The sequence below is a fragment of the Myotis yumanensis genome, unplaced genomic scaffold (assembly GCF_028538775.1).
Source record: "Myotis yumanensis isolate MYYU_CA2020_CCGP unplaced genomic scaffold, mMyoYum1.0.hap1 SCAF_8, whole genome shotgun sequence".
Classification (NCBI taxonomy): domain Eukaryota; kingdom Metazoa; phylum Chordata; class Mammalia; order Chiroptera; family Vespertilionidae; genus Myotis; species Myotis yumanensis.
The window spans coordinates 63,204,454-63,492,811 of record NW_027223759.1 but is presented as its reverse complement, the minus strand read 5'-3'; the positions used below and the strand labels follow the sequence as shown (position 1 = coordinate 63,492,811).

Sequence of the window (288,358 nt, the reverse complement as noted above, 5' to 3'; positions counted from 1 at the left end):
TTAGCCCCTGTGGGAAAGGGCCGTGTCCACTGCCACCCACCCCCGGTTCCCTGTCCCAGTCTAGGCCTGAAGGCCCCAGTGGGGTCGGGAGAGGAGGCGAGGTCGCCAAGCCGAGTGCAGAAGGAACGGATGCTGGACACTGCTGTCAGAACCCTGCCACCACGTGGTTCCCCTCCTCACCCCCTCCTCCTTCCCTCCCCACTGCACCGCCACTGGTGGGCGGGCGGCCCCCAGGGAAGGGAGAGGAGGATTAGGTTTTCCTCCTCACCCCCCTCCTCCTTCACCACCACAACCACGGCAGGCGGGCAGGCAGCCCCCAGGGAAGAAAGAGAAGGAGGCAGTTCCCCGCCTCCTCCCCTCCCTTCCCTTGTCGCCACCACCACTTTGGCAGGTGGGCAGCCCTTGGGGAAGGGAAAGGATGGGAGTTAGACAAACCCTTGTGTCGAGGGCTGACTTTCAATAGTTTTCAGCAAGGGAGCTGCCCTGCTACATATGAAACCCCAACCCAGAGCAGGTCTCTAAGAATGGTTTAGCAGCAGGGGCCAATGGGGGCCGGCCAGCCGGGGGGCGGGGCCAAGGGAGGTTGGCTGTGGCAGTGCACTGACCACCAGGGGACTGCTCCTGCATTGACCGTCTGCCCCCTGGTGGTCAGTGCATGTCATAATGACTGGTTGACCGGTCGTTTGGTTGTAATGGTCACTTAGGCTTTTATATACATAGAGGCCCGGTGTATGGATTTGTGCACCGGTGGGGTCCTTTGCCCTGGCCTCTAGTTTTAACATAATAACTCCTGCTGCTTTGTATAAAAACAGCAGGAATTATTTGATGGCACCTTGAAATTCTTCATTTTTTAAAAAATATATCTTTATTGATTCAGAGAGGAAAGTAGAAGGAAAGAGAGATAGAAGCATCAATGATGAGAGAAAAATCATTGATTGGCTGCCTCCTGCACATCCCCTCTTGGGGATCAAGCCCACAACCCAGGCATGTGCCGTTGACTGGAATTGAACCTGGGACCCTTCAGTCAGCAGGCTGATGCTCTATCCACTAAGCCACACCAGCTAGGGCGAAATTCTTCATTTTTTTTCTCCAGTTTGAAATAAGATACTTCAAACTGGAAGTAGCTTATTTACCTGGTTGGCTCAATCCTATTTTCTAAGACTATAGCTGAAGCATAATGCCTAAAGCCTAGGCCCTTACCTGCCCTTGTCATAAATAAGTAAAATGCTAAGCCAGTCTGACAGCTGTGTGCTTAGTTTTGCGTGAAGGTTATAGGATGTAACAAGCCTTGTCCCTGGTCCCTCAGGAGCAGTTATCTTTTCTAGGTGTCAGACTTGTCCTTGGGTGTTCCTAGCTTCCAGAGCCATGTGTAGGAGGCACAGGGTGTGAGTGTGGAGGGGGGGAGGATGGCTCTGGGTGCTCGTCTTACCTTCTTTTCTGCCCTTCCCTCTGCCACCTGGGGAAAGTAAAGTTGAAGGGGCTGCCTGGTGGATCAGGCTGTGGGCAGCATTGGTGCAGAAAAGAAAGAGGCTGTGTCTGTCTTACCCACCTCCTGCCCTAGTGCCCAGCACAATGCCTGGCATGTAAATGACAAGAACTCCTGCTGAACGTTGAGTGATGGGCGGCAGGGCTCATATAGTGCCACGCAGTGCTTCTCCCCTTCCCCTCACAGTTACCTCCTTGAATCGCACACAGTCCAGAGTCAAACCAAATCCCAAGACCCCACACCTGGGAAATCACTTGGTCAACTGTAAGGATGGCTTCCTTTGTCTCCGGAGCCTCTACCCAGTTAAGGCACGACTTAGGCGTGTGACGAAAACATTAGAGTTCTTTGGGACACAAAGCAGTGATGTCTTGCTAAGAAGAGCAGCTTCTTCGATCTGGTCATGTCCTCTTCCCATTGGGTGAAATCCAAGCCCATCATCTTGGCTGGCAGTGCCCTGTAGGCACTGGCTCCAGCTTTCCTGTACCTGCCACCCTCCCGCTCCTCCAGCACACCAGGCCCTCCTGCTTGCTCCACCCTCTGTCTGGAATGTTCTTCCATAGCTCTTCACTTGCCGCAGTCTTTCTGATCCATTAACGGTCCGCTTAACAGGCACTTCTCAGTGAGGCCTTCTGTGCCCTCTCTGTCATCCCTTTTGTCCCACACTTAGGCATTTTGCATTTTCCCGTGTGCTTGCTTGCTTGCGTATTAATGTCTGCCACACCTGATAGAGTGCTTTACACGGGCAGGACTGTTTTCTGGGCAGCATCTAGTCTAGTGCCTGGTTCAGCGTAAGGTCTCAATAAACCAGTATTAGTTCAAACGAGTGAATGACGCGTCAACATCCTTTTTGTCAGAAAAAGTATTTCAAGTAAAAAACAAAACACCTTTACTTCTCTCAGATTCATAACATTGAACATATATTCCCTCGTCTTGGGAAAGAACTGCCTTAAAGATTAGGGTCAGTGACTTAGTGTCTGTTGTCTATACTAATATTAGTGCTTTTATTCCTAAACTTTTAATGTATTTTCTCCCCTCCTTTTTTTTTCTTTTGTCTTTCCTTTTTAGCAAGGGAAGCCATATGTCTTCGACAGAGTGCTGCCTCCCAGCACGACCCAAGAGCAGGTTTACAGTGCGTGTGCAAAGCAAATTGTCAAAGGTAAGCACTATTCCTTTATTTCCTCCTGGGCCTTTCAAAGTAATTGAAAACATTAAGTGATATTTGCAGCTTAAGAATCAATGTGCTTTGACTGTAAGCAGAGGCCTACTAATTGGGCACACCGAATTACAGCCCGCAGTCTAGTCCTGATTTGCTGGGGATGTCATGCAAGTTATTTAACCTCCCGACACCCCCTTTCCGAGGAGATTTCTTTATTTCTTCTGCCACCTTTCTGGCGGAGCTATTTTATCACTTAGAAGCTTCCAAGCTAGGTGAACTAGGACCACACTTTTTCTCTAATGGTTTTAAAATACTGCTGCAGGTAAGGGAGTTCTGTTTTCCTTCCAAGGAGAAATATATATATATATATATATATATTCCTGATGCTCCAATTGTACATTTTCGGTTGATTTATTTTGTGCATTGGTCTCTTCAGAAAGAAGTCTTAAATGTGGAAAATTCTTGAGCATCAAAGAATTTTTTCCAGCATTGTAAAATCACATTACCTTGCTGGTTATTGAGCTGTTTTTGCTATTCAGCATTCCTTAATTATACTTTCCTCTAACCCACTTTCAGTCATTTCACTCCGATCCCGGCATTGGTTCATCCAGATAGGCAGCCTGAAGCCTACATTTGTGTCCTGGAGATCTGTCCTTTTCTCTGGGACTGGCCTTGGCCCTGAGTGATTTGTGTCACAATAACAGCAGGGAGATGAAGCATTTACAAGCCGCCCTCCCTCACCCTTTCCAATCGAGGGCAGGTTGGAGCTTGCCTTGCAGAGCTACCATCTGCACTGAGCTGAGGGGCATCTCCTGCTACTTGCTTTTCATCATTAAATCCTTGCTTTCAAATTTGAATGCTTTGGCATTTGTGCTGTCAAATGTCTTGATGCTGCCACCTTTATAGGTAGCTCTGGATTTAAAGAGCAAAAAATAAAAACAAAGTAAGAAAAAAACACCTTGTCATGTTAGATCTTATTTTTAGCAGCAGAGATGACTAACTTAATACTTTGAACTCATGAAAATCAGCCCTGGGTACATCTGTTAGATTAATTCTGACCCTGGAAACCTGCGTGGGAGCCTGTCGGTATGTAATGTTCCTTGCTGAGGTGTATGGTTATTCACGTTCCTTTTGCAAACATCAATTAATTTTAAAGGTCTTCACAGTAACATTTTTAGAGAAAACTAAAAGGAAAAAACATGTCTGAATTTGAGCTCTTTTTGAATTAATAGTATGGGCCTATACTGGTGCTAATTTTCGTCTCCTCTTTACTTCTATTCTACTCTTTTGTTTCTCTTTCTATCTAAACATGTTTTTTGGAGCATATAGTTCTAGTTTGTCCCTAGTCAGCCTTCCTTTCCCTCTATTATTGCACTTGTTCATGTCTTTCTTAAAGTATATTTAATCACATATGAGCCAGATTCTTCTTCTTTTTCTCTCCCCTTCATTATCAGAACCAAATAGTATTTACCACATGTTGTGTTAAGCATGAAGGCCATCTAAATACATCCCCACCCTTTCTAAGATGACATCATATTAGAGATAAACTCCATTTAAAAGAAATCCTGTGATTAACAAACAGCAATAATAATCTTTAAGTCTTTATTTACTCGAGAAGCTTGTGTCCCTTTCGGTGTTTGGATTTTTCTACAGTATGAAATGTTAGAAATAGCCTGGGGAGCTCTCATGAAGATGTGACCTAACTGTGGATAACTTGAAACCCAATATATGGTGAGCCACAAAGAAAACCATTTAGAATAAAATTAGGCCCTGATATGATATAATAAACACATTTTTCAGGCACCATAAATATTACACAATCATAGTCGTTTTGTAACAAGAAAGAGTACGTTAGTCTCCCTTGAAAGGAAATGAAGAGGGGAGTGATGAAGACCTGATTTAACTTTTTTAACCCCCACTGAGGCTAGCATGAGGGGAAGGACCATGTATTTCCACATCAGCAAGCTCAAACATAGATATGTAGGAAAGAATTCCTTGGCTTAGATTGCAGTCACAGCTGAGGTATCTCTTGCCATGACAAGCCTATTTAAATCAGGAAAGGGAGGTGGTGTGTGGGTGCCTTTTTCTAAGAATTAAATCAGATGACTGTGAAGGTCACCATAGCCTCTGATTCATGATAAGGCCGTGGACTGTGAGCTTTCCTTTCAAGTCTGTCTAAACCCTTACTATTTTGAGATCAAGAAGACTCCTTTTAACTGGCAACTTTATGCTCTCTTAGTTTTTCTCATTCCCTTCAACTTCACTGGGTTTTTAAGTGTTTCAAACATTTGATTCTAGAGTCCTGGCATCTCCCACACTCTCATCTTTGTCTGGAGTGTGCTTTTCAAAACGTTGTCTGAGAGAATATGTGGAATTTGCTTCTAGAAGAGGGTATAGGGCTTGTGACTACCAGCCTGGTATAATGGAAGATTCCCATAAGTAGTGAGGAATTAAAAACCATGGTTAGTGGGTACTATTGTTGAAGTAGAGTAACTATGTCCCAGACTCCAGAAGTCACTCAGGGCATTTGCCTTTCAAATTAACTAGATGTAGCCTCTCCAGTGCTGGAGAAGGTGGTTTTCTAGATCTAGTTTCTTTAAACTTCATTCATTTGGTTGTCTCTTTCACCCATTCCTTATGCAAGTACTGCATATTAAATATCCACCATGTGGTAGATACTGCTAGGGACTGGAGTAACAAAGATATGTAAGACTCTGCAAGAAGTTTTGAGTAAAAGGAAACAGACAGATGCAGCCATAATCATCATTCACATGGGTATTATGAGCTTTAAGGTGGGTGTGTGCAAATGCTATGGGAGCACAGAAGAAAGTCACCGGATACCGATTTTGATGGGCATGGAAGGGAATTGGAGAATTAAGGAAGGCTTCTTGGAAAGGTTGGGTCTCCAGGACAGGAGAAAGGCTATATAAGCAGGGGGAATAGCAAAAGCATAAAGACACAAATTATATGGCATGTTTGGGCAACTTAGAGTGGAACAGGGTGCAGGGGGATGAGACTTAAAAAAAAAAAAAGTTTGGCAGGATCAGAGTTTGGTTGAAATTGGTGGGCTTTATCCTGTAGGCAATATAGACCCATAAAGAATTTCAAGCTTAGAATATTTTCAGGTCTAGTTTACTATTATGTTATATATGACTCTTAAGGAGATATATTTACTTCTTTACTGTTGTCTATCAGGCACCCTCTATGCACTTTACATATGTTACTGTATTTTAAATCGTAACAGGTCTATGGTGTGTAAGCATTATTTTCCCCATTGTACCAAAGAGGAATTTGAGGTGAAGCAATTGGGCCAAGTCAATTAAGGGGTAGTGAGGCTGGGACTTGAGCCTGAGTTTGTCTACTTATTTGGATTTTTCTGCACTGTCCTCCTCACACTTTTCTGGCAGGCCCATAAGGAGCATTTAAATTTTTTTATTTGATTGATTTTTAGAGAGGAAAGGGAAGAGAAGAGAGAGAGAGAGAGAGAGAGAGAGAGAGAGAGAGAGAGAGAGTTGCTCCACCTATTTATGCATTCATTGGTTGATTATTGTATGTGCTCTGTCCGGGGATCAAACCACAAACTTGGGGTATCCAGACAATGCTCTAATCAACTGAGCTAAGCTATCAGGCCAGGGCAAATGAGCATTGAATAATAATAATTTTATGAGTTGTTCCTTTCTATCAGCCAGATGGACAGTTAACCCAGGCATTGAAATAATGCAGTTCTAGAACCTCCAGATGGCCCTGCCTGTCTGCCAATAATGCATTTCAGTTCTGAAGGTGCCGCAGGCCCTCACCTGGGTACAGTGTCGGCCCCGCAGGCTGGCTGTTAGCCCAGCATTCTGGTTGGCCCTGGCATTCAGCACGATTGCCTCTACGTTCTCCGCACATGGGCTACTTGTGTTCTTTGGTTGACTGGAGAGAGCCTTAGGGTTCCAAGCTGGGATGACTTGTGTGTCAGCCACTATTGCCAGAGACCCTGGTGCCCCTGACAGGCCATTTCACCTGGAAAGCTGGGGGGAGGCCACGGCAGCCTCCTCAGGAACATTGATGAGTATGTGTAGGTATAGGGATGCCCTCCCCAAATTCTTACCTGACAATCGAACTAGCTCTTCTGCTCCAGCAAGGCCTGGGCTCAGAATTAGCAAAACTAGGACAGAAAACTTGGCTTTTGAGGCTGCAGGAAGACGCAACAAGATTTTTCCAAGTGTCCCACTCCCATCCTCCCTTCTCCTGGGAGGGGAGAAGTCCCTTCCCGCCTGCAGTGGACTCTCTCTGGGGTTTGCTCAGCCCCCAGATGGACTGTATTTGTGGGGTGCCGCCGACTGGGTGGTGTGAGCTGAGATCACATCACGCCAGACCCGGTCACAAAGAAAGGTTCTGTCTGGCTGAGCTGGTTCCCCGTGCTGTGGCTTTTGTCACGGTAGAGACTCTGAAACAAATGCTTTCCTCTGGCCCAGGAACTGTCACTCAACATGATGAAAGTGCCTTTTGTGGACTGTTTCTGCTAGAGGCGGTGGGGTGGCTGTGTGTCTCCGTGTGGCGCTAGCACAGGCCTGCTAGCTCTTTCTTTGGTGGTTCTCCGGCTCCCTCCATCTCCTGTCATCTCAGCGGTCCATCCACAAATGCATTATTTGTGCTGCACCCCCCACCCCCACCCCTCCACCACCTCTCCTTTCCACATAGAGGAAATAAACCACTCATAGAGTAAGCAAATAAACAAACAACGCTCCCTCCCCAACGCAGAGTTTGGGAGAAAATAGAGAACACTGGGTTCAGAGAGTCTTTTCTTTTTAGATTACCTTCTAATTCAGAATTGAATTGATAGAGGGCAGCCATCACTCCGTTCAACCTTGAGCACTAGACGTAGTTTCTTCAACAATGAATTTATTGTAACATGATTGTAAAGACGTTAAAGACCAAGTGGAGTTTGTTTTAATGGGGTTTTATTTGTTCTCTTTTTCCTAAAAAAAAAAGTAATTGCGCTCAGTGTTGAAACAGCAGCAGCAAGCAATCAGGGTTCTCTAAGTATATAGCTCCATGTGCTCCTCAGCTCCTCACTCCACAAGTTCACATGCATGTCCCAGTTCTTACCCTGCAGGCGTTCGGTGAGCCACAACTGCCTAGGGTCAGTGGGACTGCATTCTGCTGAGCGTGAGGGGGATTCAGAGAGGCGGACTGGGCTGGGCCCTGGGAGGCCTGTTCAGATGTCCCGGCCCCATTGCTTTTCTGCAGAGGACAAAGCCCGCACAGGTTTCCTCCTGTCAGGGCTCGGGCTCTGAGGTGAGTTTTCTTTAGGGGGTGGCAGGTTGCTCAGAGCCACCTCCTGGGAACATGGGCACTTGTAGGGTGGCCAGTGGCCCGATCCCGGGAGCAGAGGCAGCTGGACCCTTGGCCTGGCTCCCTTAGCCCTGATCTAACGCCAGGGCTAATGGGTCCCAGAGTGCTTCCTACACGGGGCCTTAAGCTAAGGCAGCCCTTTCAGTCTGGGGGGAGATGTTTAATTTCTACGAAATAGAAGCTGTAGTGCGGTGATGGGGGCTAGAATTCTGGTTGCCTGGAGGTGTTTGTGCCATGAATATAGAATTTAAAAGTACAACCGAAGGAGCACGCTCTCCCTCCCCGGAGCACACCCACGCCTTTCCCTGTCTCCCATTCTTCCCCCAGAGGCACACCTCTCCTAAGTTCCGGGACCCCACGAGACGTGCAGCCAGGGGAGCAGTGGGCAGCGTCAGTTAGTCCTGGGCTTATCCCTGAAGCTGCTTTTCTCTGACTCCCCAGGGAGATGAGAGCAGCCCGGGCCTTGACTCATTTCTTTCCCAGGTTTCCAGAGACAAAGCAGCCCCACCTCGGCTCTCCTGTCACTTCTTCTATCCGAGGCCTTCCTGGTTTCACTGTCCCGAGCTTTAATAAATGCAATCTCAAAAAAAAAAAAAAAAAAAAGTAAATGAAAGTACAGCCGAAACTCGGAACCTTTTTCCTGGGTCTTTCAAAGCATATCACATCCATGTACGTGTAGAGGCTCTCTGCTCTGTTTTCAGCCCTGAGGAATCTTTTCTCTGAGAAAGTTGGCATTTTCGTGAAAACTGAAGCATGAACCTCCAACCCTTCCATCTTTTTCAAGTTTTTGCTTTCCCTGTTACCAGGGAAACCATTACCAGAAGTCTGATACGTGTGAACATTCTCTCAATATAGCTTGACTCAAACTCTTGAGGCTGCTGCTAGGATTTAAAAAATCCTGCCACTTAATTTTCCTTTCTTGAGTTTCCTAAAGGACATCCCACTTTCTTTTCTGGCCTCAGTTCAGACTTTAGTAACCTCAGATCAGTAAAATGTATATTAAATATTTTTTAGGAAATCCAACAAAACAACAAAAACCAACTGGCATCACACAATTCAGAGAGACCCACCCACCAACCAAACACACCTGATCAGGACCTGAACTAGGTGGAGCTGATTGCCTGGCTCCTGGCCCTGAAAGAAGACAGCTGGGTGTGGGGTCCTCTCCCTGCACCATCCTTTGGGGAATGAAGACTCCTCCCCGTATGTAGAGAGGGTGGTCAGGATATTAATTATGCACCATTCCCTTCCCATGAGGTTCATGTGGATGACGGAGGGTCGAGGGAAACAAGCACACAATGTATTTTGATTACCTCTGCTGCTTTGAAAGAATTCCCACAGATAGTCTTCAGTGCATCACACCCTCCCCATCCCCATGGGAGCCGGCCGCCCTGTGCGGGTGCCCAGTGTGCTCACAGTGCGTTAAGGAAACCCCGGTGCTGATGGGTTCAGTCGCTAAAAACAGAGGCATTAACTTTGAGTCAGGGCCTTGGTGGCATCTGGGCTGATTGGATTGTTGCTGTGTGGCTCAGTTTACAGAGCGGGGCCCTGCCCCCACAGCTCTGGACCAGCTCCCTCTGAAAGGGCTCTGGTATATCTCCACAAGAAACCTCCCCAAGGAGCTCTCCTGGGCCAGGGTTCAAACCAACCCAAATCAGACCTTCAGGAAAGAAATTCTATTCTGCACCTCACTCCAGAGACGCAGGGCACGGATAATGGTTCTTCCCCTGGCTGATCTCAAGAGACCAACTTAGAGAAGAAAACTATCTTTCTACTAAAAGTAAAGTATAAGCTCCACATCTGTTATAATTTTGATGTTACTGGGAGAAGTGTGTCTGCCTCCCTCTACACTAACAAGTTCTGTAGGAATGTGAGTCCATTTCTTTTTTGTGGAGCAGGAGAGGCTCTCATTTCTGCCTTTTTCCTCACAATTCTACTTAAAATTTTAGCAAATGGAGTTGAAATATCAATTGTGTGAAAAATGAGATGGGCCATTTGGAAAATGTAATTTAAAAATATGCATATGATCAAAGTAATGGGTTAATTTCATTTGTTTTTTTCTTGCTTGCAGATGTCCTGGAAGGTTACAATGGGACAATCTTTGCTTATGGACAGACTTCATCAGGAAAAACGCATACCATGGAGGTAAGATTGCAGCGAGCTGTGATGTCAGGCTCTGAGGCTGAACAGGACTTGAGGTGCATGTGGCTTTTTACTGGGCAATAGAGTTGGTTGTGTTTAGCCAGTTTATGGTATCTTTAAGAGTTTAAAAATAATGGTGAGTAATAAAATCTCAGGAGTTGAGTATTTAAAAAAATTCTTTGTTAATAGCTCTGTCAAAATAATAATAATAAATTTTATTAAAAATAATCATCAACAGGCTAAACAGTGGTGTGAGTATCTGTATGGGCTGGAGCTCAGTCTAACAGAAAATCTCTTGTGAAAATCATTTACCCGAAGGAGGACCCCTGGGGAGGCGTCTCCTCAGAAATATAAAAAACTGTAGGTCAGAGATGAAAGAAGTTAGCTTGTGAACCAGCTTCAGCCCACAGACATATTTTTGTTTGGCCTGCCCATTGGTTTTTGTTGTTGTTGTTGTTGTTTTTAATTTTAGGCAGTGTTTAAAATGAAATGATTTCACACAATTTTAAGTGTCCAAATTTGGTTTGAAATTCTGAAGATCTAGCAACACTAGGTTAAATTTCACCATAATATTAAGGGTGAACTTCAAAGCAGGGATCTTCATTGTCTTGGTCACCTTTCTATTCACATGTCTAGTGTGTGGAACTAGGAAGGTTTGATACAGTATCTGTTAAAATGATACACTTGTGGGGGCCCTGGCCAACCCATGTGAATGGGGCTGGGCTCTCTGGTCTACCCTAGCCCACTCCACGCACACCAGGAGTATGAACTCATCGTCAGCATCCTTCCTCATTCACTTACACACCTGGCCCCTGTGGGCCCTTGAGGGTGTGACCCCAGCTTGATTGTGAGCCATGGAGCTCTGTGGCTCAGGCTGTCCTCCAGACAAAGCACATCTGTAGACAGACTGGCCCCGGAACCTCTTCTTTCCCTGCTTTCCCCCATGGACTCCTGCAAGGCCTTCAGGGCCAGATCTTTCTTCTGAAGGCCGGGCCCACCTGACCTAGGAGGAGAGATGGAAGAGTGGTTATTATAAGAAACTGCGCTGAGAAACTTGGGGGAATTCAGTTTCTAAGAGGGGTAAGATGAAGCCTTAATCCTTCAAGCTTAGGTTTTTCCATTTACGGTGCCCTCCTGGGAATATCACGGAGACGGCTGCTGCAGAATCAGTTTAGCTTATGAATCATTCCTATTGAAGAGGAGATTTCAAAGGCACGAGGCTAAAATCCTCGGGGCTCTGATGTTCTGCTCACACTGATTTCAAGTGTGGGGTATGACTCTGGGGATCTCATTTCTGTGGTGTTGACTCACTTTCACCATTTTGCTGGAGACAAAGTGGTTCAGAGGCTGCACAGATGAAAGGAAGCACGAGGCTTGTTTGCCACCTCCTCTAGGCAGGGCAGGACTGCCTCCTGACACCGGCCTCCTCCAGCAGCACAACTTGGCACGCAGGCCCGGGGTCCTGTGCTGCTGCCCCAGCCCCTCATCTGCCCCTCGTACTGGGTCCCAGACCCTTACCCTTCTAGATTCGAGAAGAGTTGTGGTTATGCATTTTCCAAGTCCCACCCACTCCAGTAGCCCTGGACTGAAGCTCCTTCATAGGTCAGAAGGCATAGGAAAAAGAGAGGGCATCTCCTGAGGATATCAATCAGTCTTAGGTCTTTGGAAAATTGCCAAATAATTTACAAAACAGCAACAACCTCCCCCAAATGCATTATTTAAAATTCTACAAAATCTTAGAGAATGGTTACAAAAGCGACCTTTTTAGCTTAGGGATTAAGTCATTTTTGGAAAATGCAAGGTGTTTGCTAAATATCAGATATTTAAATTGTAAACCATTGAAGGAAAGACCTGACTCCAGAATAAAATCTGGGTTGTGTTTATGTGTGGGGAGAATAAGTGGGTGCACAATGCTAGCAAAGAGGTGTGTCAGCAATTTAAAACGAAAATTGGAGGCATTTCATTAATGAGAGCACCTTCTGCCTTCTGTGTTTCATGGCGTGAACCCCACAATGGCTGCAGCAGTGCTGGGGCCCCAGAGGGACTCGGGACCAAAAGGGAACTGGGTTCTGTGTAGATCATGCTCACAGCTGCCTAAATTCTGTGGCCCTTCTCCCCTTGTGGGTTTTAAAAGGCTGATTGCATTTGAGTGTGACTTTTGTAAATCACATCCTCATGCCTACCGGAGGAAGGAGTTGGGGGACGTGAGGCCTTTCCTAGTGCCCCCGCCCCCATTTAACCTGGTTCTTTCTGGGGGGTGATTATAATTGGAGAAAAGGTAGGGGATATTTTAGAGGAAAAGGAGGAGTCCCAAGCTAAAGTCGTAGAGACTGCAGGAGACCAAGAAATCTAGGACTCTGGGATGCAATTAAATGTAAAGAAACCCTGTGGGGTTTGCACCACCTGAAAGGAGCCATGTTACCCATTCGGAGTTACACATTGTGATTCTTCAGAGGCTGTGAGAGGGGAAGTTAACTCCCTGAATGGACGGAGCTGTCACATTTTAAAGCTGTTTTCATTTTAATCCCCCCATTTTTGTTCTGACATCCAGTGGTGATTCCATTACCTTCTATTGAGGGGAACAAACAGATAAGCCTACATAAAATTGGAAAGATTAGCTTTTGAAGATGGAGCCATTTAAGGTGGATTTTCAGTAAAAATATGAAACCCTTGACAGTGCTGGTGCTGAGCTGTAGGCCCAGCTGCACGGCCTGGGCTGGGGGGCCTGCGCTGGAGGTGGTGCTGCGGGTGCTGGCTGAGTGGGAGGAGAGGGCTGCCTGTTGTTCAGCCTGTTGTTCAGCCCTACCTCGTGGCCTTCAGCACGCTGACATGGATGGATGGATGGAGACACTGGTGTTTTTCCATCTGCCCAAAGGGACACCTGGAGGCCATCGAATGGGTACAGGCTGCCCTGCTGCTGAGAGAGCCTGCCAAGTGGTTTTAATGAGCCTGTCTGAGTGCATTGCGCTGATGGTTGCCTGCTTTCCCATCTTAAGTGTTTCAGGAAACAGTCCTCCTTGGGAGGCTGAGGAGGCCACCGGGGCTGGAACAAAGGGAGTGTTGTTTTGTGGCCCGAGGCCTGGGTCTGGTTTCTTTTTTCATACTTGCTCCTAGAAGGCCATACTTAGAAGTGGGGAACGCTTTTGAAGAAGATTATACAGGATCAAATATTTAAAAAAATGTTTTTTGCTCTCTCGGAGAGGCATGATGATGAAGTGGTACATTTCTTTGCTATTAAAGTCCATCCCTGATCCTCCAGCCAACGAAACTTGTTCTCTAAATGGGCATCATATTTTCTCGGTTCCTGTACCTTGCTATGTTATTCCCATCTCATCTTCTCTGTCTGCATCCTCTCTGCCCGCCCCTAATCTTACTCGTCCCTCAGGAGTCGGTTTCTCAAGGAAGCCATCCCACACCTCCCCACCTGAAGGAACTTTCTCTTCTCTGGTAGCTGTCTGCTTCTTTACCACCTTTGATTGCCCAAGGTTAATATTTGTGGTATGTGTGTACATGTGTATTTCATTTGCAAGGTAATTAGCCTAGAAGCAGTGAAGGTCTTCTTAATGGAACACCTCTGTCTCATACCCCCTGCCCCCCGCCCCCAACACACACATACACCATCACCCCACAGCACACATATCAACCAACACATGTACACACCACTCACACCCAGACTCTGCATACACACACAGTCCATACCACACATACATACCACACACTCAACACTTCACAAATCAATACCACCCCCCACCACCACCCCCACCACCACCCCCACCACCACACACACACACGGATTGTTTGAGCAGACTCAGTCCACTGAGCATAAAGGCCCCCACCACTCTTGGGCTTATGAGCTAGACCAGGCATCCCAGTCCTTAAGCTTGTAGTACATTGGGGATCATTCTGTCTCCAAATGAACATGTGCTTCCCTCTCATGTGATGTTGGGGTGGAGGCTTCAGGGAAATAAAACGGGGAACATCCCAGACATACCGCTGGTTCTGCCTTGGTTCTTTCCCTGACAAAGGCAAGCAAAGGATGTCAGTACTGTATTAACGAAGAATCAATTGGAAGATGAATCTGTTGCAAGGGAAAGTGTCTAGGGAAACAGATTCGAATCCATTATAGATGATATTTGGATTATCAATCATTCTTCTTTGGTTGTGGATACTGAGGAGAAGCTAAAGGATTGTGATGAATTATTAAAGAGCTCTGGAGAGAGTGGGGGTTGGGGAACTTTTAGACTCAGAGTCAAGATTGGCCCCATGGTGTGACAGCATTTGACTGGAGAGATCTGTGTTTTTACCGCAGGTGTCATTTCTGCCACCGCTTCCACGGTCCCGGCCAAATGAGGTCCGGTATTGATTTGTTACATGTTTATGCAAATTAAAGTGACCAACATTTGAGCCCCTCAGTCTCTGTCATTTGATGTTGTTTCATAAGATACATATTAATGGTGTGGGGTAGAATTATGTTTCAGACCTCAGGTCAGATAAACTCCAACAACTGCTTAATGAGGGCCTGTTATGAACTGGATAATAGAATGCTAACATTTATTGTCACTGAGCACATTATATATAACTGTTGCATTTCAATTTCACAATAATTCTTTGCAGCAGATACTGTACCAAGTATCATAAGCAGTGGGGGTAAGCCTGTATGCATGGGTCACCTCTGCCTTTAGGGAGTGTACAAACTAAAAAGCAATCTAAACACATCAAATGATTTAAAATCTTAGCAGATGAGGACATTCCAAGGAGTGCCCAATTTCCCAGGTAGGAGAGCTTTGCCGGAGACCAGAACCAGTGCCGGGCCACATGACTTCTTGCTTTTGGTAACTCAGCTGTTGGCTTGGAAGTCAACCTGTCAGCGAGGCACTATAGGGCGAACCCCTGAAGGAAACAGAGGATTTGATTGAGAAAAACAAAGCAGATTTTCCAGGTATTGGGCAGATTTGGAACAAGGATGTGAGTCAAGATTGTAAAGGTTGTGGGGCTTCCCTGCAGCACTAAAGAGCACACTTGGTTTTGTGCTTGTCTTCCAGGTCCATTTGTTCCTAGAGTTTTAAAACTTTCAAAGGGTCTGAAAAAATTCTCTGGGAATATAGTTGCCAGTGACCACTTAGATTGCAGGCTATTTGTGCACTGAAGGCTTGTTTAACATGTAAGGGAACATAAGTTCATTTGAGTGTGGGCATAAATCAAATTCTCTGGGCTCTGGCCGGTGGCTCATCAAAAGGTTGTGGGTTTGATTCCCTGTCAGGGCACAGACCTGGTTTGCAGATTCAGTCCCCACTGGGGCATATACAGGTTCGATATTTCTCACTTCAATGTTTCTCTCTCTCTCAAATCAATGAACTTATCCTTGAGTGAGGATAAAGATCAATCAATCAATCTCTCTGGGAGTTGTCCACCCAGGTCCATGCTAAGGCTGTTGCTTTAAATACTTGAGAACTCTTCTTTAGGAATTGCTTTCATATCCTACTAGTATCTTTTTGAAAGTCTGGATCTTAAAAATGAATTTAGTGATAGTTCACATAGCAGAAGAATCCATCTATTCCTCTACCCCTTAGATAAAATGAATAGAATTAGAAAAAAGAGGTAAAGAATAAGAGAATAGCTTACATATGGATTTATGGATTAGAAACAGTCAAACATTATTTGGAACAATTCAGGCTGGGAATTACAGATTTTAAAAAAGAAATTAATAAAATGGATTTTCTTGATTGGTTTGTAAAGTGATGAAGGTATTTTCTAACAAGGTTCTTAGGGATTTTTTAATAATGATGATATTGATGAATCTGTCAGCTCTCAAGGTGACTGCATTAAAGCAGGTTAACTTGGGATTGTAGGTTCTGGTCAGGTTGTAAAAATTCAAAAACAAAACCCACATTTCAGTATGTTACAGTCACCCATATATTCTCAGCCATCCTCCTTCCTTCTCTTCCTCGTTCCTACCCACCGACTCACATGCACACTGATTTGAGTGGCAGCAGGAAGGAACACTGTGGGGCTTCACAACCTCACAACCTCACAGAACAAGCTGTCCTCTGCTGGGAAAGAAAACCAACACGTGGAGTTATTGGGCTAACTTTTGGTGAGCTGGTATGTCAGGTGGCTCCAAGAGAGTAGTCAGTCCGTGCGTGGGTGCTCCTGTTCCACAGAGTTCTGTTTAAGAAACCCAGGTGTGGTCTTTTCTCATCTCACGTGTTTTCTGGCGCTCTGACACCTGTGTTTGTGTTTTTCTCCCACTAGGGGAAGCTGCATGACCCTCAGCTCATGGGGATCATCCCAAGGATTGCACATGACATCTTTGACCATATATATTCTATGGATGAAAACCTGGAGTTTCACATCAAGGTAAGTGTCATTGATTGAGACCCAAGCAAAGAAACAGGGCCCAAAATTATGTTTCTTAGCTTTCTTCCTATCGTGTACACATGAAAAAGATGGTCTTCTCATTTAAATGACATTCCTGTGGTAAGCAGAGCCATATTTTTTATTTAATAATTAAGGTAATGCTTAGCTGTCTGGATGGCTTACTGAGGTAATGAGATAAGTTAAAAGCCCTCTTTTGGATGGAATCACCTTCATAGCTGCCCGACTCCTGCCCTTTGCCCTGTGGGTTTCTACGATGTGATTGGAATGGGTCCACAAAGCGTGTTCCGTGGAACACAGCCCTCTTATTAATCATAGAAATATGAATACTTACGTTTACCAGGGAAAATACTTATATGGCCATATAGGCTGCGAACATGCTTCATTGCACAGTGTTACATTTATCACATGCTTAGATATTCTATTGTGTAATGCGGTTCTGCAAAGGGGACATGGAGACCGTTACATTTCCCAGCTTGGCTGGACATGTTTTTCCTCTCTTGCACTAGTGTATTGAGGAGCACACACTGAGAAATGTTGGGGAAGGGAATTCTCTTTCTCTCCCTTGTTTTTTGTTTGTGTGTTTAAACCAGAACTTATGTTTTTGCTTAAATTCATGTTGGTATTTGGGGTATATTCATTGGCACTTCTTTGTTTGCAAATGACTGAAAGCCACTTGTTTAATCAAACAGGGGAAGTGGTTCTAAGATAGATAATCTGATAGCAGGCCTGGAGGAGATGGGTTGTGGAAAAGCAAGAAATCCAGGTCCTACCTTTTCTTTTTAACTTAAAAAATTGAGTTATAATTCACATACCATAAAATTCATTCTTTTAAAGTATACAATTTGATAGTTTTTAGTCTCTTTCCAAAATTGTATAACCATGATCACTACCTAATTCTGGAGCATTTTATAACCCCCCCCAAAGAAACGCCATACTCATTACAGTCTCTGCATTTCTGCCTTCTTGCTTTCTTTGGTGTGTGTGTGTGTGTGTGGTGGGAGGTGGGAGGTAGGTGCACCATGGCAGCCCCTGCTCCACATTCCCTTATTGCTAATTCCCAATTCCCCAGGAAGCTGGCTCACTGGCCCAGCCTGCAGTAGGTGATCCCCCAGCTCCAATTAGCTGTGTCCAGGATACACATGGCTGACTGGCCCCCACCATGGTGACTGGGGCAGAGTAGACAGGGGTGGGCAGTTCTAAGAAGATGTGGAGCTGAGCAGATCAGTCAAGAGGCTCATCATCCTTGAAAGCTGAGACCTTATTCCACTAGTCCCATCATTTTAGAGTCAAGGAAATGGAAGTTCAGAGCAGTAGATCCAGATGTCCAAAGTTACATATCAAGTCATTGGCAGAGTTGAGATTAAGCTCTTGATCTGACCAGCACATGCAGTAACTTTTCCATCATATTAAAATTCTACCCTTTTTATTTCTGCCAAGTACCTTTCATAAATTATGTAAAAACAAGGCAATGACTGCCCAATTATAAATTGCATCTGGCAAATCTTTTTCCTTATAGTTCCCTTTGTTGGCTAAAGCAGCTTCTTGCCAGGGTTCTTTATATCTAAGGACACAGAAGCTTGTTGCTTTGATGGGATCAAGATTTAGGAGCTTAGTGCATCTTTAAGGCTGTTTGCATTTAAATACCTCCAACTGCTGAGGGGTTCTTAAGGGATAATCCTGGAATAAGATGTTAAACCAATTACTGCCCTCAAAATAGGGTCTCCCATTAGAATTTTATTAAGATAAAAACAGCCCCAGCATGAAGTGGGGGAGGAGAGGAGGAACAACACCCAAGTCTCTAGGGCTGAATTTTACTGCCCAGGTTCCTGTTCTCTGTTTTAGTTATGCTTACTTATTTCATAAATAAAAGTTAGCTATGGAATACGCCATATTTTGGACTGAGTAGTGACAGGCCTAATCAAGAAAAAGGGGCTTGATTAAGGCAACATTGAAAATCTGTTCCTTAAAGTAGGTCCCATAGTGGTTTCAAACATTTCTGATTATGCGTTTTCTTATTGCCAAACAATGCCTATTTATTTTTCTTTTACCTGGCCTCACAAAGTATTTGAAGTGACAAAATTGGCAAAGTTAAAAGCGGTCATTACCTGTTGTGGTAAAAAGAAATGAATAACTCAGATTCTCTTTCTACTTATATTAAATGTAGACAAAGTTCTAATGGCCAGATTTGCTAATATCTAGTTCAAACTGCATTTTAGAGGTACTTAATTTTATCTATACTAGTAATCTATGGAAATAAGGGCACATGTTTAAGATTTCAAAGATACCAAAAATGTCTTATTGAAAATCAGAGAATCCTGGAATACATAGAATGGGTTGGAGTTAGTTGCATTAAGGGCTGGGTTAAGGAGAGATATTTAAGATTAGAAGCCACAGGCCTATAGATTCCAGGAATGGGAGCAGTGGGTCTTTCAAAGGTCAGGTAGGTGTATTCATAGCAGAACACAGCTCAGTAACAGGAGTTTGACAGACATTTGAGCAGGCAGAGATTGTTAGGGAGATAGACAACCTGGAGAGGATGCTCAGATATAGGTTCCAGGGTTTGAAGTCGGGACCCCAGATTTCAGAGATACTAGGAAGTCATGAGATGCAGACAAAAGATAATGAACCATTGCCAGGTAACAAAGTCTTTGCTTGTTGCCTGACTAGAGGCAAGATTGGTCCAGAGCTGGGATGTGGAGGTGAGATTTCATCTGTAGAGTCACATCCCAACTTCACAACTATTTTTTTCAACTTTATTTTTTAAAATAATTAAAACATTCTTTATTGTTGAAAGTTTGACATATATCTCCTTTTTCCCCCATTGACCTCTCCCCGCCCACTCCCGCCACCCAACACATGCCCCCACTCTCCTATTGTCTGTGTCCATCGGTCATGCTCATATGCCTGGTTTAAAATAATTTTTGTCCATTCCTTTGTTTAGATTTCCAAAAATACCCATGAACATAAAAGAGAACATTTGGCCTGGGAGGCAGAAGGCACGTGTAGGCAGAATGGAAAATCCTAGAGCAGTGGTTCTCAACCTTGGCTGCACATTAGAATCCCCTGGGAATCTTTTCAAAATCCTGATTTCTGGGCCTCATCCTCTGGAAATTCTGTTTCTTTGTTACTAATGTTGTGGCCCCACCCCATAACAAAAACAGAATTTCCGGAGGATGAGGCCCAGAAATCAGGATTTTAAAAAGATTCCCAGGTGATTCTAATGTGCAGCCAAGGTTGAGAACCACTGTCCTAGAGGGACTTTTTGACATCATCAAGTCTAATGGCTTCATTTAATAGATGGGAAAATTGAGGCCTAAGATCTTGGTTACATGTGAATTAAATTTTCAAGATCACATTTGGTTAAAGTTGTTCTCAGACGTTAGCCATCGTATGAACAACCTGGGGAGTTGAGGAGCTGATTCCTGGGTCCTATTCTTTGAAATTCGGCTCCAGGAGGACTGCAGTCGGGTTCAGGCCTTTGCAATTTAAACAAATGCTATGGGAGATGCTGATGTAGGTGGTGCTGGAGCTGTAATTAATTTGAGAGTAATTAATTGGAAGGCTTTCTTTCCCTCTTACAGGCTAGTTGTCTTTCATTAAATCAGCTTTTGTTCAAATCCTTCCTGGACTCCCTAAACCTGCCACGATCATGATTTCTCTCCCAGTTACTTTTCTGAACTCTTATAGTTCTAAGTAAACTGCCTTTACCACCCTCCCCACCTCCTTGAATGTTTCGGTCATGCTCCCACCCTAGTCAGATGAGGCTGTCAATATCAGGCATAAGCTAAGGCCTACTGATTTCTGGCAATTACTTGCAAAGAACGTTTTCTATTCCAGCTGTTGTCATCTCCAGAAGTTTGTTTGGTGCTCATCTAAAGTAAAGGCTAGAGTCCTGTAAGTGGCTGTCTAGTACATGATGTAAATAACACCTGGCTCGAACCATAGGGAGCTGTGATGAGCGGGGATGGCGAGTGGCCACACTGAGCTGGGACTCCTAGAGCAAGCTGGCAAAGCGGGAAGCAGGGGATACAGGAGAGAGGGCTGGGGCTCCACATGCTGTGGCTCTGAATCTTCACTCTGGACCCCTTCCTACTCTTCTTAACTGATGCATGAAAAAAGCTTTTGTAAGTTCTAATAATGATATTTTTGTAATATAGTGTGGCATTTCTATTTCAAACTTAATTTGCTTTTAACAGGTTTCCTATTTTGAGATCTACTTGGACAAAATCAGGGACTTACTCGACGGTAAGCAACCCAAATGCTTGTCCTTTATTTGTTCTGTAACTATACTGTAGGGAGGTTGAACTGATGCATAGCATTTCTGCTTAAGGAATTAATGAAAGTGTATTAGAGGTGTTCTCTGGCCTTCAGACTGTCTGCTTGTTCTCGTCCAAGCCTTAAACTTTTTCATTTATATTGCAAAGAGATAGGTTTGCCTATCTTTTGTAATAATTTCTGTTTTTCCACCAATACAGGGTCTTTAACTTTTCTTTTCTTCTTTGCATGTCATCATTATTATCTCTATAGTATCCAAGACAAACTTGGCTGTTCATGAAGATAAAAACAGAGTCCCATATGTAAAGGTATGAGGAAAACTTGATTGATGTGCAATTCATTTATCTCCAGTCACTGTCATTATAATCAGTACATGAGATGCCCAGAATATTACATATATAAAGCACATACAGCTATTTAATCATGTTTCTTACATTTAAAATTCACCTGGTTAAAAAATAGACATTTAATGTCTTTAATCATATCTCTCTATGTGAATGTATCACAGATGTCTAATCCCATGCTGAGAACTGCAGAGTGAACAAACATTTATTATTTACATTTAAAAGGGCTTTGGTATTGAGTATAGTTGTTTATACTTTGCTGTTAAGGGAAGCCTATTATAGCATTATGTAGCACTTTAAAGTGTTTAATTAAAGTTGGTGGCTAGATGGTAATAAATAAAGATGGAAGACAAAGCAAAAGTTCATCTATTTCTTTTTCTGTCATTGATTTTCTTCTTTATTTCTGTCTTCGCTGCTGTTGAGTTTGAATATGTACTCAGAAATCTAGGGAAATTTGGCTTCTTTTCTGGTTTATTTCTGAGTTTCCTAGGGATTGCTCAGCCTTCTTTTTAAATGTAGAATTCAAGCCTTAGGCAAGGGGAGGAAAGTTGTTGGATCAGCCTTGCAGCCCTTCTCTTTCTCTGCACATCTCGAGGAGAAATGGGAATATATTTAGCTGTCTCAAGTATTGTTACTTTTCAGTATTTTAACAGTGAACCTGAACTGATTGTCTTGCAGGGATGCACTGAGCGGTTTGTATCCAGCCCTGAGGAAGTCATGGATGTGATAGATGAAGGCAAAGCAAACCGACACGTGGCTGTAACAAGTAAGCATGGTGTGGTGTTTCCTCCCCTCCAACTTTGGATACAAATGTTTGCCTACCCACCAGGAGGTCCATATGAAATAAAGGCAGTTGAAAGCAGTGACTGAGATGAAAACATGAGGGAAGTGCAGTGTATCTAGGCAGGCTGTGGGAAACAGCGCCTCCTGCTGTCCAGTGTACTCTTGGCACTATTGGGTGGGACTCATTGGAACCTGGCAACAGCCTAAGCCTGAACCCTGGGGCAACCAACCAACCAACCAACCAACCAACTTACCAACCAAAGTGGGGGAAAAGTAAACTTCTTTTTTTAAAAAAATATATTTTATTGATTTTTCACAGAGAGGAAGGGAGAGGGATAGAGAGTTAGAAACATTGATCAGCTGCCTCCTGCACACCTCCTACTGGGGATGTGCCCGCAACCAAGGTACATGCCCTTGGCCGGAATCGAACCTGGGACCCTTCAGTCCGCAGGCTGACGCTCTATCCACTGAGCCAAACCGGTTAGGGCGAAAAGTAAACTTCTAAGTTTACTTATTTTAGCTATGTTATTGTTCAGGTATTTTTTAAAAATCCAAACTGACAAATTCTACAGGCATACACATGGGAAGAAACCATATTAGAGTCCTGCCCTCTGTATAAAAGGACAAGGAAGGAGGATCTCAGAAAGTGGAGAGCATTACTGAAACCTTTTTGATGCCGTGTTAATAACACATTCAGGCCAGCTTGGTTACTTTTCCTTTCCTTCCTTGCATGTGCACACACGTCAGGGAAGCAGAGCTACAGTGTTTGATGGCAGAGGTTCCATGAAAAATGGGGGCTGTCCGTCTTACTCAGAGGGATATGGATGAATGAGAGTGACTTCCTATGAAGACGAGCTGAAAGAGCTAAGGCTTTCTAGCTTAGAAGAGAGAAATAAATCTGGGGAGGACTATGGGCAATGCACTATTTTTAACATATGTAAAGGACTGATATTAGGAGACAGTCAACTTGCTTTGTTTGATCTGAATGGCAGGACTGTTGAAGCTACAGGGCGGCAGGTTTTGGCCTAGCTACCACAGGAACTCTAATCCTGCCCCAGATAAAGCCTGCCATCTGGAGAAGGTGTGAGTTCCTGTATAGGTAGAAGAGAGACAGATTGACTGATCTAGCCTCTGTAAGTCTCTCCCACCCAAGGTTCTATTATTCTGTGATCCAGCACTGTAATTCTTTACTTATTCTCTACCCCAACAAACATATCAGGTGTTATTCATATATGTGGCAAATTTCACAGGGGAGCCTATAATTGTGTACTTCTTTCTCTTCTGCTTACACACACACACACACACACACACACACACACACCAACACTGATACACATACTAGTACATGAAAGAATGTAAGACTCATATTCTTATGGTAATAGCATCACTCATTTTTAAAGAAATTACTCACTTGGTTTCTTAAGCTGTTGTTAGTCATGAATTATTCATGACAAGCCATGTTGGCCCCTTGGTTCAGAACTTTTGGTCCAGAACATTACTATTTTTCTTATCATTCTGGTAAAGTGGTTTTTAAAATTATTGTGATAAAATAAACATAACATAAAATTTACCATTTTAACCATTTTAAATGTACAGTGGCAGTAAGTACATTCACAATGTTGTGCAGCCATCACCACTATTTACAGAATTTTGGAACTCCATATGCCCATTGAATAATAACTCCCTACACTTTCTCCTCCCAACCCCTGGTAACTACCATTCTATTTTCTGTCTCAATGAATTTGATGAGGAACCTCATATAAGTGAATGATACAAGTTCTTTTATGACTTGCTTATTTCACTTAGTATAATGTCTTCAAGATTCATTCATGTTGTATCATGTTGGAATTTGTTCTTTTTAAGGCTGAATGACAATGCACTGCATGTATATACCACACTTTGTTTATCCGTTCATCCATAGATGGATACTTGTGTTGCTTCCATCTTTTGGCTACTGTGAATAGTGCTGCCTTGAACATGGATGTATAAATACCTGTCCAAGTTTCTGCTTTCCGTTCTTTTGGGTATAAACCCACAAGTGGAATTGCTGAATCATATGGTAATTCTATTTTTAAGGTTTTAAGAAACTGCCATATTGTTTCCTATAGCAGCTGCATCATTTGCATTCATATCAACAGTACACAAGAGTTTCAGTTTCTCCACATCCTTGGTAACACTTATTCTTTTCTGTTTTTTTGTTTGTTTTTTGTTTGGTTGGTTGGTTTGCTTTAGTACCCATCCTAATGGATGTGAAATGGTATCTCACTGTGGTTTTGATTAGTGATGTTGAGCATTTTTTCATTTGGTTATTGGCCATTTGTACATGTTTGGAGAAATGTCTATTCAAGTCCTTTGCCCATTTTAAGTTGGGTTATTTTGTTGTTGATTTGTAGGAGTTTTTTATACATTGTGAATATCAATCCCTTATCAGATATATGATTTGCAAGTATTTTTTCTCATTTTGTGAGTTGCCTTTTTACTCTGTTGATAATGTCCTTTGATGCATAAAAGTTTTGTTTTTTTAAAATATATTTTTATTGATTTCAGAGAGGAAGGGAGAGGGGGAGAGAGAGATGGAAACATCAATCACTGATCGACTGCCTCCTGCACGCCCCCTATGGGGTATTGAGCCCGCAACCCAGGCACGTGCCCTTCACCAGAATCAAACCCAGGACCCTTCAGTCCACAGGCCCATGCTCCATCCACTGAGCCAAACTATCTAGCGATGCATAAAAGTTTTTAATTTTGATGAAGTCCAATTTATTTTTTTCTCTAGTTGCTTGCGTTTTTGTTGTCAGACCCAAGAAATTATTGCCTATCCAGTGTCATGAAGCGTTGCCCCTGTGTTTTCTTCTAAGGGTTTATAGTTTTAGCTTTTACATTTGGGTCCTTGATCCTTTTTGACTTAATTTTTTGTGTGACCTAAGGTAAGAGTCCAACTTCATTTTTTAATATATTTTTTTGCATATGGATATCCAGTTTTCCGAGCACCATTTGGTAAAGAGATTGTACTTTCCCCATTGAGTGATCTTGACACTCTTGTTGAAAATTATTTGACCGTATTATGTGAGGGTTTATTTCTGGGCTCTCTGTTGCATTGGTTCATATGCCTGTCTTTATGCCAGCACCATACTGTTTTGATTATTGTAGTTTTGTAGTAAATTTTGAAATCAGTAAGTGAGAGACCTCCAACTTTGTTCCTTTTCAAGATTGTTTTGGCTCTTTGGGATATCTTGAGATTCCATATGAATTAGGATGGACCTTTCTATTTCTATAAAAAGCATCATTGATCCCAACTGGTGTGGCTCAGTGGTTGAGCGTTGTCCTAGAAACCAAGAGGTCATGGTTTGATTTCTGGGGGTGTGCAGGAGGCAGCTGATCAATGATTCTCTTTCATCCCTGATGTTTCTATCTCTCTCTTCCTCTCCTTTCCTCTCTGAAATCAACAAAAATATATTTATATAAAAAAGAAAAGCATCATTGAGATTTGATAGAGATTACATTGAATCTGAAGATCACTTTTGATAGTATCGACAGCTTAATATTAAATCTTCTAATCCAAGAACACAAATGTCTTGATTTTTTGTCTTCTTTAATTTCTTTTAGCAACATTTTGTAGTTTTCAGTGTACAGGTCTTTTGCTTCCTTGGTTGTTTATTCCTAAGTATCTTTTTTATTGCTATTTTAAATAGAATTGTTTTCTTAATGTCGTTTTTGGAATGTTCATTGTTAGTATGTAGAAATGCAACTTACTTTTATGTGTTGCTTTGGTATCCTGCTAGTTTGTTGAGTTTATTCTAACATTTCTTTGTGTGTGGAATCTTCAGGGTTTTTTCCCATATAATGTGGTGAGGTGGTTTTAAGAAATGATTGTGAGTAGGGGTTGAATAAAACAGTCACTGGGGTCTCTGCCTGCCTGGTGAACGAAGACCAGGGAACAAAAAGATATTTATTTCCAGTACTCAGTCCTAATGCAGCATATTTAATCTTTGCGCATAGCATGGGTTATAGAAGAGGTGTATGTTTTAATCCATAATACTTCCTAAAGAAAGTTGATGATACTACTGATAAGGCCACACTACGCACATGAAGAAGATAGAGTACGTCAGGGACTGATCATGATGATGAAGGCTGAGCGGGTTAGAGTGAGGCAGGGAAGGAGGCTGTGAGCTCCCCCGGCAGCGGGTCAGCTAGTGTGGGTGCTGGAGGTGGGTCTCTCCGCTGGAGCAGAGAATCTGTTATCTTAAACCAGCGGTTCTCAACCTGTGGGTCGCGGCCCCTGAAAATACATCCTGCATATCAGGTATTTACATTACGATTCATAACAGTAGCAGCATTACAGTTATGAAGTAGCAACGAAAATAACTTTATGGTTGGGGGTCACCACAACATGAGGAACTGTATTAAAGGGTCGCGGCATTAGGAAGGTTGAGAACCACTGTCCCATCAGCTAAGATTTTAGATTAATTTCTTTGCCACTTAAAGGTATTTAACATCTTTCCTTTCTGGAATGAGCATTGCTTTTAAGGAGAAATGGTGGTCTCAGATCATTTTTAAAATTGGCTTGACTTTAAGAAATGGAGCTATTAAATGACTTGTGCTTTTCAGATGAGTGGCTGGCTACCTAAATGTATGTGTTCTTTGTAGAACAGTAACTGTTTTCCTTTTTAGACATGAACGAACACAGCTCTAGAAGTCACAGTATCTTCCTGATTAATATTAAACAAGAGAATGTAGAGACTGAGAAAAAACTCAGTGGGAAGCTTTATCTGGTTGATTTGGCCGGGAGCGAAAAGGTAATTGGTTCTTTATTTGTATTAGCTATAATTTCCCCCTGTTATTTGCTTCACTGTGCAATGGTATAATTTTTATGCCTTTCTATTTCCTGGTTTTAAAGAGCTTTTAAAGTTTCTGATGTTGTGCCAAGATGTTATTAAATTTAACCTTTGCTTCCCTGCTCCTCATTCCCGGTCCTGAAGTCCCTGTTCACGTCGTGGGGTGCTTTGAATGCCAGCTCTGATTTATGCCTAATGGGCTCTGAAGATGACATTAGGCAAGTGTTGGGGTAAACTTAGCTTGGCAGTGAGCATTTGCAAATCTGCCTTTGCCAAGCCCTTCTGAGAAAAGGGAAGAGCTCCACGTTGTTCCAGACGCAAATAGGCCAGGGAAGGGCATTGCGCTGGAATGTGGCGGCCCTGCCTCGGCAGGTGTGTTGCTGATGGAAGATCAGGAACCTGGGCTCTCCCCCTTCCCGGCTTCTCTCTGCAGTGGTGTGGAACGGTGCCTCACGTGGCAGCCTCACTTCTTCCTTCAGGCTACGGGGCTACGAGCCCCAGCCTTTCTCTGGTTTTGTCAGGGCTCTTTTTGGCATCTGTATCCTGTCCCATCCTCTCCCAGGCCCTGGCTGAGGCCATACTTCAGACCGAATAAGCTTCCAGAACCTTCTACCTGCCCCGACCAGCCTCACTTCCATGGCAGCTCCAGACGCTCCTGCTGCCACACCCTGGCTTGGGGACTCTGCCCCCTTGCGGGGGGAGTGGCCTGTCCATCATCACTGCCATTGTGCTGACTGTCCCCAATCAGGGCTCACCCTGGAGCTGTCAGTCTCCTGGACTGTGTCATTGATCCCCACTTAACTGCACCCCGCTGCTGAGGGGCCGGACGCCACCTTATGGCCACTAATATCCCCGTAAGTGATGGCTACTTGTGTTGTTCTCATGTATGCCTTTGTAAAGCCGTGAGCAGAAAATGACCTGGATATTCCTGGTTGGAAATCTAAAATTTTACTGGCATGGGTCTGTACCTTTAAACAGGCGCACCAGACGGGGATGCAGAGCAGCATTGCTTAGTTCCCAACTAACCATTGGCAGCCAGGCTCCACTTTATTGCCACACCAACTGTTTGGGTCCCCACAAGGAGTCCAGTCACCCTTCGCTCTTCCCGAGCTTGTCCTCTTTCCCTTTGGAGCATAGGGATGAGCACTTAGGGCCCAAGTACTGTCCTCTGCACAGGGCTGGTGGTTCTCGCTCATTATGATACTTACGAGACATTTTTTTTTTTAAAAATATATTTTATTGATTTTTTACAGAGAGAAAGGGAGAGGGATAGAGAGTTAGAAACATCGATGAGAGAGAAACATCGATCAGCTGCCTCCTGCACACCCCTACTGAGGATGTGCCTGCAACCAAGGTACATGCCCTTGACTGGAATCGAACCTGGGACCTTTCAGTCCGCAGGCTGATGCTCTATCCACTGAGCCAAACCAGTTAGGGCAATTACGAGACATTTGAGAGTTGTGGTCCCACGCCCTTTCTCCTGCTCACACATGTTTTCCTTTGCTCTATCAAGGGTGGGCAAACTTTTTGACTCGAGGGCCACAATGGGTTCTTAAACTGGACTGGAGGGCCGGAACAAAAGCATGGATGGAGTGTTTGTGTGAACTAATATAAATTCAAAGTAAACATCATTACATAAAAGGGTACGGTCTTTTTTTTTTTAGTTTTATTCATTTCAAACGGCCGGATCCGGCCCGCGGGCCGTAGTTTGCCCACGGCTGCCCTAGATGCATCTACACGGATGTGTCAGTGTGATCTAGGAGAACAGAATTCTGAGCTTTAGTCCCCGATTCCTCTAAGTGGTGTTCTTCCCTTAGGCTGGCGATTGGACATCCCTGGAACTTAAATTTTTCTTTTCTGGAAGAGGAAGGAGTTGTACCTGTCTTGCATATTTCATGGAGTTAAGACGCTCCGATATGAAAGAGTGTTAAACAACCAAAGTGAATAGACTGTATTGTTTGTGGCCCATCAGCTGTATTAGTTCTCTATCTGTAAGCAGGGGTACCCCCACACACAATTCCCACGGAGATGAGAATCTATCCTATTTGAAAAAATCTACCCCTGGACATGCATTCATTCATCTCTGTTGTTAGGAGTTTCTCCTTTATACATAATTGAAACCCGTCTTTGTGCAGTTAAAAATTACTTCCCCACTTTTCTTTCTGTAGACAGCAGCTGCTGACCTGGCATCGTCCGTCCAGTCAGCAGAGCTATGAATCATGTTGAGTTCCCCTTTTTTCTAGCATCTGTGAACTGCTCTCTCCCGACAGCAAATACTATAAATACTAAATTACCAGCAATAACACAGCAGAGGAGGAACTGTGTGTGCTCCCTCTGGCTGCAGAGGAAAAAAGACAACTTCTCGATGTAATATACATTTTCTTGACTTTTCATACCTAAACTAAAAATGTTGATGACACAGTAGCCATTTTTGTAAAGGGCTCTAGTTGAGTGTTTCGAAGATGCTGACTATTTTCAAGGCCACCGGAGGGTTTGGAAGGCGGGATACCTACTGCCTGGGGGTTTGTCCTCTGTGCTTGTCCCTCTTCCTGGTCTCGCATGGCCCAGGTATCACACTGCCCTGGCCAGTGTATTCCATCCAAGTGCAATAATACAAGCTGCACCTTTTTTTGGACTTCTGCTGGCCTGTTTTAATTCCTGTATGCAAATGTGATTTTTCAGAAGTTGATTTTAAACTCTTCTAATGCTCTTTATCTAAACTATTAATTCTAATTAAAGTTGCGTTAATGACTAAAAAGATAGTGTTTTTCCTTATTTTAAAATTTTATTGATTTTTTTTTTTTTAGAGCGAGGAAGGGGGAGAGAGAGAGTGAAAGGGAGAGAGAGAAACATCAATGTGAGAGAGACACATCAGTCGGTTGCCTCTTGCACACATCCTGACCAGGTACGGAACCCACAACCTGGGTATGTGTCCTGACCGGGAATCGAACCTGCCACCTTTTGGTGTATGGGAGGACTCTCTAACCAACTGAGCCACACTGGCCAGGGCAGTTTTTTTTTCTTCTTTTGGATAATTGTACCTTTTTTCCTTGCCATGGTTCAGTGAGGAAGGAACAGAGAGAGTGTGGACAGCCATCCACACCACCCCTTGTCCTTTGCCTGAAGTTGGAGCTCATGGTTTACACGTTCCCAACATGTCCATTCACTGTGGCCCAGACAGCGTTTGCTCCTCCAGCTCCCCCAGCTCCCCCCAGAGTGGAGGCTGTGGCTCAGTGTCGCAGGGCCAGGCCTTTTCCCAGTGACAGCACTTTCGGGCCTGCTTTTCCTGGATGATGTCCCCGGGGAAGCATCCGCAGCTCTACCACTGGAGGCTTTCCAGCCGTTCCCCTAAAGCTAATCGAGAGGAAAATGACAAGCGAGAGAGCAAATCCCCTGCCTCTGGCACAAGGGAAGGTTTTACCAGTGTGATCCTTACTTACTTTTCCTTCTCCTTGTATTTCAGGAGCCAGGAGGATTCACCGCCCCCACCTGCCCCATTTGCCCTCCTGTCAATTGGAATTTTCGACTGTGCTTTGCTGTCCTGTGCAGCTCACTGCTCTCTCTTTCATAGGTCAGCAAAACTGGTGCCGAGGGAGCCGTTCTCGACGAAGCTAAAAATATCAATAAGTCTTTGTCTGCTCTTGGAAACGTGATCTCTGCCTTGGCAGAAGGGACAGTAAGTAATCCTGACCCCATCTATTAAATGATATTATGAGAAGTTGCCTTTTTGGGTCCGTGTGCTCTTTGCCACACACTCCAGAGATTTGCTTGTTTTGGTTTGGAAGGGCCGGAGGGAATCTTGAATCTTGGTGATGGGCACCTTGCTTGCTGGGGGATCTGGTCCATTAAAACGTGTGAATGGAAATGCTAATTTCCCCGAATGGGCACGCTAAACTTTGGCAAGATCCAAAGACCCGGCAACAAATTCTTATTTCACACGTGTTTCTAAGCCCAGTGTCCTCAAAACTAACTTGCTTACCTCTGTGTTTTTTCTTTGAATGGACTGTCACAACCAATGATTTTTCTTTTCCTAAATAGAAAACACACGTGCCGTATCGGGACAGCAAGATGACTCGGATTCTTCAGGACTCTCTGGGTGGGAACTGTAGAACTACTATTGTTATTTGCTGTTCTCCTTCTGTCTTCAATGAAGCTGAGACCAAATCTACATTGATGTTTGGACAAAGGTGGGTGTGGTCTTGCTACTCATGCTGGGAGCTGGGTCATAAGAGTGGCAAGGGCTAGTGTCGGACAGGAAATAGAGTGAAGGGGCAAGTAGCTTGTTACTAAATTGCATCTAACAGGTGATCTGTAAACTTGAGGCATCACTTATTGAAGCCAAAGGCATAATCATGCTTTAAAATAATGGGCAGGAATATGCCAATCAAAGGTATGATGTTAAAAAACAACACTCAAACTTACGATAGATGAGATTGTTGGTGATTCAGTGGAGTGTTGCTTTTGTTCTTCTTGGAATTAAGTCTGAATCCCAGGCTCTGGCCGGGTAGTTCAGTTTGTTAGAGCATCATCCTGATATGCCAAGGTTGTTGTGGTTTGATCTTCAGTAAGGGCACGTATAAGAAGCAATCAATGAATGCATAAATAAGTGGAACAACAAAAATCCTCCCCCCCTCTCTCTCTTTATCCTCCTGCCCCTTCCCCTCTCTCTCTAAAATCAATAGTAAAAAGAAAAAAAATCTGCCTCTCGGTATTACAGGTTTTCAAAGGTATACAACTCAAGACTGGTAACTAACTACCTTTAACTCCAATATTTGAAATTCATTGCAGAGGTGCTGATAGCATACCAGAAACTTAGATGAATGTAGAGTAGTTGCATAAGTATTAAAATGGGGGAAAGGAAGCCTCATACTAACCCTGGGGTAGGAGGCACAGAATATATGTCGAGGAAAGGGCAAAACAGCAGCCATCTTTTCACCTTCAAAATGTCCATGTGAAATTTCTTAGATGTCTGGGCAATGGTAATAGGCAGGCTGCAGAGACACCTCAGTAGCCCTGAAACAACAGTCACGTGTGTGGATTAGTTCAAACCATCCTTTCCTTTCTTGCCCCCCCACCCCACCCCCCCACCCCCGTTACCCAAGGCCTGACCTGCAGTCATGGTCCCTCCGTTCTAGGTGTCACCCCCATCCTCTCAGCCTAGTGACCTCAGGTGCTAGTTCCCAGAATGTTTGGATGCTATGGATTTGGGTCATCTGAGCATCCTTAGTGCTCAGTGGGCTGAGCCCGGACCTCCGGTTGGGAGATGTGAATTCCACTGCAGGCATTCCCTTTAATTCAGAACACTTGTGTGATCTTTAGACTAGTGACCAGCTCCCTGTGGGCTTTAGCAGCTTCATTTTCAGATGGATGTACAGAGCACTCCCTCTACCTTCCTCCTGGGAGTACATTGTTTAGTTACACTCAAGAAATAGTTTAAGATCCCTAGAGACAGCACACATGGGGGTGGGCGTTCTGTATGGGAAATTGTGGCTTGTTTAAACTGCATTAAACCCCAGTCATTTCCTGAGCCCTCAACAGAACATAGAATTACACAGTCATGGCACCTGTGGGCTGTCTAAATAAATAATAATTACACTGAAATTTTGTAGAACTAATATATCTTTTAAACTGGATTTGGGTCCTTTACTTCCTCTCAGATCACTTCCTTGATTAGCCAAATGCTTAGCTCACTGGATTGCAGAAGGAGAGCACTTTCTTTTATAAATGAGTATTTGCTATGGGCAACGTAGAATGCTATGCTGATCATCCTGCCTGCCCTGCTCCCCCAGCTTCTTAAACTTAAGCTTTAACAGTTTCCTCTGAAGACATGTGTGAGCAAACCAGCACCAACTGCATTTAGAAAGGAAACATCTCTTTAAAAGAAATTTTTACCTGCAAGGCAAAAATCACCTGAGCCTTTGCAAGCCAGAGTCATGCTGGAGCATTGGGCTGTCTCTCTCAAGGTTGCTGCTGTCAGTGGGCACTTGCAGCTGTCGATAGGAAGAGTTTAAGGAGCAAGTCCAAATGGTTAGTTTCTTTCTTCTGATCTTAGTGAGACAGTCATTATCATAGTCCTCATCGCCGGCACTTTTTATTAGGGCCTGGTATTGCCAGGCATGTCAGAATCCTCTTAGAAATTTTACTAGGTACGAGGAAATTGAGGCTGAGGTTCAGAGCCATTAGGTGCGGTACCTGAGGCCACACAGCTGGTAAATGACTAACATGTCGGATATCATAGAGTGGAGACTGTATTATTTGACTCGCAGCCTCTTACATCCTGGGTGCTGATCAGGAACCTTGATGAGCGTGGGCCCCCAGGATCAGTGACTCCAGGTTTGAAACTAAGTTCTGTTGACCCATTCTCTCTCTCTCTCTCTCTCTCTCTCTCTCTCTCTCTCTCTCTCCCCACTCCCTCTCTTTCTCTCTCTCTTCTGTGTCAGCCTCGCCTGTAGGAAGAACTGTAGTAACACCCACTTCTGAGAATTGTTGGGAGGATTAAATGAGTTGCTTCAGGTTTTACTTAGCACAGGGCTGGCATGTAATTGGCATTCAGTGATGGCAAGTTCCCCTTCCCCTCCGTCTTCAATGGTCTGCGACAACCGGATGCGCTGAGGCTTGGGAAAGGCACGGTAATGGACGGGTAGGACTGTAATGTGACGGACAGGACTGAATGATGTGGAATTAGAATTAAGTTTCCAGAATGAAAGATGAAGTAAATACTGCTGATAATTTGGGATTCCAGGCATGCCAATTATATTTTCAAATGAAATAGGTTGGCCTCTAGTCTTTTGTCAGGGTCATCTGGATATTGAGCTCCATGAGGGCAGGAACTAGGTTTATCATTGACCTCAGTTGTCTCAACAAGAGCCCAGCACCAGCAGCACACACTACATCAGTGGTTCTCAACCTTCTGGCCCTTTAAATACAGTTCCTCATGTTGTGACCCAACCATAAAATTATTTTCGTTGCTACTTCATAACTGTAATGCTGCTACTGTTATGAATCGTCATGTAAATATCTGATATGCAGGATGGTCTTAGGCGACCCCTGTGAAAGGGTTGTTCGACTGCCAAAGGGGTCGCGACCCACAGGTTGAGAACCGCTGCACTAGATGGTCAATGAATAGGTGCTTATCAAATGAATGAACAGATGAATCTAATGCGGACTGTGTAGGATTCATAGAACACGAGGGCACTTGCTGAACTGTGACACCATTGTGTCCAGAGGTTTGGCTGTGTTTAGATCTGGTTTGTTTTCCAGCCTATAATTAGAAATGTATGAGGTTTTGTTCCATGCCCTCTATCTCCGAGTTGCTTAATGGATTCTTCAAGGACATCTAACTTCTCTGTGGGGCCACTACCTGCTTTATTGTTAAATATATGCATTGAACCCAATTACACAGCAGACACGAGTCTGAACATCGGATTAGACATGGCATCTGATAGCTAATGAGATTAAACACTTTGAACTCAGGAAAGACTGCCGAGCACATCTCAAATTCAGTGTAACGAGTGTTCATTATATTCTTGTTGCAGGGATGGCCAAACCTTAGGGCAGCATGAGATGCCACAGTTATTCCTCCGCAGTCTTTCAAGGACAGGAAGAAAGTCCATGTTTGTTGCTAGGCTATACTGTATTGATGCTCTGAATAAAACAATAGTATAGCCTTTGAAGCGGTAGGAACATGGTAGAGTCCACAGGGGCCCGAGGGCAGCCTACCAAGTCAGCACTCTCCAAGATCCTAGATTAGGTCCTGGAATTTAAAGGGAAAAATTCCCTGTGTCTGTTTCCTGCTTTCAGTGAGGAAGTCTGGCTCTCCTGTATGGTCAGGCCTGTCCCCTTCAGTCCCAGAACGCCCAGCATTGTGTTAGTTAAGCTGTAGAAGCCCTTCTCTGTGTCCTCAAAGAGCTTTGAATTTAGTGGAGGAGGCAACACGTGAATTTCCAGACAGCAGAGCGTCAAAAAGCTGGGCTCTGCGGGAAAGCTGAGCGTTCCTGCTCGAGGGATAGGGCACTCAAATTAGAGCACTCCCATTGATCTTTTATTCTTCTGGCTCCCAGCCTTTTATTTTTCAGTCTTTAATTACTCTTCCCAAGTACTTTTATAGCACTATTCGAAAAGGATATTTATAAGTTTTAGAAGTATGAGCTGAGGGGGGAAAAGGAGACATATGTAGTACTTTAAACAATAAAGAATAATGAAAAAAGAGAAGTGTGCGCTGAAATTACCCAATTATCTGGGAAGCCTATTTAATGTACCTTGATTGGGGGTGGTAATGAGGGAAAAGGGAGCCCTGAGGGGACAGGCCAATCAGTTTGGAGAATTAGCACATCTTTGGCACCAAGAGTTTTGATTGATCCAGTATGAATAATTTAAAGGTTTATTTGTATGTGCAATGTGGAAGAATTGATAATTTAGGGGAAGTAATATTCTTTCTTCTTTTCCTGATGTGCTCTATGTTTTTAATTGCATGCTCAGTTTAATGGCAGCTGGATCAGGCAGAGCCAAAGCCTGAGTGGGGTGCATGCAAAATTCATGTCACCAGAGTTCAATAGCAGGTTCTCTGCAGGGCTGGAGCGAGCACTTTGTCCAATGTAGACACTTGAATACACTTTTGACATAAAATGAAAAAAGACCCAAATCACGCCCTGTTGGGGCCCTGTTGCTGAAGCACCAATAGGGTTAATTACAGCTCTTGAAGCGACAGACACTGTGGATGACAAGTTTAAGCAGAGACCAGATTCTCATCCAGGTTGGTCATTTCTTGATGTTTCTTGGAGACTAGAGCTTTTCAACAGATAAAAGTTAAAGCTTTTAATTTCCCCTTCCCTACGTCCCCCCTACTTACAAGCAGGGAAATGGCCTTACCAGGAAATGGGAAGGCAACATGTAGCAGTCACATTTCCAGAAGAAGGTAGGAGTTTGATCTGGGAACTAGGACTCAGAGCAAACTGAAAGGTGTGACAGTTTTATGTGTCAACTCGGCCAGGCTGTAGTAGCCGATTATTCAATCAAACACTAACGTAGGTGCTGCTATGAAGCTATTTTGTAGATGTGGTTAACATCTACCACCATCAGTTGACAAAGTAGAAGCACATTAGAAACCCTGCCGTTTGCGACTACGTGGATGGACCTTGATGGTATTACGTCAGACAAAAATTAACAAAAATCATATGATTTCACTTATATGTGGAATATAAAACAAAAACAAAACGAATAAATAACAAAAAATAATAAAAAACAAACAGGCAGATAAAAGATTGGTGGTTATCGGTAAGGGGGCTGGAGGGAGGGTGAAATGGTAAAGGGAGTCAGCTGTGGTAACGGATGGAGCCATTCGGTGTGGTGAGCACAGTACAGATGTCAAATTATGTTGCATGCCTGAAACTTAAATAATGCTATAAAACGATCTTACCTCAATTTTTAAAAAAACTTAAAAAGTAAAGCACATTACCCTCCATGTTTTACCCAATCAGTCAAAGGCCTTAAGGACAAAAATGGGAGTTTCTTAGAGAAGAAATTTTGCCCTGAGACTGCAGCGTCAATTTCTGCCTGCGTGTCCAGTCTGCTGGCCTGCCCTATGGCTTTCAGACTTGCCAGTTCCCACAATCATGTGAGCCCAGTTCTTTAGATAAGTAAATAAATGTAAGAAATGTAAGGTATAGCTTTTTATCATAGAGTATATGATATGTATATGATATCTATCTATCTATCTATCTATCCATCCACCCACCCATCATCTCTCTCTATATCTGTCCTGTTGGTTCTGTTTCTCTTGAGAACCCTGACTGATAGAGAAGGCTGCTTCACCACCCTCTCCCACCCCACAGTGGGAGGCTCTCAGTCTCTCTCATACATACACCATTCACAGTGCAGAATCACACATTACGGATTTATCCTGTGCATTGCAGGTGAGGGCTTGTCTAGAGCTCCTTGTTGAAATGCCAGCACTGTCCTGAACATCTGGAGAGGGAAGGAGAAGGCTGAGAACAAGAGGACAGGAAAGTACCAAGAACAAATGTCTTCCTGGCTCTTCCAGGACAAGATAATTAGAAGAAGCTCCAATGATACATAGTCAGTATATTGTTTAGGACTGACTATGGCCAGAAAGTACGAGTATAGGCAATTTTTGAGGAATTAGGTGGAGATGGGATTAATCAGGACGCAGAGGGATGCGAATCAAGTGGTTCTAGGACTTCCCTTCCTCTACAGGGTTGATTCAAGTGCCCAGCTATGAGGATGCCTGTAGAGGGCCATCATGTAGGGGTCTTAACCTCGCTGGTGGAAGTGGACACGATCAGCAGTCTTAGAAGCCTGGCCATATGCTTCTGAACATGTAAACCACAAATTCAGTGAGAGAGGGACCCACAGATGCTGGGGAGGAAATAACAATGCTGCTCACGGGCAGGGCGGCAAGGCCCCCCTCCTCCTGTTCCTCCGTGATCACGTCCGCAGAGTCCTTTGCTGGCTTCACTGTCGCCGTATGGGGGTCTGGGTGGAAGATGTTCTGTGACTTCTGCCCTGTCTGCTGTGGTTGGCCTTCCTTCTCCAAAGGTTAGCATTCATTAGCTCTGAGGTCTTTTAAAAACAGGGTCCTAGTTCCCTCCCTACTGGGAGAAGATATTTGGGGCAAACCTAGATGATCTATTATCTAAATTCTAAGTGGTGTTTCTGAAGCATGTTGAAACAAAGAAAATGACAAAACAGATCTCTGATAATTACACCTTTAAGAATTGGCTCATTTGTGCTAAGTCTTGCTGTTAGGTTAAAAACCTAAGATTAATTAAGGTTCTTTTCCTGCGTGGCCTTTGGTTAGGAGTTTACTCAGTGTCTGCTGTGGTTGTAACTGTGGAGCAGGCATTTATTTGTGCATCTTGGAGCCTCTGGTTGAAAACCTGAGGGTCTTTGGAACTGAATACCTCAGAAACCTTTGTGCTCCTTTGTGAGCGATCAGGTCACGTTGGATTAATCAAACGTCACAGTGAGACTGACCCATCGACGCATAAAGGGTATTAAATTTCCTCCCTCTTTCCATGCAGGGTCTCTTTGGGTGGCTGTGTCCCGAGACTAAAGACTGTCACTGCTCCCATTGGCAGCCTGCTTCTCTTAGCTCCCTCCCGCCGGGCCCCCTCAGCCTACGGGTGGTAATGGCTCCCCATAACTAATGTGGGGTATGCATCATCTCATTATTTCCCAACACTCTCCCATACCTTTGTTAAATCTTCCCAAATCATGCAATATTAGTGGGCCATTAGATTCTTACCAGGACCTTGACTACTGCAGGAGTGGGAGGAAAAGAACTTAAAGGAACTTTGAAAACGAAGACCAGTGACACCAGGGATAGCCCTGCTGGGTCTGCTCACAGACATGCCCTTCGGCTGGACCTGCCTGAGTGTAGCTGCGAGGCTCTCCTCCTCTCGTTCTAGTGTCATTAGAAAACCTCAAGAGACTCTTTGCGATTTAAAATGTGAGATTAGTAGCCTCACAGCGCACCCTTCAATGTCCACAAGCATTTTCAGCCACAGGTTACTTTTCACCTTCTGACTCACTAAGTGGATAATGGCTAATGGATGCTGCGGTGTGTGTGCTGTGTCTGAGGAACATCCAGGGCACCGCCTGGGGGTGTTAGAAGGCGGGTGAGAGTGTGGCCGGGCACAGAATTAATAGTAATACAACTGCTGCCGTTTGAAAAATCAGTTGAATCATGAATGGGGACCACAGCCTCAAGCTACAGTGAATGCGAGAGAGAATTACACTAATTCTTAAGTGGAGTCTTTCATTGAAATTGCTTAACTCCTCTTTTGACAGTTGGGTTATTTAGTTGTCGCTTTAGGAATTAATCTTTGGGATGACATCGGTAGCGCTGGTGAGCACTGCTAAATTTCCTTCATGGAAATAGAAATCCTGTCCAAAATGTCATTTGATGACAACAGTAATTAACCTGAATCACATCAGCTCGTGCTAGCAAGTATGACAGTACAAGAACTAGTGGGAGATTAAAATGAAAAAGGCAATAGCAAATAAAACAGGATATCACATACTTTGAAATGAAGTTTTTACCTCCTTAAAAAGTGAGTAATTGTCTGCATGGACAATTTACCTTTTGATTAGACATGTCTGTTTATGTGTTCATTTATTTTTTATTTATTTTTTTACTAGAGGCCCGATGCATGAAATTTGTGCAAGGGTAGGCCTTCCTTCCCCTGGCTGCCAGCACCGGCTTCCCTCTGGCACCCAGGACCCACGCTTCCCTTGCAGAGGGAGACTCCGCCCACCCACTGCAGCCTGCTGGTTGGTGGCCTGGGCCTCCATCTGCGGGCGATCATGGGGCAACGGCCGGCCCCTGCCCAATTGCATCGCACCCGCCTTGGCTGGCCTGGTGCCAGTGGGTGTCATGTTGGTCCCAGATGGTTGTCCAGATGGTCGTTCCACTGTTCGGCCATTCAGTCGATTTGCATATTATGCTTTTATTATATAGGATTGATTTCAAGAGGAAGAGAGAGAGGGAGAGAAATATCAATGTTGAGAGAGAATCACTGGTCAGCTGCCTCCTGCATACCCCTTACTGGGGATCGAGCCAGCAACCTGGGCATGTGCCCTGACTGGGATGCCAACCACGATCTTCTGGTTTATGGGTCAACACTCAACCACTGAGCCACATCGGCCAGCCTTATGTGTTCATTCTACTTGTAGCTTGCTGTCGTGTTTGTTTGTTTGTTTGTGTATTTTTTAGTATAGGCTAGTGCTGCCATTGCCTTTGCTCTCCCCAGTTGCTCCCTTGAGTTATTGCCCAAACATCCACTGTGGCTTCCCTCCACCCCGACCCCAGCCATATGTCCTAGCAGGTCTCTATAGTAGAAATGGCAAATTGGTGGCTTTTAGATATGTTTGTTAGTCTCGCACATTATTTTGAAAAATAGTTACGAACTGAGAGACACAAATAAAAATCTCAATTTCTGACTTTTGAAAAATGGGATGACCTGGGAATAGTGGCCCTCCATTCCTCTGTGGCAAAAATTGGCTGTGATGGGGGCATGTGCCCTGCAGGGAGCCGTGGTTTCACCTGACCAGCCATGCTTGGTTAGTGACCCGCCTGGCCAGGGAGGTGTGTGTGACATGTGTTCAGCACATCAGGGGTGACTCCAGGTAGTGCGAGGAAGAGAAACAGTTAGTGTTATTTCGGTCTGTATATTATTGGTAAGAGAAAGTGCAAGCTCTAAGAAGCGAGAGGCCTGGTCTCATTTGTCTTGGTATGTGCCATGTTTCATACATGTTAATTGAATTGGAAGGAAGCTCTACTTAGGAAGAGGAATCTGGCAGTGGTATGAAGGTGTTTAAAGGAGAATAGTGACTATTTGAAAAAGGCTTTAACCATAAGTCAGGACTGAGAACACAGATCAAGATGGAGACAGGGACTAGAGAAAGGACCCTGAGAGACAATTCCATAAAAATCCATTGGGTTTAGAGACTGACAGGAGGTAATGAGGAAAAGGAAAAGGTGCATTTGGAGCCTGAGCAGTAAGCGGCGCCATTAATACAGCCAGGCAAGAGGGTGGTAGGTGAAAGCCGCCAGTCCCTCCTGCTCCCCAGTCCCAGTCTTTTGCCGTGAAAGGGATACATGACTTAGCTAATGCTGATGGCTCTGCTTAGCCTTTCCCTTATGTCTCTAACCCAGGGCCAAGACCATCAAGAACACGGTCTCTGTGAACCTGGAGCTGACCGCTGAGGAATGGAAGAAGAAATATGAGAAAGAGAAAGAGAAAAACAAGACTTTGAAGAATGTTATCCAGCATCTGGAGGTGGAGCTAAACAGGTGGAGAAACGGTGAGGCATGGAGCGGAGGAGCGAGGCACAGTGTGTGCTGCTTTTACCACGGCCTTTGGCATCCGGGGCACTTGGGAGAGAGCGATGATGGGGGGTGGCGGGGGGTGGGGGGTGGGGGTGGGGGGGCGTGGCTTGTCCTGTCTTACAGCAACCTGCGTGACCGGCAGATGTTTTCTCATTCCCAGCCCACCCTGTCACTTGGCTGATGTGCGTTCTTAGGGTGGGCAAGTGACTGTTTGCAAGGTTGCCTTAATCTGTTTCCAATGAGATGCCCCTCTGTCTGTTACTGTAGTTCACCCTCTGGAAGCCGGGTCTGAGGGTCAGAGGGCAGCGCCTGAGACTTTGTGGCTCAGATCGCTTTCATTAATGACAACTGTCGTTCTCGCCCATGCCAGTTCTATAATTGATTTGAGGTTAAAGTTGCCTCTGGTAAATATTTGCTTTTTTTCTTTGTCCTTTTCCCCCATTTCATTTTCATGCTCTGCCTCTTCAGAGCCACAAATAGAAGGCTCCTGAAAGCTTGGCGCTAAAATGGAGTCTTAAAGGCTTGTTTCGTGACTCGTTTTTCTTTTTCCTCAAAACATTCTCTTTGGTTCGTTCTGCTGGAATAAAATATCTCAGGCAGCTGACGTGCAGTGGGCGGGTGGGTTGTGGGTGAGGCGTTGAAGAGGGGTTTTCAGATCTAACTGCAGACAGATTACTTCCACTGAAATTTCAGCATCGTGATGGAAGTTCAAAGGTAGAAGTTCATTATTTTTTTAACTGTAGTAAGGCAGGTTGGTGTGTGTGGGGATAGTGGCTAGTTGGATTTTTGCTGCTGTGTTCCATGTGTGTTCGGTGCTGCGGCAGACCTCAGTGTGGGTGACTCAGAGCAGGGGCTGCCATGCAGGTTCTCGAGGTGACCTGTCTGTTTGTCACTGCAAAGTCAGCAGCAGATCGTCTTGCGATTATATGCCACTGCTTTTTGCTAGGGAGGGTGGGGTGTCATTGAGCTTCTGTTCAATTGAAAAGCAAAGCAGGATTCAAGAGCGGTTCAAGAAATGACCCAGTAGCCTAAATAACATGATTCTTTTCTTTTTGGGAGATTTCCTAGCTGCACACGTGTTTTGAAAGCTGCTAGAATAATTGAATAATTCAGCACCTGGGCTGGTGGGTGCTTCCTTGTGATTTGGCAGTAGCAGGAGAGTGGGAGGGATGCTTGGCAGAGCAGGGAGCGGCCACATTAAATTTGGTTCTATTTCTGGGATGCTCTTGGGTCAGTTCTCTGCTGGGCGACTGGGACTTCATCAAGCCTTTGGTACAGGGAGGGGGACTGGCCTCGGAAATACTGTGGAGTAGGCAACTAACCTTTTTCTGTTCTTTCCTGTCCCTTGCCAAGCTCTCACCTTTCAGTTTCCCACCCCTCAGTCAGCCTGTCCTCTGGGCCTGCCCGCTGCCCTGCTTACCTGACCCGCCTCATGCCTTGCCCGCTCTCCCCCTGCTCTTGGACTTTGCATGTGGCATCAGCTTAACTGTTTGTTCCACTACCTTGCGGGTCCACTCAGAAATTTACTGTTGCCCATGCTCTGTAGGGTGAGATCCTAGGTATGCCCTTAAGTTCCATAATTTGGGGAAATGAATGTATGACTGATTTCTGGCACATGGTAGGCTTTCATAAATGTATGTCAAGTAAACATAATGCAGTGCTGGAGATTAAAGTTGAGTAGTCAGACTCGGTCTCTGCCTTCACCTGCTTACAGTCTAAAGTGGGAGGTAGATTCCAGCCAGAATCAGTAAACCTGTGGTGGTTGGTAGTCCATGCCAAAAGGGAAAGTCTAAGGTGCTAAAAGTTATCACAACAAGAGGCCCTAACCTTGACCAAGAAGTCAGTGAAGGTGTCCCCCAATAAGCGACATAGGGAATCAGATCCAAGAGAGACAGAGCAGTAAGCCAGGTGCAAGGAGGTGCAAGGTGGAAGTTGGGGTGAAAGTGGAGGCAGCCACGGTTACAGTGTCCCTGAGGGGTGGGGCAGGAAGGCCAGTGTGGAGAGCTAAGGTGGGAGCACTGGCTTGAGCTGGGCAGGAGGGGTAGGCAGGCCTGTCCTGTGTAGGGCGGGGCAGCTCTTGTTCAGGATGTTGGTCATTATCTTGGAAGCAGCGAGAAGCCATTCAAGGATATTAAGAAATTAGCCTTTTGAAGATCCATTGATTGTGTTGGAGAATGGACTGGAGAGGGTGGGAGGAGGGTCTGGAACCAGGATGGTCATCCAGGGGGGAGATTTCAATAGCTGAGTGGAGAGACAGGGCATTGGAAAGAGAGAGGTATTTGGGAGGTGAAATCACACAGCTTGGCCAAGAGTGGGCTGTGTAAAGAGCATGCCAAGTCTCTGGCTTGCTGAGTTTGGTGGAGGGCGGAACCGTGTACTGAGACAGGAAGCACCAGAGAACCAGGCTGTAGACCAGGGAGAGGAGTAGGGGACTGCGGGTGCCTGTGGAACATGCCAGGTTAAAATATCAGGTGAGAAGTCAGGTCTGAGAGGAGCTGCCTGAACTAGAGGGAGAAATTGGAGTGTCATCCATCTCTAGGAAGTAACTGAAGGTCCCCTGTGGACTAGGGAGAGGGGAGCGGGAAGAAGAGCAGCGGGAGGTGGTCTTGTGAGACTCCCGCCTCCTGTTACCATGGAATCCCTGAGTGGCTGTGCTGGGGGGAGGGAGCTCTGCAGAGCTCTCTTGTCCGTCAGAGCTCACACAGCATTTTAACGGCGATTTTTCTGAAAGCAAAAGTTCTTGAATGTAGACAACCAGCTCTAATAATATAACTTTCAGGCTGGTGGAGTAGTCCCTTGTCCAGCTGTGAGGGAAGGGCTAGCTCAAGGATTAACTACATCACACATGCAGCAAACCCCCAGGCTTGTTGTTACAGTCCTAGGCTGGGGTGTAACCCTCAGGTGGCCCTTGTGGTTTCGACAGGTTGAAAGACTCGCCCGAGGTGACTCTGTCCCTGGGAGAGCTGGGATCTGAGCAGAGGAGCTTGACTCCTAAGTTCATCCTCTTCCCACTGTGGTGCAGCCTGCACTCTCCTCGAGGTTCGTGTTTGAGCAGCTGGATGGACCACGCCAGAAAGGAAGGGACTCCACAGTGTCCCGGGCACCGGCTCTAACGCCTCGTCATCATGAGGGCATGGCTGGCTTGTGTCAACTAGGGAACTGGGGTTTTGAAAGTGGAGTGCCTTCCACTAAAACCGAAGTGATACGATAGTTCCAACATTCTTTTGAAGTTTAACACACACGTTGGTTCTAAACTTGTGGGAGCGGCCACCAAGCTCACCTCATTGATTCCCGATACTGACATTACGCATTATGGTTTGAACAAGTTATGAGAGCATTGTCAGTAGCACTCGCCCTTCCCCGGAGAGGAGATTTCTTTCCTTGCGTGGTGTGTTTATAATTTAAAAGTGTGGCTGCCCTGCTGTCCTCCAGCTGTGGGAAGCGAGAGAGATGGAGTGTAGCAGAAAAGAGTGTGCATGTGTGTGCATGTGTGTGCTTTTTCTGTAGAGTGAGGTAGGAACACAAAGGAGCAGGAAAGGTAAAATACTCTGATGCCCCAACAGCAAACCAGGTCCAGGCAGATAATGGAAATAAGTGAAGGGAGGAAATAAGTTAGCAGTAATGGCACTGTGCTGTGCAAAGTCACTCAGGTTGAGAAATACTATCCTGTTGCTGCCTATAGGCTGTCCCTCCGCCCCCAGCCTTTACCCCCTTCAACCTCTCATAGCTGAATGGGCCACTTCAGAATGCAAGCCTGGCAGTCAGTTGCTCCTCTGGGCAGAGGAGAACATGGATTCTCCGAATATGGCCTGTAATTGCAAATGTATATATGACACCAAGCCTAAGTCATTTCTGCCATTGCCATCAAGGCAGATGGTTCAGGGCATGTGCATAGTGGCTTAAGGAGAGGCCACACCTTGTTTTTATAAAGAAGGAAGGGGCAAAGCCACCCACTCTCCTGGTGTCATTCCCCACTGTGCCAGTGAGGGTCCTGGGGTTGCAAGCCACAGGAATTGACCCTGGTGGTTTACACAGAAAGACAATGCATTAGAAGGCTCTGGATGACCCCAGAACCAAACAACAGCCGAGGAACCAGCCTCACACAGTGAAGCTGGGGCTGCTGCTGAGACACAGGCAACAGGGGAAAATCGACAGGTTCATAAAGGGGTGCATGCGGGTGAATCCCTGGGAATGTCATCTCCTCTTTGCATTCTGTGATTCAGACCCAGGGGCCCAAGAGAGAAGGAGATAGAGCGCGTGGTGCTGTGCTTGCCTGGGGAAGGCAGGACGCATTCTGATGTGCTGTCTGACCCAGGCCACCCGCCTTGGATAGGCTCATTCCTCATGAGGAACTTGAGGCCCTGTTATGAGAACGGGTGTTGAGGGGCTGAAAAACAACGCACGTCCACCACTGTCTGCTAGTGACATCTTGTGGGCTGAAACCTAGTGACAGCCTTCCTTCGCATCTGGAGGCTCTGGTGGCAGCTTCAGCCGCATGGAAATTTGTTCAGCTACTTGCTTAAGGACAGATAGATAATGTGGGCAGCTATCAGAAATAAGATTTTGTTGTATATTGATCATATGTATGGGAAGGACTCAAACAATCCTAGAAATGGGGATAGATTTAGGTAGTTGGGTTCAGAGTGAATTTCGGCTTCCACTTCCCCAACCCATCAAGAAGACCACATAGGATGGGGAGGCGGGTGTTGAAGGACTGGGCATGTGATGTTCAGAAGGGTTGGGTGGGTCTATAGCTCTCCCATTGAGAGAACTGCCAGGTTAGTTTTCACACAGGCCCTCTCCTCAGGTATGACTTGGAATCTTGCCGTTTGAAAAATGATACCTTAGGGGCTTACGTCAGAAAAGGAGGCCCTGAAATCCAGGTGTCACAGGGCCGGGAAATGACCTGACAAGGTGGCATAACTGCAGCATCTCTTGAATAAAATATAATATTAAACAACAGAGCAGATGTAGACTTCCCCATCTGCTGACGTCATGCAAAAATCACGTCATCACAGGCTGAGAAGGCATGGAAAAATTGGCAGTCTCCTGAGCAGATTTCTCCAGGTTTAAAACCGGCCAGGCCAGCCGGCTTGGTTCCCTAACGAGCTAAGTCTGTAACCTTGGGTCTGACTGGGGCTTGGGGAAACTGTGTGGCCCCCATGGTTGGCACACATTTAGCATTAATTACGATGAAGGTGCGGGTCCCCTGCCTGGGTTCCTGATTACCAGAGTGGATGCTCAGAAGTTAGCATTTCACTGAGAGGTCTGCTTTGCTAGGCATAAGAGCTTGTAGGCACACTGTTAGGCACAGTGTTTGCTTGTGCCTCTTGCTTCTTTTGGGCACAAGCAAACTCTGACAGAAACCCTGACCACCAGAAGAATGGTGCGGCCAATCAGGAGTCAGGACTGTAAAGAAGGTGCAGAGTCCTGGGTGACCAGCTTATTAGAAAATTTCTCTAGAAGGGATTAGAGAATGTCTTAAGCTGCTTACAATATTTTTAGGAACTAGGGTAAAAGATGGATGCTATTTTCGTGAAAAATAATCCCATAAAGGAATGATTTTTTTAAAACCTCACATTTATATAATGATATCTTGTGGCTAGCTGCTCTTACCTGTCTGGCAACTTAAAGATTTCCTTTCCTTTCTATATCAAAGTTTCTTTGATATAGAAATGTCCTACCACTAGGTCTGCCACTGGCCCTGTTGGTCTACACCCCCCCCCCCCCCCCCCCCCCCCCCAGCAGGTCTCTGTGGTTTCCGGGAGAAGCTGGGAGGGACCAGCACAACCTGTCCTGGAGTTTAGCGAGAGTGCAGTTACCTTCCTGTGTCCTTACAGGCTTCAGGGACTCGACCTATGAAAAGGACAACTAGCTCCTTGCCATTTCACGTGTGAAATTTTAATGAATTACTGACAGTCTAATGGTTCTCTCTCTCTCTCTCTCTCTCTCTCTCTCTCTCTCTTTCTCTTTCTCTCTCTCATAAACACAAAATCAAAAAGCCTGTTTTGGAGTTTTTAACTAATAACCATAACAGGAATTTTTGATTAGTCTGTTATTCTTATTTATTGCAATTGATGGATTTCTACTTTTTGTAGAAATATTACCTGTACCCTCTGGGGGTTTTCATTTTATAATTAAAATGCTCTGCAAACCTCATAGGTGTGCTCCAAGTCAGTGCTCTGTGTACAGACACATCTTTTTAGTCCTTATAGGTAATTACAGCTGACAATAGGAAATGCCAGAGTGCTTCTTTAAAGAGGGAAGGGCTAGGGGGAGGGGGAGGGGGAGGGGAGCTTTCATTCAAAAAAATCAGGTGCTTTACAATATTACAAGCTCTTTCCCTGTGGACAGGCATGAAGCCTCAGGGGATAAACTGAGAGAAATTTGCTTTTAATGCAAAGAAGGAGAATAAAAATAAAATAGGTGCTAATCTTCATTTGGTAGTCCTTTTCTGTTCTCCCGCCACCAGATTTTAGGGCCTTATTTCTCGGGGTTTGTGCGCAGCTGTCTTCCTGTTACAATCAGTTACTCCTTAATCACCTCTCGGGGGTTCTGGGGAGAGCCGGTCTGCAGTGCAGGGGATCTTCTCGATGACGGTGGTGAGATTGCCATGGAGACAGACTGCCTAGTGTCAGGCCGTGCACAGAGTTGGGAATTTATAATCCCCAGACGTGTTTGTGAGCCGGACAGTGTAGTTACCAGGGACGCTTCTGGAAGTCATTTTCTCGGCCCTTTGAAGGGCAGTGGTGCTGGGAACATCAGCTCCGGGTCCTCTCCGGGCAGGAGCTGTGCTCTCCACCGATGCCTGCTGCTTTTGTTCCTGCGTGTTGCTTTGTTCTCTTTGGCCCGAACGGCTGCTGCAAAAAATAATTCCGACTGCCTGACCTTTAGAAGGACTTGTTGTGTCGATGGAGCTTTCTGGGGGATGTGTTGATGCTTCGATTCAGAGAATTCGTCAAGAGAAACCAGAAAGTCTGCTGTAGGTTTCAAATGTGTTTTAATAATAACAATGAAAGTAAACCTGAAAGAGGCTTGCATAGATATATTGCATTTTAATTTTGGAAATGAGCTCTAACCACAAAGGTATTGTGATGAGCCCAGAAACAACTAATCTCAGAATAACTAAAAATAGTAATTTATCTGCAAAGCCTAAAAGAATTGACAATTTGTCAGGGAGAGGAGGGGTAAGAGATGGACTTTAAACAATAACACCTTTTGTGTTGTACAGATACTATTTTAATTAATCTTTAGAGCAATGCTGTATTAGAGGCATTATCATTTCCTCTCCTTTGTAAAAAGCAAGCCAGGAGGTTAAGCAGGCGGTGGGCCTGTGATTAATTAGTCTGTGAAAGGAGCAATGTGGCTCAGTGTCCCGACAAGCGCTGGAAACATTTATGCAGTCGGCTGATCCCTTTCAGGGACCTGGTGTCAGCGTGGGTGAGCTTGAACCTCTCCCGCCTGGGACCACCTGGCACTTGGTGTTGTTCTGATTCCTCCGTGGGAGATGGGAGCAGCTCCGGGAGGAGGCGGGGTGAAACCTGTGGCTTTAGTTGGAGCAGGTGACTTGGTGCTAGGTTGTGGGGTTTCATTCCTGGCTCCTGCCTGCCCCAAGGAATTGAAACACACGCAGGGCAGCTCCTTAGCTCACACCAGCCTTATAAGAAGAGCACTGCCTCTATGGCTTTTTGGAACCAAATAACACAGCGACACGTGTCTCTTCCAGATATTTTTGTATCTCACTTCTGGACTTGGGGCGAGTTGGCCTATGGGTAATATGACCAACATCCGACTGGCTTGAGGTCTAGCACAGTTAAGAATTCACCATCATTTTAAGCTGAAAGATCAAATTCCTACTGTACTAGGTTGCCATGTTCACAAATTTCATAAGCTGGAACTGAAGAATTAGAGATACAGTCATGAGCCAAGCAGAGAAAGGACATTTACCAAAGTGTTAGTGGTGACTTCATCTGGAGAGGGAGAAATTGGGAGGTAGGGATGTCAAGTTTTACTGTATACACTGTGGTTAGAAATGATGTGTGTGTGTGTGTGTGTGTGCGTGCACGTGTGTGTGTACAATTTTTTTAAAGCAAAAAAAATGCTTAAGAACTAAAACATGGTACTGCTTTTATGGCCCGGGGTTTAGCAGACTGTAGCGAATATAAGTCCTTTAATTGGGTGAAATTCAGTCAGCACACTAAGGTTGTTGGGGGATGTTTTAAACCAGGGTTGAAACTGAATGAAATATTGATCTGGTTCAGGTTCAGTTCAAAGGCTACTCTGATATTCTGGTTTTGCTTTTAGGTCAATAATTTTAGGAAAAGGTTTGGGTCTAGCTGAGCTTTAGGAGGAAAAAGGGTTGGCTCAGTTTTATATTCAACAAAGTAATAGTTGATTCTACATTTTGCTTCAAGTTTCTGCTTAAAACAGAACTGTGATACAAGTGAAGTCGTTTGGTGTTAATTTTATTGGGTATGAAGGCCATTTGTGATTATCAGTTTGATAATGGAATCTTCAGCAGCAAAACTTACACATCACAAAGTGCTTTGTTTATATTGAGATACATGTATACAGTGTTCAGGTGGGTTCCTGGAGACATGATTTATATTGTTTATGAATCTACGGATTAGGATCTCAGTTCTGTAGTGTGTGTTTTTTTAAGGACTTTCCTCTGGCGCAGAACAGTTTTCCTGGGGAATTTCCACAAAATGCATTTTATGGGCTAAGTGGAGTGAGGCTTGGAACGTTGCAGACACTCACTGATGGTAGCAAACTGAGTGTGAAGTTGATGGTAAACATTGTGATGGGGAAAGTATGTTTGGTTTTGGTTTGCTTTCCAAGAAGATATTTGAGAGACTCCGTTGGGCCACATGGTTTTCATAGCATCCTTTTTATGCAGCGCATCTCTGCAAGGTGATTTTCTTGGTGGGGATAGCCATTGGCCAGCTTGAGAACTTCACCTTTTTCCTCAATTTGCATGGTCAGACTTGGTAATGCTTCTTTCGAAAGCCCAACAACACCATCTGCAGACTGAGAAGTAGTATGTAAGGTCTCTGCATGATACTCTAGATTGGCTGCTTTTTCTTTCTTGGGAAAACCTGGCATTGCAGGATATTATTCTGTTTGAACTTTCCAGTAGAGCCAGTTAATTCCGACTTCCTGCAGGAGAGAGTGGCTGATGGTGGAATATGTGACTGTGCGGTGCCAGTCTGGGTCCCTGGGTCCATGGTTACCTGGCTACCTGCTTTGGATTCAGAGAGCTGAAAGTTAGGGAATTTGGGCCCTGCAATGTTCTTTTAAACAATGGCAAATTTGTTCCTTGATGTGGCTGTTTCCATTAATGAAACAGTAACCTAATTAATTGGTAATTAGGATGCCTCAGAGGTCCGTTTCCCTTTGAGTCAGTCACTAGAGAACGCATGATTCTAGTAAAGCCCCAGCATGTTCCTCAGAAGTAAAGTGTAGCTGACAGTTCTGAGCATTGCTGCACATTGGGTTAGTTAAGAGCTTCTGTGGTGGAACCAGTTTTGGTCATTTAATTATAATCTTTCTTGTCAAATGGAAAGAATGTGAACGATCGCTCTATATAAGAGCTCTTCATTGTGTCCTTTAGTCTTGTTCATGGGAGTGACTGGTTTGGGAACTCCCCCTGGAGGGCTGCGTGCGAATTTCTTCAATCCCCACCCCTTTGGGCTGTGTTTTGCAGGAGAAGCGGTGCCTGAGGATGAGCAGATCAGTGCTAAGGACCAGAAGACCCTGGAGCCCTGTGATAACACCCCCATCATCGACAACATTGTTCCCGGGGTCGATGCTGTGGTCGCCAGCATCTCTGCTGAGGAGAAGGAGAAGTATGACGAGGAGCTCTCCAGTCTCTACAGGCAACTGGATGATAAGGTCTGTAGCCAGAGACTCTAGTCTTCGCTCTGGGGCAAAGGCTAACGGTGGCAGGTCCCCGCACTGCTGACCAGAAGCCGCTTCCAGCCCTGTGTTCTGAGGTAGGGCTGCAGACTGACGTTTATGTCTAGCTTCCCAGTGTTTGCCCAGCTCTTGATTGGGCAGAGTTAGGGAACTTTGGAACTTCCATGGAAATTTGATGGGAAGAGGGGAGTGTTGGCCTCTATACACAGACAGTCTTCACTTCTAGAAACTGGACTGGGGCTGGTCATGCATGAGAGAAGGATTAGCGGTGAAAGTGTGCATGATCTTTGTTTAATTCTCTCTCCTTTTCTTCTCTGGGCATACTCCTCACCTCTGTGGAACTCCCACAGTGGTTCCAGCCATGGGGACAAGGGTGGGGGCTCCCAAACCACAAGTGTGTGCTTTAATCGTGTAGCTCATGGGGATGGAGCCCACAGTGTGGTGTGTGGTCTGATTGCTTCTATGTTATTGGCAGAGCTGTTTTCAGGGCATCGTCTTGAATGAAGTCGTTTGAACATGCTGATTAGGGATGTCCTTTTTTATGGCAAACTTTTTGGGACACAGTCAGGTCAGTGCACAAGTTGGAACAGAGGAAAAGAGATGTCACAGTACATTGTGTATCATTCATCCCAGTGGAGGTCAGGTTAGGAATCCCAGAGGCACAGGAAATTAAATTGATGTTTCACATGATCTTGGCATGCTGCCCTTGGAATATTCGAAATCCTTTCAGTTCATTTCATCAGGGTTGCTGATATTTTTAGTCTGATTTAATCTTTTCTGCTGTAGTTCAGCTCAGAGTGCTCAGGGACACCTCTGGCTTGAATGAAACAGCTTTGTTATGCTAACTTTGCCATTAATCTCACAGGCCTCTCTTTTGAGTAAAACTCAGAGTCTGGTGTCACCTTTACAAGGGAAATGTGACTGGTTGCCTTAAGGAAGCTTGTTCTGCTTTGAGTTTGTGACTCTGGGAGTTGGCATTATAATGGCAGTGTTAAACTGGGGTCACCCTACCCTTCTGGTGACATGTTTAATAAGTGCTTCACACAGGTGAGAGCTGGGTTAATTGCCCTTTAGGCCCTTGACTTACTGCTACCCTTCCATTTCTACCCAGGGATTTTGCACAAAACTTCAAAGTAAAAAGGAGAAAAATGAGAACAATAAGTTACCAGTATAGGCAATTTCTTGATTTCTCCAAAGAAATGCTATTGTTTAAACATACGGTAGTGTTTTTTTTTCTCATTTTAGAATTTTTGGTTTCATTTTAATAATTCCCAAATAATCTTAGATGAGGGATGATATCCTGGTTCTACCCTCTTTTCTCTATGAATAGACACCTGCCATGGTTGGAATTGGGATCATTTACCTTTGCTGCTCGAGGTGCCTTCATTGATCTGAAAAAGAGTTTAGAGTTTTGAATTCAGCTTTCGAAAGGGGATAATGAGAACCCAGCTCAGAGTGATGCAAATGCCACGCCTTGGGGCATTCAGCAGGCAGCTGGCAGAGCTAGCCCTGGAGTCTGTCTCCTGATGACCGGCCTGGCACATTTTCTGTCACATTATTTCCTTTTAGCTTGTGCCTTGAAAACCCTGTAGAGTACACATTTCAAGGTTAGCATTTGCAGTCCATCACAGGGTGATGCTGAGAGATCTTGGAGAAGACAGAGCCCCAAAGCCCCAGCCTTAGATGGCACCACAGCTGGTGGTTTGATCTGCATGGACTGCCTTCAAGGTTTTAGAAAGTACTTCCTGCTTCTGATGGTGAAGGTGGCTTGGTACTTTTGAGAATTCATGAGTTGGATTTACCAACATAGACTATTGAGTGGTGGAACTGAAAGTATCTGGGTCCAGATGAGAAACTAGCCCAGCTTGTTTCCATGATTTACCCAAGTTGGCATCACCTATAGGTGGCAGAGCTGCAATGAGATTATACAACTTCTGACTCACCCCATGTTGACCTTACTCTTTAAGTGAGGAACATGCCGGCTCTAATGAACCCAGGTAGACTGTGGTGGGAGAAAGGCTACACAGTCTCCTCCCAGCTGCCCACCCTGTCCCTCGGTGCTGTCCCTTCAGGGATCTGAGGACAGGTGCTCTCCCAAGGCAGTGCTGTGCGACGGCAATCTTGCTCTTTAGAGTTGGTCTGTGACTTAAAATCCTGAGACCTGCATTGGTGACCAGGCCCACTGAAGATGTTTTTCTCGTCGGCAGCATGGGGCTCACATCTGTTACTTCAAAAGTTAGCGATGGGGAATAAAAGTTCCTAGTGCAGAGCAGATGCTTTTCTGTCTTCTCCCTTTCTGTTTGCTTAAGGGAGAAGCCACAGCATATGTGGTATCAGAGGGGTGATGGTTCACAGGTGGGCTGACCTTGGAGTTATGAGATGAGCAGACTGGGGTTGGCACTGTCTCTCATCCCCCCTCACCTCTCCAGTGCTACTGTACTATTGGAGATACGTGAGAAGGAACAAAGTGTAAGTAGAAATACAAGTTGAACTTCTATTTCACTGTTTACCATTGCAACAAAGGCATCTTCATAAATGACCTGTTGACAACTCACCTATTTCATGGATAAGAAAACTCAAGTACAAGATTATTTTCTAAAAAGTGCTTTAAAATCTCCTGAACGAGATCTTAATAGCATCAGAGAGAGCATGCATAAACATGGTGTGCGAGATGTACGTATGATAGATATAGATGACACAGCACATCTTATTCTGAAAGTTTTAAGACTTTTTTTAAAGATCACAATAGACTGTGTTCCTTCCTTAGAGCAGTTGCCTTAATAAAGGGTAACTGTAGTTTTGGAAAAGTCTCTGGTACAGTGATGTATGTCCTCATAATGTGATCCCTGTTCTTCATCCTTCCCAGATGGGGAGAAGGGCCCTTGGCTTCTCACTGCACCCCAAGAATCACTTCATCGTCCCACTTGTCACCTGTCAGGGAGGAATTCCGAGTCTCCAGGCTCTGAAATGAACACAGGATAAGAACAAAGCGCTTGTTGCACTATTTGTCTTCTCTTGTGATTTATATCACGTGTAGCTGGTGTTTATATGTCCCAGGGGAAGATGCAACTCCTGATGTTAAACATCCTGAGTCTTTTATGTTGTTTAATATTTAGGTGCTGAGGAACATAACTCAAAATTGTTCCTGGTACCCAACATTCTAAGTTTATAAAGTAGAAGAGAAAAAAGGTCCTACAAAATAGTCTCCCAGTTGTGGACGTACCATTTTTAGCAGTTTCACTTTGGTGGAATTTGCCTAATTCTCCTGCCAGAAATCTGGTTTGGGAGGAAAGTCATGAGTATTTTGTAGAAGCATTAAAGAAACACCAATGTAAAAAGTTCAATAGAAAAGGGTCTCCTTGAGGAGAGAATTAAGGCCAAAAGATGTGCTGCATGAAGGAAAAGGAGATGCAGATCCTGTAACATCGATTTCAGAGTTGTCTCGCTCCACAGAAAGCATTAGCTGTGACAAACAATGAGTTAATCCGGTTTAAATGCATGCACAGGCACGACCAAGAAGGCTGGAAATATCCCGTGGAAAACTGAGCTTTTGCTAATAAGGTTTGCCAAGGAGGCCCTTGAATTTATCTCCCCTCCCCTCTAGAAAAGGTAGAGAGCACAGTGCCGTTTTCTCCCCTCCCCTCCCCTCCCCTCCCCTCCCCTCCCCTCCCCTCCCTTCTGGCTGTTGATGAAAACTCCTGGGCAGCACCTGCAAGAAGAGGGACCCCAATACTGAACTAAATCTGTCTCTGCTTGGGGCCTCTACTTGGGGTTTAGACCCCAGAAGTGTCATCAGAGGATTTCCTGCTGTTTCTGAGGGAGAGAGGCACAGGTGAAGCCACGGTGGCGTTCTCACAGGCTGTGCTTCAGATGTGCACTTGAACTCATGGACGCATTCACAGTGAACACCGAGCCTCCTGTAGACGGTGTCGTTGGTGTCGTTGGCCAGCTGCGTTGCCCACACTGGGTAGATGTGCCTAGGGAGAGGCAGAGACGACTGCATGGGCAGTGAGGCTGGCAGCCCTGGCTTTGTGCAGCAACACCTAGTGGCAGAACATGAGAGCGAGAACGAATTTGCCTGTGGGAAGACCCTTTCCCATGTCAGTGACAGGCTGGAAAGTAAGAATTACTGTTGCTGCACTTTTGTGTTGTTGTTTTTTTCAAACCGGTAAGAAAATTAACTTCCAATCAAGAGGGAAATCTGCTCATGCTAAAGATCAATTCTCCAGTAAATATTTTTCCAATCTCTCTAAGTAAGAGGCTTGAAGTAGAAATACTGGTCTCTCCCACATATCACGTGTCTGCATTCTTGGTCACTGATGTGTTTGACGAGATGTGGGACATGAATATATTACAGTGCAGATGGTCAGACATTCACTGCCTTGCTTTTTGAGCTAGGGATTCACTGTTAACATCTTTGCATTGTGGGAGAGAGCTCCCGGTCCCTTTCAGTTCCCACGCCCTGGAGCTCTGATTTCTGGAAGAGCAAGGGTTGAGTTTAATATGTAGGATATTATATTTTCCATAATATCCAGATGTTTCATCTGCTGACAAAAGAGGGTGAGATATATTTTAACCAAATCAAGATCCCAGAGCCAGTCTCTCTTCCGTGGGGAAGCACCACACCACACCATTCCCTTCATTTTATTAGGAAGCTCACAGCTGGCATCCTGGTATCGGACTATCTCGAATATCAAAAATGACATAACTAACCGAAAAGAATTAAACATGATGTTTCATTTCAGGATGATGAAATTAACCAGCAGAGCCAGCTGGCTGAAAAGCTAAAGCAACAGATGTTGGATCAGGATGAGGTAAAGTTCATAATAATAAATTTTTTCTTACAAAGTTCTTTTATTACTCTTTGTTGTTGATGTTTGTTCCAGAATTTTAATTTGCAAAGAATTTGTTCAAGATCACTGAATCATGTGGAAATTTATCGGTAGATTTCTTTTAAAAGCTGGTTTTGCCTGAATTTAGAAGATAAATGTCTGACTTGGTGGAGCCCGGGGATTTGAGAGGGAGTAGCTGGTTGCTACACTTGTGTTTAAAGAGCAGAGACAGGGGAGCTTGATAAGTGGACAAGGGTGGTTTTAATTCCTCAGACCCAGTGCTCAGCACTCTTGTTTTTTGCCATTTTAGCTTTTTTCAGCTTTGCAAATCAGCTGGCTCAGGTATGTGACACACACCATGTTCTCATGCTATCTTGTAGGAGAAGCAAACAAATGAAAATTTAGAAAGTAGAGGAGGGAACCCAGAGTGGAAAGGGGTCCAAATGCTGTATTCGTATACTAGTACATGTGATACAATAAAAAAGAGGCAAATTGTTTTCAGTCTCCCTGATGGCATTCAATTCTCCAGTAAGTGTCTTTATTGCATTGCGTTTTGCCAAGTATTTTACAAAACAGAGACCTAAGCAAAGAAGAGACAATCTATCAAGTATAGATGGTTCGTAATTCTCTTTTTGAGGACCATCTAAGTACTTTTTTTCTCTTTTGTGCTTTAGGGTGCTTTCCGCTTTGTTGCTAAAATGCTATGGATTGAATCAGGCGATGCAATTATAGCAGGTGCCATGGGTTCATGTCCCCAGTCCCAACTTCCCATAGATATGCTCTCCATAGCCATTTCCCTCCTTTCTTCTTTGTTCCCCTTTATCTCTCCGGGACAAGGATTATACCCCTGCCCAAATGCTTCCCTTGGCAGGGAGATCATGCATGCCTTTGTCGTGAGATGGACCATATTTAATTGATTTTCCTCTGAACTCCAGCTGAGCCTTCCATTTGCTTAGTGTTTCCTGCCTTCTTTCTCCCATTCTAGTCCTTTGCATTTCCAAGTTGGTACAACTGCCTGTGGTAAATGTTCTTTTTTGGTTACAGTTAAAACTCCTTTTTGTTGTTGTTGTTAATCCTCACTTGAGGATTTTTTTCCCCATTGATTTTTAGAGAGAGTGGAAGGGAGGGGGAGAGACAGAGAGAGAAACATTGATGTGAGAGAGACACATCCATTGGTTGCCTTCTGTATGAGCCCCGACTGGGGCCAGGGATCAAGCCTGCAACTGAGGTATGTGCCCTTGACTGGAATTGAACCTGCGACCCTTCACTGGGCCAAACTGGCTAGGGCAGTTAAAGCTCTTAATATTTTACTTTTTCTGTAGCCGGGGTAGGGAAGGTCCTGCCGGTGAGCCATATAAGGCCTGTAGAATCATTTGGTCTGGCCCTGCCCAGGCATTAATGCTGAGTTAATTAGATGTTTGATCACATACAGCAGGCTAATTTTTAAGTTGATAATTGTGTGTGGCCCACGAGTGATGTTATAAATATCCACGTGGCCCTTGGCAGAAGGAAGGTTCCCCACCTCTCTCCTATAGTGTTAAGGCAATATTTGTTTACTTCAGGAAAAAAAAACCACAAGAGGCACAAAGATAATGAAAGCATCTACATGCCCAGCCATTCACTTGTAAATCATTTAATGTTTGGGGTATATGCTTCTCTATGTCCATGATGACTATTAAAAAATTAATGGTTGTCCTTTTATTCTGTCTTGGTTGACTCTGCAATTTACCAGTTTACAATGTGAAATAATGATAATATTAAAAAGCCATGTAAGTATTCATGTACTCAGAAATGATTCCCCCCAAACTTTGTTAGACATGTGAGATAGCCAGGCAGCTACGAAGTGTGGTAATTTTTTATGTGTAATAAATTCTTTGAGGTAAGCCTATGCAGTTTTAAACAAAAATGAATAAAGAAAAAAAAGTGAGAAAGTAAAGAAAGAGGAAGAAACAGATTTTTGAAATAACATGCTATTTTTAAATTTAGCATCTGGATATACAGTAGGGGTTCTCGTCATCCCGTACTTTTCCAACTCGTTTTTTGTGTGTCTGTTTTTTAAAATTACTTTACTTTGGATAGAGAACAGAGCACAAACATTTAAACATTAGGTTCACCAGTCCTGTGCCAACTCATTTCCCAGCTTCTAGCTTCCACAAGAAGAGACTATGAGAAGATCCAAGAGGAGCTGACACGGCTCCAGATTGAAAACGAGGCGGCCAAAGACGAGGTGAAAGAAGTCCTGCAGGCCCTGGAGGAGCTGGCCGTCAATTATGACCAGAAGTCCCAGGAGGTGGAGGACAAGATGAGGGCCAATGAACAGCTGACTGATGAGCTGGCCCAGAAAACGGTGGGGGCGTTTGTCCAGGGGGGACTTCCTCGGTGGTCCCTCTTGTATATATCCATGGTTGTTGATGGACTGTATAAAGGAAGGCAGTTGCCTGAATGGATTTTCAGTGTTAGACTTAGATGCATTCTCTGAAATCCTCCAATAATTGAAATATTTTGTGTGACTCTTGTCCAGTCATCCTAGAACTGCGTAGCACAACTGTTTTCTATTCAGGAGATTTATAACGTTAGCAGGGGTGCCTTGTGGAACAGTTAAGAGAGTGCAGACTTCGGAGCCAGAAAAATCCTGGTTAAAAAGTTCTTTAAAAACTTAAAAAAATGTTTTTATTGATATTTATTTATTTATTTATTTTACAGAGAGGAAAAGGGGAGGGGAGAGGAAGAGAGAGAGAGAGAGAGAGATGTGAGAAGCATCGATCGATTGCCTCCCACATGAACCCAACTGGGGATTGAACCCGCAACCTGGTTATGTGCCCTCACCGGGAATTGAACCCACCACCTTTTGGTGTACGGGATGCCGCACCAGCCAGGACCCTGGTTAAACTTTTGACTTTAGAACTGTTAGGCCTTAGTCAAAACATTTAAATGTCTTGAGTATTCGTTCCCTTATTTGTAAAAATGGCAATAATAACATGCTTCTTTCAGGGTGTGAGAATGTGGCAGTTCACATAAAGCACTTAGCATGGACTGTGCATTTGCTATAGTTTCAATAAGCAAATCTCAAGCTGTTAAATCAGTAGGTGAGAGTGGGTGACCCTGGCAGGCAATGGACTTCACTCTTCTTGTTATGTCCTCCTAAATGAAGTCCCTTCCCTCCCACAGCGCCCGTGCTAGCCCGGGCCTGCGCTGTTGGTTTGCTTGTTGTCCTGCTTTCATCCAGTGCTTTAGTCTGCACATGTTCTCATTCTCAGATGCTCCCAGTGAAGGATGCTGCCGGCCCTGCACAGTGAGCTCATGGCATCAGGGCCAGTGAGCATTTGGCGAGGTGGCTGGTGGTGGGATGTGTCCATTTTGTCCTTTTCTATTTGGAAAATGGGTGGTAGGAAGCTGAATCGCTGCCCTTGGCACCTCAGCCCAATGGTCTGGTATTGTGAGATTGTGCCCAGACTGCTCTGTGGAAAGCATCCTGTCCTCCCGGGCAAGGGGGAGCAGCAGATGGCACAGGGAAGCTCTAGGCTGCTGACCGTAAAGCTGATGGAAAAGGCTCCTCGCTCCATGCATTCAGCTGCATGAGGCGGACTTTTTAAATGGCCTCCCAAGATGGGATCTACTGCTCCTGTGGATTTTAAAACACAATGATACCAGTGGTGGTAATACCAAAACAAAGACAGGAACAGAAGGAAAGACAGACTGCAGTCACTTAGGGAAGGAGGAGACTTCGATTTCCTCTGCTTGTTTTCTTCTACAGGGTCCTTAACTAGTCCTTGGTATTTGCTTCTCAAAACAATGGAACATTTTTCACAATACAGTTCTTATTTTCTGTCAAACTGAAGGATTACTGGACTCATTTAGAGTACTATTTTTAGTAAGATCATTAAAAAGTGCTCTAATAAAATAGCTGCGTGTGGAAGAATTGAATAAATGTCTTTGTATTAGCCTCCAGAGCTCCATAATTTAGGGAAATTATTTTTTGTTGTTGGCTGAGTTAATACCAAGACACCAAAAGATGACTATTCTTTTGATGTTGAGAGTTTTAGTTAGTTAGTTAGTTGGTTAGTTAGTTAAAAATACATACCTCTTGGTAGCACACATGAAGGATGGAAAGGTATGGGTTTGTTAATGTTTGGCAATAAAATGGAGCTTCTGTTATATATTAAGAAGGCCGATCTTGTTGAACTTGATTACTTTTGAAAAGAGGCGAAGAGTGTTCAGTTCAGCTTCACAGTGAAGATTAGAATTTCTCTAAGTTGTTTTCTAAACGCATTAATGCCCCTCTGGGCCTTCCAGACTGGAGTCAGATGGGACTTTGGAAGTGGTCCAGGGAGCAGGTTTGTTTGGAGGTTGAGGTGGGGGTGCCTGCAGGTATGTTTAGACCCTTGAGGACGTGAACTGACACAGAACATCTGGTAGGTAGGAAGATGTGAGTACACGTTCTGAACCTCAGGGTTCCTTTGGACTTTATTTATTTTTAATAACTTATTTCACTAACCTGGAGATTGTCATCTGATATGTAGCCATAACATATCAGGCTAAGCCGACTTTCTCTTCTTGTCAAAGAATTCAGCGCTATGCTATTGTTTGACTTAAAGGAACCCTTATATGGAAATCACATGAAATGGTAACAGAACTCCACCGTACGTCATATTGTTATTCATTGCGGTGCTGAGTGCATAAAATCGATGGGCGAGCCTTTTAATCTGTTGTGGAAATGTGTTTTCAGACCACACTGACAACCACACAGCGCGAGCTGAGCCAGCTGCAAGAGCTCAGCAACCACCAGAAGAAGCGAGCCACCGAGATCCTGAATTTGCTGCTGAAGGACCTGGGGGAGATAGGCGGCATCATCGGCACCAACGACGTGAAGACTGTAAGTCAGCCCCGCATTCCCTCCTGCTCTTCTAACAGCGCGATCCGAGAGGGGGTCTGTGCTTGATTCTCCCGAGAATCCAATGCCTAGTGCAGTGCCTTGCCACTGCCACCTGCTTTGTAATATTCGAATAAGGATGATCAAAGGGCTGATGAATGACTAAGTGAACGGTTGTTTGAGTAAGGAGGAGGAAAATAATTACCTTCAGATGTAGGAAATGTCTTCAAATCTTGGTTGACCTGATGGAAATTGGTTTATTCCTCACACTTATATGCCATTGTCACAGAAATTTGGAATCAGATAGGTTAACCAACAGTTCTGGTCTCAGAATTGTGTTTCTCCTTTTCTAGGAGAACCCAGCAGAGTGAAAATTCCCCCACCAATCAGCATGAATTAGGAGAGCTTTTAGCTGAAAGTAATAGGATTCTAACAGTGGCTTGAAAAACAAAGCCACATTTAATTATTCTCCGTATGAGACGTCTAGAATTTTGCTATTCAGGTTATGATTTGCGTCACCTTGGAGCTTGTTGGGAATATAGATCTCAGGCCTACCTCACACCCACTGAGTCAGACTCTGCATTTTAACAAGATTCCTCAGGCCATTCTTTAGCTTTTTAAAGTTTTAGAAGCAAGTTTTGGTTTGGTGCAGTGCTTCAACAATGTCAAGTATCCAGGACTTTTCTCTATTTCCTTTATGTTTTCCTTAGCCTGTTACTTTTTCATGTCTGTAGGTTTTTGTCTCATGGGAGCAAGATAGATGCTATAGCACCAGTCCGCACATCCTCACACAACTACATCCAAGGCAGGCTGTGCTGAAACGCAGCCAGCTTTCATCCAGGAGGGAACTGTATCCCCAAAGTCCCCTTGACATCCCCCTGTACCTTATTGGCCAGAAGTGTGGTACATGATCACCCCACACTGCAAGGGAAGCTAGGAAAGTAGAGAATTAGGATTACTATCATGGGCTTAAACCAACCATCAATAATCCCCTGGGGCTGTGCACATTGGTGCCATTGATGGCAAGGAGTAAGGGAGGGGGGAAGAATGGGTGTGGTATACAGTTGTCCATGAGCTAGGAATGGGGGGTGGGGCGAGAATAAACAAAGTTATCAGACAAGAAAAATTAACAGCTTGCCACAATGTAGAGATGCCATTGAAAAATAAGATAGACATATTTTAAAAAATAGCTTTATTGAGGTATAATTGATATAAAGTTAGTCGTACTTAAAGTGCACAATTTGAGAAGTTTTGACATATGTATACACTTATGAAGCCACAGTAAGAGAATGAACATATCCACCACACACAAAGTGTGTACACTGTTTCTGGTCTCTATTTGGTTCATTGATTTGACTTTTATGCCAATAACACACTGTTTTGATTGTAGTAGCTTTATCATAATACAGTACATTGTACAGAGTAGCCACTGATAAATGTGTGGGTTAGTCAAGCCAGGGAATGGTGCTGTATTGCTCAGCTTCTACCTCACAAGTCTCTGAAACAAAATCTTTGAATTTAGCCATTTGACTTTTAAAAGGCTCAATTCTACATTAGCCTGCTAGTGTGAATTCTCAGCTTTTTAGTTGGGATTGTACTAGAAAAGGGTTCCCAAATAACATTGTTTATAGACATTTCTGAAAACGTAGAAAGCCCTTTTTGGATGATATAACAGCTCCGGATTTAGCGTATATGAGCTCTTGTAAACCTATCATTCTTTCATTGAACCTCTATTGTAATTGAATATTGCGTGAACTTTATGAATGAATCTAATTTTAGCTAGAATTCTCAGATACTATAGGATGAACGCTATTAAGTTCCAGTTTGGTGATTTTATATTTGAGGATTGAGAAGAATTTTTAGAAGCATACACTGGTGTTGAGCTATAAACTTTTGACGTTTGGGTGATTGAATGGCCCTGGAAATATGAAGATGGAGTTGATTTATGGCAAGTTCGCGCCTGCTGCTGATAACGATAAAGGAAGATATTTTTATGCTAAGTTCTAAAATAGAGCTGATGAAAAATGCTAATGAAATCAAGGAATGTCTGGGTGCTTCAGCATTTAAAAAAAGAGTCCTTACCTCTGGGAATCTGAAGTCTGAGATTATTTTAAAATAACTCTACTGGATGTTTTAAAGATATTTTTGCCCTGGTTAATTTCATTGATAACTCTCATTTGTAGAGCATCATACTCTTAATCATTTCGTTCTTTTTCTTGTAATTCTGATTTAATTATTAGGACAGTGAGAGCTAAACGGAGGAGTGATGTGACTTTGGACAAGTCACTTTGCTTCTCTGTAAGATGACAAGGTGAGCCAGGTTATCTCAAAGGTTGTCAGCTCAGAAATTACATGACGTATACAGATATTTATTAGATGTATCATTATGAAAGCAGATACTTTTGCCCCCTAGCTTTTTTGAGATACAATGGACTCATAACATTGTATAATTTAAGGTATGCAGTATCTTGATTTGATGCATTTATATGTTGCAAAATAATTACCATGATAGTATTAGCTGCCACCTTCATTTTATCACAGTTAGCATTTATTTTTCCTGGTGAGAACATTTAAGATCTACCTCTTAGCAGCACTCAAATATATGATACAGTATTACTAGCTATAATATTAGTCCCGGCTATGCATTAGCTTTCCAAAATTGTTCATGTTATAACTGGAAATTTGTACCCTTTGTCCAATAACTTCCCCATGTACCCACCCCCAATCCCTGGTAACCACTGTTCTCTGAGTTTGACGTTCTTAGCTTTTCTAGCTACCACATATATGTGATATCATATAGTATTTGTCTTTCTCTGTATGACTTATTTCACTTGAGGGGTGAACCCTGAAGGTCCATCCATTTTATTGCAAATGGCAGGATTTCTTTTTTTCTCATGTCTGAATAACATTCCGTTGTGAATATCCCCCCCCCCCCCCCCCCATCTGTGTCCATTTATCTGTTGACAGACACTTAGGTTGTTTCCATATTTTGGCTATTGTATGTAATGCAGCAATGAATGTGGGAATGCAGATATCCCTATGAGATTCTGATTTCACTTCCTTTGGTTGTAGACCCAGAAGTAGGGTGGCTGGGCTATATGGTAGTTCTACTTTTAAGAAATTTCATTTCTGAGGAACCTCCTTACTGTTTTCCGTAGTGGCTATGCCAATTTATATTCCAACTAACATGAGGGGTCCCTTTTCTCCACAGCCTTGCCAACATGTGTTAGCTCTCATCTTTTTGATGACAGCCATTCTAACAGGTGTGAGGTGATTTTGATTTGCATTTCCCTGATGATTAGTGATGCTGAGCATCTTTTCATGTACCAGTTGGCCATCTGTATGTCTTTGGGAAAATGTTTGTTTAGATCCTCTGCCCATTTTTTAATTAGATTCTTCGGGTTTGCTATTGAGTTATATGAGTTCTTTATATATTTTGGATATTAACCCTTATCAGATATGTGACTTGCACATATTTTCTCCCATTCCATAGGTTGCATTTTGATGTTGTTGTGCAGAAGCTTTTTAGTTTGATTAGGTCCCACTTATTACAGACACTTTCCTTATTGTTAGGACTACTCAGTTGACATAGTTATTTTGCTCTAAAAAAATGAGCAAATCTAGGAAATTTCCAGTGACCTTGTATTTTTGTTCCTAAAGTTCCCACGAGGGAACTTTTGTTCTTTTAGTTCCCATGAGGTCCCTGTTGTAGTACTGGTGTGAGGGAAAGGATGGCTGTGGGAGTCCCCTCTGCATCACTTCCAGAATGCAGCAGGCCGGCACCATGTGGAAACGGAAGAACCCCTATTTCTCCAGCTCTGTCTTGTCTTGAAACAGAGTCCAGGCAATATTTTGTTTAGTCAACAAAACAAGATGAGACCAGCTCCTGACAAGATGAGCCTGGTGTTGACTTTGTCAGGTTTATTCATGAACTGCCTCTTTTTCTCATGTACCACGTCACTGGGTTTTCCCTACAAAGATTTCCAGGAATCCAACCACAAACGAATAAGATAGAGGTTAGAGTACATGAAATGGATGGATTAGCTGCCTGACTTTAGTTGGACCCACACTGACTACTTCTTTTAGTCTCCTCTGACTTTATGTCTTAGCAGTGCTTCTCAACCTTCTGGCCCTTTACATACAGTTCCTCATGTTGTGACCCAACCATAAAATTATTTTCGTTGCTACTTCATAACTGTAATGTTGCTACTGTTATGAATCGTAATGTAAATATCTGATATGCAGGATGGTCTTAGGCGACCCCTGTGAAAGGGTCATTTGACTGCCAAAGGGGTCGAGACCCACAGGTTGAGAACCGCTGTCTTAGAGGGTGAGCAGTCACCTTACTTACCTTTACTTGGCCTAGAAATGGCACCTTGCACAGCAGCCCATGCTCCTGGGGCAGGTGGTGGGTGTGTGGGTGACTCGTCCTCTGTGGGCAGAGCAGAGGGGCAGGCAGCATCTGTCTTCCAAGTGAAGGCAGCCCTTTTTCCCTGGATTAGTCATTTGTACTAGATCACACAGTCTAGTGTCTACGGTTGGAGTCACTGTCAGACTTGGGAGAGTTATAAATAACATCTCAGCAGCAAACTCGGATTTTTTTTTTTTTCGAAATAACAGTGTTCTAAAATTAGTTAAAACTTAGAATTTACACGACTAAATATATGAATTCTTAAGGGGTAAGAAACCTTTCAGTTAAAGTCATTTGTTTGAAATCGTGTTTTCTTCTACCAGACATGGACTCAAATCTCTTTTTAGATCTCCTAGGACAAGGGTAGGCTTCAGTGCTTCTGGGTCCGGTTTTGGGAGAAGAAATATCCAACTATCGTTTTGGAGGAAGCCCCTTATTATATATACATTTCTTATTCTCCCAGTACCCATGGGATCTGGGCACAGAGTAGAAAGCGTCCTTGTCTAAGGACAGACCTGGGGCGGAGGAGGGGTTTGTCTCCTCCCAGGATGCCCTGCCTGTTGGCTCAGCGATGTTTATCCACCAGGCACTGGTGCAGATTGTGAATTCCACATAGAAGATACGGATGTTCCCGTCCCTTTCTACTGAAACTGACAGTATGCAGGACACACCTGGTCAGGCTAAACAATGAGTTTCTTATCTCTGTTCCACATTTGACCAGTCTTCAAAGGTAGAAGAACAAAACGATGTAAAGATTGCAGGCTTCTCTTACTCATTTTCTCCATGCTAGAGGATGACAAAGGGAATACACAAGGAAGAGGGGTGTTGGTAGATCTATTGTTGGCAGTCAGAAATATAACAGGCTTAAGCAAGAACCTCCATTAATTTAAAACGGAGTCAAAAGTTGATACTTGTAGATTTTCCTGCTGTTAATATAGATCCTAAGTTGTGTTGATTGACACTGATGTAACTAATACTGTTGGAGAATTCTTAGGGGAAGGTTGACACCAAGTTAAGTTACAGGTGCTCAGCCTGCTGTCTAGTTTGTGTCCTATCTGCTACCAATTTTCAGGGCTGATACATAATTCCTTTCCTAACTCTTCAATGTTTACTGAAACAAGAGTCATATGTTGAATTAATGAAAACATCAGTGACAAAAGTGGGCTGTTAGAGTATACTGTGGAACATCAAAAAAAAACATAGTTAGAATCATTGTTTTAAAACGAGCTGAAGCCTCTATTCATGGGCTGGTTCTGGACTGAGGTGCTAGAATGCCCTCTGGTGGTTAAACAAAATATGCACACAGTCACTTTGCTCATTTGGTCAACTTCCCTACAAGAGCATGTTTGCATCTCAGCAAATGGGTTTCTATCCCAAGTACCTTGTGTCAATTTCTATTTGCAGTAGAGCCCTGAAACCTAGAAACCAAACATGAGCTCATGCAGGAATGCTGGCTGTCAGACTCTTCTCTCCTAAAGGGGCACTTAGACTGCTGTTCTCAGTGATCTTAAATAATAAGGTCGATGCGGGTCTGTCTGGAAGGGGCAGGCAGGTAGAGGCAAGAAGACGTGGATTTGGTAATGGCACCTTCTTGTTCAATAGATTTTGTTGTTGTTTAATTGAGGACTATATAGAAAATCCTTTTTATTTTTCAATCCTTAGTTGTAGAAACATATTCAAGCCTTTAGACTACTCCTCTCTCTGAATAGCAGAGTCTAGAGAACATAATTGAAATTCTGGCCGGAGTTCTTATAGGGGCTCAGAGTCACCCTTTGAAGCACTGGGCCTCTGTTGGTCTAGGAATATAAGATATAAGACATTGAATGGAACACGTCTTAAAAGTTATCTCTTGTTTTAATTTTTAGTGTATTTTTCTTTTGATATTATCTCTTTCACCCTAATAATGAATTAGAAAGAAAAGCCTGGTTAATTGAGGATTACATTTAGTAGAGGTTTTCGTTGAAAGTTTCACCTGAGGTTCTGAGATCTTGAGGTTGAACGTATAGTACTTTTTAAGACCATTTTCAGCTTGGGGTCCTATAATTAGGGATTCTTAACCAGGAACCCCCAGACCTCTTGAGGACCCGTGGGCGGGTTTCAGGGGCCCCAAGGACCTCTGGGAATTACAGGCAGTAGCTGTGTCCCCTCCTGTGCCCAGCTGGCAGACGTGAATGGCGTCATTGAGGAGGAGTTCACCATGGCCCGTCTGTACATCAGCAAGATGAAGTCAGAGGTCAAGTCCCTGGTGAACCGCAGCAAGCAGCTCGAGAGCGCCCAGATGGACTCCAACAGGAAGATGAACGCCAGCGAGCGGGAGCTGGCCGCCTGCCAGCTGCTCATCTCCCAGGTAGGCCATACCTTTCCTCTTCCCTTCACACCCGCGTTCTCGAAAACTGCTTCCTCCGTGCTCTAATCAGGGCTGATGGTGCCTAAGGGGGTATTGATGAGCTTTGCGTTGTGTAGTAGTTGTCCGGTGGCCTCCCCAGGCAGTGGTGGTCCAGGCTTATTCTTAACCCAGGCAAGATTTTGTTGTGAGTTACGCGAATTACCTTCAGTCCCTTTTTAAAGGATGTGCCTATATATCTCTATCTTGCTATCTGTGGATAAGTAAATAGGCAGGTAGGTTGGTAGGTAGATACATATATAATAAATGGATAAGATTGGAATCTAAATCTCCTATCAGTTAAGGCAGTGGTTCTCAACCTTCTGGCCCTTTAAATACAGTTCCTCATGTTGTGACCCAACCATAAAATTATTTTCGTTGCTACTTCATAACTGTAATGTTGCTACTGTTATGAATCGTAATGTAAATATCTGATATGCAGGATGGTCTTAGGCGACCCCTGTGAAAGGGTCGTTCGACCGCCAAAGGGGTTGCGACCCACAGTTGAGAACTGCTGAGTTAAGGCAATATTTCTTCATTGTTTAATTTCTATCATAGAAGCAATTTAATGGTTGAAAACAGAAATGACAGCTACCACTACTGTTGTTAGTGACATTTTATTGAGTGTTGACAGTGTGCCATATGCTGTGCTAAGCAATTTATATGCCTAACCCACTTGATCTTTAAAAAAATCCTGGTGGGTAGGTTTTATTTTTGTTTCTGTTTTTCCGGTGAGGAAACTGAGACTTAAGAATGATTAAACATAGTGTCCAAAGTCATGGCGTCCGTGAAAGGCAGAGCTGGGACTCCCCACGATGCGTACCTGAACCCGAAGCCGGGAAGGGGTTTCCAAGCCCCGGGCACATTCCATTCCTCAGGGAGAGGGGCTGCTCTGTTCCCACTGGAGTGGCGTTTTCATTTTAGCAAGGCGGTCTCAGAAAATGGCCTGGTTTCTGGCCTACCACTGTTAACCTGAGCTTGGTGTGAGGGTTTTGTGGCTGCTGGTGTGCGCCGCTGCCCCTGCCTCGTGCCAGGCAATAAATCAGCTGGAGTCATTTGGGGGAAACAGATGCATGTCAGCATGAGTGATGCCGCAGATAACACTGAGAGACAGACAAACGCGTACCTCGTTCTGGTGTGCTTTTCAATGTGATGATAATACTTGATCATAGAACCACCTCCAGCCTCCTTCTCTGCCACCACAATCATCTAACAGACGCAGTTAAAACATCAAGGTTCCATTTTATAACCAACATAATGATCAACAAGGTATTGGAAAGATTATTCCAGGCTAGTGTGTGATGGTGACATTTATACACATTGTTGAAAAAAGTATGATTTGGTCGGTCTTTTTGGAAAGCACTTTGGGAATCAAAAGCCATGAAAAATATAAGTGTACTTTGGTCCAGTAATTTCACGTATGGTATTTTTCATTGGTAACAAAAATGAAAAATTTTCATTTCATATAGCATTATCATTTCCTGATTAAAAATATTAAGGCGTTATATGGAAGTGGTTGAGTGCAATATTTCTTACATTAAGGTGAAATACCCAAATATTTATTGATAGACTAATAACATGAAGTTATATGGAAGAATGTTATGTAGCTCTTACCCAAAAAATTATTAAATATGGCCATTTGAAAAGTATAATTACATGAAGATAGTGAAAATGAAAATGCTGATTAGTATTTGTGTTGTGCTTTGCAACTTTGTAAAATATGTGTTCATATAGATAAAACCAGGTATATAAGGGGGAAACAGTTGATAAGTTAGAGTGGTTTATGGGTAGAATTTATACCACTTCTTTCTGAGCTTGCTTTACAGTTTACCTTTTATAATTCTTAAAAATTGAGATAAGAAATGGTAAACATTAGGGCTCAGTGTCCCCCCGGTATGATTCCCAGATCCCCTATGATACTGATGGCATGTGCTTTGGGGAGCCCTGAGCCTATTATTAGAGGTCAAAGCCAGAGTCCAAATAGAGGCCCCGCAGCCCACTGTCTTCTCTTTCCATCTGGAGGTACCAGCCTCCACGCCTGAGTCCCTCCTGCACTCCCTGTGCACTGAGGGAGCTGTGTAACTGCATCTGTAATCTATTTAAATAGATGCTGGGAGTAGCAGCACTGGCCCTGGGAGTGGCCGTGGGGCTGTTGGAGTAGAGAGGAACTGCTTCCCAGATAGAAGGGGACGTGGTCCAGGTGGGCACGCTCCCTTAGCCTGTGACTTCTGCTCACTGGAATGGGGCGCAGCCAGATCATTGGCTAAGTGGGGTGCTGTAAAGTTTGGAGCCCACGACCGGGGTCCAGATACCCAGGTCTTAGAGAACACTGACTTTGGGAATATGAGATGGTAGTCAAGTATATTAGGGCCAGGCTGGTGTGCCTCAGTGGTTGAACATCGACCCATGAGCCAGGAGGTCATGGTTTGATTCCCAGTCAGGGCACATGCCTTGATTGTGGGCTCCATCCCCAGTAGGGGATGTGCAGGAGGCAGCCAATCACTGAGTCTCTCTTATCATTGATGTTTTTATCTCTCTCTCTCTCTCCCTCTCTCTGAAATTAATAAAAACATATTAAAAAAAGAATATTAGGATGTTTGGGGTTAAAGAATCCCTGTGTCAGGCAGGGTTTTCTACATTAGCAATAGTTTTCCATTAGGTGCTGTTTTGTACTCTGCTACAATTTACACAGAGCTAAAGATTCAATCATTATTTCCTTGGTTTCAAACATAAGAGAAACCTTGGTTGTCTGGTTTTCAACATGATCCAAGGAATCTGACAAAATATTGCCAGCTAAAATGCTATCTTCCTTGTTTACAATCATCCTCTTCACCACACGCTATGCTTATGAATTCACTGCTCCAGCTGAGTCCTTCCCCCAGAGGTCACTTCATTAGAACCGAGCTCAGTCTCCTGGGTCTTCCCACCTAAATGGGATCCCTGTTGACATGGAGGGGGAAGAGCCTGCTTATTTCCATCTGCTAGAAGTGACCGCTGGCCCTGTTCATCAGTGAACTCTCATTCATTCATTCATTCATTCATCCCACTAATACAGTGGTTCTCAACCTTCCTAATGCCGTGACCCTTTAATACAGTTCTTCATGTTGTGGTGACCCCCAACCATAAAATTATTTTCGTTGCTACTTCATAACTGTAATGTTGCTACTGTTATGAATCGTAATGTAAATATCTGATATGCAGGATGTATTTAGGCGACCCCTGTGAAAGGGTCGTTCGACCCCCAAGGGGTCGTGACCCACAGGTTGAGAACCGCAGCACTAATAGTTACTAAGCATGTACTCTGCCCTCATGAGCTAACAAGTAAGAAAGTGGCTGAGATAAGCCATGTAGAAGTTCAGTGCCATAAGAAGATGATGGTCTGCGTGAAGGTCCATGTCTGGGAGGGATGGGGGAGTGCTTACCAGGGAGAGGAACATGTAAAATGTAAAGTCCGTGAGACCGGAATTGGTGAGCCTGAGAGACAGAAAAAGAAAAGCCATAATATTTGATTTGTAAAGATGCAGTCCACAGGTGCGGGTTCAAAGAATGAAGCCCTCAGCCCAGACACCCCCCCACCCCTTTCTCTCCAGCATTCTGTTCTCTGTGAGGAGAAAACCAGACTGGGCCCTGGTGTCTCAGCACTGTGGATGGCGAGGAGGGGCGTGGCCCTGAGGGGTGTCTGTGAGAGGCAGAGAAGCACATGGAAAAACAGAGGACCCTGCTAGTTAGTCCATGCATTTTCCCATTGGACAGTCCCGGGCAAGTGAGGTGACCACTTCTAGTCATTCATTCTTTTTATCTATTTGCTGCTTCAAGCACGAGGCCAAGATCAAATCCCTGACGGACTACATGCAGAACATGGAGCAGAAGAGGAGGCAGCTGGAAGAGTCCCAAGACTCGCTCAATGAGGAGCTGGCCAAGCTCCGAGCCCAAGGTAAATGAGTGACTACTTTGCAGGTGTCACACTCTCGGCCTAAACAGGCACTGTCTGCATTGCTGAACTCAAGATGTCCACTTGCTCAATTAAAGCATTTCTCGGTCTGTTGATGACAATGGCATCATTGGCGGGCGGGGGGGCTGGAGAATAATCCAGAAGACTGCCTTCACTCTCTATCTGCTCCACTGCCCACTTTCCCAGAGCCCACCCTGCCGGCCACCTCAGAATCCCCTCTTCCCTACTCCTGCTTCCCATCTATCAAAGGCCTGTCTATTCCACCTGCTCATCTCCATCTTCCATTGTCACTGCCTTAATCTAAGAGTTGTGATGACATTTGTTTAGCGAGGGTCCCGCCCCAGTCTGCTCCAGGCTGGCCACCGGGCTGCAACCCAAGGGACTGTTCTAAAGTCAAATCTGCCTCGTGCCCAACCCCATGCCTCTGACCTTGTGGCTCTTAAGGTCAAGTCTGAACTTCCACCAGGGGCTCACTGTGCCCTCCGTCCTCGAACAGGCCCCTCCCTTTGCCAGGCAGCCTCCCGCTGCCTTTGCTGAGGGAAGTACTGAGCCATAGGAAGCATTCAGTAATCTGAGTAAACAGGAGGAGGCTGACTAGACATGCAGAGACCAGACAGGCTTAAAATATATGCACGGAGATGAAACGGAGCACACATATTATGGGTCGCAATGAAAATTGTTAGAGGCCTTTTGGAAAGCATTTTGAGAAACATATTAATAATCATAGCATTTTTCATACTTTTGATCCTTAAATCACAAATATTCGTTACAGAATTACTTATATTAGTGAAAAAAAGGGAAGTAACCTAAATGCCCAACATTAACTATGGTATCTTGTTCAACAGAACATTATTTTCATATTGGAGATGAAGTAGACCAAGGCTGCTCAATGCTTACAATGTAACCTTAGATTAAAAATCATAAAGTGTATCTTATTTTTACTGTGGTTATAACATTTAGAAATCAATGGATGTTTGTGTTCCAAGGCCTACACACTAATATTTGAAATGAAAATGGTTTTGCTTGCATAATAGGACTGGTGGCAATATTATCCTTTTTTTATTTCCTTTATTATCATGTAGCTGTTTGTTCAGTAAGTACATTTTGTTTCAAAAGCCAAGGCAAATTTTAAAAAGAAAGAGAATATACCCACCCCCGCAGTGACCTTGTCATATTTTCTTTATGTGATAACGGATGAACGTTAGGAATAGAATGCTCCACCCAAAACCTGAGACTGCAAAGAACGTTTCCCTCCTATAAAGGGCTTCTGTGTTGTTGCCTGAGTGGAAATAAAATAGAAGCCAGAGAACCTGAAGTAAGGGAAACAGACCAGAGAGGAAGCTTGATGGCTGAGTGTTGCTGTCTTAAATCACTTGCTCCCCTAACCCAACTCCTGCTGCCCCTTGCACCATGTGTTCAGGGGCCACGGACCCAGGGGAGGCTGGGACCGCCCCTCCCCCCATACACACACAGCAGCCCTTCCCAAATAGGGGGCCTTCCTATTTAATCCGGAGAGTATTTTATATTTCTAATGTCTTTGTTCTTGTCTTTAGATTGTTTTTCTACCCCAGAATCTTAGAGAATAGACAGCGTGCCCTTGGGAGGTAAAGTGGATCTTCTGGACAGTGGCATCGGTTCAGATGCCACTCAGATTCTCAGAGTGCGGTGTAATCTACAGGGCGTGTTTATAACCCACAAAGCACGTTTTTGCCCCGGGGGGTCACTCACGAGGCCAAGTGGGGGCCAGTACTCGGAGGCGTGAGGTGTGAGTCAGTGGTAGAGTGGCCTGCTCCAAATGAGCACCTTGCCCTGTACAACGTCCCCCTCCCCCCAGGTAATGTCCCAAGAGCGGCCAGCCTTGCTTCAGCCGGTCCTCCCCTGACAGACGTTCCTCTGTGCCGTGCTTATAATTGGTGATTTAGCTGATGTTCCTGCCATTGCCATTCTTCTGGTTTGGTTTTGTAATTTTTACTATTGGGTGCGAGACCTTCCAGTTAAATCTGAAACTATCATTTAAAATTCAAAACAGAAAAAATGCATGAAGTCAGCTTCCAGGATAAGGAGAAGGAACACCTGACGCGGCTGCAGGATGCCGAGGAGATGAAGGTGAGCGCGCACTTGGGCTGGGCCGTCTTGTCCTGGGAAAACCTGTCTCCCTCAGAGATGCGGTGGCAGAGTAGGGTGAGGGGTGGGGCACCCATGCCGGGCAGTCGGAGCCCATCGCAGAGTGTGGCCTGGTTAGAGATGAGCGGGAGGTGGAGGGGTCCAGCAGCCCTGAGCTGTCTGTAGATAGTTCTGTTGTATTCCTGCATTATTTTCCCCCGTTTCCGATGAAGAGGGAGAGCGCAGCCCTCCCAGCCACTGCCTGGGCCACGCGGTCAGTTAACCCCTGAAGAAATGCTTGTCCTTCCTCTGAACGGAAGAAAACATCTCCCCCCTCTACCTTTTTAAAGAAACACCCCGAGTTTGAATTTCCACCTTAAACATAGAGATCTTTATTTTTGGTCACGTTTTAAACAGTAAAGAAAAATGCAGCAAATATGATTGGCAAATAAGATTTTTAGGTGAATAAGATGAGATATGAGAAAATACATCATTTTGATTAGTTTTAGGCAACCCCTGAGCCCCGCTGGGGATGAGCCCATAGTGAAAGCCATGTCCAAGGCAGGACCCTGCTCCAGCCAACAGCACACCCTGCCTCACCAATGGCCCCTCTCCTGATTCTACATCGCTTTGCGGAAAAGGTCTCCTTTGAACATCACCATTAACTCGTGCAGGGGGCAGGGTGGGGGCAAGTATCTAAGCTGAACAGGTGAGGAAGTGTCGCTCACACAGGACACGGCTTGTCTGAGGTCACCCGGGTAGTAGGTCTGTGCCCTCCGACTGACCTGGCTAGAGACGCCATGTGGCTTGGGTGATCTGGACTAAGACCCACTCAGTTTTGTAACAGATCCTTGGGTTTTGTTGTCTCAGTAAAGCAGGGCGGGTTCTGGGGCCCCAGCTTTGGGATCTGACAGCGAGGGGTGGGGGGAGGGGTAGAAGGATCCAGGACCTGTCACGGTGCGGGCTGAGAGCCAGCGCAGATGACACACTCTCTCGGCCTGGCTTGCAGAAGGCGCTGGAGCAGCAGATGGAGAGCCACCGGGAGGCTCACCAGAAGCAGCTGTCCAGACTTCGCGATGAAATTGAGGAGAAGCAGAAAATCATTGATGAGATTCGGGAGTGAGTTGGCACAGGGCTCGGGGGCGTGGGGTGGGCCTGGTGCATGGGCCAGCCCGGAAGGACGCGGCTGTCAGCCAGGGCCTCTGCTCTCTCGGCCTGTGGCTCTGTGCCTCTCTGGGCCACAGTGGCTAGACATGCTGCTCCCCAGGTCTGTTCCCCCATCTGGAGCTGAGCCTCAGGGGGTGCTGGTGGGGCAGGTGGCAGGCGAGTCCCCCCGGAACAGGGTCATATTGGTCACTCAGGCAGGCAGACACATGTCCCAGTAGGTGGGGATACTATGAAAGTAAAAAACAACAACAAAAAACACACACCCAAAACCCTAAATTGGTCTCAGGAGTTAACATAAGTTAAAAAATACTCCAGGCCCTGGCCAGTGTGGTTCATGTGGTTGGAGCATCGTCCTGTGTACTGAAAGGTTGCCGGTTCTATTCTTGATCAGGGCACATACCTGGGTTTCAGGTTTGATCCCCAGTCGGGGCCCATATGGAAGGCAACCAATCGATGTTCTCTCTCACATCGATGTTTCTCTCTTTCTCTCTCCCGACCCCTCTCTCTTGAATCAATAACCATATCCTTGGGTGAGGATTAAAAAACACCCCAGAGAAGGCAGCTCAGCTGCCTCCTCACCCCAGCACCCGCGTGCCCACAGCACAACTCCAAGGCCCCCAGTTGCACATGCACGCCTCTCAGGGGCCCCTGGTGCCAGCGTCTGAGCTGTGGTTCCTTGGCGCTCGCCAGGATGGCATCATTGCAGCTCATCTTGGTAACGCCTCTCAAGGCCATTCTCCTGTCACGGCCCAGCCATTGACAAGCCCTGCTCCCTCTTTGCCTCTCCCTCCTCCTCGCTCACCGTCCACCTCATCACACAGGTCACCACATTGGCGGGGCCTTCAGGATCCTCTCCTGGGAGTTCTTAACGTTTTTTGCACCGTGAGCTTCTTGCTAATTTTTGAACTCTATAGAGTCATGTTTTTAAATGCCCCCCCCCCCCCAAAAAAAAGGAAAACAAAGAAAACCAACTTTGTTGAAATACAGTCCTCTCCACTGCCACCTCCCCTGCCCCCAGGTGTGGACCAGCGGTTCCGTCCCCTCCCATTTCTGTAAATGAAGAACCATCTCTATGTGGGAAGCTCAGGGAAATGATGGACTCGGGGTCACGCAGCCAAGTAGGAATCAAACTGGAGTTAGAGTTTAATTCTCCAGACCACTGATCCCCATCTCTTCTCAATGCGTGCGAGCTGCTCACACACACATTTGCATTTTAAGAGGAGAGAGAGGTAACCCGAGCAAGTGTCAGTGGCGTGATGGCTGCACACCTCCCCCTAAGGAGCGCAGGTAGAGGGACTGCCGCTCCTCTGGGCCAATGCCAGGCCAGCATTCATGCTGTGCTTCTCCCCCGGCGTGTCTCATGTTCATTATCCTGATTAGTCACCCTCACAATGCTCAGTGAGAGGGGAAAAGAGGGCGGGAAGGAAGGCGAGAAAGAGGGAGGGTTGGAGATTGAGTTAGCAGGTGGGAGCGTTTCCTGGGCCTGCTCCTTCCAGGGGGCCTCTGTGCCTTCCTCAGGGGGCGTACGATCTGCCTGTACAGTCCTGCGGGCCACATGAGAGGGTTTGCAAGTGCTGGGCTGCTGTCAGTGTCGACCAGATGCCCCAACCAGATGGCCAGTTTCTTTTTTGCAGAGACCCAAGACTTGATTTGTTTCCTCCCTCTGTCCCCCTCCGAGAGGACCTCACTGAGTGGAACTGCCACAGTGTGAGCCAGGAATTTGGATTTAGAAGATGTTTTCAGAACATGGGACCAGAGAGGAAGGGAAGGTCGAGATGGCCAAATAAAGTTCCCTGAGTGCTGCATGCTGTCTGTAGAATTCTGACGGGCGCTCTGTCTCTGTTTCAAAGTATCAGCCCTTTCCCCGTCTCATTATTTTCCCCTTGAAGCTCTCACCCAAGCCAACTATAAATATATCCTCAAAGCTGAATGTTTCCTGCCTCAGGCGCTCCCCAGAAACTCTTCACTTGGGCAGGGAGGGAGCTGTGAAATTGCTCTCCGGTCCCTCAAAGTCCTCCAGAATTGCCGCCTTGATTGCACAGAACTAATGGGGTTGGAACAGAACCATGTCTTTAGCTGGAGGACTCGGGGTTTCAGATTGATGGAGAACATATTGCTTTTTCCTGCCCATTTCAGTTTGAATCAGAAACTGCAACTGGAACAAGAGAAGCTCAGCTCTGATTATAACAAGCTGAAGATCGAGGACCGGGAGAGGGAGATGAAGCTGGAAAAGCTCCTGTGAGTGTGCTGTACACGTTTCCTCTGTTTCCTCTCTCCCCAGCACAGCCCTGCGAAGTCTGCTTTTGTGATTCCGATACTCAAATATCCGGGCAAGGTCCGGCCAGTTTAAAGCAGACAATGGCTGTGTGTGAGTTGGTTCGTTTTGTTGATTTGTCTGCAGGTGCCGGTGGTGTCTACGCAGATCTTTGATGCCCCTTGGTGGTTCATGCTTCCTTTTTGTTTTTGTTTTTTAGATTGCTCAATGACAAAAGGGAACAAGCCAGGGAGGACCTCAAAGGGCTGGAGGAGACAGTGGTATGTCAACAAGTTTGCCAACTCATTTTCGTCTTAAAGACCAGATTAGTTTATGATTTGTTGAATTATTTTATCCTACAGTTTTATCTGGGCATGCCTTAGTGTATCATTTTAGACATAAAATACACTGTGGAAAAGTGAGAGTTGTAGAATTTGTTCTCTGGCTCTTGACAGAATGATTAAACATCCATCTATCCATCCATCCATCTATCCGTCCATCTGTCTGTCCTCAGTACTGTAACCCTGGGACCCCTGTGTAAGAATTGAACAAAGTTGCAAATGACTGCCTGCAACTTTATAGCTTCTGCGCCCTGTGGCTACATCCACTCAACCTCCAACAGATGCTTGTGGAGCACCTGCGAGGGCTGGCATTCTGGGGGCTTGGGCTGCATGATAAACAACAGATACGATCCTGGCTCTCGTGAAGCGGACTTTAATCTGGAGGAGACAGACAGCAAACAATAGGAAGTAAATGACGAACTCCACTGGACGGTTATAGAAAGCGCGGGGCATGGTTGGGGGTTGAGGGTGGGGGCTCCAGGAGGAGGCCACGTTTGAGCAGGGACTGGAGGCAGTGGGCTTGGGGTGTCTGGACAGACAGCCTTCCAGGCAGAGGCAGCAGGGAGAGGAGTGGCTGTGGTCCAGTGGAAAAGGGGCAGGAGGTGGCACCCAGAGGTCAAGGTCCAGTTGCTCAAGGCCTGTCAGTCTCCCCGAGTGTTTGGGCCGGGCCGGGGATGGGACCTGTGTCCAGGGTGGGACTCTGAAGCCCACTGCAGGGGACGACGCTGGACAGGCCGTCCCTGGCTCCCAGGCAGCCCTCTGGCTTTCATAGGACACTTTGTCTGGGCTTTGGGGCTGGACCTCCTCCTGCCCCATTGATGGGCCTCCTGTTTCCACCTCACAGTCCCACTCTCACTGTCCACGGTGACAGGAAGCTGAGCTCTGAGCTTTCACACAAGGGCAGTGGCCTGTGGGTGGGGAGTGGTCCTGAGGGGAGCAGGTCGGGGCAGGTGGGGAATGATGATGGAGGAAAAGCTGTTGCCAAGGGGCTGAATGACAGTTGCCTAAGCATGCATGTGTGTAAGCATAACTTCTAACTACTTTGAAGGTCTTTAGCTGCTCCCCACAAACTGCTGCATTCGCTGAAAGACAAGCAGAGGGAACGTCACCACACTCTGGTTCTGTGACACTTGCACTTATGCCCATGGAAATGCTCACCGGGCTCCAGGCCGTCCCTTCTCATTTCCCTTTGATGTGGTAGCGATTCTAATGGAAAATTTTTCTGTGATTACGGTTCAGTCAATAATAAAATCCCTGTCGTGGGAGGGAGAATGTGCCTGGCGGGGCTGTGGGCTCGCTCCTTGGGCAGGAGTGGGGAGTTGTCTGCGCCCTGCACCTGCCGGGAGGTGGCTAAGCCTGGGACAGGTCTGATGTGCACAGTAGTCACCATGACAGACCCGTTAGCTTCCTGGGGAAAGCAATTTACTTCATCGGAGGAAGCAATTGACTTCAGTGCTTCTTATTTCAACACAGAATGGCAGAGTTGGACCCAATAATAAGACCTAAATTAACGTAGAACCTTTATTCCAAGAAACTTAGTGTTTCCATAGCTTTTTAGCTTGTCTCCTTTTTTTCTGTGATCGTGAATGAGCTTCATCCCTTGACATTTTTGTCAAAGTAGGTCAACTTAGACAAACAGAAAAACATAAATGCGAGTTTATCTTTCTTCTCCCTATGGGAAAATATTTTGCAAGGAACTAATCACAATACCTGGAGACTTGAATGGAAGGATTTTCTGATCTTAGCAAAGATCCCCAGGTTCGACTCAGGCTCTTGTCTCAGCAATCAAATTCCTAAGGGTTCATTTGTAGAAAATAATCCAAAATGAAGAAAAAATGCCCCTACGAAGTTAGTTACCCTGAAAATTATAAGAAGAACCAGCACAATGAAAGGAAACAATGAGAGCCTAACGAGGAAATGGCTGTCAAGTACGATGCATCAATAAATTAATACTAACTACTGTTTACTGAGCACCTACTGTGTGCCAGAAGCTGTCCTAAGTTTTATAAAGATCATCTCATTTCATCTTGATCACAACAACTCTGAAGCAGCTACTGTTTTGTCCTCACATTACAAATAAGAAAACTGAGAAACTAAGGCACAGAGAGGTTAGATAGGTTGCCTGGGATCACCTGAGCAGAAAGTCTGCCTCATCCATACGCTCAGGGATGCAAAGCAAACGGACCAGGGTCACGGTGGGAGGTGGGGGTGCGCGCAGAAACATGACCACTGTCGGTAAGGGTCGGAGGATGTGTGGCTAACTTTTCATTTGACCTTGTTGACATTATATATAATGTGCATGTGAGGACAAAACAGTGAGAAATTAGAGGGAAAAAGGAATCCATTCTGGTCACATAGCCCCCAGGAATTTTGGTGAGAAAACTTTTGAATTTTTGTGGTTGAGGGGAAAAAATGTCCCACTTAGAACACAGCAAGTGAGCTGGCATTGCTCTAGTTTGTAGTTCGCTGTGCGAGTTCCCAGTCTCTGCACCGTGGGGTGCTGCGGAGATGACGCCAGGTCAGTGGGGTGGGCGTGCGTGGTGGGCCAGCCAGGGGAGGTGCAGGGACACCATGGCTGCTGACCGTGGGCTTGAGAGCGGGTGGCCGAGAGCCAGTGTGCTATACCTCAGTGCGTCCCCGCTCATGCGTCTTATTCACAACTTCCCTTCTAGTCTCGGGAGCTACAGACTCTGCATAACCTCCGCAAGCTCTTCGTCCAGGACCTGACTGCCCGGGTGAAAAAGGTGAGCCTGTTTTGTGGGAATGGGACCGAGAAGAAAAGGTGCCGGAGAGGATCCTTTTCAGATGAAGTATCATTGCTTAAATCGAGCTGGCTATGCTTAAACATTAATTACGTCATGGCAGTGAATGTTATTAAAAGAATGTGCTAGAGGCAGAAATCACTCGGGAACGCTTTGCCATCTGACTTTTCCTCCTTAGTGACAGGCGGTTGTAATCCTTTCTCTGGCCTTCATTTCAAGTGAGTGCGTGTGTGTATCTGGCTGCGGTGGGAAAGCCAGAGTGCAGACTGCAGGGACAGCACAGAGAAGGCAGAGGCCCCTGGGGGCGGGGTCACAGTGTCTAAAACACGGTAACACCCGATGTCTTATGTGCTCTTCCCAGTAGCCAGATGTGTGGTGCTTAGTGTTCTGAGTTGCAGATGTGGAGATAGGCTCAGAGGTTAAATGCCTCACCCAAGATCACACAGCTGGGGAGAGCCAGAGGCAGGACTGGAATGCACATCTGTGCGCCTTCTACACACTGATCTCGGGAAGTTGCCACATGGAGAACCCCAAGAGCAACTGGAAGAGATTCAAGCAGGGAGGAGAGTGGAAGCAGCAATGGGGCTATTCTTTAAGATGTTTAAAAGCGATGGACAAGGGGCCATGGGTAGTATCCAGAGGCCTCATAGGATGGGAGGAAGCTATACTTAAGAAAGTGTGTGCATTATGTGCCTGTGTAGGCACATGTGTGCGTGTATGTGTGCATGCATGTCTATGTGAAGGAACCAAGGGAAAGAAGTGAAATACATAAATAAGGAGGTCATTGGTAGGGTCAGAATCTTAGCATAATGGATGTGTTAAGGGGAAGGGGCACATTCTCCCAGAGAGAAGTGGAGAAGCCAAGGTGGAGACATTGGCAGGAAGTAGTAACAGTAGAAAGAGATGCACTGACAGCTTTGATCTCAGTTCATGTGGAGGCTCCGTCCTCAGTGTCAATACAAAAGGAGGAGCGTGGGGAAGCAAGGAGACTAGGGAAGGCTCAGGCAGCTGCGGGGGGATTTGCCAGGGAGGAGGAACAGGACTGCTGAGCAGCGGTGTGAGTGTCCAGCTGAGAGTCAGAGCAGGCGTTTGCCGTGGCCCTGACAGCATGGCTCTATTGAGTTTGGAAGCCTGGAAATAAAAATAAAGAAAAGGGGGTAGAGGATGATGGGAGATTTCAGGGCCTGCATGGCAGTGGTCAGGCAGGTAGGTAGAGACCACAATCATCAGACTAGAAATGGCCATAAGACCTAGACCAGGTGTGGGAGAGAGGGCAGAGCAGAGGTGATGGAGAGTGAGACGAGAGGTTGTGACAAGAGCTGAAGAGGGTCAGTCTGAGGGAGAAAGTGGTCTGAAGGAGGGCGAAGAGCTTGAGATCAGACCTCCCTGATTTCATGCTATAAAAATCGAGGAAGGAGCAGAGGTTCCCCAAGTGTGGTCATCGGCCAGGAGTGTCAGCATCGCCTGGGAACTTGCTGGATGAGCAGATTCTCAGACCCACCCAAGACTCAGTCCACTGAACCAGAGGCTGGGGTGGGGCCAGCAATCTGGGTTCTAGCAAATCCTCCTTCAGTTTCAGACTGAGGACACCCAGGTTTGAGATGCGCTCAGGAGGAGAGGATGTGTAATGAGACGAAGCAAGCACGCTTTCCCGTTTCGTGTTTGCACGCTTTTCCTAACCTGCCTGGCTGCTCAGCTTGGCGCTGCCAGCAGGGCACTGCTTTTGCCAATCTCAAGTTCTGATCATGTAAGAGCCCGGATGCAGTAGTGACACATTGGAGGTGAATTCATTAAGGAAGTTTATGGAAGTGGAAGCTGAAGGGACAGCCGAGGCCACTGAGACCTCCCACTGGGCATGGACACTTGCCCAGCTGCGATGTTTGAAATCAGCATTAGGTCTTGGGTTTATGTTTCCACATTGGTTCTTCTTAATGAGTCTTAGGGAGAATGCCATGCGAGACACTTTTGAAAAGAAAAGTATTTATCTACCTGCAAGGGAGAAGTATATATATGACCGAGAGTTAATCTGTATCTTTCAAGAGCAGATTTGAAGTTGTTTTTCAGACCTCTAAAAAATAACATTTTAACATTTTGACACCAACCAAAGAACTAATTTGAGAGGCTGTTGAGTCTAAACTTTTAGAACCTCTGCTTGTTTTCATTTCCGGAATAGCCTTTAGGGACTGGGAGTTTTTAAAGGGAGATTTAGAAAGTCTGGCATGCACTCAGCTGGGCAGAGGGTGGGCAGTGCCAGGCTCGTCTTGCTGACCCTTGGTGTTGACGCAGAGTGTGGAGCTGGACAGCGATGATGGCGGGGGCAGCGCTGCCCAGAAGCAGAAAATCTCCTTCCTGGAGAATAACCTGGAGCAGCTCACGAAGGTCCACAAACAGGTAGGAGAGCTGTGCCGGTCCCTCTGCGGCCCTCTCTCCTGGGCGGAGCCCGCTGCATTGGCCACACTGCAGGCAGAGGCTCTGACAGCTGGAGAGCCAGGAGGCCCGTGAAATCCTTCAGTCCTCCATGGCTTCCCTTCTATCTAAGATACTGTATTTCATCAAAGCCAATGTGAGGAATTGAGTTCGAGCTCTGGGTGTGGGGAGTGGGATGTTCAGTTCTGTGTTTGCCCGCCACCTACAGCCCCAACCTTGGTCCCCAACGGGCTTTGGTGTCTCCCGGGATGCCCCAGAGCTCCACAGAAGGCAGAGCGGGCACCGCCCAGCTGGTCCGGGCCGGCTGCTTTCACAGACAAGGAGGCAGACTGGCCCTGGGCGGGGAGCTGGGAGCATCGCTGGCCCCTCTGCTCTGTTGCTGCCCCTGGGGCACCCCCTCAGGTTCTTGCAATGCCCTGAGTCTGTCTGGAGTCGCAGAGAGCAGTGGTGATTTAGGGCTTAGCTGCCTCCTTTCTGTTGAATGCTGGAATGTTCATGCTGTTTTCCCTAAATCCTAAACACTGGGACATGATGCAAGTGCCAGATGGCCGAGGGGATGTCATTTCTCTTTGACTTGTTACGGCTCTTCACCATTACTGATGCTGTCATTTTTCCTCAGAGGGAGGACTGCAGATTCAGTCTGGCTGATGTTATTGAAGCAAGTTATTGACAGAAATACAAACGTAAACACTGTCAGGGAGCAGGGCTCTGACATTCATGAACATTTTTACTATGGACTCAATGAATGTTTACTGCTCCCTGGCAGCCCCAGAACGGGCGCTGGGCATACACGGTGACAGCTTCTTTGAGCACATTCCGATTTTCAAAACTTTTTTTATCCACTTAGATTCCCGCTTTGGTCCTATTATGCCCTTTGTTATAGATGAGAAACCGTGGTGGCCCAATGACTTACCCCCAGTTACACGGCCAGGGAATGATAGAGCTTGGGCCCAGAGTGAGCCTGTTGCTTCTGAACGGAGTGTCTTCACAGGTGAAAGAAAAGAGCAGTCCCCCCGGGTTGCCTGTTAGCCCGGGATGTGTGGCAGAGCAGGTCCCAGCCACACGCTGCTGTGGACAGTGGGTCCTGGTGGAAGGAGGCCTGCGAGGGCCTAACTCTCGCCTTGCACGGAGCCCTTTGCTGGGCATTTCTCAGCTTTCACACGCTGACATCGGAGCATGCTTTCTCCCAGGAGAGAGGAAGCAAACCCTGCCCGAGCCTGAGTTTCCTGTGGCGGGACTGGCTTTACATAGACCCTCGCACCGTGGATCGCATAGTTAGTAATTGGATCCCTTTGCTCTTCCCAGAGGTTATGGTCATGTGGACTTTGCGCCCAGCAGGGGTGGTCACTCAGCTGCAGAGTCTGCTTCTAGCTGTGCTCCTGTCACAGTCTTTGTCCCCCGAGGTGGGTGCTCCCTGGTAACTGCCCCTTCCCCCTCCACTCCAGCTGGTCCGGGACAACGCTGACCTGCGCTGTGAGCTGCCCAAGCTGGAGAAGCGGCTGCGCGCCACGGCTGAGCGCGTCAAGGCCCTGGAGAGCGCACTGAAGGAGGCCAAGGAGAACGCCATGCGGGACCGCAAGCGCTACCAGCAGGAGGTGGATCGCATCAAGGAGGCCGTGCGCGCCAAGAACATGGCCCGGAGGGCCCACTCGGCCCAGATTGGTATGTGCCTCTCACCTGGGCCCTTGCTAAAGGTGAGGTCTCCACCGGCCAGGAGCCCTGGTGCTCTGAGGCCACCTGGCGGTGGTTCTGGAACAGATGGTCAGGCTTGCAGGACCCAGGCCGCTGTGCCCATCCCAGCACCTGCACCCATCCCGGAGAAGGGGGTGTCCTTACACTGAGATCCCAGCGTACATTGTGGTCTTCAGAACTGCTGAGCTGAGAGGCAGGCTGGCCTGGGCTTAGGCAGAAGTGTTGGGCTGTAAAAGGATACCCTGTCAGACATACCAGAATATACAGCTATTTCTCAGCAAGGCCTGAAGGCCCCTGTCCTGGGTGGAACTACGAGGAGTAGGGAGCCAGGGCCTCAGGCAGAGCTGCTTGCAGATGCAGGTCTGGATGTCCTGGCTCCCAGGCCTGGCGTCAGTGAGCTCCCGGTTCTAAGTGCAAGGCCTGGGTTGGGGCATTCTCCCCACACAGGGAAGGAGTATAGCTGCTAAGTCATGTTCCCAGGACAGAGCTGTAGGAATAAACAGGATTTAGGGACGATCTCTGGAGGGCTTTTTAGAAAACTGAAGCATCTCCAGCAGCATGTACTATTATTGCCCATCAGATAGTGCTGTGCAGAGGTTTTTAAACCAGCACCTTCGTGTTTCTAGTTTTCAGGTTATACTTTAGATTAGTGGCTCATTGGATCTTTTCACCCTTTGCACTTATTGGATTTTATACCCTTAGAAAACCTACTGAAAACTATGGACCCTCTCCCTAGAAAAGGGATATCAGGCAGAATTCCGCATCTAACTTAGGGGCTCACGGATGCCCTCGGAACCCATGGGGGCCTATGGGTCGGCCTCAGACCCAAACTGAAAGTCCTTTGTTTCTCATTTTCCTCGATCTGAATAAAAATGATTGCTACGTAAGTTCTTTCTGTCCCCTAAACATTGGTGTCCTGGGTTAGCTCCCTGCACTAATAGGAGGCAAACCTGCTTTCAGAGGCTCTGGTGGCTGAGAACAGTAATGCTGACAAGAATTCTGCCTTGGTTTTCACCTGTGGCCTGGAGGTACCTGGGCGTGGCTCTGAGTCCTTTCTGACGCCTCTTCTCTCCTTTCTGTTGGTTGACACAGCCAAGCCCATCCGGCCCGGACACTACCCAGCGTCATCTCCAACAGCCGTTCACGCCATCCGAGGGGGAGGAGGCGGCTCATCAAGCTCCACTCATTACCAGAAATAAATAAGTAAGTCCCTGGTGCTGGGTGGCTTCTGTCTGGGGCAGAGCCCTGCCCCTGCCTGGCTTCCTCCCACGTGTGTGTGGACCTGCAGCAGACAGGAGACAGCTCTGCTCCCACAGGCCCTGGGGTTCAGGTGTCAGGGACCGAGGCCTATCCTCAACTCAATCTAGTGCCCCGGGGTCTTCTAGCTGAGCCACCTGGCGCCGGGTCCCCCAGAGACAGGCGAGGGTGTGGTGAATGAGTCACCCGAGCTTGCTTTTGTCTGTGGGACTCCCCGCCGGAGCTGGCATCCAAAAGGGCATTACCCGTTTGTCAACTGCTCGTACCCAGAACAGACAGACATGGGTGATTAAGTCTCAGGAACTGAATATAAAGCAAGAACCAGATAATGACAGTCATATTTTTACAGTTACTATCTGAACTCAACAAATGGAGTGTTTAAGAACTATGCTAATCGACTAGTATATTTGGGTGGATCCAGGCCAGTTTTTCCTTTGAGACAGTGGACTGTAAATGACTCTTTCTACAACCCACATGCCCAATATGGCTCTACAGCAAAAAAGGGGGGAGAGGTAATAAACTTTGGAAGAGAGAGGAAAAGAGCACAAGCCTGTCCGTCTGTACTTCGAGGTGAAGAACAGGGGCTGCTGGTTAGTAGAGCAGACAGACAACAGGGTGGCCAGAAAACTGACTTTGAACCAGTAACGTGTGGATGCTGGCCTTGACCTCTGAGCCCCCACAGAGGAAGCTAGTGTGCGAGGGGGCGGGTTTGCACAGCAAACCTCAGTGACCGGCCACTCAGGAGAGCAGCAGCTCCTCAGCCCTTTTTGCGTCACGGTAAGGACGGGGAACGGAGGGAGGCCGGAGCCCTCACTCGGGAGATGATGGCACTGCTCAGGCTCAGACTAAAACTTCCGAGGAGGAAGCTTGGCGGCCCCACCCGGGCACTATTCGAGGAGCAGGGCAGGAACAGCAGGGAAGGCTGAGGCAGCTGTGAGCAGGCCGCGTGCCCCCCGCCATCTGCCATGTCCGAGAAGGGTGGGTAGGACATGAACTTGGCAGCAGCCCACCCCATTCAGATCTGACTTCCACTTCCAATCAGAAGCAGATAAAATCAGATATTATAAAATTGCTTTGCCTGCCATGTGGTCAGTGTCGGGGTTAACACTGGAATGGACCTGGAAGGTCAAGTTGGGCTGCTTAGCACAGAAAAGCCTACGGCACTGGTTCTTGAACTCGGGGGGTGTTGGCATCATCTGGCACCCAGGGACCCAGGCTCATCGAGGTAGCATAGGGACCTGGACCTTGGTATTTTCTTTTTTTAAAAAAAAACTTGTTTTATTGCTTAAAGTATTACAAAGAGGATTATATATGTCTCCCTTTTTTTTTCCCCCTTGACATTCCCCCAGCCTCCCCTACCCCCCAGTGTCTTGTGTCCATTGGTTATGCTTATATGCATGCATACAAGTCCTTTGGTTGATCTCTTACCACCACCACTCCCCCCCTTCTCCCCCCCTACCAACCCTCCCCGGGCTTCCTGCTGTAGTGGACCTTGGTATTTTCACCAAGTACCCCAGGTGTTTCATTTGCCACCAAAGCTTGAGATCTACTATCTTAAAGTTACTATGACTTACATAAGATGGATGTTTATTTCCGTTACATAAGGAATTTGAAGTGGTCTGTCACAACAGAAAGCTAGCCTCTTAAATTTAGGCTCATTGTCCTCAGCAAATACCTTCCTCCCTTTCTCAAGGTCATCTCAAGGCCACCAAAATGACTGCTACAATTTACGTTCCAAGCATAGGAAGCAGAAAGGAAGCAGAGATGAGGCAAAAGCAGCTCTCCCACTGAATTAGCTTCCTTATTTAAGCAGCCATACAGTCCTGGCGCCCACATCCCTCTGGTAGAACTGAGGCACACGGCCATGCCTAGCTGCAAGGGAGGCTGGGAAAGGTGGTCGTTTAGCTGGGTGCATCACCGCCCTAAGTAGGACTAGTGTTTCTTTGCTGAGGACAGGAAGATGAATGCTTGTGGGCACCCAGCACTCGGCATTTGCTGAACACCTCGCATGCAACAGAGCTGTGCTGGATGTAGTACCTGCATTGCCCACTTGAGGTGAGCTTGCAGACAGGTGTCTGTGCTTGGCTCCCAGCAAGAGACTGTGCTCTCCGGGTCCAGAGACTGTGCAGTGGTCACTTCACTAATGCTGTCCCACAGAGGCCTGCCAGACCCACACTGTGTGGGAGGTACCCACAGCGCATGTTAGCCATTCATTGCCTGGATACCCTCTTCTCACCCTGAAGATGGAAAAGCAGTAGGTCGGGTGAGACTTTCAAAGTAACAGAATGCCCTCACCCACCATGGCGATTTGTTTCTTTACTCAAAGTGTTATGAGTGGTTTTGATGATTTTGTCTGAAATTGGAAGCTCCTCGACCTGCTTCATAAATATGTACAACTCCTGGGTTGGGTGCTTTTCTCACCACGTCATGAACAGGCCCTTTCCCATTACCGGGAGGCGGTATGGTTGCAGGTCTGGCCTTAGACACCTGGTCAGTGTCGGGTCCTCTGCTTCTTTCAGGTTATTTCACCTCAGAGCTGGTGTCCTCTTCTGTGGAAGGGGGAGAGTCCTTTCCCTGGGCCGTTGCCATTGATGCAAGGACTAAATGAGGTCATGGCTTCTAAGCTGCTTGGCGTATAACAAGTGCTCAGTTAAAACGCCAGCTTCTAATATTCATGAGCAGTGCAGTACTGGGTACGAAGTAGGTAGTTGGGAAATGTTGGTTTATAATCTCCTTTATTTCACACAGTTGTTACAAAATAATTTTTAGTCTCTGTAGTAGATTATAACCACTGAGTGTGGTGTGGAAGGCCCATGTCTGAGTAGCCTGTTTGCTGCTATGAGCAGATATAAAGGATTTTAAAGATACTATCATTTATCTGAAAGTCATAAACAAGAACATTGACTTTATTTTTCTTTTTAAAAAAATATATTTTTATTAATTTCAGAGAGAGGAAGGGAGAGGGAAAGAGAGATAGAAACATCAATGATAAGAGAGAGTGTCATCAATCGGCTGCCTCCTGCACACCCCCTCACCTCTCTTCCCTCACTGGGGATGGAGCCCACAACCCAGGCATGTGCCCTGACAGGGAATCGAACCATGACCTCCTGGTTGATGGGTCAACGTTCAACCACTGAGCAACATCAGCCAGGCAAGAACATTGACTATTTTTAAGGAAAGAACAATTGTAAGAAAAGACTGGCATTTGTCAGCAGAGGTTAAAAAAAAAAAAAAAAGGATAATATCCAATGGAGTGGAGAATTATAATTGGAAGTGAGGAAATGCTAAATCATTTTTAAAGAAATAATTGGAAATGTGAAATTCATTGTTTAGATGAGATCACATTGCGATGGCCTTTCCGAACCCTTGGGATTCTTGCTCTGAAACGTGTGTGCGCTGGGTGGAGTGACTTCACCTGCTCCCTCTTCCCAGTCCTGTGGGGCCAGAACAGCACGCGGATGGCTCTAAATATCTCTGGGAATTTCTTCTGCTTCATGTTAAGGTTCAAGAACTAGAATCACAATAAGTATTTTGGTTTATTTTCAAGGTTTCGGAGGAACTGAAGATGTAGAAATCAAGGTTTAGAAAACAAAAGAACCCAGGGCAATGCTGGCTCTTATCTAATCAAACTTAAATCTCGGGGACGAGGAACCTCTTTTTCAGACCAAAAGCTGGACATGGGCAGTACATGCAGCAAGCTAAGGACATGGGGCATGGCTTTGGCCAGATGTGGGTTCCAGGCCTGGCCTTGACTTTACTCCTATGTGACATTGAGGATGATTTTTTTCAGCCTCAGTTTCCTCATCCAAAGAATGGGAATGGGCATAGAGAGCCTGCTCTGTATTTGGTTTAACAGGGAGTGAGACACAGAGGGCTCTGTTCGTGTGTAGTGATATGCTTGTTTGGAGAGACATAGCACATACACAAGGTAACTTCAAATAGTGGTTATTGCACTGAAGAAAGTAAAGAACAGGGTCATGGAATAGAGATGGAGGATGCTTATGTGGAAAGAGGGGCTGACATTTGAGCTGAGAACTGAATGATGAAAAGCCAGCCACCCAGTGGCCTGGGGCAGAGTGGCACAGACACTCGTGGAAGGTGGGAGTGACTGGCATATCTGAGGAGCCAAGGAAGGCTGATCAGGCTAAAGCACAGAGAACAGGGGAGACCATCTTAATTCGGGCTGTTGGGAAGGGAGGTGGGGACTTGATAAATGAGGCTTTGAGGCTCCGGTGAGCAGTTTAGAGTGGAATCTAGGTGTCGGGGCTTTGGGATGGAAATGGTGGGACCTGGTTCATGATAGGAAAGGGCCACCATGGGCTGGGCTTCGGAGAAAGGGTGGGGGCCTGAGAGTAGGGGCTTTCTTAGCGGCGGTTGCTGCTGTCCACTTGGAAGGGGTAGCATTGAGCCGATGTGGTGGCAGCAAGTGCGTAGAGTCAGCCCGTGTGTGAGAGCTGAGGGTGGAGGGGAGAGGGCTGTGTGGTGGAACTCAAAGGTGGTTCCTAGGTCTGGGCCCTAGCAACCAGGTAAGTGTTACCTTTAGCATGACGGGAAATTGGGTGATCAGCAGTTTTTGTGGAAAAACTGCAAGTTTGGCTTTTATCATCCTGATTAGGAAATGCCTCTTAGACATCAGCCCAGCTCACTGTCCACGTGTGTGTGTTGTGTAGGCTGTTGGATTGGTGCGTCTGCAGCTGAGGAGAAAAGTCAGGGTTGAGGTGGTGGGGATTGTGTGTAAGGCAGTGGGTCTGGAGGAGGCAGCCCGGAGGAAGCGTGGACAGAGGCAGAGGCCTGGGGGAGTTAGGCCCTGGGGACCTGTGGAAAAGGTAGGTGGCACCACCAAAGGAGAATGTGAGGTCAGGTGGACACCCAGTTTTTAGAAAAAGATGGTCAGGTGTGTCAAAGGCTGCTCAGAGCCGGAGGAAGATGACGACGGAGACTGGATGGTTGGTGAAAGTCAGAGGGAGGTGACTTGAGCTGCTCAGCAGAAGGGGGTGTGGCCCAATTAGCTGCGACTACAAGGGGGTTTTACTTTTTATTTTTTAAAAAATATTTTTATTGATTTCAGAGAGGGAGAGGAAGAGAGAGAGAGAGAGAAGCATCAGTGATGAGAATCATTGATCAGCTGCCTTCTGCTCGCCCCACACTGGGGATTGAGCCTGAAATTCGGGCATCTGCCCTGACCTGGAATCCTATCAGGACCTCCTGGTTCATAGGTCAATGCTCAACCACTGAGCCATGCTGGCCAGACAAGTTTTATTTGAATGGGCAGAGGAATGGAGGATGTGGGGTTAAGAAGGGGTTTGCATTTCTTTTTTAAGATGGGAGCTATTGCAGCTTATCTGTATGCGGATGGTGTTGATCCAGCTGTGAGGGGACATGGATAATGTAGGAGCATTACAGGTACGGAGTATTGGGTCCAGAGCAGAGGTGACACTGCACCCAAGGTGCTGGATAGGGCACACAGGGAGGTAATAGGGCTCTCTTAGTGCATGCCTTTTCTTGCAGGTAAGCCAGGATATCGGCTGAGAGGGAGGTGGGAGTTGTGAGCTGGAGACGAGGTGTGAGATAGGCCTCTCAGGCATTATTCGAGGCCCCACATTTAACGTAGCAGCATTGGAATACTTGTCTAGCTCCCTGGTTCTGAGAGCCCTGCAGTTGTCTTCCTTTCCTGGCCACGCTTTAGCAAGCCAGTGGGCGCTTGTTCAAATGTGTCCACCAGATGGCGCCAGTGGGGCATTGCTGAAACCGCTGTTTTCTGAAAGGTTTTATGGCAGAATGGTGTTCTTTTGGTTTTCCTGTTTGGACCATTATTTCTCAAACTTGAATAGTAAGTAGAGTACTTTTAAAGAAATAAAATTCTCACACAGTCCCAGAGTTTAAGTTATTTTAGTACGCCATGTCAATATTTGAAAATTTAAAACACTATACACTCCTTATACTTACAGATCTTACACAACCGTCAAGTCAAAACAAATTTAGAAGGTACATTAAAATGAAGCCACAAATCAAAACTCTAAATCACCAAAGTTAATATAATTGAGAGAAAGATGATCCTGCCGAGCATGAAGAGCCAGGTGCAGTGCGGTGACTTTGAGTGTGTGGCACGCCTGTGCTGCTTCCGTGTGTCATGGCGTGACTCAACTCTTCCACCCCCTTTCACTGTTAAAGCCACCGCAGAATCAGAGCATGCCTGCGGGTCATTCTGTCTTCCGGGGCTGGAGCACATCATTTTCCTGCAGAGAGCTCCTCCCCTTTAGATGAAGACAGTTGAAGTCGCGAGGAGTAGCACCAACTTGGGCAGAGCAGAGGCGAGTGTGGGCTTGCACAGGATGCCAGCCACGAGGCGGTCGGCGGGACCATTGGCAGTAGCACATAGTGATGCTTCAGATTTCTGTGGTAAGATAAGCATAGAAGTGGAAATATTATAAAATTAACCAAAGACCCAGGATGCCTCTCACGGTGCTGATATAGAGGAAGAGCCTGATCTGAGGACTGCGCTTTTATTAAAATCATACATATTAAGTCTAGAAACCATGTCCTATTTAATAAAGTTTTGATAAACTTTTATCAACGTTTATTTGGTAAAATCACAGCAGTAGAGTCAGAAGGGACCCAATTGGGGCTCTTCTAGGACATTTGAAGAAGCAATTCGCATTTGTAGAAGGTGTTTTTCATGTTTTGAAGCATAAAGAAAACGGCCCTGGAAAAGGACTTCTGCGGTTTATGGCAGGGCCACCCAGGGGGCGTGACTACGAAGAGCCATCGGAGGAGCCTGGGTGCGCCTTTCCCAGGACCAGTGACAGTCACTGCAGGTGGCTCTGTCTGCTTCAGGTGTCACTGCTTTAGGCCTTTATTATGAACTAATGGCCCAGTGCACGGTTTTGTGCATATTGAAAGGAAATTAATTAGAAGAAATATTTTAGTATTACAACCTGCCCTTCCTTTATAATAGAAGTGTCAACCAAATTCATGATCGACAATGACAGATGGAAACACATGTGTGCGATTGGTGCCAGTGAGAGCTTTATATGTATCATGCATGCGTCAGTCAACTTAGCCTTTTATATATATAGAACTAGAGGCCCAGTGCGCAAAATTCGCACACCGGGGCCCCCCTTCCCCTGGCTGCCTGCCACCACTGGGGCCTCCCTCCCTTCCCCCAGCCGGCCCTGCCCCCTGGTCAAACTCTCAGATGTACTCCCAGTTGAGGGGACAATTTGCATACTCTGCTTTTATTATATAGGATAAACTTGCTTAATTAGACCTGCTTTCTGATGTAGCTAAATTTTTTTCAGCCCAGTGAAGCACCCCAACTTCTCTTTCAGGTAATTATGAGCAACACAGCAGTAAATATCAACATGAATCAGATTATTATTGTAGTTCACACGGGGGGAACAAAGGGTAAAATATTTAACTGCAGCAGTGTTTGACTATATTCTGCGCAGTGAGAAAACCTAAAGTCATTTTCAAGGTCCACCATTTCTTACTTCTTTTTAGTTGGGTCAAGTGTCTAAGCTTTCTAAATCTCTGTTTTCCGGCTAATGAAAAGAAAATAGGATTCTACCGAGTCTCCTATCTACTTACCCCAGGACTTCTGTGAGGATCAAATGAGATGAGGCACGGGAAAACACTTCACAGACATTTGGTTAAAGTGTAAAATGTTTGCACCTGGCTATAAAGCAAGTCGTGTTCCTGGGCTGAAGAAACTGTAAGAAGGCTAGTCACTAGGGAGAAGAAGCTGGGTGTTGCTACGTGATGTCATTACCTGGCGGCCACATCCACCGTTTCTGGGCTGGGCTGGGCTGTGGGCTGCATTTTGTGCCATGGGGTCTTGGCAGCGTCAGCCATGATTTGGTGGGCTGTCGCTCCTAGGTGGTGGCGGGGCCTGTGTCTCACTTGGGGGAAGCTGAGGGTTGCTTTGCTGGTGCCAGGTATGCAGTGCCATTTCTCTGTAAATGGCCAGTGCGCATCATGCAGCTCCTGCATTGAGCATCTGCCCCCTGGTGGTCAGTGCGTGTCATAGTGACCAGTTGGACAATTGGACACTTAGCATATTAGCCTTTTATATATATAGATATACGGTTTTGTTAATAAAAGTAATGTCTTTAACTTCTTACATGATGGGATGAAGCAGACACATAGCCAAGATCTGTGGGCTTTTGCTGCCCCACCAGTCAGCTGTGACCAAGGGCCTGAGATCTTGGACCCTGTGTTGCCCGTGTGCCTGCTCCAGGATCTTTAGCCTATCACACTTGGCCCAGACTTGAGAATGTGCAAATGACTTTCTACTACAAGAAGTCTTGTCACAGTGAGCTGTACCCTTAGAGGGAAATTCTAAGGGTACATTTTCTAGCCTAGCATTAAACCTCAGATTTCCTGTGCATTGAATGCCCCCCGCCATTTCCCCACTTTCACTACCCACTACTAAAGCCCACTTGGGTCTCTGGCTCTACTTTCTTTGAACTGAGAAAGTTCCAATTTCTCTGACCCCCACTCCACAGGCAGAATGGGGTTCTCTTTAAGCCCCTGGCTGCTGGAGCAGCAAGGCCCTTCCTATTTGGTCCTTGGTAAATCCTCAGGTTCAGGGCGAGCTCCCAAGCTGGCCCTTACTCACTTACACTCTATTGACTTTTCTGACTCAATCTGTCTTTTCTTGTTACTCTTGTCTCTGTTCAGGATACCTGGATCCAACCTATCTTGTGCTGTTGTTAGGGTTCACCTTGACCTTTCTCCTGGTTTTGACACTCAATCACAAATTAAAAATATTTTATATGAATATTAGATGCACCAGGTTCACTCCATGTATGCAGGGTAGACAGGGACTTGCTTTCAGATTTAGCCCAACAAAGCAGTGAAGCCGAGAAGCCTCACCCACAGCAGGTCCCATGGTGTCCTTAAGTCACACACAACCTACATCTAATCCACTGGGCCATTCACCTTGCTGCTCCAACAGCCCTAGCAATTAAAGACTGAGTCACGAGATTGTGTGTGCAGGGCTTCTCTTTGCTACAGGCAGGGCAGCGGGGTGGTTGTGGGCTCAGGGACTGGAGGTGCACTGCCTGGGGTTGCATCCCAGCGTGGCCACACACCAGGCAAGTTACTTCATCTCTGTGTTCCTCAGTGTCCTCTGTAGAAAGTGACCCATGTCACTGCCTACCGACAGGAGGCTGTGAGGACTAAACACGTGGATGCGCGCTACAGAGCGCTTAGACCAGTGATGGCGAACCTATGACACGCGTATCAGAGGTGACACGTGAACTCATTTTTTTGGTTGATTTTTCTTTGTTAAATGGCATTTAAATATATAAAATAAATATCAAAAATATGTCTTTGTTTTACTATGTTTGCAAATATCAAAAAATTTCTATATGTGACACGGCACCAGAGTTAAGTTAGGGTTTTTCAAAATGCTGACACGCCGAGCTCAAAAGGTTTGCCATCACTGGCTTAGACGGAGACCTTGAGGCCTGGCACAGGGTGAGCACCGTGTTCACCATGTCATCGTCGTTGTCTAGTCCGGTCTCATCCTACCTTGTGCCTCCTGACGAGCAGAGTGAGCCGTCAGGATCGCACAGCTTGTCGGGGGCAGATCCTGAACTGAGGCCTCTGATCTGCTGTGCAGCACTTCTCAAACTTCCTGCCTTTGGGACCCTTTATGTTCTTAAAAAGTACCAATGACATCAAAGAGCTTTTATATTTGTAGGTTATATCTATTGATATGTTTTATATTGGAAATTAAAACAAAAACTTTAGCCCGGCCAGCGTGGTTCAGTAGTTGAGCATAGACCTATAGACCAGGAGGTCACGGTTCGATTCCCAGTTGGGGCACATGCCTGGGTTGTGAGCTCCATCCATAGTGTGGGGTGTGCAGGAGGCAGCCGATCAATGATTCTCTCTCATCATTGATGTTTCTATCTCTCTCCCTTCCTCTCTGAAATAAAACAAACAACAACAAAAAAGAAAAAAAAACCACTGAAAATTTGAAATGTTACTATTGTTAACAGAAATGCCATTTTTAATGAAAAATAATTATTTTCCAAAACAAAAAAATTCAGCAGACTGGCATTGTTTTACATGTTTTACAAATCTCTACAATTTGGCTTAAGAAATGGCAGCTGGGTGCTCCTGTCTGCCTCTGCGTCCTGTCTGCTGCAGTGTTGTTTTGGTTGAATTACATGAAGAAAACGCAGCCTTGTCACTGCAGACAAGATTCTTGGCCATTTAACAACGAGGAAAACTATGACCCAGGAGAATTTTGCTCATAGTCCTGTCCTCACAGGTTTGCTCTGGGAATTGAATGAGATGGAGTGATGGAAGAGACAGTCTCAGAGTCCCTGGCACAAGTTACCCGTCACAATAGGAGCCAGTGTTTGGTTGTGGGACAGGCCTGGAGAGAATAGAGGAGGCAGGACTGTTGAGGGGGAGGACAGAAGTAGCTGCAGGGGCACTGTTGCGGCGCATGAGTCTGGCGCTGCGGATTCGGAGGCCTCAGGAGGACCGGGGAGAAAGTCCTCATTTCATCCGCAGGGCAGTGGGCTGCTCTACTTGAATTCTTCCCAATGCCGTGTTTCTCAGTTATAAATTCAGAGCAACTGAAATTGTTCCTCCCCAGCAGATTGCACTAGTGCTCCTGTGAGATAAATCCACTTGTATTCAGTCGTGATGCGGAAAGTACGATCGGTAATTCTTATAACGTGGGATCGAATTGTAGAAAGGCAAAAGAGAATTTAAGACTATGTACTGTTTGGATTAAGTGTAAATCCACTGCAAGCAATTGCAAAAGCTAAAGTTGGGGGGGTGTCTCTAAATACTTCTTGCAAAATCCTTATATAATTAGCTTCTTTCTTCAGCCTTCCCCACCTCTTCTAAAGGAGGTGGTTTCATTTCCGTCTAAATCTGGTCACACATTGCCATTCTGAATCACCATCTCTAGTTTGGCACAGACCTAGGGACAGTCCACCCTGGTCACTTGGTCCAGTATGCTGCTATGAATGAATGAATGAGTGCATGAATGCATGTGAGTGGATGATGATCTGAACCATCTCAGAGTTGACAGAACTGGGTTTTTAATGGCCTCAGGGTTCACCAGCCTGCCTTAATGGCCCCTCTCTGATGACAACAGTCAGAAACACCTTCCGCTGAGACTAACCTTTACCTTTATAAGTTATATCCATTTTTCTCCTAAATTTACCCGAGGACCTGAGCATCCAGCTAGTTGGGAGGAGATGGGAGTATCCTAGCGGAGTATGTTTTTCTTGGGCCTGCTGGAAAGGCTGCCTAACTCAGGGCGAAGAGCAGCCTCTTCCTAATGAAGGGCCTTTTCTTGGTCGCGGGCCTGTGTTTTCCTTTTGGCCACCTGTCACCATCTCAGTTCTCTCTTGCCCTCCTGGAGGTGACTGGACTCCTCTGTGGCCCCCCGTTCCTTCTGAGCTATTAGCCAAACGTGCTGAATCTTGCACGTGGTGGGAGCGGGGATTTCATGAAAGGCCTCGTGGAAACCGTGCCCCTTCATGGTCTGCTGCAGTTACTGAGGCGCCCTGTTGAGTCTGTGTGTCTAACGTTTGGCTCTGTCAACATGGCTTGCCTGCGATCGTCACGTTAAGCCATAATCCTACAGTTTATGGTATGTGCTCATCACCTCCCTGCCTCCAGGCACGCAGGAAGACCATCTCACCTGACGGGGACCCATCAGTGGTTCTGGGATAGTTTTGGAGAAAGGAACTGGGTGGGGGGTGGGAGTGGGGAGCATTCAGTGTGGTGCTCAGAAAGCATTCCCGGGCTACTGGTTTTCAGCTCAATGGGTTTAAGTGACAACTATGACCTTGCTTTCAGAGGTTTCTGATTTCTGGTCCTAACATGAGCGAACAGCAGAAAGGCTAGCCATTGAAGATGCTCTTCCCTACGAAAAACCTCTCTGTGATTCTAAACACGGTGTGAGCATCACCCCACAAGGCTGTTCAAACCACTTTTAATTGGGAGCTTTGTAATCGCTATGATTATACTGTTGGAGCAAGAGAGGTACTTAACAGATAAGCTCCCTGGGTGTCTTCTGTGTCAGCGAGGAGGCGATCTTCTTAAAAGGAATCTGTGTTCTCTCTCTCTCTCTCTCTTTCTCTCTCTCTCTCTCTCTCTCTCTTTTTCCTATTCAGTTTTTATTCTATATTTCTCGTGGGTTTTTTTTCTATGCACTTTGATCTTATCTGCTTTTATAATCCCTTTCCATGCCCTGATTTTTCCTCTTTTTTATAATTTATATCCTGCTTATTTATACAAAATATGTGAGGTTGCTTACATTATTATAACTTATAAATCAGGGGAGAGGAGAGAAAAAGGTTAGCGAAGAAGAGAGCATTGTCGCAGGAATCCGAGATACTTACCACAGTCGAGCACTAAATTTGGTTACAGCTTTCTAGAGGCAAAAACAGAAAGCAGTGTTTGTTAGGCTGTGGAGTTCTTTTTAAGTCTTTTCCCCCTTCTACACGATTTCCATTTTCTTCTGCTCCTGCTTATCCTAAGAGCAGTTGGGTTTTCTTAGTGTCTCATATTTCCTGTGCCAGGTATTCCCACAGGGATGAGGCTCCCATCCCTCTCTCTCTCCCCTCCCGACCCTCCCAACATCCACCATGAGTTCTGCCCAAAACTCATAGGCAAGATCACAGACAGCCCGGGGCTTCCACCGGGGTGAGGAAGCCGCCCTTCAGTTTCTTCTTGAAAGCTGAGCTCATGGGCGTTGGTGCAAAGGGCCGGCCTCTGGGTCGGGACCAGCCCAGACTTCCATCCTGGAGACCTGACGAGCATCCAGTGGCGAGTGGAGTGAAATCACGGGTGCTCCACTGCCTAACCGTCACCCCAGGCAGGGGAAGCATCCCTCTCAGGACTGGGAACCTCTGTCTTGGCAAGAGAGCCTGAGGTCGGGGCTGTGTCTGACCTGCTTTGGGATCCCAGGTGCTGGCAAGGTGAGAAGTGGTGTGTGAGTTCCCCTGGGAATGAGGAAGTGCGTCCTGTTTCTCTGATTATCTATAGTTTCAATAGATGGTGGCTTTTGGGAGAGGATGTTTTAGGGCTTCACACTTAAATCTAGAGCAGTAAGTAGGAGGCTGTGCTGTCCAATCTGCTGGCCACTGGCCACGCGTGACTGAGCACCTGCAATGTGGCCAAGTGCAAACTGAGGTGTGCTGAAGGGGTCAGGTATACAGAGGATTGAAAACACCGGGAGAAGGACTGTGAAACATCTCAGTAATAATATTGTCATGTACAACATCACCACGGAATGCTGCTTACATATTGAAAGGATAATATATTGAATTATTGGGTTAAAGGAAATCTTACATTATTAAAATTAATTTTACCTGTTTCTCTTTACTTTTTAATGTGGCCACTCAAAAACTAAAATTAGTTGGCTCGCATGGTATTTCTATTAGACATCTCTGGTCGAAATGTCTAGAACTATAAACAATTTTTTTTTTTTTTTTGCTGAGGAGTGAATTTCCATTGTGTCTTCTAACACCTGTGTTCTCTCTTTTGTTCTCTTTCAACAGATCTGACTCTCCACATAGCATGTCAAGGACGAAATTAATCACCAATTCCTTCTCCCGCCCCCCCCCCCCCCCCCGCCCCAATCCCTCTCCTACACACTTTTCTTTCCCACTTGCTTACCCAGCCATCTGCAGTACACCCGTTTCAGGTATTTGAGCTGTGTAGAAGTTCTGTGTGCAGACGTGTGCTTGGACCGCTCTCTTCCTGAGAAATCTGAAGGGGTGATTACAGAAGATCCACTCACTCCTGGGAACCACCGCTGCGGACTCGGACTCGGCCTCGGGCCTCGGGCCTCGGGCCTCGGGTGGTCTCGGGCGGCCCCTGCACTGTCCAGCAAACGCCCTAACTTGCCATTCAGGGGGGTGCGGGGGGACAACCAAGTGCCGTGGAGGCAGGTGATCACACTCTGCTGAAACTGTCTGGTTTCCTGTAAAATAGACACTTTATATTTTTAGGGAACAAAAAAAGTGCTGCTATAGGGTTCAAAATTTTCATTCTGAACACTTTTCCAAAACAAATTACTCCTAGGAAGCATTTTGAATACCCTGGTCACATCTTTGGATCTGTAAAGTACACCTTTTAGTATGACATCCGTTAAAATGCAAAGCAAATTTCTTCAAGGCAGAAAAACAATCTGACAGCAGCAGTGTAGAATTTGTTCATTCAAACACATCTCTGTGAACGTGAAAAGTCATAAAATTCACCTCTGAGTTGTTTGCTATTGAACCGGCAGCGACGAGTCTCAGCCAGCTCGGTGTGAGCATCACTCCTTCAGAAGTGCTGGAAATGCCGCAGAGTTGGATGAGTGGAAGTGGGGTTGCCCCCTTTGCCCTGATCCACCTGGAATGGCATCTGGATGGCCTCTTTCTCTAGGGAACCATCTGAAGCCTCGAGGGGGTATTGCTGCCGAAATCCAGGATCATTCAGCAGTTGAAGAGGAAGCCCCGGGGAGAGTGTAATGGACAAATTTTTGTGCCTATGAATAAGTTGCCACAAATAAGTTATTTTAACTCATCATTCTGACTGTTTAGGTCCTCTTTTTGGCATCAAATATAGGTTTTATCTTCTTAGGCAGAATTAGAAGAAATCAATATGGATGGATTTTAAAAAATATATACCTGTTGCTATATTCAGATACATGAATCTAAACTGAATCAACTCTCCCTGGTGTGCATATGAACATGATGGATTTCCAAGTAGTAAAGTTTTCAGGGAAAATGACAAGGATTCAATTAAGTTGTTCTTCTGTGCTGCTACTATTTTGACACATTTGAGGATAAGTCCATGACAACCAACCAAACTCGGTGAAGGCACCCGTCCTCCTGCTACTGTGCCTGCCCAAAAGGAGTGAGCTGGCACTGCCCTGCTGCTGTCACCCCGGAATGAAATGTGTGGGGGAGATGTTGGGCTTTCTAGTGGCTGTGTGGACAGAAGATTGTTCAAGGTGCGTGTGCGTGTGCGTGTGCGTGTGCGTGTGTGTGTGTGTGTGTGTGTGTGTGTGAGAGAGAGAGAGAGAGAGAGGAGAAAGCACTAAGGACTGAATTCACCTCCAAAATCCTGTATAAAATTTCCTAACAAAGCAATGCTGCTTTATTTAATTTATTTGTTAAATGTTGCCTTTTGTGTGTGTGTGTTTTGTTTTGGGGGTGAGAGGAGTAAGGAGAGAAGAGGATGAATTCTACCTGAAGTATTTATTTGAAAAAGATGACAATTTTGCATCTTTAAAATTCTTCTGTTTGATTTTCTTCTGTTGTTGCCAGCACTCGTGCAGTATAAACTGCCCAATTGCTATTTGCAATCTGATAGTAGGGTCCTTGTAGGACAGGTTTTGCAGCCCTTACCAGGTGATAACATATGCCGTATTTATAACCTTGCCTCTGATTTTAGATGCTAAAACATTGGTCTTTGAGAAGATTACCAATTACTAATTGTCATATCACTACTGTCTGTTATGCAACTGTATTACTTTGTGTTGGGAAATTAAACCAAGGTCAATAATTTATTTTTGGCTCTCTTGTTAATAGATTATTTTGGTTTTTTTCCAAGGTAATTTTTTCCTGGGTACCCCTTTTCTACTTCTAAAGAATTGCATGGCCCTTTCATGTTTCAAAGAAACAGTCACTTGTAGTTCCGTATTTCTTGATCTCCACAGGGACTCACAAAATTCACTTCACTTTTATTCACAGAGAAAGTTGGCTTTGATGTCTCTTAAAGATACTTCCGCTAGTTGCTGATCAGCCAGTCAGTTCACCTAGCTTTGATCTTTATAGGACCTCGAAACTAAGTTTCCTCACTGTGACCAGCAGGCAGATTATTGGAATGGATCATACAGTACGTTCAAGCAGATTCTTAAGTATTACTTTATTAATAAGCTAATTTTGAGATCATATATTCTGTAGGCCACTTGTTTAGAAAGCCACATGTATGCAACTTTAATTTTTTTAGACTATTACTCCATTACACTTGGATTCTAAATGTAAAAAGCCACACTTCTGAAGCTCAAGCCTATGGTTATATATTGGTTGTATGCTGCTTTTTGCTAGTGTGTGTGTGTGTGTGTGTGTGTGTGTGTGTGTGTAAGTGGTGTGTTTGTGGGGTGTGTGTGTGTACATGTGCACGTGTGCTTTTCTTTAAATAATTTTATATTTCATGCTACTTCTTGAATGTTTACTCTGATTCTTGAAGAGAATACTAGGTGGTTTATTCAGATAATCTCTTCTTGCAGGATAGTGGATTGTTACTTTAGAGGAATGCTGTTGGGGATATCAGAGGTATGGTTGGAGACTAAACTATATTAATGCCAAATGTGTTCTGGCCACTTACCAGAGACTTCTGTACAAGCGCATCATCTCTTTAAACACTGTACAGTTGGCTTTTGTTGAATGGCGAGTGGTAAGGAGAACATTAAGTGTAGATAGATTAAGGGTTTTAAAAGAAATAGTATCATATGATTAAATTAGGCTTCATAGAAATATTGGGATAAATGGAGAGATAAGAATGTCTCTCTAGAACGTAGCATCTAATGTATTTTGAAGCCCTAAGTTCACACAAGAAACTGATACTCCTGCCCAAGGCCAGACCAAGCCGTCACCAGGACTCAAGGAGGAGCTATGGGTTCTTCTTTCCTGCAGGAGCAACTGAAAGCAAATCAAAGCTCTCAACAGTCCCCTCTTTGCAGTGCATGTTTTTAGCAGCACAGAAGACACGTTGGGGAAGTTTTTCATTGGCGAGGAAGGGGGCATGTTCACTTCATTCCCTTCGTTGGCTCACCCTGCATATCTTGAACAAGTTGAAGGAACCATCATAGACTACAACAGCTTCACTTAACATTCAACTTAGACTTTTTAGAAACATTATGGGCAAGGGCCAGGGAGCACTGCTCTGTGGAGTCAGACTGTACATGGCAGGTTATGTATCCGTCTTAACCAGTTGCCATTGGGTGTGGAGGTGAGGGGAAGAGGGCAGCAGTAGAATTACTCATGTCTAGTTTGTAAAGTATGTAGTATGTACTGCAGATGTATGATTGCTGGGCTCTGTGTATCTGTACAGTAGCTTTCATTTTAAAAACTGTGGGCAAACTTGGTGGTTTGAAGGGGAGAATGCAGTTTATATCAAGTAACGATGCTGTAATATAGTACATGTAACAAAAAATCTGGAAGTAACCCTGCCCTGGCCCATGGAAAATGTTGGTTTCTTCTGGGTTCTAAAATGAAGACGTATGGATACTCTGGCAGACTGCATGTTGTATAATTTGAAAAATACCAAAAGTGGAAAATAAACTTGACTTAAACTTTGGCTGGTCTGTTTTCCCTTATTTGAGTCCAATGCCAGTGTTTGTGTGAGCCATTTTCTGGCTTCAGAGGAATTCATTTCAGTGACCTGGAGCTCAAGTTCAGCGCACGACCAAAGTCAACCTTGGCCTTTTTGCCTTTTGCTTAGGCTGAATATCTGGTTTAAAATTTTTTTTTCATTGAAAAACCAAGAAAACCTGACACTTGTCCCTTCAGCACTCAAGCGATAGCGACTGATGTAAATAAACGTGTTAACTTTGAGTTAAAGCAGGATTGAGTTAAAGCTCAGGAGACACACCAGTGTCTTAGCTGAACCTCTTCTTGCCCGAGAAGGGCACTTACTCTAACAATATGTTTTGGAGCATTGGCATTCTTCAGCTAATGCAGTGGAGCCCTGTATATGTTGAAAGATCACTGGCATTTTTGGAGAAGGGTTGGGTGTTTGTATTTCTGTTTAACCTACTGATTATTAGTATTAATATGCAGTGCTGAGATCTCGAGGGGATGCTGGGAGCCTCTCGTTCTTGATTTGGTTAATGTTGCATGCAAGCCAGGCAGTATACTGCTTTAATCAATTACAAGTGGGAAGGATGGGTGCCAAATGAACATTTTATAAGTGGGATTGAGGGCAATGTGCATAATGTGCTTTTATGATGTCTTACCCATCTTCCAAATGCTAAAGCACTTGGAAGAGTCAGTTCCCAGATACCAAGTTGTTAAAGGTGACTTATGTAGTAAAACTACAAATGGGATGGGTGAGTTTTTAGGCCCAAGCCTGCTTATTTAAAATGGGAAGGCAGTCCCCTGCCAGAACCCAATTACAAGGCAGGGTTCAATGTCATGGGAAATGCCCACAGGCCCCAGAGCTGCAGGCTTGCGCTGTTCCCAGGGCTCCGTCAGCCGCGTGCTGCACAGGGTGGGGGCTGCGCCTCGGAAGTCCAGGGCTGGGGCCTCTGGAAGAAGGTGGAACTGAAGCTGTAATCTGCTAAGGCAATTACCGGTGACATGTGTGCATTGGCAGGTTTAATTCTAGCACTTGTGACAGGTTTCATCTTGTGTCTTATGTACATAATAAAATAACAGGAGGAGGAGGAATCTCTTGGGTGACACATCAGATGAAAATGTGGGCTCGTTTGGCAAAAGGCACCCTGAGCCACGGGATTTTTACTTTCCCTTTGGCACAGAAAACACCATTTTCTGTGCAGTTCGTCGGGCTCAAAATCATAGGAGACTTGCAGGTCAACGCAGTGCTTCTGTTTGGGAGCTCCTCCCTGCTCAGCACCCTCCAAACCCTTCCCTTCTCCATGCTCAGACTGCAAGTGATTCCTACAGCCGTGCTTTACGCCTTCAGAACGTACACATGAAATTAGAGCCACTGGCAAACTTGTTTTGAACGACATGTAGCAGCACCAGAACCTCCTCATGCTCAGAAAGCGGCAACCAACAATTCATGCGAGCCTGTTCTGGCTGGGTGCCAGACACTGTTTTAAGTGCTTTACATGTATTAATCCAGCTAATCCTCCTAATAAACCCACGAGGTCGGCACCATTATCTCCGCTTTGCCCGGGAGGAAGCAGGCACAGAGAAGTTAAGTAACTTCCCCAAGGTCTCACAGCTAGGACGAGGAGGGGGGGGCAAGACTCAAAACCAGGTGGTCTGGTCCCAAGGTGTGCACTCTCTGCAGGTAGTAACCACTTCAGAATGGTGCGTGTGTGTGTGTGTGTGTGTGTGTGTAATGCCTCAAAAAACCCTTTTGTGAAGAATTGATACCAAGTTTTATAGCTTCACAACTTTTCTGTTTCCTCCTTTGATTGGACTCTGAGACAATGTCTGAGTCCCTTTAAGCCATCAGCTGTATCTAGGCAAGAATCATGGAACCAGTAATGAAAGAGGATGCCTCATAGTGGGGGGCCGGGGGGGGGGGGCTCCTAAAGCAAGGCTGAGTGGCCGCACATTTGTCAAAAGCTTTTCCATAAAGTAACAGACACTTAGACGTGAGGCAGACACTTCAGACTGTGTAGTGAGAATTCAACCGATCATGATCCATGTCAACTTTTTTCTCTTTAGGACATTATCTCTGGTTGCTTGTTTGAGTACGTAGCCTATATCCCCCTACTTCTTACGCGAAAAATAAAGCAGGGTTCCCTTGCCCCATCTCAGCTCGCTCCACCAGGGGTCTGGCGGCACTGGTTGGGTTCTCTCATCCCCAGGTCTGTGTGAGGCCGTGGAGGAGGCTGTTCAGGGAACCCTGCTGGTAATCACTGCCCCTCCCTCCCTTCCCCCCATCGTGAAGATGAATAGGGTCTCATTTTAGTGCTGTGGGTTTAGAACAAGTAAACATGCCAGTCATACCACACCTGCACATGCAAGTCCAGCTGCAGGAGGGATGGGAACAGCACAGGCGGCTTCTCCTAGGAGCCCTGCTTTGCCAGACTCCAGTGGCACCTCTCCTGTCCGAGGGTGCTGATGATGCAGGCTTGGAGGGACAGGTTGATGGCAGAGTTTTATAGGCCAAGGGATGCTAACCTTCAGCCAGTGCCAACAGGTTCCTCCCTGCCCCCCACCCAGGTGCCCCAGGTGTCCTTGCTGCCCTGCAAAGCCCCCTCCTGGGACACCCCTGCACACTGGCTATCAGGCCATGACACCGCTGAGTACGGATGCTCCTCGACCTCTTTACTAGGGGTCACATCCCAATGAACACATCCTAAGTTGGAAATACCATAAGTCAAAAATACACTTACACACTAACCTGCTGAGCACAGGGCACTGCAGGTACTGGTGCTCATCCTCCGGGCTCTGTGCCTGCCCAGCATCAGGGGAGAGCAGGTGCCCCGCGTCTCCAGCCCAGGAAAAGATCATGGCACGGTGTTCGAATCATCCTAAAGTCGAAAGATCGTAGAGTTGAACCTCTGTAAGTCGGAAACAGTTTATGATTCTTTAGAGGCAAGAAATGTCCAAACAGTAAATTGCTGGGAAGCAAAATCTCAGCGTATGGAGAAAATGCCCCGGAAAATGGCAGTTTTACCATTTATTTTACACACCGGAATGAAGATGATGTAAGGGAGTTACTTGAAATCCATTGGTGATAGATTAGGGAGGCAGAGAAAGCAAAGTGAGAAACCTCTAGGATTGGATAAAAAGTAAAACGGAAGGACACATACTGCTTTTACACTGGTGGGTACAGGAGAGTTAACAATTAACATTTACAGCACAGAGGGACGGTATGTGGGAGAACAAGGTAAGAGTGAGGGATTCTTGGGCCTCATGCTCTGGTGGGAGTTGTGCCCTGGGGGGTCTGGGAAAAGGGGATTACTCTGACATTCCAAGGTATGTTATTGTAGATGCAGCAGAACAGTAGACAGGCTCAGTTACGATGAGGATTGACCTTTGTCAAGGAAAACACCAGCTTAGGCCATGACTGCCCGCCATGACTCCCTTTTGGTTAGGCATTTTCCTCTCAGGCCAGCCTGTGTGGGTACTTGAGGCCTCTGCGTGTGTAAGGCCTGCCCTGCAGGCCTCCCCTGAGCTTGTAAGGTGTACTTACGTCCACAACTCCAAAGTGGGAAGAATGATGACGCTGGAACCTGGGTTCACCTGTAATTCCCATCGAGCGGCTGTAGGAGGCTGGTGGAGGGTTAACTGCCCCGCATCCCATGGCCTGCTGCCGCTCACCGTTTGTGATGAGGATCAGTTGGGAAACTCTGTGCAAAGTGCTACTCACGTGTCAGGATCGAATCATCAGAAACGTCCCAGAGATGTTTTTGCCTCAGACCCGGGCTGTGCCTTCCCGTCAGCAGCTTTGCTTCCAGTAGGAGGAGCAAGAACGTGCGGAGACAGGATCGCCTGCTTCTGCCCCTGAGGTCAAACCTTGTCGTAGCTCGCCGTTTAGGGTTCTTCCTTTCCCACTCCTCCACCCTCCTTCCTCTTGGGGAAAAGCCGTCTTAGGTTATTTCAGGGGTTGACCACAGAATCCCTCATTGTTACCTTGTTCTCCACATACATACCCTGCTCTCCCAGGAACCCCGCTGAGGGGCTTTGGGGCCAGTGCCCATACTGTGTGCCTGGTGGCTGTTCATACCGGGGCTCCTGCAAGGCCCTGCCTGGGATCGTGGGATCGTGGGATCCTGAGTCGGGTCCATTGGCTTCCCAGTAGCCACAGCTGTTGCAGAGCCTGCTCCCCACCGCATCCTTGCAGCCGCTTAACAAGTTCCCCACAGAGAGATTAGAGGAGCTCACGGGATCACTTAGCCAAGCTGCTACACAAAAGCACCCTTGGCTCGTGCCAGCGCCTGGAAACAAGCTGTCTGCTTCCTCTGCTAAAGAGCCTGTGTGAAGGCCCTCCTGGTGCCGTACCCTGGAGGCAGGTCTGTCCTCTGCACGGGGGCCGGCTGCTCCTAAACACGAGAGAACCGTGATCATGGCCTCCGCTTTGTGCTCAACTCTTTTCAGACCTTAGGCCAGGAGAAAACCAAAGTCCAAAGGGGTGAAGTACTGTGCCCAAGGTCCCGCCCGCGGCTGTTTTGCCTCTAGAACTCAGGTTCCTTCCGTGACAGCCCTCCGCTTGCCCGTCTCAGTTTTTGCCATTCCCCGTTCCCCCCTAAGAGTTGTTGTAGATAAATAGTGCCCTTTAAGGTGGTTTTCGCTTCACTATTTTGAGCCAATACATTGGGGCATTCTTGAAGACATAAAGTGTATGTCACCAATGCCCGGGGTAGCAGAGAAAGGTGCAGAGACACTGGGGATTGTCTGGATGTAAAGTGACCATCCTTAGTCACATGGAGAGACCGAGTCCAGACCTTGCTCAAGTCAGGGTTCCCTCCGCCGCATCACCCCTCTGCCTGCAAACAACCGTAACTGACAGCAGCGGGAGCCTCTCTGACATGCTGTCAAGCACTGCTTGTTATGAGTTGGGTGAAAATGTTTTGCCACAGCCATTTGTTGTGTGTGTACTATGTGCCAGGGCCCTGGTGATCCAGGGTGGACAGTCACAGTTTATAGACTGGAGTTCCAGTAGTTCCCACTCCTCCCCGTGGCAACGGGGGCCTCCAACGAGTTATCTGGCCTCTGCAGCTGAAATCTCCATGTGATGAACTCCAAGCGTTCTGCAAAAATATTAGCATTCAGTTATTCTCCCCACAAATACAGGGTGTCCCCAAAATGTATACACAAGGTATCTGTAGAGTCTATTGCATTTTGAAAATGAAATGTATTTTAATAAACACTGCCTTTATAACTATTCAAAGTGTGTGTACACCCTGTACTTGAGCACCTCCTTTGTATTCAGCATTGCTTCCGAGCTGGAGAGCAGTGGTAAACAGACAAAAGTCTTCATTTTCTTAGAGGCAAGTTATAAGCCAGTGAACACCACTTTCTAAGAGGACTCAGTACATTCAAGTGCTGGGTAAAGAAACAGGACACCCTGATCGCAAGTGTCATGGGTCTACTGCAACTTGGTGGCCAGGAGAGGCCTCTCTGAATGATGGAAGGAACCGGCCATGCAAAGATCTGGAGACAGTTCCAGACAGAAGAACCAGCAAGTGCGAAGGTCATGAGGAAGCTTTCGCTTGGTGGGTTAACGGTAACAGAACTGTGATTTTCTGCAAAGAACTTTCTCCACATGGGTCTTTCAGCTCCTTTGTGACCTTGCAGATGAATGAGATGATAAGTATGTTTGGTTACCTTCAAAAGTAAGAAGTAAATTTGGGAGCATCAAGATCTTTCCCCGGGTTAGAAATACATCAGCAAAGCCATTTGGACATTTTTGTAGCCAGTAATTTTGTAAGCAGACCCACAGAATGTAGTCCATGCTTCAGTGCTTGCTCTGAAACCCAAGTGAAAGGGGCAAGCACCTGCCCAGCGGATGTCTTAGACTGCCCGGCAAACTCACCACAGTGTTTGAGAGTGTGGAGGATACTGAGGGATAAATCTGGAAAAGCTGACATGCTGCCTGACTTCAGGGTCAAGCACAGGCCAAAGGGGCCATCTGCATCTTTTCATGGTCCTCTTTTCAGGAAAACGAAACTGCAGCAGGCAGTGTGTCTCCTTGGAAATTTTGCTTGCCGGCCTGGTGTGTGAGACGTGAGCTGAACACACTCTGGGCTATTTCCACTTTTTGCTACATCAGGACTCTGTGATTGGTGAGCATCAATATCCCAACGAAACACATACTTCCTTGGCTGCCCTTGGTCAGTGTGGAGAGAATGTCCCCAGTCCAAAAGAGAGGATTCTGGATTTGCCTGATAATGCTTGAGCTGACACTTCTGGGCGCCCCTGAAACATGACTTTGATAACCACTCTTGCTGCAGCCGCTGCCTCCCTGGTCTTGCCTCAGACTCTGTTCTTGCCGAGATCTGACAGGAGAGGAGTGCTTCCCACTGTGGGCCTCACACAACTAAATGGCACCAGGCTGAAGCAGGCTGTTCAGTACCTAATTAGCCTGTGGCTTCAGGAAGTAGAACAAAACCTCTACGTGTTTGAAAGATGTCGCTTGAACGTGTTAGCTGAATAGCCTCAGCTGTTCAAACAGCAAAGCGAGACGCAGGTGGGGTGTGGAGGGGGTGGGTGCTGGAGTGAGGTGTCAGGAGTCCTGGCAAGAAAGGTCTCATCTTCTTTGGGACTTAAAGGGCTAACACAAAGGTGGCCGCACATTTTATTTTCCTCTTTGCAAAGCCTGACTTTGTCTTTCGAGTGCCCCTCATGGGAACTTAGGTTGTGGAAGGAACAACATTTTTCCTTTGTTCAGGTGGGATGAGGGCTTCACATAGAGGGGAGGGGGGCTCCTTGCAGATGTGGGATGGCAGCTGTTTCAAATGGAACCATCTCTGGGCCTATTTCTTCACCTGAGAAAGCAGAAGGTGGGATAAGGTCAGTCTTCAGGCGGCCCGGAGGCAAGTAGCATCTGGGGTGCTTATTCTAAAACCTCCCGCCCTCCTGAGCCTGAATTCTCAGGAGCAGAGGGATTTGTCTGGAGCGAGCTTCCCAGGTGCCCCTGCTCCCCAGAGGTGCCTGGGAACAGTGGTCTGCCTGATCTCTAGCCTTCCAGCTCGGAAACCCTTGGCTAAGTCTGGGAGGCAGTGAATTCTAATTATGTTCGAGACCCAAACCTCTTTGCAAATCTGAGGACAGCTGTGGATGCTCTCTTTAGGAGAAATGTATGCATACACAAAATATTAAATCCAGTTTCAGGGTCTCTGGCCCTTGATTAAGAATTCCTACTCTAAAGTCAGTTGGCAAAAGAGAGGCTAAAATGCCCAACCAGTGTGGCTCAGTGGTTGAGCATCGACCTATGGACCAGGAGGTCACAGTTTGATTCCTGGTAAGGCATATGCCCGGGTTGCGGGCTCAATCCCCAGTGTGGGGCATGCAGGAGGCAGCCAATCAATGATTTTCTCTCATCATTCATATTTCTATCTCTCTCTCCCTATCCCTTTCTCTCTGAAATCAATAAAAAATATATTTTAAAAAAGAATCCAAGAATTTAGGACTATGACTATTGCAAAGCAGCTGCTCACTGAAGGTTATTCTATTGTGTCTCTCAGCTTTCCTATGATATACTAGTATTCTTTTCATTTTACAGATGAGCCAAGTGGGACATAGAGAGATTAACATACCTTGTAAGTGGTGGCTGGATTTAAGCCCAAATATTCTTATTCCAGAGCCAGTGAACTTAAAATTTTGGGTAACCTAATCACACAATTATCAGATTTGCCTACCGGAAGTCATAGCTCTTTCTGACTTTGATATTTATGGCCATTGCCCTACATTTCCCCTATATCAGTTATAATTAGTTGAGAAGTTATGTGCCAGGAATGATCGTAGGAACTTTATATGCATTGTTTTGTTAAAAGATATGCTCAGAAAGGGAAATACAGTATTATTGTACACACTGAGTCCTAAGTAAATGTAGAAAAAATTAGGGAGGGAAGTATTTCCTGAGGCTTAGAAACTTTCTGGATTATTTCCTCTTTGGATAATTTCTCTTTCACGATATTATCAGAGAACTAGAAATAGACAAGAAACTGAAGATTTTCCAGTGCAAATGTTTTCTTAGGGGCCAGCAGAGAAGAGTAAGACAGTTATTTGCAAGGATCAATTCATTCTAGATCCCTGAGAGTCCAGCAATGGGTTTGTCTCCATGTTCCGCACTTTAGTGTCTATCAGACACCAGCTGGCTCTCTGTGTGCTGCCCTTCAGAGCCACGTTAACGACAGGGAGAGCACCATTGGGTGCGCAGGTGCTTTCCACTGGGGCTGAGCTCAGGCACCGCACGTGCACGGTTCCACCGAACCTCACAGTGGTATCAGACCCTCACGTTCAGATGCCCCTTTCAAGCAAAGACCTTCGGGCAGAGATCTTGCCCAATTTGATGCCTGCACATTTCCCAAGTGGCAAAAATGCATAATTGAAGTACACAGCCAGGGATATTCAGGAAGCACAGATTGGGGAGATTGGGGGGGGGGGGAGAAGAGAGAGAGAGAGAGAGAGAGAGAGAGAGAGAGAGAGGAGACCATGTGTATGCCAGGGTGGAACTTGTGGCTTCCTGATGATTCCCAGGCCAGTCTGGGTGGCATCACTTATCCACTTACCAGGCTGGCCCAGCCCAGGTCACATACAGCAGGAGGATCCTAAATCACCGAGGATCACATGCTCTGCTGACTGAAACCAACACACAACAAGGGCTGGGCCACTTCACGTGGGTGAGACTCAGAGCAGCTCCCAAGCTCAGCCCCACCTGCTGCGCAAGTGGCTGTCCCCATGGGCAGGCCCTCCCACAGCCCCACCCAGGGACATCAGCCTCCCCACCTGCCACAAACAGAGGACGAGCCGAGTAGGGCACACCTAGGTGGGGCACCCACTGCCACTCTTTTCCAGGTTGGTCTGGCCCAGTGTGACGTGCCCAGCCAGGCACCACCAGTTCTTAAACACCCATCCACGCAGGACTCACTGACGGAGGGGATGAGGGCTCCAGGCCTGAGAGCACTGAGAGTACCGCTGGGAAAGGAAGGAGCAAGCCACTTGACCATGACCTCACCTCGGCAGTCTCTAATCATGGCCTTTGAGGTTTAACACATGCAGTCATAGACGTCTCCTGCAGTAGCTATAAGAGTGCTCTCCACTGCAGCTTTAAAGTTACACAGCGTTCCCTGCACTGCTCTTGAAATGGATTTCTTTAATGAATCTCGACATTAGCAGCATCACACATTACCTTGTGTGTGTATGTGTGTGAAGCCCATTCATTTGTTCAATGGGACACACACACACCAACATCCCACACTCTTTTATCCTATTTTGGTATGTCTTTCCTTCTTTTTATAGAAAAAAAACTTATTGTTTTTATTGGTTTTCGAGAGAGAGAGGAAGGGAGGGAGAGAGGGAGGGAAGGAGGGAGGGAGAGAGAGAGAGGGAGAGAGAAACATTTATGTGAGAGAGGAACATCAAGTGGAGCCTGAAATCCAGGCATGTGCCCTAACTGGGAACCGAAACAGTGACCTTTTGGTGCATGGGACGATGCTCAACCAACTGAGCCACACCAGCCAGGGTTGATGTGTCTTTATTTTTGAAACTGTCAGGGACTCAGTAAATGCAAGTGATTTGGGTCAAACGACTCTGAGAGCTTGGAAAGACCACACATTAGAGATCTCCGCAGAGGACCAAAGCCGAGCAGAATTTCTGCACCAGTTCTGTCCCCACCAATTCTTCCCAGCTACAGTCGCACCAGCACCTCATACTACCAGCGCTGGGATTTGGGGTCAGTAGCCACAATGTTTCCACAGCAGGGCTGGCAGGATGGCATTGTCTGTGACACTCAGAAGTTAAAGATCTGCTGGACAGCTGACAAAATTGCCCTGGGAGGGTAGACCTCCCCGGGCCGCTTTTTGTCGGGGGAGGGATGTCGGCAGTACAGAGGCCGGGTGGGCTGTCGCTGCTGAAGTGGGAGTGAGCCTCTGGCCTGACGTGAATGACCAGCATAAGGCTGGACGCAAAAGACCCGGCCACACCTTGTTTGTTTATTCGGTATTAATGGAGCACCTGCTCGGTGCTGGGTTTGTTCAAGGTTCAGGTGATTGAACAGTGGACAGGCACGGTCCCTGCCCGACTGGGGCTTACAGTCTAGGGGTGGGGAGGATAGCACCCTCGGGAATGAATTTATTTACAGCCTAATGCCGTTATTAAAACGGGGGGGATGGGTGAGGTGGCATGGGGTAGGGTGGAATGATCTCAAAGGCCTTCTGAGTCCTTCCAGTTCTGAACTAACTCGCCCATGCCCTTGGCCCAGTCATTTTCACCCCGAGGGTCTCGGTTTCCATGTTCTACAAAGAAAGGGGTGGCCTCCCCCTCTTTGAGCTCCGCTGCGTCCAGCTCCCTCCCTCTGAGTTCATTTCCTGAGCGGCCAGGCGGGGTGGGAGCAGCCGGGCCCTGGCTCCCCGCCGCCTCCCAGGCACTGAGCGTCCCAGGTGTCCCCTAACGCGGTCGCCCGGCCTCCCTTCCGCCCGCAGAGGATCCGCGAGGTTTGCCCGCGGAGCTGGAGCCGGGCTGCTCCTGGCCCGCGGGACCCACGGGTCCGGCCTCGGCCCCCTCGGGGTGTCCCAGGTGTCGCAGGGCGGGAGGAGCCGCGCCCCGCCCCGCCCCGTGCGCCGCAGCCAACAGCGGGCCCCCGGCGGGCGCTGGAGCCGAGGCGGGAGGCGGGAGCCGGGAGCGCGGGCGGCGCAGGTGAGCGGGCGGCGCTGCGGGCCCGGGAGGGTGGTCGGATGGGGCGGAGGGGTGGGGGGTGGGGACTGCGGAGCCCGCGCCGGGGTTCTGCGGGGCGGGGGGGCTGTGCGGGGCGCCTCTCTCCGGCGCACGGGAGGAGCGAGGCGCGCGGGGCCGCGGCACAGCCTTGGGGTCCGTCCGGCCGCTGGCTTACGGCGAACAGCTGCGAACATCTGGACGGGGCCGGAGCGGGGGCGGCGCAAACACCCCAGCGGGTGGGAGGGGCGGGGTGCGCGGGCTGCTGCGGGGAGAGCGGAGCTGGTGCGGGGGTTCAGGACGCAGGAGCCGGGGAGCTCAGCCTCCCGGTCTGCGGCGCTTCCCAGGCCCCGCGCCGGCGCTGCTGCCCCTCCGCCCGGCTCTTTACTCTTGGAGTTGGTGTTGAGTAGCCGACCGGCACCGTGTTACCTGGGGCTTCCGAGAACCCGGTGTGCGAAGCTGCTCCGACCCCGGGGGCCTAGGGGTTAAGGTGCGGGTCTCTGCGCCCTGGGCAGTGTGAGAGATGGAGGTGTGCTCACCATTTCCCGGGGCCGAAAGTGGAAAAAGTCCCGAATAGTACTTAAATTCCAGTTACTAGCTGTGTTGCCTTGAGCAAGTTACTTAACTTCGCAGATCCCCAGTTCCCTCACAGGTACAATGGGTATTACAGTCTTCAGAAGAGCCCTAAGCTATATGCTGTTCCCAAAGTGCACAGCACAGTGCTCGGTGAAGAAGTTCCCTCCACTCTCTAGGTGTTGGTGCAACACTCTACACCTTCCAGAGGCCCCCACATTTCTGCACAGAAGGCAGAGCCAGGAGGCTTAGATTACCCTCTCTTTGGGGGGGGCCCCGGGGGTGCTGACAGTGTGTTTTTTGAGGGGAGTGGGCATTTTTCTTTCTTTTTATTAATTTATTTTTTCTCATCTGAGGAGTGAGGATATTTTTTACATTGCTTTTTTAGAGAGAGTGGAGGGAAGGGGAGAGGAGGAGGAGGAGGATTGGTAGCCTCAGGGATTGAACTTGCAACCCAGAGGTATGTGCCCTTGACCGGGAATTGAACCCGCGACCCTTCTTTCTACCCTTGGGTCTGTGGTCCGACACTCTCACCATTGAGCAAGCAGGCCAGGGCTCACTCTTTCTTTTCTCTTTTTGCACCCCTCTGACTTGTTCGTGGCTAGGCCTCCTCCCAGCTGCCTTACTTCCTGACACCATTCCAGAGGCCAAGATGGAGAGGTGGGGTGCACAGGCCCTGCGGACAGAAGGTGTTATCAGCCTGCTCATTACGTTTGTCAGAATTCTTTGAGTTGTTTTCTTCACTTGGAAATTGCCTTATGCAACATAGAAATTGACTGGCTCACATGAATGAAAGGCTGAGGGTTTTTGCTTCAGGCATAGTTAGATCCAGGAGCTCCTATCAGGTTGCAGGGCTGCTCCTCTCTCATTTGTATCTTGGCTCTTTCCCCTCCGTGTTGATGGGTTCTTACTGTGGAGTGATAAATAGCATGGCACCTTCAGGCTTACCTGTTTCTTCAGAGGGAGTGTGGGAGGGGGCAGTCTCTTCCATCTCCTCTGTTATTAAGCACCTCTTACTTATATACTAGCCTAGCAGTGGTCAGCAAACTCATTAGGCAGCAGTTCCAAATATCAACAGTACAACGATTGAAATTTCTTTTGAGAGCCAAATTTTTTAAACTTAAACTATATAGGTAGGTACATTGTTATTAACTTAATTAGGGTACTCCTAACGCTTAGGAAGAGCCACACTCAAGGGGCCAAAGAGCCGCATGTGGCTTGCGAGCCGCAGTTTGCCAACCACGGTACTAGACCAAAGCAGGCCAGGCCAGGCCATCTCAGTGGACAGGGAGCAGGTTTCCACCATAGAAGTGGTACTTTACTCAGGTCCCACCAGTGTTTGGGGAGATTAGTTTAGCTCCTAGGATAGTGCCACCCCGGCTGCTGGGGATTGGGGAGGGGCAGTCCCCAATGAGAAGGCTGCATCCTGGGCAGGTAATCATAGGACATGCCCATTGTACCATCCCAGCCTTTGCTCACCACCATCTGGAGAAGTCTGTAGCAGAGTGCACACTGCCTGGATGCCCTATTCTGTCTGTCAGTCATCAAGTCTTTATCCAAAGCATGAAGGCATCTTGCATGTTCATCCTTTCATTCATTGTTTTGTTCATTCATTCATTCATTCATTCAACATTTAATTAGTGCCCAACATATGATAAGGCCTCTGCCAAGGGTGAAGTTGCTTGCTTTTGAGCTCAGAGTCTAGCTGGAAAGGCAGTGCCTGGGACTGTTTTCCTGCGGATAGAGTGAAGACTTCCCAAGGACATTGTAATTGTCCTTTAAATTGGAGATGAGTAGGAGAAAAAGTTGGAGGGACTTCCCAGACCATGTGGTAGGGTATCATATAGAGCTTTCTATTGTAACATTATTTAGGTGACCTTACCCTCTTGTGTAAGAAGTCTGGAGGCAGGCAGTTCAAAGTAGTCACAGCTCTAGGTTGGCTCCTGGAAGATTCCCTTGGTTTCCTCTGCCCTGTCACAGGGGGACTGGACTCCATGCTGCCTTCATGGGGTCGAATCTAGAACAGAAAGGAAGGGACAGGGGTTGCTTCTCGTATTTCTCTAGATAACAAAGGACAACATTTCCTAGAAGTTCTATGTGCCATTGGCAAGGAGAGTCACATGGCCACCCTAAACCAGTGGCTATGAATGTTTGGGCAAGCAGTCTGGGGCTGGGGGACGGCTCACCTCCCCTGAACACATCAATGCTCCAGACTTAAACAAAATAGGAATTCTGTTAGCAAGGAAGAAAGCGGGACTGCTCAGCGGGCTATTAGGTAGGCAGTCCACTGTGTCTCCCACCGGTGGGGACAGACGGTGAAAGGCATGGCCTCTGTGGGCAATCGGAAGTTCAGTCCTATAGCAGGATATGGTGTGGCTGCTGGGAAGAAAGGAGCTGCTGTTGGAGACGCAGGTAGAGACAGGAGTCCCCAACGTTAGGTACCACTCTGGGTGTCACTAAGAAGCATACATCTTGTTCCCACTCTTCAAATAACTTACACTCAAAACCTGGGGAAGTTTTTCTGAGTTTTTTTGGACTTTCATTGGTAACAGCAACAGTGACTCCCTCTGTGGTGGTAACTCTCCCGGGGCGGACTAGGGTGGAGGGCTTTAGGGACGGGCCCTGTGTAGTTTGAAAAAGCTTCACAGATGGTTCTGCTGTGCCTCCGCTTCACCTCCTCACGCCCTCTTGTGTCATGTCTTCACTTCAGTATTGTTACCTGCCTTTAAACGAATGGGCGGGGACTGGCTGTAGGTGCAGTTAGTGGTAGATCCTGGACTAGAGAACGATTTTGCAGACAGCAAGTCCAGCGAGTGAATACTCCATAGGTGTGTTTAATAGGAAACCAGCCCATCTATTGCTTTGAAAGTATTCAGCCTGTTTTCATTTGAAGTATGAGGTGAGTGTGCTTTTTGTTACCATTTGATATGGTGGACACTGGTGGACATTTGGGGTTAGATTGGACAACCAGGGGTGCTACTGCTCATGATCCTCCATCCTCAGTATCTAGGCAGCACAGAAACTGGCAGAAAGACCTGTCACGAATCCTCATAGAAAGGAGGGGGCAACAGGGAGCATATTGTGTTGTTTCCATCAGCAGTTCTGCCATGGGTTGGCCAGGATCATTGGGAGATTATGAGGGAATGAGGTAGAGAGATACCTTGGGTAGTCATTCATTCCATAAATATTTATTGAGCATCTACTGTGTGCCAGACACAGTTCTGGGTGCTGGTGATAAAAGAGTATATAAGAAAGACAAAGTCTCTTCTCATGGAGCTTGCAATTTACTGCAATGAGACATTTATTTATGTTTTATTTCATATGTCAGGTGGTGTGAAATACTATAATGAAAAATAAAACAGATTAAGAGAAGAAACTTGCTGGGCATAGCGGGAAAATCTTAAAGGTTTATTGTCTCTCTGGTTGCCAGCAGGGAAATATAGTAGTCTGAGCAGGTATGGCATTGGGGAGGAAAAAAAAGACAAAAAGACACACGTTCACTTAGAAAAAGAGGGTTACATATTGGATAACTTGATCTTAAAGGATTTCTTTCATGCAGAATCTGTTTGTTATACCTGACATTGTTCCCAAACATGATTTACAATGACTTAGAAAACATGGTACCAGGTGATGAGAAATAAGTGAAGAAATATGAGCAAAGGGATAATAAGGGTCATTTCTTTCATCTTTGTGTTCCAGAATTGTTTAGTTTTCGTAGCAGGGGAAGGAGGAAGTATGGTGATTAAAAATGTGGTGATTCATGTTCAGGGTTCATTATTTAAAAGGTGAGAAAATAAATTTTGATGACTCAGAAAGTTATAACTTTTTTTGTTGTTGTTTAAAGCAGCGGTCGTCAACCTGTCAGACCTCACGAACCACCAGTGTTCCGCGGACCACCGGTTGGCAACTGCTGTTTAAAGAACAAATTTTATTTGATAGGAAAAGGAGTCTCTTTACTAAGGACTTATATAAAATTTATCTCCTGAGTTAAAAAAATAGCAACAAACTAATAGTTTTTTTTAGATTAATCTAAACTACATCAAAGGTTAACAGAGACCAAAGCCTTGTTTTCTTGTCAAATAATATGGTACAAATGAAAATTGGTGAGAAGTTTGGACCTATAACTGACTGGGAAAAAAATGTACAAATTCAAATAAAAACTTATAGCAGAGAAATGTTATGAGGGATAATATTGATTAGTTATTTTTTTGGAGGTTGTTTCTTATTGTCAAGTTTTAAGAGTTCTTTACATAATCTGGATATATATCCTTTGTCAGAAATGTGATTTACAAATTAATTCTCCCAGTCTGTGCCTTATCTTTTTATTCCTGTAACAGTATCTTTCTTAGGGGCAGAATTTTTTAAACGTTGATAAACCAATTTATCAATCATTTTATTAATCAAACTCTTGTTTTATCTAAGAATCCTTTGCCTAACCAAAAGTCTTTAAAATTTTATTTATTTTCTTCTAGAAGTTCATAGATTTATTTTTAAGTCTATGGCCCATTTGGGGCTAATTTTTATATAAGGAGTAAGATATGAGTCAAGGAAATTTTTTTTTTTGGTATATGGAAATTTAATTGTTTCAGCACCATTTATTTATTTATTTATATTTATTATTATTTTCTTTATTGATTAAGATATTACATATGTGTCCTAATCCTCCCATTGCCCCCCCAACCCCCCACTCATGCCCTCACTCCCCTGGTGCCTGTGTCCATTTGTTAGTCCTATATGCTTGCATATAAGTCCTTTGGTTGATCTCTTCCCCTTACCCCAATCTTCCCTTACCTTCCCTCTGAGGTTTGACGGTCTGATTGATGCTTCTCTGCCTCTGGATCTGTTTTTGTTCATCAGTTCATGTTGTTCATTATATTCCACAAATGAGTGAGATCATGTGATAATTATCTTTCTCTGACTGGCTTATTTCGATTAGCAGAATGCTCTCTAGTTCCATTCATGCTGTTGCAAATGGTAAGAATTCCTTCTTTTTTATCGCAGCATAGTATTCCATTGTGTAGATATACCACAGTTTAAAAAAATTTTTGTTTTATTGCTTAAAATATTACAAAGAGTATTACATATATCCCCCCCCCCCGACATTCCCCCGGCCTCCCCTACCCCCCAGTGTCTTATGTCCATTGGTTATGCTTATTTGCATGCATACAAGTCCTTCGGTTGATCTCTTACCCCCGCTCCCACCCCCCAACCCTCCCCAGCCTTCCCACTGTTTTTTAATCCACTCATCTGCTGATGGGCACTTAGGCTGTTTCCAAATCTTAGCTATGGTAAATTGTGCTGCTATGAACATAGGGGTGCATATATCCTTTCTAATTGGTGTTTCTAGTTTCTTGGGATATATTCCTAGAAGTGGGATCACTGGGTCAAATGGGAATTCCATTTTTAGTTTTTTGAGGAAACTCCATACTGTTCTCCACAGTGGCTGCACCAGTCTGCATTACCACCAGCAGTGCACGAGGGTTCCCTTTTCTCCACATCCTCACCAGCACTTGTCGTTTGTTGATTTGTTGATGTTAGCCATTCTGACAGGTGTGAGATTGTCGTTTTGATTTGCATCTCTCAGATGATTAGTGACTTTGAGCATGTTTTCATATGTCTCTTGGCCTTCCTTATGTCCTCTTTCGAAAAGTATCTATTTAGGTCCGTTCCCCATTTTTTGATTGTGTTGTTTATCTTCCTTTTGTTAACTTGTATGTGTTCCCTGTAAATGTTGGAGATTAAACCCTTATTGGTGATAACATTGGCATATATATTCTCCCATGCAGTGGGCTTTCTTGTTTTTTTTGTTGATGGTTTCTTTTGCTGTGCAGAAGCTTTTTATTTTGATGTAGTCCTATTTGTTTATTTTCTCTTTAGTTTCCATTGCCCTAGGAGCTGTATCAGTGAAGCTATTGCTTCGGCTTATGTCTGAGATTTTGCTGCCTGTGGGTTCCTCTAATATTTTTATGGTTTCCCATCTTATGTTTAAGTCCTTTATCCATTTTGAGCTTATTTTTGTATATGCTGTAAGTTGGTGGTCTAGTTTAATTTTTTTGCATGTATCTGTCCAATTTTCCCAACACCATTTATTGACTAGACTGTCTTGACTCCATTGTTTGAAGGAACACTTCCAAGCTCATTCTATGAAGCCAGCATTACCCTAATACCATACCAGATAAAGACAACACAATGAAAGAGAAGTACAGGCCAATATCCCTCATGACATAGATGCCAAAATCCTCAACAAAATTCTAGCAAATCAGATCCAGCATTACATCAGATAGATCATACACCACGACCAAGTAGGATTTATCCCGGGCATGCAAGGATGGTACAACATCTGTAAATCAATAAATGTGATACATCACATAAACAAATTGAGAAATAAAAATCACATAGTCAAATCAATTGATGCAGAAAAAGCATTTGACAAAATCCAACACCCTTTCTTGATAAAAACCCTCAGCAAAGTGGAAATAGAAGGATCATACCTCAACATAATAAAAGCCATATATGACAAACCTACAGCCAACATTATACTCAATGGGCAAAAAATTAAGCCATCTCACCTGAGAACAGGAAGGAGACAGGGATGCCCACTTTCACCACTCCTGTTCGACATAGTACTGGAAGTACTAGCCTTAGCAATTAGACAAGAAGAAGAAATAAAAGGTATCCAAATTGAAAAAGAAGACATAAAACTGTCATTATTCACAGATGACATGATACTGTACACAGAAAACCCTAAAGACTCCATCAAAAAATTATTAGACTTAATAAATGAATTCGGCAATGTAGCAGGATACAAAATTAATGCCAAGAAATCTATGGCATTTTTATACACCAATAGTGAACTTACAGAAAGAGAGACTAAAAAAGCAATCCCATTTACTATTGCACCAAAAAAATTAAGATACCTAGGAATAAACTTGACTAAGAAGGTAAAAGACCTATATGCAGAAAACTACAGGACACTGAAAAAGGAGATAGAGGAAGACATAAACAGATGGAAGAACATACCATGTTCATGTATTGGTAGAATCAACATCATTAAAATGTCCATACTACCCAAAGCAATCTATAGATTTAATGTACTCCCCATTAAAATACTAACGGCATATTTCACAGACCTAAAACGAACTCTCCAAACATTCATCTGCAATAATAAAAGACCCCGAATAGCTGCAGCAATCCTGAGAAAGAAGAACAAAGTAGGAGGGATCTCAATACTAGATATCAAGCTGTATTACAAAGCCATGGTTCTCAAAACTGCCTTGTACTGACACAAGAACAGACATATAGACCAATGGAATAGAATAGAGAACCTAGAAATCAAACCACTATGCTCAATTAATATTTGACATAGGAGGCAAGAGCATCATTTGTTTAAAAGACTATCCTTTCTTTATAGAATTGTCTGGACACTTTTGTTGAAAATCAATTGGCCATAAATGTACGTATTTTATTCCATTGATCTATATGCTTACTTTGTGCCAACACTACATTGTCTTGATTACTATGTCTTTATAGTAAGTTTTGAAAGTAGATAGTTTAAGTCCTCCAACTTTATTATTTTTCAAAATTGTTTTGGCTCTTCTAGTTTCTTTGCCTTTCCTTATAAATTATAGAAACAGCTTGTCAATATGTATAAAAACTCCTGCTGGGACTTTTAATAGGATTGCATTGAATTTATAGATTAATTTAGGAAGAATAGACATCTTTACAATGTTGAGTCAATCCATGAAAACAATATATCTTATTTTTCCATTTATTTCAGTTTTTTCCCTTATTTTTCTATCAGTATAGTAGTTTTAGGATAGAGGTTTTACATATGATTTATTATATTTATACTTAAACATTTCATTTTTGAGGGTTGCTATTGTTGCTAGCATGTAGATATGCAATTGATTTTTGTATATTGACAGTGTGTTCTGTTACCTTGCTAAAGTTATTTATTCTAGGAGGTTTATTTGTATATTTTTTGGGATTTTCTATAGATTCAATGATGTCATCTGTGAATAAAGACAATATTATTTCTTCCTTTCCAATCTGGATGCCTTTTATTTCTTGTCTTGATTTATTGTACTGACTAAGATTTCCAATACAATGTTGAATAGGAGTGATGAGAGAAAATATCTTGTCTTATTTTTTATCATGGGGGGCAACAGTCTTTTACTATTAATTATGATGATGGCTGAGGTTTTTATGGTAGATGTCATTGTATTTCTAGTTTACTGAGTTTTTATTATGGGTGGGTTTTGAATTTTGTTGAATGCTTTTTCTCCATCTGTTGACAGGATCATGTGATTTTTCTTTATATTTAATATGGTGAATTACACTGATTGATTTTCAAATGTTGAACCAGCCTTGTATTCCTGGGATAAACTCCACTTGGTTGTGATGTATTTTTGGAAGAGAATGTATAGGATTGGTATTTCTTTGTTCCTTCAGTATTTGGTAGGACCAATTAGTGAAACCAATGGGCCTGGAGTATTCTTTGATGGAAGGTTTTCAACTACAAATTTAATTTCTTTACTATATATAGGTTTTTTTTACAACTCAGGTTACCTATTTTTTTATATGTTTTGGGAGTTTATATCTTTCAAGGAAATCATTTACTTCACTTAAGTTGTCAACTTTATGGATATGGACTTGTTTGTAAGTAGTGTTATATTATCCAGTTAATGTCTGTGGAGTTTATTATGATGTTTCCCATTTCATTCCTGATATTGGTAATTTGCATCTGCAATCTTTTTCTTAGTCTGTCTAGAAATGTATCTATTTTATTGATCTTTTCAAAGATCCATTTTTGGCTTTATTAATTTTGTCTTATTTTTCTATTTTTAACTTACTTGATTTTTGTTCTTATTATTTACTTCCTTCTCCTCGCTTTGTGTTTAATTCACTCGCCAGTTTTCTTAAGGTGTAAGCTTATATTACTAATATGATGAGATTTTTTCTTATTTTATATAAGCATTTAATGCTGTAAATTTCCCTTTAAACACTGCTTTAGTCATGTTCCACAATTTTGATGTGTATTTTTATTTAGAATTAAAATATTTTAAAATGTTCATTGAGACTTTCTCTTGACTCATGTATTATTTGAAAGTATGTAAATTAATTTTTACATATTTGGGAATTTCCCAAAAGTCTTTCTGTTATTGATTTCTAGTTTAATTCTATTGTTTTTTCACAATATAATTTGCATAATTTCTATTCTTTAAAATTTGTTCACCTTTGTTTTATGGCCCAGAATATCGTCTATCTTGGTAAATGTACTGAAAAGAATGTGCATTCTGCTATTGTTGGGTAGAATGTCCCAGAAATATTAGGTCAAGATGCTTGATAGAATTGTTCAAGTCTTCTGTGTTCTTTCTGATTTTCTTTCTACTTGTTTTATCAATAACAGGAAAGCTAGAGTCTCCAGCTAAAATTATAGATTTTTTCTGCTTATCACTTTTTGCTTCACATATTTTAACCATCTGTTCTTAAGTGCATATACATTTAGGACTGTTATGTCCTAAGAAAGGGAGAATTGATCACTTTCTCAGTGTATAATATCCTCTTTATCCTTGTTAATATTCCTTATTCTGGAGTCTACTTTGTGTGTTAATACAGTAGGTATTCCAGCTTTCTTTTGGTTAGTGTTTGCATCCTATACTTTTTTCTGTTCTTTTACTTTTCAGCTATCTAGTTTTAAGGTGGGTTTCTTATAGACCTTAGATAGTTTGGTCTTGCTATTTTAACCAATCTGACAATATCTGTCTTTTAATTGATGTGTTGATCACTCATACTTACTATGATATCGGTATGGTTTAATTAAGCCTATCATTTTGCCATGCTGTTTTATTTTGTTCCATATGCCCTTTTTAAAAAATCCTCACCTGAGGATGTTTTTAGAGAGAAAAGAAGAGAGGAGAGGAGAGGAGAAGAGAAGAGAAGAGAAGAGAAGAGAAGAGAAGAGAAGAGAAGAGAAGAGAAGAGAAGAAACATTGGCTACCTCCTGTACGTGCCCTGACTGAGGATCGAATCTGCAAATTCTGCAACATTTTGGTGTTTGGGATGACGTCTAACCAACTGAGCTACTGGCCAGGGCTTGATTTTTTTTTTCTATTTCTTGAGAATTTTTTATGATTCCCTTTTATCTTTACTATGGACTTCTTAATTATGCTTCTTTAACATTTTTTAGTGAGACATAGCTATATACATATACCAGAGTTTATTTTCAAGTAAATTACTGTTTCATGTGTAAAGGACCTTTGCAGTATGTTCCCAAATCCTTCTTTTTCCCCCTTTGTGCTGTTGTTATAATTTTTCCTTTACACATACTGTGAAAAAAACTTACTACTGTTGTTGTTGCTTTAGACCAGGGGTCAGCAAACTTTTTCTGTAAAGGGTCAGAAAATAGTGTAGGCTTTGAGGCCACATATGGTCTCTGTTGTGCATTTTCATTTTAAAAACATTTTAAAAACATAAAACCATTCTTATCGCATAGATCATACTAAAGTAGACTATGGGGCTGGATTTGGCTTTCAGGCCATAGTTTGCTGACTCTTGCTTTAAACATTTAATTAACTTATAGAGCAATTAAAGTAAGAAAAAGATGAATTCTGTTTGACTTTCATTTATTCCATTTCTAGCACTTCATGTCTTTGTGTTAATCCATGTTCCTGTCTGGCATTATATTTTGCTTGAATAACTTCATTTGACATTTCTTATAGTATAGGTTTCCTGGCAATGAACTCTCTCATTTTTGTTCGCCTATGACAGTCCTTATTTCTCCTTCATTTTAAGAAGATATTTTTACTGGATATAGAATTCTGGGTTGGCAGAAAAAAGAATACTAAGACATTGTTTTATTGTTTTCTTATTTGCCTGCAGTCTGATAAGTTTTTTTTGTAATTCTTATCTTTGTTTCATTGGTATTTGACCTGCTTGGGATTGTGGTTGGGTATTGAGCTTGGATCTGTGGTTTGGTATCTGTCAGAAATTTTGTAAAATTCTGAGGTTATTTCTTTAGATGTTTCTTCTGTCTCTCTTTTTTTTTCTTCTGCAATTTTGATTACACCTAGGTTAGAATTTCTGGTATTATTCCACAGCTCGTGGACACTTTTTAAATTTGTTTGCTTTGTTTCATCCTTTTATTCCTTCTTGTTTTTGTTTGGGTAATTTCTACTGACCTATTTTTAAGTTCACTGATTCTTTCCTTGGCTGTGTAAAATCTAATGAAGAATATCTGTTGAAAGTATTCTTAATTACTATTACTGTGGTTAGCCTTTCAAGCATTTCCATTTTATTCTTATGGTTTCTATTTCTCTTAAAATATACATTTAATCTTTTATGTTAGTCACCTTTTCTGTTAGGATCTTTTACAATTAATTATGCTTATTTTAATTTTTGTGTCAGATAGCTTCAACATCTGAGTCATATCTGAGTCTGGTTCTGTTAATTGCTATGTTTTGGGGCAGTGTAGGTTTTTTTTCTTGATTTTTTGGTATGTCCTGCCATTATTTTGTTGAGAATTGGACATTTTGTGTAGAACATTAGAGACTGAGCTAACTAGTTTTATGCCTAGAAATGGGTAAGCCTTTCTGTTTCTGCTAGGCCTTAGTGTGCAGGTTGATCAGTCTAGTCAGGAGTTGAACTGGATTTGAAGTTTGTTGTTGCTATGGTTACCCTCAGCGCACCACAGCTCCAAACTCCTCTTGAGTTACCTTGAATTCAGAGTTGGGGCTGGTTTGCTGAAGGGCTCTTCTCAGTATCTGTTTCAGTGTCAGCTTTAGGTATTCCCTTTGCACTGTGCCTCTGAGTGGTCTGCCTCCATGCGCCTTCAACTTTTCCAGAAACATCACGTTATTATTTGTTACTTGATGCTGTTAGGCAGTGTCCAGGTGTATTTGCCTCAGGTAAACAGTGCTCATGTCTTGTCTCTTCCTGCAGGTGCCTGGTTCTCTTAGATTTTGGGCTGGTGTGTTCCTCTGTGACCTTGGATGTCTAAGGGATTTAAGAAAGTTGTGAACTGGCAGTTTATCTGGCTTTTTATTTGGTGTAAGCATGTGAGTGATGCTCTTTTCAGCCCTGAGCGGAATTCAGCAGCCTTGATTTGATGTTTTCTAGCTCTTTCTTTTTATGATCTTCTTGTAAAATCCTTGTGCTGTTTTCCTTCCCTGTGTGCTTTGTACAATGTTATTTATACATTTTATGCATATAAATCAGTGATTCTCAACTCTTACCTGGGGAACATTAAACAATATAAAAATCTTGGGCTCCAGTGTTTCAGTTGATATATGTTGGGATCCAGGCCTGGGTGTCTTTTAAAAGCTCCCCAGGTGATTCTGATGTATACATCAAGGAGGCTGAGAACTCTGGTTTAAGTATCACTTACAACCTTTCCTTTCACCGGGGTGCTATTCCAACATAAACGACTAAATAAAATTCTAGGCTGTATGCATTCACCCTTGTGACTTTGTGGAGTTGTTTCCCTCCTAATTATGCATTTAGTGGTAATTACCTGCAATGGGCTGATAGTCTCACAGAATGGGGAGGAACTTGGAGTTCTCATTTAACTTGCCATGACTTACGTGAATACCCTCCACGACAAGCTATGGCTTTGGCACTGCTTGGCCATCTTTCAGATGCTGGAAACTCTCTGCCATTCAAAATAACACACCCCATTGTGAGATAGTTTTACTTGCTGGAGGTGTTTTTCTTCCATTGAATTGAAATGTGTCCTTCTATAATCTACCGAGTAACTTGTCTACCTTGCGAACTGTTTTGAGAGAAAGCCATTTGTATGAGCTAGTGCACATGTGTGCACATAAGTGTGTGTGCATGTGCGAACATAAACACACTCTCTCATACCCATAACAAGCATTTTATGAAACGGCATTTATCGTGAGTCTTGTACTTCTAAATTGATTTTATAACCCACCAATGGGTTGTTTCTTGCAGTATGAAAAATGCTTCCCCAGCCCGTATTCCACTAGACAAGCTTTCAAAGGTTTAAAGACAGCACCTCTGGCACCTCCAAGTTTTCTTGGGTTGCTGCAGTGCTGGTTTTTTCAGCGATTTCAGCTTCCTCACTGCTCTGGCCAGTGTCCTGCACAAGGTGACCTTCAGTCCTGCATATTAATGGCTTAGTCCAGTGGCCAGGGCTGTGCAGGTGTGCAGATCCATTCAGAGTAGAGGAAGGGTTCCTTGTCTTTTTCTAGACACCATTTCTAGTCCTGGCCCAAATTCAGAGGGATGTAACTTGAAACCATCTTTTGAGGAACATTGTTGATGGCTTTTTTGGGGCAATTTTTATGTGTCCCACTTTTTTCAAATTAATAACATGTTACCCTAATTAGCTACATATTCATCTTCATTTACCAATAGACTGTGAAATCCTTAGATGTCCAGAAGAATAGTTCATTCTTTTTCTTCATAGTGGTCAGTGCAAAAATGTTAATTTGTTGAATTAATCTTAGAAAACTGTGTTCCCAGTCAAGAAACTTTGGCCTTTAGCATGATTGCTTTTCTAACAGTTGTGCTTCTACTTCTCTATAACTTACCAACACAAGAGCTTGATAGCCCTGCATTTACTTTGGGAAGTGGACAAGCAGGGTAACCTAGATGTCCTTGTCACCGTAGTACTCATGCACGAGACACTGTGGCAGGTTCTGTGTGAGGTGCCAGTATTTCACAGCTTGCAACCTGCTTGGGAGCACATGGCATGCAAGATGAATGTCAATGACTCATGTAGTGTGTATGTGTTCTTAGAGGTCACACAGGTGGTCAGGAAATAATTGATTTTGACTTTGAAGGTCAACATCAGACGTGGAGTGGAAGGTATTTGTGGGTGAGGAAGATTTGGAAGAAGAAAGCTATTTTCGGAGTCTCCCAAGTTGAATGAAATTGCAAGTTCTGCTATCTCTAGGAGTGACTTGGATCCATAGGATCTGAGAGAAAATAAGATACAGAGGGAAATCGAATTTAAATTCTTTCTATAGCAGGATAGATATCCACAGAAGGTAATAAGCTCAATTACCCCCTAACTCCCCCCCGCCCCCAACATCTGTGCCTTTGGAGACTTTGACTCTCACAGGTGTAGTTTGTGTGCTGTTCTGGAAGCTACTTCTTGTCATGGGTTCAGCTGGCCAGGACCATTTCAGGGCTGGTAGCTCTGGCTCCACCTCTTTGTGACTTCCATCAGGTTTTAGAGCAGCCATGCATAGCCATTTACCTAAATTTTCTTTCTTTATTATATATATATTGTTGTTGATGTCAGAAAGGAAGGGAGAGGGAGAGGGAGATAAAAACATCAATGATGAGAGAGAATCACTGATTGGCTGCCTTCTACACGTCCCCTACTGGGGCTTGAGCCTGCAACCTGGGCATGTGCCCTTAACTGGAATTGAATCTGGGACCCTTCAGTCCGCAGGCTGATGCTCTATCCACTGAGTCAAACCAGCTAGGGCCCTAATTTTTCTACTTTCTCTTCTCAGAGGGCTCTTAGTCAGATGCATTATTAAGAAATGTACATTCTCAAAGTATACCGCCTTGATCACTCTTCATGATCCACTTCATCTGCGAGACTATCTTCTGAGTGTTCTGAGTGAGACAGTGACATCATAAAAATATTGCATCATTGATGTCTTACTGAAAACAAATCATTTATTTCGGGGCTCTCTTGCTAAATAGGGGTGGAAGTGCTCTATGAAAAAAAAATAGGCACCCTGTGTGTGGTATTTGTCCGTTAGCAAGGTCTGAGGGCCAGAGTTCTTAAAGGCAGCTACAAGAATAGCTGAAGCAAAGATGAGAGCTGTGCCACATTACAGGAGAGGTGTTAGTGTTACTGAGAAACGTACATCATGCTTTTTTCTTAGAATCTAGGGCCACAATGGCCACTGATCTCCCGGGAGACCTATATACTTGTTTATATTTCTCTTTGTGCCTTGGCAGCCAGGAAGCCCAGAGCAAAACGTAAAAATACTCAACTGTAGTGATAATTTTATTTCAAATTCTAAGTACAAAGATTCCCTTTCTTAAATCATATGATTTCATCTTTTAAAAACAATAACTTGTACTTTTTTCTTATTACCACAATGATACATGTTCATTATAGCAAATGTGGAAAAGAAGATATTATACCTCCCCCATCAGACATTTTCCCATTACAGAGGTAGTCACTGTTTACGTTTTAATTGTTCTCATTTATTCTAGGCATAGGTGTGTGTGTGTGTGTGTGTGTGTGTGTGTATACATACATATTTTACAAAAGTGAAATGATACTTTTTACACTTTATTAAAACTCTTTTTAAAAATATTTTTATTCATTTCACACCATAACCGGTTTGGCTCAGTGGATAGAGCGTCAGCCTGCGGACTGAAGGGTCCCAGGTTCGATTCTGGTCAAGGGCATGTACCTGGGTTGCGGGCACATCCTCAGTGGGGGGTGTGCAGGAGGCGGCTGATCGATGTTTCTCTCTCATTGATGTTTCCAACTCTATATTCCTCTCCCTTCCTCTCTGTAAAAAAAAATCAATAAAATATATTTAAAAAAATAAATAAAAAATTTTTTTTATTCATTTCAGAAAGGAAGGGAGAGGGAGAGATAGAAACATCAAAGATGAGAGAGAATCATTGATTGGCTGCCTCCTGTATGACCCTTACTTTGGATTGAGTCCACAACCTGGGCATGTGCCCTGACTGGGAATCGAACCATGACCTCCTGGTTCATAGGTTGATGTTCAACCATTGAGCCACACCAGCTGGGCTAAATCTCTCTTTTTTTTAAAAAAAAATCCTCACCTGAGGACATGCTTACAAAGAGGAGAGAGAGAGAGAGAGAGAGAGAGAGAGAGAGAGAGAGAGAGAGAGAGATTGGTTGTCTTCTGTATGCTCTCCAACTGAGCATCAAACCCGCAATCCAGATATGTATCCTGACTGGGATTTGAACTGGCAAACTTTCAGTGCACTGGACAATACTCAACCAACTGAGCCACTCCAACTGGGCTAAAGCTCTTTTTCCAACTTAGCCTTTACAGACATTTTCCATGTCATTAAATATTATCTTTAGTGGTTGGTATAATATTTCATCATGAAGGTGTATCTTATTCTTTGAGCTTGACTTCAGCTCTTGCCGTCATAAACAATGCTGTCATGTGTGTATATGCTTGTAGCTAAGTCTCTGAAGCACATCCACAATTATTTCCTTACAAGAGAACTTCTAGAAGTGACATAATTGAGTAAAGGGCTATAATATTTTCAAGGCTCTAGATATATACTTCATTTCTGTCCACCAGAAAGCATGAACTAATCTATTTTAGAGCTTGAGAGGGCCTCTTCCCCAAGCCTCCTGCAGCACCAAGATTATTTTTTCTTAAAATCTGTATTAGGAGGCTTCTGGCTGTGGCCAACTGAGGAGGCTGCAAATCCTTTCCCCAGAAAGCAGCTATAAGTCTGGACAAAATGAGCAGAAACCGTCATTTCATCACTCTGGTAATCCATCAAAGGCATACAACAAACTGCGAAGCATTATTCTTGAAAAAGTGCTGCACTTCGCCAAAGCACAGGGGGAGTCTGTGGGTGCTCCCGCCCCTCACCACCCCCAGCTCAGTGGTGCAGAGGAGTGGTCCCAGCAAGGGAGGCTCTCAGAACCAGCCCTTGGCTGCCAAGGTCAAAGGGATTCACTCCATTTGCAGAGGTGGGCAGTGCCTGCACCCAGGGAGTGTTTTCCCAGATCCCTCCTCCCTCATTTCCGTTTACTCTGAATCTTTAAAAGATATAAAATATTCTTCATTATAAGCATTGATATTTATTGTATAAAAAGGGAAAATAAACATAAAGAGAAGAAAATTGCAGCCCACTGGGTGTGTGTTCTTCTGTGTCAGCTCCTTTCATAGAACTTGCTGTGATGATGGAAATGTTTGTGCTGTTGGGTACGGTAGCCTCTGCCCTCGTGTGTTTATTGAGCACTTGGACATGTGGCCAGAGCACCTGAGGATCTGAAGTTTTACTAATTCTTATTTAAATTTAAATATACAGATGTGGCAAGTGCTATAGTGTTAGACAGCCTAGTTCGGTTACTTCTATAAGATGGAGGCCTACATACATATTTAATTAAAAAAACAAAAAACAAAGATGTGAGCATGTCACATATATTTTATTTCCTTTTTTCTGGTGAAAAATATACCACAAACATAATTTTAATAGCTGAATGATGCATTTTCCATTGAATGAATGTACCAAAATTTGTTTGATAAAATCTCTGTTGTGCCTTCAGGGTATTTTCAATATTTTGATATTATAAATGACAGATAATCTTTATAGCTAAAGTTGTGACATTCATAGTTATTTATGGAGGATACATTCTTAGAATTTGAATGATCGAGTCAACTTTGATACCCATTTCCAAACTTCTCTTCCAAGAGGTCCTTCCTGTGAGCAGGGTTGAAACTATCTCACCATTATTATTGTTATTTAAAAGTTGGGATAAACGCACATGCCATAAGAATTATCCTTTTAAAGTTTAGAATTCAGTGGTTTTTAGTATATTCACAGAGTTGAGCAACCATCATCGCTATCTAATTCCAGAACGTTTTCATGACTCCACAAAGAAATTTCACACGCATTGGCAGTCACTTCCCTTTCCCTCCTTTCCTCAGCCCTGGCAGCAACGAATCTACTTTCTATCTTTATGGATTTGCCTAGTCTGGACATGTCATATAAATGGAATTATTCATCATGCAACCTTTTGTGTCTAACTTCTTTCACTTAACATAATGATTTCAAAATTTAAGGTTCATAATGATTTCAAGGTTATAGCATAAACCAGTACTTCATTTACTTTTATGGCTGGAAAATATTTTATTATATCAATATACCATATTCTGTTTATCCATTCATCTTGATGGAGATTTGGGTTGTTTTCATGTTTTGGCTATGATGAATAATGCTTCTGTGAACATTTAAGTACAAGTCTTTTTGTGGACATGTTTTCTATTCTCTTGGGTACATACCTAGGGATGGGATTGCTGGATCACATGGTGACTCTGTTTTCGAGGAACTGCCAAACTGTTTGAAAAGCAGCCGTGCCTCTTCACATTCCCACAGCGAGCTCGGAGGGCTGCAGTTTCTCTCCATCCTCACCAATACCTTTTACTGTCCATCTTTTTTGCCTATAGCTATCCTAGTGGGAAGGGCATAGTATCTCTATGTGGTTTTGATTGGCATTTTCCTAACAACTAATGATGTTAAGCATCTTTTATGCACATATTGGCCATGTGTATATATTCTTTGGAGAAATGTCTATTCAAATTATTTGTCCTTTTAAAAATTGGGTTATTTGTCTTTTTATTGTAGAGTTGTTAGAGTTTGTATGTAGTCTGGATACTAGATCCTTATCAGATACATGATTTGCAAATGTTTCCTCTTATTCTAAAGGTCATCTTTTTACTCCCTAGATAGTATTCTTTGAAACACAGAAGTTTTAATTTTGATATCTTATTAATCTAATTTTTTTACTTGTGCTTTTGGTGTCATGTCTAAGAAAACATTGACTAATCTAAGGTCACAAAGGTTGACATCCTGGTTTTCCTAGGAATTTTATAGTTTTAGCTCTTCCACTTAGATATTTATTTGATCTATTTTGAGTTAATTTTTGTATATGGTATGATTTAGGGCTCCAAATTTATTTCTTTTGCACAGAGTTATCCAGTTATACCAGCACCATTTGTTGAAAAGAGTATTATTTCCTCCGTTGATTGTCATAGTACCCTTGTCAAAAACCAATTGACCATTAATATATAGTTTACTTCTGAATTCTCAGTTTTATTCATTGGTCTATATGTCTATCCTTTTTCCAGTACCAAACAACTTTGATTATTGTTGTTTTGTAGCAATTTTGAAATTTTGAATTATAAGTCTTTCAACTTTGTTCTTTTTTTTTTCAAGATTGTTTTGGCTATTCTGGGCCCCTTATATAGCCATACAAATTATAGGATTAGTTTGCTAATTTCTGCAAAAGAGCCAGCTGGGATTTTGATAGGGATTTTAATGAATCTGTAGATCAATTTGAGGATTATTAATTTGAGAGATATTTCTTCAGTTATTTAGGTCTTTAATTTTTTTCAATGATGTTTGATAATTTTTAGTGTTCAAGTCTTGTTTTATCAAAAAAGGTTAAAGTTAATTTTTAAAAGTTAAATTTATTAATAATCATTATATTATTTCTGATATAGTGTAAATAAAATTGTCTTAATTTCATTTTTGGACTACTGGTAGTGCATAGAAGTGTTATTGATTATTGTGCTTTGATTGTGTATCCTGGAACCTTTCTGAACTCGGTTAGCTTTGGTCATTTTTGTAGTGAATTCAATAGGATTTTCTGTATTCGTGACCATGACATCTACACATGAAGAGAGTTTTACTTTTTTTTTCTTTTTTCTCCAATATGGATGTCTTTTATTTCTCTTTCTGGCTAATTGCTTTGACAGTACAATGTTGAATAAAAGTGGTGAGAGCCCACATCCTTGTCTTGTTCCTCTCTGATGTTCCTGATTAACGAGATGACCAGTATAATTTGCGCTATTTTTGATGGCTGTTTTTAGACTCTAAGAATCTGAGTGATGGAGCAGGAGTTGCTGACTGGTTCCTCCTGGAAAGGGTCAATCAAACAATAAAAATTCCCTTTGTCTTGTGCATTGGGAGGAGGCTTGGTGTCGCAGTGACCAGAAAAGGAGAATTTTAATGGAAGAATCTATTTAGGTGACATCTAGGTGCCAAGGAGTTGGATGAGCATTTTCTAAGATATAAGCATTCATTATTTAGAAATAAAACTTCAATTTTCCCTACTTGTTTTCTATCCTGCCTTTGCACATTTCTGATTGCCCACTGCATGCTGCAGGTACCGTGGCGGACTCAGAGAGATTAAATGCAAGCCTTGTCCTCAGGGTGCTCATGGAGAAGTCTTCTGGGGGAGACAGACCGGGCAGGAAGTTTAATACTCTGGCAAGTGGCTCCCAGCAAAGGGAGATCCGTCAGAAGAGAACCGGTGCCAGATGTGGGCTTCACCCTGGGAGTTTTTGGGTCTCAGTTTGCTGATGGAACATTCACTTTCTACCCCACGAACCAAAGAATTTTAGAAATGAAGGCTTGGAAATCCTTTATCCAGTCTCACATTTTTTGATAGGAGGAACCTCTTACCTTGTGCAACTATTCCTGTTCTATCTCGTTAGGAACTCTTCTTTCTCTGAAATGTTTTATATCACACACACACACACACACACACACGCACGCACGCGCACACACACACACATATATACACACACGTACACACATACACACACACACACACACACACACACACACACACACATGGCCTTTTCCATAGGGAGGTTATCCACGTTTAGCCCACTTCCTGGCTCCATTTGTTGTGTCTGGTTGGGGTTATATAACACCAGCCCCCGTGTTCATCTTCAGTGTGACACCTGTGGGGTTCCTGCCTCACCTTGCCTGCGAAGGCTACTCAGCATTGTCCTGCCCGTTGGTGCTTTTTGATGTGAACCTGACAAGGACTACATGTCATCCAACTCCAAATCTGAGTTACCCAGAAAGCTTGTGGAAGGCTTTCTGTTCTGGTTTATTGAACAGCCAGCTTAGTTCTTTTTGTCAGTCCTCACCTGAGGATATTTTTTTCTATTGCTTTTTCAGAGAGAGTGGAAGGAAGGGAGGGAGGGAAAGGAGGGGAAGAGAGAGAGAGAGAGAGAGAGAGAGATGAGAGAGCCACATTGATTGGCTGCCTCCTGCAACCCAGGTACATGCCCTTGACTGGGAATTGAAACCGAGACCCTTCAATGCAGGGGGCGATGCTCTAACCACTTAGCAACACTGGCCAGGGCTCTACAGTCAACTTTGTTTGTAAAGAGCATACTCATTCCAGTTTAATCTTGTCAGTTCAGAGGATTAATTAGTCTTCACATAAAGTCATACCTGTGTGCTTACTGTAGTCATCTGTCTAGAAAAGAATGAAAGTGGTATTAACAAAAGCAATTAAATTATTGTATATCTCAAATGAGTGATAGAGTGTTTTTTTTAATAAGTCAATTCAGAATTGTATAGTAGTATGTGTTTCCATTTTTTACTTTTCTATTTAAAAAGAAACCCTAGGTTCTGGCTTCATTATATGTTATTTATTATTATGATTAAAATAACATCAGGTTACTGTTACTTTTTTATCATTTCACTGGTAAATGGAACTGAAACCTTATGGCTTTGGGCTATAAAAGAAAATGAATTGTTCCCACAAACCTTTCAAGTTTAATTAACTTTTAAACAAATATGAAGTTCTGGTTTCCTTTTCTCTTTTTTATTACACTGCATTTTTTCCCCTTTGATTATGTGAGGGGCCAGATAAGGATGCAGAGCCGCTTTCTGGTTCACACTGTTTACTGCATATGATACAGCCGCCGATTCAATCAAAAGGGAAATGGGAAAATAGCTACTCTATTTGTGCCTTGCAAGCGCTTTGAAAAGTCCCCTCTAGTCCCTGTGATTTAATGTTGCCTCCTCTCCTTGCAGACTTCTAAAATGAAATTAAAAAGTGGCACAAACAGCATTTGAAAAGCAGCCACAAACACTATGTGGGGACCAACCCAGCAAATTGAAGAACCACAGCGTGGCAGGCAGTCCCTTGGTGCAGTGCTGCTCAGAATGCAACAGAGAAGGAAAGGGGGTGTGGAGGGGATCCTGAGAAAGTTCTAGGTCATTTAAAAGCCTCCAAAGGTTTACCCATTTTGGGGACCAGTTGGGGTGGGGAGTGGGGAGGGTGCATTGGTGTTTGTAGCAGAGCTTTCCTGAGTATGTGTGATAAATGCATTAGTAAAGCATCGTCACTGAGTTACTCTTCCCCTCTGTCTAAGCCCCAGAGTGGCCCTGGGACCTGACAGCCAGGAACCTGAGTCCTGTTCTTGGGCCTTCTGCCACTCGGACCCTGCGGCCTTGGACGAGTCACCTTGTCCCCTGCACTATGGGTTCCGTACTGCAAAATACAGGTTTGGACTGAATCTGATTTCCCAGCCAAATTCCCAAGCCTCCATTAAGCCACCTCAGAGGTTGTCCCTGCACACACACTTGGGGTTCCTGGCCCCTGTCCCCCAAAGGGAGCAGCCTCAGTTTTCTGACCTGTCTTTATGCTTCTGCAAGCTGCTGTTTGACCAGAGCAGTCACTAGCAAGTGTTTGAAAATTACTAGAAGGCCTGATCTCAGAGATCTTCTGGCTCTGACATTCCAGTTGTCTATAACGCTGACACCCAGTCCGTGCTGAAGGTGAGAGGGATCAAGGAACACCATGATCCCGCCTCTCCGTCTTTCTCAGGAAACACCAGAGACGCGTCTTCAGCATCAGAAATGTGCTCACTTGTGAACTTGAAGCTGCCGCAGGGAAAGGAGTCTGTGTGTGTAGGATTTCAGCCTCCGACTCCAGGAACTTCTCCCTCTGAGTGGGTGTAGTTTCTCTTGGCTCTGAGGTTTGGACCTGGCCATTGTCAGTCGCCTGGGAGCCATGTGGATGGCAGGGACTTGTAGCCCTCGTCTGCTGTCCGGCGGCCGAGCCCCACACCTGCACCGTGTGTCTCTGAGGTCAAGGCCATAATCACCCCTTGTCATCTGCATGTGGGCGTTCTGAGAGCTGGGCCTCCCTAGGAGTCACTTGCTAGTTCCTATTAAATAAGGAGTTATCTCTTATCTCTGCCCTGTCTTGGGAGTCTTTCTTTTCCTCCTTAATAATATGCCTTCCTCTGCCACAGACTTTCCTCCATCTCTTTTGAAATCATAGTGCACATACTTTTGTGTTGTCAGGAGCGAACATTTAGGGAGTAGGCCTTCAATTTCCCTCCTGTTGCAAGCAGAGAGAATGCCTTTTGTTACTCGTCCCAGGATGCTCTGGTGAACACATAAGCCTGCGAGGAAAGGTTTGGCACAGGAAACCGTCATGAAAGAACTATTTTAATTGAAGAATATATAGCTGGAGACTCAGGGGTGTTGAGCAGTTTAATTAATGTTTATTAGAAATGAAGACTTGCCATTTAAAAATGAAAATTCAAACCTCCTGTCTCCATATCCATTTCTCCATCATGTCATTGTTCCCTTCACCCGCTTTTTAATTTAGCAAACTTTTATTGCGTTCCCACGAGGAGACCAGACACCTTGTGAATCACGGGGCTGACAAAGATGAATAAGACTTGGGCCTGGCCCTCAAGGGGCTGGTGGCCAGGCTCAGGGGAAAGCTCAGCAGATGGTAATTGTCCAAAGCGCCCTCCCGGAGGGGCCTGGAAGCGAGGGGAGACCCAGGATGAGCAGCCGGGTGCTCTCAGCTGGGTCAGGGAGTAGTTCTTGCAGGAGGTACCCCAGGGCCTGTGACCTGAGGATGACCTCGAAGTGGCCCAAAAAGGAGGGGTGGGCATCCTGGGTGGAGGGAGCAGTGGGCTCACTGGGGAGAGGGAGTTGATAGGTTTGGTCAAGTGTAGGAGCTCAGTGTGGTTGGAGCGAATTATGAGGCAGGGGTGGGGATGAGGGAGCAGCGGCCTTGGCAGGGATGGGGCTGTGAAGGGCCTTGGGTATGTTATGAGTTTGGACTTCCCCCCGAAGGTATGGGACCCCACAGCAGAATTTTCGGCTGCCTGGGCTAGGTTTGTAAGGCTGTTAAGCATCGTAGCCAGGGCCTCTGGATCCAGGTGACTGGGGTTGAATCCTGCTGTGGGCAAGTTACTTACCTGGGCTGCCTCATCTTTAAAGTAGGAATAAAAGTCCTATTGGGATTCCTGTGAAGAAGAAATATGTAAATTTACCTAAGGCTCTTACAAAAATAGGTTCATAGGAAGCACTTATTAAAAGGTAGTTATCCTTTTTGGGGATGGGGCATATTCTATTTTCCACCAGCAATCTCCCTAGACTGCGGATCAGTTATTGCCATAAAATGTCCAGGCAGGGGTGAAGGCTGGCAGCCGGTAATGTGAGGTGCCACAGGCTGCACTGGTGTCTCCTATAAATGCAACGTTGTTGCTCCTAAGAGAAAGCTTCCAGGAGGGGCAAGGTCAGCATTCAGCTTGCCAAGTCTAAAACCCCAGCATCTGGCCTCAATTAGTGACCTTCCTGCACTTGTCCCAGTGTTGACCTTGAGACCTTGCAAATGCCTCTTCTACTGCTTCTCAGAGACTTTGGGGGAGACCGTACATTTTAGGGGGAAATCTAGACTCTGGAATGAAATGGGGCAATACCCTCAGATACTACTTATGGGGAAGATTGGAGAGGAGCAGGGGCCATGGCTGCAGGATGCTCGGTGCCCTCCCTCTCAGACTTACCAGGCTGCAGTGACATTCTTGAACATGGTTTGTAGCAGGCGTGAACTGCTGCAATAAGACTTGCTGTTTAAACACAAGGGTAAAGTATGTGTGTGTTTACATGTGTTTCTAGATGCCTTTCCCAATACAGTGGAAGGAATTGCATTTTTTAATGCCCCCCCCACCTCCCACATTTGCTCTTTACTCTCTGACCTCCTGTGCCTGACTCTCCAGTGGACACCTCTGAGCAAATGCTGGGAGAGAGGGGTGGGAGAGGCAGCCTGGATGGTATTTACTGGTATGTAACTCTACTCTCCTTCTCCCAGGCTCCTCTGGGCTTGGGAGTAGGATGCAGACGGCGATGGGAGGAGTCAAATACGGTCACTTTGCCAGCATGTAAGATAATCTCTCTCTTCTTCCCTGGCCACTTTATGCTGCTGACAAACGTAGCCATTCTTCTCCAACGGAGAAGAGAGAGCAGGGACAGGGAGGACATTCTTATAAGTTAGACTTTTCTACTTTATGTATGAGACTAGAACTATATTATGAAATTAAATATCAGATTTCTTAACATGCTAGTCATTTATTAGATTAAAAAATTAAGCAAGAGCTCTAAAATGACACTTAATAATTAAGTATAATATTAAATTGAGCAATTGTTTTGGAGATGGGAAGGGAATACATTCTAGAATTTTTTTGGTAACAAACACAGCACTGGAAATAACAAGTAGAACATGTTTATAGGCTGCTCAGGAAGTTGTAGCACTGATGATGGTAGTGCTTTCTCTGGTTCATTTATTGGTGCCGGGGATTAAACACAGGGATTACAAGGCTGAGGACTCCCTCGGCTGCCTCGCCCTAGAGGACCCTCCCTCAGCCATTCCCTCCCCACACGGAAAGCAACAGGAAATTGAGCCCGGGAAGCTCAGATTCTAAAAGCAAGCCAAGGATATACCTAAGGAGTTACAATTCTTTTTTTTTTTTTTCCTGCAAGTGGTTGCTTCTAAAAGGCACAATTCAAAATAGTCGCTGCAAGAATAGACACGCTGAAGTCCTAATGGTGCAATTCTACTTTGTTGAGTCAAAAAATAGGGCTGGGTAATGACGAGTGGTAGCTATGCAAATGCAGAGACAGATCATCCCATCTTGTGCTTCAGGGTGTGAGTGGATGGCAGAAACCTGTCCATATGACTTAGGAGGAAAGATGAATTCAGATGAAAGCTTTCAGTGATATATGTTCTTTTTCTTTTTCCTTAAGCATCCTTTATGGCTGAAATGCTGAATAGCTGATCCATTGGCAGCCTTTCCTGAGTGTTCACTCTGGGCAGGGCTTAGCCAGAAGGTTTGCAGATGGGTCGTTCCTTCCGTCCTTCCTTTCTCCGTCTCTCTCTCTCTCTCTCTCTCTCTCTCTCTCTCTCTCTCTCCCAACTCCTTCCCTTCCTTGATAAACACAGCCTTTGCTTTTCAGGAGCCTAAATCTTATTTTTAATTCTCACAGGAGGATATTTTTCCCATTGCTTTTCAGAGAGAGTGGAAGGGAGGGAGGAGAGAGAGAGAGAGAGAGAGAGAGAGAGACATCAATGTGAGCACCCAAACAGGGGTGGGGAGTGAACCCACAACCCAGGTACATGCCCTTGACTGGAAATCTAACCCAAGACCCTTTGGTGCGTGGAACAATGATCTAATAACTGAGCCACATTAGCCAAGGCAGGAGACTAAATCTTAATGGGAATGGCAGGATGCATACATTAGAATCTGAAACTCATACATACACACACACACACACACACACACACACGTGCACATTTATATAGTACATATTGTGTGTGGTAGATTTCTAATATATCTGAAGGGGAAAAAATAGAGTAAAAATGATGGTTCTAAAATTGATTAAATTAAACAATGAATTCTTCAACTTCTTTTACATTCTTCAGACCGAGTGGTGCTATTTCCAGGTGTGTCAGGGTTAGAATAACATTGCCACCCAAGAAGAACCCCTCCCCATGAAATGAGCAGAGAATTCAAATAGCAGTTGGTGACTCAGCTACCATATACTTATATACCCTACAATTACTTTCTCAAAGCCTTCTACTGAATAGGAAGACTGATTTTAAGCAGGAATTATCGCTTACCTGCCTGGTGCCCCACTGAAGGTGAAATGGCTTGAGGAGGAGGATTTTATTTGTTCCATGGTTTCTTACTGAGATTTCTTACAGAACTATTATGTTTATTTGGGTTTTACTTTGAGGTTCTTGTACTTTATATTAAAAAAGGGAATTGGAATAATTTCCTAATTACATATGACACAAAAAGGCTAAAGTTTCCAGAATAAGACAATGTGGAAGAATGATTTAACAGATATTTAAATAAAATTTTTTGGACATAATATCAATTGGATCCCACCAAACAAATCATATCTCAAAAATAACCTCCAGAGAATTAAATATTGCAAATTAAATTACAGAAAAACTAGTAGAAAATATTTATTAGGTCAGCATAGGAATGAGAATTTTTATGGCTTTAAAACAAAGAAGCAGCCAATGAAGAAAAAAATGAACAGATTTAAATATGTTAAAATTTAACATTTCTATACAAATGAAGAGACAACAGACTGGGAAAATTTGCATTAACTTGTGACTCAAATTATTAATATGAGCTATAAGTTCAATATATAGCCTACTCAAATATATAAGGAAAGGGCTGGAACCCTAGTAGGTAGATGTAAAGTATAATAGCTACCATTTATTGAATATTTTGCTGTGCCCACATAGATTTACAAAAGCAGATTATACTGGTTATTTTGTATATTGAATGTTTTATAACCAATTTTCTCACATGTCCAGAATATGTTACTAACTAGTCTTCTAAAACATGGTTGCAAAATATTTCATGGGTAAGGAAGTACAACCCACTTTTACTTACCTAAGTTCTCAGTGCTGGAGGGTAAGGTTATAGAAATGTAATTTAACGTGATTTCTTAAGCCAGGGTCTTTTGTTAGAGATATGGGCATAGAAAAATATATACCATTGAATGAAACTGAATGATTTGCAAAGAAGCACACTTGATACTATTTTTTTCTTTATTTTTAGTGTTGACACTATTGCAGATGTCCCCATTCTCCCCCCTTCAATTTTCCTTCTCCCCCCAGCCCCCACCTCCTCTTCCCTCTGGCCGAACTCTTATCTGTGTCCATGCATTATGCACTTTCTTTCACCCAGTCCCCGTCCCTCCTCCTCATACTGTTTTTTATCAACAACTTTATAGGTAGCAATTGCCACTGAAACCTGTTTTAGCAAAAGAGGAAATATCATTTGAGAACCTATGCTTTTCACAACATGTCATCAGTTATCTTTAAAGGCCTTAGTAGAGAGATATGTTAATTAGCATCCCCGCAAGCATCTCTAGGATAGGGATGACTATGGTATTATATTAGGGCACTTTGTCAAGCATGTCATTCCCTTATCTTGCTTTTATGGCAGAGGACATACAGGCACTGCAGAAATATCTTTGAGGTCGCACAACAAGTTAACAGCAGATAAACATTGGAACTGGCAGCTCCAGAATTCCCACTGTGTGTAATTAGTTCACCGTGGGCAGGAAATGACAGCATTGGGGATAAATGGCAAAGGTGGTGTTTGGGGACCTGGAGGCTGGTGGGATTCTGTGCTCTTCTGAATGGTTAATTAAGTTAGTTATGAGTGTTCTCACTGCATAGACTTGGAGGCCTCTCGGCCAGGTACCTTCTTCCTTAGGAAACACATCGTCACCTGCAGCGTTTTGATGGGCTGTGGAGGTGGAGGAGATTGGATGTGCCCTGTGCAGTGTCTTACTGAGGTTCTGTGGAGTTTCTGAGTGTGGTTTTGTCTTAGCTCCCGATGGACCCTGAGGAGACTGGGAGTGTGAGGTTGAGAGTGAAAGGGCGGCGACTGTTTTGACTCTTTACAAGTTTACGCTCCTTCCCCGCACTCCTGTGTTCTCAGAGTCACCTGGTGGTGCTTGGTCAGCTCACCTTTTGTTTTTGTCCCCTTATGACTGGAAGATACTGAGTCCACCGACTGCCTCCTGTTTTCAGGCACCTAACAAAATCATTGTAGCAAAAACAAAAAATATGGTCTTTGAAAACTACTGCCAGGAGGTTTGATATGTTTATGGACAATTCTAGGGAGTCCAGAAACAGCCTCCCAAGGCTGGTTCCGTCAGATGTGCTAACAAACTCAGTAGGTCCTGGAATCTCGATTATCTTCATTTCTTCGATCCCCTTGTAAGGACAGGACCACGTCTTTAATCACCAAGGGTTAACTAGAGGGACATGGGTCGGTGCTCCTGCTTTAGAACGTTGAAGGAAGGTGGAATTCTGAGTTCACTTTCTCTGCTGCCCAGTCTACATGAACTGGACATGCTTCCTGGGAGAACACAAGCTGGACTCAACTCATTCTCCGTGGCATCAAGCCTGGCTACTCAAACTGGGGCCGTTGCTTAGCAGCATCACTATCACCTGGGAGCTGTTTAGAAGAGCAGCTGCGCTGGTCCCAGCACCTGGGTTCTAACAACCCTCCCCTCCCCCCCCCTCCCCCACTGCCCAGGTGGTTCCCATGCAGGCTCAAGTTCGAGAAGCACTGTGTCATGTAAATTCTTTACCTGTAAAAGGAACTTGGTCAGTGGTGAACGCTTCTTCCTGATACTATTTTGAAGTTATACACTTATGACCCTTGACAAAAATATTTGAGTCCCCTGACATTTTTATAATTTAAAACATCTTTTTAAAAGTTGTTTTTTAAGTATAAATGACTACATTATCATTATAAAAGCTTCAGAAAATACAGTGAAAAGTAGAGAGCAATTTACCCCATCAAGTATACTTAATGGTAACATTTTAAAGGTCCATTTTTAATTTTTTTTCTGTGTATAATTTAAAAAGTGGTTTTTTTCTTGACTTGTAGAAATTATATATTATTTTTTAGAAAATCAAGAAAAAGCATAAAACAGAGAATGGAAACCATCCTATATAATTAGGTTGGGAGTTTTAGATAGTGCTATAAAATGGGACTTCATGGTCTTTGCTTGTAGAGGATCCTCTCAGATAGTCTTTGTCTTTAGTTTTTATGCTACTTGCAAGTCCTGTTTCTCCATTATTTTATGCAATTTAAAAAGATTCCGGGTATAATCATCAGTGTCTCAAATAGTTATGTACAGTCAGAATGGAGACTTTATTAACTTCTCTGTGAAACTGAAAAATTAATTGCCCACTCACCAGTGGGACAGATTCTATGTTATGTATGATTCCTCTTTGACCAGAACCTTCCTGGAGGTAGAAAGCCTTTACTTTTGAAGGGTGCATGACCACGCTTCTTTTAATTTGTCTTCTGGAAGGTGAAGGGGGAGACTGATTAGATTAAAGATCCCTGGAGAAACTCCCTTTTTCCTGAGGTCAGTTGCTTCTAGATGATTGGGGAACACCATGTCAGGAAGCTGGTTTTGTTTCTTGAGCTCTTTGCTGAGACTGGGAAAATGCAAGACAGAATGAATCTTTCCCCTAATCTCTGCTTGTTAGGTAGTTTGGGGGGAAACTGGCATGTGATCTTTAACATCCATAGAATGACTGGCTCCAATGTTTGCGGCAGGGCAGAGACAGCTGGGTGATTGCCCTGCCACATCTCCGCCAGGCTTTGTTCTGGAATACATCATCGCCCTCCATAACGGACTGCACCACGTCTGTGTCATGGACGAGGCTCCCCACTTCCAGTTGTCCCAAGAGGACTTGTTGCATTTTACCAGTCAGGGGAACACAGCTCAGAATCTCCAGTAACTAACGTCTGCTTCCCATATTTCAAACTTGATTTGTCTCTTTTAGAGAAAATGAAGAGGGATTCAATGTACATTTCTAAACATTCTAAGTAATCTCTCTAGAAATTCTCTCCTGCTTCACACTGTTCTGGATCTCCTCTCCTCCAAACGTACTTTTACTCTTCCAGTCCATACCTTTCTGAAGTTCCAGGCACTTCTTCCCCCAAAGTTCTTCCTGTGTAAATCACTTTAGCCCCATTGACTTCTTTTAGTTTTATTTTTTAAAAAATAATTTCCAACCCAGGAGAGCCATGAAACGACCCAGCAACAGCAATTTATTCATTTTTGTAGGAGGGGCAGTGGGAGTAGCCCCAGTAGAACCTGATGGTCAAAGATTGTCACTACTTGGTCATTAATAATAATAGCTGTTTTTTGTTATACAACCTTCAGGCCATGCCTGGCAGTCCATACTTGTTGTCTTGGCAACACAGACTGTGTTCTTAAGAACAGTGGAGTCACCCTAGCTGGGTAGCTCAGTTGGTTAGAGCGTCATTCTGATATGCCAAGGTGTTGGGTTGGATCCCCAGTCAAGGGCATATATAAGAAGCAATCAAAGAAACCATAAGTAAGTGGAACAACAAATCAATGTTTCTCTCTCTCTCTCAAATCAACAACAACAACAACAACAATAAAAAACGAACAGTGGAGTCACTAGTCAGTTGTTTAGAATTTGTTATGCGTATTGATGAATTGGAAAACTGTTTATGTGATGCATGAAACTGGTTGATCAGGTTTTCATTGAATTGGTAGATAGCAGACCTTCAGGTAGCACCCCCAAACCCTGCTGTGTCTCAGATCTTGGCTGATAGCATCTTATTCATGTGGAGAAGCTGGTTGGGCAGGATGTATGTGTGGTCTGGATATTACATTAGCCAGCTTGCCATTTAAATTTGCCAAAGACCTTAAGGCATTAAACATTTAAAAAATGCCTCTGTGATAAATTTCAAGCTCCAGACTCCCGTAGTTCTGCACATTATTCATTTTAACCAGCATGGCATCTTTTTATAGCATCATTGCACGTCCAGTTGCCCATGGTGCTGGGCTGTGTTCTCTATTGTGATGCCTGGTCCCAGCCCCATGTATGGAAGCTTGCATGCAAAACCACAAACGGTTTTCATTTTTATTAATATAACTTAGGTTTTTCCCCCAGGTAAATATGTTGGCTTGCTGTATAACATTTTTCTTTGGGTGGGGGCAGGTTGTTCACTTGAAATATGGAGACATAAGTTCTTCAAAAAATACCACTGGAGAGCTTTGAGTAAATGAAAATTTGGTAAATGTTTGGTCTTTCTGTACTTGATGAAAAGGCATATGTTTTGGAAGCAAGGTTCTGTATGGTCTTGCTCTCTGCTCCTCTCGGGTCTTATTTCTTGCCTTTCTCCCTGTGAACATTAGGTTCCAGTCACATTGGCCTCCTTGATGTTCCCCATCATGCCAGCCATGTTCTGCCACAGGACATTTGCACAGAAGTCTCCCCTGCCTGGAATGCTCTTCCCCATTTATCTGCAAGGCTGGCCCCACCCCTGAGACTCAAATGTGAATTCTCACTGGGGATGTTCTTGGTCACCCACCTCTAACCTCCCTCCCTCTCTGTGACATTTCATATTCTGCTTTCCTATATTGTTTTTTGCCTTTTGTTTTTCTCTTCTTCTTAGCACTTACCAATATCTAACACAGTATAAATTTTACTTACATATCTTGTTGTTCTCTCTCGCTCTCTCTCTCTCTCTCTCTCTCTCTCTCAACTACAACCTTCCCGAAGGCATGGTAGGGTTTATTTCCTCTTGTACTCCCAGTGCCTAGAATGGAGAGCTTGGAGCATCATATAACTAAATAAATTACCCTATAAAAATGCTCAATAAATAATGGCTGGAGGGGAAGAAGAAAGGTTGTGGATGACTCTTGTTTGGCTTCTACCTGTCCTAATTGACCCCCTACATTTTAGACAACCCAGTGAAAACTAGCAATTAGCCCACTCCCTGACCAGAGAATGGCCTGCGAGTTTGAGGGGGATTTTGAGGCTCCTGGGTTCTGGCAGGCTTTACCATAGGTAATCACAGGAAGTAAACTCTTGTTAGTATTTGGTGGGTAGAGGCTTGTCCTGTGAAACCAGTAAATGCCTCTCTCTCCACACAGTTCTTCTATTTCATACGTTTCCAAGAAGTCAACAGGTAGTAACAGATGCAGCCTGATTGATTTGTGGGAGGGTAGGGACAGAACATATTTGCTGTGGGATAGGTAAATGCAGTCTTTGGCACTGAGATTCCATTGTCTTTTGTCCAGGGCTAAAAGGTGTGTGACTGACTTATCATTTAATCCCACAGGCAGCATTAGCTGCAGTGATCAGTGAGGGTGTGAGGAGAGGGATTCTTACACAGTGATAAGACGGTGGGAATGTGAAACTCGGCTTGGCAGGGTCTGCCTGGGATTTTGCTGAGTCCATGGCAATATTTAATTAACTGTGCAAACATTCTATTCAAGATAAGACTATAACAGTTGCCTTGGGGAAAATTCTTTTGAGTCAATATTTGTTTGATCTTTTTCTTATGTAGTATTTTGGCTCTGCTATTCATGCTATAGCGAAGTTCCCATTATAAATGCCGTTTTCAGAGATTTGCTGTGTTTGCACACCAGGTCAGTCCTGGAAGAGGTAAAGGATTGGAATCACTGTTTAAGTAGAGGTTCTAAGGGGTTTCAAATGAATCTTTAAAACAGAAATCCTGTGTTTCAATCACTTGACAAATAATTATTAAAAACCTGTTAAGTACTCTGGGGGATCCCAAAATATAGGATAAATTCTTTGCCCTTAATTTGCTTATAATTTAGCTGTAGAAATAAGATTTTAATCAGTATGCGCGGTAAAGATACAGATACTAAATAATAACAATGGCTACACTTTAATGACACTTAACTAAGCACCGTCCTAGTGCTTTTCTAAGCAGGAAGTAACTCAGTAATCCTCCCAGTAAGGGGATGATTAGCCCAGGGAGGCAGATGCCCTTGGTCAGTGTGAAGTTTGCTTAGATCAGTGATGGCGAACCTTTGGAGCTTGGCATGTCAGCATTTTGAAAAACCCTAACTTAACTCTGGTGCCGTGTCACATATAGAAATGTTTTGATATTTGCAACCATAGTAAAACAAAGATTTATATTTTTGATATTTATTTTATATATTTAAATGCCATTTAACATAGAAAAATCAACCAAAAAAATGAGTTCACGTGTCACCTCTGACACGCGTGTCATAGGTTCGCCATCACTGGCTTAGATAGACAGCGGGAGCGTGAAGGCAGGGGAGACCAGGGAAGTGGAGAGACATAAAGGACAACTTTAAGGAGGAGGACTCTCACTCTAGATCTTAAAGATCAAGAAGCAAATGGCTGTGCAGTGGGAAGAAGGAAAGGGACCTAATGGACATTCGTTGTTTCTGCCTGTACTGTCCCTTTCTCTCTCCGGAAGGTTGCTTTATCCTTCCTAGACTGTCAGCACAGGTGCTTCTGGTGAAGGGGACAATACACAAATATGTAAGTAAAACATACAGAATGTCAGTGTGATAAGTGCTTTGAGGGAAACAGCTACAGGGAAAGGAGAGTGCCAACCAAGATGGTAGAGGAGAGGATTGGCCATTTAAATAGGGTGGTCAGGGAAGGCTAGCTGAGACATGTGAGTGAATGAGGGTTGCAGGAGAGAGAGAGCGCGAGCTGTGGAGGTACCTATGGGAAGAGCTTTCTGAGGCAGAAGGAAGGGCAAGCAAAGCCCTGGGGTGGCAACTTGCGTGGTTTGCTCCAGGAACATTAAAGAGGCCAGAGAGGCTGGAGAACACTGAGCCGGGAGGAGAATGGTTGCAGGTCCTGTCGTTGGAGGCAGTGCATGCTCAGTCGCTGTTGGTTTTGGTGATGATGGTGGTGGTGCTGGTGTTGGAGGAGGAGCTACTGAGAGTGTTGGAGTGAGTGGCATGGCAGTTTGGAAGCTATACCTGCCTTCTCCAGCCCTGAGCAGCTGTAGCACCTCTTGGTTTTCACTGGCAGCCCCAGCTCAGTAGCTCTCAGATCTCGATCCGTTTGTAATGTGAGCAGAGGCACCTTGGCAGCCTCACACCCGTCACCTGGCAGGTAGGAAACTGGTGGTACAGCTCAAGCCCTGGGTGAGAGCAGGTGTGTGAGCTGAATGAACCCTCGCCTCAACCCTCACAGGATTTTCTTGGCCTGTAATTCTGAGTTTCTTCAATTTCCTGCTTGGCATTGCCATTCCTGCTGGGACCGCTGCCCTCTTGGCTGGGCCCTTGGATCTGCTTAGTTCTCGCCATCCTCCCTGCCAGGCCACCCCGCGTTGCTGGGAGTCGTTGCTGGTTCTGGGCTGTATCTGTAGCTGTTTGGGAGAGTTAGGAAGATCCACTGAACTGCTGGGTCACCTTTCCTCACCCCAAGTTTTTGCTTATCTTCCTACCACGGCTGCAGCTCCTTTGATAACAGACACGGAGACTGGAATTAGGCATGGTTGATTGTGCTTTTTTAGACACATGTGCTGGACTGTTGCCAAAACTCCTCCAGGCAGGGCTATGACAGGTGGATCCCTCTAGCTTGGGTTTCTCTGTCTCTGATCCTTTAGCCCAGCGGTTCTCAACCTGTGGGTCGCGACCCCTTTGGCGGTTGAACGACCCTTTCACAGGGGGTCGCCTAAGACCATCCTGCATATCAGATATTTACATTACGATTCATAACAGTAGCAACATTACAGTTATGAAGTAGCAACGAAAATAATTTTATGGTTGGGTCACAACATGAGGAACTGTATTTAAAGGGCCAGAAGGTTGAGAACCACTGCTTTAGCCTATGCAGCCCATCCACTCAGTTATAAGCTATGCCACAAAGGGAGAGAATGGGGACCTTGGCGGCGATGAACCCCAGCCAGGGCACCGGCAGTGTGAGTTGAGGGGGCGCAGAAGTGAGAGTCTGGGGAAGGAAGCCTCAACAGAACGTGGTGCAGTCTGCTGTGGTGACTCAGTACTAAGCGGAACCAAACAAGCTGTTTAAGGGTTTACATGTGAATGTTAATTCAGAAGTTGCAAATGCAACTAGTACTTTCAGAGTCTTACACCGGAGTCACAACTAAATTATTTAAGAAGGATGTGTCTGCTGTGGAGACCCTGGGAGTGTCCAGGTGGGGCTGGGTCAGTATGGGTTAAGGTTAGGTCAGAGGGCTACGCTAACGTTTACTCCAAGGATCAGCTGTGGGGTCTCTTAATGATGAGACACCCGTGCACACACACTGTGCACACACCCATGCACATGCCCATGCCCGCGCGCGCGCGCGCACACGCACACACACACTATACATACGCATACACACCATGTATACACACACCATGCACACAAACACACACACACACACACACACACCATGTATACATACACCATGCACACGCGTACACACATATTCTTAACCAGTCCCTCCTTTGGTTTGCTTTCAGTTGCAGTTACTTCTGTATATGTAGATTTAAAACAACTTGAATGCCATTAATAGGAACAATGAAAATGCAAATAGGCCAGGTTCTCAAATTTATGGACTAGAGGTTGAAATTACAGAAAGTTCCTTGCAGTTTCCTCCTGTTCTCAGCAGCAAGAGCCTGGCTTGTTAGAGGGGCACATCAAAGCTTTTTAAAATTTCCTGTGCATCGAGATGTGCTGTTGGGCATTTCCATCCAGTGCCAAAGAAGAGTAATTGTGTTGAAAATGTTATTATAAAATATAATATTGGCATGATCCTAGAAGGTGGTGAAACTAAGAGATATTTCATTTTTGAAGAAAGTGCTAACTTACTTAAGGTACTAAAGTAAGGCCTGTTACTTACTTTCCTGGGAAATGGATTAATTTGAATGAACATTTATTGAGTTTCCAGAATATCCTATGAAAAGTTTTAAAATTTTAAAACGCCATTTATTTTTTGAATAGGTAATTTACTCACGTGGTTCAATATTTAAAAACTGAAAAAGAATGTTCAGTGAAAATCCTCCCTTTTCTCCTCTAGGTGGTCAGTTCCTTCCTAAGACAACTCATGTTACCAGTTTCTGATATATTCTGTTAATGGTCTATATTGACTCTATTGTTGCTCAATGGGTATTAGTAATATGGAAAACTAAGGTGTCTTTTCTCTCTTTAAAGACCTTGTGTTTAATAAACCAAATCGATCCAGTCAATCATTGATAGCTGTATTTGGGAAACTTTTGTTATAAATCCAGTGATGACAAAATTCCTAGGTACTGAAGACCATTTGCTACGCAGAGTTTGGTCCTCAGACCTGGGAGCTTGTTAGAACGCAGGGTCTCAGGGCTCCATGCCCCCGGACCTCCTGAATCAGAATCAGCATTTCTCACATTCACAGGTAACTCAGAAACACATATCAGTTTGAGAGCCACTGTGTGTATTGTTGTCACAGCATTGGCCGCAGAGTAACCTGAGTGTATGTTCTGTAGTGTGTATGTACATTTTATTAAATTTTACATTTCTGAGCGGTTTAGACATATATATAAAATCTAATAAAAGAGAAACATGCAAATTGACTGCACCTCTGCTACGCCCCAAGCCACACCCACCAGCCAATCAGAGCGACTGTATGCAAATTAACCCAACCAAGATGGTGGCCGGAGCTGGAGCAAGCAGGAGGCTTGGTTGCCCCGGCAATGGAGGAAGCCAAGCTTCCTGCCTGCTCTTGCCGGCTGTGGCCTCCGCTCAAGGTAACAAAGTTTCAATTATAGAAGATAAATAAATCCCAGATACCTGCTTCCAGCCAGCCTCCATTGGGAACTTGGGTGGCTGGGGGCCTTGGCCAGCCTGCAAACAGCCATCAGCCCCTCACCCAGGCTGGCCAGGCACCCAGGAGGACCCCCCACCCTGAAGGGGGTGTGGCCAGCCTGAAAACGTCCCTCAGCCCCTCACCCAGGCTGGCCAGGCACTCCAGCAGGGACCCCAGCCTGAAGGGGGTGTGGCCAGCCTGAAAACAGCCATCAGCCCCTCACCCAGTCTGGTCAGGCACCCCAGTGGGGACCCCCACCCTGAAGGGGCTGTGGCCAACCTGCAAACAGCCATCAGCCCCTCACCCAGGCTGGCCAGGCACACCAGCAGGACCCCCACCCTGATCTGGGACACCTTTCAGGGCAAACCATCTGGCCCCCACCCATGCACCAGGCCTCTATCCTATATAATAAAAGGGTGATATGCAAATTGACCCTAACAGCAGAACCACTGGGAATAACTGGTCACTATGACACACACTGACCACTAGGGGGCAAATGCTCAATGCAGGAGCTGCCCCCTGGTGGTCAGTGCACTCCCACAGGGGGAGCTATGCTCAGCCACAAGCCAGGCTGACAACTGCCAGCACAGTGGTGGTGGTGGGAGCCTCTCCCGCCTCCTCAGCAGTGCTAAGGATGTCTGACTGCAGCTTAGGCCTGCTCCCCGCTGGCAAGTGGACATCCCCTGAGGGCTCCCGGGCTGCCAGAGGGATGTCTGACTGCCAGCTTAGGCCCAATCCCCTGGGGAGTGCGCCTAAGCCAGCAGGTGGTCATCCCCTGAGGGGTCCCAGACTGCAAGAGAGCACAGGCCGGGCTGAGGGACCCCCCGAGTGCACAAATTTTTGTGCACCGGGCCTCTAGTGTGTGTGTGTGTGTGTGTGTGTGTGTGTATTTGTGCTAGGCATCTTTTTGGTGAAGAAATTGGGAATTTAATAATGTAAAAACTGAAGTTATTCATGCTGGGGTCTAACTTGCAGTTTGTCATTTGCCTTAAAGTGAGCTGGTGTCATTGAGAAAGAAGGTGAGTTGGAAGGGCATCAAGTCCCAGGGGTGTAGCTTTGGGTTAAAACCCAGCTGTTGCTCCTTGAAGCAAACCCTGCTGCTGCAGGAAGGGCAGGCTTTGTTAAGGGGATATCACAGAATTCACAAGAGGAACGTGACAGTCAACATCATCACTTTGCCTGGAAGGCTGACCTAACAATGTCAGGTCACAGTGCCACATGCCCGGCCAGAGGAGGGTCCTGGAAGGACGGCAGGAACCCCATGTGTGGAGGTGCAGGGCATGCTGACCTCACTTTGCACCCCTGCCTGCCCTTGGGAAGGTGCCACCATCCCTGGAAGGAGGCCTGTTTCCTGCCATAACTGATTTTCCTTTGAACTGGCCTTTTTCCCCCCCTCTCTGTTCATGAACCACTTTGCCCACATCACATCTGAGTGTGTTGGCGGGCACAATTCCTTTCTGTAATCCAATGATTTGAATGTGGGGTTGCCAACCGGGATTGTAAGTACAATGTGTTGAAGTCACCAGGTACCTTGGGGAGGAAATCAGCGACTTTGGCTTTCTCAGGCTACCCAGTGGTCTGCTTCGGAGGTTGGTGCACACACTTAGGGAGCACTCCTCCCTCCCTTACATTGTACCTCTGAAGATTCCAAAGCTCAGCCTCTGGTACTAATTTCAATGAGAGTCATGGAGGCCTAGCTAATTTTCAAACTTGGAAGAACAATAATGAAATTTTTTGATTGTTGAGACAAAATTTTATCCTTTAAAGACCATCAGGTATTATCACTGCATGAGTTACCTCTGAACTAGAGGTTGTGAGCTCCCCTCAAAACCCCCTGAGGGCAGGGCTCATATCTACTTTGCTCACTGCGGGATCTGACTTTCAGTGTGTGGCCTGGTACCCAGTATGTGGTGGGCGCTCCATTAATATTTCTTAAGTGAATAGACTTCCATTGCATAAAAATTCACTCTAGTCCTATTTTTCAAGCTAATCTTAAAATTTAATCTAGTAGATGCGACTGATGTTTGCCATCATTTGGACCTTAGTCATAGCTGGCACATACTGGAGATCAATTCAAAATCCCCTCCTAGTGCTGATTGCTTCCAGAGGTTCATTTTTATTTTCTGTGGCTGCTTTGAAATAGACACTGTTGTGCTAAGTTTCTGCTGGACCGACGTTGTTGGAAGACAATGTACATTAATTCGACATTAAAGTTCAGAAGTGATTCTGAACCACGAGCCTCCCTTGAAATCTTATTACTTATTAAAATGCCATTTCTATTCACATTCTCTTTTTCTCCTGCCTTATTTTCAGTAATCACATTCTTTTGAGCAGATTCAGGCCTTTGACAAATCATTCATTCCTGCAGTGGGAGTTACCAGTCTAGGGGGAAGGTGTGCTGGAGTTGGCTTTGGGGACCTACATTAGCCACCTTTCTCTTTGAATAGAACCATGCGAAGCCATCCCAGATGGAGGAGTTAGCAGGCCTCCAGGGGAGAGAGCTTGTTGTTTCGTTCATGCTTTTACCTCTCACAGCTTTTTGCAGCCCACTTTTTATTGATTCCTGAATTCTAATCTCGGTTCGTGTCCCCTGCTCTGGGACGTAAAGCAGTCTGCTTTATTTTTCTGTATTTGTTATTTCATCTCCAAGATGAGACTACAACTGCCTTGTTGACCAACACTGCCAGGCCTGGGCTGTGTAAAGGAGCTAGTTGGCTAGGGCTGTCAGAACAAAGCAACACAAACTGAGTGGCTTAAACAACAGAAGTGTATTTGCTAAACCGGAGGCAGGCCCTGCTCCTTGAAGGCGCTAAGGAAGGATGTGTTCCTGGCTCTCTCCCAGCTGCTGGACTTCTTTGGCTTGTGGCAGCATAACTCCAGTCTTCACAGCGGATTCTTCCTGTGGGTGTGCACATATTCCCTTTTTATAAGGATACCAGCCTTGTTGGTTTAGGGGCCCAGCCTACCTCAGTATGACCTCATCTTAACTAATTGCCTCTGCAATGATGCTGTTGCTCGGTGAGGTCACATTCTGAGGTACTGGGGGTTAGGACTTCAACATGTGAAGTCTGGGGGACACAATTCAACCCATAACAGTAGGCAAGAAGGTCGAATAGAATCAGGTGTTCTGAAGCAACAGGGGGTGCTATTTCTTTTAAGTTCTCTGTTGTTCCTTCCTTTTTAGGAATCCAGTATATGAGGAAAAATGCCAACCCGAGACAGGTAAAGTTGCTCTATGACTGGGAACCTGCTTACAAAGACCAGATAGAAGTTGACTTACCTGGAGTCTTGATTTAATCATGATGTTAATTTCAGGACACTGTAGCACCAAGACCCTCTCCTGAAATTAGCCCTTCTTCCCATGCAAAGGTGCAGGATCTGGCCCTGGTGCCGTAAACAGATGAAAACACGGGTGCTAGTCAGAGCACTGCTGGGCCTCATTTGTTTCCTGGCCCCTTTGAGATCCCAGATAGAAGACATACTAGGAGATCAAAGGCCTTGGTAATTACTTCCCCCCAGCAATTCTTGCTAATGCCTGCAGAGTTATTTGTATGCTATTGCAGGGACCATGTCTAATTTTACTTTACATATAGACATAGATGTTGGTTCCTAATTGCCTCGAGCCCTCACTTTTCTTATATAACACCGCCATTTCTAAAGTAGTTTCCAATGTAGAAGTTAGAGATCTCTTGCTGTAGAAGTATTAAATTACCTTCATATTTTAAATTAAACTTTTATGGAAGTATTACATACATGTAGAAGAGTGCACATGAATTTCCATACACTGAACATACCTGTGTAACCAGCACTGGCATCACCTAGAGACAATCCCTGTCGTAGTTACTATCTCTATCTCCAAAAGTAACTATTTTTTTTTAAAAATATATTTTATTGATTTTTTACAGAGAGGAAGAGAGAGGGATAGAGAGTTAGAAACATCGATAAGAGAGAAACATCGATCAGCTGCCTCCTGCACATCTCCTACTGGGGATGTGCCCGCAACCCAGGTACATGCCCTTGACCGGAATCGAACCTGGGACCCTTGAGTCCGCAGGCCGACGCTCTACCCACTGAGCCAAACCGGTTTCGGCTCCAAAAGTAACTATTATTCTGAATTCTAACAGCATTGGTGGTTTTTGCTTAATTTGAATTTTACATACATTTTAAATATATTTAAAACTTTTTTTAATGAAAAAATTTTAATAAATTATACAAAAAAATTTTATGTAGTCATAGTATGCACTGTTTAGTGTCTGGCTTCTTTTGGTCAACATGTGAGATTTCATCCATGTTGTTGCCTGCAGTCATATTCCTTCATTGTATTGAAGGAAAAATAATTTTTCCTTAACTCTTCTTGGTAAAGACCCCTGTAAGAAAAGACAGATGAACAAGAGAAAAACAAGCAGTTGTTAATGTGTACTTCATGTATACATGAGAGATACCTAGGGAAAAATGTGTAGCTTCCTGGGATGGTTGGAATTCAGGCTTAAATACCATCTTAATAGGGGACAGGAAGGAGGGATGTAGGCCTCATAGGGAAAAGTAAATGATTTTTGGGGAAAATGGATGGACCCTTGAAGAATAGATGGGAGGTATGATAGTTTGTGACGGTTTTTCTGGGAGTGGTGTCGACTTCTAGTCTCCTGTCCTGTGACATGTCAGTCTTCCCTGGTTGATGAAACTCATGGGGAAGGGATTCATGACAGTTGAGTTTCTTTGGGAGGATCTGTCTTTCAGCAGCTAGGGGAATTCAGAGACGGCCTCTCCCAGAATTTGTTGTTTTTCAAATACCTACAGCTCAAAATAATCAGCACACCAAAGGTTTTCAGGTAACATGTCCTGAACTCTACAGTCAGATTTTAGTCTGGCATATTCTGTTGCCCTCCAATTACAATTGCTGCATGATATGCCAGTGTAGCCTTTCTATTTTACTAATAAAAATTGCTTGCTTCTATGTAGTTACTATGTGGTTAACTACCAGAGTCACTTGCTGAATGGTTTGCCACACTTCTTTTTTGTAAACGCTCATGTAATTCAGCTGCTGTTCTCCAGGATTCGAATGCCTGCCCATCTTCCTTGCTGTTGGAAGGTCCCTTTCCCCTTAATTCTATCCCCACGGGATATTTGAAGCTTAATTTCCCCCTTAATAACTCCCTGCGGTAACTTTGGGGAGGGAAACATCTGCTCTAGTCTTTTGACTCTTCTAACACTAACGTGTAAAGAGCTGTGAGCAACAGCAGCAGCTGATTAGCATGGCCCGAGAGGCTCAACTGGATAGAGGTAATATATCTTTGCTTCTCTTGCTTTGATTGCCATGGTAGACAGCTGGCGGCAAGCTGTGATTTTGATTGTGATACATTCTTTCTCATGATAAATGGTTATGGATGCCTAGACATGCAAGAATTTGATATTTTACATTAATGGTTTTTGGAGAGAAACAGTGAATCTCCCCCCTTCCCCAATACCAATTCCCATTTTTTGAAGCAATGACAACTTAGCCTTCTGAATGTGAATCATATTGCAAATGACCTTTTAGCCTTTAGTTACAGCGAGTGTTTTAGTCAGTACTTTAGTGTAGAACTTAATGTGGTAGAGATGGACTATGTCTGGAAAGCCATACATTATGGTCCATGTGAGGCACTTGGAATGGTATCTGGCACATAGTAAGTACTCACAAACTTGGCTTGTCAGGGCTCTTCTTTGAAATTGTTATTGGTGAAAGTGGGGTTCTTGGGGTACCTCTGGAATAAGCGTTTCCAGAGGTCGCTACGGGAGGATGAGATATGGTAGAGAACTTTATTTTCATAGAATTACATTCCTGGGTTTCCAAAGTCCCATTTCTCTTAGTCCAGTCGTAGAAGAAATGTCGCTCCGTTTTCAGTAAAGCTGGAAGCAGAGCCAGAGTCCAGAGTTTCCGTTCCATGTTGGAGCTTGGTCCAGTACAGCATCAGGCTAGCTGCAGTCCATTGGTCCATTGTGTGTGGGGGTCCCCATGGCCCTGGGCCACACGGGAGAGTGCCAGGAAGCCAGGTGGGAGCCATGAGCCACGCGTGCCAAGAGGAACCAAAAGCACAAGAAGGCAAACTTCTTTGTTTAGGGAATTAAGTATCCCAAATTGCTGTGCTTGCAGGAGCCATGCCCATACTGGCCAGCCATCTCTATCCCTGGGTGTGATTGACAGCAAACAACTTGGCTAGTCCCCCAGTGTTACTGGGCATGCGTCTGTCTTCCCTTTGTTGGGCCCTGGGAGAGGGTAAAGTTGTAGCTTCCTGGTGAAGCTGCCTAAATGACATGCCTGCAATATCTGGCCTTCCATTTGGTCCTTTCCTATTATTAATAACTAGTTAATTACAACGGTATCATCATTATCTGGGATTTTCATCATCATTATCTTGGACTTTCCTTGTGCCGGCAGAGGGCCCAGGTTGGCTGGTCTCCATTGCATGGTTAATAAATACCATGGAGTTAGGCAGCTGGAAAACCTTGTCAGCTGAACCGGGCTGGGAATAGCCATAATTCAGGCCTCCCTTTCTACCTCATTGCCCATAGGAAATGAGGAATTCAGGGTGTAGAACAGCTTTCTCTGCCTGCCTGGGTGCTCCTGGTATGACTTCATAAAGGAAACCCAATGCCACCCTGAACAGATGTTCCTGCTGCAGGTAACGAAGCCAGTGCAGAAACCCGAATCTCCAGGTTCGAGTTTGGAGACACTGGATGAAGTACCCTTGAATGGGAATAAAATGGGACAGTCGGGCCCAATTGTAAAAGTTAAGAATTTATGCATACACTGCCGGTAGACTGCACAGCGGACAACGGGCATTTTGCTCTATCTGCTATTCTTTCTCCCTCACGTTTCAGACCTCAGAGCATTTCACCCCTGAGTAAGGACATTTTCCCGTTATTACTATAATATTATACCTAAGAAAATTAAAAATTATTGTTCTGTGACCTAATATCCAGTAGTTTCAATTTTTCCTCGTAGCTTTTTCCAACATTAGGATCCAATCAAGGTTCACATATTGCATTTGGTTGCTCTGTCTTCTTAGTTGAACTTGTCTTCCTTACCTTCTCTATTGTTTTACAGAGTCTGGGCTAGTTGTCTTGGAGAACTTTTCCCATATTCTGTGTTTCTTGATCGTTTCCTCATGAGTCATTGACTTATTCTCTTTTGTGTGTATATCCTGTAAACTGGAAGTTATGTTTAGAAGTGTGAGTAGAATCAGGTTGAATATCATCTTGGTCCATTCTGGCTGTTATATAACAATGTATCATAGACTGAGTGTTTTATAGACAACTGAAATTTATTTCCCACGGTTCTGGAGGCTGGAAGTCAGAGATCAGGGTTGCAGCATGGTTGGGTGAAGGCCCTCTTCTGAGGGAAGACTTCTCCTTGCAGCCTCATATGACCCAGGGACTAAGTCTCTTAAAAGGCAATAATCCCATTTATGAGAGCTTCACCTTCATGACCTAATCACCTCTCAAGGTCCCCACTTCCTAATACCTAATACCTTGGGGTAGGATCTCAACCTGTGAATTTTGGGGGGACACAAACATTCAGACAATAGCAAACGTTTTTGCCCCAACTACTTCATAGGTTACGCTGTGAATTTCATGTCGCATAATATCCCGCTGTCTCAGTACTACTGATGCAGAGGCTGATGATACAAGAACATTTTTCCTTTGCAGTCAGTGAGAATTTGTGGGGTGATTTCTGGCAAAGTGCTATTTCCCAGCAACTTTTCAACCAAGTTTTATGCTTCCTTTGGCCCCTCCCTGAATCAGCTATTACACTGGAGTTGCAGAATGGAGATGTTGTAATTCTTTCATTGCTTCTATGTTGAGCTGCTGGCATTTTTCTGTAGAGAATTTTCCTCACTCACCCATTTTCTGAGCATTGATGCAGACTCATGGGTTTTTGTTTACTTAATACATTACAACAATTATGGCCATTACTCTTTCTGATACTCTGGTTGTCCTTCATGTTGAAGGACATTAGGAAGTTGAGTTGGTTTATTGACAAGTTCTCTTGTGTAAAAATAGGGCAGATAAAGTAGTTTCTTAACTATAGGCAACTGGCTTAAAAACCGGTTATGTTCAGAAGTATTTAGAATGTGCCAGCAATGGAAGTATATCTGTCAGGGGGTTAGTTCTCTTTCAGAATTAGCTTTTTTGGGGGCAATTAGAAAATTGTAGAACCTAAGAAGGGATTCGATGCTGAGTATTGCTAAAGCAGAGAGGAGAGGAAGGAACTCATCTAGTAACTCTTATATTAAGGTGACTGTTCTTACTTTTTTGGCTGATTTGAAGCATTGTTCTACTCCAACGTTTCTATCACTAATATGGAAGGAAAATGAGTAAAGACTACTGGGAGAGGATAGGAAGGGAGCCCTATTCAGAAGGCTAGTCAGTGAGGACTGGAATGATCTGAAAAAGGAAGCTAGGCTATCAGTACCTCTGGGTTAATGCAGGCAGCAGGAGAAAGGTCCATTAAAAACAGCTCCATCAAAATCAAGACATTGCCAGGAAGCTGCTCTCGGCCGAGGGCCTGGGTCTTCTCAATGCTTGGATGCACCTTAAGTGAAGGGTTTTTATCAGGGCGGAACACAGCCAATTTTTTCTTCCAAAGGGACCATCCGTTCTCTCCCTGATGAAAAAGCAAGGAGAAAGCCGGTTGGTTCGGAGTTTGTGAATATTACCTTCTCCCTGCACAGCCCTCACCTCCCCAGTCCCCACTCTGCTCCTGCAGACACAGGAGGGGACAGGAGCCACAGGAAATGACCTCTGGTGCTCCCATGAGTTTCAAGGGATCACCAAGTGGTACATTTGAAATCGAGTGCTTCCTTCTCTCCCTCCTTTTTCTCAGTCTGAGCCCAGAGTGTCATCTCTGAACAAGGCTGGCCTCCTTTCAGAGCTGGGATAAGGCACACTGTCTTAAGGAAGGTATCAGATGGAAGAGGATTGCCTTGCTTTTTGTTTGGAGAAATGCATTAGTTTGCGAAGGCTGCCATAAGAAAGTACCACAGACTGGGTGGCCTAAAGAACAGAAACTTTTTTTCTCAAAGTTCTGGAGGCTAGATGTTCAAGATCAAGGTGTCAGCAGGGCTGTTTTCCCTCAGGTCTCTCTCCTTGGACTATAGATGGCTTCCTTCTCACTGTGTCTCCACATTATCTTCTCTGTGTCCAACTCCTCTTCTTAAAAGGACACCAGTCATAGTGGATTAGGACCCTCGCTAGTGAGCTCATTTTAATGTGATTACCTCTTTAAAGGTCCTATTTCCAAATATAGTCACATTCTAAGGTCCTGGATATTCGGACTTCAAAAGTAAATGAATATGTATATGAATTTTATATCTCCTAACAGAAATACATCATAGGGTCTGATTTCAATATTGAAAATCATTAATATATTTGTAACTTAATCTCTTAAAAGCACACTTCCTGAATGCTGCTCTGGTGTGCAACTTATTCTTCTCCCATCTGACAAAAAACAAAACAAAACACAACCAAAAATAAGAGCAAAAGCACAGTTAAGGTGTCGTCTATAATGACTGAGTTTAGTCACAGAAAATATTTAATTGATGGTTTCCTTTTCTTCTGCATCTGTTACTCTATATTCAATTTGTAGGTGCATAAGGAAAGGAGAAATCAGTTATGGGTATACTATTCTTTAAGAGTTATAATATACTTCTCTGGCACACAGATTGTGGATTTGTTGTATTAAGTCCCCACACCTGTGGAGAGCCTTGCTCACCCACTAAACCATACTCTGAATTGTTACATTTCTGTGTGTGTCATGTGTCTTCCGGGTTCATGCATCTTTGTGATGGTGGGTAGCTTCTAGAACCTTCTGAGACATCTAGGACATCTAGAAAACAGACTAATCATATATCTTTCAGGGGATTTCTTTGAAATGCTTAGGACCAAGGTTATTTGGGGATATTTTTCTAATTACTTGTGGTCTGTGATCATTATAGGCGGCTACATGATAACATCCAAGAATATGGTTATCCTAGCAGGGGGAGTAAAATATGAACAGATAAATTAATATAATAAACGTTCTTTGACCTAAAGTTGGTCTTTTAGCTTCAAAATTTAATTATGTGAGCATGCTATCTTTTTGGCTTGATAATTTGTTTTTTGGACCACTGGTTACTTGGAAATTCTGATGCCCAGGAGCAAATCCTAGACACATTGCCCTCTCTCTTGCTTCTTGGTGGTGACCCCATTCCACTTCGTACAGCCTAGGATCACCAGGTACAGCTCTACCACACTGACATCCCTCTTAAAGTTTATCTTCTAGTGAAGAAGTTCTAAGCAGTATTCCATTTGGGACAGTACATACAAGAATATTAATAAGATTTAAATGGAATGTTCAGTGTTCAGTGTTAGGACCATGTGCAATGGTTAAACAGTGTGGAGTCCAGAGTTTAAGGAATTTTCATAGTAGTCATTAACTTTGTCAGGGCCAAGACACCAGGGCAAAGAGTATGAAATTCTTCTGTTAAACGTAACTAGTTGTATTAATAGTTGAGAAGAACAGGGGAGATAGTACAGTGCAGTGGCTAAGAGCACAGTTTTAGAAGTGAGAACTGAACAGACCTTCCACATACTTCCTGGGCATCTTTAGAGGAGCGATTTAACCTCCCAAAGGCTCAGTTTCCTCCCCTTAAAATGGCGATAACAGTATCTAACATAGTGAGGATCAAAAGATAGAACACTCCTGGCCTGGTGGCTCAGAGGTTGAGCTTTGCCCTATGAACCAAGAGGTCATGGTTTCATTCCCCATCAGGGCACATGCCTGGGTGTGGGCTCAATCCCTAGTGTGGGACGTGCAGAAGGCAGCCAATCAATGATTCTCTCTCATAATTGATGTTTCCGTATCTCTCTCCCTCTCCCTTTGTCTCTGAAATAAATAAAAAATATTTTTAAAAAGGTGGAAGACATGTAAAGCATGCCATATAGTGCCTGTCATATTATAAGTGCATTTGTGCACATGTTCAAGATTGTATGGATGTTATTTTTAATACTTAGGTAGTTATTAGGCATGTAGCATAGCAAACATGGATAGAGAACATTCTAGGCAATTAGTTCACCTTCAGTTTATATATATATACATATATATATTCATTATGAATTCAACTAAAGGTTGGTTAATATATTTAATTTAAGTTTGAAAGGGGTTGATTTCAAGCTGGTGGGATGGTGAGGCTGTGTCTGGATACCATGGGAAGTGCTGGGGTTAAATGTTTCTGTACAGGGAAGATTGATGACATATTGTCAATCCTCTATTATAGCCAATCTCTTTGGTCCAGTAATGTCTTCCATTTTTTATACTAAATATTAACAAATGATCTATAAGATAATTAAAATACTTCAATCTGGTGTTAATATTTTTCCTGGGTGATCATCCACATTATATTTATGGTTTGGATATATTGTGCTTCAATGGATATGCTAGAAAATTTAAGAAAGCATCATTTTGAATAAGTAGAGGAAGTACATTACTGACTTATGCTGTCTACTAACAACTCCTGATTTTCCATTTGGTTAGTTTTAATTGTTGTGAGATTTTTAAAATATGTATTTCAAAAATTTTAAGTGGTTCAATAAAAAAGCAAATCCATTTAAAAAAATCAAAATCCCATAATTGTGCAGAGGCTGGATGGGTGAGTATATAACTCCGCTGCTGCAGTCAGCTGCACTTATTTTCCAAAGCTGTGGTAGAAATCCCAGCCCTTCATGCTCAGATCCTACCCCATGTTCTTTCTCTGCAATATGCACCGAAGTGTGTGATGGGGATGGAGACGACCTATTCTGGGAACCCCAAATTCATGACTCTGCATTGATTTGCATATTAGAGGGGTCAGGGAATTTGTGGCTCTCTCTGCATACACTCCCATTGTTCCAGTGTGGTGAGGACTTTGTGTCATCGCAAGATGTTGAATTAATAATAGGTAATAGCATGATAAAGGACTAATTTCAGAGATATATGAATTCACCCTTCGAGGGGCATTAATATACCCTAAGGTATTAACATAACATAGACTCACATGCAATTAGATAGACTTTTTAGGAGATGGACTTTTTTCCCTAGAATTACAAGCAAAATGAAATCAACATGCGCTTAAATGATATGAATAAATTATCTTGCTGGATGATTCCTCTCCATTTTAGACTTCTTTTCTTTTGGCTCAAGCCAGAGATCAGAAGTATTCACAGAATGTTAGGAGTGGAAATGATCTTTATTGATATTGTCAGTACTCTTAGCTTATTCAAACAGGATTATTCATATTAACCAGATTTAACAAAATTGTACATATAAGGCATAAATGGAGATACTATACAAATCTTTTAGTTTTTTTGAAAGCATACCCTATTTGTTAAAAAACTAATCTCAGACCATTGGGGAGATAACTTAAACTGGGACCCAATGGTATTGGTTATGTGAAGCAAATGAAGGGGTATTAAATCTTTAAAACTTGATACAAAGCAATAAGAGCTTGTCTTTACTCATTTAATTATTTAGCTGATCTTTACTAAGTGCCTATTATATGACAGGCATTGATCATTTTGAAACTCTGAGGCTGTAAAATGATAGCATTGGGCAACATCAGCGTGGTAAGCATGGGAGCAGATGCATGGATTAAGATACAGGCCTTTCTCATGAGCTTTGTGAGGTTGTTTTTCTTTGAATATGTTCTGGTTGGTCCATATTATTCTGAAAATATCTGGGTGCCCTGTGTTAAGTACAGTGTCGCAGTGTGATTGCACACAGAATCAGGATTCATCTCCTGATGCCTGATGTCTGTAAGCTACGATGAAGTAGCATTAGCTTTGGGAGAGCTTTTCATTCAGACAGCTTTGCAATACAGTTTTGTCTATTCTATTTTATCTCTGCATCTGTGAAGTTGGGGTTTTGGATCTAAGGAAAGGGCCTAAATGAAATGAAGGCTTACCTTTGTCCTTATTTAAACACACAAAAAGCCAAACATACAGAATATATATATATATATATATATATATATATATATATATATATATGTAATTATGTAATTTGATTGATTCTAGCCTATCGAGAGCCTTTGGATCTTGTTTTTGGCATACCATATTTATTTTATAAAAATATTTTATTGATTTTTTACAAAGAGGGAGGGAGAGGGATAGAGTTAGAAACATTGACGAGAGAGAAACATCCATCAGCTGCCTCCTGCACACACCCCACTGGGGATGTACCCACAACCAAGGTACATGCCTTTGATCGGAATCAAACCTGGGAACCTTGAGTCTGCAGGCTGACGCTCTATCCACTGAGCCAAACTGGTTAGGGTCATATTTATTTTATTTATTCTTTTGGCTTCAAGCCTTTTGTATTTTTAATAATTATGCTAACTATGTCCTCATTCATTTTGAACAGAACAAGTCCAAGATAAAAGTTTGAACTATGCCTTTCATGAGCTTCCCTTTGGCTTATGCTCAGTATAATTGGCATATTTGTTTCTCTAACTGGCTATAAATCTATCTATGTTTACTATATCCCAGAATATATTTTTATTATCATCAAGTTATTTATCTGTCCATCATTCTACCCATAATTAATTAACATTTACCAGGGGACTCCTGTGAATCACATTCTGTGCCACTTCTGCAACTAAAATATAGAGAAGGCAGAGGCCATAATCTAGTAGAGGGGGATGGTACTAAAGGACATTTTAAACCTATGTGACAATTTTAAGCCAATTTTGAGGATTATTGTTTTGGAAATAATTGATTCAGGATAGAGCTTTGCCAGGGAGGTAGGTTGATAGTTCGTGTGAACAACTATGGTGTCCAGATTGGTGAAGGGAAGGAAAGAAAGAATAATTGAGAGGGAGGGAGGGAGGGAAGGAGGGAGGGAGGGAGAGGGAGAGAGAGAGAGAGAGAGATTTATTGAGGGAGATAGAGAAAGCCTGACAGATTGGGAAAAGTGTGGCTCTCAGGGGACTGACTAGTAGTCTTCATGTTTGACAGAACAGGAAAGTAAGAAAGCTGGAATGATAGGAAATTGGGATAGTAGGGTGGGGGGTTGAGTTTAAGATGTCAAAGATCAAGTATGTGGATGGGAGAGGGGATAGCAGAGTTGGAGGAAAGATGAAAGTGTTGGCATTGAGGAAGTCAAATAATTGTGATGGTAGGGTGCTGAGTAAGCTATCTACTAGTAAATGTACATAAAAATCCTCTTAGATGATAGGAGGACTTGGGATGTCATGAAGACCATGAGCCAGGTGTCGTTGAGAATGTGGAAGTGACTAAGCAATTTCTATAAACCAGGATAGGCAAACAGTTCTGAAAGTGGCCCTAGAACCAAAGATTTAGATCCAAAGCAGAGATTGTGATCTCTGCTCTTCCTTGACAACATACTCATGAATTTTATGTGAGCACATGGCCTATGTGTGGTCACACGACCAAGTTCTGACCAATAGAATATAAATGGAGGTGGTGTTTATAACTGACACAAAGCTTCCTTAGAGAGAAAAGAGCCTTTTGTGTTCTGGCTAACTTTAATATGCTTATGCTCTCTTGTGAAATAACAGCCCTCTTGTACTCTGAGGCAAAAGCTATGGTTTAGGGTCTGGAACAGTAAGATAAGAAATAACCTGGTTCTTTCTGATGTGAAGCTTACCTCTAGATATTTCTTATGTGAGAGAGAAATATATTGTTTTATCTTCTAAAGCCATTAATTTCTTGGGGCTCTGGGGTTCTGTCACTTATGGCCCAGTGAATATACCACCATTGTTTAGGATTGGGAAGAGCAGGTCATTGGCATCGCAGGGAAGAAGCAGTACTCTAAGAGAGAGCCTGATTTTAATTTTTTTTCTTTGTTTTTTGTTAATCCTCACCCAAGGAAATTTTGAAATTTTTTCCATTGATTCCTAGAGAGAATGGAAAGCGGGGGTGAGTAGGGGGCGGGGGTGGTGTGAGACACACAGAGAGAAACATTGATGTGAGGGAGACACATCGACTGGTTGCCTCCCCAACGTGCCCAACCCAGGGCTGGGATTGAGCCTGCAACTGTCAGCTGTCAGCCAACACTCTAACCCACTGAGCATAACTGGCTAGGGCACCTGATTTCAATTGAAGTAAGAAAGTTGGATTCTGAAAAGAGCTATGGATGCTGAAGGACTGTTTTACTTGGAAATAAATTGCCAGAAGGTACAGTTGAAAGCTTTAAGGGGCAGGGAGCAGAAAAAGATGGCTGCCACGGAGAACAAGGTGGGGAAGAGAGTTTAGAAATCCATAGGTAGGAATTTACATTTGGCAGAGATCAAAGAAGTCAAGGATGTGAGGTATGGTCATAGAAGCTGACTCAAAATTCCAGCAGATGTTTGATGTGGTCTATGTCGGACCACATGCAACTTAGATTGGTCTAGTAGATACAATCAACTCAAACAGGTAGGAGGCCCGATGAACATAGCAATGGAGAGTAAAATCTGTTGGTGCTGGGGCCTGGAGCCCTGGTCTAATGAGATCTCAGGATGGACTCACTAAATACCCTACTATCACTTCCATGAGTAAGACTCAGAACAGCATTCAAAAAGGAGGTAAGGGTAGTCTGTTGTCTATTGTTCTGGGACAATCCCTGCTAGTTCCTGATCTCTACTCTTTTTTTTTTCCCGCCCTTGACAATTGTTTTTGATCCCTGTGAGTGAATGAACAGACATGATAAATAGTACATAGAGTATAAATCGTTTTTTCCTTTCTTTTTAAATGCTCAAGCAAGGATTTGAATACGAGCTATGATTTCACTAAATAAATGTAAATGAACTTTTGACATAGGAATGATTGGATTTTTGTTCCCATAAGGGAAATTGAATAAAGCCTTGTAACTTCACTTATGGAATCCCAAGGACATGATATAATCTTGGAGACATATTTTGGCATGGGAAGATCATAATTAGACTTGCTGAACCAAATAGTCAAAGGATTGTCTGAAAGATGCTATTGAACCCCAGGCAGGTGGAAATGAATAGTTAGGAGACTGTTCCCCTGGGGTTAACCACTTGGGATTAAGTTCTGGATATGGTGCCTTACTAGAGCCAGGAGAGTAATTACGCATTTCCTATAAGACTGGAATTGCTGACAGCATTCATTAACTCTCAGATGGATTCCATTTTGTAAAGAAGAATGAAAAAATTAGATTTTACTTTAAACTTAAGTTATTTAGAACAAAACCACATATGTAGACAATAAGAATGTAAGCACCGTTTCCAATTCCTGTGTTCATGTCTGATCCTTGTCAGTAAATAACAACTAACTTGTTAGTTGTTACAAGAGGCTTCAAACCACCACCATATTGTTGCATCTTTGCTTAGTCACTTGTCAAAGGACTTTTAAGGAGGAAGGGCACCAAAAATAGCTATCAAAGCGATAAAAAATGATTAACATTTATGTCGTTATTCTGGCTTGTGTGACAATGTTTAGGAATTTTTGTTTTAAAGGATTATAGCAGGGACACCATAGCTGTTGTGATAAAATAAAGACAAAAGTTGAAAGGACTTTTCTCTTTTTCAAAGGATGGCATGCCGTCCCACGTGATACCATGCTCCCAGATGAAGACATTTTGTTCTCGAGGTGAAAATTAGTGTATCTAGCTGGGCTCCCCCGCCCCCTCCCCATGGGAGTTTGTTAAAGCACAGCAGTGCTTAGTGGTTTGTATGCACTTGAGCAGAACAATAAAAATCATTTACTCTTAGCTGATCTGGTTAACTATTGCTCTCTGGTGTTGAAGCCATCAGATTGGAGGAGGTCAGGGAGAGAAAAATGGGAGGTAGGGAGTCAAGTCTGAGGAGGTCTTGTGTCTGCTGGGGACCCCGGTAACGGCCAGAATTCCCTTTGTGAGCTATCATGGAGCCAATGTCAGTAAGTTTGTTGTATGCTGGTTAATGAACGGAAAATCATTTGAGAGACAAGTAGCAAATTTACCCTTATGGGTTAAATATCTTTATTTCCACTTAGTCCATGCTTTCAGATATTGAGCTTGGGTCCTGAGCTGTGTTAATCATTACTTAATATTAATATGGAAATGAGTTTACCCTGTTGCAAGTCCCAGTTTCAATCAGTAAGTAATTATGAAAATTAGTCTTAAAGATGCCGTGAAAGGGTGCTGCTTGCAGGCAATCATTAAACCTCTCAGCCATCTCTGGGTGGTTGATTTTTTCTTCTTCTTAAGTTGTTTATTTTCCTAAACTTATTTTCTGCAGGTGAGAAAAGATGGCGAGTTCCTGCTGACTGAGGGATTCGTTAGTTGAGGTGGATAAGGTTCCATCAAAAGGAGAAGGGAGTGAGCGGAATGTGTTAGAGCTGATGACTAAGATCAGCTGCTTTCTTCTGGTCTGAAGCAAAGATGATTAGTTTTTAAGTGGGAAGAGAACCTTTAAAACTCCAGTTATTTTCACAGGAGTATTTTTGAGCCAGATTTCAAAATGTGGAGCTAATCTCCATCCTCAGTGGGAGCCAGCCAAACCTGCTTGCCAATTTAATGTCTGGCAATTAGTAAACAGGTGCTCAAAAATAGCAACACATAATAATAATTATCATTATCATCTATGCAGTGCCATGGGACCATGTGCATTACTGCGGAAGAGGAGGAAGGTTTGTAGGCACGCTGCTCTGGTGGCACTGTGCATCATTGTCCCTGTGCTCCCCACTTCCTTCCCCCCCCCCCAAAGGAAGCCTTTCTGAACTAGCAGAACAGGGCACAGCCACTCTGAAAGTCCTTAAAGTATGAAGGCTTCACAGACATGGTGTATATGTAGGCACTGTTCTTCACAACATTTTTTTATTGATTTTAGAGAGAGAGGGATGGAGAGAGAGAGAGAGAGAGAGAGAGAGAGAGAGAGATCAATGATGAGAGAGAATCATCATCATGGGCTGCCTCCTGCATGCCCCCTACTGGGGATTGAGCCCGCAACCCTGGCATGTCCCTGACTGGGAATCAAACTGTGACCTCCTGGTTCCTGGGTGGACGCTCAACCCCTGAGTCCCACCAGCCAGGCTGTTCTTTAATTTTATATCTGCAAAAGTTGCAGTCTCAACAGGATGTTAGAAAGGAGTCACTTCTTGTGCAAACCATACACAGGAACTCATTGTGGAGGGAGGTAGAGTTGCCATAAAAGCAATGAGTAAAACATTATTTGTTGAAATTCAAATTGAACCGAGCCTCCTGTGTTTTTATTTGCTAACGTGGCAACCCAGGTTGCATCGCCTCCTTTGGGGGCTACCAGACCCTAACAATCTCAGCTGGGCAGTGAGTGAGTCTTTCATTTCCAGGGCTGTGACGTGTTCATATGTTCTAGGACCCTTGTACCATCTTGCAGAAGGTAGTTTCAGTGTAACTGAGAATAACTATTAAAGGAGGAGGCAGAGTTTTTGGTTTAGATATCATCAGAGATTTATATGAGTTAGAGTAGGCAATAAAACAAGCCTCTTAAGTAAATTAGGTTGTTTTACTGACTTTGGGAAAAGTCAATGGCTGTTGATCTGTCAGTGAAAAATACACGTGGGCTTGAATCTAAACATCAGCAGTTTTCTTGGGCTATTTGGTCCTTCCATCATGTACCCTACATGATTTTTAATGCACAGACACAAGACTTATTTAATGAGGAAATAGAAGGGAGTATAAATTTTAAAAGTCATTGGGTCAAATATTGTACTTTTGATTACTTTGAGGAAAGTGTTTTTTAAAGATCTTGCAAATGAAAATTGTAAATAATTGCTTACTTATTATAACTTTGCTGTCTGTTCGCCTTTTGAGGGAGTTAGAGTGATGGAAAATCCTAGGAGTTAAAAGACCCAGTCCCAGTGCTCTCCCTGAATTATTTCCTTTGTGAGTGGGTGCCAATGTGGGTACATCCTGAGTTTCATTGTGAATTCCTGAGACTTAAATTTTCTGAGGTTATCTTAACTGTTATGTTCTGACCTGTTTTGGATCCACGTGGTCAAAATCAGTTGTCCTGTATGAGTTGTGTAGCACATGACCATAGAGATTTAAATATGGGTTTGCTTTTTGCGTTGCTTCTGTAAGTTCAGTTTATCTACTCTATGAGTACTTTGTGACTTTGATGTTACAGATATAGACACAGATTTGCCGTACTGCTTTAACAGTGGGAAGTTCAGACAGATGTGAGATGATGGGACTGTGATGCACGGCCACGTCCTGCGCTTTTACAAGACTCCCAAATGCCTTTCCCACACAGTGAGCTGTCACAGCAGTGACCGAACGCCTCCTGCATTCCTGACTGGCTGCCAAAACAACGGCGTAAGTGAATGTTTCCTGATGTCCAGTGATCATTAATGTCCCTCGTATACAACTGGTGATGAGCTGAGTTTTTTCCGCCCATTTTTTCTTTATTGTGGAAAGTATAACAGATGTCCCCCCATTTTTTCCCCATTGACACCCTCCACCCGACACCCACCCCTCCCAGGCCTTCACCACTCCATTGTCTGTGTCCATATATGCATATAAATTCCCCGGTTAATCTCTCCCACCCACCCCACCCACCCACCCAGCCTTCCCTCTGAAATTCATCAGTCTGTTCCATGCTTCTGTGCCTCTGGATCTATTTTGTTCATCAGTTTATTTTGTTCATTAGATTCCACATATGAGTGAGATCAAAAGAAAGAACTTATCTTTTTCTGACTGGCTTATTTTGCTTAGCATAATACTCTCCAGGTCTATGCATGTGAGCTGAGTTTTTGAAGGTGGGCTGCCTATACTGTAGTGAAATCTATAAGGAAGCTTTGCCGTTGTGGTCCACTGGACTAGGGCGGGCAGGTATAGAAAGCCCTTCAGAGGGACAGAAGCGCTTCTCTTTCATCTGTTTCTTCAGGGGCCAGAGTGGGTCTCTGAGCTGCCTGATGACTCTCATGGTAGGATTCCAGGAGTGCCAGCAGCAGGCAGTCCATGTTGCAAGATCCCCCAAGCTTGGAACCCAATAGAACTCTGACTGTTGAATACCGTATCGCTGAATAATGAAGTCAATCCTGGTCACCAGGATGGAGCTAGCCCCACCCCAGGCTTCTCAGAGTTCTCCAAAGCTCCGTGACCAGGAGAATGCCGAGTCCAGGACTGAATGCCTCCTTTTACATTAATGGCCCGTCCTCAGGAATGCAAGTCTTAAACCTAGGGCCTTCTAAAACCCCATTTCCCAAAGACTGGAAGGAGAGCGGGCCCTCAAGGTGAGACATGCCTGCTTGCCCAGCCTAAGGTTAGACCACTTGTAAGTTTGTTGGCACAGCAGTGTTGTGTTTAATAAGTAGGTGGCCAAGGGCTTTGGTCAGAAGTCATTTCCTAGCTAGTGGTCGGCAAACTCATTAGTCAACAGAGCCAAATATCAACAGTACAACGATTGAAATTTCTTTTGAGAGCCAAATTTTTTAAACTTAAACTATATAGGTAGGTACATTGTTATTAACTTAATTAGGGAACTCCTAAGGCTTAGGAAGAGCCACACTCAAGGGGCCAAAAAGCCGCATGTGGCTTGCGAGCCGCAGTTTGCCGACCACGGTCCTAGACTCACACAGGCTGCACAGAGCTGTTCTCAGCAGCAGTGGCCCCTCCGCTGTTCCCAAGGAGCCGTGTGTCCTCATTCTGTTCAGTCTGAGGAATTTCACACTTTTGTTCTAAAGAGGACCATTTTATACCAACTTACTTCCTGTTAGGAAAAGATCAATTATTGACATCTGCCAGGAATTGCTGGGGAGGGACAGGGAGTGGTGGAGTCCGTGGTAACTAAACTGGATCACACTGTGTTTTAAAACCATTCTACAGTTCTAGCTCCTTTTCCTTTGAGCCTGGGTGTGACTCCAAAATGGTTCTTGACTCAGTGTCAAGCAGTCATTGCTGGTCAGTTGGCATTGACACACGTGGTTTTGCTAGATTGCCTTCTGCACTTCTTTCTCCAGAAATTTATGTTCAAACGCAGTGAGTCTTCCCCCAGCCCCCCTGCTCTGTCACCAATGGGCAGAGGGTCCTTGGACTGGACTAGAGGACCTAGTAGAGGCTCACCTTCAAAGAGAGCTAAAGGGCCAATATTCCTTCTTGGAAAGTTTCAGTTCCTCCTCACTACCCTCCCCCGAAGGCTTTATGAACCAAGTCTGTCTTATTCGTATGGACTTTTAAAATGGTGGCTTTGTGTAACTATTGTAAAGCCTAAATGAATCCATCCTTGAAATTACTAACTTTGAGAATTCTCCTTTCAAAATTGTCATGTAGACTAGGCTGTGAGTCACCCAGAATTTGAAGCACAAAGAGCAGAACAAATAGAAATCTGCTCCCTGTTTGCGCTAATATGAACCCAGGCCCCCGCCCTGTTGCCTAGCTCTTTGTGGCATTTTTAATCGCCACTCATGTTGCTTGAACTCACCCTTGTCAGAGTTCAAATCTTGCAGGGAGAGCTGTGTCTTCAGACAGTTAGAACTCATGTGCTTAAACAATAGACCCTCTTGTCCTCAGTTCTGCTGCTTTCAATAAGTTACCTGGACTTGATGCTCATTAGTGCATGCCTTTGGCAAAAGGGGCATGCCTCCAAACTCAACTAATTACTCAGCTATCCACTACCAACAGGACTGACCGCAGGCCAGCCCCCTCAGCAGGGTGCTTCTTGGCCAGAGCCAGCCCCAGGTGTAACAGCGGTGGGGACAGGGCCCCGGTGATGACAAAACCAGGGGCAATCTGGAACCCTCCAGGGAACTGTTAGTGCTTCTGTTTTCTGCAACATATTTCCCCATGGAAGTATTCCCAAGCCACTGCACAGCCCAAAGCCTAGACATTAAAAGGAGCTGGGAATTGGGGGGGGGGGGGGGGGGCAACAGATAAGCCTAGAAGGTCAGCCACTGGATTATGAATTTGGTACTAACTAGTGGAAATGCCAAGGCTCAGGTAGTCCTTGGCAAATCCTCTAATACAGTTGTGCTTATTGTTCACTGCACAAGGGCACCAAGCCAGGGGGTTGAGTGGGGCCAAAATCCAACCCATTGTCTGTCTGGCAGAAGGCTACATTGGCCTGAACAGAGGGACGCCTCTTCAAATGCTCATACAGACACCATCCCCTCACCAAGCCCTGCACACATGTAGCTTCCATCTCCAGAGTGGGGGCCTTTGCCTAATTTCCCCAAAGGTGCCATATGGGCTAATAGAGGCTCTCATGCTTCCCCCAGGTCCTCAGAGTAGGCCATACTTGTATGTGAACTCTGAGTCCACCTTGGCCTCCTGGCTCAGCGGACGGGCTCTCAGAGATCTCAGAGGGCAGGGACTGCCTGGCACAAGGTTAGTTCAGGGACACACACAACACAGGTATGAAGTTGTTCCCTTTCAACTCTTTCAGTCCTACTCATTAGTCAAGAAGAAAGTATCAGCCCTGGCCAGGTAGAACAGTTGGTTAGAGCATCATCCCCATACACTAAGGTTGTGGATTTGATGCCCAGTCAGGGCACATACAAAAATCAACCAATGAATGCATAAATAAGTGGAACAGCAAAGTCAATGTTTCTCTCTCTCTCTTTCTCTCTCCAAAATCAATCAATAAATTAAAAAAAGAAGCAAGTATCAGTTTGTTAAAATAAGATATCAGCAAGTGCTAGAGATGCCTTTGTCAACCATATCAGCCCCAAAGAGGGAACTGACTGAGACCCCGAGGTTTCTGCAGGGAGTGATTGCAGGCATTTCCTGACATTTTTAGTGCTCATTGTATTTATGTTTGAAATTATCTTCTGCCTTTGCCAAGGGATACTGATTTTCTATTCAAAGCAGTGAAGTAACATTTAAAATATAACTGTATAAAAGAGATGAGTTGATTTGTTCACTCTTTCAGTCAAATTCAAGTTGTCACTGGCTCAGACTGCATTAAGGAAACACTTTTTAGTGTAAAGGGACCAAATGTAAGATGAAATTGTGGAATTGTTTGAGGAAGAGAAGCCTTCACAGGAATGCAGGTTTTTGGTAACTTCTGCTAAGAAGAGAACAAAAAGGAACATTTGCACTGTTGTTGGAGGGATTTGGGTTCCAACGTGCATGTGTGCACGTGTGTCCCTGTGTTTGTGTGTACTTCTTCCAGAGATGAAGGCGGAGAAATTGTGGACTCCTTGCATTCCTGAAGGTGGGGCAAGAAGTTGTAGGAGAGACGAGAGCTATTTAGAAGTCAAACAATTGACCCCATGTTTTTTTCTGTAGGGAAGAAATGGCTGGATTAAAGCCAGAAAGTTCCAGAAGGGGAACACATCTATTGATACTTGACTCAAGGTCTCCCTTCATATGTCCCTCTGTGTGTGTCTGTCTCCTTCATTCTCTCTCAGTCTCTCTCATACACGAGTACCCTCCTACACACACACACACACACAATCCACCAGTGATTCAGATTTGCTATCTCCCTTGTAGAAATCCCTGCAGGAACCACCATGTAAAGTAACACAGGACACAGGGAACTAATGACATTGTTCTCAGACATCTTTGGGTGAAATAACACATTCAGCTGTCGGTATGCACGTGGCTGAGATTACTGCAGTAAAGGCATTCTTTGGTATCCAGTGGCAGCCTTAGTTTATGTTTACACAAAGACAAAAAGTGCCCTCTGATATAATCTCAGAAAACTGCTGCCACAGGCCTTTGAAACAATTAGTTTAGACGATTTCACAGAGCATTAAGCTTAACAATGTCAGTCTGTTCCTAAATGCTCTGCAAGAGAATTTTTGCAATGAGGCCAAAATTTAAGTTGGCAAGAGGGCAACCTCAAATGGGCAATCTCATCCTTTTTTAAATCGCTTTTTTGAGATATAATTGACCTACAATAAACCGCATATACTTAAAGTGTACAATTTGTTACGTTTGAAACGGACATATCTGTGAAACTATCACCATAATGAAGATAATGAACACACTCCTCACCCCAAAGGGCTTCCTTGTGCTCCTCGGTACTCCCCACCTCCCACCACTCTGTGCCACCCTCTTCCCCAGGCGGGGATATGCCTCTGCCACTAGAGATTACTTTGTATTTTCTAGAGGTTTATGTTAAGAGTGCAGTATGAACTCATTTTCATCTGGCTTCTTTTACTCAGCATTATTGTGAGATTCATGTAGGTTGCATATATCATTAATTTATTCCATTTTACTGCTGAATAACATTCCATTGTATGGTTATGCCTCAGCTCTGTATCCTATTCACCTCTTGATGGATATTTGGGTTGTTAATAGCTTTGGGCTATTACAAATAAAGTTACTATGAACATTTGTATGCAAGTATCTGTATGGATGTATTTTTTCTTTGCTCTTGGGTAAACACCTAGGAGTGCAATGGTTGGGTCATAAGGTAGCTGTATGTTTACCTAATAAATCATCACACTGTTTTCCAAAAAGTTATTCCATTTTAAGTGCCCACTAGCAGGGTATGAGTTTCAGTTTCTCACATCCTCGCCAACATTTGTATATGTAAGCCATTTAATCTCATTGTGGTTATTAGCATTTCCTAACCGAGTACTGATGTTGAACACTCCTGATATGCTATTTACCCTTCATATATCTTCTTTGATGAGGTATCTACTCATTTAAAAAGTTAGACTATTTTCTCGTTATTTTTGAGCATTCTTATATTCTGGATGCAAGTCCTTTATCAGATACATACTTTGCAAATATTTCCTTCTAGTCTGTGGCTTATGTTTTCTAACAATGTCTTTCAAGGAACTGAAATTTTAATTTTGATGAAATCCAATTTATCAATTTTTTTTCTTTTATGATGATGAGAAGGAGGGATTAAGGGAGGGAGAATGAAATTAAGAAGGTTTGTTGTTATTAGTTTCTGCCCCCCTTTCTCCCATCCCAACAATAAGAAAAATAAAGTTGCTTTTTATGGGTATGGAGAAAACTGGGAGAGGAGATGCAAGAGTTCAGTTTTTACCTGTTAAGTTAGAGCCTCTATAAGGTGGACATACAGGTCTGGAATACATGGGAGAAGTCTGGACTGCAGTCTGGGCTAAGAGTCATCAACATATAGCAGGCATTTAAAGCACAGGCCTGGATGAGGTCGCCTAGGGAGTAGGTATAGATGGAGAAGGAACGAAAGCTGAGGGTTCGGATTGCCCAACATTTAGAGGTCAGGAAGACGGGGAAGAGCCATCAAAGGAGACCCGCAAGGAATGGCTAAATAAGCAGGCTGAAATGCAGAGAGTGACCTTTTAAGAACCAAGAGAAGAAAGTGTTTCAAGAAAGAAGATGCAATATCCAATGTCAGTTGTTCTTCAAGTTGAGGAAAATGAGGTCTTAGAATTAATTGACTCTGGAATTTGGCAATGTGGAGGACATTGGTGACTTGGACAAGTGCAGTCTTGCTGAAGTGGTAGAAATGAAAGTGTGATTGGGTGATCTCAGGAGAGAATGTAGGCAAGAGTGATGACAGTGAGCATGGATGGTCCTTGGAATGGTGTTTAAAGGAATAGAGTGCAATCAAATGCACATGCCTGAGATGCTTAGATGTCTTAAAGGAGACACAAGAAAGGGTTCCCTGTGGCTACCTCTGAAAGAGAGATTGAGTGGACTTGATATAAAGGAGATTGAGGAAGATTTTCCCCCATCAAACTTGCATTGCTCTTATTAAGAAACAATCCTTATAAGGTTTATATTAATATATGAAAATGCACATAAACATCGACTGTGGTATACATGGCATGATTACATTAAACAAACAAAAACTATGCAGAGAAAAGACAAAAAGAAAATACATAAACTATTAAAAATAATATTATATGGTATAAATGGAACTAACTTTGGAATCTGCAATAATATATATTAAATGCCTGGAAATTAATAGGTTCTTGGGCCATTATTCGCATTCCTTATAATTTTTCAGTGTTTTAAAGGGAGAAAAATATTAATACCTATTTATACATTACTATTATAATTAAAAGTCAGAAACATTGAAAACAGACTGGAACAATAGTTGCTTAAAAGTTAGCTGTGTTTGGTTCTAGGTCATTTTCCATTTGGTATAGTTTGTGTGTTTTTAAAACCAACAATCCAACAAATAAAGAGTTCCTTTAAATAGAAACATCAGGTGATTAGGTGATTTGAGTTTTTCTCCCCAGTTCACTGACTATTTTGTTGAACAAGAGAAGAGGGTGTATAGGAGAAAGCTCAGTTGGTACCTGCCATCTGAAAAACCAGCTGGAGAAAATGTAATGCATCAGCAAAATAGGTTAATGAAAAGGTGATTTCATGTATACATAGCCTTCAAGGCTTGAATCTCCTGCCTAACTTGAGGTCTACTGTGATTCTTGTAACTGTTTTCCTGGAGTCATTACTTAAAAAGTTCCCCCTTTCCCTTCCAGTAGTGTCCCAATTCGGAGGATATATTATGTGATCCCCCTACTTAAGGGATGTAGAACTCTTAAAAGTTATCACAGGATTCAGAAACACTCTTGGATAGTTTTGCTCCAAGATTTGTATACCAGGATGGAGAATATGGTTTAGTCTAATGGTAGTTGACATTAAAAGGTCAACTACCAGATTTAAATTCTGTGATGAAGTTGAGAAAAATAAACAACATTCAGGATGGGCAGATAGATTCTACAGTGAAATTTTCTGTCCTTGCTGGTTGGACAGTATAAGTATGGGTTCTTAATATAGGCCAGGGGGAGCAATATCAAGTAAAATATGTTGCAAATCATAAGGCTCTATTCAAATGTAGAGTGCTTTTATTTGTATCATTCCATTTGAGTCTATCATGTTCTCTATTTTTAATAGATATGGAAATAGCTAGTAACTGATTGATCTGGGGATAAAATTAATGTCTCCCTATGCTCTTCCATTATAACACACATCTGAGAGTCTTTCCCACACCCTCCAGGTGGGGCTTTTTCTGCTGAGGACAAAGAGTGAGCATAGATGGCTTCCTGAAGTAAACTGCCTGGTCACTTGTTCAGGAAACTGAGTTGTCTTCACTATGTAAGGTGCCTTTGCTACAGAAGGTATTGAGGAAGTATAGAGTCTTGCACTGAAAAATCCTTGTCTATTTCCAAGATGGAATAGTAGTTGGTTGGCTGCTGTCAGATTTGGGTATGTGCCTTTTATCTCGACATTGGAAATTTCATCCCTTTCTCTTTCCCTTGCAAAACCCAGTAAAGGGAAGTAAAGCTGTGGATGGGACAGTTGAAAGAGCTTCAAGGGGTTGTTGACCTAATACCATCTGAGGCTTTTATTTAGTACTTTACGCACATACCAACTTTTAAATTAAGGATTACAGTTTGGGATTTAAGGACCGAAAGAAAAAATAAGAGCTGATAGCTAATAGCTCTTTCAACTCTTTCTGGACACACAACCTTTGGAGAAAAGTCTTATCATTGTAAGTCATGCTTTTATCTCAGTGCCAAGTAATATTTCATTTTGATCTAGGAATCCAAGGTTTGGATATATATATATTTCTTTTTGAAAAACAATGTTAGCATTTTGTGCTACTAAATTAAGTAACTGCTGATAAAGAAAACCCCCAATATAGCTCTTCCCTGCTGTCCTAAAACCATATCAAGACCCCACATATCTGAGAGAAGGAAATTGTTTCTTAAGGCTGGCCTTTGTTGAAGCTGGGCTGTCAGCAGTCTGTAAATCAGAACTGTAGGGAATGTTGAAACTTAAAGTTCATCTTTAACATGAAGAGGGTTCACACATGCTCTTCTGTGGGCTAATCTTTAGTGACAGATGCAGAGAAAGGAAACTCAAGTGTTATGAGAAAAACCCAAGCCTTCCATTTTAAGCCCTTTTAGCTTTCATTTTAGGCATCAGCCAGTCACTGCCAGAAATATGTCTGAAGGGATTGAGCCCAGCTATTTCAAAGGGCCTTCTTTTGTATAAGATACTTAGGGAATCATGCAGTATTCTACTCTGTGGCATATTTTATATACACCATAATGACTACAAATATCAGTAGTCCTAATGAATTTTCCCCAAGTTAATGGCAGGATGGACGTGTGTGTGTGTGTGTGTGTGTGTGTGTTGGGGGAGGGGGGGAACCTCATAGAATTGGGAGGCAATTCTTACTACCACGATTTAAATTAGATATCACCACTAATTAGATAAGTTGTTTAAACTTTTTTTGTCTTAATTTTTACATCTGTAAGTGAAGATTCTAATAACCTCCCTACTTACCTTATTGGGATGTGTTATTTCCATCTAACTCTATTGCTTGCATCATAGACCAGCCCTGCTTCAATGTGTGTGTTGGGGATGGGGAGGGCAATACCAAGGGTTTGGCTATGAGGAGGGGAGATCATTAGGGATCATTGTGAAGGGACCACAGTAACTAAGGAATATTAATTGTTTGAGATACTTTTAAACTTAGAATGCAAAGATGCTAACTGATGGGTACTGGGGTTTATCCAAAGCACTGTAACCCTTACATGCTACTCAAGTAGGAAAGAGATAGATGAGTTTTTGCAGACTGTTTGCTTGATATTGTGCCTCTGGTACACTTTCTGAGGCTAATACTGTTATTCTTGATTTTCTACTTCCTCTATATCTCTCTGAATCCAAATATTTTGAATAATATAAATAATGTAGGGCAAGGGAAATGTTAAGACAGAACAAAATAGCTGCCAGTAATAGTACTTTTTACTTATCGCGCTCCTGCTATGTGCCAGCTGTATAACTGACCTTTTTCATAAGTTACATTTGATTTAGTCCTTCTGTAGCCATTGATGGAAAATAATACTATCCCCATTTTAAATAGAACAAAACTGATGCTCATACTAATTTGTCCAAGGTCTTGCAGTAAGTGATTGAGCCTTCAAAGGCCATGGTCATTTTGCTACCTCTAACCATATCCAACTGATAGAAAACATATCCACATAAAATATTTCGGCATCAGAAATGTGACTAACTGTAGAGCTGTGTGTTATCTGGAAGGATCTTTTAAAAATAGAAGACCCAGGAAAATGTAATCCCAGATACAAAAGCACTTTGTGAATGAAAAGTGCTTTATACATGTAAGGTGGCAGTGTGATTAATATTATTCAGCTCAGAGAACTAATTAGATGAATCATGTATAATCCCTGTATTTCTTCTTCAGTCATATTATAGCCGAATACCTGCCCATTAATCTTTACCCTGCTAAAACATAAAGTGCCTATCCAGGTAATGCATTGGAATTAATGTGTAATTAAAGAAAACGATCATCCGCTCGGCTATGAAATAGGGACGGCAATATTTCAAGTTAATATACATTCTAGACCAATACATGTTTTAGATTAGGAAACTCTGCTAAAATGCATAATTTAGAAAGATATCAAATCATCAGTTTAAAATGAAAGCACAAAGAGCTTCATGCCTATAAAAGCATTTTGTGGTAATGCCGATATGGTGTCATATTTGTCTTCGATGTGAAGACATTGTCTTTCTGAAAACTACTGTTTACAGAAAATAAGCCTTGGGGATGGGGAAAGCATTTTCCTCTGGGATTTCCCCTCTTTTGACATGATTGTTGGTGGCATTAACACATTAACAGTGAACTCAGATGATGATCTTGAGGTGACATGTATCCCTCATTACAGTGCCTTGGCACCCGGCCCACAGACACCAGCAGCAAGAGCCTTGATTTCATTTTAAAAGGAGTTAGAAGAATGTGAAGAAGGTCACGACCATCAATCTGTTATCACTCTGCTAGATAGGATCTCTTTAAGGAGGAGCATGAAACATATTTTAAAACCTCCAATGAAAGCCCCCAAATGACGATGTTCATCTTACCGCTTTCTAACGAAAGTGCTCAGTCTATGAAAGAGAACTTACAAGCACTACACCACAAAATGTATCTAGGAAAATGCTAGAGTCAGCATATATCATCAGTGAGGCAGCCATAGGAAAGCAACAAAATATTTCTAAAACCTCTTTGGTTTCATTAACTTTACATTCTTGTGAAAGGGACAGTACCCACCCTCCTGCAGAGGAAAGCAATGGAGACCGAAGCTAAATGTCCTGCTGAGGGCAGTTTATTGATTGGAGGGTACAGCAAAGTCTGGAGGAGCCTTAATCTCCCAGAATGCACCTCTCCCATCACTAGCTGTAACCATGTGGTCTCTGGATATTATGCTCTTTGTTTTATTTTTAGAAATACTTTAAAAAAGAAACATGTACTTAGAATTTGAATCCTTTAACATGGGATTTAGTTTTGTGAAGCTTTATCTGATGTTTAGGTGCATGCATTTTTATTTTTACATAATTAAAATTCTAATATATGTTCAAATATCTCTCCAAATATCCATTTCATTTACCATTATTATTATAATGAAATGTTTTTTTGCTGCTATAAAATCTTTCTAATATTTCATGGTAGCATCAAAGTCCATCAAATTGATGTGTCCTGATTTAATTTTTCCCTTACTGTTGGACATCTAGGTTGTTTCTGAAATTTCCTCTGCTATAGCCGATAATGTAATAAACTTCTTCATAAATACAGCTCTTTTATTTCCTAAGGTTTTTTAAAAAAAGTTCTCACGAAGGATATGTTTTCCAGTAATTTTTAGAGAGAGTGGAAGGAAGGGAAGGGAAGGAAAGAGAAATAGAGAGGGGGGAGAGAGAGAGAGAGAGAGAGAGATGAGAGACACATCGATTGGTTGCCTCTCACACACACCCCAACTGGAGTGGGATTGAACCTTCAACCTACGTATGTGCCCTTGACTGGGACTCAAACCTGAGACCCTTAGGTCCGTAGGCCAACACTCTAACCATTGAGCAAATGGGCCAGGGCGGGGTTGTTTCTTTAAGCTAAAATTTTCACTAATGGACTTACAGGGTTAATGCTACTTTTGTCATATATATGATTATCTTCATGGGTTTGCTTCCCTGATAGGTGGTGGTGGTGATTCTCCTCCTCCTCTTCACAGTGTTAGTTTTTGAGAGTCTAATCTTCACCTAAGAGTTCACATAGTATGGATTTTCCTGATCAGTTTGATGGTTGTATCAGTAATAGTCCCAGTGGTTCAAATGAAAAGAATCCAGGTAAGAGCTTCCCACAGAAGTGTGTGCAGGGTGAGAGAACAAACAAGGTACACACAGTGGAAAGTCATGGCCAGCCCTGAGCTGAAGAGAAAGAGAAGAAAATAGTGTTTTATGCGTGTTCATGGCCAGCCCTAGACTGGAGGGACAAGTGGAGAAAACAGTGTTTCATGAGCACTTAGAGCTGCAGTGGAGGAAGCAGTGCCTGCTGAGTCTGGGTCTGAGGGGTCCAACTCCACCAGGGTTGCTGAGCTGAAGCATGTGGTGAGTGGGATGAAACATCTCCTCCCTCCCTCAGTCTCCTGCCAGTGCTCTATTGGTCAGACCCAACCAGAAGTCAGCTGGCCCTCCAACCTGGGTGACATGGTCTGTGGGGTCATCCTCCTGGGGCACAGAGCAGGACAGACAGTTCATCTTGGGTTGGTGGGGGTGGGGATGCAAATGACAAAAAGACTGGCAACTGTGATGATGGGAAGCCTGTTTCAAGAGAGTACAGTCTTATTTTTAGAATCTCAAGTTCGGATGATATTTCTCATCTATCTGGACTGTAGTCTCTGAGAAAGGCCTTCCACATTGTACATCCTTTATGATGAAAACCAGGTCACAGTGAGAGAGCAGGGGGCTCAGCGAGAGTGCTCTGCACTGGTAAGCCCCATGTGTGCTGGGCCCTGTATTTGCTTCTTGGCAGTCTTTACAGCTATATGTCAGCTTTGATTTTTATTCCTCAGAGGAGCTGCTCCACATCTCCTCCAGCTCCGAAACTCCCCCACAAGGTTTTGATCCAAGTATTTTTCTAGTTTCAAGGGCACTCCAAGGGCAGATTGTCTATTAAGAACCTGGTCACAGACAGCATTCCACAGGGCAGTTTCTCACACTGGGGCCTAAGGGCCTCTAAGCATTTGTGGACATCCTGGGATTGTGAATGTTGTATAGGAATGTTAAATGTTCTTTCATTCAGATGACAATGAAAATTTAATGTGCACTTATACTGAATCCTTGGATAACTGTCTTGTAACTGAACACTTCAACATGATTTCAATGTCTGCACCTGAATTCTTGTTTGTGTTCAAGTTAGTGTCAAGTAAATCCAATTTAACTGTAGAGGGTGCTTAAGAAAAATCAGGCAAGAATCAATTTGGTGCCTAAGCAATATTTAAAGACCAAAAGCCCCAGGGCAAGCTGATGAAGACAGGTGTCACCGTAGTTTCAGCAGGGGAACTGGTGGGAGAACCCAGTCATTGCAGAGAACATGGAAGTCCATGCCGACCTAAAAGGACCCAGCGACCAGCACCACATATATCCTCATTTGGGCAACAGTGGTTTCAGCAGAACATCATCCATCTTGTTATATTAATGTTATTAATCTGAATGCTATTTGATGTATAGTTTGGGTTGCATTTATCTATACATGTGCTTTGGTTTGTATAGATCAAGGGCAATACTTCTAAGGATGTTGTCTTTGGTTTCAAAGTGGTGTTTTCTAAGGAACATTAAAAACAATAAATTTAACACCGGGGGATGTGAGGGAACATTTTTCTTAAAGAAAGGGCTGCATATGTATAATTCAAGGCGCACAATTGCTGTGTGGAGTTAAGAACACCAGACTGGTAATCTCGGCTTCTGTGAACTGATTAAGGGAAGATGGAAGGAGGGAGAGAGGAAGGGAAGGAATTTAAAAAAATATCTTTTCGTTCTAAAAAGACTTTATGAATATTTACCCCAAGAATTCATGAGGTTTTGGGTGATTTAGTAGCACATATTTAGGAAATACTCATGGTACTAGCCAACAGGATCCCCCTGGCTTTTTTGTTCTATGCTTTTCAGGACTCTGTCCCATGGAATTCAAGGGTGGTTCTACCTTTTCTGCCAGAACCAAGTAGCATGGTGAAATCTCATAAATATTGCTCACTGATTTTTCTGAAGTATTAATTTCATTGGTTGAAAATATTAAAGAATGTTTCTTCCTTTTAATTCCTCACTGTACTACCCCTCCAATAATGTGGAATTTGAATGCAACACTTCTTAGGGGATACCAATAGATATTTCTCTTTGGGGCTGGGGGAAACTTCCTTGTAATGATCAATGACAATTTTTTCATTGGATATTGTCTTTTCTGTGCATATAGCAGATAATTCATGTCAACACTCAAGGTAGTTACATGCACCTGGGAAAACTATGGTGTGTTTGGTATTACATGGATGGGTCTGTTCTTTAGGCAGAGGTTATAAAACACATTATGTAACTGAGGGATCATATGATACTGTGAGCAGGTGTGCATGTTGGAGTGGTCCGTTATTCTCAACTAGGCAACACCTTTTGTCCTTAGCAACTCTTGAAAGTAGAACCGTTTCTAATGCTTCTAAAGTGGTGAGAACAGGGCAGTTATCAACTATTGCCACCGCTGACTAATTCTTCTAATGGAGTTCATCAGAGGGGGCTTTTACTGGTATCCAAATAATAGATAGTTCGTAAATAATTTGTCACCGGTGCTGAAATGTGTCCTGCAGTTTCTCCTTTGCCAATAGACCTTTCTACTGTTTGCTTTAGGATTATGTTTGAAGGAGCCTACGTTCCATAGTTAGGATTCCATTTACAGTCCTGCCCCTCCCCAGCTCCCTTCCCACCTCCTTCTCCCCATACCAACCCCATTGTCCAAGTTGTTATGAAAGGTGATGAAGAAAAGTTCATTGGAAGCTTCTTTGGTAATTTTCTTGGTAGTCAACCCCAACAATCAAGAAGACCTAGGCTCAGTAACGAGGCTGAAAGGAAGCCTTTGAAGAAGGAAGGTTTGGCCCCGACTTTTGTTTTCCTAAGAAGAAAGTTAATGTGGGTTGATGAGGTCAGACTGCCTCTAACAGAAAAATTCCAGGAGGAAATTGGACTTCCTCAATCAAACCTAACCCTCTCACATCACTTCTCCTCCACCCCAGACCTCTAGATTGGCAAAGCCCAGGAACTCAACACACCCTCACCTGCTAATGCAGTGGCTTCACCAGTCACCACACTCTAAGCCTGTTTGCTAAAGTCAAACAAGGCCCAGCCCCAACAAAGCCCTCCACAAACCAAGCCATGCCCTGGCCTGTGAGTTAGGAGAAGTAGATTACTTTCTAGACACAACTGAAAGTTTGGCTGCGTTTCCTCTTCCTCCAGGCCTTGGCTTTGCTCAGAGCTCCTCCTCTTTCCGGGAGCCACTCTGCCTCCGGGGGTCAGGGAGCCCAGGTAGGAATCTCATTCTGTCAGGAAACATCAAATTTGCTAATCTCTTTCCATACCCTGCTTCTTGCCAGGATTACAGCTGGGGAGGGACAGGTCTAGGGTGGGAGGGAAAATGGTGAGGTGTGGTATAGTCCAGGCAGATTAGGGCCAGGGTGACAGTTTCTCCCACTGAGGGTGAAGTGAATCAGCATCATAACCCTTTTCCAAACCACACAGCACCAGTACTTTAATCTTCCTCTCTTTTTCCTATTGAGATATAGAACACTGTATTAGTTTCAGGTATACAACATAATGATTTAATATTTGTCTAAATTGCGAAATGATCACCATAGTGAAGTCTTGTTACCATCCATCACCACATACAGTTACAAGATTTTTCCTTGTGATGAGAACTTTTAAGATGTAACCTCTTAGCAACTTTTGAATATATAATGCAGTATTAATTATAGTCATAAGGCTGTACATTACATTTCCATGACTTATGTGTTTTATAACTGGAAGTTTGTACCTTTTGATTTTCTCACTTCTTTTTGCCCAGCATCCAGCCCCACCTCTAGCAACCACCAATCTGTTCTCTGTATCTATGAGTTTGGTTTTTTGTTCGTTTGGTTATTTTAGATACCACCTATTAGTGAGGTCATAGGGTATTTGTCTTTCTCTGTCTGACTTATTTCACTTAGAATAATGGCCACAAAGTTCATTCATGGCAAGATTTTCTTCTTTTAATGGCGGAATAATATTCCATTGTGTGTATGTGTATGTGTATATACATACATGTGCACACATATACACATTTTCTTTATCCATTTGTCCATCGATGGACACTTAGGTTGCTTTTGTTTTTTGGCTATTGTAAATAATGCTGCAATAACATGGGAGGGCAAATACCTTTTGAGTTAGTGGTTTTGTTTCCTTTGGATAAATATCCAGAAGAATTGCTGGATCCTATCATAATTCTATTTTTACCCTCTCTTCAGTTACATGCGACTGTTGTCTAATATTTAGTTCTGACCTTTTGCCACCACAAGTTTTAGTATTTATTAATTCTATTATTATTTTACAGAAATAGTTTAAAATATCTATATACAGTTACCTACATATTTACCAACATTTTTGCTCACTTCTTGCATGCCAGATATTCCTTTGGATTTACTTTTTTTCTAAATTACATCCTTTAGACATTTCTTTAGTGAAGTTCTGTTGATAGTAAACTCTATCCATTTTTATTTATAAGAATATGTACTTACTTAACACTCATTCTTTAAAAATAGCTTCACTGAGGTTCTAGATAATAGTTTCTCCTAGCATTAGGTAACTTCTGTCTTCCTCGCATTAGATAACTTCACTTTTCACTGTTGTCAGGCTAACTGTTGATCTCTTTTGTGGTTGCTCTTATAATATTGTCATAGTATCACATCAGTGTATCTAGATGTGGAATACTTTTTATTTGCTCTGCTCACTGTATAATGTGTTTTCTGCATCTTTGGATTGGTGACATTCTTAGCTCGAGAAAAACTTGGGCCATTATGTCTTGATACTGTTTCTCCTCTAGTGTCAAATATCTCTATGACTTACATTGGACTTATGTTCAACCTTCTTATTCTCTGCTTTGTGCTTCTTAATATACTTTAATATTTTTGACTTTATCTCTGCTGCATTCTGATCACCTTTTTTCAGACTTCTTATCAGGTGACTGATTCTATCTTCCACTGTGTTAATCTGTGACCCTAACCTATCCATTGAGTTTTTAATCTCAATGATTTTATGTTGTTTTTTCTAAAAATCCTCTTAGTCTAATTTGTAAATCCTTTTTAGTTATTTTAAAAGTCTCCATTTTCTTCATATTTTATTACATGAAATATTTCATATACAGCATTCTATATCTGAGAATGTTAAATATTTGATAATTGAGGGTGTAACTCTGTTGTTTATTGTTTCTGGCAACTCTCATTTATGCTGCTGTGTTTCCTTGTGTTTTAAGGATTTTTTTTTGGAGCTTATACTTGATTAAATTTAATTTAAAGCAGTATTAAGGGCTTCATTGATAGCTGTCTTCCAGAGAAGATTTGTAATTCTGTGTCCTAGAGCTTGGAGTTACATTAGCAACCTGAACTAGGACTACATTAGCAACGTTCAGGTTCTCAGCTTATCGCACCAGCCTCAGGTTCACCTTCCTCACCAGGTGAGGGATCTGATGCCGGTCTGAGCAGCATCTGCTTCCAAGGCAACCTGACTTGTGTATATTCTAGCCACTTACACTTTTCATTTTATCTTACATTTCTTCCCTTCCCCTCCCTTTCCTCCATTTCTCCCTCTCCCTTCTCCACTTCTTCCTCCTCTTCCTTATGTTCAAAATGCATTATAGAGTTTGTTTGTTCTATTTATCCAGGATGCTGTTATATTGTAGCAAGAAGGCCTCTCAGAATGTGGGCTGGAAGCAGCAAATTTGACTGACACCTTCAGAGGATGCCCCAGTTCCTTGTCTCCTCTCAGGCACAAGTTAGGTATACCTAATTTGTGCCTGTGTGTAGGCTGAGCTTGGAACTATTTTTGGCTTATGGGTGAAATGGTGCCCTAATCACCCATCATTTCACATACTTCCTTACGGTCTTTTTACTGATTATTCTGAGGTCACTGGTCAGAGGTGTGTCTTCAAAATACAATACAGGATAGGCCCGTGGTCAGCAAGCTGCAGCTCGCGAACCACATGTGGCTCTTTGGCCCCTTGAGTGTGGCTCTTCCTAAGCCTTAGGAGTACCCTAATTAAGTTAATAACAGTGTACCTACCTATACAGTTTAAGTTTAAAAAATTTGGCTCTCAAAAGAAATTTCAATCGTTGTACTGTTGATATTTGGCTCTGTTGACTAATGAGTTTGCCGACCACTGGTATAGGCTAATGGCTCTTTTCAAAGAAAAAAAACACTTGACCCTACATTTGGGTATTTAATTCCTTTAAAAGATACATTTTCAGATATCATGACCAGAACTTGGCCGGAACTTCCGCTGGAGTTCCAAACCAGAACTTCACTGGAGATCCTGACCAGAACTTGGCTGGAGATCCTGGCTAGAGGTCCTGACTAGGCTGCTGATCAACTGAAGGCTGTCTCCATGTCATTCCTTCTTCGCCGACTCCGTCCACACCTTTGGGGACCCCTGGACCTGCTGAGTTTGGACCCCAGCAGTTAGGGAACCAGAGAAGTGTGTGCCAGCCGCTCCAGGGGAAAGCGTGGATTGATGCATGGCCCAGCAAGAGGGAGAGCAATGTGAAGGCAGAAGCCAGGGCAAGCTCTGTTTGAAGTATAGTCAGGCAGTAGGGGAGCTGATCCCAGATATTAAGACCCTAGACATTGGCTTGCCATTCTTGTAATGGGCTGCAGTACCTGGCAGAGGACTGAAGTGATGCATGGGTTTCGAGGGAAGAAGCAGACAGAGTTTCCGGAACAAGGCGGTCTCAGTTAGTAAACACTGAATGAATGAAATCAGAAGGGAGAGATGATAGACTAGGGCTTGGAAATGTTGAAGCACAGTAATTAATCATGATTCTCAATAAGTTCATCCTAATTGTTTCTTTATGCCATATTTGTCCTGGAAAGGGGTGGAGGGTTAAAGCTATAGTCATATTTTTATGGTGTGTAGGTACATTTGAGACAACAGAATATAATTCTGTACCTACCAGAGTGGCTTAGAGAAATACACTAAATATTTTCTCCTCTTTCTCATTTAAAAATTCTAAAAATAGTACTGTCTCACAGTACTGCCTAGATACTTTCATTCTAGGAAAGGCCAGAACTGGCAATGATGACAGGTGGGCAACCCAGGCTTGGACTGGATTTCATGTGAGTCCAGTCACAGGAAGTTAGGTTTGCCAGGTTAGCAAATAAAAATAGATGACGCCCAGTTAAATTTGAATTATTTCTAGTTGCCTTTGCATATGCACACTGGGATAAAAGAAAAGTACTGCATAGGAAATTCTTATACTAAAAATTACTTGCTGTTTATCGGAAATAAATTACAAGTATCTAAAAAAAAAATAATAAAAGATACATTTTCAACTAACATATGTCATTTAACTTATTTCTTAACTTAAAAGAAAAAAAATAACCTATTATTCAAATGACTTTTTATCCTTGGATATGATATTGCCATTCCTTGCTTCTAGAAAATCAGGTTTGTGTCTTATTTTCATTTTTTAACTAGATACACCTACCACGTGATACTTTTCTGGAACTGGATTATATTTTTTCCAGATGGTTTGACAGGGATCTGCGTATGGCATTTAGGGATGTGCTTTCAGTAGCATTTGAAATCTCCTGATAGGCCAGTCTTAATTAGTAGAGCAGGCCATTTGGTTCAAATTATAGATCCAAACCATGGACTTCAGGGAAGTTTTCTGAAAACAGATCCCTTGTCCTAATTCTAGTCATTGGTACCCCACCGTTCCCATTGCCGATGAGCAGCTGCTGCAATTACAGGAGAGAGACTCACAAGGACGGAAAGCGAAGATAGAGCTAGGTTTTATTTGGTGTTTATCAAGGCTGTCTTCAGTGTTGCCGCCTCATCTGGATGGAGACTGTTGAAAGCAATGTGTAAGGTTCTCAGAGCTCCCGATGAATAGTGGCAAGAGGGTCTTTGTACATGAAACATTTCCTAAATTTTCTCTTTTCAGATATAACCTTTCAAAACAAGCCAGAACTTCTTAGGCAATTACAGAGCCATTTGTATCAATAAAATGGAAACAGGATATATTGTAGATGGCTACGTATCTGTTCACGGCCCAGATGCTTAAGGACATGTTCATGAAGAACACATCGCCTTTCCTTCTATGTTCTTTTGAGAGACCTCTCTATTTTAAATCTCGCCTACTGTTCCCATCCCCTTGATTGAACACCGGTAGACAATCTTATGGAAATGAGGTAGGCCACCTGCCTTAACCTCACAAATGAGAGAAAGGGAGAACTCACCTGGGGAATGTCAACTCTTTTCCGATGACAAATGATGAATAATTCCTGATTGGGTGAAATGTAATGTTGAGCGGGTAAATAACAAAGGGTACATGGGGTTTTGGGGTCCATTGAATGCCTCCTAATACTCAGCATATAGGAGATATCCTTCAAACACAAGAAGGACCAGTACTGGTTATCTGATGGAGACCTGCAAGGCAAGAGTCAAAATCTGTATGTTTAGGAAGGTCCTGAAAAAGCCATCTCTAAGATACTAATAAGAGAAGAAAAAAAAAATCTAAGAGTTATAGCATGTGTGATTGCTTAGAGCATGAATGATTTTCCAAGCTTGAGAATATACAAAATATATCATGCAGGGTGTTTCTTGGAAGTGGGGCTTGAAGAAATGTGGACAAGTGCCAGGCCTGGCTGCCCTCTGCAATTATTTCCTACTCTGTACTACTTTTAGGGCCCTGGTCTGCAAACGATGTGAAAACCTTCTCTTTGAGAAGGATATAATTAACTCCTTCATACAGGGGTATAGATTACTAATAAGCCTCATGGATTTCCTCCTCCTGGTTTTTAACTGGAGATAATCTTTCAGTCAAGGCAATGCAGCTCCAGTTTATGGGTGTTGGTATATACCTTTTTAAGGGGTGGGGAATGCTAAGTACTTTTTAGAATCACAAGGCTTTTCCTGTCATGAGAGGCAGCACCCATTGCTGCTGGTGCTCATAATGAAATAGACATGATTCATGGTGGACGTGATCCGGATTTCTTAATGGGGCTTTGTATCACCAGAGCAGGGGACCTATCAGAGCTCATCTTTGCATCCTTCATTTCTAACTCAATGGCTGGTGCAAGGCAGGAGCTCTATAAATATTGACTATTGAGTGGATGTGAGCTCAGGACCTGCCAATGGGCTGAGGGTATCTGGGGAGGAGGAAGAGAGCCACATAGATAGGTAGCCAACACAAAAGGCTGAACAACATTGTCTCACTCTTTCTCTTGTAATGGTCCCAGTCCTTCTTACTACTGTTGTGTGTGTGTGTGTGTGTGTGTGTGTGTGAAAAAGTGGCCTTTTCTTTCTTTCTACTTCCTCAGACTTCTGCTCCATCCCAGGCCCTGACCTTTAGTCCAGGAGCCTGGGTACACTTGTCCTTGTGTTCAAGTATAGTGATGGCATCCCCCTCTTCCCTGCGTGCCCTTGAGAGGCCTACTGGGCCAGGTCTCCGAACAGCAGCTCTTCTTCCTCCACATCTTAGGACAAGCCTTGCCTTCCCCTGCTTTAGATTCATCTAAAGAAATAGCCAGGAGTTTTGTGCCACCCATGAAACTCTTGCTGAAGACGTAGTTTGTGCCATTCTGTTGATCTGTCCTCCAGCCCCTGCTACAGAAGTGATAAATTTCCAAGCTCTGACCACTTGGCTCAGTTGGTTGGGCATTGTCCCATGCACTGAAAGGTCATGGATTTGATTGCTGGTCAGGGCACATACTCAGGTTTCAGGTTCGATTCCCGGTCAGGGTGCATACAGGAGGCAGTCGATCGATGTTTCTCTCTCACATGGATATTTCTCACTCCCTCTCTCTAAAATCAATAAAAAAACCAAACATGTTCTGAGGTGAGGATGGCAAATTTCCAGATGTATTGCATTCATGTTATTCTAGGGGAAAAGAAAAAAAAAAAACCTTAAATGGGTTTTGAAAGGGAAGAGCAGGGGGGAAAGTCAACTCTGTTAATTTGAACATCAGAGTGGTTTGGCTTGTGTTCTGTAGCTACTTTATAATGAGTCTTTATTTAGGCACACATCCATGGAGTGATTAATCAAGGAGGGATAAAAGGTAGCTATCCATCTTAGAGACCTGGAAAATTCTGTTTTACACCTGGAGGGAAAGTTCATGGGGCTTCTTCAAAAATCAAATGTTTTTGCTTCTGAAAGAGGAAGGTAGGCCTAGTCCAGGAGTGGGCAAACTTTTTGACTCGAGGGCCACAATGGGTTCTTAAACTGGACTGGAGGGCCGGAACAAAAGCATGGATGGAGTGTTTGTGTGAACTAATATAAATCCAAAGTAAACATCATTACATAAAAGGGCCGGATCCGGCCCGCGGGCCGTAGTTTGCCCACGGCTGGCCTAGTCCCACTGAATTACAGCCGGGCCGGGTTAGTGATTCTCCATGACTGGGGTGGGGAGGGGCACAGTGACGCTATTCCTGCTGCCTCTGAAAATTTGTATCTGCTCCACCTACATCCTACCAGATCTTTCTAGCTGGGGACAGGAGGGCACTGTCCTGAAGTCTACGTCTTCCCTGTACCTGGTTTGTGCCTGGGAAAGGCTATTGTGCATAAGGACCTCTTGAAGACTTGTCCCCTGCCTAAAACCTCCTACTTACTTTAAAAGCCTTTTATCCCAAATGTCTACAACATCGGTCGTAATGATACCTTTCCATGTTCATTTGTTTAGATATGCCGCACCTCTGCCTACTGTTGGCAGCCCTCCTGGACGAGGCTGCTTCTGTTAATCGCATGGATGTTGAGTGTATTATGTTCACAAGTGGATGGAGAGAAGATATTTTTATTGAACTACAAATCCTCACCGCACGAGCTACTCATGCTTAGCAAAAAATGTATTAAACGGCTGTGATCTGGAGTTTCATTAATCTCGGGGATTATGCTGTTCGCACATTGGTTAAATACTGTGGTTTCTGTATCCTCCCCTAATCATATTGACGTTTTATGAAAGACCTTTTGACACAAAGCTGTGTCTTAGGATGTTTCAAGAATAAGATAGTTTTTAATCTTCATTCACGATTGTGCATTAATTTCAACTCACGTGGTTTTACGTTGCAGCTTCCCTAACGCTGTCAGCAGGAGTGCGCTTCACATAGCTCTCCGTCCTAATCTTCTGTTCTGTTCACTGCAGATAAGCAGCAGTTTCTTATTCAGTTTTATTTTCCTGTGGATTACCGGTGGGTCTAAATAACCCCCTTAGGGTGCTGACAGGACCAGCTGAGAAGAGACGAGAAAGGAGAGAAGATAAAAAGAAGAGTGAGAAAGTATAAGAAATCTAAAGAAAAGGGAAAGAAGAGAGAAGCATGTTGGGAAGGTGATATAGGCCACTCATTCCTTCAGGGTGCAGGCCTCCTGCATGACAGTGTATAAGCCAACAGTTAGGATGTGTGTGGGCCTGGGTGGCCTATCGGCCACTTCTCTCCTCCCCATTGGATAGTGAATGGATGGGAGAGTTCTCAGGGCTCTGGGCAACCCTGAAGCTGAGGTCAGTCTCCTATGAGATTTGAAGAGGTTCACAGAAAATTCTCCAGCAGAGGGCAAAGGCACCTGACCAGCAAAGTCTTTAGGGATAAATAAGAGGACAAATAAGAGCTAAAAACAGTGATAGGTCAGAAAGAATTGAGGGTGAAAGTATGTCTTTCAAAGAGAGATACTTCTCAGAAAAATCCACAGAACCAGAGACTCTAAGTGTAGACATATTTTGTTTTAGCCTCATCTTTGAGTTTTATCAATGGGAAAACCAAGACCAAGTGAGGGGAAGTGATGTGCCCAACGCTGTACAGTTAGTGGCTGATCAAAGCTGGGCATCGTGGGTCCTTCCCATATACTAATGCTGCCTTTTCTAGAAATGGAATCAAAGGCAAGTCAGAGCTTTGTTGCATAGAATAAAATAAAACAGGGCAGACAAGGGTTTGACTCATTACACCAAAAGAAGAGGCATGAAATTCATCTTTCTTCAGTCTTGAAAACGCATCTTTTCCAACAAATAGAAGCATTCTAGATGGAGCACAGGCTGCCTGCTATAGACTCACACTCTAAGGCTGATATGGAAATGGATCCATCTTCCAGGTAGCATGATTTGATTTCCACTGGGCAAGAGGAAAGGACCTTAGAAAAGGCATATAGGTTAATAACCAATCGAACATGATTCCATGGATTTTTTTTTTCTCCAGAGAAGGGGTCAGGTGTAGCTCAAATTTCTCCATCTGTGGCAGCTCCAGTAGGTACCAGGCAAAGCCCCACATTTTGGCAGCCTCATTCCCGCGCGCCCCCTCCCCGCCCCCGCCCACCGCAGATAGACATGAACTCATTGGCAGCTACACAACAAGGAGGAGAAAGGCTTCAAAACTCTTTCAGAGCTATTTAGTGAGGAGAGTAACTGATAATGACGAGACACCTTATTTCCATCTTACAGATGCACAGGAGTCCAGTTCTTTAGCTGCACTGGGTCCTGCCCCATGCAATCAGCCTTCAGCTCTCAGCAGCTTGTTGAAAGACTTGCTAGGCTCTGCTTCTTGGCTCCTTGGCAGGCAGTTTCATAGAACACTTTGGTTGCAAATGTCAAGACAGAATTCTGAGGCTTGGAATTAAGGTTCGTTCAAAGTCCCTTAGCTTCTGTGGCCTGATGTTTTTATTTAATTTGCTTATTCTTAAAGGTTTTTTTTCTAGAGTATGTTTACTTGTAGTGACAGAACCAAGGGCAGTTATGAACCAGACACGTTGTTGCTTCTTTAGTTGTATTTTATGGTTCTTGTTTTACTGGGTTCTAGATCTCCTGTGATTTAAGTAACTCATGGCCTCTGATGTCTTCCCCTACCTGGATTGTTTCCTCTTTAGCTAAACGTAAGACTTAAAAGGTCTTACAGACTCATATTCAGGAAGGTTAATGTTTCTGGCTACAGAGATTCTGAAGTGTGAAGTAGTGACCGGGGCAGCATGGTCAAGTTAATGAGGCTCATGAGTGTGCAGTATTGTCCGTGGTCACTGGTCTGAATAGCTCCCTCCTACCCCCGACTCTTAACTTTAGCTGCTGGAAAGTCAGTCAGGAGAGCCAGTGTAAATCTGGTTTATTTCAAGGGTGTAACCAGATATTCTGCTTGATCAGGGAACATTTCTGGGAACCATGTGGAGTAGGAAGGTCCCTAGAATGTCAGAATGCATGCAGTTGTTGGGCCCTGTGGTGTAGTTCTAGATGTATCGCTGCACGATGAACAGAACTGGGGGCATTTGCTCCAATCAACTTCGACCTTTTTTGGGTAGGGATGCACGAATGGAATGTGAGTGAGCTAAAAGAGTGAAATAGAAAAAAACACACATTAATTCAGCAAATATTTATTAAATGCCTATTTGGTGCAGATGTTGGAAATACATTAATGAGCAAAGCACAGCCCCTGATCTCTAGGGCATATATTAATTATATTGAGGGAAGAAGGAAAACAAATGAACAGATATGTTTCTGTAGTGATAAGAAACAAAGGAAAAAAGGAAGGAAGGAAGGAAGGAAGGAAGGAAGGAAGGAAGGAAGGAAGGAAAAAAAGAAAGAAAGAAAGAAAGAAAGAAAGAAAGAAAGAAAGAAAGAAAGAAAGAAAGGAAGGAAGAAGAAAGAGAAAGAAGAAAGGACGGACCAAAGAACAAAATTATAAAAGAACCAAAGAAAAGCAAGCAAGCAGAAGAGGGGAGCTAAGGAATGCTGGGGCCTATTTTAGAGAAGTGTCAGGAGGAAAGGCCTTTCTGACAAGAGGACCTTTGAGTAGAGAGCTGAGGAAAGGGCGGGGAGGAGGAGGCCAAGTGGATGTCAGCTGGAGAAAGATCTCAGCAGAGGTACCGGGAGGATGGAGTCTACTCCTCCCTGCACGCTTCCCTGAAAGGCACGACTTGCTGATTCTGATTTATAAGCTGAATATTATTATTTTTACCATAGGTTTTTGAAGTAGTTACTATTAAATGAGAATTATGCATATAATGTCCGTTATTATAGCAGTTGTTGTTTTTAAGCATCAAGTTCATCATATTTCTACTACAGGGAATTCTGATTTTTGTCAGAAAGCCACAGAAAAGACTCCAACCCACCAAACTCATTATTGCTCCTAAGGTATTTATAGGCATATAACACTATTCCTTAGGGGATGGGAATGCTACATAAATGTAGAATTGCTTTACTGCCCCTGCAATTCAGATCGCTAGAGTGTTCTTCTGAAATAAAAGCCGGTTTGCTTGGGGATAGATTCAAATCAATGATATAACTTGAAATGTTGCCAGCAACCCCATTCTCTCACAGCATATGATGTGGTGGAGGGAAATGTAGGTATAGGAGGAGGCAGAGGAATGCACTGGCTTTGAATTAGCCAAACCTGGAAGAAAGCCAGGACCCATCAAGAAATCATGTCGTTAATCTGTGTTGTCAGTCACTGTCTACCAGTCCAGAGCTCCGGGTCAAGGTCTTTAGGTTTGGCATGCTGGAATAAGCAGGAGTGAAGCAGACAAGGTTAAGACTGTGCTAAATTAATAAGAGGATGCCTTAATATTTTGAAACCAAAGTTATTTTGGAATCCTGGAAAATATTCATGGCAAGGATCAACTCTTCAGAGCTGATTACTTCTAGTTATGTCTGATTTTCACAGGGTCCCTTGTAATACCCCATTGTAAGCTATATTTTATAAAATTTGAGGATTCTTTTAGGTTAAAAGGATATCGTTTAGGAAGTTTTGTGTGTATATTTAAATATGCATATGTTGCCCTAACTGGTTTGGCTCAGTGGATAGAGTGTCGGCCTGTGGACTGAAAGGTCCCAGGTTCGATTCCGGTCAAGGGCATGTACCTTGGTTGCGGACACATGCCCAGTAGGAGGTGTGTAGGAAGCAGCTGATTGATGTTTCTCTCTCATCAATGTTTCTAACTCTCTAACCCTCTCCCTTCCTCTCTGTAAAAAAATCAATAAATATAAAAAAATAAATATGCATATATATGAATACATAAATATGTATTTTTCCCCAGGTACTTCTATGAAAGTTTGAAATACTAATAATTTTACAGAAAGAACCAGAGACATCAGAAATCAAATGAGAGATAATTTACCAAAAACCACAACTGATATATAGGGTGTCCCCCCAAAAAATTTAGACACACTTTGAATGATTACAAAGTCAGTGTTTACTAACATACAGCTCATTTTCAAAATTTAAAAAGAATCAACAGAAATGAATAATTTTTTTTTCAATGCCTGTTTTCAAACTGATGACTGTTCTGGTCCAGGCACTGCTGATAACACAAAGCAATGGAATCACAAACATCAAGAGTTATTTGGTTTGGTATTTGTGCGCCCTCAATTCATCAACTGTTGCAAGTTTTATACTGTAAACTTTATCTTTTATGGGCCCCCATAAAAAAGTCTAGTGGGTACATTTTTCTTTGGTCAAAGCTCAGTCTGGCTTCACCCATTATTTCAAATCAGTTAAACCTGAAAAGGAGTGAAAATTGAGTTATCACCCTGTGTCCCCCCAAAATGTATACGCACTTTGAATAATTATAAAGGCGGTGTTTGTACTTCAACTGCATTTTCAAACTTCCAATAGCATTTTAGGATGAATTTCCTTTGTTCAAAGCTTAGTCTGGCTGAAAAGAAACATCACTTGAGCTATCAGCTCTTAAAGAGTATATCCATGTTTTTATTATACCCTGTATTATTTTTAGGGGAATCCTTGGTTCTCCCTGCCATCGCCCACCACCGCCCCTCCCACTGCCCAGGCTGGGTGAGATACTCGTCTTCTGAGTGCTCAGGATTCCCTATGTATCTCAGTCACAGTAATGGCCACTTATAAATTCAAAGTCTGCCCAGGGCTTTCTGGAAAGATGACTCTGTGTCTCTGAGCTCAGAATCACCAGCACTTTGCATAGTGCCTGACATGTAATAAGGGCTCCATCTGTGTTTATTAAATACATGAATGAATAAATGAGCTTAAGATTTACATCTGGTTCTGAACTTCCTGTTAACCAAGCAAGAAGAAAAATATATTGATCACACCATTTTCATATGCATATAAGATTAAACTATTATTTCAGATCCATGTTTTTCTTGGTGTTAAGTTCTTGAAAGCATCTGATGAAACATAATATCAAGACTGAGTTTTAAGAAAGGTTATTTGCAATACTTCATGAGCTACTCTTACCTGGACTAAACGAAAGAATGTGCTTTTCATAGCATCTTGCGCTGGAGGCACCCTCAGCTCCTGGAGGGTCTGGGTCTTCGTCAGCATCTTAGCGGGTTCTCTGCTAGAACTTCACCTTCCCAGGTGGCAAAGGGACCCACAAGACAGCACATTTATGCCACTGGATTTTACTTTCATGATTGCAAGTAATAGATATTGTACTGAAATATTTTATTGTGCTTGCAGGCTGAGGCATTAAGTGAAGAGTGTGAATTAATGGAAAACATCTAAAAGAAAACAATTTGTGAGGATGCTGCAGTCAGTTTACTAGTAGGATTCCAGCATGCCCTACTAGGTGTGGGTCCTCCACATTCTGCAGAAAAATTTGTCCTTGCTGACATGTGAAGACTTTATGAAAAAAGAATTATTTGCGGAAACAAGTGTAGATTTAAGAATACAGGCAAGAATAAGCTAATGGATATCTGCTTAATTGAAAAGTCTTTTGAACCAGCTTCTTCTGTGAAGAGGGAACAGTGCTATGAAGTATAAAGATGTAGTTGTTGCAGGAAAGAAGATTCATTGTTTTTTTTCTGTGTGTGTAGGAGCTGAGACAGACAGAAGACAATGAAAAATCCCTTGATACACAGCAAGAATAATGATTGGTTTTAAATGTGTTTAAATGACATATTTTCTTTTAAGTTGGATAATCAAATAGTAGAGAAAGGCTTAACCATTAGTTGAGTGGTTACTCAAGCACCTAGAACCAAGCTCAGCATAGCAGATGCTCAATAAATATGTGTGTGTGTAAGACTGAAACAATCATTATAATTCTTTAAACATGCCATGCTTAATTTAGTGAACTTTCTGTTCATCGATATTTAGATGGTTTTGATTTTTCTTTCACAAACAATACCTTTAGATGCTACAAATAAGTCCTTATGCATTCATCTTTGCACTTTATAAAGATATTTATATTATTTAATTATGATAGATTCCTGGAAGTGGAATTGCTGGGACAAAGGAATACATGTTTTAGATTTTGATGCAACCTTTCTGTGGGTGCTTTGGCACATCTATCAATGACACTACCTCAAAAAGCGGGTAAGATGATCTGTTTCATTGCAACCTGGCTGCTATGGAGTTATCAGGCTTCTCACTCTTTAGAGTATCATTAAATTCCAAAATTTGGAAGGCTTAGTGCTTTCTCCGGTATCTATCATCCTGCTTAGAAGCAAGGACGATATAGTATATTCTTTTCTCCTGGGTTGAGAGAGTATGTGATATTATTCAATGAAATCATTCTTTCTTAAACCCCAAGTTACGTTCTCTTTGCTGCACCCCTGTTTGTCATTGCTAACTAAGTACTGAGGGAAGAAAAAACTAAGTCTAGAATTAGTTGTACATCATTGGCAAGTGGGCTCTGACCACTTTCTGGGAAACTGTGGCTGCCTTTCTAAACCACATTTACTGTGGGAATGACCTGCTGTGGGAACTTCCGCATGGTCTCTTGTTCCAGGCTCAGCAGCCAGTGCGAGCATAACAGACTCCATAGTGTGTTCATGTTGGCTGTTAAGGATGCAGAGAAGAAGCTACTGACCTTGATCTTTGCCCCATAAGCAGGTGTGGATGGGGAAATCCAAGTGTGACCAACAGATCTTTCTACCTCATAAATACCGTAAAGGTCATTGACTTATTTCTGGCCTTTTGCGTGGGTTTTCAGCAGAGGATTTTAAAAACTCCTGGAAGCATGTGCTCAACATTCTCCAAAACCGTGTTTGCAGCAGTACTGTACCTTCTGAATAGTGTTCTCTTCTCTCTCCTTCACACATGGAAATTGTGCAAACCAGTGTATTTCCCTTTTTGCTCTGGCTACCTGGAAGTGTAGAGGCAAATGTAAATCTTAAGAACTCGTTCGTTCATTTATACAGTAAACACACATGGAGCCCCTATTCCATGGCAAGCACTGTGAAAAGTGATGATTTTGAGCTGGTGATTTTGAGCACAAAGACACAGTGTCAGCCTTCAGCAAAGCGGTTCGAGCTCCAGCTCTGGAAGGAATGGGTTCTGGCCCCTCGCTTTGGATACTTGCCCTGGAAGCGGGGAGCCCGGCCTTTCCCATGGAACATAACCCGTCTCCACTAAACTTATTAGCACTAGAAAGGGCACGGCTCCTTTTCCTCTCAGGTGTAGACAAAGGCTGCTGTTGTCCCCGGGTGAAGGGCCTTCGGTGGCTTGATTAGCAGACAGCCTGGCCTGCCCTGATTTTCAGATGGAGACCATCAGATATAATCTGCCGCCTCATTAGGTTGACACTGTTCCTGCCCCCTCTTGTAATAATGTCACTGGAGCACTTAATAATCAAAGGTAAATGCTGTAAGCATACTCTGCCAAGGTAACCCAGGGTCAGTGGTGACAGATGCTCGAAAAAGCAGTTGTTTCCTAATTCTCTGCTCTGTTTAAAATATAACAAGCAAAGAGATATATAGTAATTGGGCAGGTTTAAATATTAGAGGAACAGAACTTTCCGCAATTGAACTATTTTTAATATCTGATTCGAACTTGCAGTATTTCAAAATTAAGAGGACAATGAAATATATTGGATGATTGCCATGGTCTTATAGGAGAGAGCTTAATTATTCTAGAGAAGAGAAGGTTAGAGTGGGGCCCTGAAGTGTTTGAAGATTTGTAAGATGGACAGTATTTATGCACTCTTCCCCCTTTCCAGTGAAAACAGGAGAAATATAAGTCATATTGATTCAGGAGGAGTTAGGTTAGACTACACGAAGAACTTCCTGACTAGAGACTGGAAAAGCCCATGGGTGGGGAGTAGAGTGGGGCAACAGCAGCCTTTGTCTACACCTGAGAGGAAATGAGCCGCGTCCTTTCTAGTGCTACTAAGTTTAGTGGAGTTTATCAAAAGACATATTTTGCCTTTTAATAGTAGGCAGTTCTTTTCTTTACTGGAATTGAATTCCAGAAACAGTTTATTGGCGCGATACTAGGCTGTGTGCTAATTCACAAAAGTGTATAACGTGCCTCCAGGGACCCATGTGGATGTGGCAGGGGTGGGCCAGGTGTTTTATGGTTAGTGGGTTACAAGACTGTGGTGGGAAGACAGTGGAGCATTTGGCTTGGTGCCATACAGCTTACACCATCTTCTCTTTGGTCAGAGCTGGGGAGACTAGGATGATGGGTGAGCTTGTGACTCAGGCTTACCAGGATGTGGGGCTCCCTTAAAGAACCAAGTGGGGGTGCCTTCAGAGCAGAGCTGCCTGGAAGCGGTGGAAGGACTTCTCTCTGTCCCTGTGATTCTCTGGTGTAGGTTAGTGGCATTTCTCTGGTAAGGGAGGCCTAGAGAAGGTGAGTGGGAGAAGTCTAATAGATGCATCTGATAGGGATTGGGGTTGTCCCTCCAGGAGCCGGCAGCTGAATCCTTGACCCTCAGGGACTTAGCCAGATCTGACTCGTACCTGCTGGGCCTTGAGGGTCAAGGTCCCTCCCCTAGGCTTAGATCAACAGTTTTCAACCTTTTCATCTCATGGCACACATACACTAAATACTAAAATTCTGTGGCACACCAACAATATATTTTTTTGGCTGATCTGACAGAAAATAGTTATAATTTTCATTGGTCTACAAAAAAATTAGTAATTATCAACCCTTTTTGCTCCAATGTGACTTTAAAAGAAATCAGGTGTCATAAGGATTTCTGGTACCAAAAATTAACCAATCAGATGCAAACTTATAAGGCAACATGACCAATAAGATGTAAATCTACTATAAGACCTATATATTTATTGTTCAAGACAGGCCCTTCACACCAGATGACTATTGTTGTGTTGATTTTTGTCATTTCTTTATTTGACAATCTAAGGGAAAAGAGGTCAGTGCCCCTGACTAAATAGTCAGGTATTGCATGTTTTAAAAATTCTTGAAAATCGCTGGCTTAGATCAAATAACTTCTTTAAATGTATCCTTGCTTTTAGAACACTTCAGTAGCATTGGGTGTTTATTTCTCATACTGTCTGAAAATAAGGTTTTCCCTAACTTTTATGATTGAATGACCAAGAAAATAAATGCTGACTTTGAACCTGTATCGAGTTAGCCTGGAGAATTTTGACAAAATCATGGTACAAGTTCTTGCTCCATTCTTGAATCTGTTCTTTCTCTTTTTGCCCTATCTTTGATCATTGGTTAGGCATAAAAGAAGAGAAAAAACTGCAGTTTAAAAAAATAACCTATAGTAGATGGGGTGTGGCCAAAACATAAAGGAAAACTATTGCTATTGATTTCCCATTTGCAGATTTAATTTAATTTATGTGACAAACATTTATTTAGTGTCTACTGGGTGCTACCAGGTACTAGTGGATAGCAGTAAACCTTGCCCTCATGGGCTTACTTTTTAGTGTGGGGAGCAAACAAATAAACAAGGAAAAACATGTCAGGTAGTGAAAAGTGATGAAAAAATAAAATAAACCAGTGTAAGAAGGAATTGAGGGGCTGGCAGGGTAGTATTATTTCAGATTAGATGGTCAGGTGAGGGCTTTCTGAGTAAGTGACATTGGGGCAGAGATCTGAGTGAATCCAGGGAATAGGCCAAGTGACTGCCTGGTGGGGGCATGTAGGAAGGAGGCCAGGGGTTGGGCAGAAGGGGGGATGGGAGGTAGAAGCATCCTAGGAAACAAGAGTAGCACGTGGGAAGTTCCTGAGGCTGGGCCAAGCTGCGCTTTGTGTGTCCTTTGGGAATAGGATGGGGAGAGAGATCACAGAAGTGGCCAGGATTCATGGAGTTGGTTTGCCTAAGAGGAAGTTCTGCCCTGCAGTTCTCTGAGTGAGAACCTTTACGTGTCCCAGTCAGGTGCAGAACCTCTTGAAAACCTTGTTGAACGTGTTTGCTGGTTTAATTGCACAGACATGTCAGCCTTGACAGTTCATCAATAAAGGGATTTAAAGGGAATGTGCAAAGGAATTTGGAATTTCTTCAGTTTATTAGCTTCTCACTAGAGACTTAATTTTATTTTTGATGCTGGATTTTAAATGAGTAAGTAATTTTGCCTATTTATTATTTGAAGAGTAGTAATACATAAACAAGGTAAAATGCAGATATATTACAAAAATATATTTTTAAAAGTTAGTCTTCTCAGAAGCAAATACTGTTAGCAGATTCCTGGTATGTTTTAAAATGTAAATACCTTTCCTCTATTTATAAAAAATAATGATTCTGCACCCTAGCCAGTTTGGCTCAGTGAATACAGAGCATTGACTTGGGGACTGAATGGTCGAGGGTTTGATTCTGGTTAAGGGACTGCATGCGGGAGGTAACCAGTTGATATGTCTCTCTCACATTGATGTTTCTCTTTCTCTGTGTCTTCCCCTACCTTCCACTATCTCTAAAAACCAATGGAAAAATATCCTCAGGTGAGGAATATCAAAAATAATAATAATAATTCTGGCTATGCACATTGTTTCACATCTGGGAGATCTTGGAGCTCTTCCGTGTCAGTACATATGACATTGCCTCATTCTTGTTAATATTCGGTTATCTGAGAAGACCACAATTTAGTCATGCCCACCCTGATGGACTTTAAGAGTTTTGTATCTTTTGCTATAACAACCATTACTGTGATGGAAATCCTCGTACACTTTTCTTTTTGCACATTCATAAGTGTATTCATAGGAAAAATTCTCAGCAATGGATTGGTGGGCAAAGCGGAAATATGTATTTTAAATTTTGACAGATATTACCAAATTATATTAATTTACATTCCCATCCTGGCCACGACTCTTCTTTCACATCCTAACAACTTCATGTTCCAGTTCTTTCGCGTTTGCAGTATAACATGATATGTCCTTGTAGTTTACTATGCATTTCTCTTAGCGTGAAGTTGAATTCATAGATAAACAATATTGTACTTTGGTCGAGGAATGTTGTCTGTATGAGTGTGATTCTTTGAAATTTTTTGAGATTTCTTGGAAACTTGGGGCCCTGATAATTTTATACATGTTCCTGGAGCTTAAAAAGATGTGTTTTATTCAACGGGAGTAGGGTTTTATATGTCTGTAGTTTTGAACTACCGGTATATTTGAAAGTATTTCTGCTATGTTATTTTGTATGCATTAAACACAACCTTTTTCTTTTGCTATTTTTAAAAATAATGTCTGCCTTCGGTTGGATTAATCAGGTTTTTCCTTGTTCTTTCTTTTCTCTTACCTCCCTGGAAGCTGAGTTTGTTTCCTAGGGCTGCTGGAATAAAGCACCATCAACTAGGTGGCTCACAACAATAGGAATTTATTATCTCAGTTGTGGCAGCTAGAAGCCTGAAATCGAGGTATCAGCCAGGCTGTGCTCCCTCCCAAACCTGCAGGGAGTCCTTCCTTGCATCCCGGTTTCCGGTGGTTGCTGGCAGTCCTTGGTGCTCCTTGGTTTGCAGCTGCACCACTCCAGTCCCTGCCTTTGTGTTCACAGGATGTTCTCTGATCGGTCTCTGTGTGGTTCCCACTCTTAGCTTTATTATCCCCTTCCTCCTCCTGCTTTGGGTTTACATTACACTTCCTTTTCTAATACCTTGAGGTGGGAGCTTAGATTATTTATTTGAGACATTTCTTCCTTTCTAATGTTGGCATTTAGTGCTATATATAAATGTCACTCAGGACTGCTTTATCTGGGTCCTACATATTTTGATATATTGTATTTTCACTTTCATTCAGTTAAACATAGTTTTAAATTTCTTTTAACGCCTTGTCTTTGACCCATAGATTATTTAGAAGTGTGTTGTTTAGTTTCCAAGTGTTTGGACAATTTCCTGTTATCTTTCTGTTACTGATTTCTGGTTTGATTCATTGCGGTTGGAGAATATACTGTGGTTGATATAAATTCTTATACATTTGTGGAGTTTGTTTTATAGCCCATGACATGGTCTTTCTTGGTCTGTGCTCCATGAGCAATCGAAAAGATTGTGTATTCTGCTATTTTTGGGTGGAGTGTTCTATAAATGTCTATTAGATTCTGCTGGTTGATGGTATTGTTCTTTAGTCTTGCCGACATTCTGTCTAGTTGTTCTATAAATCGTTTAGAGAAGGTCAACATATTTTTTTAAAGTTCTCTCCAGAATACATCCTTCCTCCCTGAGGACTAAAATGTTCTCTGGATTCACAAGGAGCATTTCTATTGACCATCTAGAGCACGATGGTTCAGGATTCCCCTCCTTCCGCCTGACATCCTTCACTCTTGAAAGCAGACTGCACATTTCAGCTGCTGGAGTGAATTAATTCACTGCACAGTGAATTAATCGCCACTGGAGGGAGAGAAAATGGTAGTGTGGTTTGAAATTCCCACACCTGTACCGCTGTTATAGTTAATCGATTTGCAAACATTTAGGAATCGTCTGCTCTAGTTCGTCTTATAGACTCAACCTATATACTCAACCCTGCTGCATGTCAGAACCTCCTGGGGAGCTTTTACAATAATACTGATGTTTTGGCTCCCACACAAGACCATTACATTAGAATCTCTGTTGGTGTGGTTCTGAGCTCCCTGGTGAGCTCATTTCCTAGCCCAGGCATGGCCCAGAAATCGCCACAAATGTTTATTAAGCACCTACAGCCTGCAGGTCTTGGTCCCATAGCACTTACTGAGGGCCTTATACCTGGACTCAGTTAATATTTCTTAGACTGGTGGGCTGACTCATAGATCACTGATAAGCTGCCTGGGATATGAGTGAAAAAAGTTAGGAGTGAGAGAGGGAGTTGGAGGGTGGCAGCCCAATGTTTAATTAGAGAAACAAGAGATGTTGTATCCTTAAAACCCAACCCTTAATTTTACCTTTTTTGTTTGTTTGTTTGGTACGTACTCTGATTGACAGCCTCTCTCCCTATGGACACTTTTCTAATTTAAGGCATTCTCTTGAACTGACTAAAATTTTTAAAATATTTACCTTTTCCTTCCCCATCTGATTAAAAGCTACATCTATATCATAAAAGGTCTGTGGTCGTGACGCCGTAATGGCGGAATGACCAAACAACGGATCACCAGGAGGTGCGTGGAGCACCTCTCGCAGGCCAGGATTCGCAGCTCCCATGGCGAGGCAGGGCTTGTGCAGGGCTGGCAGGGGTGGGGTGGGGGCGCGTGTGGCGAAGAGGGTGCAGCAAGGCGGGTGGGGGGGCAAGGGGGCCACGTGGCGAAGAAGGCACGGGGGATGGGCATCAGGTGGGTAGGAGCAGTGAGTGTGGCACGGGTCCCCAGGTGGCGAGTGGAGGTGCTCCCGCTGCAGGGGTAGGAGTGGGATTTCATGTGGCCGGCGGGGGGTGGGGGGGTTGGGGAGGTGCGCGGGAAGGGTGCAAGCTGGGAGCATTGTGGTGTGGTGCGTGCGAGGCATTGCGGGGCGGCAGACATGGCCCTGATGGCAGGCTAGGCCTAGGGGACCCTACATGCACACGATTTAATTGTGCGCTGGGCCTCTAGTATCTTAATAAAATTCTTCAGGGAGTACTGCTATTAAAAAAAATTAATAAACTTTTTAGTTTAGTTCTAGATTTTTTTAAAAGCTGAAAAGACATAAGATTCCCATATACTCCATGCCCAGTATCCACTATTAACACTTACATCAGTATGGTGCATTTGTAATAATTATTGAGCTAATGATACATTAGTATTAGCTAAAATCCATATTTATTCAGATCTCCTTAGTTTTTACTGACTATTATTTATCGGTCCCAGGATCCCACTAGGATACCACATTAAATTTATGGACTACCTCTTTTTAAAAAGTATTTCTTTTTTTAAAAATTGATTTTCAGAGAGAGAGAGAGAGAGAGAGAGAGAGAGAGAGAGAGAAAGCAGGAGAGAAACATTGATGTGAAAGAAAAGTATCAATCAACTGCCTCTTGAATGCCCCCTACTGGGGACCAAGCCCGAAACCCAGGCATGTGCCCTGACAGGGAATCAAACCAGCAAACTTTTGGTGCATGACACAATGCCCAACCAACTGAGCCACCTCGACCAGAGTGGACTACCTCTTTTTTAAAATTCTTTTAAATTTATTTTTCAGCAAGTTTAATTGGTAGCTTTTCCCCATATCAGACAAGAAGATTAACACACTTTAATTCCCTTTGTTTTTTTTTACCCAAACTTCTTAGCTATTAGTATATAAATTTTCATTCCACTCTTTTTTTGGTTTGTTTTTTTGAACTTTATTTTTTATTGTTGACATTATTACAGATGCCCTCTATTTTCCCCCATCCACCCAGCCTGTCTCACACCAGGCCTTCACCACACTAGTGTCTGTGTCTTTGGGCTATGCATATATGCATATAAGTTCTTAGGTTAATATCTTCCCATCTCCCCTTCCCTCTGAGATTCCACAGCCTGTTCCATGCATCCATGCCTCTGGACCTTTTTATTCGTCAGTTCATTTTGTTCATTAGATTCCACAAATAAGTGAGATCATGTGATTCATGTCTTTCTCTGACTGGTTTACTTCACTTAGGATAATGGTCTCCAGGTCCATCCATGATGTTGCAAAGGGTAAGAGATCCTTCTTTTTCATAACTGCATAGTATTCCATTAACTGCATAGTATTCCATTCCATGTAAATGTACCACAGCTTTTTTTTTTTTTTTTATCCACTTATCTACTGATGGGCACTTGAGCTGTTTCCAGATCTTAACTATTGTAAATAACACTGCTATGAACATAGGGTGCATATATTCTTTCTGCTTGGTGTTTAGGGATTCTTAGGATATATTCTCAAAAGTGGGATTGCTGGGTCAAAGGGAAGTTCCATTTTTAATTTTTTGAGGAGACTGCATACTGTTTTCCACAGTGGCTGCAACAGTCTGCATTCCCACCAGCAGTGCACGAGCGTTCCCTTTTCTCCATATTCTCACTTGTTGTTCGTTAAGTCATTGATGGTAGCCATTCTGGCAGGTGTGAGGTGATACCTCATTGCCATTTTAATTTGCATCTCTCTCATGATTAGTGATGAGCATTTTTTTCATATGTCTCTTGGGCATCTGTATGTCCTCTTTGGAGAAGTGTCTATTCAGGTCCCGTGCCCATTTTTTAATTGGATTGTTTGTCTTCCTTTTGTTGAGTTGTATGAGTTCTTTATATATTTTGGAAGTTATAGAAGGTTTCCCTTTTCATTTTGGTGATGACTCCACCTTGTTTTGAGGAATATCGATGCCAATGAGTTTATGATCTGGGCAAGGATATTCATGGGAAATGGCTGTTCTCTTGGTCTTCCTGTGCTGAGGACATGAAGGAAAACCGCTTCCACACCACCAAGTTTTGACTATACCATTTGATAATTTTAGAAATCTGCCTTCTGAAATTGCAAAATGATGTTTTCTCAAATTACCCCATCCTCACCCCAAAAGAATGGCAAGGAAAATCAACCGTGGGTGACAAAATCTTGTTTCAGTCTTTCTTGGTAGTTTCTATACCCAGATATCTCCATCCAATTTTCAGTCTTTAGAGGAGCTTAAGAAAGAGTCATCACAGATGCAGTAAGTAAGACCCACAGAGTTGAATTGTTTTCTTATCTGCAATTACAACTACTTAAATGCTAAGATCTGAACAGCTGCACAAGAATATTTAACAGATATCTTGGAGCCATTCCCACTTTTGATAAGACTTTTAAAAGGCTAGCTTATGGAAATCCATAGTAAATGGTTATTTCACGTAAGAAAGAAAAACCAACCTGAAAAATTGACAAGAAATGAATTCTCTGGTTTCCTTAGCTGCTCATTTTAAGTCACTTGAGCTGGGGGGGGAAACCACAGTACACAGCATAACCAGGCGCCTAAGAGTAGTCAGCAGGTACTGCAGGGTGAGGAGAAATCAGTTTGAAGGAAGACTGTGAGGAGATGTCACCTGAGCTCAGTCCTGGAAGATGAGCAGGATTTTTTGTGCATATATTAAACTTGAGGGTGTATTCAGAACTGTGTTGGAACGGGGACCCCAGGGTGAAATAAGTTATGACCTGAGCTGACAGTCTGGGAGGGTGGAGATGGACCGAGCAGTAAGTTGCAGTCTAGTACAGGGGATGGCAAACTACAGCCTCTGGTCCACAACCAGCCCAGCACCTGAGCTGAGAATGATTTTTACAAAGCAAAGAGGGATGGGTGTGTGGTCTCCCTAGCACTGTTTTATTGTGTTTTTGTTGTTGTTGTTTTTTTGGCTTTTCATGCCCGTAGTGGAGCTCCTATCTGGCCCTTTAGATGAAAGGCCTAGGATTTTATGGGTTTGAATTGCAGCATACTCCTGGGGCTACAGAAACACAGAGAGGGGACAGTTGAATCCGCCCAGGGAAATGAGAGATGGCACCCACAGTAGAAGAGATCCTACAGGAACCAGCATCTAATTCCTCTTCTGCTTGCTATGCCTTCATATCCTCCATCCTTGATTGCTTATCCTTTAAGGGTTAGTTGTTCCTTCACCTGCTCTTTATACAGTGCGGCTCCTGATGCTCTCCTTGTTACTGCCCACTCATTGTGTCCTCTGTGCCTGCTTCCCTAAAGCAGGGTTTCTTCACATGAAATCAATGGATGGGGCTCAGGGTTCTGAGCACCCCTCAACTGAGAGCAAACCGATGCTCATGTGCATTTTTCTGGGAGGAGAGTTCAGATTCTTTAAGAAGCCCATCATTCAAAAATGTTGAGAAATCCAGTTTTGAAGTGGGTATCTGAAAACTCAAATCGTTACTGCTGATGGTGGGCTTTGACCAGATCAGAGTGAAGTAGAGGGATTGTGAATTCCTTTCTGTAGTCCCAGTCAAGATTATAATAGCTCTGCCCACTGGTTAGACATGTAGTGGTACCTTCCTCTCAAAGCTCTATGTGCTTCAGCTGCAAGTGCAGTTTCTCGCTTTGGAGGGCATCTGCCTGGATGCTCCATACCTTGGAGTCTGAGAGAAGGATTCAGGTGTCAGAAATGTAGTTGGGAGAGGAAGCCCAGGATGGTGAGGGCGAGGAAGAAGAGAAGCAGGACGAGGGAAGACATGGGCTTTACTGAGCTGGCTGACACCATTCCCAAGCTGTGAAGAACCATGTCTGTCTCTTAGCAGCCTGTTCACTGGCTCAGCGCATCTCCAGGGACGCTGGGGCCACACCTAGGAACAGTTCCTAGGACAGAGAAAGGAGGGCGGATTTATCTGCCGACCTCACTCCCATCTCCTTCTCACCTTGGTAAAGTTCTGTCCCAGGAGGTGCCAACTCTGCCTCACTCCAAGCTGGCACCCTGCACCCCAAGGACTGCTCAAGAAGCAGGACCCATTCCTCCCAGGACCTTCTCAGCGGAACAAACACAGGAGCAAACGTAAAAACAGAGAACGGAGTAGGGAAGAGGACCGTCCTCCTGAAATTGTGTGCTCATCCTTCTGTCTGTGCCTCCACCTGATATTTACAAAGCCTCTAGTCCACGCCAGTGGAGATACAATGGTGACACAGGCCCGGTATCTTCTCTCGCAGAGCTTAAGATTCAGCGTGGGAGACAGATATTAACCACGTAGTCACACTAGCAAATGTACAGTTGCAACTGTGTTCAGTGCTCCTGGGAGAGCGAAAGTACACTGCCCGAGAGCCTTCATCAGGGGGAGGTACATTAGTCAGACAGGTTGGGGAAAGCTTCTGTGAACTGAAACAGAAAGGACAAGTATGGGAGAGGGAAGACCTTTCTAGGTGGGGGCCTCCATGCCCACAGGCTCTGTGGTAGGCGTGGTGAATATGAATGCCAGGAAGGAGGCCACTGTGACCTGGGGAGACAGAGCCCAGGGCAGAGAGGTGAGGATGAGGATGCAGGGCCAGGATGGCTGTGTGAGAGGAGTTTTGCTTTTCTTTGAGGAACAATGGAAACTTTTTGGCGGAATTTAAGTAGAGAAGTGTGGGGATAGAGGAAATTTGGAAGGCCTAGGCAAGAGGACTCCAGATAGTGAAGATCCTCTCAGCTTCAGACTGTCATGCCAGGACTCTGGCTGCTGGAGCCATTCCCATGAAACCCAAGTGTTAATGACCCTAGGGAATGTGAAGGAAAAGCGACTCCAGGAAAATCCCTGAAGTAGCAAAAATGGGCATTCGAGACTTTGGGGCTGGTGGTCATGGGAGACCCTCATACTCATCTGCTGGCCTGAGGGACATTTTTCAAATGCTGCAGAGCTTTTGAAATTTTTCTAGATGACCTCTTAAGGTTTCCTGACAACATTGTTGGGTAGGGCAAGAAACTTGAGTTGCCCACATGGGAAGTTCTAGAACTGAGTCTAGCATACAGATCCCTCCTGAGGTACCATCCCACACATGGCGATGCTGGGAGATGGTCGGGTGGAGGGCTTCTCCCATGCAGTCCTGGGCCAGGACTCTGCCCCAGGTTCTCAGTGCTTCCCCCAGACCTTCCTGTGCCCAAGGCCCCAGTACTGCCAAGCGGCTTCTGGGAGCTCGGGGAGAGATGTGTGGCCAAACTGCACGTTCACAACAAAACCGCTTACAAAGGGGACACCCTACCGTGGGTGAAGCAATTTGAGAAAGAACTTTTTCCATCCAACTACCAAGTTCCCTTTGGCTCCTGATAAACAGAAGTATCCAACTCATTAGCCCAGGGGAAGGTGTCTCGGAAAAGGGCAGGCTTTTCTGTCTCTTGCAGAGCTCTGAGGGGAATTTAAATTTATTCTGATTTGGCAGGAATTTATGTACATATTGTGATTACCTCCAGTCAGAGCAGATTGTCTGACGCTTCATGTGCTGCAAGAAGCCTTGGGATTGGGCCGAGCAGGCTGGGCTAATTACAAATTTATGCATAGAAAGAGTGTGTGTGTGTGTGTGTGTGTGTGTTTCTAATCAACTCAAAGATGGTTGTAGTCACATGTTCTGAGCTGTGGGTAGTTTTGATTCTTCCTCTTTTCTCCAGGATATTTCAGGTGGCTGCAAGAGCAGACCTCCCTCGACCCATTGATCTGTATAGTTTCAATGCACAAGAAATAACAGGGAATATCTATGCACGACTCCAGTTCCTCCCATTCCCTGCAGTGTTCTGCATTCTTCCCTTCTGACCTGGGCAGCTGCACGGGAGAAGTTGATGTAACATGTCAAATCTTGGGTACTGCTTCTGAAAGCTTTTAGGTGCATGGTTGCTTAGTAATCCTAAGCAAAGTGTGTTACACCTTCCCAGAGAAATTCACAGTTGGGTTTGGACAAATTGGAAGACTTAAGAAAAGAGTCATAAAGGTGATTAAAGGCCGGAGGGAGAGACTGAACAGAGATTAAAGGAGTGAAATTCGGATCTTGGCCAAACGACAGATGTGGGAGGTGCAGAGGGCAAAACACTTAGAGGATGATAAACTGTTGGGACAGGAAGAAAGAGTGGCTGTTTCAAGGCTCTTAACCTCTCTTTGGGTCATGGGCCCTTTTGTGAATCCAGGGATAGCTCTGAGCCCTTTCCTCAGAAGAACGTCCAGGCTCACACACAAGGGGCCTGTTTCTTTCTTGCTCCCGCTCTTGGCTCCAGACATGTGGTTTACACACGTGTCTGGACTTGCCAGATGATTTGGTTTTTCAAGACAAGTTAAAAGTACAGATTATTATGTGAATTTTTTAATTTTTAAAATAACTGTGCTGGCCAAATTAAATATCTCTGTGGGCCATTGTAGTGAGCCTCTAGATTGCCATAAAGTCTTCAGCTTCCTATAGTCCAGGGGTGGGTAAACTTTTTGACTCGAGGGCCACAATGGGTTCTTAAACTGGACCGGAGGGCCGGAACAAAAGCATGGATGGAGTGTTTGCGTGAACTAATATAAATTCAAAGTAAACATCATTACATAAGAGGGTACGGTCTTTTTTTTTTTTTAGTTTTATTCATTTCAAACGGGCCAGATCCGGCCCGCGGGCCATAGTTTGCCCACGGCTGCTATAGTCTCTGAGTTCCTTGGATTCATCTGTGTGGTTTGGCTCCACGATCCTGTGTGGGAGCCTGATTCTTGGCTGAGCTGGGCTATAAGTTAAGTGCGAGCAGGTGGGGCTTTTCTGTAGGTGATGGATGGTGAGCAAATATGGGCATTTCTCTGGGGCACTTAGTTTTTCTGGAGGATTGTTCAGTCTCTCGGAGGGATGAGGGAGGCGGGTGTGAAGGATGATGGAGGAGGAGGAAGTTACGTGGTTCTGTAGCTGAATGCTGCTGTTCTGGGAACAGGCAGTTCAGTAAGCAGATTATTGCTAGTCCATCAGTGTTTAGTCCTACACTTCATCCCCCTGGTCCACTGTCTGATGCCTTTGAATCCAGTGAATCCTCTTGTGAAAATTTTCCAGGGGATGAAGCCCTCATCTTCTGTAGGATTAGATGCTTTACTACACTGGGTTGAGGAGAAGCTCTGGGTCTAAATTGCTCTGCCTGCTTTCAGTAATCTCTCTGCTTTCAACATCCTCCCCTGCCCTCTTGTGTCCTGGAGCCTTCTGGTGCTCAGCCCCTAAGGATTCTACAGAACAAGTTAGTTTGCTCTTGTTGGGATCCTACTCTGCAAGCTGTTGGTAAGGCCAAGAGTATCATGAGCTAAGTTACATTGTTTTTCTGCTTTATATTCTCCAAAATCTCTCCTCTGCTGTTATTTTCTTCTACTCCTCTTTATCTTATTAAAGAAAAGTGTAATAGTTTTACTATTTCATAGTTCTAGCTATTTAATAGTTTTAGCAGTTGTTTTAGTAGGGAGTCGGGCAGTAATGTGTTGTTGGTCTGCCATTTTTAACAGAAAGTCTTCCTATTTCTTCACCGATTCCCTCTTATTTCTTCAGGATCTTAATTCATCTATTTTTATTTTCTTATCTTTTCAACTCTTCTGTTCTAAACCCAAAATAATTATCCCCCAACCATTCTTTTCATGTTTTTCCTACTATAGTTGACATTCAATACTATATTAGTGTCAGGTGTACAGCAGAGTGGTTAGACTTTCATATAACGTACAAAGTGTCCCACCTGATAAGTCTCTGACACCATACGTAGTTATTACAATATTATTGACTATATTCCCTTTGCTGTACTTTACATCCCTGTGACTATTTTGTAACCATTCTTTTTTACCTCATTTTTCAACACTAACGAGTAGCTTAATGTTGCTGCATCTGGTATTTTTAACCGATGTCACCGTCTGACTTCTGCCTCCATGATTGCTAATATTCTTTGAAAGGTCACTGATTCTCCAATTTAATGATGTCTTTTGGTCCTTCTCTTCAGTGTCACGCTCTGGTCACTGAGGATTCCTGGCCCCTGATCCCTCCAGTGGCTTCCTGATCGCAGTGGCCCTTCTACTTCTGGCCACTCCTGAGCCTGCATTCTTCATCTGCTCTCTCCTACACGTATGATCCCCAAAGACCTTCCCTAAGCCCTCTTCTCTCTCTTCTGAAACAGGCATATCCATTTCCATGTGCACAGCTGTTCCTTTAAGTAGGGAATCCTGGATCTGTACGGTGAGTCTGGATCTCCTCCCTTGATCTAGTCCAGGACATGTAAGTGCCTGTTGGGGAAACTTACACAGAGGTCCTGCTGAAACTTCAAAATCACATGTCTAAGACCAAATGAGTGTTCTCTCTCACAGCCTGTTCTTCCTCCTGTGCTTTCCGTTTTTGTTAATGGTGTCACTGTCCTCCAGTTCACTCAAGTGACCATCCTTAGGGCCATTTCTTAGCTACCACTTTTTCTCACCCCAGAACCTAATTACTGTAGTTACAAAGCCCTATTGCTTTTATCCTCACAGGGCCTCGGACTCTGTCCCCCATCATTAATTTCCATTACTACTACCCTCGCTTAGGACCTTACCACCTCTTGCTTGAATTATCTCAAAACGACTTCACTGATCTTCCTACCTCTGCTTTTTCTTCTCTCCAGTTCATCTTCCACACCAATGACTCCCAAATGTAGATCTAGTGACATCAAAGTGAAATGGGATTTTTATAAAATGCATCTTTCTAAACACCTCTACTCAGTGATTGTGATTAATTACATCTGGGTGGGATGCAGGAATCTGAGCTTTTAAAAATGCTTCACAGTGAGTAAAGCAAATTTAGAACAATATTTACTGAGTGTATCATTTATATAATTTTAATTAAAGTAGTAATGCATAACATACCTACATATTTCTTTCTTTGTAGAATCATGGGTTATAAGGATACTCACCAAAATGGTATTATTTTGGGGAAGGGAACAAAGGGGAGGTCAAGGGCAGGAATAGTTTATTTCTCTTAAACATTCTTAAGCCAAAATGGCAAAACATCAACATGATTTTATTATGAATGGAGAATTGTTCTGTTATTATGTGTGCTTTTCTCTCCATATTAAGCAAGTTTGAATCTCTCCAGATGATTCTGATGCTGATCCAGGTTTAGGTTCTGTGATACCATGGAAGTGATCATCAGAAAATGCAGATGTGACCACATCACACCTGTTTGAAAGCCTTCCTATCTCCTACAGAGTCAATTTTAAATTCCTTGGCTTAGCATCCAGCTGGCATGGCTTAGTGCTTGAGTGTCGACCTGGGAACCAGCAGGTCCTGGTTTGATTCCCAGTCAGGGCACATGCCTGGGTTGCAGCTTGATCCCCTGTAGGAGTTGTGTGGGAGGCAGCCGATCAATGATTCACTCTCATCATTGATGACTCACTCTCTCTTTCTCTCTCTCTCCCTCCCTCCCTCCCACCCTCTCCTCCCTCCCTCCCTCCCTCCCACCCACCCACCCCTCCCTCCCTCTGTGGAATTAATAAAAATATATGTTTAAATTCCTTGGCATAGCATACAAGATGTTATCCTGCCTTTTTGGCCTTGCCTTCCATTACTCGCCATTCACTCAGTCAGTGGGAAAGAAATCTCTGCTCTTCGTGGAACCTGAGAAATGCCATTTGCTTTCACTTGACTCTGTGTCTTGCAGATACTATTTCTTCTGTATTTTATTCTCTTCTCTGACCCTCTTCCCATCTTTTCCTCATCAAAATATTGTTTATCTCTCAAGATATATGTTACGTTTTACCTTCTCTAGGAAACTTTCACCCCTTTCAAAAGCTTCCTTCCCCTGGGTGGGTGGCTCTTTGTTTGGAAAGCTGTCCTGATGCGCCAGGGTTGTGGGTTCAATAGTCATGGCAAGTGCAGGAAAGCAACCAATGAATCCATAAGTGGGGGTGGAGCAATAGATCACCACTCCCTCTCTCTTAAAATCAATCAATAAAAATTAAAACAAACAAACAAGAAAACCCAAAAGCTTCCTCTTCTGCACTTTCCATAGATCTCCACTTATACTTATTACTCATTTTTGTGCTCATTTCATCCTCAAATGTAAGCTATGTGCAGGCAAGGACTGTATTTTTCACTTACTTGACATATATTTTACCAATCAGATATTTCTAAGCACATGTTATATGGAGGCACTGTGCTAGATTATGGGGGGATGCACATGAGTAAAACAGGATTCCATCCAGATTCTGTCATGAGGTTGATGACAAGTGCTCAAGTCATTAAGGGGAGGAGAGAACAAGAATGTCTTATCTGTCAGGCTGTTAAATTTTAAAAGAAGGAGGAATCCAGTGTAGTTGATGAAACTGGACAAAGACTTATGGATGAGTTGTCTTTGAGTTGAGCTATTTTGGGTGAGATATTGACAAGGAGACATAGTCAAAAGGTTGTTGAATTAATAAATAAATCTCAGGCAGAGGGACTTCAAAGTCTTGGAGGCCTTTGAGGAGCTATTTAAGAACAGTAAGTAATTTATTTTGACCAAAGCCTGGACCAAATGGAGGGGAGCAGTGGAAAATAAGTCTGGGAGAGGTTTGGGACTCAGTCTAGTAGACCCAGATGCTGGGCTATAAAAAAGATTGGGCTTTATTTGGTTAGAGACCACTGAAAGTTTGTGTACAAGGTTGTGGCATGGCCAGGCTCTATTAAGACAGCAACAGGTAGGATAGTCATAAAAGGAAGCTGGGAGAACAGGTAAGAAGAAGTCATGATCTGGTCTCAGACAGGTGATCCAAGCTGGACCAGGGTGGTTGGGCAGCAGGCATAGAAGAGAGGAGATAGGCATGGGCAATTCTGCTGAGTAGATTTGATTCAACTTCACTACTGTGGATTATGGATCTGATTGGAATTGGGGGGGAATGGGGGTGGGAGCCCTTAGAGATGACAGTTCAGCCTGGGCCCTCATTGGGAGTGAGTCTAGTAATATGAAGAAGAGCATTGGGAAAAGGAGAGGGCTTGTGATAAAAATGATAGGTTCTGGTTTTGGGATATTATAGTGGATTGAATAGTATCCCTTACGATAGATATAGCTCAGTCTCAACCCCAAGTATCTGTAAACGTGACCTGATTTGGAAATAGGGTCTTTGCAGATGTAATTAAGTTAAGGATCTCAGGTTGAGCTCATCTCAGATTTGGGGGTGGGTCCTAGGTCTAATGACTAGTGCCCTTATAAGAGAAAGGAGACAGATATTTGATTCAGAGACACAAGAAGAGCATGTGAAGACAGAGGCTTAAGACTGGACTTGTGTAGCTATACACAAGACATTGGAGGCACCAGAAACTAGGAGGAGACAGACATGGGGCAGATTGTCCCTCCGAGAAGTTTTGGACTTCTGGCCCTCAGAACTGTGAAAGAATAAATTATTGTTTTAAGCCACTAAGTTTGTGGTAATTTGTGAAGGCAGTCCTAGGAAACACACAGATATGCTCAGATTTTAAAACAGAGGACAAGAATTTATCAACCTCGAAGCTCCATCTGTAACTTTGTTATTCTGTATGATGCACTGGGATCACCGTGGTCATTCATTGTGAAGAGCCTGTTGCTGATTTAGTTTGGTGAGGGGGTGAGGGCCAGGGGGAGGAAGTAGTTGTTTTGTTGATTAAATGAGGCAGGTAGAGTGGATTTGCTTCCCTACAGGGAAAAATATTTCAAAAGCAAGAAGCAATCAGTAATTGAGCCTTTACTGAGTTTCTGTTTTGTGTTCCACACTATGCTGGGCATGGAAGGGTATATAAGAATAATATTCCACATGGACTCTTGAGATGCTCACAGCTCAGTAATTGAAACAGAACCATTAGCAAGGCTAATATGTAATCAGTCGTTAAGAGGTGTAAGAAAGATCGAATTGAATGAGGAATTTTCATTTTTAAAATTTTATTAATTGGATACTTGAATTGTTTCAGAATTCATCACTGAGTTTCAGATTCTGTGGCAAAGTCACTCCATAGAGTGTATCCCTTGATTCTGAAAGTCAAATTACCCTTGGCTTGATGTATGATGCGTGCTGATTTAACCACAGAAACTTGGAATTTGTAGGCTGAGAAATTAGCCACCCCTCCCCCCCTTTTTTTTCTTGCTTCCTGGCTAGGAAAATGCTGTGCAATCCTCAGAATCAGCAGGGGTGGAAGCACAATGACCCTCCAGTAATGGGAAGGGAATAAATCCAAGTACTGTGTTATCTAAATGGTTTGACAAGTTCTCATTTGCCTAATTGCATCAGTCTGCCCTCTCTCTTCCGTGGGCTGGGACTTGGCAGGCCTGAGTGTTAGTGTGGGTGTTAGTGGTCCCCTGCTGCTGGAATGTGTCCTGGACAAGAACCCCCAGCCCTTCACTGCAGCCTAGAGAGGACCCAGGGGCCTTGTTTGCTGACACCAAGAGTATTTGAGGGCATTACTTCTAATTGTAGGAGATTTTACATTTGTTTCTGGATGCTTCTAGGCAAAGCTATGTCGAGCTTGTGTTGGCTTTGGGGAGGTGACGTGAGCTAGACTGAGAGCTTGGGGATACTAATGGAGTTGGGACACTAGGATGGGCTGGGTGATCCCTCGTGTTCCCACTGTTCCTTGTGACTTACCTCCGACAGCCCATCTTGTTATGACCCCCCTCCGAATCCAGCGTAGTCCATCCAAGTCCTAGCATCTGGAGCCAGACCTAATACTCACCTGTGCTGTAGGACAAACATTATCTATGGAGAATACGGAATTAAACTATGGTGCTTGTGGCTCTCAGCACTAACAAAGGACATCAGTCAGCTCTCATGTATGAACTTTTCCAGTGAAGGAGAAAGTAATTCTTTGTGACTCAAGTCTCAAAGCAACTGGGAGTCCTTTTGTCTTTATTAATCTCTTGCTCCAGACTCGCTTCAGTAACATGTAAGGCACTTTGGCTTGTAACTCTTGTTTTTCTTTTTAGGAAGAGAAGGAACTGAGGTTGTGTAAGCCAAGGCATCTGAGCCAGCCCTGGGTATGGAGGCATGAGAAATGAGGACACGATTTCTGGATACAGTATCCCGAAGATGCTGTTAGCAGGGTGGCTTCTAGTCGGCACAGAGCATTTGAGGAAGGCTGGGAAAGTTCCTATCATGTGGAGACCAGGGTCCTTGGGACCTTGGTTCCATGTTTTGGAGTAGGGGGTCTTCAGGGCATTTCTGAGGTGTTTCTACTCATCACTTTCTTTGGATTTATAGATTACCCTGTTGGGGATAAGAAGATGAATGACATTAAGACCCTGGAGAGGGGTAGGCAACAGAGTATCCCTGCAAACTTTTGGCTCCTTCCTGGGAATATGGTATTCCGAGGAGAGAGAAAAGGGGGAGGGTATTGCTTATTTAGGGTTGCCATAACAACACCACAGACTAGGTGGTTAAACAACAGAAATTTCTCTTCTCACAGCTCTGGAGGCTGGAAGCCTGAGGTCAGGATTCGGAGGGGGTGGCTTCTTCTGAGGCGTCTCTCCTTGGTTTGCAGGTGGCTGTTCTCTCCCTGTGTTTTCACACGGTGTTTCTTCTGTACATGTCTGTGTCCAAATATTCTCACAGAGGGACAGCAGTCACACTGGATTAGAGTCTATTCGAAGGACCAACTTTTAATGTAATCACCTCTATAAAGACTTTATATCTAAATCTAGGCACATTCTGAGTTCCTGTAGGCTAGGACTTCAACTTAATGACTTTTGAAATGAGAAGGACGATTGAGCCCATGCAAAAGGGAATTGGCATTCTACCAAGTTCAAGTTTAATTTTATAACTATTCTTGAACCCTGATTGCCTTGTTGAGGTTCTTATCTTTGAGAATGGATCCAGGCCATGAGAACTGTTCTTGAGCATGTGTGTGGCATCAGAAAGGCTTGAACGAATGTAACACAACTTGGAGGGTCATGATGATTGTCACAGATAAAGTTTTAGTGCTCAAGTTGTGCCCCTTATCTACTTCTAGAGTGTGTAAGACGGATGCCCTGAGAAGAAGGGTTGAATAATTACTTGGGACAAAGAATTCAGTACCTTCTTGTTGGGTGGTTTCCTGTTCAGGCTAATTTGAGATCCTTTGTATTAGCATCCTAGTTTCAGTCTGTTGGGGCCAATTTCTACAACCCATGGAAATGTCTCCTGTTTTAGAGCAATGGATTCCCTAACTAGCTACTGAAAAGAACAGTCTTAACAGTGTTCATTTTGTTTTTATCTAAAACAACAACAATCTCTTGCTCTTGAAATCAGTCTTAAAAAAACATACAGAAGGAACTCAAGACTAAATTATCTATACTTCTCTAAAAGATCTTTTGCTGTTTAGATGACATGTTCCTGGCTAGCTGAGCACCAAACTAGCGAATGAACTTCAGCTCATCCATGTGCTGACAGTCTGGGTGACTGCAAAGTCCTCCCAGCTGAGCAGTTAATGCTGAACAAACTGACCTGAGTTCTCTGTGGCTCTTAATTTTGCTTGTAGTTCCCTTGCCAGAGCGCAAAAATGACTATTTTCATCACCTTCCTGGGGACATCTTCTGATGACTCACACTGGGCCCCTCTTGTGCATCTAAGTGCACAGTGGCATCTCCCCTCTGTGCCATCTGCTCTTCTATACACTCTGAAGATGAAAAACAGAGTGGAGCGCAGCTTCTTGCTTTCTCTTTCAACTATTCAGTTGTTTTGGTCGAGATAAGCTGTCTTAAGACCCATGTTTCCACCTAGAAGGCTGGTTACCTTATTTATTTTTTTACCTTATTTATTTGCCCAAGAAAGCATAAGCTTATGGATGGCAAGCAGGTTGGGGGAGACATGCTTTTCTAGTTGACTTTGTTTGGCTATTTTATCTGCAGTACTTCATAGTAGTTTCTCTGACTTCTTGACATCAGCTGTATTTATATAAGCTTATCATCACCGGGTTGGTGGTCAAGATGGCACTTAAGCTTTAGATACAGTAACATGAAGAATTCCGCATAGTGGGGATATTCTTATCTCACTTCAGCTTTAACTGTAAAGAACATTAATTAAGATTGTGGGGCAGATTTACCTAACCCTCAGGGAAGAAAACCCATTTAATAGGCTTTAGTTTTCTTGCTGCTGCTACTGATTCTGAAACTAGGATTCATATGATTAATTGGTTCCTTGTGGAGTAGCTCTTCTGCCTCTTATACACGGTTCTTAGAATAAAGTTAATATGGAAAACAATCAAACTTTTCACATTGTAAGTATTTGATCATTGTTAAATTAGTTAGATAAAAATTGATTCCTGGATAAACAAAATGTGGTATATACTTGCAATGGAATATTATTCAGACATAAGGAAGGAATGGAATTCTGATACATGATACAATATAGATGAACCTTGAAAACATTATGCTTAGTGAAATGACCTAAAAGGACAAATGTGTGGTTCCATTTATATGAGGTCCCTCAAATAGGCAAAGTCATAGAGATAGAAAGTAGAATAGTGGTTATCAAGGGCTGAGGGAAAGGGGTAATGGGGACTTACTGTTTAATGGATACAGAGATTCTGTTTGAGAGGATGAAAAATTTCTGGAAATGGATACTGGTTATAGTTGCAAAACATCGTGAATGTGCGTAATGCCACTTAACTGTACTCTTAAAATGTTAAATGGATAATTTTATGTTATGCCATATGAAAACATTTAAAAAAAAATTGATTCCAAAGCAGGAAGGGTATATGACTTCTACATGCAAACATAAGCTTAAACCTGAGCTTATAAACCTTCTGAGGGCAGTCTTTCTGTGATCTGCCCTGAGTCAGCAGCAGAGAAAACCTTCACTCCAGGCTGTGGCAGAGACCAAAGTCTCAGGCAGTTGTAGCCTGATTCCCACCCAGCTTTTTGTTGGGAGAAATGATCATATTTATGGGAAATATCTCATAGGATATGGAATTCATTGTTCTTCCAGAAATTCTCCTTTTTATCCCTGGATCCAGCCAACTGCTGTGTGCTTGGATCCCATTTTGGCTTTGTATCTGGCCCCGAGGGAAGCGACAAGAAGCTTTATAGGAGACTCCCTACTGTGTACACTTAGAGGCACTATCAATTATTACCGACCCCCCCCCCCCCCCACACACACACACCTCCCAATGTGGGTGACAAAGGATACTTTAAGAATTTACCCAAGGAAGGGACACTTTGGGAGAAATTTCTCAATGATAATAAAAAGCTAGGCAATATGTACATTGTATTTCATCTAAAAGTCAATGTGATTATCTTACGTCAGTTTTCTTCTTTGCTTTGGCCACTAGGATACTCAGAGCCCAAGTTATAACCATGTCAAGTAACAGTTTACTACTTTATAACATACATTTCTGTAGGCCAACTTTTCCTCATACTCCTTTTTTAAATGCTGTCTTCTTTATGTAGTATACATGTATTATAAGTGACATTAGATGGTGTATATGTATGCTCATATGAGAGAGAGAGAGAGAGAGAGAGAGAGAGAGAGAGAGAGGAGAGAGAAGAGAGAGAGAGAGATGTTTATTTTAAGGAATTGACTCACATGAGTGTAGAGGCTGGCTGGTTTGAAATTTGAGGGCAGACCAGCAGGCTGGAGACTCAGAGGAACCTCAGTCTTTACTCTTAAGACTTTAGCTGATTTGATGAGACCCACCCACAATATGGCGGGTCATCTGCTTTACTCAAAGTAGTTAATCACATCTAAGAAATATCTTTACAGCAATATCTAGATGTGTTTGCCAAACAGCTGGGTACCATAGCCCAGCCAAGTTGAATAAGCACATACCATTAACCATTGCAGCCCTGGTTGGTGTGGCTCAGTTGGTTGGGCGTTGTTCTGTGCACTGAAGGGTTGCCCATTTAATTCCTGGTCAAGGCACATGCTTGGGTTGCTGGCTGGATCCCCAGTGGGGGACATGCAAGAGGCAGCAGCTGATCGATGTTTCACTCTCACATCAATGTTTCTCTCTCTCTCCATCTCTCTTCCTCTCTCTCTAAAAATCAATTAAAAAATTAACCATCACAGTTAGTGATATACACTGAGTGGCCAGATTATTATGACCGGCCAGATTATTATGACCATCCCATCAGTACTTCATTGACACTTCCAAAAATACTGAATATTGAAAACTTCCTAAGCAAATACTCTCACAGTTTTTTTTTTATTATTATTATTATTTGTATAACTAATGCACTTCATTGTACTGATGAGGTGGTCATAATAATCTGGCCACTCAGTGTAAATATATAATATAATTTTTTAAAATTTGGGCATAATTGTTATTTGTTTTTTCCATTTGCTTATTTGAGTGCATGTAGAAAAAGTTTCCAATTTCCTCTCACCTCCTCATCCAGATTCAAGCCTCATGTTGTCATTATTTCATCAGCTTGTAGGGCTGCCTTCCAAAGCAGATTGGTTCAACAGCATAGAGTCTGCATTGTTGTGGATGTGTTGAATGTGTGAATGTGTTGACTTGCCAACATACCCTGATGTAGGTCAGTGTTATACCGAGTTCTGCCAGATCCTTGCTAATCAGCCATTTTTGTGGAGGGACGTGATGAGCTATATGATTTCACCAATTATTACCATTCCCAATTAGTTAGGGCCCAGGTGCGTGGTAATAGAATGTTAGCTCACTCCCTCTCTTAACAGCAGTTCCTGACTTGATTCTGAGGATTTCATGCATTTGATATTGTTCAATTGGTTACATTGCTGCTGTTCAACTCTGCAAAGCCCTCAAACATCTGGACACTTGCCTTTTGCGAGGAAGCATTCCAGCTGTTCAGGAATCTAACTCATTGCCAGCACTGGCTCTTACCTTATCCTTTTATCTTTGGCAGACTGGCGGCTACTTCCTTTGGGCACAGACCTCTTCACTGCTGGAGGCCGACACCACGCTCTCTCTCAAGGTAAGAATTGAAGTGATTACAGACGACCTCAGCGTTTCATTTGGAAGCTTTGGAGTAGGTTGTCAGGGACCCACATGCCCTCTTGGGTGTCTTGAGACTCTGTCTTTAGTCCATCACCTTGGTAATGTGCCAGGCTTTCTATCCCATTCTAACCCTTCCCTGCTCTCTGCGGTCCTGGCATTTCAAAGCCTGGCTTGGCTTTATTTCCATTTCTGGTGAACCCAAGGAGAGAGTCATGCTCAGGGGATGATCAGGGGATCACAGACTTTTCTAATTTGGTCAGTTAGAAGAGAACCTTCTAGAGTAATCGTCTCAGGTATGGGGGTGAGACTAGCTGGGGAGTAGGTAGGAAGTGATGCTCAAAAGTGTCTATGTCAAGTGAAATACATTGCTAACTTCACTTAGTGTCTATGTCAAGTGAAATACATTGCTAACTTTACTTAGTAAGTGTCTGCACTGATTATTGAGCATTCATGATTAGAGGACATTTAAATGTTAAGGATTAGAAACTATCTCCTGATCTGAAATAGGATGAGCGTGTTACTCTCACAGAGAAGAGGCAATGGCATCCATGCGGACACCTTTAAAGTTGTGTTTTACTGATGACTGCTTTTTACTTCGTTTTGTTCTTTTGGTTTAGGTGTGGTGCTTCAGACACAGGCTGATCAGGTTCAGTTGTTAGGCATGTCTCCTTTTTCCTAGTGAGAAAACTGAATCTGGGATCTGTTTTTCTGAGATCAGGCTGCTAAAACCAAGGAATGTCTTTTTGAGGCTGCAGGGACCTGAGCCTGGTCTGCTGAGTAATCTCCCTGGCGTGGGCTCTCAGCGCCCAGCCCAGAGGCCCTCTGCTTGCAAACAGACCTCCCACCTTGCATCTGAAGGGTGAAGGAGGCCGCTTCCAAAGGAAGGTGTCTGAGATTGTGAGCTGATGGGGCCTGGGCCATGTTTACCTTCCTGTTTCTTGTCTAAAGATTGGATTATTAGCATCTGTGTTTATTAGTGCTAATTATGTGTTTCAAGTACAAAGCCATATTCTGTAGATGTCTACTAAGATTCTTTGCTCCTTGGTTTATTTAAAAGGATGATATTGTACTACCCTAATTAGGTCCAAGAAAACAAGTAGCAATCTGTATGTTATCATCATTGTTACCCCTCAGGGAACATTGGGAGGTGTGCGAGCTGTTACTTCAACTTGTGAGTCTGCTATTAATAAACCTGAAGTATAAGGAGATCAGAGAAGTGAGGGTCCAGCAATGAGGCATATGGAGAGTATTGGGTGATCTTCCAAAGCAAGGAAACTTAATGGCTTCTTAGTTATAGTGTTAAACACCATGTCAGGAACAGCAGCAGCATCCTAATGATAGTCATAATAATAATGATAGCGATGGTAATAAAAAATAATAACTCTAATATTTATCGTCTCTGTCACCACCATCATGACAGCTAACATTTACTGGCTCCATTTTCTGCCAGGCACTAGACTAAGCATTTTATTTGCACTATTCTCTCTAACCTGCATTGCATCCCTATGAGGAAGGTCCTATAAACTTCTACCTTGTACAGGCAAGGAAACTGAGGTTTAAAGAGATTAGGTGAGTTGCTCAAAGTAAGACAGCCCAGCAAAAAGTGGCAAATAGGGATGTAACTGACTGAACAGCACAGCTTGGGGTCACTCATGCTGTAGTCTAGACCCATGTGCACGTATTTATGGCTGGTATTCTACCCTACTCACATGCCCTTTGCCCTCTGTCCACCTACCATTAGCATTTTGTCTCTTCTGCACAGATGTCGTCAAACATTAACTAATATATATATATATATATATATATATATATATATATATATATATATGTAGTTCAAGACTGTGGAAGGGTATTTGGCTTATAGAGAATACAGAGGAAATAATGAAGACTAAAAAGCGCCCAATTTGAAAAGATGCCAACTCTGTAAGTCATGAACACGTTTGTGCGCTTTGCTCTGCCTTTCCCCGTGTGTATAGTTCGTTCACATAGTTACTGTCTGTTTACGTTTTGAATTTTAAATTTAACAAGTCTTTTCTTGTGCCTTTGCTTTCATAAGCCTACTTTAACTGCTATCTATGGTTAGAGGGCCCTTAAGTTGATGCCACAAGAAGTTGTATCTTTGAGTTGCTCCCCTGTGACAAGTGCAGAGCTTCTGCTCACGGAATGGGATGGCCAATTTCTGTCTCCTGACAGTTGACTTGGAGTTGTGGGGTGTCTATGTCCCCTCACAGTGTAAACACCCTGTATCTTGAGCAGGATCTCTATGGGGTTGGGAGTCTTACTGGCCTGGAGCCCAGGAGACCTAGACGTGGCTCTGTACTGAAATTAGCTGCACATCCTTGGGTAAATTACTTCAGTTTTGCATCTTCATCCATGGACCACTTATATCCAGTCAGCTCTATAATTCCATGAAATCAGGAGTTTTCTGAACTCTCTTGACTTATACCCTGATCAGTTCCAATTGATGCAGCAATTTTGGTTGAACTCTGCTGGGTTACTCGAAGTTGCTTCAAGCAGGGAGTTTAGTTTTTCAAGATGACCAGACCTGTAAACTCTTCAAACGTGAGGTGTCATAGCTACTTTTCTATCATTCTTGCTATCCCCACTTTTCTGCCCAACCCCACCAACTTTCTCCTTATATACCCTCTCTCCAGAATAGACAGTACAAAGTGTGTGCTCACCAAATATATGAGTTGAACAAACAAATACATGCATGACTGAGGCTACTGGTCTTGGTCTAAGAACCTTTAGCACCAAGGCTGACCCAACCTATCAAATTAGTAAGATTGTTTCATGTAGATGTGGTGACTGTGTTTATAATACACACGGAATTTTAAGCCTCCAAAATCTCTCATAACATATTTCAAGTGATTTTCCTACCAAGATGATTACCAATTCTTCCTGCACGTTACAGATGAAAGAACACTGGTCTATGGAACTTGGTGTATTTTTCCCTGTACTATGTGTAGTATGGTTTTCTTTTTGCTTAGGTCATGGAAAAAATCAAAGCTTAAAATGTATCATTTTTTTTTTGCTGTGAACAGCAGAAAAAATGAAGGTGTTTGGGGCTTCCTGCATTCTTGGAGCCACATGTCTGGGCCATGCAGATTACATTTTTGGTTCTGACTGGCTCCCCCTGGTTCTCACCTGGTGATGCTGATTTTGAATTTGTTTGCTCACACTTGAAGGTATCTGCTCACTTCATTGTGCAATATATATATATTTAAATATATTTTTATTGCTTTTAGAGAGAGAGAGAAAGGGAGAGAGAGACAGAGAAAGAGAGAGGGGGAGACATCAATGAGAGAAAAACATCATTAATCGACTTCCTCCTGCCTTCCCTCTACTGCGGATTGTGCCCCCAACCTGGGCATGTGCCCTGACTGGGAATCAGACTGGTGACCTCTTTTAAAAACAAAACAAAACAAAACACGTTTAAAAAAAAACCCATATATTTTTATTGATTTCAGAGGAAGGGCAAGGGAGAAAGAGATAGAAACATTAATGATGAGAGAGAATCATTGGTTGCCTGTCTCCTGCATGCCCCCTACTGGGGATCGAGCCCACAACCCAGGCATGTGCCCTGACTGGGAGTGGAATTGTGATCTCCTGGTTCATAGATCGATGCTCAATCACTGAACCATACTGGCTGGACCGTTGTGCAATATTTAAGACCTATGATGTAAATCTACTTCCAAGGAGGTCAAATCTTGCCAGGTCTGGCCCTATAAGTTATCACAGACTAAAAGGAACAATAGCATGTGTTCCCATACCTCTCCACCCCCGCTGCCCCCGCAAAGACCCAATTTGGCACTTACCTTGGCACAGAAAGCTTGCCTTCATCTCCCAGATTTGATCATCAATTACTCTTAGCTTTTCCCAAGTTGATATGCTGACAGTGGTGGCCTCACTAGGTGGCTACCAGGTGGGTGAGATGGGAACTTGGAAGCACCATGTGGGGGTGCTGAACCTGCTGGCAAGGAGACAAGCAGCCTGGTTTCATAGGTGTGCTAGTGCATTTGAAATGCTACTGATATGAAAGCCTCATTTGTTTAGGGCTCTGTAGCAGTTATCTCTTGTTGCATAATAATAAACCACCCAAACTTAGTGGCTTAAAACAGCAACCATTTTATTTGCTCATGATTCTGTGGGTCAGCAGTTTGGGCTTGGCTTAGCCATTCTCCCCTGTTGTATGCAGCTGCTGCCTGGTGACCTAGGAGACCTCAGCAGGGATAACTCATCTCTGTCATTTGTGCTTTCATCCTCCAATAGGCTAGCTCAGGCTCCGTCACCTGACAGAGCTGTTCAGCAAGAAGAGAAGAGCAGAAACTGTCCGTTCCGTTAGTCAAAGAATGTCATAGGGCCAGCCCACAGGGGGGGCTGAAAATAGGCTTCACCTATTAATGGAATAGCTGCAAAGAATTCATGACCACTTAAAATTTACCATAGGCTCTTAACTTGGATATGAAAGCAACCCCAAATTACTTTCATTTAAAATGATTTTTATTTTGCCTTTAAACTTTGTTGGTGTTATCATATCTGAGAGAAGTCTGGAAAACAGAGGTCGTCTGGAACATACCCCAGAATATAATAATAAAGATAGTAATAATAATGTTAATATTGTTACTATATGCCAAGCACTGTTTTAAGTTCTTTACATATCATAATGCATTTGGTCATTACAAAAATCTTATGAGTAGGTACTATTTTTATCCCCATTTTATAGGTGAGAAAACTGAGGCACAGGGAGGTTAAGTAACTTCCCCCAATGTCATGGAGGTACTACGTGGCAGACCTGAGGTTTCACCCCAGCAGACTGCCTCCAGAGTCTGCACATGAACCCCAAATGCCTCTCAAGTTAATGGAAACTAATTCTTCCTGACTCTGAGTAGAGTTCTCTCTTGGACCATGTAGTTTTTTGAGAGGCAGGGGGATTGGCTATTTGGAGAGGAACACTGAGAGTTTGGGTACACTCATTTGGCCAAAAATGGTGCTGGTCACATTGTAGGAGACCCTATTTATAGAGATAATAAAGACACTTGTCATCCCATGCAACAGAGAGTAATTTTCCTGGATGTAAATGTGTGGGTGTGTCTGGTGATGGTCATTGTCATGGTATCATTGTCATACTCTGTGTGGGTTAAGTGTTTGAAGAATGAGAATATATAATAGTGCCCCTCCCTGGCCTTTCAGAGAGCCTCTTGTTCTTGGCTTCAAGTCATCAGAAAGCCTCAGCTCCAAAGAAAATGTGGTTATTTAACTTTTTGTTTAAGAGTAGGTTAACAGCCTCCTTTATACAGCATTTGTGGAACTAAATTCAGTCCATTCTCCAGGTAGTACCAGGTGGTTTAGCTAAGGAAAGTGGTAAATTTTACTGACATTTAAAGGTCACCCTGGCAACCATGGATGAAGCAACCCCTGGCACCAAAGTCTTAGTAATTGGCCTACATCCCCTTGCTCAGTTTGAGGAGAGTGAAGCATGTATTGGAGTCTAATTCTTATGGGCAGTCATTGTAGCCATCTGCATCTCTGCTCCATCAAATACCATTGTTGTCTTTTCTTTTTAAGAAATTTTTTAAAAATATATTTTTATTGATTTCAGAGAGGAAAGGAGAAGGGAGAGATAGAAACATCAATGATGAGAGAGAATCATTGATTGGCTGTCTCTTGCACGCCCTCTACTGGGGATCAAGCCCGCAACCCAGGCATGTGCCCTTGACTGGAATCGAATCTGGGACTCTTCAGTCCGCAAGCTGACACTCTATCCACTGAGCCAAATCAGCTAAGGCCCATTGTTGTCTCTTAACTGCACAACTAGCCAACTAGCCTCCTTGCTCTGACATCCTCATTCTCCTATGTTGACTCAGTGACTGTTCCTGCTGCTGGGAGGTTTTGGGCACACTTATGTGCCCATAAGAACCTGCATGCTCACCCTGAGGATGTCCAGATAGAATCTGAACTGGCAGCCAGGCAATCTGGGTGTGCGCAACCCCACCAGAGAGGGCTGGCTGCCCCGCCCCTTCCATCACCTCCCCGCTTCCCACATCGGGAACCTCCCTGAAGGCCAGGTTTCTTGACTGTCAAACAAAAAAGCCTAGAGATGCTTTCCTCATTCTCTCGGAAACTCTTTTACCTTCATCATCTTTTCCTTCAGCTCATCTTGGAGAGTTATAATCCTGTCCTACCTACATTAAGTACTTTTTCCTTTTTGGATGCTTGCTTACTTTTCTTCTTATTCCAACCAGCTGGGACAGCTTATCCCCTGCCATAGACGCCAGGCAGATCTCTGCAGCAGTGATTCTCCCACAGTGCTTTGCTGAATAGCTCAGCCTGCCTTTTACGACAGGATGAGAGGACAGAACAGAGGCAGGAAGCTCCCTTTGTTTCCGAGGCCTTTGGGGCTGTTCTTTCCGGGCCATAAACATAAACATAATTGCTTCCTGTGATGGTCTGGCGGCCTGGCCATCCCGCTTTCACTGCCTCCTGTGGTGGACCAGGATTACCAAAGCCTGCATCTTGGGTTCTCCGTCATCGGCATTAGTTTGCCTTTGGCTTTGGCTAACATCACTTATTTTGGAACTGGCCGTCCCCAGGAGGAGGGCGTGATCTATGTGTGGAGGAGGGAGAAGAGGTGAGAGGCAGCCACGCCTCAGGGACAGTGAACAGGATGACTGGGCTTAGAAAGCTGTGCTTCCTCGTGGGCCCTTGGGAGCACCCAGAAGTCCTCAAGCCTCCTGAAGGGGAGGGTTTCTCCCCTTAGTCCCAGAGAGGATGGTTCAGACATGGTACTTCCTTGAATTCTCTGCAGTTTGGACTCACCCTGTGGTTGCTGGGTTTCATTGTTCCCCTATCTTGTTGATTTTATGACCAATATTGTGGGAAGACAATACCTGAATGTTTGTGTAAGCCCCTTCTTTTTTTTTTTTTCCTGGCAGTAAAGGTGATTGCTTAACAATAAACACAGAAAGGGAGTTAACAAAAATAACTTTGCTCTAGGCTGGCTCTAGGCAAGGAAGGCTGAAGCTGAGAAGGCATTTTAAATGGTTAGAATGGGTACTTACACATCTGCCCAGCAGTCCCCAGCCCCCTGCCCTTAGGAGCAGGCACTTCAGCAACTTTCTTACAACCCTCAGTGGCTCTTTCCTGAAAGGCTGCCTCCAGCAATCTAACCAAAGCACAGCATTTCAAATTCAACCTCAGACAGCTCTCGAAATTTCATCTTCAGGAAGTCTTTCTAGGATAGAGATGAAAACTTCTTTTGCGTCTAAACATGACAAACCTACACATGACACTGCTGTTCTCATCACGACTACTTTCCATGTGTGACCTGTGAACTGAGTCCTGTCTACTTATTAGCTGTGTTTCCCTGCCCTGCTTCTCAAAATGTGGGTCCTACTAGGATAAAGAGGGCAAAAGCGGTTAAACCTGGGATGTTAGGTCTGTGTTTACCACCCAGTAGGACAACACCCGACGAACAGTGAATCAGTGTGTTTGGACAGTGTTATCTGCAGCATAGACTCTGATCATGGGGGCCTTGCTTCTCTTTTGTATTTAAACCTCAGGTATACTTAGATCAGATGTGTGGGCAAGCCTTCTTACCTAAGTTTACTTCAGAGCCTCCACAATATATCCAATCAGATTGGTGCCAAAATGGCACATAGCATAAGCCTGTTTAGCTGTTACCTAACAGAACTTTAAGATGAGGCAATAATGTAGGAGAAACCTATTAAATCAGTTTATTTTCTATATTTTTAAGTAGCACTATATTTGTAATTAAACAGTATTTTTAAATTTATTGAACTATAGTCGGTGTATAACATTGTATAAATTTAAGGTGTACATGTTGATTTGGTACATATTGTAATTTGATTGCCATTTTAGTATTTGCATCTCTATCACATCACATCACATCATATTACATCATTATCATTTCCTTTTGTAGTGGGAATAATTAAGATCTAGTTTCTCAGCAAGTTTGATGGTGATAATACAGTATTGTTGTTTATGTTCACTATACTGTGTGTTAGCTCTTCAGAACTGATTTGGCTACTACGTGCAAGGAAACAGTATTTTAACGTATCTCTCCCAAAAGGGTAAATTAGAGTAATGCAATATGGAACATAGTGGAGATTCTGATTATTTACAAACTAGAGGCCCAGTGCACAAAATTCATGCACTGGGTGTGTGTGTGGGGGAGTCCCTCAGCCCAGCCTGCGCCCTCTCGCAGTCTGGGAACCCTCGGGGGATGTCTTACTGATGGCTTAGGCCACTGCCACTGCGTTCACCAGCTGTGAGCCCGGCTCAGGGCTTCTAGCTGAGGGGTGCTCCCTTGTGGGAGCACACTGATCACCAGGGGGCAGCTCCTGCATTGAGCATCTGCCCTCTAGTGGTTATACGCATCATAGTGACCAGTTGTTCCCCCGTTCTGCCAATTTACATATTAGCCTTTTATTATATAGGATGAGGATCCCTAATGCATTCATGATTTGCTCCTAAGATTGACTATGACACTGGAAGGGAAAGGTTTTCCATTTTCAAGTCTTTAAAATGAACTGCCATAGAGTCTTTACCTTTCTCTTGCTAACATGTGTGCTCACCCTGTTAGAATAAGGCATCGTATTAGTCTTATAGGATTTCTTTATAGGATTCCATAACCGAGGCAGTGACCAAGAGCAGAGACCCGGGTGGTGTTCCCCTAGGATTTCTTCCCACTGAAGTTACAAATGTCCTCTCAGCCATTTCTCCCCTACTTTGTTGATCCCTGTTATCCTCGGAGGCTAAATGCGTAGTTCTGCAGGTATTTTTCCTTGACCTGTGAGCTGAAATGGAGATTTCAAATATAGAATGTTGAGGTGTCAGGGAGGAAAGTGACATTGATTAATTTGTTTTGTTCCTGGCCAGCCTGAGAAACCTGTCCCGTCAGGTAATGAACAACTGCTTTTACCCAACTAGTGACTTCAAGAGAACAATTACCCCATCATTTCCATTTCCCCTGAGTCATCCAGGTTGGCTCATATTGGTTTCAACTGAATAAGAATCTCCAGGCAATGGACTCTAGGGCCAGGGTTCCTGCTTAGTAACATGAATTATAAAAACATGCCTTGGACATGAAGCCATGGCTCATTGTGGAAAGATATTTCATAGATCCAGCTTTTCAGCCATGTGTCTATTTGGGAAATTGTATTGTTCGGTATACTGTAGTCAAAAGTGGCCATCTTAATGAGCAATGTAGAGTGAGTATATAAGTAACAAGGCCCTACAGCCTGTCTGGTCTTGACCTAAAGGACAAAGATAGGACTATGAAAATGAAAGGTGATTTGGGGTTATTGCTTGTCTGTACCTTCCTAGTAGTGCTACAGGTTGACCACTGAGTATATAGTGTGGGTCTTGGTAAAGCCCCTTTAAGGACCTGTCCTTGTGATGTGCAGAGAGAGCCTGGACACTTAAAAAGACATGTGCTGGGCCCAGCCAGTGTTGCTCAGTGGTTGAATGTCGACCCATGGTTCAATTCCTGGTCAAGGCACATGCCCAGGTTGCAGGCTCAATCCCCAGTGCAAGGTGTGTAGGAGGCAGCTGATTCTCTCTCATCATCGATGTTTCTATCTCTCCCTCTCCCTTCTTCTCTCTGAAATCAATAAAAAACATATATATTTTTAAAAAGAAGACATGTGCCATCATAGACAGGTATTGCAGAAAGGCAACTGGAGTTGCTTCCATTTACACATCCTACCTGTCCTCTGTCATGCGACTGATCTGAGTCCTCTTCCTGGGTCCTATTCTGTATGATTGGGATGACAAATATGAGACTAAATGGTCCTGGATAAAATTTGAATGGGTGAGTAGTTGTAGAGATCAATATTAATTGGCCCACACATTTAGGTCCAGTTCATCCCAAAGTTCAGTTGATTTCCAAGTTCTTAATATTTTGATTCATTACAGATCTAGAGAAACTTAAGTTTTGACTGGGAGCTGTCTTCTGAGATTTAGTTGAGCCAAGACACGATCATGGGAGAGCCCAACAAGTAGAAATTAAAAGGAAAATATTCAAAGCAAAATGCTGGGTGCAGGTTTGCGGGTTAGTCAAAAATCCTAGTACTTTCACAAATTCTTAACTAATCCTCCTGGGTTTAAATAGAATCAACAGTGGCTTTTATAACAGCCACTCTGTCACCTTTCTCAATCTTCAGGCACTTGAAATACATCATTAAAGACCATCAGAATTAATCCAGGGCCCTTTAGACTATAGACTGAGTTCCTTGGGGCAGGAACCTTGCTTCCTTCATGTTGAGTTCCAAGGACTAACAAAAATGAGGACACACACACACAACCCATTTATAAGCAGGTAAATATGAAATAACTAGAAACCATGAAAAGAAAACAATTTGTCATTCGGAAGTCCTGGAGGTTGGAGGGCATGCCTTGTAGGTTCATGTTAGATGAAAACCTGGGTCTGGGTGAGACAGCCGCCCTGGGATTCTTGGACAGGGCCTGGATGGAAAGGCAATAACGTGTGCCCTGTGGCGGACTGACTTTACTGTTGCCCATGACTCCTGTGTTGAAATAGGAAGGCTCAGCCCAGACAAATGCAAAGGAAACAAAACCAACTCTTTTATTACTCTCTACAGCATTTATAGCCAAGCCCTACTCACTGCCCCTTATCCTTGAGGCATTCTGACAGTCATTTTAATGATTTATTTTCTTTTCCAAAAGTCAAATAAAATATTTTATCACCTTTTGGGTGGGCTTGATATTTTTCTCTTCATTTTATCACTTCTGGGTCTATCAAATTCCCCTTACCTTTCAGTGTTTATAACTCAAGGATAGGAATTCTGTTTTTCTCATTCCTTATAGGAAGGCCTTTTTTAGTTTGATTTTTTTGGTCCTATATCCCCTGCCTATTTTTGTTGTGCTGGTGGTGGGCGGTGAGGGCCAGGGGGATGGGGAAAGAGGAATTCAAGAAATGGCACATGTCTGCAGTAACACACAGATCAGAGGGAAAGGTTTTGAATAAGGAAAAGTGTTTTTTCCCCCCAATACTTTGGAACTAGGAGAACATTGGCACCATTGAGGGTGAAGAAGAAGTGGTTGTGCTGTACTCCACACTGACATTTACTCAGTGGTTTCTCTCCCAGGATCTGCAATAAAAGCCAATGGTCTGTGTGAGAACCCACAGCCCTGTGATTACCCCTCTCCATTCTGAATTATACACCTTCCTCCCAAGCTCCCTGCTTTACAGCTCACGGGCTCATTCCCCCCCTACTCTTTGCCCTTTTTGCTTATTTCTGCCTCATTTCTATCTACTTATATTAAGGTGTCAACAGCAGGACACTCACTCAGGCTAGTCATCATAAGCCACAAAATCTACTCATTCACGTGGGTGGGTTTGTAAGGGCAAACTCTTTTCAGATAGGTGATTTCAAGCCTGAGTTGATACAGCATGTGATTGTGTCAAGGTCAGTGGTGCAACTGAGTGATTTGAGATGTCCATCTCCTGCCCATCCCGTCCCTCCACCATCAGCTCCAATGAAGACCATAGCATCAAAAGCGCCTCGGGGTCCTTTCCTTCCAGGATCCTGCTCTCCAAGTGCAGAAATCCATTTGACACATCCACATGGATTGCTCATCCTCCTCCTGTTGAGCAACCCCGTTGGCAGGGTGCTCATTGCTCTCAGGCAGCCAGTCCCTTGTTGGGCATTTCAAACCTTGACCCCAAATGGGTCTCCTACAGCTTCTTTGAAATCATCTTCTGAAGTAACGTTCTCCTCTCCAAGCACCTGAAAAGTTATCAGTTGAAGTTTAATTCTCAGTTTTCCCCTTTCTTCACCAACGTTTTCATATCTCTGGGCAAATAGTGGTAGCTCTCTCAAATATTATAATTACAGCAGAGTTTTTAGACCTCTCATCATCCTGGATATATGGTTCCAGTTGTTGACCTGAAGCCTTACCAATAGCATAAACAGTTGATTGACACATGTTTTGTATGTTATATTCTGTATTCTTAAAGTAAACTAGAGAAAAGAAAATGTTATTAAGGAAATCATAAAGAGGAGAAAATACATTTATGGCATTTATTGAAAAAAGTTGCACGTAAATGGTCCTGTGCCATTCAAACCCATGTTGTTTAAGGGTCAACTCTACTGGCTTTATTTTTTAACCATTTGACTTATTTCCAAACTATGTCTGTTTTTTTTTATTTTTATTTTAGTGGCGCAGTTAGGCTAAGCAGGTGACACATCCTCGCATGGCAGCCACCCTCCCGATTCTGCAGAAGGCAGTGGTGTTATGACCCCAAAAGATGTTGCATGTAGCTGTATAGGATGCATATCTGTCAGACTTTAAAATTGGGGTAACACCTATGCTTTAAACCAGTAACAACTCTCCTAAAAAAAGACCTTCTGCCCAGCCAGTGTGGCTCAGTGGTTAAGCGTCGACCTACAAACCAGGAGGTCATGGTTTGATTCTGGTCAGGGCACATTGCCTGGGTTGCTGGCTCGATTCCCAATATGGGGCTTGCAGGAGGTGGCTGATCAATGATTCTCTCTCATCATTGATGTTTCTATCTCTCCCTCTCCCTTCCTCTCTGAAATCAATTATATATATATATATATATATATATATATATATATAATTTTTTTTTTTTTTTAAAGAGACCTTCCCCTTATGCATGCTTTCCATCCCCATACCCTAAGACATTCAACCATCCCTACTTTGACATGTCTCACCTGCTTTCGTTTTTAGTAGAATTGTTTGGGAAGATTTGAAGAGCTTCAATTCAGCTGTGTTTGCATTTTCTAGAGCATGAAAAATGGTGTTTCAGTTATTGCATGTGGGGAGATGTGGGACCAAATGTACAGCCGGAGTTTTAGAGTGCAGGTGGAACTGGCAGCATCGGTCGTTAGAAAGATGGGCCCCAAGCCTGTGAGCTGAGTCAATTCCATTCGTGCCATGTGGAGAGGATAAACTTGGAACACCACAGTGGCAGCTTTTGAATGCATTCCCTACCACTCCCCATTTGGTTGGAAAAGCTTTTCTTTTTCCACCGTTGGACCTCTCTTTCCATCAAATATGTAGCCAATTGGCTAAGAGAGTAACTGGCCCAGCTGGCTGGGATTCTGTTTTTAGTATCCTGACAGGAAAGAGAGCTTTGTTGTAATTGGGTACCTTAGCTGTTCTTCCATCTGGCCATTTCCTCCTGTCTCTTATTCCCCTTCACCTTGTTTCTTTGGGAGCCAGTAGTGTTGCTTTTTATATAGAAAATGCACGTAGATGACCAAGGGCAAAGAAACAGCGCATGGCTTAGAATTAGAGGGAGGACTTAGAATTAGAGGGAGGACTTTGTGCTTAGAATTAGAGGGAGGACTTTCGGGGAACCACCAGCAGGAAGCTTTGCCGTGGGGTCTGCAGGCTGTTGGGATGGGCAGTTAATACTCTGCGAACCAATCTCACACCGGCCGGGCACTTCAATACGCCGTCCCTGCACCAAGTGCCTTAGCAGGTGGTACACAGAGCTTGTTCACAGGACCGATAGTGGTTCAGCTAAATCTGCTCCCTGAACCAAAAGAAAGCCCCAACTCTATCGGCTCCTTACGCTATCTGTCCCTGTCTCCTTCCTCCAAGAACTCCTTTGCCACAGTCAAAAGTGAACAAAGACGGAAGGGGACTATGTTTTTTTCAACAAGTGCCATAAAGCGCTTATTGAGCACTTTCTATAGGCATGGCATTGTGAAACATACTTTATAGGTAATTCATTTAATTCTCAATCTGTCTTATCATTTACTTCTCACCACAGCCCTGAACTTTAAATGTTTCTGTCTTGGTTTATGGATGAGCAAACTGAGACTCTAAGAAGTTAAGCAACTTGCTCAGGTTAATCGATTCCTAACAGGGATGATCAGAGCAGAAGCTCAGGATCTGAACAAGGTTTCCTGGCTCCACTTACATTCAGGACACACTAGACCTTGAGGATAACTTGTGTTCCTTTAGGGGCTAGAGGTTCACATACTTGGGCTGAGAAGCGATGAGACTCCCAGCGCAGCCTTTTTATATAGACTGCACCACGCAGACAGTGGTTCACTGCCTTTCCCTCTATTGCCATCCAAGAGTGTCAGAGCTTTACTGACATTATAAAATATTACACTGCAGACAGCATCTTGTCACCACTGTGATCTAGAGGTCAATGCAAAATTAACTCAAAGTCAGTTTTCTGTCATTTTCCCCTCTCCCACGCCTCCCAAGTGAGAGGTAAACCTGTATGCTCTGTCCTTTAAGCACATGCCAAACAAACGTGACTGAGACGAAGCCCTGTTCAGAGAGCAGCCCCTGTCCTCCTTAAAGAACTGCCTCTCCAGCAGCTCAGACAGACACTGGCAGCTAACTCACCTTGCTTTTTGAAATTTTGGTTTTCCTTGAAACTTGAGAGATGCCTTTAATAAGTCCCCCCTGATACTAATATATTGTAACCATGATCTTCTAAGCCAAACGTGTGTTTTATGAGGTCCCGATTCAGCAGGCAATGCAGGAGCAGGCACGTTATATGCTGCTGAACACGTGAAAGCAGCCGATCTCACAGCTCCCTGCTTCTGGGTCATAATTCTTTGGAAATAGTGAGAATTCCAAACCTGGCGGTACACATTCTTCTCTTTCTTAACATACGGTGTGTCCCTGCACGTAGGTCTTGTCAATAAATCTGTCAAAGGCCAGGCCAGTCTGCACAAAGCCCGCTTTACACGTCCCACGATGGGATGGAAAGCAGCCCTTCAGAGCTGGGTGGCATGGAAATTACTCTTCTATCCAGCTCAACAACAAAAGTGTACATCTATCAGTTTCCATTCTTGTCTACTGCAGCGGTCAGGAGATTACTTGTTTCTTTTTTAACCTCTTTGTAAATATCGAAGTTTAGGGGGGCGAGGAAAGAAAGTTCTAGCTGTACCCATTGATTTCAGAGTCACAGACCCGCGGCTGGTTAGAGAGAGCAGGGCATGCTGGGAGGCCTGCTTTCCTCTCCCACAGGGAGGCTTAAGGGCTGTTGTTCCAGAAGGATCTAAAGGGAAGTTTGTGCACCTAGTTACCAGACCGGGCATCCAAGAGCCTCCATTTCTCCTGGCGTAATTATGGGTCTTTGATGAGAATCAGAAAGCGCTGCAATTATGCTCATGACTTTCAAAGGCAATCCGAGATAGTTTACCTCTCAAATCAATCTCAATGGTTCGCAGCAGCTAGCTGACAGTGCTGATGACTATTGTCAAATCTGGAGCTTTTGTGTTGGTGAATTGCTCCTGAAGCACGGAGAGCTGTGTAACTTGTTATAAGGATATTTTATTTTTTTGACGGGTGATTTAAAAAACAACAGGCTGTGTTATTCGGATCAGCACATATGCCACAGATATAACCTCCTCCCCAGAGTTCTAACTGGGATATATTACTGTTGCTGGTGTTGGTGAGTGCTGGACATTTTGATGTGTTATTTTTTAAACTGGGCATTCTAACTGTGGAGGAGTTAATTAGTTCACAGAGAGCTGTTGTTAATTCATAACATACAGCTCTTTTTGGAAATGCCTCTTGCTACTAATGCCCCGGTAAGCAAAGTCACAGTTTTCTCAGAATTCTCTACCCTGAAATGGTCAAATGCGGTCTGGCCGGGGCAGCTAATCTTGCACCGTTGGTCTGTATTCACTCCAGTCTTCTTGAATTTACAAGCAGTGACATACTCAGTTTAAGAGTGCTTCTAGTTAGTTTATTAGATAATTACCCAAACTGGTAAGAAATATTTCAACCTCAAGTTAAAATGAAAACAACTATATCTTCAGTAGAAATTTTCTACAAAATTGTATCCCTCTTATTTACTTTTCTTCGCAATAAGAAAAGGAAAAGAACTATTGGAAGTGGAGAGTCTGGCCCGTTGTAACTGGCTGGAAGGTGGGATCCCACCTGCCCAACTTTTCTCTGGGAAGATTTAATCAGCTTTGCTGTCAAAGAAGAGAAATGCTTGCGTGTCAAGAAAAACACTTTGTTAGATAAACCTCCCATCAGGTGATGGTAGGCCCTGTGTGAAAAGTGAGGGGAATGCCTGGGTATGATTGGAATACAAAGGGACAGATTTACTAGGCTCTGCGGGGCTTTCCCCTAAACTTCCTGATTCAGCGAGCAGTGCAGGAGCAGGTACAGTGTTACATGCTGTGATACGGTGAGACCAGCAGATTTAATGATTCTCTGCTTCCGGGTCGTAATTCTCTGGTAACCATGAGAATTCCAAACCTGCAGCACCTCTTTGTCTCCCCCAGGACACACACATCCCTTTCTAAAGGTGGATTTTTGGTTATTGGTGGCGGGTTGGTGCGTGCTGTTTTTGTTTGTTTGATTTGATTTAGTGTTAGTCTCCAAAAGAGAGGGGAAAAAAAGAGATAAGCAAGTGTGGAAGTATGAATGAGGTAGAGAAAAGTATTAACTAGACCCTTTCCTTACTAGAAATCCTGTAAGTTTTATTTGTTGGCAGGAGGCTGAACACTGAAACAGGCTTTGGTGTTTCGCCCGCTGGCTCTGAGGCCCAGCCGGCTGCCTGTGTGTGGGGTGCTTCATCCCTGTCTCCGTCCCTGCCACCTGCACTTATCCGCTGAGGGCACCGGGCTGGCTCTTTCACAGGCACAGTCAGGGCCTGGAGGGAGTCCTGGACTGGGAGCATCTAGAACTGCTTCTTGTTTTCTGAGTTCTCATACCCTAATTCACCCCCCAGCCCCTTGCCAAGTTTATTGAAGGGAAATTGATAGAAAAACTTTCTGACAAAACCGTCCTTAGGTGTACAGAGTGATGATTTGATATCCATGCACATTGTGAAATGATTACCACAATGAAGTTAATGAGCACCTCCATCACCTCACGTAGTTACCTTTATCTTGTGGTGAGAACACTTGAAATCTGCTCGTTTAGCAAATTTCAAGTACATAATACAGTATTATTAACTATAATCATCACGCTATGCATCAGATCGCCAGAACTTACTTATCTTATAACTGAGAGTTTGGGCCCTTTGAGCAGCATCTCCCCATTTCCCCCACCCCCAGCCCCTGGTGACACTGCCCTGCTCTCTGCTTCTGTGATTTTGACTTTTTGAGAATCCACATGTAAGTGAGATCATACTGTATTTACCTTTCTCCTTCTGACCTATTTCACTTAGAGTCGTGCCCTCAGGTCCATTCAGGTTGTCTCAAATGGCAGGATTTCTTTCTCTTTTGTGGCTGAATAATAATATTCTACACATACATACCAAGAAAACATACCACATTTTAAAAATTCATTCACCTGGGTTGTTTCCATATCTTGGCTATTGTGCATAATGCTGCAGTGAACATGGGAGTGCCGATAGCTCTTGGAAATAATGATTTCATTTCCTTAAAATTTATACCCAGATGTAAGATTGCAGTATCGGATTCTATTGTTAATTTGAGGAACCTCTATACTGTTTCTCATAGTGATTGCACCAATTTACATTCCCCCCAAAAGTACACAAGGGTTTCTTTTTCTCCACATCCTTGCCAACATTTATCGGTGTGAAGTAATAGCTCATTGTGATATTGATTTGCATTTTCCTGATAATTAGCGATGGTGAGCACCTTTTCATGTACCTGTTGGCCATTTGTATGTCTTCTTCAGAAAATGTGTATTCAAATCCTTTGCCCATTTTTTAATTGCATTTTTTTTTTTTTTTTTTTTGGCTATTGAGTTGTATAAATTTCTTATATATTTTGGATAGTAACTTCTTCTCAGATACCGATTTGCAAATTTTTTCTCTACTCTTTAGGTTGCCCTTTCATCTTGTTGTTCCTTTTTGCTGTACAAAAGCTTTTTTACTTCCAAATTTAAAGCAGTTGAAAATGTCCCTCAAGCGACCTCACCCCTTCTGCGACCTTGAACCAGGCCTTGCTTCCTCATTTGTCTGTGCCTGGAATGAGACAAGATCAGTGGCTTTTCAGATGTTTAAAACACTCTGGAACCTTTTACCCAATTGAAATTTTGTAAAAATACTTTAATAAAAGCAGTTTTACAAGATTAAACCTATTCTCATTTAGGTATGGATGAGGAGCCCAGAGTACCCCTGACCCCACTCAAATCCCCTCCATCTGTTGCAACTGCAACAGGCCTGGGGGGCCACCTCTAGTCCAGCCTCAGGACAGGCTGGCTGAGGCAGGAACTTACAATATTCCAGGGCCTGGAAATGAAGGTCAAACCTGAATTTTGGAGATAGCATATCTTAAAAGTCTTAAGTCAACCAAAATGGTTTACTCCATCATAACTTTGTAAGCACCAATCATCCTTCTCTTTTATATGCCCTGTTCCTTATAACCAGAGTACTTTTAGCTTTGTTATTACACAGTGATGTGCAAATGAATGTGGGTGATGGATTCTGTAAAGCATACCCACCTCAATATCCCAGAGCTAAGCCAGGCCCTCTGCCATCCTTCCCGGATTTCAGAAACCCAGACGCTTTGCCCCCCACCTCTAACCCCTCTGCTACATGAATACCATATCAATTTTCTTATCCTCTGTATTGATCATGTCAGCCTCCTTCAAAAAAATAGCCTCATTGTTTGAAAGATCAAAACTCAACTCCAGACTCCAACTTGCTGAAAGTCCCATGATTATTTTTCTATCAGATCCCATTTCCCACTTCCTTCTAATATACATCCCTTTTCAGTAAGTCATTCTCTCCCAAAGCCTGTGATCATGCTCTTTGCCCATCTCTTTATCGTCCTTTCCTCACGAAGAGCCTGTCTCCTTCATAGCTCACCCTTCAAGTCCTTTCATGCTCCCTCGCCTCCCTCCTCTGGCACTCAGCAAGGAGGCAGAATGATGTTGAACAGGGATACAGCACCAGTACCACTGACTTGGAGTTCTGCCACTTATTTGCAAGGCACCATTGGCTAAGCCCCTTTACTTCTATGGGTCACAGTTTCCTCATGTGTAAAATGGGGCTAATAATATAATATCTCCCTTGTCTACCTCACCGTGTGGCTGTAGGAATCAAAAGCAATACTATATGTTATGTGAACGCCCTTTATCTAACTTAAGCACTCTTTATTTTTCAGGTCTTGTTCTTAAATAATAAGGTATTATTGTGAGTTATTACTATCACTTATTTTGCCCTATAGCACTTGTTTTAATTATGAATCACCCTCTGCCCTGTACTCCTTGCCTTATTATATGCATTATATCTACTCTCACCAGATCTTTAATTTATTCTGGTGATAATCTGGGGAAAGTCTCAGCCAGCATGCTTCTTCCTTTTTTATGTTTTTAAGAATAAACCTTTTTTTTCCCCCTGAGGTATTTCCTCTACTTGGCCAAACTAAATGTGTGTAGATTTGTTCTTTGCAGATTTGCTTGTTTCTGGAAGCCTCCCTACCTGGTTTCAGCATAAATACTATGTTTTATTATATAGTACTAGCTAAAGACTTTTTTTTAGAAAAGTAAAGGCAGTAGATAGAGTTAGTAATGCTTTGTAATCCATTGTCCCCATACCAATAGCCACATGTGTGCCTTCATACATGGACTGCCTTCATCACTGTAGTCAAATCATTTTAGGTCATGGACCATATCTTTTTAAGTTTTTATTTCTAGTTTCTCATATAGTGAATAGGAGATGTTCAAGAATGCTCATTAAATGAGTAACCAATATATGCATTTTCTATGTAAAAAGTTGATTTGATGAATACTTTCTCAACTAAGAAAACTCCCAAAGATAAAGTTGGAGTGATGATGCCAAAACATGACACTCCTAATCCAATGCTCAACGTAATCACCCACAGAAAAGGCAGCCAAATTCGTGGACTGCACTATGGGGCCAGGCCGTATCTGCGGAATGTGGCCAGTTTCCTTGGGTCTGTCCTGCAGGCCCTAGTGAACCCAGACACAAAGGAATTCTTGTGACAGCTCTCTCACACCCCTGCCTCCTGAGCTGCCATTGCCAGAATGTATAGAAAGTTAATCAAAAGCCTAAGCAGGGGTGACAGTGTTTTAATATACAAACACCTAGTACAGTGGTCGGCAAACTGCGGCTCGCGAGCCACATGAGGCTCTTTGGCCCCTTGAGTGTGGCTCTTCCACAAAATACCACATGCAGGTGCGCACGTACAGTACGATCGAAACTTCGTGGCCCATGCGCAGAAGTCGGTCTTTGGAAAGGAGACAGACGAAACAAGTATACAAGACCAGTGTGGATGGGAGAGTTGGAAGGGGTCGACCTCAGTGAACATACCTCAATCAGATTAGGAGTACCCTAATTAAGTTAATAACAATGTACCTACCTATATAGTTTAAGTTTAAAAATTTCTCAAAAGAAATTTCAATCGTTGTACTGTTGATACTTGGCTCTGTTGACTAATGAGTTTGCCGACCACTGACCTAGTAGGCTTCATGAAGGCATTAAATTCCAGAGGTTCTGGAATTTTCCTGGAAGGATTTCATAACCAAATCAAGCTTGTTAGAATATTAATTATTGCAGCTACTACTGCCGTTATACTGGTAGAAATTCCTGATTTAAAGTCAGTTTGATGCTTTGCTACTGTATTTCAACCTCTATCTTTTTCTTTCTCTTTCTCATACAGACTGGCAACCTTTAACTATTTTGAGTTAATGGTAAAATATGTGCTGAGTACTAGCCAGTCTTTTCAGCGGTCTCATTTAAGTGTGGTAGGTGATATGCATATTCCCTACGCAAGCACTTTTCTTCTTATTATTAAATAAACCCATTGTCCCATAAAGTGCTCCTTAAATGAAAATGCGCCTTTAGTTTCACACCTCCTTTCTTCATTCCACAGCATTCAGCAAACATTTGGGCCCCTGCTCTGAGCCAAGCTCACTGCTAGAGATGAAAGACTACACCTGCCTTGAGGGACTGTGCATAGGGACAGGGAGGCAGCCAGACCCCTCCTTCTGCACCCACATTCTTCTTCCCACTGAAGAATCTGATGTTGTGGTCTGAGTGGTGGCCTGGGCTTCGGGGGCACTCAGGTATTAAAGGCAAGCTTTTTTTCAGTGGACCGATGAATGAAATTGAGAAGAGCCATTAGGGTCTGAAGCTCCAGACTCGAACAACCTCACATTGACCTGGAAACAGAGCAGCGGTGATTGCCATCTGCTGACACACCACCCGGACCGCCCAGGGACTGGAGCAGTGTTCTAGGCCAGCCGGGCCTCCCACCAGCAGAGCCCGGAAAATATCCCTGATTAGAGCAATTAGAGCGACTCCCTGAGCCGGTTCAGAATTTGCTTAATCGCACTCACTTCACTGAACTATGGTTTTGGCTTCGGGGGTTTTAGGGAAAGAAAAAAAAAAGCAAGTTTAGGGAAAGGAAGCAATTAGAGAGAGAGCATTCAAATTGATTCTCTTCTCTAGTCAGTTTAGAGTTGGCAGAAGCGAAGGCAAATGACATCCATGACCAGGTGTAAATATAAGGAGGCTGATTTTGGAAGATGGGTCCTTTGAGCCTTGTTTGGATGAGAATCCCTGAGATCACAAAAGGAAGCAGCTGGTAAGTCCCGGAAACCTTTTTTGTGAAAGCCCAGAATTTGAATAATGCACTAAATGAAGTGGAGTGCATATATTTAAATATTTATGGACAAATGGCTGTCATTTCTTAGCCTGCTCTGCCATGGTCCCATGACTTGGTACAATTGCTTTTAAATGATCATTTTCTAGATACTAGAAAAGCATCAAACAGAAGGAGATGAGAATTGCAGCAAACCAAACAAAGAAAAAGCAGAGGAGGCTATTATAAACAAAATACAGCCATCATAGCCAACTATATTTAAGGAGTTTTGAAAGCAGTGTAGTGTAGCAAGTAAGATGGATGAGTTTGGAACTGGACCGGAATTTAAATTCTATGTGTGATTTACTAGCTTTGTAGCCTTGGGTAAGTTACTCATCTTCTCTTGAAACCTCAATTCCTCATCTGTTTAGGGGGCATAATAATAGTACCCACATCACAGGGGTGTGGTGAGAATTAAATGAATTATTGGTTCTAGGTGCCTGACACCCATAAGCTCTACCAGAGATCTGACACCCAGATCTCCAAGCTCAGGAACTTTGTTTTATGGACTGAGACTATGGCAGGGAACAAAAAGATGCCTGGTGCATGGTAGGTGCTCCATAAATACTGGCTGAATAACTGAATGAATGAATGTGTTTAGTCCAGTTTGAGTGTATAAATTGGATTATTTTATGAAATAAATTTTTTTAAAAATATATTTTATTGATTTTTTTACAGAGAGGAAGGGAGAGAGATAGAGAGCCAGAAACATCGATGAGAGAGAAACATCGATCAGCCGCCTCCTGCACATCCCCTACTGGGATGTGCCCGCAACCCAGGTACATGCCCTTGACCGGAATCGAACCTGGGACCCTTGAGTCTGCAGGCCGACGCTCTCTCCACTGAGCCAAGCCGGTTTTGGCTATGAAATAAATTTAAAATGTTCATTTTAAACGAGGTAAGGTATAGGGAAAGACATACTGGGTGAAAATTTTGAGTGTGGCAAAGGTATATTTTTCAAATAAGTAGCCAGGAAAATGTTTGTCCTCTTATTTCTCACCAGGGACACAGAGTTTGGTTCCACTTGCTTCTTTGTGATCAAATGAATTGGGGGAGCATTTTTGTAACGTTCTCCACGGCCTCCTCCTTTGCTCTCCTGAGCATAATGTTAAGAGACGCTGTAGGAGACAGACAAGCACATATTTACACTATTGATTATAAACACTGATTTCTGCCATTTCCTTCCACATCGTGACAGCTTAATTTCCCCCTTGTGACAGAAAGTAGGGGCTTGGAGGTTCCAGATCCCAGAGTCTAACTGCATCGCTGTCCTCCCATTTGTAAGCAGGCCCCACCGAGGTCTCTTCTCAATGCTCTTGCCAAACTGAGGGCTGTTGGCTCTGCCCTGGGCTGTGGGCAGCGTCTCCCTCTGCTCCCGATGATCCAAGCCCTGGTACTGAGGGCAGGGAAAGGGGTTGATGTTCTTTGCCTAGCCCCAGCCCCAAGTCATTTATCAGACACGATGATGAGCAAAATGCTGCCATTGGAGGAAGATGTACAAATTTGCCAAGGAAAGGAATGCAGTTCTGGGACCGCCTCGCTACAGGATTATGTAAATCATTCAACAAAAGTGAAGTCAACGTTATGAAAGTCAATTTCCATTTGTACCACAGCTAATTAGTCTAAGGAAAATGGTGACAGGATATTCGGCAACTTCTCAGGAGGTAGCCCTGGAAGGCAGGTCCAAAGGGAGAGTTTTGAACGTGCCTCTAAGGTGTTACATGCAGGCAGCGAATAGTTCTTGGTTTGTATCTGACATTATTCTAAGTGCTTGAGACTTATTAACTCACTGACGTGAGGTCATTATTTTTTATTATTCCCTTTTTACAATGAGGAAACCGAGGCATAGAGAAGTTAAATAATTTGTTCAACTTTTAATGCTTGATTCTACATGTAAGGAAACTGAAGTGTGGGAAAATATAGAGCTCGTTCACTCAGCTGATGAGCAGGAATTCCCCCCTCAGTGTATGTGCACGAGGACCATTGCATCTTTTCCTCTGGGAGTGGGTTCCAGCCCCTTTTTACAGATGAAGCCTTCCTGCCAGCTGCTGCCCCTTGCCATCTTGAAAGCCTGAAATTTGGGATGTCAGGACCTCAAATGGAGTCCCAGGAGAGGTTGAGTTATTTCTCATATTTTGAAGAGCCTAACATAAATTCCTTATTTAGGAGCAATAAAACAGTGTGGTTAGTGAGTACATAAGAATGATTTTCTTTGCATTGGTCAAAGTTATATATATATTATGCTACTGTAATAATTTAATTATTTCATGTGGGCCAGACACTTTTCATGGCAATTATGCATTCTTAATTTTTATAATAGATATCTTCTACCTACAGTTTAAAATATTTTTTAATTTATTGATTTTAGAGAAAGAGAGGAAGACAGAGAGAGAAAGAGAGAGAGAGAGATTTGTTGTTCCACTCATTTATACATTCACTAGAGGCCCAGTGCACGAAATTCATGCACAGTTTGGGTCTCTAGCAGCTGCCAGCCACTGGCTTGGGGCTCCCTTCCTGTGGTTGGCCCACCAGCTCCACCCCTGGTTGAAATACCGGTCGAACTCCCGGTCCAGGGGACAATTTGCATATTAGGCTTTTTAAATATAGGATTGGTTGCTTCTTGTATGGGCCCTGACCAGAGGTCAAACCCACAACCTTAGCATATTGGGACAATGTTCTAACCAACTGAGCTACCTTATCTTATAGTTCAGATAAATCCTTCTAAACATGGAACCTGGGGTTTGGAGTGGGGGCAAGATAGAGATGAACCTTGAGGATAAAAAATTTAGCACCTAATGGTCTAGATTAAGAGAGATATGTTGCTTATAGTGAACAATTACAATATACTCAAATGGATATAACACTGGTTTTGAGAAGCCCCCTTTACCATATAACAAATTGCTGTGTGTATTTGAGTATTTCTGGACTTTCTATTCTGTTCCATTTGTCTGTCTATTTATACACTAGTATTATACTGTTTTCATGATGGGAGCATTAGGGAATGCTTTACTGTCTATCAGGACTAATCATCCCCAAATGCAATGGTAAGTCATCTGCTCCAACTCATGCTATATTAAAATGGCAGTCAATGAGAATTTATAATCCAGCCCCTACTTCAGTGATAGGCCTGTTGACTTAGAAATATCAACAGGGAATGGAAGCTGAAAGTGTGAAAGTGAATGTGGTTCCTAGGGAAAGTAATGAGAATAACACACACTATAGGAAAATAAATAGTAATATAAAAACCTGAGACCCGAGGCAGGTCCTAATCTAGGAGGTAGGGGGAGGAAGAGAAACCAGCAAAGGAAAAAGGACATGTAGGTGGGTGAAGGTTGCTTCTCCCTTGGAAACAGCCAGTCCTAGTTCTGTTTGGCAAAGTCAGAAAGGCCGACGGTAGAGAAGGTTGTAGTATTTGCTGTGTGCAGGCCATGGGAACTCACGTTATGAGATGTGTGAAGTATGTCGAGGAGGCTGTGTGTCATGCTGCTCTGGGCAGTTCGCAGGCCAGGACAGGCAGTAACCATGAACGCCGAGGCTGCCCATGCACTGGCTTGTGTCTCCGAAGATGTGAGAGTGAACCTCTCCACGTGTTTCCCAGGAAGATGGATGGATATGCACGATTCTCACCCCTCTTTCCAGAAGACAGCACTAAATCTACATAAGGCGATGTCTTTATTGGAGAGATGACTTCTAACACAAGTGATTGCGGGAAAGACATCTAAAGTATTTAGCAGGGGCAAATCATAATACTTTTTTCCCCTCTGAAATGCACAGACTTGCTGGACTCAGTCTGCACCTTCACAAAAAGACCAGAGGACGATGGTCAGAGCAGGGGGGAAGGGCCTGGATTCCGGGGTGGGCGGAGAGGCTGAACCCGGTTTACTGCATTATGACCTCATTCCCCAGCAGACACCCTTAATAACCTTTGGCACCGCCTGTAACCTGCTCATCCCCAATTTCCTCCTTACAACCTGCAGCGAGCTCCCTGCACTAACCTCACAGGGATGTGGGGAAGATTAATTAGTTTCAGATGGGAAAGTTCTTTGAAGATGAGTCATATGGTGCAGTGAGTGTGGTCATGTGAGGCTGCACAGCCACACATTGGGTAAATGTCTGCTGCCCAAATCCAGGCACCACAGGGTAAATGGCAATTGTTCTGCCTCAGGGTCAGGGGAATGGACGTTGCAAGCTAAATGAATGGGTGAAGTCAACCTTATTTAAGCATTTATTCAAAGATTACTTACCGAGTGTCTCTGCTGTACAAATGGTATCAGGGGGTTAACGAGGAGCGACATGCCCTGAGGAACAGGCTCTCTGAGCTGCTGAAGTGGAAGGTGGTAGCCCAGGATTGTGATCCATGGGCCAGATGTCATCTTTGCCGTCAGCCATGTGTGCTGGGCGACAGTTACAGTGAGCCCACATCCTGGCTTACCCTGAGCAAGACGTGGGGTCATGGCGCTGCCTCAGTCCCCTCACTTTCCTGATGCCACCCTTACCAAATCCCCGAGCCAGCCTTCTCTCTCTTAGGTGCTTTCAGTGCAGAGAAACTTTGTGCCCCTGAACAAAAAGATGATTAGAAAGGAGAAGAGTCCCTCTTTTGGCCTCTTTGACTTCTTCTGCATGCCATAGTTTTAAAAAGTGCCTTCAAGGTGTGCTTTATTTTAAGCACAAGGTAAAAGGGACCATTTTAGACATTATCACAGAACACTTTCTCTGCCAATAAGGAATTTTATGGTCTGGAAATTGGTACAGAATATGGATGAGATCTCAATGTACAATTCAAGCTGAACTTTTTTTTTCTCCTTTCAAGTGTCCTTGAGTGAGGGTAGCAGGGAGTTGGAAGGGGCGGAGGAGGGAAGAAAATTGATTAAGAAAGATGAGTCTATGTAACCTTAGAAGGTGAAGTAAAGGGCTTCTCTGGGCAAGCAAGGCTACTAAGAACATTATCCCCATAGGAAGGTCGGGACTGCAGAAGAGGAGAGGTAACCAGAGAGCAAGCAGAGGGCAGTCAGGAGATGTGTCATGTCAAAACCGTGTTGTTTCATGAAGTACAAGACTCTAGGAGGGAGATTATAGGGCAAAGCACCATTGCATTAGTATGAGATCCCATATTCATGATATTCCATATTAATGGTCAATAATATTAATTCAGTTTTCAGTGAATCTATTATGGTTGAATAAACTCACTCTCTGTGCAGATATTTAGAGGTGATAAGAGGGTACAGCCTTGATTACAATAAGCTTCTGTAGGCTTTGGTGTTATGTTTATAACGATATGTATTCCTTTGTTCTTAGCTCTTCCATTGAAGTTTAATAATCTTCCCCCCGCCCCACCTATTTAATGTTGTTCTTTAGTGATAGGAGCAGAAAAAGCTGATTTTTGGTGGGTTTGTGATATTTTCACTGGATTATAGATTTATCTTCTGGTTAATATAGTCATTTCTTGATGCCTCCATTCTTACCCTGATCCATTTATAGCATAAATCCACTTGTTGATTTCCTGTAAACCTAGCAGTGACACTTGCTCTTACACTTTCCCAGTCCAGAGGTTCTGCTGATTCATGTCATCTGGTCCTGTGGTAACCTGCTATAACAAGGCACGACACTTCGGTCCGGAGTGACTCTCTTCCAAGTAGCCTTTTTCAGACTGGATTCAAGGCTCAGGGTCCTGGCAGGAGCCAGGTGGCATATTCAGGCTGGTGTTATTTGAGATAATTAGTGAAGGGCTGTCTACAATAGTGTGGGCTAGATTTATGGAAACAGAATCTAGCCCACACTATTTCTAGCCTATAGGCCTAAAGGACAAGGGGAGAAAATGGTCACCAGAAGGCAGGAGATGGTAGCTGTGGGGTGGAAGGAAGTGATGGCAGTCTGGCAGGGAGGGAGTCAGAGGAATGAATACCCCGGGCTCACTCTCTCCACCCTCCAATCTGCAAGTTATTGCCAAACCAAACCAGAGGCCAGTGGAAAAGGGAAGTCTCTGAGTGGTCTCCATAGCTTGGCTTCCCAGGGCACAGAGCAGGGTGGAGAGAGATGGAGGGTGGATCTTGAGGGGCAAAGGGTGAAAGCCCAGTAGAGTTCACTTCCCCTTCATCTTATAGGATAGTTTGGGAAGATCTTCTGGTTGTAGCAGATTTAAGGCTCCACCTAGTGTGTGTTGAACAACATGTAACAGTGTAGGCCATCCTTTGGCAGACCTTACGTTGCTGAAAATGGAGTTTTCACACTCTGTGTAATTAACCTAGAATCTCAATGAACAATCAAAATGGAAATGGGAATTCTGTTGGTAGTAAAGATGAAAAACTTTTTTCCTAGGTTTATTTTTATTGGTAATGCCCATAAGAGTGTGAGGCCTGTAGAGACTTTCAGCTCATCTCCAAGCAAGGACTGGAACTTTCTGTGCCCATCCCAGTGTCTCCAAACAAACCTCAAGATTTTTTTTTCAGGGTAGAAACCAACCCACGGGCTAGAGTAGACACAGAAAAGTTTAATGAATGAAAAATATTAGAACTGTTACTTCAAAGAGTGGGAAGTACGAGGTAATGACTCATGAGAGCTTGTTGCTTTTAAAGCCAACTTTATAACAACTGTGTAATATTTATGACTATTTATAAACAAATAATATAGATCAGAAAGCAGATAAAAGAGAATGCTTTACTGAGACCTAAATATTGTCCTTACATATACTCTAGAGGAGTTTTCCTAAAATTGGTCTTCAGAGGAATTTATATCCTTCTCTCATATATACTCAGACAATCATAAAATTTGAGAGCTGATAATATATATATATATATATATATATATATATATATATTGAATTTCAGTCTTAAATCTAGTCAGATATTTCATGATCTTAATGATATTGGCAGGTATGTAATCCATAGAGAAGCTATAAATATCTACAGTTAGTTTTCTGTTTTCAGTTATTTTATTTTTTAAAATTAAATGCTTTGGGGTGACATTGGTCAACATGATCATATAGGTTTCAGGTGTGGGTTTCTATGTTATAAGATCTGTATATTGCACTGTGTTCCCACCACCCAAAATTAAATCTCCTGTCACCTTATATTAGGAATTGATTCAATAATTTGATAATAAAAACATCAGTGGGTAGGGACCTATCATTCATTCTCCTTTAAGTTCCACCACAACTCTCTACAAAATAGATATATAATACTTCTATTTTACTGTTAGGGAAACTGAGTCTCAGAGTGATAGAGGGATTGGCTAGAAGGTGTATGTAACAAGTGACAGAGTCAGAATTCACACCCAGGCCTGTGTGCCCCCAAAGGCCATTCTTCCCCTATTATACTAGGCATTTATACTTGACTTTAACTTTGTGGGATTGTGAAACATTGCTTAAATGGTGTTTTTCATGTTGCAATTAAAACACTACTTAATGCACATAATTTTTCAGTTTCCTCTGGGAATATGAAATTATGCACATATATATCTTTGTATATGTACATTTCCTTCTCCTCCAAGTGGTAATAGTGACAATCTATACTGCAGTGACACACTGTAACTTTGTTATATATACAGAATGCAGAAATTTTTTATTAGGATTGCTTTAATAAGCTTGTCAGCTTCCAGAGAGTCCTTTGAATAATCTCTTCTGCATTTTGTGACTTTGTAAAAGTCATCACACTCTTCTTTCACTGTAGCATGTAATTTACGATTGATTTTTAAATGCCCTCTTCTTTCAGAATGATACTCACGGACTTGTTCTTTACTTGTATAATATATTTTTAGATTCAGAATCAAGACTGAAGTTGAGCTCGTGGAGGCTCTATAAACAATGGTCAGTGACATAAAACCTTAGGCCAGGAGAAAGATGACAGGACAAAAGCATAGAAACAATTCTGCATCTGTAAGCTCTCCCAATTGAAAGATAACTATGCGAGTGCTAAAAGCAGCTGACATGATTGGTAATACAGTCTCTTAAACAAGAGTTCTAGGGACAATTTACAACCTGACACATAGAGCTTAAGCAATTCATTCAATAAAATACATGTGTGTATACGCAGATATACACATATACATGTATGCATGCAGATATGCACATATATACATGCATGTATACACACCTATATAACCCGATGAACTTATCGCCTAAGATTCCTGCATTGGTGCAGACAGTGCCGTATTAGAATGTATCCAAAGAAAAACATCTGTATTGGTGGTCATTTTTCTAGGGCAGTGGAGACTAAAGGAAGTCAAAAGTGCTAGCCATTACCTACACACCTAATGACCCTGAGAATGAAATGATTTCAGGTGAGTTCCGTGCACCATGTACTAGAGAATGCATGCCGGGAGTGATACACTCCTCCATTCAACAAATATTGGATAATGGGTCCTTAGCCAGCTGTTGGACATTTCAGCCTAAATTTCTATTATGAGAGTTTTGACTGGTTATTAAAAGAAATGGGTTCAGTAAAGCAGGCAAGGATATGGGACATAAACACACTGCCTTCCATGCCCCGCCTCCAGCACCCTGTGTCCTCACAGTTCCGCCAGCAGAGGAGTTTTATTAACAGTACCAAACACTGCCTGCGGCTGTCCCGCAGGACTCTGTCCAGTGATTACAGCATCCTCTCAAATTTAAAAACCCCTCTTCCACGGAGAAGAAAACAATATCTCTCATTTGCCTGCCTGACAACAGAACTATATTAAATTTCTTTTTAAAATGATGCTGTTGGCTTTTTATAAGGAGTGGCCAAATGAAGGCTGCAGGAGCCCTTCAAAGCATGTTTCAGGCTCTCTCCTTATGTTGTTTGGTTCTCTCTCAGGGATAACCCTCAGGGCCCATTAATTGGAGAGCTAAGTGACTGAAGAGTTTCCTTTTACTAAATAATGAGAATATGTGTCCCAGGTGTGTCTCCCTGACTGCTAAGAAGTACAGAGCGGCGGGTAACACTACAGAGGACCACTGTTCATAGAAGGGGCTGGAGAGTTGATTCTCCTCTCATCCAGTTTGGTTTTTACCCCATACTTTGGGAGCCTTAATGCATGAGTGACTTGGCATAAGCCTCCTATAAATCATTTATGGAGCAAACTAGGTAAAATATAATTTTTTTTAAAGTTTGTATTCTTTAAAACAATGTAGCAAGAATCTGAAATATTATGAGAATGCTATATTACATTTATGACTTTTTATGGCATAACTGGAATTCTTAATTATTATCCTGTTGGGGTCCAGTCCCAACAGGTTCAGGGTTCCCCATGGTGTGGACGGAGTCGGCGAGGAAGTAATGACAGGGAGGCAGCGTTCAGGTGATCATCATGGCGAGGTTCCTCTTAGCCAGGTACCTCTCTTTATTGTCCTCTTACATTTGTATTTATACTATTTGATCTTAATCCCATCCATTCTATTCCAAAGGTTAGGGAGTTTCTTATCTTCATTCCAAGGTTACTCTATTATTCTATTAAGCTACAAGGAAGTAACTGAAGGAGGTTATTCTAAGTAAAGATTATGTAGTTTAAAATCCCTTAACTAAATGCCAGGTGGGTAGTTAATCACTTGAACTATGAACAATCACCCTTAAGCTACATAATCTTTACTCCCTGGAATGGAGATAAGAAACACCCTAACCTTTGGAATAGAAATTGAAAGGATTAAAATCAACTGGTATAAATACAGATGTAACAAGACAGTAAAAGACAAAACTTGGCAGGAGATCCTAGCTAGAGGTCCTCGGTGAGTTGCGCTCTTAGCCCCGTCCACTGCCCCAGGAAGTTAACTCCGAAGCCACGCCTCCCCTCGACCGGCTGGGGCGAAGCCATTTTAATTCATAGCTGAGTGCGCGGTGGTGTTTCGTATTGGCCATCTGGCCCTGCTGGGCAGGGGGTGACTTTATTGGTTTGGGGGTGGTTTTTATTTTAATCTTTCTTCCCTAGCTTCACATCTCGGGCCAACTTGCACGTTCTAATTATCTGAGATCATGTCAGGAGATGCCTCCGCGGAGCAGGCAGCTGAATATGTCCCAGAGAAGGTGAAGAAAGCTGAAAAGAAATTAGAAGAGAATCCATATGTCCTTGACGCTTGGAGCATTCTCATTCGAGAGGCACAGAATCAACCTATAGACAAAGCACAGAAGACTTATGAACGCCTTGTTGCCCAGTTCCCCAGTTCTGGCAGATTCTGGAAACTGTACATTGAAGCAGAGATTAAAGCTAAAAATTATGACAAGGCTGAAAAGTTATTTCAGAGATGCCTTATGAAGGTTTTGCACATTGATTTATGGAAGTGTTATCTTTCATATGTCCGAGAAACCAAAGGCAAACTACCAAGTTACAAAGAGAAAATGGCTCAAGCATATGATTTTGCACTGGATAAAATTGGGATGGAAATTATGTCTTATCAGATTTGGGTGGATTATATCAATTTCTTAAAAGGCGTGGAAGCTGTTGGATCTTATGCAGAAAATCAGCGAATAACAGCTGTCCGAAGGGTTTATCAACAAGGTTGTGTTAATCCAATGATCAACATTGAACAATTCTGGAGGGACTATAACAAGTATGAAGAGGGTATCAATATTCATTTAGCTAAAAAAATGATTGAAGATCGGAGTAGATATTACACGAATGCTAGGCGTGTAGCAAAGGAATACGAGACAGTAATGAAAGGTTTGGACCGCAATGCCTCCTCAGAATACTCCTCAAGAAGCTCAGCAGGTAGATATGTGGAAGAAATACATACAGTGGGAAAAGAGTAACCCTCTTCGTACAGAAGATCAGACCCTTATAACAAAAAGAGTTATGTTTGCCTATGAACAGTGTCTGCTTGTGCTGGGCCATCACCCTGATATTTGGTATGAAGCCGCCCAGTATCTTGAGCAGTCAAGTAAACTGCTAGCAGAGAAGGGGGATATGAATAATGCCAAACTATTTAGTGATGAAGCTGCTAATATATATGAAAGAGCCATAAGCACTTTATTAAAGAAGAATATGCTTCTGTATTTTGCATATGCAGATTATGAAGAGAGTCGCATGAAGTACGAGAAAGTTCACAGTATATATAATAGACTTTTGGCAATTGAGGATATTGACCCCACATTGGTCTATATCCAGTATATGAAATTTGCAAGAAGAGCAGAAGGTATCAAATCTGGAAGAATGATATTTAAAAAAGCAAGAGAAGATACCAGAACCCGCCATCATGTCTACGTTACTGCAGCACTCATGGAGTATTACTGTAGTAAAGACAAATCTGTTGCCTTGAAGATTTTTGAGCTGGGGCTAAAGAAGTATGGAGAAATTCCAGAATATGTTCTGGCCTATATTGACTATCTTTCTCACCTCAATGAGGACAATAATACCTGAGTTTTGTTTGAACGCGTTTTAACATCTGGAAGCCTTCCTCCTGAAAAGTCTGGAGAAATCTGGGCCCGATTTCTAGCTTTTGAAAGTAATATTGGTGATCTAGCTAGTATACTCAAAGTGGAGAAAAGACAGTTTACAGCATTCAAGGAAGAGTATGAAGGCAAAGAAACAGCTTTACTTGTAAATAGATACAAGTTCATGGATTTATATCCTTGCTCTGCAAGTGAACTAAAAGCACTTGGTTATAAGGATGTCTCCCGTGCTAAGCTAGCAGCTATAATTCCAGACCCAGTTGTAGCTCCTTCTATAGCGCCTATTCTGAAAGATGAAGTGGATAGAAAACCAGAATACCCTAGACCAGATACTCAGCTGATGATTCCATTTCAGCCACGACATTTAGCACCTCCAGGTTTACACCCTGTACCCGGTGGAGTATTCCCAGTACCACCTGCAGCTGCTGTTTTAATGAAACTTCTCCCACCTCCGAACTGTTTCCAGGGTCCTTTTGTACAAGTGGATGAACTGATGGACATTTTTCAAAGATGCAAGATGCCCAATACTGTTGAGGAAGCTGTGAGGCTCATTACTGCCAGAGCCCCAGAGCTCGCTGCGGAAGGCAATGGCCCGGTGGAAAGTAATGCAGTACTCATCAAGGCCGTCAAAAGGCCCCACGAGGATTCAGATGATGACGAGGAAAAGGGATCTGTCGTCCCTCCTGTTCATGACATTTATAGAGCACGGCAGCAGAAGCGAATTCGGTGAAACAGGCTCAAAACCTGCCTCTAAAAGAAAACTTTCATCCAGGACTCCCATTTTGCCTCCTTCGTCATATGTTTAAGAGACAATGCTTTGTTACAGGGTTCTTGGAAACAAAGTTGTATTGTCATTGGTGCCTCTATCATATGTTTCTTGAGAAAGAAAACCAACCAACCTTTGTGAATTTTACAAAATGGAACTGAGAACAGTGCAAAATGGCAGAACCACATTTTGTTCCCTCTTCAAGGGTGTCTGGCATGTGCCACTTGAAGATTTTGTGAATTTTCAATAGTTTTATTTTAAAACTGGATGGCTTGTGATTGTAAAGCTTTTATCACATTTTTCTGAAAACAGTTGTTCTCAGTTTGCTTATGTAGAGTCCTGCCTTATTGTTTGTTTTATTTGTGGCAGAATGTATGGAATCTGTTTTGTAGTTTAAAATTTTAAAACAATCCTTTAAAAAATAAAAAGGATATTAAAAAAAAGAAAAGAAATGAGTGTAGCCCTGACCTGTTTTGCTCAGTGGATAGAGTGTTGGCCTGTGGACTGAAGGGTCCCAGGTTCGATTCCGGTCAAGGGCATGTACCTTGGTTGCAGGCACATCCCCAGTAGGAGGGTGTGCAGGAGGCAGCTGATCGATGTTTCTCACTCTCTATTTCTCTACCTTCCTCTCTGTAAAATATCAATAAAATGCATTTAAAAAAAAGACTACTATTTCCTTGTTTATTAAAAAAAAAAAGAAATGAGTGTATAGAATTTGACCCTGTTTACCTGATTTGGTCCAGCTAGTATGAAATGGAGTTGGACAATCATCTCCCTTGATCTGATTTTTATTCTCTGCTAATGATATCTGAAGAAGCAGGGAGAGAGGGAAGGTTAGGGGAGCAGGCACTTAACATTTGAACGCCATCTAAGTAAAAGTGCTTTATGTATGTAATTGCACTCAATCCTCACAATGACTTAGAAAACTTACAGGGCTCTCACTTCTCTTATAGGAAAATGGGGACAATACCTCTTAACGCTGTAATCACCTAACTAGTAGATATAGAACTGGAATTCTTTCCTGTGCCTATTGTTTTCCTCCCCTCAAAGATGATTGCATGAACTAACTTTTGGCAGTCACATCTCACCAGTGGCTCACATTGACTTTCTGACTCCAATAATGGATGAGAGCACAGAGATTGTGTTTCTGTTATTCACCATTATATACAAAGTGCTTAGCTCAGTGCCTGGTATAACTGTGTGCCATAATCATGGATAAGCTCTAAGTAGAAGTTGCATCATGATTCCATTTTCCCCATTGAATTTTGTTGTCCAAATACACGGTAATCTGGAGATTTTGTGTTTTCAGATGAAAATGATGGGTTGAGCTTAAGCTAAATTTCTGTCTCATGTTTTTCTTTAGGCACATAGAAATGCTAGATTAAGTATCTTTAAAATGAAAGAAATTCATATTTAAACTTAGGGGGAAAAGAACTCTTCATGTACCAGAAACAGAGAAAGAACCCATCAGAGAAAACAGAAGCTGAACCCTTAGGAGGTGTGCTCTCACTGCCCAGCAAGGTTAGAAACGGAGGCCTCAGCTCTCCTGAGAGTAAAGGAGCTAGAACAGTCTCAACATAAGTCTCCTCAACATACTTCCTGAACTTAATGGGAAGCAGACTATCTCCATTGGCCAATTTCTTCTATTAGCCAGAAGTAAGTAGACCATCCTTGAGGTGGATGGTAAGGTTTTCTGGTAAATTTTTCCTGAGAGGAGTGTTTTCATCTATTTCACTCTGATTAAAATTCCAGCACTCATTTTTAATGTCCCCTTTGCTTTCTATTCTCTTCACAAGGGAAGTCAGGCCTATTAAAGTTTGTCATGAGCATGTCTTACAGTGGGGATAAGTGATGTTTGCAGGAAGGTGTGAATATGAGTGTTGATAGGCATGTTGGACTTAGTAGAGCTGCTTTCCTTAAATTACTTATTTTATGTGTTTTATTGGCAGAAGAAGTTGGCCTTGTGCTTGCTGACTCATTTTTAGCCATGTGCTAGAAATGCCAGTGTTTACTGCCTCTGTTTGGTCTCTTCTTTTTCAACTCTCCTGAGTCCATAATTTCTTTATTATCTTGACACCTTGTCAGCTCCTTATCGCCCACAACCATTCTTACTTGTTAAGAAAGGTGCTTTTGCCAGGCTTGGAGTAGCTCAGTGGTTGAGCATCAACCTATGAACCAGGAGATCACAGTTCAATTCCCAGTCAGAGTACATGCCTGGGTTGCAGGCTCAATCCCAGTGGGGGTGTGCAGGAGGCAGCCGATTGATGAGTCTCATCATTGATGTTTTCTCTCTCTCTCTCTCTCTCTCTCTCTGTCTCTCTCTCTCTCTCTCCCTCTCCCTTCCTCTCTGAAATAAATCATACACACACAAACACACACACAGAGTGGCCAGATTATTATGACCACCTGACATTTGTAGACAAATTAGCAATAATTTCGTGCTGAAGTTGCTAGAGGGCCAGACCATTATAAATAGGGAAGCAGGTTGTTTACCATGACAGAAGTGATTTTTTTCTGAAGATATGGGTAAACAATGCAATTTAACAGCCTTTGAACATGGGATATATATATATACATATATATGTATGTATGTATATATATATATATATACACACACACTATATTACATATATATATATAAAGAAAGGTGCTCCTTATAGGTCATAGCTAATGAGGTTGGTTCTTCCCAAAAAGTATTTATTGAGCACCAGTTTCTGTGTTTGTATAATGATAATTGTGATTAATAAAAGTCAAACTCATTAAGCCAAAAGAAAAATGATGTAGGTCATTTTCCCACCACCCCCAAATTTATGATGTCAAGGATGCCACATGGAAGTGTAAAATGCCACATAGGGGATGAGACGATTACCATGGCTCCAACCTGGGAAATAGTTGCTTTTCTTGACCAAATACCATACAGGTCTTTTACTTGGGCAGTAATGGGTGAAAGACTCAGGTGGGGTTTCCTAAATTTACAAATCTGGCTACTTGCCATTCCTCAGGGTGCCTGGGAGTTGCCACCCTGGTGTAGCCCTACAAATGTGCCTTGCAGAAATCCCTTCCCTCTCTTGGTAAGAGAAGCACAGTGAATTCTGGAATAAGAATTAATATAGTTTCAAAAAAGAGGGCTCATAAAATAAGTGGAAGACCAGGCCCACTACCTGGAAAAGGTGGGTGACATTAATGAGCTCTCTCTGGGGAGGAATGTTTTGAGTTTGAGGAGTGTGGATCAGGTACCTCATGAATATATGCAACTTTCTTAGTGTCAGATATGAAAACATCTAAATCACAGGAAGCTGAATCATAATGGCTGTATTCTGAAACAGCAAGCAGCTGCTTTTAACCATCATGTGGGTCTCAGATTCCTTTGAGGAAATATGTATGGACACAAAATTTTGCCAATAACCTTAAGAAGCTCATAGGTCACCCCTCCTCTACATGAAGAACTCTGCTCTCTATGATGGTCCCGGAGATGTACCAGAATGCTTTAGTCTAACGTGTGTTAAAGATTTCTTTTCTCTTCTGGAGCAAAATACAAGCTCTATTGTAACCTTGTTCTGCAACAAAGATTGCAGTGAGAGCCTACTCAGCAGTTTCAGCAGATAATTTTTAGTTCAGAGTCTCCGTGAAATGATTCTAAATGTAAAACAACTTTCAAATACTATAGTTAGTCATTTGCTTTTTTATGATCCTAATGTCTTTCAGTTGTGAAAATAAAACAGTCATGTTAACACAACCTATACACTGAAAAATGGATAGAGACAGATATAGGTGCTTGGGGTAAGGGGGCGGGACAGGAAGTGGTAACAGACTATAAAGCATGCCCTGGAAAATGAGACATTTTTATTTAGTGCTTTCCTATCCTACAGGTAAAACCTCTGCAGTTGGAGAGAATTTTGATAGAAAAAGGCTATGCTGTTTTAGTTAAAAATGGGAATGAAAATACATCTAGTCTATACAGAAGCAACATTCTTCCAGTTTACTGTTCACTAGTTTCCAAGAGTAGTAGGTAGACTGAGCTATGTGGAAATGTTTGGAGGGGCTCCATGCTAGGACTTTTGTGCATATGGCTTCTAAACTTCGCTTTCCTCAGGTGCATAAGGGTGATGATAACCTATTCCTTCCAGTTTTGAGGAAGAAAGAAACCAAAAAACAACTCTAACTCTTGATTTTGTTGTCAATGCAGTAATTTTTAAGTTGTCTATCGTCCATTCACTTTTTCATTCAGAGAAATTCTGTGGTTTTTCTGAATTCTATATCCCTCTGTATTCACTATTATAGGAGTTCGGGACCAAGTACTCCAGAGAGGAAGCATTCTTAGTATTTTTTAAAGCAAGATAGTCTAAAATTAAACAATGTATTGACTTTGCCGGATCTGAAATCCTTGCCATGGCCTGGAAGTGCCCGGTCCCCCGACTCCCTGATTTCGTCTGTCTGTTCCCCTTCTCAGCACGCTCTAGTCACACTGGCTGCTTCCTAAATCACCCCAAGGCACACTTCTTCTCATCTTAGGACCTTGGTTTCTATCCCCTTGATTCTTTGCTTGCACAGTTTCTTCTCATCATTTAATTAACATGTAATGTCACCCAGCAGAGACATTCTGGCGTCACCGTATACAAAAATAGCTCCTTCTATTCACTAACATACCTCCATACATATTTTCTTCATAGACTTTATGGCTATCTGAAATTATGTTTTTTACCATATTTATTTCCTGTTTTCTCCCTCGAAAATGCAGACTGCATGAGAGCAATGACCTTGTTGGGGATCCAGTGAATAAAAGTATCTGTTCTTGTGGGGATAAGGACACATATGTAATAACTTAACCAATAAAGAAATTATTTAAAAAAGTATCTGTTCTGCCTGAGGTGTCAATAATGGCATGCTGAATGAATGAATGAGCCTTTGTCTCACACTGAAATTACACGAGAGAAACCAGGGGTTCTGACTTGTGATTTCAAGTGGTGTGGGGATTTTTTCATAATACTAAATGTTTACTTAGTAAGAATTAGCAAAATGCTGAGCACATAGATAATTTAGTTCAAGTGCTTTACATGTATTAACTAATTTAATTTCTACAATTCTATGGGGTAGGTATTACTATTACTTCCATTTTATAGATGCAGAAATGGTGGTACAGGGAGATTAAGGAACTTGCTTGAGACTACATAGATAGTAGGCTTAGAAGCAGGACTTTGAACCAGTGCTCTTTACCACCTAGGAGAAGTGCTTGATAAATACACCTTTAACATGTGCCCAGCACTCAGCTGAGTGCTTCATCCACATGGTGTCATTCCATCCTCGCTTCTGTCCTCACTTCTTCACTGAGGTAGGTCCTGTCCTTATGCCTTCTCTACGGATGGGGAAGCTGAGGCTTGGAGAGCTTAAGCAATTTGCCCAAGGTCCCATAGTTGGTTAGTGTTGCAAAAGGGAATTGAATGTAGACAATTGAGTGTAGTGAAATTTATGATCTTAGAGGATCGTAGGCATTGTCTCAAATTATAAGAACACTTCGGATTACTCTTGATACACAGTCATTTTAAAATGTGTGAAGGATGTATTAGCCCTCCTCCCTGACTCAAAGGGTCTTCCATTACTTGGGGATGTGTATTACTTGGCCACAGATTCATAATAAATACATAATAATCCAACTCAGAGAGATAAACAGGAGAAGCAGAATTTGTATCAATACACCCACTCGCCCGTAAGGTATAAAATAGTTGGCTAAATGTATGTTTCTTCAGAAAGAGCATAAGAATGGGTTTTAGAAATCTAATAACTGTGAAAGGTCAATTTTAGTTTCTAAAATGAACCAGGGTGGAATTATGTATATGTTTATATGTCACTAGGTCCAATTCTTTACTGGAGCTGAAATGTGATGTATGAAGTTTAGCACTACTGTTTTCTGAAACTTAACAGTTTTGTTTTTTTCAGCCCTGAATACTTCCTTAGGGACTTGGAATGAGATGATGGTGTGGCTACATTTTCTCTAATAATCAGTTCCATATCCAAGAGTAGGCATTTTTAGCCACACATGCAAAACCAAAATACTCACAACACAAGAGGGGGAAATAAAAACTCTAAAATCCACACATCGTTACACCGACTTCAAACAAAAGATCCGTGTAAAGAATTATGCCCATATAAGTGGAGAGCAAACTTTTTTATTTGAAAAACTCTCTATACCCACTGAAACCAGTTGATTGGAAAATGAGTTCAGCCAATATTACTGAACTCTAAGATTCCAGCATTGTCACAGAACTTGTATTACAAGTGCTCTTACATACGCGATCCTATGTGATCCTACCTGAGCCTGACTGATGCTCACAATTCCCCATGTGAGTGGGCAGGATGGATGTTATTAAGCCACTTTACAGATGAGGAAATTGAAGTTAATAGAATTTAAAGAGCTTGCCTAGGTCAGGCAGCTAATAAATAGCAGAGCCAGCACCTGAATAAAAGTCTCTGGATTCCAAGTTACATACTTTTTCTGCTGCCCCACCCCTTCCCCTGTCAAAGAGAACCTGTCAGTGGTGCTGTTGTAGGTTCTGAGTATTAATCCTGAAGATTGTTTTACTATCAGGTCTGCTTCTAGAGGGCAGAACCTAAGGAGCTTAAAAATTAATGTATTTTGCCCTGGCCAGTGTGGTTCAGTTGGTTTGGCCTTGTCCTGTGCACCAAAGTGTTGCTGGTTCAATTCCTAGTAAGGGAACATGCCCCTGATGGGGGCATACAGAGGGCAGCGATGGATGTTTTGCTCTCATATCAATGTTTCTCTCTCTCTCTTCTCTCTCTCTCTCTCTCTCTCTCTCTCTCTCTAAAAATCAATAAAAATATATTTTACTCAGTGCTTTGAGTGTGCCTGCTGTTTTGTTGTGTTTCAGCCCTGCCTACTTTAAGTCCGTGAAAGCAGTGAGCAGGACTAACATGATATGGTTTTCAGCTGTTCAAAAACTGTAATTACGTTTTCTCTAGAACCTCTGGCAGCTTCTCTTTGTACCCAACGTGACAGAAACTGGCAGGATGGCATTTCACAGTGATTCTTGTTTCTCTTCTCACTGCCTGTGTGCCCTGGGATCCAGCAGACACTTTATGTCTCAGACTCATTGTCCTTTTACCCACTGTCCTTCCTACTGCTTCAATTTTTATTGTTTCCTCCAAGTTTTGAAAGAGTTGCAAAATTTCTCGAATGTAAGTGTTTACTCAAGGAATGGAATGGACAGATAAGCGGTTCAGTAACTTCAGCTGAACAAGTCTCCAAACTGTGGTTGTTAGGAAGTGAGGTGATTCAGCAGGAAGTGAAGTAGGCCAGCCTGAGGCAGTGTTGGGTTGCGGGGGGTGGGGAGGGTGGGAATGGGGGAATGGGGGGTGGTGGTGCAGCCAGGCCAGTACTGGCTGCTTGTTCTGGAACCCGAATGGCCACTGGATGTCCTGCTAAAACTCAACTGGCTAGTGCAGAGGCCTGACCAGTAGAAAGCAGTCATTGATTAACTTTCATCTGATCAGAAAGAATACAGTTCCCACATAGGCACTGGCCCTACAGAACAGGTAGATGGTTCAATATATTTGAATAATTAAGCTTTCCAAAGAGAAGCAAAATGTATTCCTATTGACATGTAAATTGCATAAAAATTCAACTAGTCTCTCTTTTCATTATAGATATATGAGTTTTGGACTTGCCCAGACCCAAGGTCAGAATGCTGCTCTTCTGTCATGCTCTAGCTGTAGCAGTTGTCCAGATCTTTATTTTCTCAGAAAACCGGGCCTTTGCCAAGAACATCAACTTCTATAATGTGAGGCCTCCTCTTGACCGTAAGTAGTGGTTACCATTGTAGGTCATGACTGTGGAGCCAGAATGCCCATTTGAAGTTCCTGTTTCCACCTATAGTAACTTTGCCTTTTCGAGACCATTTGGTTTAATATCTAGAATAAGACAGAAAGTCTTCACTGCTTCTGACATTCTTTCCATTTCTTTAAAATGCTTTGGCTTCCTGCTGAAGTCTCAAAAGGGTTCTTGTTTAAGATAATCTCTTGAGCACTGTGCCTAAGAATGGCAGAGGAAGTTCAGTGTTCTTTGTTCCTCTCTTCACTGGAGGAGGATATTGGCTGTAGGAAGTTTCTGCATCAATGATATATTCTATCAATGGCCATTAACATTTTGTTTTTTAATCCTCACCTGAGGATATGTTTTTATTTTATTGATTTTTGGAGAGAGAGGAAGGGGGAGAGAGAGGGAGAAAGAAACATCAATGTGTGAGAGAAACAGCGATCAGTTGCCTCCCATACCTGCCCCAATTAGGTGATCAAGCCCACAACCTTTTGTTGTACCGGACAAGGATCCAACCAACTGAGCCACCTGGCCAGGGCTCAATGACCATTAACAATCTTGAAAACAGATTAGTATGTGTAAAATTTGGAGGAAATATACTTGGACTTTCATGAATATTATGCGCAGTTAGGAAAGGCTGTAAAACTTAGCTTTCCCACTAATAATTTAAAAATAAACAAATAGCATATCTTATCTATATGATGATTTATATTTTTATATACATATATGTGTGTGCATATGTGCTTATATACATATGTCATCTCCCCTCCTTTCTCTCTCTTCAGACAAGTAAAACTTATCTACTTCTCTGATATACTTTATTAGAGAGAGGTTGTTATAGATAAAATTTGTTGGTAGAAATGTGAATGCCTGTGGTTCCCACACCTGGAAGAGTATCAGAATCATGATAAATGCCTTTAAAATGAAACATTCCTGGGCCCCTTCTCCAGAGATTCAATAGTCAGGAGGGTGGGCTATAAATTATATTTTTCTTTTCTTTTTCGCCTCCCTCTTCTTTTAAAATAGCTCTCCTGATACTATATATACACAGCCAGGCTTGGGAACCACAGTCTTTACACAACTCCTAAAGAGAGCCTGTGTCATTATTGATTTCCACTTTGGACTTTTTTTTATTATTATTAGGACATTCATTCACCAGCATTAAGTAGTAGTATTTTGTTTTCAGATTTTAAGAAAAATTTCTATTACAGTTGACATACAATATTATATTGGTTTCAGGTATACAGCTTAGTGGTTAGATATTTATATAACTTATGAAGTGATCCCCCAATATGTCTAGTACCCATCTGACACCATACATAGTTATTGGAATATTACTGACTACTAGAGGCCAGGTGCACCAAATTCGTGCACTTGGGGGGGGGGGGTCCCCTCAGCCCGGATTGCGAGAGGGTGCAGGCCAGGCCAAGGGACCCCACTGGAGCACGATCGGGGCTGGGGAGGGACATGGGAGGTTGGCCAGCCAGGGAGGGACCATAGGAGGACTCCAGGGCATGTCTGGCCCATCTCCCTCAGTCCCAATCAGCCGGACCCCAGCAGCAAGCTCACCTACCAGTCGGAGCGTCTGTCCTCTGGTGGTCAGTGCATATCATAGCAACTGATCGGCCAGTCGACTGTCTACCCCTTGGTGGTTAGTGCATGTCATAGTGACTGTTTGACTGGTTGACTATCTGCCTCCTGGTGGTCAGTGCACGTCATAGCGAGCAGTTGAGCAGCCTTAGCATATCATTAGCAGATTATGCTTTGATTGGTTGAACAGATGACCAGACGACCAGACACTTAGCATGTTAGGCTTTTATTATATAGGATATTTCCTATGCTGTACTTTACATCCTGTGCCTTTTTATAACTAGCAATTTATACTTCTTAACCCTTTCCCTTTTGTTACTGAAGTGTTAGTAATTTTAAAACTGTACTGCTTTAATAGGCAAAAATGAATTTCATTACTTCTTTTTTGCCTATCTAATTCACTTTTATACATAGACAAAACTGAAATGTATTTGTAATACTTAATTTCACGTTCTCTGAACTGTCACCTTTGGTATGTCACTCTTGTTTTATGCATCAATATTTATCCTCTCCTGTATCTTCAGTACCCGCTGCTTTCTAATTATCATCTCAACTGTGGTCAGGTTACTAGGATGGTTTGGGGTGAAAGTTTCACACAAGGCTTTATACACTGGCTTATAGAAAAATGTTAAATTTATTGTACTTTTTATTTTGTGCCCATGAAAATAACAAGATAAAAGATAGGAAAAAAGCATAAAGACAAAAAAGAGAAATGAATATACTAGTTGCTCTCAAACCAGACTGCCAGCAGCTCCTAATTCCTTCTTTCCATAATACCCTGGCCTGAACATAGGGTCTGAGAATTACTATCATCCTTGTATTAAATGTTCCATTCTTAGTTGAGGTCTAATGCAATAATTGACATATACAAATGAGATTGTTTGATTGCGGTTAAATGCAGCTGTAACGGAAGTACATGTGGATGGAAACCAGCATGATTTGATGTGCCGGGGACTCCATTAGATATTTTTCTTGCCACCGCCTGTTCAATTTTCACTATACTTCTGCAAGTCATGGGGACCTTCAGTGTTACTATTATTATGCATAGTATTATTTCTTTGAAGTTAAAAATGATGCAACTAATTAGTGGGAAGGGAAGAGTTCAAGCTCAGGTTAATCTGACTCCAGTTCTTTTCAGGAATGAAACCATATCAAATTATTGGCTCCAATGCTGCCTCCACCCTTACCCATCCCCATATCCCCTTAATCCCCATTATTCCCAAGTTATAAATTATTATAGAACAATACCATGAATATTTCAAAGTGGCTTGTGGAATGATTTTTATTACTCTTTAATAGATATTTATAGGTGAAATATTTAAAGAAAAGGGAATAAAGAAATTGCCCAGAGTTTGGCAGTTAAGTCTAGCTCCCTAGAAACAGAAATTCTAAGTATAATGGCTTGTAAATTTTGTCTAATATTATAAAAGTTGCTAATTTTGTGCCATATTTGATGTTAAAAATGTTTGTCTTTTCACTGTGCATTTTTCTTTAAAGCTACACCATTTCCAAACAGCTTCAAGTGTTTTACCTGTGAAAATGCAGGAGATAATTATAACTGCAATCGATGGGCAGAAGACAAGTGGTGTCCACAAAGTAAGTGAGCTGAGTTTGGGAGACTCCTTTGGGATTACATCTCATTTAGGTGTCTCTTGATAAGCCAACAGGTTGATGTTCTATAGAAATTAGAGATTTCTCTTAAGAGACCATTGTGACATTAGACTACTCTGAGAACACTTGGAAACTGATGGTGTAGCCTCAATTTGTAGTTGTGTGTTACTTGAGAAAGGATTTCTTAAATAGTATTTACTCAAGAGAAAAAATAGACTACAATGTTGACTAAGGCATTCTAAGAATTTCAGAAATGCTTGATGATATCTCCAGAAAAGTCATACTTACTGGCTAAAGCAGTGGTTCTCAACCTTCTGGCCCTTTAAATACAGTTCCTCATGTGGTGACCCAACCATAAAATTAATTTTGTTGCTACTTCATAACTGTAATGTTGCTACTGTTATGAATCATAATGTAAATCTCTGATATGCAGGATGGTCTTAGGCGACCCCTGTGAAAGGGTCGTTTGACTGCCAAAGGGGTCGCAACCCACAGGTTGAGAACCGCTGGGCTAAAGCAAAGGAAAGGTTTTGTATTCCTGAGATACAATGATGGTTGGGAAAGTCTTTTATTCATTTGACAAATGTTTTATATTGTTAGTTCGTTTTGTTCACTGATATAGCCTTAGTTTAATCCAGTGCCTAGCCCATATTAGGCACTCAGTAAGTAGTTGTTGACAGAATGAATGGATGCCCTTGATTAGATAGTCAGGGAGTCTTCTCTGAGGAGTGTACATTTGAAAGAAGACCTGAATGACCAAAACAAGCAAGCTACATGGACATCTGTGGGAATAGCATGGTAATAAGAGGGAACAGCAAATGCAAAGGCTACAAGAGGCAAGATTTGGCCTCTTCGGTGAACAGGGAGAAGGCTGGCCAGTGAGGCTTAGTGGAAGAATGTTGAGGAGGTAAGGACTGGGACACACACAGGACCTTCTTTTTCTAATAAAGAGTTTGGATTTTATTGTAAATTTGATAGGAAGCTTGTAGAGGGGTTTTAAACTAGGGAATATAAGATGCTAGTTGTGTTCTAAAATATTGCTCTTTGCTGTGTGGAGAAAGGATTGGGACAAGAGTAGAAGGGGACACCAAATAGGGTATTTCATTATCTTCAGGTGGAGAAGATGGTGACTTGGACCACGGTGGTAGGAGTAGAAGGGGCAAGAGGTTGAATGATATACAAACGTGGAGGTAAAGCAGACAGGATGTCTGATGGATGATTGGGAATTGAGAAACTACTTGCAGCTATAAGGAGATTAGACTTAAATTTTAGAAGTACCTTTTTTATGTTTTGTTTTGTTTTGTTTTTGGTGTGTGTGTGTGTTTTGTTTTTTAGTTTTGCAAATGTAAAAGGCAAAAGAAAACAAACAAACTCTTCCAGAATTAGAGATGACTAGTTTCAGTCTACTATTATCTTGCGTCTTTTGGAAATTTCTGCATCAAATTATATATAGCAGTGAAATAGACTTACCTCTTCCAGATAAATAGTACACACTAAAGACCTTAATGCTGCTGGAGACTCTTATGCCATAAATTAGCACAAGTGATTATGACATATACTCGGGCAGCATTTTTCATTATTTCTTTTCAAGAATAATCAATAACCAAAATATTTTTTGTTGGGGTTCTTTTACATTCTGTAGAGCAATCCACCTTAAATTGTGTGTGTTTGTGAGTGCATGTGCACACGGGGTGTACACATTTGGGGACTTGTTTCCACATTTTTTTTGCAGAAATTCATCTCAATTATCACAGAGTATTTGAGGATGCCCAGTGCCTCTCTTCACTACCTTATGTCCGAGGGTGGTGTTATTCTTTAACTCTTTGCTTTAAGGCCTCCTGAAAACTGGGCGTTACGGGTTAGAACAGTGTAAATTGGGGCATTGGTGTCCATCCTGTTGTGCCTTAACTCATTGGAAACTGTTTTCTTTCTTCTTTTGAATTGCCACAAAACAGTTCCTACTAGGTCTGTGCATAATGCTCCGATTTGTCATTAATTAATCAAATCCATTTTAATGGGATCATACATGGGTATTTCTGGGTCTTATCTGTTGAAAGATGTGAACAAAAGGGGGAAGCTGCTGGTTTCCACCACCAAGAAAACAGCAGTGTTGGAAGCGGGAAGACAGTCGGCTCTTCCACATCCACCCTGGGAACCTGAGGGTGACAGGGAGTGACCCTGCATTCCCGCACGCATGCCAGTGCATTCGTGACTGTGCCAGTCCAGCCGCAAGATGCTAACCATCTGGAATTCTAAGTGAGGGTATCATTTCTTACTTTTCAGTTTGTCATTATTTAGGGAAATGATAGTCAACCATTTCTTGGGGCCATCGGGCCTGCAGCTATTGTTCTTTGTCATCTTAGGTTTCCTTTTCACCTCACAGCTTTACTTCTGTGGTCTGCTGGTGTTGTGAAGAGAGGTTCTCTGTGTAACAGGATATGACACAAATGACATTTCTTATTTTATTTACCCTGGCTTTTATTCTGGCTTTCTAGGGCTGCTTTAACATGTGTGACATTTCATATGAACACATGCAGCTACCAGTTTTCAATTCTTTGTTTGGAGCGAAGTTGAAATGCCTTTCCAAAACATTTGGTGGTTCCCTTTCCTTCTGAAACCATAAGTCAGCTACTCTTGTCGAGCATGTTACAGCACCATCTAGTTTGACATTAAGTATACCGAGTGGCAGAATAGTGTCTGGTTAAGAGCACAAACCTTGGAAAACTGCCTTGGTTAGAATCCTACCTCCCACCACTTTCTACTTACGTGACTGTGGACAAGAAACTGTGCTTCAGGCTTTTATTTTATTTTATCTGTAACATGAGGATATTAATATGACTTACCTTAAGACTTACTCTAAGGATTGAATGAGTGAATACATGTAAGAAGAGTATTTGGCTGGTGGTACCCACTCAATATGTGTTCACTATTGTTGTTATTAATGAAATCTTACAACAACCCTGTCAAAATGCCAAAGCACTTATTATCATAATTTACTAAAAAGAAAATGAACCTAAAGCAATTTACACATTCAATGCAATCCCTATCGAAATCCCAATGGCATTTTCACAGAAATAGAACCAAAAAAATCTTTACATTTGTGTGGAACCACAAAAGACCCTGGATAGCAAAAGCAACGCTGAGAAAAAAGAACAAAGCCAGAGGTATCCTACTCCCAGATTTTAAACTGTACTAGAAAACTGTAGTAATCAAAAAAGTACAGTATAGTACTGACAGAAAAACTGACATACAGACCAATGAAACAGAATTGAGAGCCCAGAAATAAACCCATATAAATGTGGGCAAATAACTTATGACAAAGGAGAAAAGGATATACAATTGAGGAAGGAAAGTCTCTTAATAAATGGTATTGAAAAAACTAGACAGTCATATGCAAAAGAATGAAACTTACACCATACACAAAAATTAACTCAAAATGGATTAAAAACTTGATTGCAAGGCATGAAGCAATAAAATACAAAGAAGAAAAACTAAGTTTCTGGACATTGGTCTTATGGGTGTGTTTGCATATTTTACTCCAAAAGCAAGGAAAACAAAAGCAATAATAAACAAATGGGACTACATCAACCTAAAAAGTTTCTGCACAACAAAGGGAAACCATCAACAAAACAAAAAGGCAGCAAACCAAATGGAAGAAGATATTTGCAAATGATATTTCCGATAAGGGGATAATATTAAAAATATATAAAGAACCCATACATTTCAACCACAACAACAACAACAAAAATCCAATTAAAAAATTGGCAGAGGACCCAAATAGACACTTCTCCCAAGAAGACATACAAATGGCCAACAGATATCTGAAAAGATGCTCAACTTTACTAGCTATAATGTAAATGTAAATCAAAATCACAGTGAGATACCACCTCACTCCTGTTAGAATGGTTATTATCAATAATATAAGAAATAATAAGTATTTTAAAAGATTTGGAGAAAAAGGAGCCCTCATTCATTGTAAACAGGTATAGCAATGATGGAAAACAGTATGGAGGTTCTTAAAAAAATTAAGACTAGAACTACCATAGGATCCAGCAATTCCTCTTCTGGGTACTTATCTGAAAAATATGAAAACACTAATTTGTAAAGATAAATGCACCTCCATGTTCATTACAGCATTATTTACAATAGCCAAGCTATGAAAGCAACCTAAGTGTCCACTGACAGACGAGTGGTTAAAGAAGAGTGGTGCATATATACAATAGAAAACTACTCAGCCATAAAAAAAGATAGAAATATTGAAATATTGCCAATATTTCTTGAGCGTATTGTGCGAAGTGAAATAAATCAGATGGAAAAGAACAAAAAACACATGATTTTATTCATATATGGAATATAAAACCAAAAAGTAACAAACAAAGTAACAAAACAAAGATAAAGTCATGGATACAACAGATGGGTGGTTACTAGAGGGGAGGTGGGAGGGCAAATTGGGTAAAGGGGCTCAAATATATGCTAACGGAAGGATACTAGACTTTTCATGGTGAGCACACAGTATAGTGTACAGATATCAAATGATAATATTGTACACCTGAAATTTACATAATGTTAAGAACCATTGTTCACTCAATATTTTTTTTAAATAATAGTAAACATTTTTAAAAAAGAAAATTACCTCAAAAGTGCTAACGTGGCTTGCTTGCTTATGACAAAGGCAATTTCTTAGGTCCAGTATTCTCAACTTTAGTCAAATATTTTCCCCTCATTCTATGACGTTGCTGTTGTAGTCCCTTCTCAATAAACAAAACAGCATTTTACTGGCCTGAGGTAACTATAGAAGAGTTACAGAACTAAAGCGAATGTTCTGGGATAGTGAGTGAAATCATTCTCTTTAAAGAAACCAAAGTAATAAGATGTGAGTGATTAAAGCTATAAGGATAGGTCCATGTAGAAATGGGTTAGCTATAAAATGGGGGAAGGGGACAGATAAAGTAACAGTTAATTAAAGAAGAGGAGAACATAGAAATACTTTGAGTAAGGAAGGCGGTCTTGATGTGTACTTTGAAGCACCTGCTTTTCATTCCACATGGCCTATTAATGTATCAAATGTTGAATAATGCAACCAGAGTATTCTGATCCATTGCATTTTAAATTCACATTTTTCACTTTATTTTAGGCATAGAACATGCGCTTCAGAGAGAGAGAGAGAGATGAGGCAGAGACAGATACTGACACTTTCATATGAAATGGGCAAACCTATGGTTTTGATGAAAAGCTTGTCCAGTTTTTTCTCAGTTTTAGCTGGCACCAAAGGATAGGTGCCGTTTCATATTCATTTTAAAAATGCACGAGTGCTTAAAAATGAATATATATATATACTATTTCAGAGAAGAAAGAAGAGGGAGAGAGAGATAGAAATATCAGTGATGGTGATGAGAGAACCATTGATCGGCTGCCTCCTGTACCCCCCGCACTGGGGATTGAGCCCACAACCCAGACATGTGCCATGGCGGGGAATCAAATTGTGACCTCCTGGTTCATAGGCTGACACTCAACCACTGAGCCATGCTGTCTGGGCCAAAAGTGAATGCCTTTTAAAAAATACCACCTAGAAACTCTAGAGTTCTCTGCTATTCTATTTCTTGCCTAGAAACCTGAGGATCATCCTGAATCTTAGTCATTTCTGAAGTGATTGTTGAGTGTCTTTTGCAATGTGAAAAATGAAGTCCTCTCTTCTTTTCCTCCTGCCTAGACACACAGTACTGTTTGACAGTTCATCACTTTACCAGTCATGGAAGAAGTACATCCATCACCAAAAAGTGTGCCTCCAGAAGTGAATGTCATTCAGTTGGCTGCCACCACAGCCGAGATTCTGAACATACAGTAAGGAGTGTGCGTGTACATGTACGTGTGCGTGTGCATGTGTGTGCGCACGTGTGTGCGTGTGAGTGTGCGTGTGAGTGTGCGTGTGTGTGTGCGTGTGTGTGTGAAGTTACTGCCCTAAGGTGTCTTGCTAGTGATGGTTAGTTATATGTCATGGAGAGGCAGGAAGGATAAGTAATATGTTGAACCTGTTTATACAGTGATGCAATGGGACCTAAGAGAAGTTGAAGACTTTCTGTTCTTCAACAAAAAATAATGTTACTAAAAGCAAATGATAGTTCCCAGACTCCAGGGCTAGACCCTAGACCTTGGACTTTGGGTGAATTGTCTGAAGTCGTGTCTGGAAGCCCAAGAATAAACCATCCATGAGAGAAGGACAAGTGCTACAGAGCTCAGCTCACCTATTTTGCTTATGGCCAGAAATCACCAAGAAGACTGGACAGGGCAGCTGGAAGGTGGAAAGAGGAAAACGGTGGCACCTTCTCACCCACTAGCTCTGCTTAGATGAAGAAGCAAGAGTCTGAAAGATTAACCTCAGTTTAATATGATGAACTATAGATACATTTTAGATCAATAGAGCTCTCTCATTTTCTCATTCTAACGTCCTAAGTGAGCATTTTACTCTTTTATATGTCTGGAACCCTAAAATGCTTGATAAAAAATTACTTGAGAGTATGTTAATTTCATGAGGTTTTAGAACTTGACTTAGCCTGTATGTACAGAAAAGTGGCTTCTAGCTCTGGCTGCAGGGAGAGTCTCCTGGGGAGCTTGTGGTGGTGGGAGGGGCCATCCCAGGCCAACTGAGACAGAACCTCAGGGTGGGGTCCTGAGCGTCAGGATTTTTTTTTTTGTTTTAAGTTCCCCAAGGAGATTCTGATGTGCAGCCTACGTTAAAAAGCACTGATAAAGATACTTAAGAGTCACTGTCTTTATCTTCCCTAGCCATCCTGGAAGCCTCTATGAATGGCGAGGATTATAAGGTTGAGGCATTTTACCAGGTATTACGGCAGGTGATGGCTTTCCCTGAAAACACCTTGTGCTATCAGGGAGCAAGCAGTTTCCATCGCTCAGCAACCATAATTAGCAAGTCATTGCTGTTGTAATGATAGTAATCAGGTGTTCTATAGACAATAGAGGGGCATTATTATCTCCTAACAAGGAGTACTGAGAAAGAAAATCAATGGGCAATCCAAGATGTTTCTAGCTCTCATTTTTGTTTCAGTGTTTTCCCTTACAAGCCTTCAGAAGATTTGTTGACTCAATCAAACAGCCCTTCCTCTTCTTTCCCCTGCTTATGCTTGGGCTGGTATAGATAAAACACGGTTAAGAAAAGATTCTCCAGATGTTCCTTACTTTTAGGTCAATGGAAGGAAGGCTACCCAAGGGCCTGGGTGGCTGATAGACTGGTTAACCAACTCTCATTCTGTCTGTCCTCAGCTGGATATCCAGAAGCTTTTGTTTTGTTTTGTTGTTTGTTTGTTTCACCCTTCCCTCTTCTTCCTGCTACTCATTCTCTCATTTCCCTCTCCTCTTCCTTTTGTAACAGGAGTGTAGGTCGTGCTGTGAAGGAATGATCTGCAATGTGGAATTACCCACCAACCACACTAACGCGGTCTTCGCCGTAATGCATGCTCAGAGAACGTCTGGGAGCAGTGCCCACACGCTCTGCCTGCCAGCGCTTGCCTGGGTTTTCATGCTTCCGTTGATATGATGCTGCCATTCCCACGAGAGGCAGAGCCCAGCCCTCTGACGTACAAACTAAAAACTGTGTAAACAGCGAACTTTTGAGTGAAGAGCAATCTTGCAATTGGTGAAGAGTACACATTGGACTCAAAGCAGAAGACAGTTGTTTGCTTGGTTAAAAAGCTCTTGCATGAGGCCATGATATTCGGGAAGGGAATTTGGCCCGGACTGAGGGCATTATCTGGCTTCCAGGCTTCCTGGTCAAAGAGGCTGCATTTTGTCACTTTTGCAGGAAGGATCCTGCCAGCACCCACAATGGACAGGCTGTAGTAGCCTATGTTGTCCCCACCTGACCAGGCCTTTAGCTGAGAGGACTCCTTGACCTCATTGATCCTTTCAGAAGCTGCTGGGTCAGATCTTCTCTTTCTGTGATTAGCTCAGCGTGTCTCTGGGAAGTTTAACCCTTCCCCCGGTGAAAAAGCAATGTGTGCTAATTGTGTGTGTGGAGGAGAATAAAGCTTTTAAATTATGCAGAGTAAAATGCATGCTTGGGTGTTGCCTGACTGACATGAAGATCTCAGATGAAACACATTTACCAGTGTCATAAAGGAGGTCACTGAAATTATGCTTTACACACACCCTGGGGGATATTTTCTGGCTTAAACTATAAAACTTCATGCCAAAGTGACTTAGTATTTTCTTTTTGGGGAAGTACACTTCTTAGGATGCTAAATGCAAAGTATGTGAATTTAGAAGGTCAGGAAACCTCCCTGATGAAGGAGGATGATACCTTATCACACGATGAATCCTCAGGAGTAGCAGATTAAAGTCAGAGAACCTAGCAAGACGGTCCCTCTTCCCCGCAGTCAGCTTCTCTCTGGCAAGGCCACCCATTTTGAACAGTCTCAGAATTTCAAATAAGCACCTTCTTTTTATTCCTAGAATCCTGATTTCCTGCTTTTACACTTTGGGGTGATCTTTAAACACTCTGCCCTTCTATGCATAGTGATGAGTTAATGGAGTCTTTGTGTTTTATTGAACACCCACCATTAGGACACCCAGTGCTCCATAGTATCCATTAATGATACTATCCTTGCCATGCACACTCACCTATGATGAGGGTTGGTAAATTATGGCCCATGGGCCAAATATGCCTCACTGTTCTTAGTCTGCTAGACTGCTGTAACAAATATACTTTTAATTAGATGACTGAAACAAAAACATTTAATTCTCACAGTTCTAGGTGCTAGAAAGTCCAAGATCAAGGTGCCAGCAGATTGTATCTGATGAGGGCCCTCATCATGGTTTGCAGAACACCATCTATTTGTATGATCTCAGGGCAGAAAGCAGGGAGAGAGCTCCATTCCCTGCATTTCCTTATGAGGGCACTAATCCATTCATGAGGGCTCTACATTCATGACCTAATTATCTCTCAAAGGTCCCACATGCAAATACCATCACATTAGGTATTCAACACATGAATTGGGGTGGAGGGCACAAACATTTAGTCCATATCAACTACCTATTTTTGTGAATAAAGTTTTATTGGAACACAGCCATGTCTTTTCACTTACATATTGTCTAGGGCTGCTTTCATGCCACAACAGGAAGGATGAATAGATAGATGCAGCAGAGTGTGTATGGCCGACTAAGTCTAAAAGATGTACTGCCTTGTTCTTTACAGGAAAAGCGCTGACCTCTAACCTGTGAAATGGCAAAACTGCATTGGGAGAAAGCTGCTTGCTTCGCAGGGCCTGTGATGCTCATGGTGGTTACTCAGCCTGGGAAGGGCTTGCCAGGTCACTTTCCTTATTTTCTCTGTCTTCTGCATCAGTGCATTTTTCTTCTCTGTTTTGTTTGTCCCACTCATTTGGTTCAGTCTCTTAGTAGTTATGTGCTGATGTCAGGGGCTGGGCCGTGTGCTTGTTTTTTTCTTCTCTTTGATGCAATGGGAGGGTCTCAACTTAAGGCTCTTCCGCCTCCAATAAAACAGGGAGGAGGCAGACATCATTATCTCCCTGCTTATGGTTGAATAGTAGACTCACCTGGAAGCGTCGTTTTGAAGCCTGATACAGATTTATCCCACCTCTCACTCAGCACCTTGAAGTATTTGAGTTTTTGTAGCTGTGCTTGTTTGAAATTAATTATATATGGCTTCACTTGGAACAGTTTAATAGCATCTTTGCTGTCTTCTTGTTCCTCAGGGTTTCTTTTGACTGTGTAATTGACGAATTGTCTGGTGAAAAACCATTAGCAGACATTTTCTTTCTGACTTTGTTTCTGCTGTCTGGATTAATGAATTTTCCTTTGTGTGTGTGTTTTCTTTCCTGAGGAAACATCTTAATTTTCTCTTCTTCACCCCCACGCATTGTGTTTGCATGGATTTCACTTCTCACCACCACTTCCATAAACATTTAAACTAGAGCTATGTTGAGCAAAAGAGGGAACATACAGAGAAAACTCACTCCTGGCAAAGATAGCCTAGTAAGTACAGGTGCCAGATTTCCAAATAAAGACATGGAATGAGCGAGCCATTGAACCTGAATTTTAGACAAACAACAAACACTTTTTTATATAAGGCAATGTTTCAAGTCTTTGTAATAAATCAGAATCTTCTGCATAACTCATAACAATAAAATTCCTAGGGCTTCCTAGTAGATCTGGGATTAAGTGCAAGTTTAACCCCAATAATTGAACGTTAAAAGAAAATAAAGCTCTCAGGTGAGTGTGATGTTCAGCTCTTCTCCTTAGCCACATAATAGAAATGCTAATGAATACTAATATGTGCACAAGTAACTGGGTAAAAGCCCAGGGCTCTTCCCAGATCAGCAGGATCAGATTACCTAGAAACTCATTAGAAATGCAAATTCTCCATTTCAGACACTGACTCAGAAACTCTGGGGGTTCAGTCTGTATTTTAGTAAGGCCTCCAGGTGCTTCTGATGCACACACAAGCTCAAGAACTCCTGGTCCCGAAAAGTGGTTCCCACATGTCTTCCGTAAATGGGTCCCTGGTGGCTGTGTGAGAATCACACAGGGAACTTGTAAAAAAGAGAGCGAGAGAAGAAGGAGAAGGAGAAGGAAATAAAGAAAAAGAAAAGAACCCAGCTGGCATGGCTTAGTGGTGGAGCATTGACCTATGAACCTGGAGGTCACAGTTCAATTCCTGGTCAGGGCACATGCCTGGGTTGTGGGCTCGATCCCCAGTGAGGGATGTGCAGGAGGCAGCCAATCAATGGTTTTTCTCTCATCGTTGATGTTTCAATCTCCCTCTCCCTCTCCCTTCCTCTCTGAAATCAATAAAAATATATTTTAAAAAAAGAAAAAGAAAGAAAATGGAACTCCAGAGAGTTAGATTTGTTACATTTGAGTTGTGACAGAAAATCTGCATTTTTAAGAAACTCTTAATTAATCTTGATACACAGCCACTTTGGGAGCCATTCAACTAGAGAATAAGAGATGGGTGAAATGTTGGTCACCAGAAGGCCCAGATTCCAACACCTGACCTTTGAGTTCTAATATAAACATCCCATGCATTATAAGTTGACTCTATGTGGTGTCTCCAATGTAATTTAAAAACTAGGCTAAAAAAAATAGATCCACCCATTAGAGTCTCTACTATGAATTTTTTTTTAGCCCATTATATAAGGACCTGGGACGGCCATGCACCCCAGGCCTCAGACTAATTTAATTTGCCTCTAGTGAGCAATAAATGAAGTTCTTGTCATCAAAATGTGCAATGAGAATTGGGGTAGTGGGGGCAGGAAAGGAGGGGAATGTGTGGGTTTGTTGTAATAAAAGGCACAAGGGGATTTGCTGTGAATATGAGGAGGGTCTGAGGAAATGGCCTGTCAAGGTCCATTTCGAATAGATCTGCATTCCAGAATAAACTTTGAATTCCCATCCATCACTTATTTTCCAACAAAGAAAGAAAATGGTACCAAAACATACTTCCCCACCTCCACCCCCACCCCCAGCAATAACTAAACTCTTCCTAAACCGAACTCAGGGTAAGTTAGCCGTCAGAAATTGCAGCCATTATTTTCTGTACAGTCTGCACTCTGTCATGTCAGTCACTGTGTAAAACGTATTTCATAAGGCGGGGGAAGGGGTGGTTCGCTTTCGCTTTCTCGCTGGGAAAGAACTTACAAAGCTGCAAAGCGTGGAGTGAGTAATAGGAAGTGGCTTGGACTTGGGAGGTGAGGTTGAAATCTATCTCAGGTTTGTGAAATTGCTAACTAGCACACAAATGTGTTGTGACTGCTCGATTGCCGTCTTATAAAACCTTGCTCTGACCTTTGCGGTTTGGACCGATCATTTGTGATGGATACCCTGCGATTTGTGGGGGGTTCCATTGTGATGCTGGTTATGCCCGTGTCAAAGTTACACCAGAAGACAAAGGCTGGTGGTGGTGCGCACAGGTGAGTGTTATAGAAACTGGAAAACCAATGGCTGACAGAATTTGAGTCTGCCTTACGTGGCGTTCCACTTCTGTGCCCCCGAAACAGTCCAGCATCTCTGTCCCGCTTCCCACTGTCCCCTTCGCCTTCAAAGTTTTGCCTCCATCCCAGCCCCCTCCCTCATTGTCTTGGCCTCGGAGCTGTTTTTGAAGGAATCTGGAGTGGGAGATAACCATGGATTCAGCTGTGAAATATAAGGCTTACACAGCCACATCCCGAATCTGCACTTTGAACAAGCACCTGATCACAATACTGGTGATTCTGACACTGGCAGTCTTAGGGCATCGTTTTAGAAACAGCAATGCAGGGCCTCTGCATGAGGCTGGAGATGCATAAGGTGAGAGCATCACCCAGTTCCTAACCCTCTGCACCTGCTCTTTTCTGGTCCATGGACACCTGGGGGCACTGGCTTGGCCTAGCGGCTGCGTCGAGCACAGTCCTGGGAAGCCTGGGACGTGTGGGAGCCCAGGGAAACCCGGAGGCTCTCCCAGGCAAGCAGGATGCCCAGGACTCTGACCATCCGCTGGGCTCCCTGCCGGTCATGGCTGAGTGAGGCAGTAAGGAGCAAGGTAAAGGGCAAGGTGAGCCCATCCACGGGGACTGAGCCAGGGGTCCTCAAACTTTTTAAACAGGGGACCAGTTCACTGTCCCTCAGACCGTTGGAGGGCCGGACTATAGTTTTTTAAAAAACTATGAACAAATTTCTATGCACACTGCACATATCTTATTTTGAAGTAAAAAAACAAAACGGGAACAAATACAATATTTGTATTTGCATGTGGCCCGCAGGCCGTAGTTTGAGGACCCCTGGACTGAGCAGAGACTAAAAATATTCTTCGAAAGAGGATAAGAAACATGGATAAAAAGGATGAACAGTTTCCGGAGACAGATTCTGACAAAGTTGTTGAGGGTGCACAGGGAGGGGACCTTTTATGGAGAGAGGTGTCCATCAGGATGGCGTCAGCTACAAGGGACAGGTGCCCAATCACAGTGACGTAGGTAATGTCTGGCTCATATAACTGGAAGTCCAGAGAGACAGTAGGTTCCAGGGTGGACTTAATCCTATGGGCTTAGCTGCATTCCCCACTCTTCTTTTGGCGCTCACAGCTGTTGCCTACTGCCCACAGCGTCCAGGGGAATAGACGGAGGGACACTGCTGGACATTCACAGGATGAGAAGAAGGTCTCCACCCAGGCTGCCAGCAAATCACAAGCAAGATGTGGTCACCTCAGCTTAGTACAGCTAAAGGGAGCTCAGCGTCCCCTGAGGCACGTGCGGTGCATGGCAGCAGGTAGCTATCTGAACAACATAGGAATTAAAAAGGAGGAAGGAAGAAGCAGATCTGGGTGGGTAGCCAGAAAAGTCTGCTCCATTTCCCACAGTCGGAGGCTGTGTTGGGAGGCAGTTGCTAAGGTAGCTGAGAAAATGCTCTCATGTTAGAGATAAGTGGGCCGAGCCCTCCCGAGCTGTACAGACTTGTCCTAACCGCACAGTCAGAGGAGCTCCCCGGCCTCCTGCAGTTCCCACCGGGCTCCCCTTTGATTAATGTACATAGTAAATCCACAGGAATGGAGCGTATTCGGCGCTTCCGTCTATTCCACAAGAGCAGCTTTCTCCCTGCAGCATCTGGGCTCCATAGAACACACTGTTTAGCCAGCACCACTCTGCAAACATAGAGAAACAGGATGGGAAAGGATGCACAAGGTGCAACTGGGTGAGACACTAAGATTAGTGGTATATCCTAGGCATTTGATGAATGTGCGTGGAGTACATGAACTTGAACCCTTCAGAAAGGCTCACTTCTCCAAGACCTGGGGCTGCATCCTGTACACACCTGTTTCCATCATCCTTAGGTGAGGCAGACACTTGAGAAACCACCTTAAAAGGGGGGCAGCTTCCATGCTTTTATTTTGTAATTGTTGTTGTGCTTACATTTGTTGACCTCCACCGTGTCCTGAACTGATTTGAATCCCACTCATGGCATTTTCCTTTAGGTCTGAAGGGTCCGTCGCTCCTTAGGACTCAACTGGAAACCAGTGGAGAAAGCACTGTTTTCTGAATGTTTCCTTGTTGTTTGTTCTCTTTCCACATGCCCTCTGAGGAATGATCGGAAGTAGTCATTTGTTTATTTCTAAATATTTTTACAGTTATTATGAAATTAATCTTGAGTCAGAGATGGGTCCTGACTACTAAGTATTTGTCCTCATTTTAACTAATGGATTTAGGTCAGGATTCATTAATGCACTGAAGATGTCCTTTTTTGTCAGAGATGTGGACAGATTCTTAAGGAAAGTTCCTCTGTAGCTCATCCAACAAAGGAAAATGAAGAAATAACTAAGTTGAAAGGTAAAGTAAAGGAATAACACAGTAGTTTGCCTTGGGCAAACCCACATTTCTTTCGGTGGGTCTTTTCTTGTAACGAATCAGAAATCCAAATGTCTAATATTGATTTTGGAAGATGTTTTCTCAGCACTATTCAGAATCTGGCTCTTTTATACTTACCTGGCCTTAAAAATTCTGGAATTTGAAGAAAGACCAGAGAAAGATTTTGATCATAGTTGCAACAATTTATCATCTTAAACTACCTGGGGGCAGGGAGTAATTATTTGACTGAGTTATAACAGATTAGCGAAATAATTCTACATGACATCAGTATTTTTCTTTTATAATGCAATGTTTCAAAGTGAAAAGTGAGTTTAATTAACTGGAAAGATAATCCATGATTTAATAAGATAATGATAATGAAGCACATATTGCAAGCAAAGAAGCAAGACAGAAACATGGAGTTTATGGTTAGGAAGAAAACAGTTAAATAGTTTGAAGCAAAACTTTGATTACTAAAAAAAAAAAAAAAAGAGGAAGAATGCTAGATCTTATCTCCCTTTTGAGCAAGGCAAGAGGCAAAGCCAACTCTTTCCCATTTCTATATCAACTGCTGCTCTGGAAATGCAATTACCTGAAGTGGTTTGAAGTCCCTTGTCAGACCCTTGTCAGACGTGGATAAGTGTTTGTGCTAACGACCCAAGGACTGCACCGAAGTACATGGGTGCAGGTAGTTCTCAGGGCGCACGTGCAGAATCCTAATAAGTATTTGATTCTTTTCCTCAGAGAAGCCTGCCGTGCCTGGAGGGGATGAGTAATCTTAGATTTGCACAGACAAGTAGGAAAACCACTGCGTGTGGAGGGGGTTCGCAGTGCCTGCTTTTCTGGAATCTCTGCTGGCTTCGGCAGCACTACCTTACATGCAGGGGGTGGGGGGGTGGGGGGGGCAGCCTGGCCTACCAGGCTTCCCTTAGAGCTTCGGCCACTGCAGCCCTGGTCTGAGAATTTAGCTTTATAAGCAGCCAGGGTTTAGCATGTCCTGGCATCCTCAATGCACCCAGGACCAGGTTACAGAAGGAGGATGGCTTTTATTCTGTCGTTCTCTTGGACAGAGAATGGGTGAATCACCTTGTGGGGTCAATGGATGCGCAGGTGAATTATTTATAAGATGGGAGTAGGGAGTGGTTTTGCAATGCAATATATTACCCTGTTTGAGAACCTGGTTCTTCCCGCCCCCTGTTTTGCTCCATGTAACTAAACTCCTGTCTGATTTTTATGATACATTTCTAAGACTCTGAAATGGTAGCCAACTTTTGATGTATTCATCCTTTATAGGGAGCCGTCAGAAACCAATCTCTGGTAGAATCCTTAATAAAGAAAGAATGACGAATAAAGAAAGAAGCCTAGAGCCTAACAGTCCTTAAAGTGTGTAACTTAGCCCCTGAAGAACAGAATGTATCCCAGCATGTGACAAAAGAGATATGATTATAAATTAAAAAAAAACAAAACTGGGCCCCGGGGATCCTCGACTCCCTGTCCCCATCACCTCTCACTATGCCCAACGTTGATTTCCGTAATAGGGCCAACGGCAGGCAAGCCAGGGCTTTGCCCAACAATAAACACCATTAAAATGAACCACGGAATACTTTTCACAAAGCTCCTAACCTCGCCAGCATTTGCTGTCCCATGTGTGCATATTATTTATCCCCCTCCACCTCCTAGGCATTGCAGAAGAGTCAAGTAATGACTCCCACGTATTGGTCGTCAGCAAGTGCTGCAAATAAATATGAACTTATATTACCACCATTTTTTGAAGTAAGAAGTTATATTTTATGTGCTACCCTTTATATTTTCGGTGCCTTTGAAGTCATTAAGATGCCCCTTCTGCACTCATCAAATTGACTTCATTTTATTGACAAACAGAGGGATTCTCATTTCGTTTTCGTTAACTGATTAGATTTCCTCAAACTTCAAATGCCTCATTTAAAAACAAACAACAGAAAATATAAGCTTTATATTATGTAATGTGGAGGGCTTTCATTTGATGCATTGTTTAGCTAATTTTCTTTTAGGCAAAATAAGCAAACTAATTTATATAAGCTATTAATACCAATTATTAATGCTTTTCATTTTGTTGGTTTCAGCAATCTTTGCAAGACATATACTGCAACAAAATAGAAATTGATTTCACCAAGTTTGGCAACACTGCAGTGTTTTGTAACCTTTGCAACCATGCTTATTTGAAAGGCTGGGTTTAATTATCCTTTTTTTTTTTTTTTTTTTTTTTGCTTGCATCTCAAGATGCTGATGGTAACAGTTCTATTGCACTTGACAGTTAAAAGTAAATTCATCTCGAGTGTTCCTACACTGCCCTTGATGCTTGTCACATAAGGAGACTTTAATATGCCCACCAGAAAAACATTAGCCTCGCTCCTCTGCTAGGCTTGTCACATGTGCAGAAAACGAAACAAGTGTCTCAGCTACAAGGCAGTGTAGGAAGGAGGCGTTTGGGTAGAACAGAACCTTGGTCAGTTCTGAGATGGAATTAAAGGCCCACTGGGGTTCACGACCCTTGGAAGGCAGGAGAGCGTGGACCTTCTCTCTGCTGCAATGCCTGTACCGTGCCTTTCAATAATACCTGTGTTCGGTGTCTTCTCATTTTGCCCTCGCCCTGAGACCTGGCTCTCTGAGCCCCTGGGTCATATGGCTTCTGCTTACTCACATTGGGATCCATTGTGACTAGTTTTCTGGGTTGTCTATTTTCTACCTGTATTTACTTCTATGGCACAATTTGTGTTGCTCAGTGCTTTCTTGCTCTGGAAGTCATTTCCACACCAGGCTCTCACATGGTCCCGGGTCCAGCTTCGCGGTTGGTTACTCCAGTTCCAGGGGCCCGTGGTCCTAGTGGGAAGAGGAACATGGCTCACAGGTGAGGGAGCACGGCTGCCTGATGCTCCCCTCTGTATGGCCGCTGGGCCGGGCAGTCTCCTTTTCAAGTGGTGGTGGGTGGCTAGGTGCTATGACCAGCCGGGATTCCAAATAATAAGTGAGGACACACCTTTTTGAAGCTAAAATGTAACAACATAGGGACATCTTTCTCTCCTTGTCTCTCATCTCACTTCCACATTCTAACCTTCCCCAATGTCAAATTTATTCCATCAGCATTTGAATTTCAATGAACAAGACCATGTCTTGCCAGCTACCACATTTTCAGTGGCCTACATTTTTGAAGATAAGTGGTGTAGGAAACATTTTGTGTTCCAATGTTCTGGACAGTGAGGGCTGTGTTTATAAAAGACTAAAATCCACAGAGACACAAAGAAGGTGACAGAGGTGACAGCCCAGAATGCTTGTGTTTCCTTTGGGCCTGTCTTATTAGTTGCCCTTAGTTTTCAAATCAACACCTGGTCATGCAGCAGGGCAAGAGGCTGCAAGTCCAGGGTTACTCTGCCTGGGACAGGGAATTAGGACGCGTGAGCTTATTTCTATGCAGGGCATGTAATTAAATCTCTCGGAGGTGAAGTCCACCGTGAGTGCACTTGAGCTGTAACTCGCTGCTCGTGGTGTCACTGGTGTGATCATTGATGTAACATTCATCAGTCTCTCCAAGTATCTGCACTAAATCAGGAGACAGATGTGATTCCACTTTGGGAGACTTACGATCTAAGGATCTTATTGTAGCATTTCCAATTTCCTGCTACTCTTGCTGCTGGGTCTGTTAGGCAGAAGAGAGGCCAGGCTGATAAGGTGTGCTTTATGAAAGAATATGAAAGTCAGGAATAAACGAGAGAGCTTTCTTTGATCAATATTCAATTAGTCCTTTTTGTCTTTGTCCTGAAGTATTTTTTGAATTAATTTATTTTTTAAATTTATCTTTGTTGCTGAAAGTATTACAGATGTCCCCCTATGTCCCCCATTGACTCCTTCCACCCCGCTCCTGCCCCCTCCCCAGACCTATCCTGAATGTTTAGATGGTGGGGTTGCATTTCTTCCTTAGGCTCAAGTAAAATGTAGTTTTCCTGGGGAAAAGTTGTGAGAAATGTCTGACCCTGAAAGATAACCAGATTTTTAAAAAGTAAGAGTGTTTAGTAAAATGATAGAAAGAATGAAAATAAAAACCTGGTTAAAAAATGTATATTCTTGCCTCTGCCCAATGCTGTGGTTTACGCTTCAGTAGAACTTCAGGACAAGGTCTTGAAGAGCAGCCGGGACGCTGGAAGCCATGTTTGCATCAGAAACAACCTAAGCAGCATTTCTTATTTCTGGGGGCTTGGTCTCTTTTTGCCCCCACCATGGGAGACAAGGTCTCCAAGTCACTAAACACCGAGCATGCCTGGCTGATTCCCTCCCCTCATCCTGCTGGCCCTCCTCCCCCTTGTAATAGATGAGGGTCCTCCCTGCCCTTTGGATTTACCAGTGGGCATGAGAGAGGTGGCGGTTCAAGTGTAGGTCTCTCCTAATTCCAGTTTTCTGCATCATTTGATTTATTTAAGTACCTACAATGCCAAGGCCCCTGGGCATTCATCCAATTCACTGCTTTTTGTTTCCATAAACAATGTTAGCTCTGGGACTCACCTGAATTAGGCCAAAGGCTTGCTGAAGGGATATCTCTCCTGCTCCCTGAAGGTCAAGAGACTGGGACTATCAGTGTATAAGAGTTTTTTCAGAAAAGTATTCCCAGATCAGCATTTTATAAACAGTCTCACTCAATATTCAAATCAGTGGTTGGAACATGGACCTGCGCACCAGAGGGTCATAGGTTCAATTCCCAATCAAGTACATGTACCTGGGTTTCAGGTTTGATCCCCTCTCCTCTCCTCCCTGATCATATCCTCCACCTCCCCAACCCCCCACCCCTGCCCCCCAGATCAGGGTGCCTGTGGAAGGCAACCAATCCATGTATGTCTCTCTCACATCAATGTTTCTCTCTCTCTTCCCCTACTGCCCTCCTTTCCACTCTGGCTGGACATCAACGGAAAAAATATCCTCACTCCTCAGGTGAGGATTTAAAACAAATTCAAATCTCAATGAATTTCAATAACCTAAGTTTGGGTTTTGTTTTGGTTGTTGTAGAAAAATAGGCCCTAGAAATTGATGTGTGGTGTTAGAAGTTATCACCCATTGATTAACACTAACAGATTTACATTGAAGAGGCAAAGTCCAACAAGCTGATGTCCAAATGGCAGTCAGAAATTCACAGATTGATGAATTATGTGTTTTAATGCTAAGGTCAAAGAGAAATTCAACTAGATGTTTGAGAATTCAAATTCCTTATTGTTTGCTCACGGACCCTAATGATTAGTATAAACACATCATAATAGTTAAATGAGCAAATTATTAACCTTGGTCCTTGCTGTGCACTGGCACCATAATCAATAAATGATATTTGTTTTTTCCTGCCAAATAGTTGGAGCATGAGCGTCGGGACAATATTCACAATGGATACTCATGAGAGGGAGCAGTATTTCTAGCTGGCTTGCTACAGAGGGATTCCCTTGAGTATGATGATGCCCACATCACCATGCAGAACAAATGGATGTAAGCAAGATATCCATG

At 43.4% G+C, this 288,358-nt stretch overlaps 2 protein-coding genes, 1 long non-coding RNA gene and 1 pseudogene across 9 annotated transcripts in view; 3 read left to right on the top strand and 1 right to left on the bottom strand.

The window, feature by feature from the left end:
• Window positions 1-102,291, top strand: part of KIF5C (kinesin family member 5C) — a 150,343-nt gene extending 48,052 nt beyond the window's left edge. Inside the window, exons 2-26 of the mRNA XM_070423040.1 lie at window positions 2,552-2,642; window positions 10,054-10,127; window positions 16,377-16,481; window positions 20,699-20,747; window positions 21,030-21,085; window positions 21,800-21,887; window positions 26,576-26,700; window positions 30,311-30,415; window positions 30,778-30,926; window positions 40,415-40,563; window positions 50,295-50,482; window positions 55,252-55,320; window positions 57,479-57,685; window positions 60,065-60,211; window positions 66,778-66,966; window positions 70,819-70,936; window positions 72,984-73,060; window positions 74,067-74,176; window positions 76,361-76,462; window positions 76,699-76,759; window positions 79,492-79,563; window positions 81,868-81,972; window positions 83,454-83,670; window positions 84,793-84,903; window positions 98,499-102,291. Of these exons, the coding sequence (XP_070279141.1) occupies window positions 2,552-2,642; window positions 10,054-10,127; window positions 16,377-16,481; window positions 20,699-20,747; window positions 21,030-21,085; window positions 21,800-21,887; window positions 26,576-26,700; window positions 30,311-30,415; window positions 30,778-30,926; window positions 40,415-40,563; window positions 50,295-50,482; window positions 55,252-55,320; window positions 57,479-57,685; window positions 60,065-60,211; window positions 66,778-66,966; window positions 70,819-70,936; window positions 72,984-73,060; window positions 74,067-74,176; window positions 76,361-76,462; window positions 76,699-76,759; window positions 79,492-79,563; window positions 81,868-81,972; window positions 83,454-83,670; window positions 84,793-84,899 (2,760 nt within the window). The 3' untranslated portion in view covers window positions 84,900-84,903; window positions 98,499-102,291. The remainder of the gene's footprint in view (window positions 1-2,551; window positions 2,643-10,053; window positions 10,128-16,376; window positions 16,482-20,698; window positions 20,748-21,029; window positions 21,086-21,799; window positions 21,888-26,575; window positions 26,701-30,310; window positions 30,416-30,777; window positions 30,927-40,414; window positions 40,564-50,294; window positions 50,483-55,251; window positions 55,321-57,478; window positions 57,686-60,064; window positions 60,212-66,777; window positions 66,967-70,818; window positions 70,937-72,983; window positions 73,061-74,066; window positions 74,177-76,360; window positions 76,463-76,698; window positions 76,760-79,491; window positions 79,564-81,867; window positions 81,973-83,453; window positions 83,671-84,792; window positions 84,904-98,498) is intronic.
• Window positions 90,859-98,919, bottom strand: LOC139015330 (uncharacterized). The gene is made up of 3 exons (XR_011472432.1): window positions 98,617-98,919; window positions 97,338-97,369; window positions 90,859-91,351 (listed from the first exon to the last, which is right to left on the bottom strand). It is a non-coding gene; the product is annotated as an uncharacterized lncRNA (long non-coding RNA).
• A 10,627-nt stretch (window positions 102,292-112,918) lies between the features above and the next one.
• On the top strand, window positions 112,919-276,561 carry LYPD6B (LY6/PLAUR domain containing 6B). Of its 7 annotated transcripts, none has more exons than XM_070423034.1 (8): window positions 112,942-112,997; window positions 169,648-169,835; window positions 223,675-223,743; window positions 244,577-245,290; window positions 265,127-265,279; window positions 268,383-268,481; window positions 274,207-274,337; window positions 275,884-276,561. In XM_070423034.1, the coding sequence occupies exons 5-8, from the start codon at window positions 265,165-265,167 to the stop codon at window positions 276,046-276,048; spliced, it is 510 nt and encodes a 169-aa protein (XP_070279135.1). In that variant the 5' UTR covers window positions 112,942-112,997; window positions 169,648-169,835; window positions 223,675-223,743; window positions 244,577-245,290; window positions 265,127-265,164; the 3' UTR covers window positions 276,049-276,561. The 7 variants fall into 7 exon arrangements, with proteins under 7 accessions (XP_070279137.1, XP_070279135.1, XP_070279134.1 ...); XM_070423033.1 differs by lacking the exon at window positions 244,577-245,290 and adding an exon at window positions 192,165-193,561; XM_070423032.1 differs by lacking the exon at window positions 244,577-245,290.
• On the top strand, window positions 255,289-257,468 carry LOC139015697 (cleavage stimulation factor subunit 3 pseudogene; annotated as a pseudogene).
• Window positions 276,562-288,358: the final 11,797 nt, after the last annotated feature.

Coding starts and splice junctions, on each gene's coding strand:
- LYPD6B (XM_070423036.1), top strand. CDS start 265,165: ATGCTGCTCTTCTGTCATGCTCTAGCTGTAGCAGTTGTCCAGATCTTT. Junction 268,482..274,206: donor AGACAAGTGGTGTCCACAAA/GTAAGTGAGCTG, acceptor CCTCCTGCCTAG/ACACACAGTACTGTTTGACA. Junction 274,338..275,883: donor GCCGAGATTCTGAACATACA/GTAAGGAGTGTG, acceptor CTTTTGTAACAG/GAGTGTAGGTCGTGCTGTGA.